This window comes from Zophobas morio, unplaced genomic scaffold (assembly GCF_036711695.1).
Source record: "Zophobas morio isolate AGI-343-1 ecotype UQ-CSIRO unplaced genomic scaffold, CSIRO_AGI_Zmor_V1 ptg000026l, whole genome shotgun sequence".
NCBI lineage: Eukaryota > Metazoa > Arthropoda > Insecta > Coleoptera > Tenebrionidae > Zophobas > Zophobas morio.
Genome location: NW_026972131.1, coordinates 2,432,735 through 2,651,680, shown reverse-complemented (window position 1 = coordinate 2,651,680; position 218,946 = coordinate 2,432,735). Strand labels below are relative to the sequence as shown.

Here is a 218,946-nt window from a genome sequence, read left to right as displayed (position 1 = left end):
AAACGATCTGAATAGAACTGAAAAATTTGAAAGAATCTCGAGGATTTCTGATGTGTGTCTTTGAAAGAATCTTAAAAAATTTAAAATAAACCGGAAGCATCGAAAAGCATCCGGAATAATCAGAAAAATGAAAAAAAAAACTGAAAAAGAGAATCAGAAAGAAAATGCATTTGAAAGAAACTTTTTTTAATTTTATAAAATAAGATACTCTTGTACATGTGGTGTGTGAATCCGTGTCGAATTTTCACCCTAGACATACAGAATTTTTAGAAAAAATTTAAAAAACAAAATGTGCCAAAATCAGTCTTATCTTAGCAACTACTAGCCCCGCCCGCCCGCCCGCACTTTTCTCAGAGTGTATGACGTCTGCCAAAATCAGTCTTATCTGAGCAAGTACTAGCAATATGATTTTGATAAGGTTCAGTCTTATTCGTGGTGGACCCATGGTTTTTGGAATAATCAACAAGAATACCTCGAGATCCGCATAAATAGTAAAAGGTACTGTTTTTGACATCTATAATTTTGAAAATACAGGTTATTTTCGTTTTCACTCGAAGCGGCGTTCGCTAAAGAAAGGCCTAGACACGGAAGTCGCGATGGATTCCAGAAAGACCTCGATTGGAAAACATCGAGAAGGGAATACGATTTTAAATAGAGGCCACCTTCGGGAGCGGATTTAGTCAATCGAATTTAATCGAACCACGAGTCCAGCGAAAAAACTGAAGAGTATCTTTAATGTGATGGTTACTTATAAGTCCTGCACGAATTCGTTTTCGAAAACAAGAAGATATCTTGCCTTATTACATTATTCATCGGTTTAAATTTGGCTGATTAAAAATGACCTTGAATGAACAAGAGAATAAAATTTTATAAAAAAAAAAACTATGTAGCCGCAGCAACACCAGAGCGTTATAAAAGTGTTAAAGTGTTATAAAATTACCCAAAGGCGGAGTTGTAGCACGAGCGGAGTTTGGGGCTCCTGGTCGTGGCTGTTCTCCCCCCACGACGGTGATTCTATCTATCGCGAGCACTGCCGCACAGCAATTCTCCATTACGGGCATGCCGTACGAGCAGGCTTTTACGGTCGCAAACTCGTGGTTGGGTCTCGACTATTGGGCCAATTAGACAGCTTCACGCATCTCGACCGCTCCTATTCAAAGTCCCCATCCTTCGTGTAGATGGTGCGATAAATCCCGCCAGCTCGACTAGGAACCGCACCCTCCGCTTCTGCCACGTATTTCGGTGTTATTTAGACTCAGTTCCATTTAAATGTTCACTTCTCTGATATTAACGACAACTGAATAAGTCTTAAAGTTTTAAAAAGAGCAATAAACATTTAAATTCGCCATACAATCTTGTGAAATTTTAAACAACAATTAATTCTTAGATGAAATTAAAATTGGACATCAGATAATTTATACGATGGAAACATTCATCAACAAAATATTTACAAAACAAAAAACACTGGCAAAGATTTATAGAAACAAAAGATCTCGTGTGAAATAAAACTTGTGCAGACATAAATATTACATGAGGTTAGAAACCGCAGAGCATAAAAATTTACGTTCAATTTAAATTATACAACAAAGAAAATTACTGAAATGAAAACTGTGAGATAGAGAAATATATATTATCAACGATTCAAACAAAGAGTTTAAGTTATGTTAAGTGATGCCAAGTGATTTGTTAGTTAAAACAATTACCCATTGAGTGTCAACGGGGGAGAATTAAGAAGTGTTACAATGTAACACTTGAGTATATGCATCCAGAAACTTATTTATACCTTGAGAAACAAACGACTGAGTCCTGACTAAGTGAATTTCATGAAATTTCCTAGCAGTGATTTATTTAAATAAATCTAATGTCTGTTAAATTGTGTTACAACCAGTTAACGATTAAACTCCTAACATGAACTGTGAATTTACAAACAATTAATTAAATTTACACGAAAATTAGCATTTTTCCGATTAGAAAGTCGCAAGAATTAGCTGCTCGTGTTGGGGAAAACTGTGAGGTCATCGTTACGATTAATTGTCGTTAAACAAAGGCTTCCTCCCTTTTTATTAACTTACCAAGCCAACTAATTTAATCTAGCTAACTTACAGCGTCTTTTCGCCATGCTCTCACACACAGAATCAAACAAACAATTACGCTTTCACCTCTCAACTAAGCCGCCATCTTCTACCAAACCGCCCTCTTCTAACCAACCCTCTAACTAAAATCTCAAGCAGACTACACACTACCCAGAAGCGCTAACGTGCACAAGGTTGTCTACGTTTAATGATTTTTTTGATTAAATTTTTTTCTCAAAATCAAATTATTCAAATGTGCGAAAATTTGATTCAAATTCGGTCACCACAATGCACGTATTTGAATCTCACAAATTTAATAAAAACAAATAAAAAGCTAAGGTAACTGGATGCAAATACACAAGTTATTGCGGGCGGCAAATTTAAATTATGGCAGTCAACAGGAGCACAAGATTTTAATAATAAAACTATGAAACGACAGCGGCACCAAAGTGTGGCGATCGAAAACGGACGCAAACTCGTATTGGGCCAAGTCGACAGCGTCACGTCATCCCGACCGTCCCCGACTTCTATGCAAGACTGCATTTTTAGTGCAGATAGCGCGGCCGCCAGCTCGACAAGAAACCGCGCACTCCGCTTCCGCTCCGTGTTTCGGTGTTATTTAACCTCAATCCCATTTAAATGTTCACTTTCTATGACTCTGATATTAAACGACAACTGAACAAGTGTTAAGTTTCAAAAAAGCAATAAACAACGTTTGAATTCGCCATACACTCTCGTGAAATTTTTAAACAGCAATGAATTATTATCTAAGATCAAGATTAGACACAAGATAATTTTATGATGGAAGCATTAATCAACAAAATATTTACAAAATAAAAACTAGCGAAGATTTATAAAAACAAAAAATCTGGTGCAGATAAAATATTACGTGAGGTTAGAGACTCCAGAGCTTGAAAGTTTACGTTCAATTTAAATTATACAACAAAGAAAATTACCAAAGTTAGAATTGTGAGATAGAGAAAAATTGCAAAGCTTACAAAATTACATAACTTTAGTATTTTATGTTCATTCTATTCATCGGTTAAATTTTAAAAAGTGAAGTTATACGTAATTTGGTAAACAAAAAACTCCTGCTCCCTAGGTAACCCTCTAACTAAAATTCCAAGCAAAATTACCCACTACCTAAAACGCGCTAACGTGCACATGGTTGCCTAGGTTTAACGATTTTTTTATTGAATTGCTGTTAATTTTTTTCTGTGGAAATTTTAATTCAAATTCGGTCATCACAACAGAAAAAACAAAAACTTTTATAATTATGTTTATTATCAGAAAAATAAATATTTTAATAATGTGTTACTTTTAAGGTAACTAGTACTAACAAAAGCATTAATTAGTAATATCCACCATATTACTTATTCATCTTCAGGTTCCCTTTCAGTGAGATTTGCACCTGCACTTAATTCCATCTACAACAACGATAAATCAGTTTAATCTCAACTAGAAATACATAATCGCAAACATTTGGATGTCACTACTGCTTACCTCTTTTTTCAGTTGTGCTAATTCTTCTTTTGTTGTTCTTTTGAAAAATCCAGCCTAAAAATATATTAATATAAGTTTTAATCACTTGTTATAGTTTAAACTCATACTTTAACCAAAACGACAACTAGTAGTGTAAGAAGTATTAGTCCCGCTATTGCAGAAGCAATAATGATCCAGAGCGCAATATCTTCACTTTGTGATGCTCCAACGAAGAGAGAAACGACTTCTACCCTGTCTTGCTTACTACCGCTTTGTACAAAGTCTTTAGGATTTGTGATCACAACGTGCCCGTGAGTACCAAATAAAACAACGTCTTTTTTACCTAATAAATCTAAAACAACAAACGTAAATTAGTTGAAACACATAAAATTCTCAATCACCTTTAATTGTAGCAATGTCTAAAACCATACTGAGCTTAATTGTGAGTACTTGTCCGGATTTTAAAGATCCCGCAGTGCACATTACTTTAAAGCAACTAACTTCGTTCATGCTACAGTTAACATAGTACGTCCGATTTTGCAAATTTTCTAATTCAGTTTCTTTGGTCAGTCTTTGTTTAGCGGTTGTTGATTTGTTAAAAACTTGAACTTGTCTTACAAAACGTTTTGAGTGTTCTTTGTCGGAAGCAGTGTCCTCTATTCCTTCAAAATCGATATTACTAGTACTTGTTTTTTCCTCAGTTATATACTGGAAATCGCTAGAGCAAATAACATCTTGTTCGGCCAAAATTCCAACCGGAGGGTACAAACCAGTAAAGGCGATCTCTCGACCGTCTTCGAGTTTAAACATGTAAGGGACGTTTATTTCGACAGCGATTTCATTCAAAGGACTTCGTCCAAATTTTTCAACCTGATATATTTGCGAAAAGTGGGGTTTACCTTCAGAAATGTTCCGGTACGAGTAACTTTGTTCTTCGGATTTTCTGAATTAGTAAAAAAGTTGTATCAACCAGCACGTAATGTAGAATTTAACTTACCCTGTGATGAACACGTCAGCTTCACGTCTTAATTTAACTACCAGTTTCTTGATTTTGTCTCCGCTATTTTCACTACTAGTAATTATTTCTATCAAGAAAGTAAGCGAATCGTCGTACTTTCCGCTATTTATTGTAGTCATATCTAGATCTAAAGTTACCGATTTCTGGAACGACAAGGTCTTTCATGGTTTAAGGTAATTAAACAAATTACCTGACTGTCGGTTTCAAGTGGATTATCGACAGAGCACATCACTGAAGACGAATTTTTTTCCGTGCAAGCTGAAGGAATACTTCGAAATGTAATAGAATCGGGTACTGTAGTTAGTACTTGCGTTAAATATGCTTTTTCTGCAGTATTTTTTATATCGATTTGTAATGTTAAATAACTCTTGGCACCTAGTGTAAACGTATTATCTTCCCTGTGTTAAAAACGACTTTAATAAACCAGTGACTGTATTGTTACTCTTAGCTTACTCTTCTAAACCAATGATTTTCGCTGTCACTTCTAAACGAGATCTGCAAATATTGTCAGTGCATCCCAATGCAAATGGTATTTTTACAGTAGTGGAAGATATAGATCTATACATATCGTAGACGGGACACCTAGGACAAAATGAATCATTTCCTTGCTGGTTCTGATTCACATATAAAACTTGTTTAGGTTCTTCTTGACTGATAAATGAATGTGACAACGATACCGTTACAGGATCATAACGATTAGAAAATGATTCCTAAAAAAATGTTGTTATATTTGTTTTCATTTAAATCCAACTAAAAATTACCGATAGTTTCACGGTAAAATTTTGGCAGATCGTTTGATGTGGACGTAGTTCTATTATTTGCATATAATTACGATTTTCTAAACTAGCTCTGCCTAATTGTTGATCAGTTGTTAGACTTCTGTTGATACCTATAAAACGAAATTATATTGATTTTAAGGTACTTATTTTTATTTTGAGAATACACACTAATTTTGCCAGGATGCATCTGATCAAGCTGATACCAATAACATTCCCTCATTTGAAAACTTTTTGTTTTAAATTCTAAATGTTGAGCAAAAGATATAAGTCCTTGATATATTGTAATCACAGGACGAGATCTTAATAAAACCACGTGACCAGATAAATACGCGCCTATTGCTATGTCTAAAAGAAAAAAATAATAATGAAACTGCCTACGATTATTAGTGTTGATTAGTGCCTGCATATTTGTTCAGGTCGATATCCACAGCTCTTGAAATACTCATTCCAAATCCTCTTATACTTTGGTATATAGTCTTTCCTACTATACGTTGGCAAAAAACAGAGTCTAAACCATCAGCTGTACCTTTAAATAAGTATACAACACCACTTTTATCGTCTTCATAAGGCGCTGCAACTGCTACATCTAAAAACACCCAGTACAATTTGGTTAGTAAACTATTGTTACAACAACAAGTTTAAACATAAAACTTATTTGGAAAACAAGTAAAAATAATAATCAAACAGTTTAAAAATTTGGTTTTGCCTGTGATCGTCTAACACAATGGAACCTATCTTGTGTGTGTTTTTTTTTTTGTGGAATGCGTGCAGATGCAAGGTTGGAAAAGTAGCGATCGAACTATCTGAATTTCATTTTAGAACACACAAAATTAGCCACAGGAGGCATTGTAGCACGAGCGTAGTTTGGGGTTCCTGGTCGTGGCTGTTCTCGCAAGCACTGCCGCCCAGCATCCTTTGTGCAGATGGCGCAACCGCCAGCTCGACAAGGAACCGCGCACTCCGCTCCTCCACGTGTTATTGTGTGATTTACCGCAATTCCATTTAAATGTTCAATTTATATTACTCTGATATCAACTACAATCGAACAAGTATTAAAGTTTCAAATAGAGCAATAAACAACATTCGAATTCGCCATACACTCCCGTGAAATTTTTAAACAGCAAAGAATTCTTATCTGAGATTAAGATTGGACATCAGACAACTCATATGATGGAAGCATTAATCAACAAAATGTTTACATGAAAAATAACAAGAAAAGATTTATAAAAACAAAAAATAAAACTTGTGTAGACAAAAAAAAATACGTGAGGTTAGAAACCGCAGAGCATGAAAATTTACGTTCAATTTAAATTATACAACAAAGAAAATTACTGAAGTTAAAACTGCGAGATCTCAAAACACAAAATAGAAGCCCCGCCCAGCCGCCCGATCTCAATTGTAATGAATTTTTTATTTGTTGTGAGACCGGGGGGCGGAGCTTAACCGCAAAGTCCATATTTCTGTACAAGAAATTACTGAGTGAAACTTGTTTGAAGTGTTATCATATTGTTTTGAGAAAAAATACTTTATTTTAGATGGAAATTTCTTGTAGAAAAATAAAATTTTCGCGGTTAAACTCAGCTTCCTCGTTCAAGACGAATAAAAAAATAATCACAATTAAGATAGGGCGGGTGGGTGGGGCATAATTTTCGGTTGTAAAAAAACACAAAATATAAGCCCCGCCCACCCGCCCGATCTCAATTGTAATGAATTTTTTATTTGTTGCGAGACCGGGGGGCGGATCTTTTGAGATTACATGAGGTGAAGAATTGCAAAGCTAACAATATTACATGAGATCAATATTTTATGTCCATCCGACTTATTGGTTAATTTTTTAAAAGTTAAATTATTCAGCTGCATTGTGGGCCGTTGATTTACATTCCCCCATACAAACATAAAAAATATAGCAGGCAATCTGGAGGTTCAAAATGGCGTCGGATGAATGCGTCGTTGAAAAAATGCGTCAAAAATATGTTTTCCAGAAATGCGATCAATCCTGTGGCGCTGTGCAAATAATAGTCTAAATCAAAGAAATAAAATGCACGTCCCACATGACCCACAATGTTGTTAATTTGTTCAATAAGATTTTACAGTTCAAACATGTGCTCTTTCAACGGCTGCCAGAACAAAGAATTTACTTGATGTTAAATTATGCCACACTTTATCAACGATTCAAGCAAATAATTTACATTGACCTTGGCTGTGACCGTCTAACAAAATGGGACCTACGTTGTGTGTTGTTGTTTTTTTTTTAATAGCGGGTAGCGTTCTTTCATACAAGTGAGCATACACTGCGTGTGCGTCGAGAGCGCAAGAATTAAGAGGCAGAATTTTTGGGAGGGGGCTAAAGTTATTACAGGCGTGTGGGAGCAAATTTAAAATTATGGCAGTCAACAAGAGCACAATAAAAATACCCATAAGGGCGTTCTAGCACAAGCGGAGTTTAGGCCACGTTTTCTGTGTTATTTAACCTCAATTCGATTTTAAGTGTTCAATTTCAAATTCGCCATACAATCTTATGAAATTTTAAACAACAAATAATTCTTATGTGCGATTAAAATGGGACATCAGGTAATTTATACGATGGAAACATTCATCAATAAAATGTTTACAAAACAAAACCAGCAAAGATTTATAAAAACAAAAGATCTGGTGTGAAATAAACTTGTGCAAATAAAAAAGCATGAAATTTACGTTCAATTAAAATTATACAACAAAGGAAAATTACTGAGGTTAAAATTGTGAGATAGAGAAATATTGTATGAGGTGCAAAAATTGCAAAGCTGACAAAATTTACATGATATTAATACTTATCAACGGTTCAAACAAAGAGTTTACATTATTGTGTCATTATTGTGTCATGATCCAAGTGATTGGTTACTTAAAAGAAAAACAATTTACCTTGAGAGTTTATAATACCGTGAACTGGATACCCCAACAAAACACATAATAAATAAACACAAAAATATCCAGTCATCGTTGCGAGAAAAAAGCATCTCGGTGATATAAATTTTAGCGTTGCAAGGAAATGCCTCGGTGATGTATAATCAATCTTTAGCGTTGCGATGAAATGCCTCGGTGATGTAATGATGATAACGATGATAATTGCCTAAGGCAAGAAATTATTTGAACCCACCGCCAGTTCACGGTATGAATTCGTTAATTTAACTGCCGTAAACTAACTATTAGCAATCTTGTGTGAAAAATTAAGAAGTGTTACAATGTAACACTTACGAATATGCATCCAGAAACCTCATTCGTAAATTGTAAACAAAGGTTGTTATCCTGACTAAGTGAATTTCATGAAAGCTCCTAGTCAGTGTCTGTTTAAATAAATCTAATGTCTGTTAAATTGTGTTAGAAACAGTTGACGATTAAAACCCTAACCTGATCGGTGAATTTACAAACAATAAAATAAATTTACAGCACGTGTAGCGTCGGTCTCGAAAATCATCACTTTTTCCGATTAAAAAGCCGCAGACTTTCTAGCTTTTATTAACTACCAAATCAACTAATTTAACTTAGCTAACTTACAGCGTCTTTTTCACCATGCTCACACCACTACCGCCCTCTCATAACCACCCCTCTACTAAAATCCCGTCAGCGAGCTCCCAACTACCAGAAAAAGAACTAAACGTGCACAAAGCCTATGTTTAATGATTTTTTTTTATAGATTTTTTTTTTCAAATTCAAATTATTCAAAGGTGATTTCGCGTCGCTGTTAATTAATTTCAGCGCGAAAATTTGATTCAAATTCGGTCCAAACAAACGTCCAATGATTTGTGGTAGTTTTAATTAGACAGTTCAGTCCTGAAGTTTGAAAAGTATTTCGAAAAATCATGTAAATTCATTGATCCAACGTTTCTACAACCAAGTTTTTTTTTTCTATTTTCTGGTAAAATAAACCTTTGTGAATAATTTCGAACTGAAAAATTTTTTTTGCCACGACTTGATCTTTTTTTTGGAAAATTGTGGCACATTTGAAAAACTAGTCATTGTTTGTTAGTTGAGAGGCTAATATAAATTTGTTTGCACATATATACATACTGAACCAGCAAAATATGCAGAAGTATAAGTAAAACAAAACGGTGCTAATCTAAGTTTATTTTACAATATTTTGTACACTGTTTAATTAATAACTAAAAAAAAAAAAGTAGACCCCAGAAGAAAGAATGAGTTAAAATTACCTATTTTTTTATTTTAGTGGAGAAAGTCCGAATTTGTTGACTAGTGTTATTTATTATCTTATCGCATGGCATCACCGATTAACAGTCGTAACAAATTATCATTATTTGCAATTTTTCTAGTTTTCATTTTAAATAAGTAATAATAATAAGTTTAAAAATTTTTCACTTTATGAACTTTACGATTTTAGACTTTTTCCATTTTTCAAATATGATTGAATTTTAAAACTGTTTCGTTTATACGAGTTTTCAGTTTTTGATTCTTCATTTTTTCATTCAAATTTTCAATTTTCGATTTTTCGTTTCGGCTTTTTATTTCCTATATTTTTACAGTTTTTCTATTTTTCAATGTTGCGACTTTATAATTTTTGTTTTTTCAGTTTCAATTATTTGTTTATTCCATTTTTTATTTTTTCTCTAATTTTACGATATGCAACTGTTCGAGTTTTCAATTTTTAATTTTTCTGTTTTCCAATTATGTATTTAGTTTTTCGTTTCTTCAATTTTTTCGTTTTTTTTGTTAGGACTGGCTAAAATAAGACTGATTTTGGCAGATGACGTACCCTCTAAGAAAATAGAGGGCGGGTGGGCGGGGCTACTACTTGATAAGTTAAGACTGAACAATATTAAGAGTAGTCCCTGGAATAAAGACGGGTGGGTGGGAGGGGCTACTGCTTGCTTATAAGACTCTTTACAAAAAAGGCAAACTCAGTTCCGCCCACCTTTTTCTCTATTTCATTGTCTTCTTTTTTCTACTGTAAAATGCAATCTAAAATGTAAAACAAAGTAAAAAGTGGCCCCGCCCACCCACCACTATTTCGGTTCGATAATTCATTCTTATTGGCTCTGAAGAACGGAAGTTGGACTTGATATCGATAAATAATTGAATCAAGGATTATACACTTTTCTTATAAAATTTAATTTTTACAAAAATTTTTTTTCGAAAAAAATGTTTCAGTTTTTAGATTTTTAAATTTTTGATTTGTAATTTTCCTAGTTTTCATTTTAAATAAGTAATAATAATAATAATTTTTAAAATATTTCACATTATGAATTTTACGATTCTAGACTTTTTCCATTTTTCAAATATTATTGGATTTTAAAACTTTTTCGTTTATACGACCTTTCAGTTTTTGATTCTTCATTTTGTTATTTCTTCAAACTTTCAATTTGTAATTTTTCGTTTTGGTTTTTTATTTCCTTTATTTTTAGAGTTTATCGGTTTTTCGATGTTGCGACTTCATAATTTTTTTTTTCAATTTCAATTATTCGTTTCTTCAATTTCTTGATTTGCAATTTTTCAAATTTTCAATTTTTTTTCTCTAATTTTACGATATGCAACTGTTCGAATTTTACGACTTTTTAGTTTTTCGTATCTTCAACTTTTCGATTTGCAAATTTTCAATTTTTCTTTTTTTTTTGTTAGGAAAATAGAGGGCGGGTGGGCGGGGCTACTACTTGCGAAGTTAAGACTGAATAATATTAAGAGCAGTCTCTAGAATAAAGAGGGGTGAGTGGGCGGGCTACTGCTTGCTTGTAACACTCTTTAGAAAAAAGGCAATCTTTCTTCTCTATTTTATTGTCTTAATTTTTTTTATTGTTAAATGCAATATAAAATTTAAAACAAAGCCCACCCACCCCCTCTACTTTGTTTTGATCATTCGTTCTTATTGGTTTTGAACAACGGAAGTTGGATTTTATATCGATAAATAATAGAATCTAGGATTACATACTTTTTTGATAAAATTTAATTTTTACTAAATTTTTCTTTCAATTTTTGAGTTGCATTTTTTTCAAGTTTTTATTTTAAATAAGCAATAATAATAATAATTTTTAAAATATTTCACTTTATGAATTTTACGATTTTAGATTTTTTCCAATTTCCAAATATTATCTGATTTTAAAACTTTTTCGTTTATATGACTCTTCAGTTTTTGATTCTTTATTTTTTTCAATTTTTCATTTTTTTTGTTAGTATTTGCTTAAATAAGCCTGATTTTGGCAGATGACCTACCCTCTCAAAAATAGAGTGCGGGTGGGTGGGGTTATTACTTGCTAAGATAAGACGTAAACAATATTAAGGGTAGTTACTGGAATAAAGAGGGGGTAGGTGGGTGGGGCTACCGCTTTCTACAATTTGCAATAACCGGATCACAATGCCGACGGTCCAGACATTTTTAATGCTCAGACTTCCGCTTATTGAATAAAGCACTACATTTAATTTTGATTTTCGAAGTACTAATTCACATTTGGTTAATTATAACTTGTCTAGATCTAGGGGAGGCTCAGAATCACCGGCACAACCTGGTCTATGGGTTATGAAGTATCGGGAAAATATGAAACTACCAAATTGCCTAATGGACTCCATTACTGTACGTCTTTAGCGTATTCTTGATAAGAGAAATAACATGAAAGTGTCTATACTTCGGGAGAATGTCACGTAGAAATTAGTTTAATTTGAATGAGTTCGTCCCCTCAAAACAGAGGATCAAAACTCATTGTTATAATCCTTATAACATAAAGACGTTTGTATTTTCACATTTTAGAGAAAATGGGGTAACTCGTTCTTAATTTGATTAATAAAAAATTGGTCTAAAGAGTTTAGACAGTACTTCCCTCGCTGTCGGAAACTTGACGACTGCATGCCTATTGTGTTTTTTTTCTCATTACATTTTTGTAGTGGGAATTTAAAAAAAAAATGCGATGACGTCATCAACATTTTTGCAAGGACACGTATATCAGTTGGGATAGATGTAGTGTAATACTAAGAATAAAATTATTATATTCTCAAATTTTCGGGAAAATGAATTGGGTCGTTTTGAATATTGATTTGTAATAATCAATAAAATAACGAAACAATTTACTCACGTATACGTATCAGAGGCAACTGAAAATCGTGTATGTATAAACATTCTTAATTTAAGATGACAGGCGTAACAGCATACGTGAGAGTCAAACAGAGAAACTGTAAACAAAACGACCATCGGTTTTATTGCTTCGACTTCCGCTTATTATATAAAACATTGGGTTTTATTTTAATTCTTGACGGTGAAATTCACAATTGGTTGATTATAAACATGTCTATTTCACATTCGCGGAACCAAGTGAACGCATAAAACAAATGCAGGTCTGTAATGTTAAAGTCGATGTAAATAAGCGTGCTACCCTTATGTTTCAACCGAGTTTTTCCTTTAACAAATTTTGTGTCTACCAAATTGGGTTGGTTGGGGTGTAATACTAATAATAAGTGTTGCCTTTAATTTAATCAATAAAATAAATTGACTTCATTAATTTTTTTGAACCACCTCTTAAGAAAATCTAAAAAATATGAATGGAATGATAAATCACAAGTACAAACTCATCATATTTTTTGCATTTTAGATAGGATTTATTCAGCAAAATTTAAGGGTGACGTCATCATTTTTTTTAGGAGGGATGAACAAATACATTTTGAACAAAAGTTTACCATGCTTATAATAACTTTAAAATATTCCCAAGATTTCAAAGCATTCGGTTTTGTAATTCCTGATTAAATCGATAAAATAAATTCACGCCTTCATTAATTTTTTTGAGTCACCCTGCATATGCAAATCCAAAAATATGAATGGAATGATAAATCACAAGTACAGACTCATCATATTTTGTACATTTTAGATACGATTTATTCGGCAAACTTTTGAGCTGACGTCATCAGTTTTTTGTAGAAGATAACCAAATATATTTTGACTAAAAATTTATTATGCTCTTTATAACCTTAAAACATCTGCAAGATTTCAAAGCATTCGGTTTTGTAGTTCCTGATTAAATCAATAAAATAAATTTACGCATTCATTAATTTTTTTGAGTCACCCTGTATATGCAAATCGAAAAAATTTGAATGGAATGATAAATCACAAGAAGAGACTCACCATATTTTGTACATTTTAGATAGGATTTATTCAGCAAAATTTTGTGGTGACGTCATAAATTTTTTAGGGGGGACGACCAAATACGTTTTGATCAAAAATTTACCATGCTTATGATAATTTTAAAATATCTTCAAGATTTCGAAGCATTCGGTTTTGTAGTTCCTGAGTAAATCAGTAAAATAAATTTACGCTTTCATTTATTTTCTTGAATCACCCTGTATATGCAAATCCAAAAAATATGAATGGAGTGATAGATCACAAGTACAGACTGATCATATTTTGTACATTTTAGATATGATTTATTCGGCACATTTTCGAGCTGACGTCATCAAGTTTTTGGAGGGGATAAGCAAATATATTTTGACTAAACATTTATTATGCTCTTTATAACCTTAAAACATGTGCAGGATGTCAGAGCATTCCGTTTTGTAGTTCCTGATTAAATCAATAAAATATATTTACGCATTCATTAATTTTTTTGAGTCACTCTGTATATGCAAATCCAAAAAATATGAATGGAGTGATAAATGACAAGTACAGGCTCATCATATTTTGTACATTTTAGATATGATTTATTCGGCAAATTTTCGAGCTGACGTCATCAAGTTTTTGGAGGGGATAAGCAAATATATTTTGACTAAACATTTATTATGCTCTTTATAGGCTTAAAACATCTGCAACATTTCAAAGCATTCTGGTTAGCAGATTAAAAATTAAATTTCAAAATGTTGTTTTATAATTTTGATTTTTTTTCCAAAAATCTGGACGTTTGGGGTGAAAAGTCGATTCAGAGTTGTAAACTACATGTGTAGGACTATGTTATTTTATACAATTGAAAACCCATTTACTATGTACAATTTTGAAGTGACGTCAACGCATTAGTGGTGGGGATGATTAGACAAATTTTGGTTAGCGTTTTACCATCTACATGATATTCTTAATATAAGTACAAAATTTCACAACAATCGGTCGAGTACTTTCGGAGATTATCTGTCTAATAAAAATCCGGGACGGCAGACGGACAGACAGACGGACGGACAGACGGACAGACAGACGGAAATGGGAGACCTATTTCTTCGTCTTCTAGGGGTCATGAAAGATCGAGAAAACGTAAAAGTAGAGAGTCGGCCGACGGACTCGATTACAATACTTCCTTTGCTTACGCTCGGGAAGTAAAAATATGAATACATTGATGAATCACAAGTAAAAACTCGTCATATTTTGCACAATTTGGTTGGAATTTATTCAGCAAAAACTTGAGATACCGTCATCAATTTTTTGGGGGAATAAAAGATTTATTTTGATTAACAATTTACCATGTTAACAATGACTTTAAAATGTCTGCAAGATTTCAAAGTATTCAGTTTTGTAATTCATGGTAAAACAAGAAAATAAATAGACTTAGTCATTAATTTTTTTGAGACAAGTAAATGCAAAAAATATGGATTGAATGATAAATCACAAATACACACTCACCAAATTTTGGACATTTCAGATAGGATTTATTTGTCAAAATTTTGAGCTGACGTTAAAGTCAGTCTTATCTTAGCAGGTACTAACCCCGCCCACCCACCCTCTCTTGTCTTAGAAGGTATCTCATTTGTCAAAATCAGTCTTATCTTAGCAGGTCTTCAGTCTGTTAACGATGCATTGGAGTTACAATTTGATCTGAACATCAAATACATAGGAAAATTGTTTTTTTTGTACCTCCACCTGGGAGCAGAATCACAAGTAGGACAACTAACAGATCTAAGAATCATCCGATTACAAGAATGATGGCCAGTGCTAACAATTTAGAAACTAATTCATTGATTTTGATATTTAACACGAAACGAATCAACTTTAAATTTTGTGAAAACAATAAACGAACGTGTAAAAACACAGCGATACAAATCAATCAATACACAGATACAGATAAAGTACAAATATAAGTATATCAGTAATTACATACCACCAAACGAGTCATGATTTATATCCCCCAAGTACTGTACTGTGGTTCCGAATTGACCATTGGCGCTTTTCCCCACAATGTGATTTCGTTTAGGATCTTGCAGACGACCCTTCAAAACAATGTTAACAACGAATCTGGCTACAGCTAATCCACGATCCCCGTATACGTGTATTTCCAGCGAATATGCACTACTGTATAGAATTTTAACCCAAATTTGTAAACATCAAAACGTTCGAACGGAGGTCGTGTAAGCTGCCGTATGGTGGATTTTGGTTTCACTTACCGATTTACTACCAAGAAAAATATATATCTTTCCTTCATTGTATTTTTGTGCTGTGTGAAACGGAGCTCCAACTATTAAATCATCCAATCCGTCATTATTTATGTCGCCAGCTGTTATGGCACCGCCAAAATATTCTCCAAATTGTTGACCGTGTTTGGTTTCTTTGACAATAAGTGTTGTTTCTACAGATTTTGCGAATTCGTAAATTAAAATCTATAACACAGATATTAATATTTTGAGAATTATTTTTTTTACAACTCACTTGTCCTTTGTAATCTGATCTGGGGGCGCTAGAAACATACGATAATAGTTTTCTGGAATAGAAATAACCGGACGTGGATGAATAACCTAAAATATTATCATATTATTATTGGTGTGAAGTGATTTTCACTTTTATTACCCAACAAATCGTAGGCAAGAGTTTGCTTGGTTTCAATTGCACTGGCGATATTCTTATAGCTGAATTCACTAGGATCTGCAAATCTTCTGCTTTTTCCAGCATTTTGCAAACGACTAGCAATCGGAGAAGTTTCAACGTTATCTTTGTATAAGATTGTCGTTCCATCCCAGTTGTAAACACCAGGAGCACCCAGAATCATTTCTTTCTCTTTCTAAAAAACCATATAAGAAAAATATTCAAACACAAAAATTAAAACTTACAACTGGCATATGGACCGAAAATCCAGCCTGTCCTTGCGCATAATAGTAAACAGATCCTCCACTTCCAGGATGTGTATAAATGTCCTTGCCTTCAAAAAATGAATAATTATTGTTTTCTACATTAGTTACATAGCGATTCAACGCACCAGGTTCTAACAATGGTAAAAGTTTCTGGGTGCTGTTATCATCGGTATGAAACCAGTAACATGCACCTTGTATATGGTAATCATCTTTTCGGGGATCTCTACTTCTTTGTACTTTTATCCATCTTGGAGCGCAAGTCTGTAAAAATTAACCCGTAAGTAAATTAGCTAATTTTTTAAGTAACAAATACGTACAACAATCCGTTCACTTTCGTAGTTAATATCCATTGATCCACCCAACCATGCATTGTCAATTCTTTCCTCGTAATTTGTACGTGCCGACTGAGATTGAGCTAGACAGATAAACACAAATATTCTTAAATCACTATTAAAAGTTGAGATCAATATGCAAGTTACCATTTATATCAAAAAATTCGCACGTTTCTGCAATTCCACACTTAAAGCAAACACCACTTGTACGTTTGTTAGCATCGATTCCTTTGGGTGCACCAATTAATACCCTTTAATACAACTTATACACTACATATTCTAAGTTATGCTGTTACTCACCAAGGTTTACGACTTCTTTTTCCTGGATATAACACTAGTGAGTAACCAAAATAACTGGATGTGTTTACACTAGGCAACAGATATTTGGAGGGATCTTCGTAGACAATTGGGTAATTTGTATCAATATTAAAGGAATAGCAACAATTAACAAACACAAAAATATGTAAAAAAATTAAGGAAAGCATGGTGCTTCTTTTTCTTGCCTTACTAAAAATGATCACATACTTAGGTTTTTGAACGATAAGGTACACGCAACATCCTGTGTTAGCCGAAGTTGGCAGGATATGAATTATCGTATGCTTACCTTATATGTATTAGCTCTGAGTAAACGGTTTTCCATGCACGAACACGTTCGCTTATCAGAGATACACAACTATGCGTAATTTATTTATATTTAAAAATTATTGAAGGGCAAACTTTGTTTGTTTAAGATGAAAATAAATAACAGAAATCACAAAAAGTGTAGATATTCAAGTCAATAAAAAAAATTGGTCGAAGATTACTTACAGCTTTTCAAATCCGACTCTTTCGAAAAATTAAAAGATTTGATTTTGCGAATTTTATTGTTTTTATGGCTACAATTATAAGCTACAATAAAAATATATATCTAATGTTTGAATAAAGGTAAAAAACCGTGCTAACCGTGTTTTATAAGTGAGTTTTTCTATTACAATATATTTATTTGTCAACATCAAAAATGCTGATACGAAATTTTAGGCTTTTTGAAAACACCCCTAAAAAGTACTAAAAACTGTTCCTGAAACTTCTTCAGTCCAGTCTTGTAAATTTAATTCATTGTTTGTAAATTCACAGTTCATGTTAGGATTTTAATCGTTAACTGGTCCTAACACTATGTAACAGATAGAGGAGATTTCATGAAATTCACTTAGTCAAGATTTTGTTTGTCTAATTATGAATAAGTTCTGGATGCTAATACGTAAGTGTTACAATGAAACATTTCTTAATTCTTCACAGAAAATTGCTAATAGTTCCAAGCTCTGCAGTTCTAACCCCACGTAATATTTTTATTTGCCCAAGTTTATTTCACACCAGGACGTGTCCAGGATGCTGCCGATGGAGGTCTAGGAAGACGAACTGCTCGAAGGGCTTCATATCTGGCTAGGTGTAGCCGGAGATGGCTCGTGTGACAGGGTCGCACACTACGACCAGGAGTTTCGTGGAGGGATTCATGTGCTGCACCCAAATTGACCAATTTGTGCATTTATTCCGTTTAATTTGTCCTACAATAATCGCTACACTAGATAAAATCATAAATCATTCGAGTTGTTCAGTGATTTCTGAGTGAGAATCGAGGAATAAATTTTAAATTCACTTTCATATTTTCTAAGATAGGACTGATTTTGGCAAATGACTTACCCTCTAAGAACAGAAAAGTGTTCAGGTATGCCATCATAAAATTTTAAATTGGTTGCCAATCTGTTAAAAAACCTAACAAACTAAAAATAATTAATTAATAATCGAAACATCAAAGAATGGAAACATCAAAAACCTAAAAAATCTAAAATTTAGATGTTCGAAAAATTAAAAAATAGAAATATTGAGGGACTGAAAAATCGAGAAATCGAAAAATCTAAAATTAAAATATTGAAAAATTGACAACTGAAAAATAGAAAAATGGAAACGGAAACATCAAAAAATCGAAAAAACTGTAAAATTGTGGAGTCTTCAGTTAAAAAAAAAATGAAAAATCGAGAAAATAAAAATCAAAAAATTGAAAAATCGAGAGGCGAACTTAAAAAACCCTAAAAATAAAATATCGAACAATTGAAAAATCGAGGAATCGAAACATCGAAAAAACGAAAAATTGAAAAATCCAAATAAAAGAAAAGAAAAAACTAGATAGTAAAAATCGATAAATCAAAATATTGAAAAAAAAATTGGTCGAAAGTTGTTTCAACAGAACTTCCCTCGCATCTCCACAATAACATGATTACAATTGAGATGGTGGTGGGTGGGCGGAACTTAAATTTTGCCTTTTTCCTGGATATACGTAACAATCTTTTCACGACAATACATACATATTTAAAATGGTAAATTTTTGTGATGATGAATTTTCCATTCGTTGCCAAACTGAGGGGCGGAGCGTAATTACAAAATCCAAATTTCCTATTTTAAACACTTTTTAAGTTTTCTGTTGCGATTACGAACAAGAAAAAAAAGCAAAATATTTTGGCTTAAATGTAGACTTCTTTTCGCGAATTTTTAATTTATTATTAATAAATATTAGAGGAAATGTGTTGTGTTGGTGCTGTGAACACGAATGAAAATGGATATTTTTCCGAAAAGAACCGAAAACAGGGTAAGTACGATTTCAGTTTTAATTTATCGGGTTGCATGATTCGTTTACTCGACAAAGTTTAAATTTTGGGGAAATTTTCGAAACGATTGAAGTTGGTCAAACAAAGCTATAAATTTTCACGATATAATTAAATAATATTTAAACATAATTAATATTATTTATTATGTGTAAATACGATAAGTATTAATGTATGATGATTAAATCGAACACCGTTTTCTTAAAAACGCGAAGTGAATTTGATGATGTCATTTCACTGAATGGTATTTTAAAATGATTTGAATGTTACACAAAATTATACTCATATACTTGTAGTGTGCGAATCCACTTTCAGTTTTTTCGCTAAACGTTAAATTTTTTTTAATCTTTAGATTTTCCAATTTTTGCAGTTTCCCGAATTTACTACTTTTTTCAATTTTTCATTTTTCTTATTTTTCCTATTTCTTCATTTTATAGATTTTGTAATTCCTCGATTTAAAATTTCCTCTTTTTATTTTTTAATTTTTTCATTTTTCGATTCTTTAATTATTCATTTCTTCAAATCTTCGATTTGTAACTTTCCGTTTGATTTATTTATTTTCTTTATTTTTCCAATTTTTCGGTTTTTCAAAGTTCTGATTTTATAATTTTTCTTTTGTCAATGTGAAATTTCTGCAGTTTTTGGATTTTTCAATGTATCGATCTGTAATTTTTCGATTTTCAACTCTTGGATTTTTGAATTATTAATTTCTTCAATTTAAAATTTTTCTAGTTCCATTTTCTTTCAATTTTTCATTTCTTCAGATTTTCGGTTTGCAACTTCTCAAGTTTAAATTTTTCAGTTGTTCAATTTTCCAACTTTTGAATTCTTGGATTTTTCCGTACTGAATTTTTCCAGTTTTCAATTTTAATTTTTCAATGTTTCGATTTGTAATTTTTTGTTTTTTCAATTTTTAATTTTTTTTCTTTCGCTTTGCAATTTTTCGTTTTGTTTTTTATTTTCTTTGTTTTTTCAATATTTCGACTCCAAGAGTCCGCAAGGACAGTTATTATTTCACTTGAAATGTATAACTAGTTAATAAAAAAATATTTAGATTTATAATTTTTTGTTTTTTCAATTGTTAAATTTTTTTACTTCTTCAATTTTTAGGCTTTGCAATTTTTCGATTTGTAATTTTTCGTTTCGGTTTTTCTTAATTTTCCATGTTTTCGTTATTTTTTCAATTTTTCAGTTTTTCAATTTTTCGATCTGCAATTTTTCGATTTTTCAACCATTCGATTTTTGAATTTATTATTTTTTCTATATTTTTGAATTTAGATTTTTCCAGTTTCATGTTCTTTCAATTTTCAGTTTTCTCAATTTTTCGGTTTGCATTTTCCAGTTTTTTTTTTGTTTCTTCATATTTTCGATTTGCAATTTTTCGAGTTCTCAAGTTAAAATTTTTTAGTTTTTCAATTTTCCAACTTTTGGATTTTTCAATTTTTAGATTTTGCATTAAGTTTCCTGAGTTTTTGACTTTAATTTTTTAAGTTTTGGATTGGCAATTTTTCGTTTTGGTTTTTTCTTTATTTTTTCAATAATTCGATTTTTCAATGTTCCGATTTGTAACTTTTTATTTTTTCAATTCTTCATTTTTCTTATTTCTTCAATTTTTAGATTTTGCATGTCTTCGATTTAAAATTTTCCGAGTTTTCAATTTTTTCATTCTTTAATTTCTCTTTTCTCCGAATTTTTCGTTTCGATCTTTTATTTTCTTTATTTTTTCAATTTTTCGGTTCTTGAATTTTTTCATTTTATAATTTTTTCAGTTTTTGGATATTCAATTTTTCGATCTGCAATTTTTAATTTTTAAACTGTTACAATTTTTATTTTACATTTTTTCAATTTCAGATTTTTCCAGAGTCATATTCTTTCAATTTCTCATTTTGCAATTTTTTAGTTTTTCATTTTTTTTTTCTTCAGATTTTCGATTTACAATTTTTCGAGTTTTCAAGTTTAAATTTTTAATTTCTTCAAATTTTCGACTTGTTATTTTATTTTAAACTAAAAACAAAGCAATTTGTTCCAATATTATTAAATTAACCCCGAAAATGTGCAATTTTCCGGCCAAAATATGAAAAATAATGTTTGCAATCTCATCGTGACGTACGATGACCTCACTGTGACATGAGCACCTGAGCAACGGTCATATTTTTCAGCCCCTTGTGTTCAGTTTAGACTTCGGTTTGATTGCAGCAACATCGGAACTTCGGTCTGGCTTAAAAGTTGGGCTCTTTTCGCAAATTTATTATTTATTATTAATAAATATTAGTGAAAATTTGTTGTGTTGGTGCTGTGAACACGAATGAAAATGGATATTTTTCCGAAAAGAACTGAAAACGGGGTAAGTAAGTACGACTTCAGTTTTAATTTATCAAGTTCCATGATTCGTTTACTCGACAATGTTTAAATTTTGGACAAAATTTCGAAACGGTTGAAGTTGATCGATCGAAGCTATACATTTTCACGATATAATTGAAATAAAATTTAGACATAATTAACATTATTTATAATGTTCAAATATGCTAAGTAACTATTAATATATGATAATCAAACCGAAAACGGTTTTACTAAAAACACGATGGTATTAAAAATAAAGCAATTTGTTTAAATATTGTTAAGTTAATCATGAAAATGTCTAATTTCCCGGCCAAAATATGAAAAATAATATTTGCAATCTCATCGTGACGTGCGATGACGTCACTGTCACGTGAGCTACCTGTCCAAAGGTCACGTTTTTCGGTCCTTTGTGTTCAGTTTTAATTTCTGTTTGATGGCGACAAGATCGTCGCGTCCTTTTGGCGTAAAAGTAGAGCAATTTCGCGAATTTCTAATTTATTATGAATAAATATTAGGGAAAATGTGTTGTGTTATTGTTGTGAACACGGAAGAAAATGGATATTTTTCCGAAAAGAACCGAAAACAGGGTAAGTACGACTTCAGTTTTAATTTATCAGGTTCTGTGATTCGTTTCCTCGACAAAGTTTAAATTTTGGGGAAATTTTCGAAACGATTGAAGTTGGTCGATCAAAGCTATAAATTTTCACAATATAATTAAATAATATTTAAACATAATTAACCCTTTCGCTGTGACAGCCGTACGCATACGGTCTGGCATAGGTACTTTCTGATTCCTAAAACCGTATATTTTCGAAAGTTTTGATTTCATAGAGCGGATAACATACGTTCACGGCCGCTGCGTTTCTATGCATTTAAAAGCGCACAATACGATATACCATATCTAAAAGACGCGTATGATTCGTTTGTTTGAACGTATATATATACAGTTGCCGTTTTACTGCAAATATCGTAAACATGTTCTGATGACCAGAAAGCGTCTCTAAAAAATCAACACCTTCCATTATATGGTTTTATAAAGTTAGAAAGAATACTATTAGCTTTATGTTTGAGTAGAATTCATAAATTTACGTTCCTCATAAATGTATTACCTTTAACGGCTAACAGATTTTTTATGCTTAGGTACTCGTATGTACGGCCACCGTAAAAACCCGATTGGTAAAACCGCATCCGTACTCAGGGATTGTGAGGCAAAAATTCCAGCCGTAACGAAAGGGTTAATATTATTTATTATGTTTAAATACGATCAGTATTAATATATGATAATTAAATCGAACGCCGTTTTCTTAAAAACGCGAAGTTACTAAAAACAAATCAATTTGTTTAAATATTATTAAATTAACTCCGAAAATGTACAATTTTCCGGCCAAAATATGAAAAATAATTTTTGCAATCTCATCGTGACGTACGATGACTTCACTGTCACATGAGCACCTGAGCAACGGTCATATTTTTCGGCCCCTTGTGTTCAGTTTAGACTTCAGCTTGATGGCAGCAACATCGGAGATCCAGTTTGGCTTAAAAGTAGGGCTCTTTTCGCCAATGTATAATTTATTATTAATAAATATTAGTGAAAATGTGTTGTGCTAGTACTGTGAACACGAACGAAAGTGGATATTTTTCCGTAAAGGACCGAAAACTGGGCAGTACGACTTCAGTTTTAATTTATCAAGTTCTGTGATTCGTTTACTCGACAATGTTTAAACTTTGGAACAAATTTCGAAACGGTTGAAGCTGATCGGTCAAAGCTACACATTTTCACGATATAATTAAATAAAATTTAGACATAATTAATATTATTTATAATGCTCAAATATGGTAAGTAACTATTAACATATGATAATTAAACCGTAAACCGTTTTACTAAAAACACGATGGTATTAAAAACAAAGCAATTTGTTTAAATATTGTTAAGTTAATCCTGAAAATGTCTAATTTCCCGGCCAAAATATGAAAAATGATTTTTGCAATCTCATCGTGATGCGTGATGACGTCACTGTCACGTGAGCTACCTGTCCAAAGGTCATGTTTTTCGGTCCTTTGTGTTCAGTTTTAATTTCTGTTTGATAGCGACAAGATCGTCGCGTCATTTTGACGTAAAAGTAGAGCAATTTCGCTAATCTCAAATCTATTATTAATAAATATTATTAGGGAAAATGTGTTGTGTTATTGTTGTGAACACGGAAGAAAATGGAAACTTTTCCGAAAAGGACCGAAAACAGGGTAAGAACGACTTCAGTTTTAATTTATTGAGTTGGGTAATTCGTTTACTCGACAATGTTTAAATTTTGGGGAAATTTTCAAAACGATTGAAGTTGGTCGATCAAAGCTATAGATTTTAACGACATAATTAAATAATATTTAAACATAATTAATATTATTTATTATGTTTAAATACGAAAAGTATTAATATATGATAATTAAATCGAACACCTTTTTCTTAACACAAAGTTACTAAACACAAAGCAACGGTCATATTTTTCGGCCCCTTGTGTTCAGTTTAGACTTCGGTTTGATGGCAGCAACATCGGAACTGCGGTTTGTCTTAAAAATAGGGCTCTTTTCGCGAATTTATAATTTACTATTAATAAATATTAGTGAAAATGTGTTGTGTTGGTGCTGTGAACACGAATGAAAATGGATATTTTTCCGAAAAGGACTGAAAACGGGGTAAGTACGACTTCAGTTTTAATTAATCAGATTACGTGATTCGTTTACTCGACAATGTTTAAATTTTGGAAAAAATTTTGAAACGGTTGAAGTTGATCGGTCAAAGCTATACATTTTCACGATATAATTAAATAAAATTTAGACATGCAATTTGTTTAAATATTGTTAAGTTAATCCTGAAAATGTCTAATTTCCCGGCCAAAATATGAAAAATGATTTTTGCAACCTCATCGTGACGTGCGATGACGTCACTGTCACGTTAGCTACCTGTCCAAAGGTCACGTTTTTCGGTCCTTTGTGTTCAGTTTTAATTTCTGCTTGATAGCGATAAGATCGTCGCGTCCTTTTGGCGTAAAAGTTGAACAATTTCTAATTTATTGTTAATAAATATTAGGGAAAATATGTTGTGTTATTGTTGTGAACACGGAAGAAAATGGACATTTTTCCGAAAAGGACCGAAAACAGAGTAAGTACGACTTCAGTTTTAATTTATCAGATTCCGTGATTCGTTTCCTCGACAAAGTTTAAATTTTGGGGAAATTTTCGAAACGACTGAAGTTGGTCATCAAAGCTATACATTTTCACGACATAATTAAATAATATTTAAACATAATTAATATTATTTACAATGTTTAAATACGATAAGTATTAATATATGATAATTAAATCAAACACCGTTTTCTTCAAAACGCAAAGTTACTAAAAACAAAGCAATTTGTTTAAATATTATTAAATTAACCCCAAAAATGTGCAATTTCTCGGCCAAAATATGAAAAGTAATTTTTGCAATCTCATCGTGACGTACGATGACGTCACTGTCACGGAACTACCTGAGCAAAGGTAACATTCACATTTTTCGGCCCCTTGTGTTCTGTTTAGATTTCGGTCTGATGGCAGCAACAGCGGAGCCCCGGTTTGGCTTGTTTTCGCGAATTTCTAATTTATTATTAATAAATATTAGTGAAAATGTGTTGTGTTATTACTGTGAACACGAACAACAGTGGATATTGTTTCAAAAAGTAGTACCGAAAACGGGGTAAGTACGACTTCAATTCAAAAATTTACTAGCCTATGATAACTTTAAAACATCTACAAAATTTCAAAGCTTTCGGCTTTGCAGATTCAAAATTAAATTGCAAAATGTTGTTTTATAATTTTGATTTTTTTTTTTTCAAAAATCTGGATGTTTCGGGTAAAAACTCAATACGGAGTCGTAAACTACATGTATAGGACTATGTTATTTAATACAATCTAAAACCCATTTAATACGTACAATTTTGTAGTGACGTCATCACATTCTTGGTGGGGATGATTAGCAAAATTTGGGTTAGCTTTAACCATCTACATGATATTTCTAATGTAGATACAAAATTTGACAACAATCGGTCCAGCAATTTCGGAGATTACGTGTCTAATAAAAATGGACAGAGACACCGGACAGACAGTTGGAAACGGGAGAATAATTTTTTCGTACTCTAGGGGTCATGAAACGTCGAGAAAGTATAAAAATGGCAATTCGGTGTATGTCACAATCAAGGAGATAAGAGAGGAGGAAAGCGAACTTGTAGTACAGCATTAATACATACGAAAAGAATTACTAGTAATTTTCATTGTAGTTAATTTATTATCATACTTTTTCAGTATACCTACAGAAAGAAAAACACAAAATCAGTTTTTTTTTTAAGTAAACCATCAAAATAATATTTATAAAATCACGTAAACGTATCAATAAAACTGGACCATTACTACAATTTTACTTATAATATAGAACCATAAAAACGAATATCGGAGATAAATAAAATATGTCTTCTTGATAATACAAGAATCCAGAATAATTTTTAAGCCATAATTCTTTCCTCAAACTGTTTCAAACGAGAACGAATCCGTTATGTCCACTTTCAGTACTCATTGTAATAAATGGATAAGAACTTCATCAGTTGCGTCCTTTTGTTATAGAACCACTCTATTATTAATAAATATTATTAGGGAAAATGTGTTATTGCTGTTAACACGAAAGAAAATGGATATTTTTCCGAAAAGGACCGAAAACAGGGTAAGTACAGCTTCAGTTTCAATTTATCAGGTTCTGTGATTCGTTTCCTCGACAAAGTTTAAATTTTGGGGAAATTTTCAAAACGATTGAAGTTGGTCGATCAAAGCTATAAATTTTCACGATATAATGAAATAATATTTAAATATAATTAATATTATTTATAATGTTTAAATACAACGCGTATTAATTAAATTAACTCGAACACCGTTTTCTTAAAAACACGAAGTTAGTAAAAACAAAGCAATGTGTTTAAATATTATTAAATTAACCCCGAAAATGTGCAATTTCCCGGCCGAAATATGAAAAATATCTTTTGCAATCTCATCGTGACGTACGATGACGTCACTGTCACATGAGCACCTGAGCAAAGGTCATATTTTTCGGCCCCTTGTGTTCAATTTAGATTTCGGTTTGATGGCAGCAACATTGTTTCTGCGGTTTGTCTCAAAAATAGGGCTCTTTTCGCGAATTTATAATTCACTATTAATAAATATTAGTGAAAATGTGTTGTGTTGGTGATGTGAACACGAATGAAAATGGATATTTTTCCGAAAAAGACTGAAAACGGGGTAAGTACGACTTCAGTTTTAATTTATCAAGTTCTGTGATTCGTTTACTCGGCAATGTTTAAATTTTGGAAAAAATTTCGAAACGGTTGAAGTTGATCGATCAAAGCCATACATTTTCACGATATAATTAAATAAATTTAGACACAATTAATATTATTTATAATGTTCAAATATGGTAAGTAACTATTAATATATGATAATCAAACCGAAAACCGTTTTACTAAAAACACGATGGTATTAAAAACAAAGTAATTTGTTTAAATATTGTTAAGTTCATCCTGAAAATGTCTAATTTCCCGGCCAAAATATGAAAAATAATTTTTGCAATCTCATCGTGACGTGCGATGACGTCACTGTCACGTGAGCTACCTGTCCATAGGTCACGTTTTTCGGTCCTTTGTGTTCAGTTTTAATTTTTCTTTGATGGCGACAAGATCGTCGCGTCCTTTTGGCGTAAAAGTAGAGCAATTTCGCGAATTTCAAATCTATTATTAATAAATATTAGGGAAAATATGTTGTGTCTTATTGTGAACACGGATGAAAATGGATATTTTTCCGAAAAGGACCGAAAACAGGGTAAGTACGACTTCAGTTTTAATTTATCAGATTCCGTGATTCGTTTCCTCGACAAAGTTTAAATTTTGGGGAAATTGTCAAAATAATTGAAGTTGGTCGATCAAAGCTATAAATACGATACGTATTAATATATGATAATTAAATCGAACACCGTTTTCTTCTTAGTACCTGTTAATTTAAGATCGATTTTGGCAAATGACATTTCATTGAGGAAAATAGAGGGCGGGTGGGCGGGCTTAGTATCTGATAATTTAAGATCGATTTTCGCAAATGACATACCCTCGAAGAAAAGAAAGGGCGGGTATAGTGTCTGCTAAAATCTTTTTTATCTTACTAGCTACTAGCCCCGCCCACCCCCTCTCACGTTTCTTAGAGGATAAGTCATTTGCCAAAGTCAGTTTTATCAAGCAGGATTTAGCTGCCTGCCCACCCGCCCTCTCTTGTCTTAGAAGGTATCTCATTTGCCAAAATCAGTTTTACCTTAGCATGTACTAGCTAGGATACTACTGATTTTAGCAAATGAGATACCTTCCAAGAAACGAGAGGGTGGGTGGGCGGGCCTAGTACCTGATAACTTAAGATCGATTTTGGCAAATGACATACCCTTGAGGAAAATAGAGGGTGGGTGGGCGGGCTTAGTACCTGATAGTTTAAGATTGATTTTGGCAAATGATTTACCCTCGAAGAAAATAGAGGGCGGGTGGGCGGGGATAGTGCTAAAATCTGTTTTATCTTACTAGCTACTAGCCCCGCTCACCCCTTCTCACGTTTCTTAGAGGATAAGTCATTTGCCAAAGTCAGTTTTATCAATCAGGATTTATCTGCCCGCCCACCCGCCCTCTCTCCTCTTAGAGGGTATCTCATTTGCCAAAATCAGTCTTATCTTGGCAGCTATTAGCCCCACCCACCCGCTCTTTTCTTAAAGGGTACGTCATGCCAAAATCAGTTTTACCTTAGCATCTACTAGCTAGGATACGACTGATTTTGGTAAATGAGATACCTTCCAAGAAAAGAAAGGGTGGGCGGGCGGGCATAGTACCTGTTAATTTGAGATCGATTTTGGCAAATGGCATACCATTGAGGAAAATAGAGGGCGGGTGGGCGGGCTTAGTATCTGATAATTTAAGATCGATTTTGGCAAATAACATACCCTTGAAGAAAATAGAGGGCGGGTGGGCGGGGATAGTACCTGCTAAAATCTGTTTTATCTTACTAGCTACTAGCCTCGCTCACCCCCTCTCCCGTTTCTTAGAGGATAAGTCATTTGCCAAAGTCAGTTTTATCAATCAGGATTTATCTGCCCGCCCACCCGCCCTCTCTCCTTTTAGAGGGTATCTCATTTGCCAAAATCAGTCTTGTCTTGGTAGCTATTAGCCCCCCACCCAGCCGCTCTTTTCTTAGAAGTTATGTCATTGCCAAAATCAGTTTTACCTTAACATCTACTAGCTAGGATACGACTGATTTTGGCAAATGAGATACCTTCCAAGAAAAGCGAGGGTTGGTGGGCGGGCTTAGTACTTCTTATTTTAAGATCGATTTTGGCAAATGACATACTCTTGAAGAAAATGGAGGGCGGGTGGGTTGTTATAGTGCCTGCTAAAATCTGTTTTATCTTACTAGCTACTAGCCCCGACCACCCCCTCTCACGTTTCTTAGAGGATAAGTCATTTGCCAAAGTCAGTTTTATCAATCAGGATTTATCTGCCCGCCCACCCGCCCTCTCTTCTCTTAGAGGGTATCTCATTTCCCAAAATCAGTCTTGTCTTGGCAGCTATTGGCCCCTCTACCCACCCGTTCTTTTCTTAGACGGTACCTCATTGCCAAAATCAGTTTTACCTTAGCATTTTTTAAATATTATTAAATTAACCCCGAAAATGTGCAATTTCCTGGCCGAAATATGAAATATAATTTTTGCAATCTCATCGTGACGTACGATGACGTCACTGTCACGTAAGCTACCTGAGCAAAGGTCACATTTTTCGGCCCCTTGTGTTCTGTTTAGATTTCGGTCTGATGGCAGCAACATCGGAGCTCCCGTTTGGCTTATTTTCGCGAATTTCTAATTTATTATTAATAAATATTAGTGAAAATGTGTTGTGTTGCTACTGTGAACACGAACAAAAGTGGATATTTTTTCAAAAAGTAGTACCGAAAACGGGGTAAGTACGACTTCAATTCAAAAATTTACCATGCTTATGATAACTTTAAAACATCTCCAAGATTTCAGAACATTCGGTTTTGTGGTTCCTGATTAAATCAATAAAATAAATTCAGGCATTCAATTTTTTTCTGAGTCACCTGTATATGCAAATCCAAAAAATATTAATGGAACGGTAAATCACAAGTACAGACTTATCATATTTTGTACATTTTAGATAGGATTTATTCGGCAAAGTTTTGAGCTGACGTCATCATTTTTTTGGAGGGGATAAGTAAATATATTTTGATTAAAAATTTATCATGCTTATGATAACTGTAAATCATCTGCGCAAAATTTCAAAGCTTTCGGCTTTGCACATTCAAAATTAAATTGCAAAATGTTGTTTTATAATTTTGATTTTTTTTTTTCAAAAATCTGGATGTTTCGGGTAAAAACTCAATACGGAGTCGTAAACTACATGTATAGGACTATGTTATTTAATACAATCTAAAACCCATTTAATACGTACAATTTTGTAGTGACGTCATCACATTCTTGGTGGGCAAAATTTGGGTTAGCTTGAACCATCTACATGATATTTCTAATGTAGATACAAAATTTGACAACAATCGGTCCAGCAGTTTCGGAGATTACGTGTCTAATAAAAATGGACAGAGACACCGGACAGACAGATGGAAACGGGAGAATACTTTTTTCGTACTTTAGGGGTCATGAAACGTCGAGAAAATATAAAAATGGCAATTCGGTGTATGTCATAATCAAGGAGATAGAGAGGCGGAAAGCGAATTTGTAGTACAGCATTAATACATACGAAAAGAATTACTAGTAATTTTCATTGTAGTTAATTTATTATCATACTTTTTCAGTATACCTACAGAAAGAAAAACACAAAATCATTTTTTTTTTAAAGTAAACCATCAAAATAATATTTATAAAATCACGTAAACGTATCAATAAAACTGGACTATTACTACAATTTTATTTATAATATAGAACCATAAAAACGAATATCGGAGATAAATAAAATATGTCTTCTTGATATTACAAGAATCCAGAATAATTTTTACGCCATAATTCTTTCCTCAAACTGTTTCAAACGAGAACGAATCATCCGTTATGTCCACTTTCAGTACTCATTGTAATAAATGGATAAGGACTTCATCAGTTGCGTCCTTTTGTTATAGAACCACTCCACCTTAAAATTATCTTTCTACAAAGTAGAGCCTGTAACGAAAATTTTATGATATTGCGTTATAATCCGAGCAACAAGTTAGTTCATGAAAATGTTATCACAGAAAGTATCACAGTTTCCTTTATTGAACTGCTGACATTTAACAAGTGTCTAGTGTGAGAATGAGGAAAGAACCATGCCCTACAACGTAGTGGAAAAAATAAAAATGCACGGACAAAAAAAAGCACATAAAAATTAATTTGAATCCGAATCTACGCCAATGTGTTTTCTTATATTCACTCTAGCTTTACTAACGCGTTTTTTAAATTTTTCGTAATTAAATTCATCCTCGGAGTCGCGTTCGTTATTGTAGAAATCATTACTAGAACACTCTTGGTGATTTCTTGTATTCCTAATTGGATAAGGACTGGTACTAGAACAAGGTCCCGTACCGCAACCACTGTCAGAAGCACTAACTGTACGCCTCTTCTTCACGGGAGTACGATAATCGTACTCGTAATCAGTGTCACTCTCGCTCTCATTACAGTACGCGTTATAAGAGTCAGTACGCACGAAATTTTCGGCACTACAAGAAGCACGTCTCACACCAGAACAACTCATATTATTGGACGTTGAAGCGCAATTTTCTTCGAACAGGGCCATGCATCCGTTGCTTACGCATTCGTGGGCCAAAATCGAATTATTTGATCGATTTGATGTCGAAGCTTGTCCGTAATCGTCATTTCTGACCGTAACCACATTAGCATTCGAATTATTGTTAGTCATTTCTAAGACGTTTATATACATATCGTGAGTTCCGTTTAACGGAGTAGGCAATATGTTGACGAAATTGTTCTCTTCTGATCCTCCGTTCTCTGTACAATTATTTGGAGGCACATCTTCGTCGGAGTCTTGCTCGATTACTCTAAACACCGCATTATTGGAACTCGTGATACCTGTGCTTGTACTTGGAGCGTCTAAAGAATTATTTGACGGACTGCTGCTATCACACATTTCTCGCAAACTCTGTCGTGTTCTGTACTTTCGTAATTTACTACGTTCCGGCACAAATTTATGTTTGTGGTTGTCTCTTTCTATGGTTGAATGTTTGTTTAACAACGTCGATTTTTTATTAGTGCCGTTGTTTTTCTTAAACTTGGAAGAGGTTTTTGATTTTTGTGTAGCTTTTTTTTTCCTGTTCTTCTCCTTCATATGGTAGCTACAAAATTTATAGGATATTTGTAAGCGCCGTTGTATTTGTGCGTTACTTACCGTAAAACTTGGCTAGTTGCTTTGTCATGAGCCATTCTTGCAAGACGACTTCGTTTCTTCGCTATCAATTGAGCAATTCTGTTTGTTTTGTGCTTCTTATTTTCTTCCTGCGGTATCTTGCCATTGCAAAACATTTCATTTAAAATACTTGCGACATTCTGAAACACATGAAACTAGAATTAAAAAATCACATTAACAAGAAATTTGCAGTAATAGACTAAGCTTAAATGTGATTCTTTATTGCTAATTTGAAACAGGCTCACACGTGTTGTAAACTCACAGTTCATGTTAGGATTTTAATCGTTAACTAAGTCTAACACAATTTAACGGTCTGGAAATTTTTTAGACAAAGTACTTGCTAGGAGATTTCATGAGATTCACTTAGTCAGGACTCGTCCTTTGATTGTTAAGTTCATTTACGGCAGTTAAAATTAACCTAACGTTATCCCACTCCGGAAAAAGGACCGTGAAAGTACGGTAAAATGCCTCATATCGTGGACTGAAGTACGAGAGATTATAAATTTTTCCCTTTAGGCAGTTATCATCGTATTTATCATCACATCACCGAGACATTTGAAACTTACCCCCACACCTCGCAACGCCTGATACATTTTTTTGTTGTTTATTTATCATGTGTTTTGTTTGGGAAAAGCTGAGGACAGTCCACGATATAAACTCTCAAAGCTAGTTGTTTTAAGTAACCAATCACTTGGATCAAGGTATAATTTAACATAAAATTCTTTGTTTGAACCGTTGAAAAAGTGTAGCATAATTTAACGTTAAGTAAATTCTTTGTTCTGCCAGAGTATTTACAAACAGAGCACATGTTTGAACTGTAAAATCTTATTGAACAAATTAACAACATTGTGGGACGTGCATTATATTCCTTTGATTTCGACAATTATTTGCACAACACACATGTTTTTGTTTCTGTGTTTATTGAAACTACTTCACTTTTAAAAATTAACCAATAACTCTTTGTTACATAATTTAAATTGAACGTAAAATTTCATGCTCTGCAGTTTCTAACCTCGTATTTTTTTTATCTGCACAAGTTTCATTTCATATCAGATTTTGTTGTTTTTAAATCCTTTGCTAGTTTTTTTATGTAAATATTTTGTTGTCCAATCTTAATCTCTTAAAATGGAATTGAGGTAAATAACACAATAAAACGTGGCGGAAGCGGAGTGCCCGGTCCCTTGTCGAGCCGCGGTCGCGCCATCCACACACAGGATGCAGGCCTAGGTTAGAAGTCAGGGGAGCGGTCGGGATGACGTGACACCGTCAGCTTATTTATAGCCGTGATTTCCAACCACGAGTTTGCGACCGTAACGGCTTGTGCTTGCCGAAAGGACAGATTAGAATCACCGTCGTGGTGGGAGAATAGCCACAACCAGGAACCCCAAACTCCGCTCGTGCTACAACGCCCCCTATGGGTATTTTGCTGTGCTCTAGAATGAAATTGATATAGTTCCATCGCCACACTCTTATAACGTTCTAGTGCCGCTGCCGTTGCACAGTATTTTATTAGCATCCACTTTACTTCAGATTTTGCTATTGTTTTTATTAAATTTGTGATATTCATATATTTGCATTGATTCAGAACGTTTCATTCGGTTTCATTCATTTTTTTTAGCGGAGCATTAAGCGGTGTCTTCAACTTAGTCGCCTTTACGAATGATTAAATGTGTTGACACGTAATAATTGATATGTATAAATATGTATTGTTAATCTTTTAAATTGTGCATAATTCATTTTTAATAAAAAATATAATCATCTCTCTGCACTTATTTTTACGTGTGAATCATTACAATAATTCGAAATTTGTGATGACAGAGGGCGATATTCTCCAGCAACTATATATACGTACGATTTCTCAAATTTTCAATGTTTAATTTTCGGGATTTTTCACTATGAATGTATTTCGATTTTTAAATTTTTAGATTTTTCGACTTCGTTTTTTTTTTATTTTTTACTTATTCTATTTTTCAAAATATTGCGACTTTTTAAATCTTACAGTTTTCGAATTATTAAATTTTAGATTTTTCATTTTTCTGTTGTTTCGATTTCTCAATTTTTCGCCTTATCGTTTTTAAATTTTCCGGTTTTTCAATTATTCCGTTTTTCAAGTTCAACTTTTTCAATTTTCAATTTCCCCAATTTTCGTTTTTTTGCCACTTTCATTTCTCAATTTTTCGATTTTTTGACTTCTCGATCTTTTGATGTTTCGATTTCACGGTTTTTCAATATTTCGATTTCGACTTCTCGATTTCTCAGTTTTTCGATAATTCATCTTTTCGATTTTCCAATTTTTCAACGTTTCAGTTTTGGGTTTTATGTATTTAAATTTTTCGATTTTTTAATTTTTCAATTTCTGGCGTTTCTAAATTTTTGGAATTTTCGATTTCTCAATTTCTCGACTAATCGATTTTTTAATTGTTCGACTTTTCGATTTTCCATCTATTCTCAATTTTTCGATTTCTCAAATTTTTAATTTTAAAGTTTTGGGATTTTTCAATATGTATTTCGATTTTTAAATTTTTAGATTTTTCGACTGTTTCATTTTATTTTTACTTATTGGATTTTTCAAAATATTGCGACTTTTTAAATCTTACATTTTTCGATTTGCTGATGTTTTGATTGCTTGATTTTTAAATGTTTTAATTTTTCGAATTTTTAAATTTTAGATTTATCAATTTTCTGTTGTTTCGGATTCTGAATCTTTCCATTTTTTGCCTCCTCGTTTTTAGATTTTTCGATTTTTCAATTTGCAGAATTAATTTTTCAGTTATTCGATGTTTCGATTTTTCAATTTTCGATTTATTGGGTTTTTTAAGTTTAAATTTTTCAATTTTAAATTTTCTTATTTTTCGATCTTTTGATATCACAATTTTTCGATTTTTCGACTTCTTGACTTATCGATTCTTTTGATATTTTAATTTCGCGTTTTTTCAATTTTTCGATTTCGATTTCTCGATTTCTCAGTTTTTTCATAATTCATTTTTTTCAATTTTTCAATTTTACAACGTTTTAGTTTTGAGATTTATGTACATACATATTTAAATTTTTCGATTTTTTAATTTTTCAATTTTTGGCATTTCTAAATTTTTGGATTTTCAATTTCTCGATTAATCGATTTTTTAATTTTTCAATGTTTAAATTTTGGGATTTTTTCAATATGTATTTCGATTTTTAAATTTTTCAACTTTCTTGTTTTTTATTTTTATTTTTTACTTGTTCGATTTTTCAAAATATTGCGATTTTCTAAATCTTACATTTTTCGATTTTTCGATCTGCTGATGTTTCGATTGCTCGAATTTTTAAATTTTAGATTTTCCAATTTTCTGTTGTTTCTGAATCTCAATCTTTCAAATTTTTTGCCTTTTCGTTTTTAGATTTTTCAATTTTTCGAAATGCATTTTTCAGTTTTTCGATATTTCGATGTTTCAATTTTCGATTTATCGGGTTCTCTAAGTTTAAAGTTTTCAATTTTGAATTTCTCGATTTTTAGACTTCTCGACTTATCGATCTTTTGATGTCTCTATTTCGCGTTTTTTCTATTTTTCGTTTTCCATTTCTCGACTTTTAAGTTTTTCGATCTTTCGATTTTCCAATTTTTTCACGTTTCAATTTTTGGGATTTATGTATTCAAATTTTTCGATTTTTCAATTTTTGGCGTTCCTAAATTTTTGGATTTCCCTCAATTTTTCGATAAATCGATTTTTTCATTTTCCGATCTTTCGATTTCTCAATTTTTCGATTCCTCTGTTGAAGTTTTATTGATTTTTTACTTGCTCGATTTTTCAAAATTTTGCGAGTTTTTACATCTTACATTTTTCAACATTTTCATCTACACATTCGATGTTTCAATGTTGGGATTTTTGGATTTTTTAGATTTTTAAAATTCCTGATTTTTCAATTTTTCGAATTTATAAATTTTATATTTTTCACTTTTTTGTTGTTACGATTTCTTAGTCTTTCCATTTTTTGCCTCCTAATTTTTTGCGATTTTTCGATTTTTGCAATGTTTCGGAATTAATTTTGCAGTTTATCGATATTTCGATTTTTCAGTTTTTCGATTTATTGGGTTTTTTAAGTTTAAAGTTTTCAATTTTGAATTTTTCTATTTTTCGATTTTTAGCTATTTCGATATCTCCATTTTTCAATTTTTCGACTTCTCGATTTCTCAATTTTCCGATTATTCGAGTTTCCAATTGTTCGACGTTTTAGTTTTGGGATTTATGTATTTAAATTTTTCGATTTTTCAATTTTTGGCGTTTCTAAATTTTTGGATTTCTCTCAATTTCTCGATTAATCGATTTTTTAGTTTTCCGATTTTTCGATTTGTTTTTTTTAATTCTGGGATTTTTCAAGATTTCGATTTTTACATTTTTCAACTTTGTTTTTTTTTATTTTTTACTTACTCGATTTTTAAAATTTTGCGAGTTTTTAAATCATACATTTTTCGATTTGCTGATGTTTTAACTGCTCGATTCTTTCAATTTTGAATTTTTCGAATTTTTAAATTTTAAATTTTTCAATTTTTCGGGATTAATTTTTCAGTTTTTCGATATTTCGATTTAACGGTTTTCTTTCGATTTTTCACTTATTCGTTTTTTTTAAGTTCAAATTTTTCAATTTTGAATTTTCGATCCTTAAGCTACTTTCATTTTTCAATTTTTCGACTTCTCGATCTTTTGATATTTCGATTTCGCGATTTTTTAATTTTTCGATTTCTCGATTTCTCAGTTTTTCGATCATTCATTTTTTCGGTTATCCAATTTTTCAACATTTTAGTTTCGAGATTTATGTATTTAAATTTTTCGATTTTTCAATTTTCGGCGTTTTTTTGGAATTTCTCGATTAATTGATTTCTCAAATTTTCAATGTTTAAGTCTTGGAATTTTTCAGTTTTGGGATTTTTTCAATATGTATTTCGATTTTTAAATTTTTAGATTTTTCGAGTGTTTTTTTTTTATTTTTGACTTGTTCGATTTTTCAAAATATTGCGACTTTTTAAATCTTACATTTTTCGATTTGTCTATTTGCTGATCTTTTGATTGCTGATTTTTTAAATTTTCAATTTTTCGAATTTTTAAATTTTAGATTTTCCAATTTTAGATTTTTTAATTTTCTGTTGTTTCGGGTTTTTTAAGTTTAAAGTTTTCTATTTTTCGTTTTCCATTTCTCGATTTCTCAGATTTTCGATTATTCGAGTTTCCAATTTTTCGACGTTTCAGTTTTAGGATGTTCGTTTCAATTTTTGGTGTTTCTAAATTTTTGGATTTTTCGTTTTCTCGATTAATCGATTTTTCAATTTTCCGATTTCTCTGTTTAAGTTTTGGAATTTTACAATTTTGGCATTTTTCAAAATTTCTATTTTTAAATTTTTCCACCTTCTGATTTATTGATTTTTTACTTGCTCGATTTTTCAAAATGTTGTAAGTTTTTAAAACATCTTACATTTTTCAACATTTTCATCTATTCGATATTTTAATTTTTGGATTTTTTTTTTATTTTTAAGTCTTGATTAATCGAACATGTAAATCTTAAGATTTTTCAGTTTTTTGTTATTTCGATTTCTCAGTCTTTCGATTTTTTGCCTCCTCATTTTTAAATTTTTCGATTTTTGCAATGTTTCGGAATCAATTTTTCAGTTTTTGATATTTCCATATTTCGATTTTTTAATTTTTCGATTTATCGGATTTTTTAAAATTCTCTATTTTGATTTTCCCATTTTTCCATCTTTGGCTATTTCAGTATCTTAATTTTTCGACTTTTCGATCTTTTGCCGTTTCGATTTCGCATTTTTTCAATTTCTTCATTTCTCAATTTTTCGATTATTCGAGTTTCTAATTTTGAGACGTTTAGTTTTAGGCTTTATGTATTTAATTTTTTTGATTTTTCAACTTTTGGCGTTTCTAAATTTTTGTATTTCTTTCAATATCTCGATTAATCGATTTTTTAGTTTTCCGATTTTTCGATTTCTCTGTTTAGGTTTCGTTTTTTTTTTTAATTTTGAGATTTTTGAAGATTTCGATTTTTAAATTCTTCGACTTTGTTTTTTTTATTTTTTATTTACTCGATTTTTAAAATTTTGCGAGTTTTTAAATCTTACATTTTTCAACATTTTCATTTATTCGATATTTTAATTTTTGGATTTTTGGTTTTTTTAGATTTTAAAAATTTTTGATTTTTCAATTTTTCGGTTTTGACAAGATTTTTATTTCTCCTTCAAAAACGAAACATCACATATTAAAAAAAAAAAAAAACGCTAGGAGCCCCTAAGATTGTGTAAAATTCTTTCCAACTAAAGAACTCCACGGATCCTCGATTTTTTAAAAGTATTTTAAAAACAAAACACAAGAGGCCCCGAAGATTTTTTTAAATAAAAAAACACTAGGCGCCTGTAAGACTTTCTCTTTTAAAGGCAAAAAATTGGTCTAATGTTATTTAGACAGATCCCTCGCCTATGAAGTAAAAATATATTATCAGTACATGCTTAAATTAATTCCCAAAAATTAAAAAATCGAAAAATGTAAACACTGAAAATTCAAAAAATCGAGCAATCAAAACATCAACAGATCGAAAAATAAAAAACTGAAAAATCGACAAATGTAAGATTTAAAAAGTCGCAACATTTTGAAAAATCAAAAACACGAAAAGTAAAAAAATCCAAAAATTTAAAAGTCGAAGTATTTGAAAGTCCCGAAACTTAAATAGATTTTCAGATGGAAAAAAATAAAATAGTTGTAATATTATACACAATACATTTGCGGAAAACGCTCATGTTGTGCTGATAATTTTTGTGAGTCGTTCGAGAGTTAAATTTCGATTTTGGGACAACCTTTGAAATGCGATCATGTGATGGCAGAACAAAAATACTTAAATTTAAGCAAATCCAATTAGTTTAAAACGTACCCTTTCACGACCATCCGTATCGCTGTCTGAACAGTCCGAATTTTCTGAAGGTGACTCCCATCCTTCTATTTCTCTTTGAATTAACGAATCAAAAAATGCTAGCATTTTCGAATCTTCCTGTGTCGAATGATCACTATAATCATGCGAAATCCTCTCCCCACTGTGTCCAACCAAATAAATATAGTCTTCGTGCGTATAAACTGAACGAAAAACATCTGCATGCTCTTTCTGTAAAGACCCCTTCCAAGTTCCCACAGGCAATGAACTCCACAACTGAAAAATATTGTAAAATAAAACAGCATTTGATTGATTCAACAATGAATACCTTGACCATTTTCTCAACACCTGAAGACGCAATTAGATTATTTTCCTTATTGTAGCGAACTTGGTTCACTATAGATCTATGTCCCCGTAAAACCAAATGAGATTTTCCCCATTCAACATCTAAAAACGATAAATTAATACGTGATAGGTAGTATAACTCAAGAAAATTACTGTCATCATACGGCATTCGCCACATGTATAGATTAAAATCGTCCGATCCACTCAAAACATACTCATCTCCGTCTCCAGCAAAACAACAAGTTTTCATTGTGCAAGAATTATAATATTGAGGGTGGTAGAACTGACAAATGGCACTCTCTTTTTGTGTCGCGTATAACACAGGAGGTAACCTTCGCCTCAGCGCTAAGACTCTGCTCCCAGAAGAATTAAAACATGCACTTATTCCACTAATGGAACCGGCATTTGCATCGTAATGTATTAATAATCTAAAAAAGCAAGAAAAATAAATACCAGAAATAAGTCAGACTGAATTAATTTTTTACTCTTTAGGTTTACGGCAATCCCACAACGCAATTCCCTCTTCTGAATTCGCTGTTGCCAACCATCTTGGATTAGTTGGATTGAACATCACAGAATGAAAACCAGTCTTTTGTTTCGCCAAACACAGTGGATCTAAAAACCAAAACATTTTAAACACGAAAAAAAAAATTATATATTCACCTGAATTCGGGGATTCTCGGACGTCAAACAAAAGAATTCTGCCATCATCCCCAGCCGTGGCCATGACATAGTCGTTTTGTGGATTTATACTTAGCCCATATACAGGTTTTCGATGCGCCAATTTTCCCACTAAATGGCCCCTACAAGCGTCTAGCTGTTAAAATACTAGATTTTGCAAATGTCATAAGATTACGTTATAGCATCATGAATTATGACTTGGTCGTCGTTACCACCCGAAAAAATTTTTGTGTTTCCTGAGTCAAAAGCGAGACAGAATATATTGCTGATGTGATTCGTTTCCATGACCACGGGTGATCCCTTGCCATACATCGCCTCGGGAACTGACCACAGTAGGACTCGTCGATCATCGCCTCCTGTTGAAAGTTTTAAAATAACGAAATTAAACTTGAGTGTATACAATAAAAATTATTAAAAGGTTATTTCGACAAAACTTCCTTCATCCTTGACAGCTTCGTTAAAAAATTATAAAATTTGATTTTACGACAATGTAAAATACATTTAAAACAGCTAACCAATGGGATAAAATGTCCTCTCAGCACTAATAACAAACTTATCTCAAGTGTTTATGTTTATATGTACATCGAAAGAATGTCACGTATAAATTAGTAAAAATTTGAACGAGTTTGTCTCAAAACTGAGAACTAAAATTATTAATTGAGCCACAATGGAACAAAATTGGTCGATTAGTTGTTTCGACAGAACTTCCCTCGCTCCTAAAGTACAATGAAGCTAATCCAGCATATTCGAGTTGAGTTTTTTCTTTACACAATTTTGTGTAATTTTTTCTTTACAACATTTCTGCAAGGACACGTATATCAACTTGGATTGGTGCAGTGTAATACTAAAAATAACAGTGTTGTATTCCCAAAATTTATTATTGTTGTATTCCGGAAAAACGGAGTCAGTAAAATAAATTGACCCATTCATTTTTTTTTGAGTTACTCCGTATTAGCAAATCTAAAAAATATGAATGCTTTGAGAAACCATAAGTATAGACTGATCACATTTTGCTAGTATTACCTACCTCGATTTTGGCAAATGACATACCCTCTAAGAAAATAGAGGGCGGGTGGGCGGAGCTAGTATAATAATGATTTTGACAAGTGACGGACTCTCTACTTTCTAAGAAAATTGAAGTGTTAAGGTACAATAACAAACATTAATAATGATTAATAATCGAAAAATCAAAAAATGAAAACATCAAAAAATCGAAAAAATAAAAAAATTAAGAAATCGAAAAATCTAGTAACTGACGAATTTAAAAACTTACTTAAAAAACCCCAAAAATTAAATATCGACAAATTGAAAAATTCAGGAATCGAAACATCGAAAAAATGAAAAATCTAAATAAAAAAAATCTAGATAGCAAAAATTCGATAAAAAAACTGACGAATCAAAATATTGAAAAATTACAAAATTAAAATATTGAAAAGTTGAAAATCGAAGAAAAATTGAAGAATCGAGAAATCGAACTAACTGGAAATCGAGAAACTGAAAAATCGAAAAATGGAAACATCAAAAAATCGAAAAAACTGAAAAATTGTGGAACCTTAAATTTGAAACAAAAATTGAAAAATCGAAAAAATAAAAAAATCAAGAAATCGAAAAATTGTGAAACCGACGAACTTAAAAACTTACTTAAAAAAACCCAAAAATAAAATATCGAAAAACTGAAAAATCGATGAATCGAAACATCGAAAAAATGAAAAATTGAAAAACCTAAACAAAAAAAAATCTAAATAACAAAAAAGCGATAAATCGAAAAATCAAAAAACTGACGAATCAAAATATTGAAAAATCACAAAACTAAAATAACGAAAAGTTGAGAAATCGAAGAAAAATTCAAAAATCGAGAAATCGAATCATCGAAACATTGAGAATTCGAAAAATCAAAAAATTGAAGAGTCGAATTATTGAAAAATCTCAAAACTGAAATATCGAAAAATTGAAAAATCGAAGAATCGAAGAAGTGAAGAATGGGAAAAAATCAAAAAATTTAGAAATCCAAAAATTGAGTCTAAAAACTGAAACATCGAAAAATGGAAACATTAAAAAATCGAAAAAATTAAAAATTGTGGAGTCTTGAATTAAAAAAAATTGAAAAATCGAAAAAGTGAAAAACCAAGAAACCTAAAATCGAAAAACTGACGAATCAAAATACTGAAAAATCACAAAATTAAAATATCGAAAAATTGAAAAATCGAGGATTCGAAACATCGAAAAAATGAATAATTGAAAAACCTAAATAAAAAAAGAAAAATCTAGATAGTAAAAAATCGATAAAATCAAAAAACTGACGAATCAAAATATTGAAAAATCACAAAACTAAAATATCGAAAAGTTGAAAAATCGAAGAAAAATTGAAGTATCGAGAAATCGAAGCATTGAAAAATTCAGAAATGTAAAAGCTGAAATATCGAAAAATTGAAAAATTGAAGAAAAATTCAAGAATCCAAGAAGTGAAGAATGGAAAAAATCTAAAAATTTAATCGAAAAACTGAAATATTGTAAAACTGAATAATCGAATAACTGGAAATCGAGAAACTGAAAAATCGAAAAATGGAAACATCAAAACACCGACGAACTTAAAAACTTACTTAAAAAACCCCAAAAATAAAATTTCGAAAAACTGAAAAATCGAGGAATCGAAACATCGAAAAAACGAAAAATTGAAAAACCTAAATAAAAAAAAAATCTAAATAGTAAAAAATCGATATAACGAAAAATCAAAAAATTGACGAATCAAAATGTTGAAAAATCACAAAACTAGAATAACGAAAAGTTGAAAAATCGAAGAAAAATTCAAAAATCGAGAAATCGCATCATCTAAACATTGAGAATTCGAAAAATCAAAAAATTGAAAAATTGGTCTAAAGAGTTTAGACAGTACTTCCCTCGCTGTCGGAAACTTGACGACTGCATGCCTATTGTGTTTTTTTTCTCATTACATTTTTGTAGTGGGAATTTAAAAAAAAATTGCGATGACGTCATCAACATTTTTACAAGGACACGTATATCAGTTGGGATAGATGTAGTGTAATACTAAGAATAAAATTATTATATTCTCAAATTTTCGGGAAAATGAATTGGGTCGTTTTGAATATTGATTTGTAATAATCAATAAAATAACGAAACAATTTGCTCACGTATACGTATCAGAGGCAACTGAAAATCGTGTATGTATAAACATTCTTAATTTAAGATGACAGGCGTAACAGCATACGTGAGAGTCAAACAGAGAAACTGTAAACAAAACGACCATCGGTTTTATTGCTTCGACTTCCGCTTATTATATAAAACATTGGGTTTTATTTTAATTCTTGACGGTGAAATTCACAATTGGTTGATTATAAACATGTCTATTTCACATTCGCGGAACCAAGTGAGCGCATAAAACAAATGCAGGTCTGTAATGTTAAAGTCGATGTAAATAAGCGTGCTACCCTTATGTTTCAACCGAGTTTTTCCTTTAACAAATTTTGTGTCTACCAAATTGGGTTGGTTGGGGTGTAATACTAATAAGTGTTGCCTTTAATTTAATCAATAAAATAAATTGACTTCATTAATTTTTTTGAACCACCTCTTAAGAAAATCTAAAAAATATGAATGGAATGATAAATCACAAGTACAAACTCATCATATTTTTTGCATTTTAGATAGGATTTATTCAGCAAAATTACGGGTGACGTCATCAATTTTTTTAGGAGGGATGAACAAATACATTTTGAACAAAAGTTTACCATGCTTATAATAACTTTAAAATATTCCCAAGATTTCAAAGCATTCGGTTTTGTAATTCCTGATTAAATCGATAAAATAAATTCACGCCTTCATTAATTTTTTTGAGTCACCCTGCATATGCAAATCCAAAAATATGAATGGAATGATAAATCACAAGTACAGACTCATTATATTTTGTACATTTTAGATACGATTTATTCGGCAAACTTTTGAGCTGACGTCATCAGTTTTTTGTAAAAGATAACCAAATATATTTTGACTAAAAATTTATTATGCTCTTTATAACCTTAAAACATCTGCAAGATTTCAAAGCATTCGGTTTTGTAGTTCCTGATTAAATCAATAAAATAAATGTACACATTCATTAATTTTTTTGAGTCACCCTGTATATGCAAATCGAAAAAATTTGAATGGAATGATAAATCACAAGAAGAGACTCACCATATTTTGTACATTTTAGATAGGATTTATTCAGCAAAATTTTGTGGTGACGTCATAAATTTTTTAGGGGGGACGACCAAATACGTTTTGATCAAAAATTTACCATGCTTATGATAATTTTAAAATATCTTCAAGATTTCGAAGCATTCCGTTTTGTAGTTCCTGAGTAAATCAGTAAAATAAATTTACGCTTTCATTTATTTTCTTGAATCACCCTGTATATGCAAATCCAAAAAATATGAATGGAGTGATAGACCACAAGTACAGACTGATCATATTTTGTACATTTTAGATATGATTTATTCGGCAAATTTTCGAGCTGACGTCATCAAGTTTTTGGAGGGGATAAGCAAATATATTTTGACTAAACATTTATTATGCTCTTTATAACCTTAAAACATCTGCAAGATGTCAGAGCATTGCGTTTTGTAGTTCCTGATTAAATCAATAAAATATATTTATGCATTCATAAATTTTTTTGAGTCACTCTGTATATGCAAATCCAAAAAATATGAATGGAGTGATAGATCACAAGTACAGACTGATCATATTTTGTACATTTTAGATATGATTTATTCGGCAAATTTTCGAGCTGACGTCATCAAGTTTTTGGAGGGGATAAGCAAATATATTTTGACTAAACATTTATTATGCTCTTTATGACCTTAAAACATCTGCAAGATTTCAGAGCATTCGGTTTTGTAGTTCCTGATTAAATCAATAAAATATATTTACGCATTCATTAATTTTTTTGAGTCACCCTGTATATGCAGATCCAAAAAATATGAATGGAGTGATAGATCACAAGTACAGACTCATCATATTTTGTACATTTTAGATATGATTTATTCCACAAACTTTTGAGCTGACGTCATCAAGTTTTTGGAGGGGATAAGCAAATATTTTTTGACTAAAGATTTATGATGCTCTTTATAGCCTTAAAACATCTGCAACATTTCAAAGCATTCTGGTTAGCAGATTAAAAATTAAATTTCAAAATGTTGTTTTATAATTTTGATTTTTTTTCCAAAAATCTGGACGTTTCGGGTGAAAAGTCGATTCAGAGTTGTAAACTAAATGTGTAGGACTATGTTATTTTGTACAATTGAAAACCCATTTACTATGTACAATTTTGAAGTGACGTCATCGCATTAGTGGTGGGGATGATTAGACAAATTTTGGTTAGCGTTTTACCATCTACATGATATTCTTAATATAAGTACAAAATTTCACAACAATCGGTCGAGTACTTTCGGAGATTATCTGTCTAATAAAAATCCGGGGGCAGACGGACAGACGGACAGACGGACGAACGGACAGACGGACGGACAGACGGACAGACAGACGGAAATGGGAGACCTATTTCTTCGTCTTCTAGGGGTCATGAAAGATCGAGAAAACGTAAAAGTAGAGAGTCGGCCGACGGACTCGATTACAATACTTCCTTTGCTTACGCTCGGGAAGTAAAAATCGAAGAAAAATTCAAGTATGGAAAAAGTGAAGAATAGAAAAAATCAAAAAATTTAAAAATCCAAAAATTGAATCGAAAAACTGAAAAATCGAAAAATGGAAACATCAAAAAATCAAAAAAATTGAAAAAAATGGAGTCTAATTAAAAAAAATTGAAAGATCGAAAAAGCAAAAAATCAAGAAATCTAAAATCGAAAAACTGACGAACCAAAATACTGAAAAATCACAAAATTAAAATATCGAAAAATTGAAAAATCGAGGAATCGAAACATCGAAAAAACGAAAAATTGAAACACCTAAATAAAAAAAAAGAAAAATCTAGATAGTAAAAAATTGATAAATCGAAAAATCAAAATATGTATTGAAATATCACAAAACTAAAATATCGAAAAGTTGAAAAATCGAAGAAAAATTGAAGAATCGAGAAATCGAACCATCGAAAAATTGAGAAATCAAAAAATTGGAGAGTCGAAACATTGAAAAATCTCAAAACTAAAATACCAAAAAATTGAAAAATTAAAGAAAAATTCAAGAATCCAAGAAGTGAAGAATGGAAAAAATCCAAAAATTTAATCGAAAAACTGAAATATTGTGAAACTGAGTAATAGAATAACTGGAAATCGAGAAACTGAAAAATCGAAAAATGGAGACATCAAAAAATCGAAAAAACTGAAAAATTGTGGAACCTTAAATTTGAAAAAAAAAATGAAAAATCGAAAAAATAAAAAAATCAAGAAATCGAAAAATTGTGAACCCGACGAATTTAAAAACTTACTTAAAAACCCCAAAAATAAAATATCGAAAAATTGAAAAATCGATGAATCGAAACATCGAAAAAATGAAAAATTGAAAAACCTAAACAAAAAAAATCTAAATAACAAAAAAGCTATAAATCGAAAAATCAAAAAACTGACCAATCAAAATATTGAAAAATCACAAAACTGAAATTTCGAAAAATTGAAAAAATGAAGAAAAATTCAAGAATCGAAGTGAAGAATGGAAAAAAATCAAAAATTTAAAAATCCAAAAATTGAATCGAAAAACTGAAAAATCGAAAAATGGAAACATCAAAAAATCGAAAAAATTGAAAAATTGTGGAGTCTAATTAAAAAAAATTGAAAAATCGGAAAAGTAAAAAATCAAGAAACCTAAAATCGAAAACTGACGAACCAAAATACTGAAAAAATCACAAAATTAAAATATCGAAAAATTGAAAAACCTAAATAAAAAAAAAGAAAAATCTAAATAGTAAAAAATTGATAAATCGAAAAATCAAAAAACTTACGAATCAAAATATGTATTGAAAAATCACAAAACTAAAATATCGAAAAGTTGAAAAATCGAAGAAAAATTGAAGAATCGAGAAATCGAAACATCGAAAAATTGAAGAGTCGAGACATTGAAAAATCTCAAAACTAAAATAACAAAAAATTGAAAAATTGAAGAAAAATTCAAGAATCCAAGAAGTGAAGAGTGGAACAAATCCAAAAATTTAATCGAAAAACTGAGATATTGTAAAACTGAGTAATCGAAAAACTGGAAATCGAGAAACTAAAAAATCGAAAAATGGAAACAACAAAAAATCTAAAAAACTGAAAACGTGTGGAACCTTCAATTTAAAAAAAATTGAAAAATCGAAAAATTAAAAAATCAAGAAATCGAAAAATTGTGAAACCGACGAACTTAAAAACTTACTCAAAAAACCCCAAAGTAAACATCGAAAAAACGAAAAATTGAAAAACCTAAATAAAAAAAATCTAAATAACAAAAAATCGATAAATCGAAAAATCAAAAAACTGATGAATCAAAATATTGAAAAATCACAAAACTAAAATATCGAAAAGTTGAAAAATCGAAGAAAAATTCAAAAATCGAGAAATCGAATCATCTAAACATTGAGAATTCGAAAAATCAAAAAATTGAAGAGTCGAATCATTGAAAAATCTCAAAATTGAAATATCGAAAAATTGAAAAATCGAAGAAAATTTCAAGAATCGAAGAAGTGAAGATAGGAAAAAATCCAAAAATTTAAAAATCCAAAAATTTAATCGAAAAACTGAAATATTGTAAAATTAAGTAATCGAATAACTGGAAATCGAGAAACTGAAAAATCCGGAAATGGAAATATCAAAACATCGAAAAAATTGAAAAATCGATGAATCGAAACATCGAAAAAATGAAAAATTGAAAAATCAACAAACTGACCAATCAAAATATTGAAAAATCACAAAACTAAAATTTCGAAAAATTGAAAAACGGAGAAAAATTCAAGAATCGAACTGAAGAATGAAAAAAAAATCAAAAAATTTAAAAATCCAAAAATTGAATCGAAAAACTGAAAAATCGAAAATTGGAAACATCAAAAAATCGAAAAAATTGAAAAATTGTGGAGTCTAATTAAAAAAAAATTGAAAAATCGAAAAAGCAAAAAATCAAGAGAGCTAAAATCGAAAAACTGACGAACCAAAATACTGAAAAATCACAAAATTAAAATATGGAAAAATTGAAAAATCGAGGAATCGAAACATCGAAAAAACGAAAAACTGAAAAACCTAAATAAAAAAAAAAGGAAAATCTAGATAGTAAAAAATTGATAAATCGAAAAATCAAAAAGAAAAATAGAAGAATCGAGAAATCGAAGCATCGAAAAATCGAAAAATTGAAGAGTCGAACATTGAAAAATCTCAAAACTGAAATATCGAAAAATTGAAAAATTGAGAAAAAAACTGAAGAATCCAAGAAGTAAAGAATAGAAAAAATCTAAAAATTTAATCGAAAAACTGAAATAATGTAAAACTGAGTAATCGAATAACTGAAAATCGAGAAACTGAAAAATCGGAAAATGGGAACATCAAAAAATCGAAAAAATTGAAAATTTCCGGAGTCTTAAATTTAAAAAAATTGAAAAATCGAAAAAGCAAAAAATCAAGAAATCTAAAATCGAAAAACTGACGAACCAAAATACTGAAAAACCACAAAATTAAAATATCGAAAAATTGAAAAATCGAGGAATCGAAACATCGAAAAAACGAAAAATTGAAAAACCTAAGTAAAAAAAAAAGAAAAATCTAGATAGTAAAAAATTGATAAATCGAAAAATCAAAAAACTGACGAATCAAAATATTGAAAAATCACAAAACTAAAATAGCGAAAAGTTGAATAATCGAAGAAAAATAGAGGAATCGAGAAATCGAAGCGTCGAAAAATCGAAAAATAGAAGAGTCGAACATTGAAAAATCTCAAAACTGAAATATCGCAAAAATGAAAAATTGAAAAAAAAATTGAAGAACCCAAGAAGTAAAGAATAGAAAAAATGTAAAAATTTAATCGAAAAACTGAAATAATGTAAAACTGAGTAATCGAATAACTGGAAATCGAGAAGACGAAAAATTGAAAAACCTAAATAAAAAAAAAGAAAAATCTAGATGGTAATAAATCGATAAATCAAAAAATCAAAAAACTGATGAATCAAAATATTGAAAAATCACCAAACTAAAATATCGAAAAGTTGAAAAATCGAAGAAAAATTTAAAAATCGAGAAATCGAATCATGGAAAAATTGAGACTTCGAAAAATCGAAAAATTGAAGAGTCGAATCATTGAAAAATCTCAAAACTGAAATATCGAAAAATTGAAAAATCGAAGAAAAATTCAAGAATCCAAGAAGTGAAAATGGAAAAAATTCAAAAATTTAATCGAAAAACTGAAATATTGTAAAACTGAGTAATCGAATAACTGGAAATCGAGAAACTGAAAAATCGAAAAATGGCAACAACAAAAAAGAAAAAATTGAAAAATTGTGGATTCTTAAATTTAAAAAAATTGAAAAATCGAAAAAATAAAAAAATCAAGAAATCGAAAAATTGTGAAACCAACGAACTTAAAAACTTACTTAAAAAACCCCAAAAATAAAATATCGAAAAATTGAAAAATCGAGGAATCGAAACATCGAAGATCCGAAAAATTGAAAAACCTGAATAAAAAAAATCTAAATAGCAAAAAATCAATAAATCGAAAAATCAAAAAAGTGACGAATCAAAATATTGAAAAATCTCAAAACTGAAATATCGAAAAATTGAAAAATCGAAGAAAAATTCAAGAATCGGAGAAGTGAAGAATGGAAAAAAATTTAAAAAATTATAAATCCAAAAATTTAATCGAAAAACTGAAATATTGTAAAATTGAGTAATCGAATAACTGGAAATCGAGAAACTGAAAAATCGAAAAATGGAAACATCAAAAAATCAAAAAACAATTAAAAATTGTGGAGTCTTAAATTTAAAAAAAAGAAAAATCGAAAAAATAAAAAATCAAGAAATCGAAAAATTGTGAAACCGACGAACTTAAAAACTTACTTAAAAAACCCCAAAAATAAAATATCGAAAAATTGAAAAATCGAGGAATCGAAACATCGAAGATCCGAAAAATTGAAAAACCTGAATAAAAAAATCTAAATAGCAAAAAATCAATAAATCGAAAAATCAAAAAAGTGACGAATCAAAATATTGAAAAATCTCAAAACTGAAATATCGAAAAATTGAAAAATCGAAGAAAAATTCAAGAATCGGAGAAGTGAAGAATGGAAAAAAAATTAAAAAATTATAAATCCAAAAATTTAATCGAAAAACTGAAATATTGTAAAATTGAGTAATCGAATAACTGGAAATCGAGAAACTGAAAAATCGAAAAATGGAAACATCAAAAAATCAAAAAACAATTAAAAATTGTGGAGTCTTAAATTTAAAAAAATTGAAAAATCGAAAAAGTAAAAAATCAAGAAACCTAAAATCGAAAAACTGACGAACCAAAATACTAAAGAATCACAAAATTAAAATATCGAAAAATTAAAAAATCCAGGAATCGAAACATCGAAAAAACGAAAAATTGAAAAACCTAATTAAAAAAAAGGAAAATCTAGATAGTAAAAAATCGATAAATCAAAAAACTGACGAATCAAAATATTGAAAAATCACAAAACTAAAACATCGAAAGGTTGAAAAAACGAAAAAAAAATTGAAGAATCGGGAAATCGAACCTCCGAAAAATTGAGAATTCGAAAAATCCAAAAATTGAAGAGTTGAAACATTGAAAAATCTAAAAACTGAAATATAGAAAAATTGAAAAATCGAAGAAAAATTCAAGAATCGAAGAAGTGAAGAATGGAAAAAATCCAAAAATTTAATCGAAAAATTGAAATATTGTAAAACTGAGTAATCGAAAAACTGGAAATCGAGAAACTGAAAAATCGAAAAATGGAAACATCAAAAATTCGAAAAAAAAATGAAAAATTGTGGCGTCTTAAATTTAAAAAAATTGAAAAATTGTGGAGTCTTAAATTAAAAAAAAAATGAGAAATCAAAAAAGTAAAAAATCAAGAAACCTAAAATAGAAAAAGTGACGAACCAAAATACTAAAAAGTCACAAAACTAAAATACCGAAAAATTGAAAAATCGAGGAATCGAAACATCGAAAAAACGAAAAATTGAAAAACCTAAACAAAAAAAAAAAGAAAAATCTAAATGGTAAAAAATCGATAAATCGAAAAATCAAAAAACTGACGCATCAAAATATTGAAAAATCACAAAACTAAAATATCGAAAAGTTGAAAAATCGAAGAAAAATTGAAGAATCAAGAAATCGAACCACCGAAAAATTGAGAATTCGAAAAATCGAAAAAGTAAAGAGTCCAAACATCAAAACTCTCGAAACTGAAATATCGAAAAATTGAAAAATCGAAGAAAAATTCAAGAATCGAAGAAGTGAAGAATGGAAAAAATCCAAAAACTTATCGAAAAACTGAAATGTTGTAAAATTGAGTAATCGAAAACTGGAAATCGAGAAATTGGAAAATGGAAACATCAACAAATTGACTCTAAATTTAAAAAAATTGAAAAATCTAAAAATCTAAATTATCCAAGAATTCGGGAAAATGTTGATATAACGCAATAAATTTTTTGGGGTTGATAAACAGAAACGTTTTGATTAAAAGTTACCATGCTTAATAACTTCTGCAAGATTTCAAAGTATTCAGTTTTACAATTCTTGATTTAATCAATAAAATAAACTGACTGTCATGTTTTTGAGACATCCGTATAAGCAAATCTAAACAAGGACGCATATATCAGATTGAATAGATGCATTGTAATACTAATAATAAAAATATTGTATTATTGTTATTTTTGAATAGTGATTTATAATCAATAAAAAAATAATAAAAAAATAACGAAACAATTTAATCACACCTGCCGTATGTAATAACAGACGTGCGAGTGAAGACCGAACTGAAAATCATTTATGGTACTTGTAATGTTTTAGGCAAATAGTGATAATACCTATCAACCTGTAGACGTGACAGTGAAACAGAAACTAAACTAAAACATGTTTTCTACGAATTGCAATAACCGGATCACAATGCCGACGATCCAGACTTTTTTATTGCTCTGACTTCCGTTTATTGAGTAAAACACTACATTTTATTTTGATTTTCGATGTAGTAATTCACATTTGGTTAATTATAACTTGTCCAGATCTAGAAGAGGCTCAGCATCCCCTAGCCTCCCCCTAACTACGACCTTGTTTAGGGTTTGTGAAATATCGAGAAAATATGAAAGTATCAACTTGTCCGACGGACTCCATTACTGTACGTATACGGTTATCCTCGATAAGAAAAACAAATTTAAAGTGTTTATGTTTATACACCGGAAGAATGTCACGCAGAAATTATTTTGATTTGAATGAGTTCGTCCCCTCAAAGCAGAGAATCAAAACTATTAAATAGTAAGATACAATCGACAAAATGTTCTGAATATCATTATTATAATTCATATTAAATTATAATATTTTGCACATTTTGGGTAGAATTTATTCGGCAACATTTTGAGATAACGTCATCAATTTTTTGGGGGGGAATAAACAGATTTACTTTGATTAACAATTTACCATGCTTACAATGACTTTGAAACGCTGCAAGATTTCAAGGGATTCAGTTTTGCAATTCTTGATTTATTTAATAAAATAAATTGACTGATTATTATTATGTGTGGGAGTGTCAAAGGGTGACAAAGGAAAAGAAAAAGGGGAAAGCAAGCGGGGGAATAGTAATAGGAATTCGAAAAGAAATGCAAGAATTGGAAAAGGGAAGTAATAATAAAAACGGACTAATGAAGAAAGTAATACAGCTGGATAACAATCGATGGGAAATAATAAGCGTTTATAGCAAGAAAATGGAGGAAACCAAGATAAACATAGAAGAGGAAACTACAGAAAAAGGAGAAGAAAAAATTCTTATGCGAGGGGATTTTAACGCAAGACTGGGCGATAAGGGGACAAGAACAAAAGATAAAGAAAAGGGAGAGAAAAGAGAATCAAAAGACAAAGCAAATAACAAAGAAAGGAAAATATTGTGGAAGATAATAGAAGAAATGGGATGGGAAATTTTGAATGGAAACAAGGAAGGAGATGAAGAAGGAGAATGGACTTACGTAGGGGCTAAGGGAGAATCAATTATAGACTATGAGATTGTTAACGAAGAGGCGTGGGAAGAAATAGAGAGTTTCAAAGTGGGAGAAAGGGTAGAATCAGACCGCATGCCACTAGAAATAAAAATCAAAGGAAAAGAGCAAGAGTACGAAAAACAAGATCGAAGAAACGAAAGAAAAGAAATAGAAAAAAGAATATGGGATGAAGAGGGAATTCAAAGACATAGAAGTAGACTAGAAAAAAAGAAATTCGAAGTAAAAGAAGATACAGAAGCTACGATAGCAGAACTGATATACATATGGCAAGGGAGGAATAATGGATGGAACGGAAAATGTAGTGAGTTGAAGAGAAAAGCAAGAGAAAAATGAAGAAAATGGAAGAATAACAGGGGAAGGAAAGAAAAGTACTAAAAAGCAAGAGAGAATTATAGGAAAAAGTGTGAAGATAGAAAAAGAGAAAAACGAGAAGAAGAAGAGAAGGCAATAAAGTCCCTGAAAACAGAAGAAGTATGGTGATATATGAACAAGGAACGAAGAAGGAAGACTGAAGTCAGTAGGAAAATCAAAATACATGAATGGAAAAGACACTTTATGGAATTATTGGGAGGTGGTGAGGAAAAATACTGCAAAATAAATAAAGTCTTAAATGCGATAATTTAATTAATTTTTCAAAAACGAATAAACTTCAAAAATGCTGTCTACATACGGTCTCTTAAGGTAGTTTAAACCCTTATCAACATTTACCTTACTTTTTATCTATTGCAGTGGAGATTAAAGATTTTTTTTAAATACTATAACAACAAGATCAAACAAAATTACCTACAACATATCCAATAAATTTTTTTTTTATTTTTTCTGTCTGTTAGTGTATATCTAATCAGTGTTTGTGAAAGTGTAATAATATTAATAAATTAATAATAATTAAATAAAAGGCCGCCTCGATCGTGACACCTTTACAACGATACAATATTGATCCCACTCGAAGTATTCAGGAAAAAATATCAACAAAAACGTGTTTAATGCATTTTTATTAATACTGTAACGTGACAGCTGTCCGTACGTAATTAACTTGCCAACATAGCAGACAAAACAAAACAAATGGAAAAAAATCTATTATCAAAAATTTTGAGGGGACGTCATCACGTTGTTATAGGGATGATTAGAAAAATGTTGGTTAGTATTTAATCATCTACATGGTATTTCTAATATACAAGCAACAGTTTACTACAATCGGTCCAGTAGTTTCGGAGAATAATATCTAATGAAAATGGATACACAATATTTTGTATTTGTATTAGGAATATCATGTAGATGGTAAAACGCCAGCCAAAATTTGTCTAATCATCCCCACCAATAATGTGATGACGTCACTTCAATCATTGCATTCATATTTTGTATTGATCAATGATGCTGAGCCTCTCCTAGATCTAGTCAAGTTATAATTAGCCAAATGTGAATTAAAACATTGAAAATTAAAATAAAATGTAGTGTTTTATTCAATAAGCGGAAGTCAGAGCAATAAAAAAGTCTGGACCGTCGGCATTGTGATCCGGTTATTGCAATTTTAGTTTAATTTCTGTTTCACTCTCACGTCTACAGATTGATAAGTGTTATCGTTATTTGACTTTTTGTAATAGAAAAACTCACTTGTACCTTTACTCAGACATTACATACACATTTTTATTTTAGCTTATAATGGTTGCCATAAAAAAACAATAAAATTGGCAAAATCAAATCTTTTAATTTTTCGAAAGAGCTGGATTTGGCAAGCTGTACGTTATGGGCGAGGGAAGTTCTGTCGAAGTAATCTTCGACCAATTTTTTTAATGTACATGTGATATAACTACTACCACAAAATTCAGAATTGAGAACTTTATCAAAATTGAAAAGTCATATCTGGGTACAGTATTTGTGCAAAAATTCTCAACAAAATTCAAAATTTGACAATATTTTCCAAGAACTCCTGGAATGAGCTGGAAAAGACGAAATTTCAACAGCATAAAATCGATAAATCGAAAAATCAAAAAACTGATGAATCAAAATATTGAAAAATCACAAAACTAAAATATCGAAAAGTTAATAATAATAATAATAATAATAATAATTTATTTTCTACAGGTACATAACCCAATTATAGAAAATACAAAATAACATATAAAAGAACATTTAAACGAATAATTGTTTACAATATAAAAGAAAAAACGACGAAAACGAACGGATATGTAAGTTGAAAAATCGAAGAAAAATTCAAAAATCGAGAAATCGAATCATCGGAACATTGAGAAAATTGAAAAATCTCAAAACTGAAATATCGAAAAATTTAAAAATCGCAGAAAAATTCAAGAATCGAACAAGTGAAGAATGGAAAAAATCAAAAAATTTAAAAATCCAAAAATTGAATCGAAAAAATGAATATTGTAAAACTGAGTAATCGAAAACTGGAAATCGGGAAACCGAAAAATCGAAAAATGGAAACAAAAAAATCGAAAAATTTGAAAAATTGAAAAAGAAAAAAATCAAGAAACCCAAAATCGAAAAATTGAAAAATCGAGGAATCGAAAAATTGTGAAACCGACGAACTTAAAACCTTACTTAAAAAACCCCAAAAATAAAATATCGAAAAATTGAAAAATCGAGGAATCGAAACATCGAAAAAATGAAAATTTGAAAAACCTAAATAAAAAAAAATCTAAATAGCAAAAACCGATAAATCGAAAAATCAAAAAACTAATGAATCAAAATATTGAAAAATCACAAAACTGAAATATAGAAAAGTTTAAAAATTGAAGAAAAATTCAAAAATCGTGAAATCGAATCATCGTAACATTGAGGATTCGAAAAATCGAAAAATTAAAGAGTCGAATCATTGAAAAATCTCAAAACTGAAATATCGAAAAATTGAAAAATCGAAAAAAAATTGAAGTATGGAAGAAATGAAGAATAGAAAAAATCAAAAAATTTAAAAATCCAAAAATTGAATCGAAAAACTAAAAAATCGAAAAATGGATACATCAAAAAATCGAAAAAAATTGAAAAATTGTGGTCTTAAATTTAAAAAAATTGACAAATCGAAAAAGTAAAAAATCAAGAAACCTAAAATCGAAAAACTGACGAACCAAAATACTGAAAAATCGCAAAATTGAAAAATCGAGGAATCGAAACATCGAAAAAACGAAAAATTGAAAAACCTAAATAAAAAAAAGAAAAATCTAGATAGTACAAAATCGATAAATCGAAAAATCAAAAAACTGACGAATCAAAATATTGAAGAATCGAGAAATCGAACCATCGAAAAATCGAAAAATTGAAGAGTCGAAACATTGAAAAATCTCAAAACTAAAATATCGAAAAATTGAAGAATTGAAGCAAAATTGAAGAATCCAAGAAGTGAAGAATGAAAAAAATCCAAAAATTTAATCGAAAAACTGAAATTTTGTAAAACTGAGTAATCGAATAACTGGATATCGAGAAACTGAAAAATCGAAAAATGGAAACATCAAAAAATCGAAAAAACTGAAAAATTGTGGAACCTTAAATTAAAACAAAAATTGAAAAATCGAAAAAATAAAAAAAATCAAGAAATCGAAAAATTGTGAAATTGACGAACTTAAAAACTTACTTAAAAAACTCCAAAAATAAAATATCGAAAAACTGAAAAATTGAGTGGCCGATGATCAGGTGATTAAAACAGTACTTGCGTTTTGGCGTATTTATTTTGATGTTGTCGGTTCGGCAGATGAAGCAAGAGTCTTAGAGTTTGAGAATTTGAAATGAAAAGAAAGGTCGTTAGAAAGCGGTGAAAACAGTTGTGTCTCAAGGATTCTTGGACGGTATTTTAAAGGATAAGAATTATTGAGAAGGGTGAACAAAAGATAGGTTTAGGACATGCAGGTGGACGAAGAGAAAGTTTCGGGGTGATACTGGATGAAAGTAATTAAATACAGATTATATACAAATACTATACAATTTTGTGGGACTTGCCTGCCCCCACAGGAGGAATCCAAACATCGAAAAAACGAAACATTGAAAAACCTAAATAAAAAAAAAATCTAAATAGCAAAAAATCGATAAATCGAAAATTCAAAAAAATTGACGAATCAAAATATTGAAGAATCACAAAACTAAAACATCGAAAAGTTGAAAAATAGAAGAAAAATTCAAAAATCGAGAAATCGAATCATCGAAACATTGAGAATTCGAAAACTCGAAAAATTGAAGAGTCCAAACACTGAAAAATCTCAAAACTGAAATATCGAAAAAGTCAAAACTCGAAGAAAAATTCAAGAATCGAAGAAGTGAAGAATGAAAAAAAAATCAAAAAATTTAAGAATCCAAAAATTTAAACGAAAAGCTGAAATATTGTAAAATTGAGTAATCGAATAACTGGAAATCGAGAAACTGAAAAAATCCGAAAATGGAAACATCAAAAAATCGAACAAATTGAAAAATTGTGGAGTCTTAAATTAAAAACAATTGAAAAATCGAGAAAGTAAAAAATCAAGAAATCTAAAATCGAAAAAGTGACAAACCAAAATACTGAAAATTCATAAAACTAAAATATCAAAAAATTGGAAAATCGAGGAATCGAAACATCGAAAAAACGAAAAATTGAAAAGCCTAAATCAAAAAAAAAATCTAAATTGTAAAAAACCGATAAATCGAAAAATCAAAAAACTGACGAATCAAAATATTGAATAATCACAAAACTAAAATATCGAAAAGTTGAAAAATTGAAGAAAAATTCAAAAATCGAGAAATCGAATCATCGAAACATTGAGAATTCGAAAACTCGAAAAATTGAAAAGCGAGAAATTGAAAAATCTCAAAACTGAAATATCGAAAAACTGAAAAATCGAAGAAACATTCAAGAATCGAAGAAGTGAAGAATGGAAAAAATCAAAAAATTTAAAAACCCAAAAATTTAATTGAAAAACTGAAATATTGTAAAATTGAGTAATCGAATAACTGGAAATCGAGAAACTGAAAAATCGGAAAACTGACGAACCAAAATACTGAAAAATCACAAAATTAAAATATCGAAAAATTGAAAAATCGAGGAATCGAAACATCGAAAAAACAAAAAATTGAAAAACCTAAATAAAAAAAAGAAAAACCTAAATAATAAAAAATCGATAAATCGAAAAATCAAAAAACTGACGAATCAAAATATTGAAAAATCACAAAACTAAAATATCGAAAACTTGAAAAAACGAACAAAAATTGAAGAAACGAGAAATCGAACCACCGAAAAATTGAGAATTCGAAAAATCGAAAAAGTGAAGAATCACAAAACTAAAATACCGAAAAATTGAAAAATCGAGGAATCGAAACATCGAGAAAACGAAAAATTGAAGAACCTAAATAAAAAAAAAAAAGAAAAATCTAAATAATAAAAAATCGAAAAATCGAAAAATCAAAAAATTGACGATCAAAATATTGAAAAACCACAAAACTAAAATATCGAAAAATTGAAAAATCGAAGAAAAATTCAAGAATCGAAGAAGTGAAGAATGGAAAAAAATCCAAAAATTTAATCGAAAAACTGAAATGTTGTAAAATTGAGTAATCGAAAACTGGAAATCGAGAAACTAAAAAGTGAAAAATGGAAACAAAAAAATTGAAAAATTGTGGAGTCTAAATTTAAAAAAATTGAAAAATCTAAAAATCTAAATTATCCAAGAATTCGGGAAAATTTTGAATTAACGCAATTAATTTTTTGGGGTTGATAAACAGAAACGTTTTGATTAAAAGTTACCGTGCTTAATAACTTCTGCAAGATTTCAAAGTATTCAGTTTTGCAATTCTTGATTTAATCAATAAAATAAACTGACTCAGTCATTTTTTTGAGACACCCGTATAAGCAAATCTAAACAAGGACGCATATATCAGATTGAATAGATGCATTGTAATACTAATAATAAAAATATTGTATTATTGTTATTTCTGAATAGTGATTTATAATCAATAAAAAAATAATAAAAAAATAACAAAACAATTTAATCACACCTGCCGTATGTAATAACAAACGTGCGACTGAAGACCGAACTGAAAATCATTTATGGTACTTGTAATGTTTTAGGCAAATAGTGATAATACTTATCAACCTGTAGACGTGACAGTGAAACAGAAACTAAACTAAAACATGTTTTCTACGAATTGCAATAACCGGATCACAATGCCGACGATCCAGACTTTTTTATTGCTCTGACTTCCGTTTATTGAGTAAAACACTACATTTTATTTTGATTTTCGATGTAGTAATTCACTTTTGGTTAATTATATAACTTGTCCAGATCTAGGAGAGGCTCAGCATCCCCTAGCCTCCCCCTAACTACGACCTTGTTTAGGGTTTATGAAATATCGAAAAAATATGAAAGTATCAACTTGTCCGACGGACTCCATTACTGTACGTATACGGTTATCCTCGATAAGAAAAACAAATTTAAAGTGTTTATGTTTATACACCGGAAGAATGTCACGCAGAAATTATTTTGATTTGAATGAGTTCGTCCCCTCAAAACAGAGAATCAAAACTATTAAATAGTAAGATACAATCGACAAAATGTTCTGAATATCATTATTATAATTCATATTAAATTATAATATTTTGCACATTTTGGGTAGAATTTATTCGGCAACATTTTGAGATAACGTCATCAATTTTTTGGGGGGGAATAAACAGATTTACTTTGACTAACAATTTACCATGCTTACAATGACTTTGAAACGCTGCAAGATTTCAAAGCATTCAGTTTTGCAATTCTTGATTTATTCAATAAAATAAATTGACAATTATTATTATTTGTGGGAGTGTCAAGGGGCGACAAAAGAAAAGAAAAAGGGGAGAACAAGTGGGGGAATAGTAATGGGAATTCGAAAAGAAATGCAAGAATTGGAAAACGGAATAATAAAAAAGGACTAATGAAGAAAGTAATAATCGTTTATAGCAAGAAAATGGGGGAAACCAAGATAAACATAGAAAAGGAAACAAAAGAAAAAGGAGATGAAAAAATACTCATAGGAGGGGATTTTAACGCAAGACTGGGCGATAAGGGAACAAGAATAATAGATAAAGAACAGAGAGAGAGAGAGAAAAGGATCAAAAGACAAAGTAAATAACAAAGAGGGGAAAATATTGTGGAAGATAATAGAAGAAATGGGATGGGAAATTTTGAATGGAAACAAGGAAGGGGATGAAGAAGGAAAATGGACTTAAGTAGGGGCTAGGAGAGAATCAGTTATAGACTATGGCACCGTCAACGATTAGGCGTGGGAAGAAATAGAAAGTTTCAAAGTGGGGGAAATGGTAGAATCAGACCACATGCCACTAGAAATAAAAATCAAAGGAAAAGAGCAAGAGTACGAAAAACAAGATCGAAGAAACGAAAGAAAAGAAATAGAAAAAAGAATATGGGATGAAGAGGGACTTCAAAGACATAGAAGTAGATTAGAAAAAAAGAAATTCGAAGTAAAAGAAGATACAGAAGCTACGATAGCAGAACTGATCGACTTAATTGTAGAAGCTACGAAAAAAAGAAAGATATACATATGGCAAGGGAGGAATAATGGATGGAACGGAAAATGTAGTGATTTGAAGAGAAAAGCACGAGAAAAATGAAGAAAATGGAAGAATAACAGGGGAAGGAAAGAAAAGTACTTAAAAGCAAGAGAGAATTATAGGAAAAAGTGTGAAGAAAGAAAAAGAGAAAAACGAAAAGAAGAGAAGACAATAAAGTCCCTGAAAACAGAAGAAGAAGTATGGTGATATATGAACAAGGAATGGAGAAGGAAGACTGAAGTCAGTAGGAAAATCAAAATACATGAATGGAAAAGACACTTTATGGAATTATTGGGAGGTGGTGAGGAAAATTACTGCAAAATAAATAAAGTCTTAAATGCGATAATTTAATTAATTTTTCAAAAACGAATAAACTTCAAAAAGGCTGTCTACATACGGTCTCTTAAGGTAGTTTAAACCCTTATCAACATTTACCTTACTTTTTATCTATTGCAGTGGAGATTAAAGATTTTTTTTAAATACTACAACAACAAGATCAAACAAAATTACCTACAACATATCCAATAATTTTTTTTTTCTGTCTGTTAGTGTATATCTAATCAGTGTTTGTGAAAGTGTAATAACATTAATAAATTAATAATAATTAAATAAAAGGCCGCCTCGATCGTGACACCTTTACAACGATACAATATTGATCCCACTCGAAGTATTCATGAAAAAATATCGACAAAAACGTGTTTAATGCATTTTTATTAATACTGTAACGTGACAGCTGTCGGTACGTAATTAACTTGCCAACATAGCAGACAAAACAAAACAAATGGAAAAAAATCTATTATCAAAAATTTTGAGGGGACGTCATCACGTTGTTATAGGGATGATTAGAAAAATCTTGGTTAGTATTTAATCATCTACATGGTATTTCTAATATACAAGCAACAGTTTACTACAATCGGTCCAGTAGTTTCGGAGAATAATATCTAATGAAAATGGATACACAATATTTTGTATTTGTATTAGGAATATCATGTAGATGGTAAAACGCCAACCAAAATTTGTCTAATCATCCCCACCAATAATGTGATGACGTCACTTCAATCATTGCATTGATATTTTGTATTGATCAATGATGCTGAGCCTCTCCTAGATCTAGTCAAGTTATAATTAGCCAAATGTGAATTAAAACATCGAAAATCAAAATAAAATGTAGTGTTTTATTCAATAAGGGGAAGTCAGAGCAATAAAAAAGTCTGGACCGTGTGATCCGGTTATTGCAATTTTAGTTTAGTTTCTGTTTCACTCTCACGTCTACAGATTGATAAGTGTTACCGTTATTTGACTTTTTGTGATAGAAAAACTCACTTGTGTCTTTACTCAGACATTAGATACACATTTTTATTTTAGCTTATAATGGTTGCCACAAAAAAAAAACAATAAAATTCTCAAAATCAAATCTTTAATTTTTCGAAAGAGCTGGATTTGGCAAGCCGTACGTTATGGGCGAGGGAAGTTCTGTCGAAGTAATCTTCGAACAATGTTTTTAATGTACATGTGATATGACTACTATATACCACAAAATTCAGAATTGAAAACTTTATTATAATTTAAAAAAAGTCATATCTGGGTACACTTTTTTGTGCAAAAATTTTCAACAAAATTCAAAATTTGACAATATTTTCCAAGAACTCCTGGAATGAACTGGAAAAAACGAAATTTCAGCACTTGCATTCATATTTTAGTACACCCACTGTTTCGCAGTCATATGTTCAAAAGCTACAGGTAGGTTATGTTCTCGGACTTGCGATTAAAATTGAATTTTAATGTATAAGTACAGCATTGAAATAAACTATTATTCAAAATAATTGCATTAATTTTTGACGTGAATATCAAATAACTGAGAATATATTTCCTACCACAACCTTATTAGTACGAAAAAAATAGTGTTAATCTCTTTAAGAACATCTGAAAATTCGTATTGCTATTGAATCACTGTCGACTGTCGTTCCGTGAAAATAACACAGATGATAAAACGGAACGAAGACATACCTATATTTACATGGTTTAAACGTCACATATTCATTGAGATATAACAAAATATACAAGACAAATCATTGAGTTTATGTTAAAACAGATTAAGACTTTTTATACAACACTCATTGAAAAAGCTGTTATTAAGTTTCCACACACTCAAATCTCTGATTTTTTATCCCTCAACATAGATCAACAAAATGATGAACGAATACCTAATCAAGCTTAAATGCATACAAAGTTGCAAAACTAGTGTGTAAACGCGTTAGCTAACCTGTTTACATACGCGTATATATTTATGAAAAAATACCATCAACTATCGAGTTCGTACATAAAACAGCAACAAAACATACCTGAAACCAAAAGGTCTCCTTCCACTGAAAACTCGATGGCGTTAACACACCCATAATGGGCCAAAAGATCTTTTCTGTACAAATTTCTTGCCTTGGCTAACCGTTCCTTGAATATTTTATTTTTAATAAACACATTATCCTTGTACTGTCTTTCTATAATATGACGAAGTGGATTCAGTGGCGAAGGGTTTGCCATCGAGGAAAACCAGTATTTTACTCACTAAAACTGCACTTTTGTTGACAAAAATATTCCGTTGATTTCTACGAAACGTCAAGAGGATGCATATGTCACAATCAGCTGTCTCGAAGCGAGCATGGCATTAAACGTTCATCGGATGTAGTCCCTACTGTTTACTAAGCTAGTCTACAGTGTGTCCAAAGCACAAATGTCAAAATTCACCAAACATATCTGTTCACAAAAGTGCTCGGACCGGTCTAACCACATTTTGATTTTTTTGTTTACGAAAATCGATATTTTATTCGTAATAAATTTCAAAGTAGGATACGATGTAATAAAGTAAATGATAATAAAAAATGAGTTTGATTGATTTAAATTGCAAATTATTGTAATCTTACTGCTCGCCAAAACCAGAAACTTTACTCAAAATCAATAAAAAAAAATTGTCTCAAAACAAGACTATGAAAAAAACGTGTAATTTGAGGTTCAAACAAATTTTTATACCATACTTGAAGCGAAGCAATGCTTTTTTTTCTCACTTTATTTTATTATTAATCTTATGTTACTATTGTTGTTGTTCATATTATTACTTCTGGATGCTTCTACAAAAGTTATTTTATTACACCTTAAAAATTATCATCAGTTAAAATAATATCACAATAATTGACCAGAAGTGAAAGGGGTATTCTATGTTTGTTTTGTATTATGCTAATTTTGTCAAAATTTTCTCACAGCTTGAATTTGAACATTTATTCTCCAATTGTTATTTTGATTTTGACTGAATTTAATATGTGCCTTGTTGTATTTACTTCATATTGTTTTATGTGTTATGTACTATAGAAACTGAAGTCGAAAGCGCCGTACCACTTTTACTTCTTAAGCGTAAGCTTAGGGCAACTTGTCAGTTACATGTTTTCTCGACGTTTCATGACCCCAAGAGAAAAAAAAAAGTTCTACAGTTTTCCATCTATCTGCATCGATTTTTATTACACGCGTTATCTCTGAAAGTGCTGGACCAATTGTTGTCAAATTTTGTATGTGTAATAGGAATGTCATGTAAATGATAAAACACTAACCAAGATGTGGCTAAACATCTCCACCAATAATCCGATGACGTCATGTCAAAGAAGTCTATTTTAAAATGATTTAAATGTTATACAATAATATACTTACTTATTATATAATTGTGGTCTACGAATCCGTTTTCAGTTGTTTTCCTTAAAAAAAAAATCTGGTAACGTTTCGCTATAAACTTTAGCATTTTTTTAAATACATTTTAAATAATAAAAGTACAAAAATACTTACCTGTACCTGACATGATTTGAACCAGTAGTGAACATTTGTTTTCCGAGTACCTGACGAAGAATTTGAAATCTAGATAGGTATCAGGTAAAAAAAAAAATCCTTGTGATATAGATTACGAAAAAAACGTTATTTTATAGAAGTAAAATTGGCAACACTGCACGCACCCAATGTGTCAGTACCTCCGACTTAGGTACTTTCTGATTTCTTAGTAACGATGGTGGCTGAATTTTTTTTAGGACAATAACCAAAACAACCAGTCATTAATCGTTGTGCATTGTTATTAATAAAATAAACTGTTATTTTGCATTAGTATACCAAAATTTTTTATTTTATATATATTTTATTAATTTAATGTGGTGACCGAATTTGAAAAAAAATTCAATCAAGAAAATCGTTAAACTTAGGCAACCATGTGCACGTTTTGTTCTTTTTCTGGTAGTTGGTAGCTCTCCTGGGGAATTTCTGTTGAGAGGGTTGGTAGAAGTTGATTTGGTTGTTGTGAGTGTAACCACGTGGTGAGTTAGCTAGGTTGAGTTTAGTTAGTTTGGTAGCTAATAAAAATAGGACGCCTTTGTTTAACGACAATTAATCGAACCAATTGCGATGCCACAGTTTTCCCCAATACCCGTAGCCAATTCTTGCGGCTTTCGAAGCGGAAATAGCCGAATTTTCGACCGACGCTAACCCGTTTTATTGTTTATAAATTCACAGTTCATGTTAGGATTTTAATCGTTAACTAGTTCTAACACCATCTAACAGTCAGGAATTTGTTTAGATCAAGTACTTGATAGGAGATTTCATGAAATTCACTTAATCAGGGCTCATCCTTTGTTATCTAATTATGAATAACCGACGCCATTTTGAACCTCCAGATTGCCAGCTTTTTTGTAAGCTTTGTAATTTTTCACCTCATACAATTTTTCTCTATCTCACAATTTTCTTTATTATATAATTTAAAGTGAACGTAGATTTTCGTGCCCTGGAGTTCCTAACCTCACGTAATATTTTTATCTGGACAAATTTCGCTTCACACCAGATTTTTTTGTTTTGTTTTCTAAATCTGCTAATTTTTTTCCATGTATATAAATAATTTGTTGCTTACTGTTTCCATAATATAAATTGTCTGATGTCCAATCTTAATCTCAGATAAGAATTCTTCGCTGTTTAAAAAAAAATCACGAGAGTTTATGGCGAATTTAAATGTTGTTTATTGCTGCTTTGAAACTTTAACACTTGTTTAGTTGTTGTTTAATATCAGTCACTGAAAGTGAACATTTAAAATGGAATTGACGTAAATAACACGGAAACACGTGGCAGAAGCGGAGGGCGCGGTTCCTAGTCGAGCTAACTGGATTTATCGCGCCATCTGCACAAAGGAGGCCTTGAATAGAAGTCAGGCATGTTCGAAATGGAGGGGTGCTGTGCGGCAGTGTTTGCTAGAATCACCGTCGTAGAGGGAGAACAGCCACAACCAGGAGCCCCAAACTCCGCTCAGTTACTTTACTTCAGATTTTGCTTTGTTTGTTATTATTGGTTAAAGCTCATTGAACAATTTGCGTACGGTCAAAAAGACTCACGAAGAAATGAAATAATCCTATTGTATTGTTTTTTATATACAAATTACAATACGATTTAAATAATACTTCGTAACAACATTTTAATAAACTACACAAATATGGAGATAACCTTAACATTTACCCTGCTCAACTATAATCATACTCAGCCTCTAAATATACAGTCGAAAATACAAACTAAAAAAAGGAATCAGTCGGAATCGCTGCTGCTACTACTGCTCGACGAAGAACTGGAACTACTGGAACTATTATGTAGAGCGGACGCAACGGCGTAAGTTCCTAAACCAACTCCAGCAGCTCCAGCCGCCGGGACTCCATATTTCATTGCCTTTCTCAACTTGGATTTTTTCATTTTTTTGCCTTTCACATAAGGATACGACGTTCCGGAATATGGATAAGCAGGTGCATAACCTGGAACAGGTTGTGGATACCTGGCTCCTCCGGAATAAGGGTATTCAGGCTGGACTGGGTACGGTTTGTGCTTATGGTGATGATGGTGCTGGTGAGGCACTCCAGGCATTGGCATACCACTCTGATGAGGAGGAAAACTTCCTACTGGACCGTGTGGCATTGTATTTGGAAGATGAGGCATTGTCATACTACTCTGATGATGAGGAAAACTTCCAACTGGACCATGTGGCATTGTATTTGGTAGAGGAGGCATTGGCATGCCAGTTGATCCTTGTACATTTACCTAAAATTATTTTCTTTAATACCGAATTTTACACAGTTTGTGGTTACAAAACAAAAAAGTAAGAGTAATACAAATTCCAGTAATATATGTTTATTCAAAATAAGCATAAAAATCAATTTACATGGTATAAATTATAACATAGACTGAAAAATTGAAATCATATATAAAAATATTAATAAATCTTCTACACTGGACGGTTAATAATAAAGCAATAATAGAATATATCACTCAGTAACAAGAAAAGCACCATTTTTTTTATTATAGTAAAAGTTAACATTAACCTATTTTTGTTGTAAATGAATTGCTATTCTCTAGCAAAGGCACTACGCATATACAGATTCTCGTTTATATTTTAAAAACCCCATTTCCCATTTAATAGAACTTTAACTCTTAAACGATTCAAATACAGATTCTGTTCAAAATGCATCACTACAATTAGTGTTATTTTATAAAATTCAGACCAAATGCTAATCTACTTTATATAATGGTACACATTTCTGACATTCATGACTTTATTCTTATCAGCTTTAAAATGAATAAGTACCATATTCATTTATACATTATTTGTACCAATATGACTTAGAAACTACGTATTTTTTATATAAAAAAAATGTATAGCAAAACTTTTTAAGGAAAAAATTAGATTTACGTATTTATTAAAGTAGCCAATATCTTTAAACTTGTTTAAAAAATGATCACCAATACCTTCCTTACACACTTCTGTTACTTGCTACAAGCGAAACTAATATTCTACGTGCGTCAGAAGCATGAATCGTGGTAAACATACGCGAAACAAATACTTTTTATAAATTTGTAAACAAAAAACTATTTGTTTCGCTTATTTTTTTATATGCTGTACTTAGGACAGGCACTGTATGTGATGGTAAAAATTTTGTGAGTGAAATTTTACTAAATGCTCATATAGGCTTCTTAGTTTTTGCAAAATAGCTACAAGTTCACATGTGGCAGCAGAAATTGTCTAGTATTTAGGCATGCAGATAAGAAGTATATGGGATTAAGCAAAATTGCATAATTTTGTAACTTTTACAGCATACATCTTTTTTTTTGTCTCTTAGTAATTGGGCTTTTGACCTGTTAAGAGATTTATTTTATTATTATTATTATTATTATTAAAGATTTTATCTTTGCTAATTTTTTTGTCACTCTTTAAGATTTAATCTATACAACTGCGTCAAAATTTTACTCAATCCCATCTGTGAATACCACAACATAACTTAACATCTCAATGAAATTGAAATACCTAAAACATGTATTTTTACGCAAGCACTTAACACAGACTAGTACAGAAAAATTAAAACAAGTCTATAACATCAGTTACAAGCCGACTCCTACTTTCACTTGCATTACACTGCATTAGTGTGATAAAAAAATCATCCTGTAATTAACACACTTCAGGTGAGAGAGCTTATCCTTCAGTACCAATCAAAGACTTCTGTAACTGTTGTTATAAACAAATATTTTTATTTAATTTCATATACAAAACATATAGACATAACTAAACAAAGGTAACGTAACAACTACACAATTAAAAAGCACCCCAAAACGAATACCACCAATATTATGATCAATTGAAGGGATTGAATTGACTACGTTGACCGAAGCCTTGTCCACCCTAGAAACAAATCAAATTGTTAATATTTGTCCCGCTGACCGCGAATCAAAAACAAACCTGTTGTTGTTGTTGCTGCTGTTGCTGCTGAGGAGTGAGCACCTGACTCGCGAGATTGCTAAGAAACGAACCTACACTGCCGAAACCCCCTACAGAACCTTCTCCCCCAAATTGGGGCACGTTAAAATCGCGCTGACCTTGTTGTCCCCTTTGTGGAAACTGTTGTTGAGAATGTGGATACTGGCCATATTGCTAAAATGAACGTATATGACACTACTGTCGATTCCAAATCCAGACACTCACTGCATTTTGAGGAGAAAAACCTTGGTTCTGATTAGGGCCCAAAATCCCACCCAATAATTTTTCGGCAGCACCACTAGCAATTGCTTCAGCAAGTACTGACTGTGCTGATTGCCAAAATTGGTCCATTCCGGTCTGTTGTTCACTCTAAATAATTTTTACATTGTATAATAAATGTAAAATCATTGGTTGATTAGTGTGGTAATTGGAAAACTGTGATAGATACCAAGAACACTGTAGTGTTAAAATGCACGCCTTATTATTGTGTCATACAACAATGCCACCACCATAACAGTACTACAATACACACACAAGCCATGCAAAAAAACATAAGCCTAAGATATTCTCCAATTTCAGCAGTAGACGTGCTATTATTAACAAGTTTTTTATCGTCGAATCCCAAAAATATAAATAAAATTAATTTCAATTGAACAATTAACTAATAAAACTACAACTTTTATTTTTAAAATCTATTTTAGAAAATAGTTTAAGAAGCGCCACACCGTAATTATAAAATTTTAGAGGTAAACTAATAACAGGAAATTGGAGATCTGCAATACCATTTTTTTGCCCATTGGATATTAACAGCGTAAATGAGATAATGACCTTTATTATTTGATGCATTCGCTAATAGTTATAACACGCGATACATGGTTGTCCTTGGATTAAACGGAGAAAGATTTCATTAAACATGTAGACTACGAGAACCAAGCACCTTGCTCAGCAGACCTCAAGCTTATCGTTAGTTACTTGTTTGGTATGTATGCAGTGATCACCGAAATCGTACCACTGGTCAACGAAATAGTTAAATATATTTTGAAAAGTTTCACAAATATTTATTTTCACCTTTTCTATTACACTTATATTTAATATTTGTATAGGTATAGGTGATTAGACAAATTTTAGTTAGCGTTTTACCATCTGCAAGATATTCATAAAATACATACTCCTATATTATATTATAAAAAGTAACATTTTTGGAATCAATAGTGTTTAGTTATACTACTTTAATTTTTTTTCGTAAATGTACTCTAAAAAGTGATAATCAACAGAAAAACGTAATTTTACAAAATATAAAAATTCAAATAAATCTGACAGCAGTAAAATCTAATTTTAACAGGAACAGATGGGTAATGACAAAAACTTTGTAAGAATCATGCAGAATCGTGTGCCGGCTTGTTCGCAAAATCCATACGTTTTTTTTAATAACTGACAACACCGCTGCGAACTCAGTCATACATACAGGGTTGCAAAAAAGTATGGATACAACCAAATATTTCCAGAATGTACCACATGTCTTTCTTTATTTGCACAAAAATTTATTGTAATCGAGTTCATCAGACGAATGGTCACTTTTATGTTTTCTCGACGTTTCATGACCCCTGCAGTACGAAAAAAGCAGTCTCCCATTTCCGTCTGTCTGTCTGTCTGTCTGGTGTCTTTATCCATTTTCATTAGACACGTAATCTCTAAATTATGTATGTATATTACAAATATCTGGTTAAATGGTAACCAAAATTTGGCTAATCATCCCCACCGATAATTTGATAACGTTATTTCAATGAATGGTATTTTAAATTGATTTGAATGTTATACAAAATTATACTTATATACTTGTAGTGTATGAATCCACTTTCAGTTTTTTCGCTAAACGTATTTTTTTTTTAATCTTTAGCTTTTGCAATTTTTCGTATTGAGCTTCCCGAATTTACAAATTTAATTGTTTTCGATTTACAATTTAAGGTTTTGGTTTTTTATTTTCTTTATTTTTTATTTTTCTTATTTTTTCCTATTTCTTCAATTTTTAGATTTTGCAATTCCTTGATTAAAAATTTCCCCTTTTCATTCCTTTAAATTTTCGATTTGTAACTTTCCGTTTGGTTTATTTATTTTCTTTATTTCTTCAATTTTCCTGTTTTTCAATGGTCTGATTTTATAATTCATTTTTTTCAATGTGAAATTTTTCAGTTTTTCTGGTTATCTGAAATTTTTCGATCTTTCAACTCTTGGGTTTTTCAATTATTAATTTTTTCAATTTTAAATTTTTCCAATTTCATGTTCTTTCCATTTTTCATTTCTTCAATTTTTCCGTTTGCAATTTTTCGGTTTTTTGTTTCTTCAGATTTTCGGTTTACAATTTTTCAAGTTTTCAAGTTTAAATTTTTCAGTTGTTCAATTTTCCAAGTTTTGAATTCCTTCATTTTAAGATTTTGGAATTGTTCGTACTGGATCTCTCTAGTTTTCAATTTTAATTTCTCAATGTTTCGATTTCTAATTTTTTGTTTATTCAATTTTTATTTTTTTTATTCTTCAATTTTTAGATTTTGCAATTCTTCGATTCTTTAATTTTTCATTTCTTCAAATTTTCGACTTGTTATTTTTCGTTTCAGTTTTCTATTTTTTCAATGTGAAATTTTTCAATATTTCGATCTGCGATTTTTTAATTTTTAACCCTTAGATCTTTATTTTCATTTTTCAATTTTATATTTTTCCAGTTTCATACCATTTCATTTCATTTCTTCAATTTTTCGGTTTGCAGTTTGCAATTTTTCGAGTTTTCAAATTCAAATTTTTCAGTTTTTCAATTTTCCAACTGGTGAATTTTTCAATTTTTAGATTAAGCAATAATAATAATTTTTCACGTCTTCGCTTTGCAATTTTTCGTTGTTTTTGATATTCTTCATTTTTTCAAATATTCGATTTATATTTTTTTGTTTTGAAGGTAAGCGAAGAAAAATATTGTTGCCTCGGTGGGAATCGAACCTCACGTCACCCGCTTGCGGGCCAGGTATCCTGACCACTAGACTACGAGGCCGCTTATGTTTTTCCGCTTACCAACGTGTTATTGTGCCGCCACAGTTTTTTCAATTGTTAATTTTTCTTACTTTTTCAATTTTTAGACTTTGCAATTCTTTGATTTAAAATTTTCCGAGTTTTCAATTTTTCCATTCATTAATTTGTCATTTCGTCAAATTTTCAAATTGTAATTTTTCGTTTCGATTTTTTATTTTCTTAATTTTCCAATTTTTCGTTATTTTTTCAATTTCCCCGTTTTTCAATGTCCTGATTCAATAATGTTTCGTTTTTCAATGTGAAAATTTTCAGTTTTTTGATTTTTCAATTTTTCGAACTGAAATTTTTCTATTTTTCAACCATTTGATTTTTTAATTTATCGGTTTGCGATTTTCCAGTTTTTCACTTTTTTTGTTTCTTCATATTTTCGATTTGCAATTTTTGGAGTTTTCAAGTTTAAATTTTTCAGTTTTTTAATTTTCCAACTTCTGAATTTTTCAAGTTTTCGATTTGCAATTTTTTCGTTTTGGTTTTTCTTTATTTTTGCAATTATTCAATTTTTCAATGTTTCGATTTGTAACTTTTTATTTTTCATTTTTCTTATTTCTTCAATGTTTTGATTTTTCAATTCTTAGATTTTTGATTTTCCATTTTTTCAGTTTTAGAGTTTTTTCATATTCTTTCAATTTTTCGGCTTCCAATTTTTTGGTTTTTCATTTTTTTTTTCTTCAAATTTGCGATCTGCGATTTTTCGATTTTTAACTCTTAGATTTTTTTATTTTTCATTTCTCGATTTTAGATTTTTCAAGTTTCATATTCTTTCCATGTTTCGTTTCTTCAATTTTTCGGTTTGCAATTTGCAATTTTTCGAGTTTTCAAGTTCAAATTTTTCAGTTTTTCAATTTTCCAACTTGTGAATTTTTCAATTTTTAGATTAAGCAATTTTTCATATTGAGTTTTCCGACTTTTCAAATTTAATTTTTCACGTCTTCGCTTTGCAATTTTTCGTTTTGGTTTTTTAATGTCTTTATTTTTTTCAATTATTCGATTTTTCAATATTTCGCTTTATAATTTTTTGTTTTTTCGAATTGTTAATCTTTCTTATTTTTTCAATTTTTCAGTTTTTTAATGTAAAAATGACGATTATGAAGAAGAACTTGATTATAATGAACACATGTGACACTAAAAGTTTTACGTATATTAATTTTGACGTCATTATATTTGGGACCAAATACTGCGAATGTAATAAAATGGTAAAAATACAAAATGTCAGACATAATTCTAACCTCAAATTCACCATATGATATTTTAAGTACGTATTCTATTGTTGAAAGAAAACTATAATAAAAAAAAATGCAAAAGATTAAACCCCACCCACCCTCCCCTATCTCAATTGTGATGAAATTTTCATTCGTTGTCAGACGGAGAGGCGGAGCTTAATTGCAAAATCCATATTTCTCTACAAAAATTTACCATGTTTTAAGTTTCATGTTATGAAAAGACGATTAGATATGTTAAAAAAACAAGGCTAAATATAAGCCCCGCCCACCCTCCCGATCACAGTTGTGATGAATTTTTTATTCGTCATAAGTTGGAGGGCGGGCCTTAATTTCAAAATCCATATTTCCCCAAAAAAATTTACTAACCACAAGCACAAAACTTAATAAAACCAGTTCTGAATAACATATGCATGTAAAAACAGATTAAACAGATCTTGTTAAAAAAGAATCAATTTCAACAATGAAATTCGCCAGATCTTAGTAGGCCACGGCCAGGAACCAATCAGGAAGTCAGATTATATTTGTAGCGCAACGTTGCCATATGCTATGATAAAATAAAATGGTAAAAATACAAAATGTTGGACATAATTATAACCTCAAACTCACAATTTGATATATATGCTTTGAGTTTACTTATTATGAAAAGATTACATATATTTAAAAAAAAAAACAATTCCAAATATAAGCCCCGCCCACCCGTCCTACCGCAGTTGTGATGATTTTTTTATTCGTCGTGAACAGGGGGATGGGACTAATTGCAAAATCCATACTTCTATAGAAAAATTTACCATTTTCAACAAATTTTAAGTTTCTTGTTATGAATAGAAGAATACATATATTAAAAGAAAACAAGGCTAAATATAATTCAATCCTATAATTTTTCTTTTTTGAATGTAAAAATTTTCAGTTTTTCGATTTGTCAACCATTTGATTTTTGAATTCTCATTTTTTCAATTTCATATTTTTCCAGTTTTTTATTCTTTCAATTTTTCGGTTTGGAATTTTTTGGTTTTTCATTTTTTTTTCTTCAGATTTTCGATTTACAATTTTTCGGGTTTTCAAGTTTAATTTTTCATTTCTTCAAATTTTCGACTTATTTTTTGTTTCGGTTTTTTTATTTTTTACTTTTTCAATTTTTAGTTATTTTTTTCCATTTTTCGGATTTTCCATGTTATGATTTTATAATTTTTCTTTTTCAATATTTCGATCTGCGATTTTTTAATTTTTTAATCTTCAGATTTTTGAATTTTTCATTTTTCAATTTTATATTTTTCCAATTTCATATTCTTTCAATTTACCGTTTCTTCAAGTTTTCGGGTTGAAGTTTGAAATTATTCAAGTTGTCAAGTTGAAAATTTTCAGTTTTTCAACTTGTGAATTTTTCAATTTTTAGATTAAGCAATTGAGTTTCCCGAGTTTTCAAGTTTTTTTCACGTCTTCGCTTTGCAATTTTTCGGTTTGTTTTTTATTTATTATTTTTTCTTATTTCTTCAATTTGTAGACTTTGTAATTCTTCGATTTAAAATTTCCAGAGATTTCAATTTTTCGATTCTTTAATTTTTCATTTCGTCAAATTTTCGATTTGTAATTTTCCGTTTCGGTTTTTCCCGATTTTTCGTTATTTTTTCAATTTTTCAGTTTTTCAATGTCCTGATTCTGTTTCTTTTTTTAAAATGATAATTGTTTTTGGGTTTTTCAATGTTTCGATCTGCACTTTTTTGATTTTTCAACAATGTGATTTTTTAATTTATCATTTTTTCAATTTTAGACTTTTTCAGATTCATGTTCTTTCAATTTTCAGTTTCTTCAATTTTTCGATTTGCAATTTTTTGAGTTTTCAAGTTTAAATTTTTCTGTTTTTCAATTTTTAAATTTTGTAATTTTTCGTATTGAGTTTCCCTTGAGCCTTCAATTTTAATTTTTCAAGTTTTCGATTTGCAATTTTTCGTTTTGGTTTTTCAATGTTTCGATTTGTAACTTTTTGTTTTCCCAATTTCTCATTTGTCTTATTTCTCCAATTTTTAGATTTTGCAATTCATCGATTTAAAATTTCCGGAGTTTTCAATTTTTAATTATTCAATTTGGCGATTTTTTAATTTCTCTTTTCGTTTCGATCTTTTGTTTTCTTTATTTTTTCAATGTTATGATTTTATATTTATTTTTAATGTGAAATTTTAGTTTTTGAATTTTTCAATTTTTCGATCTTCAATTTTTGATTTTTCAACTCTGAGATTATTGATTTTGCATTTTTTCAATTTTAATTTTTTCCAGTTTCATATTCTTTCAATTTTTCGGTTTACAATTTTTCGAGTTTTCAAATTTAAATTTTTCATTTCTTCAAATTTTCGACTTGTTATTTTTCGTTTCGGTTTCTTATTTTTTGTTTTTTAAATTTTTCGAGTTTTCACTTTTATGATTTTATAATTTTTCTTTTTTCAATATGAAATTTTTCAGTATTTTGATCTGCGATTTTTCGATTTTTTAACTCTTAGATTTTTGAATTTTTCATTTTTCAATTTCAGATTTTCCAGTTTCATATTCTTTCAATTTTTCGTTTCTGAATTTTTCGAATTTTCAAGTTCACATTTTTCAGTTTTTCAATTTTCCAACTTGTGAATTTTTCAATTTTTAGATGAAGCAATTTTTCGTATAGTTTCCAGAGTTTCCATTTTAATTTTTCACGTCTTCGCTTTGATTTTTCGTTTTGGTTTTTTATTTTCTTTATTTTTTCAATTATTGATTTTTCAATATTTCGATTCATAATTTCTTGTTTCTTCAATTTTAAGACTTTACACTTCTTCGATTTAAAATTTTCATATGACAGTAAAAGTTGTTACGTATATTAATTTTGACGTCATTATATTTGCGGCGCAGCGTTGCCAAATGCTGCGGATGAAATAAAATGGTAAAAATACAAAATGTGACATAATTCTAACCTCAAATTCACCATATGATGTTTTAAGTAAGTACTCTATTGTTGAAAGAAAACTATATTAGAAAAAAAGCAAAAGATTAAGCCCCGCCCACCCAGCCCTATCTCAATTGTGATGAAATTTTCATTTGTTGTCAGACGGACGGGCGGAGCTTAATTGCAAAATTCAAGTTTCTCTACAAAATTTACCATTTTGAACATGTTTTAAGTTTCATGTTATGAAAAGACAATTAGATATGTTAAAAAACAAGGCCAGATATAAGCCCCGCCCACCCACCCGATCTCAGTTGTGATGATTTTTTTATTCGTCATGAGTCGGAGGGTGGGGCTTAATTTCAAAATCCATAATAACCTCAAATTCACAATTTGATAAATATGCTTTAAGTTTCTTGTTATGAAAAGATTACATATATTAAAAAAAAAAACACGGTCAATATAAGCCCCACCCACCCGCCCTACCGCAGTTGTGATGATTTTTTATTCGTCGCGAGCCGTTGGGTGGGACTTCATTGCAAAATCCATATTTCTATAGAAAAATTTACGATTTTAAACAAATTTTATCCTATAATTTTTCTTTTTTGAATGTAAAAATTTTCAGTTTTTGGATTTTTCTTTTTTAGATCTGCAATTTCTCGATTTTGCAACCATTTGATTTTTGAATTTTAGATTTTTCCAGTTTTTCAATTTTCCAACTTATGAATTTTTCAATTTTTAGATTTTGCAATTTTTCGTATTGAGTTTCCCGAGTTCTCAATTTTAATTTTTCAAGTTTTCGATTTGCAATTTTTCATTTTGGTTTTTTCTTTATTTTTTCAATTATTCGAATTTTCAACATTTCGATTTGTAACTTTTTGTTTTTCAATTCTTCGATTTAAAATTTCTCGAGTTTTCAATTTTTCGATTCTTTAATTTCTCTTTTCTTCAAATCTCCGATTTGTAATGTTTCGCTTCGATCTTTTGTTTTCTTCATTTTTTCAATTTTTCGGTTCTGCGTTTTGATTTTATATTTTTTTAATGTGAAATTTTTCAGCTTTTGGATTTTTCAATTTTTCCATCTGCAATTTTAATTTTGCAACTCTAGATTTTAGAGTTTAAATTTTTCAGTTTTTTTGGACTTCTCAGTTTTCCGATTTTTCCATTTCTTAATTTTCAGTGATTCGACTTTACAATGTTTGTTTTTTCACTTCCCAAGCGTAAGTTAAGGAAGTACGAGTACGAGTGGTGGTGTCTGTATCCATTTTTATTAAACAAGTAATTTCCGAAACTACTAAACCGATTGTTTTCAAATTTTGTATGTATATTAGGAATATCATGTAGATGGTTAAACGCTAACTAAAATTTGGCTTATCATCCCTTCCAGCAATGGGATGACGTCATCTCCAAAATTTATAATAAAAAATTGTTTTTAATTGCAACGGATAACAATATGACAATCATTTATTTATATATAAATTATAACACAATCAAATCATATAACACGATTTCTAATAATTATAAATCAAGATCAATATCTATTTTTGAACGTTATTTAAAATTTATTTATGATCGATTTCCTGAAATTATTACAATTGTGTATCCTATGTTTTAATTATTTTGTTACACATATTTAGTTGCTTAGTTTTATATCGTCCCCAATTGCACCGTTTTTAAATTAATGAATTATGCGCAAAATTATTAACAAAAATTTAAAACATGCAATATGTCTATCCAAAACAAAAGTGTGCTTTTATTATGACTGTTAAACTTGATTACGACCCAATCAGAAGAAAGTCAACAGACTCATAGTCGCGTAATCGGTTGTGACATCATGATTTATTTTAAATCACGTTTACAACCGCCAAAGGAAAAATGATGAACAACGGTCGTCATAGTTTATAGTAACGTCACAGTTAAATTTAAATTATTTATTCATGCATGTTGGACAAAGAAATATGTACTACAATACTATACAATTTTATAGCACAAAAATACAAATTTAAAAGCATTTCGAACTTTTCACACGAGGTGTACTTAAGCAACGAATGTGTAAAATTTTGCTCAACGCTATACATATTTTATATAGTAGTGACACTTTTATGACTTGTCCGAAATACTAACGAAATATTCCCAAATTTGTTGTTTAACCACGGATCGCGTACTACGGTTAGCCGCTAAAAATTATATCAATGTAGTCATAACTTTATAACTCTCAAATTGAGTTGTTCAGGTGTCTTATCGAATTTATTTCATACTTTATGGGCACCTCACTAAGTAAAAACACACTAAAGCTTTAAAGATACTTAAGTGTGTGATATAAGACAAATATATACGTTTTTTATTGCCAACAATAAATTCGACAAAATTTGAGACATACTTCCTCCATAAAAAACAATGTCGTTACACTAAAAACAAAAAAAAAAAAGAATAAATAAAATGTTTCTACGCATTTGAAAAAATTTGAGGTATGAAGTAAACATTACTAACAAAATAATGTCTGCAAATTGACAGCAAATAAATAACAACGTTACCATTGTTTTTATTTATTTCGCACCGTTGAACCCAACATTTGTTCGAGTACACAAATTGTAAATATCTAAAGAATGATTAAACGTAATCAAACAAATCTTAATGAATCACTGTTTTCAATGAAATTATGTATATCTGACGTCATAATTCAAACTAGCTTACACTTTACAAACTTTGTGAGGTCACAAATGAATGACGCATAAAAGTACAATGAAGCAATTTTTTTTTTGGTAAATAGAAAATGTATTCTGGAACATGGTTGTTAAATTCACTCATATGACATTTAATGTGGATGCGATTCTCATAATTACTAAATTATGCAACCTTGATAAAGAATCAACTAAAATTTCCATCAAAATTACTCAAATACCGCTGCTAATTGGCTTGAACATTATAACGTAATACGTTGAAAAATGAAAATGAATTATAGAGAATGAATGTTATTTAAATCCAGCATTCTAAGATAGAAAACTTAAAAACAGTAATAGATAAAACTGTAACACACCTTTCCATGGACATAAGAGTATAAAGTCTACACTTACCCCTGGCGGAGGTGGTGCTCCATATCCATGAGGTGGCGGTGGACCATAGCCTTGTGGACCAAATCCTTGTGGTGGTGGTCCATAATTTGCACCCTGTGGCCCATATCCTGGACCTTGTGGAGGTGGTCCATATCCTGGACCCTGTTGTGGAGGTCCAAAGCCTGGGCCTTGAGGGGTTCCTGGACCTTGAGGTGTTCCTGCTCCACTCTCACTTTGTCCAGCAGAGCTGCGAGTGACATCACCGCCCTCTGGAGGAGCAGATGGCATCATACCTTCCCATGAAATCAGTGTGATTACAACGTCTCCATCGACTGTTAAATGCGTAATTTTTTCTTTTGGAATACGATAGGGAAATTCACAAAAATGTTGTCCATTGACAGCAATCTAAAAGACAAATTTCATTCAAATTAGAGTGAATTGATGGCGTTTTTTTTTTTGTCAGTTCTAGTGACGCTCACTTTAAAGTCCTGTGCATCAGGTAATATAATTATTTCAAACTGTTGCCCTTGTCCAATCGGTAACCTTCCTTTTCCTTGTTCATCGCCCCAATTTCCACCCAGGTAGGAATTACGTGCAATATAACCTTGTTTTAGTCTAACCGAAATATGCAACGCAGTGTCGTCTCTGGGTTTAATGTTGGGTCCAGTTTGTAGGTTTATGTTAAACCTAATGATAAACTAATTGAGAAAAGGTCAATTTCACAATTTATATTATTAACCTATCTGCGAATTGTGGTGCAGCTCCTTGAATTCGAACCATTTTTCCCTGTTGTAAGCCGCCAGAAATTGACCCCGAATACGGAATTTGCTACAATTTGCGTAAATATTACAATAACCAAAAACTATATTTTAAACATTACTTACGGGGTTTATAGTCGGTTTCTCCATATTTCTTAATTAACGTGTACTGTACTACACAAATTAACAGTTAAACTTCAACACTATAACAACAAATTTTGTCTGCAATACCGCATCAGACCACAAATTTAATGGTGAGGTTGTGGTATTTTATTAGCGAGGTCACGCGTTGCGTTGTTGTAGCTTTTGGGTTATAAATGGGCGGGGTTACGGAGATGTTATTATAGAGACAGCGATGAGCAAACTCTATTTATAGGTTGATTTCCTGTAATCATCAATGTATCAACCGTCTATAGTTTCACTCAAAATGTAAAAAAATTTGAAATATTTGTAATTTTCCGAAATTACGTGGAAAAATCTATGATGTAATGAACATTTTTCAAAACGTCCTAAACCTGCGACTACGACCGTGTCAGGTCCTTTTTCTACTTATTTTAATAATTTTAAGTACAAAAATAACAAAATCTAAAACCGTTTTCCACCGGTCTCTTTCGTTACTATTGAAATTAAAGCACTTATGAAAAAAAAGTACCTATGTTTAAGGTTTAAGAGAAAATTTAAACTGAAATAGCTAATGTAGTCTGTAAAAGATCCGTGCGGAGTGATAATACTGGAGAAATATGAATGGTATCTACAGCACGCAAATGTTCAACTTACGAAATAGCCACTCCGTACACTAGAAAAAATGTATAAATAATCTCATCACGTCGGTATGTAGGTATATTTTTGTTGTTCGCAGCTACATACTTTTTTTTTCAACACACAGACAGGTTTTTAATTCCTTGGTACATTACATACTATTTGATATGAATACGTAATGACGACCTATTATTACAGTATTTCACTACTAGAGCCTTATTTGTGATAGTGAAGACAAACTCGGGATCATAAAAAAACCTGTTCGAAGTATTTGTTTTTTATTGACTTCTCTTCCATAGAATCAATTATTAAACTTTCTTTCTGTACACACTTCCACAAATTTAGTTGTGCTTTTTGCAATTCTCCAAATTCTAACGTAGGAGCTTTTCTTTTCCTGCTGGGAATTTTGGCATTGTGACAAAATCTTAATAATATCATTAATAATAATAATAATAATATGAGTACCCAAATTTTCCAGTTACCATTCAAAATTTAGCAGATCAACGTAGAGCTATAGTTAAAAATAACTACATACCTCAACTTACTCTAGAACAATTAAAAAATGAACTTTCCAAAACCATTAATCCACTTCCTGAATATATCAACAACACACCACCAAATACATTACTGACTGACACATCTGTCACCAATTTGTCAAAAACAACATCTCAAAACAAGATCCCGATTATACCACAAAATAGTAGGGGAAAGTCCCCTCATTCGGACCTAGTGGGACATTTTTTCAATTAAAACCAAAATGTAATACGATATTAACTTATCTAGTGTTGAGCCATTAACTTTGACATGTTTTCAACGTTCGGTAATTTTTTTAGAATTTTTTGAAACATCCAAATTGGTTAAAAAAAATAATTTTTGAAGGTCTGCAAGTGGTCCAAAATAGGAGACTGGGTTCCTAAATTGGACCACTATATTCTTGAATTGGACCACCGGTTCTTAAATTGGACCTTCTTGGTAAAAATGCATAAAATGAACATAATTTTATTTAAAATGTAAAAAAAACAATATTAAATTTTAAAAAATAATAACAAAAACAAACGTTTTAGAACTACATGTAAACTGAACAATACTGTTATAATTAGGTACAATAATCACATAAATAACGCTTTGTGCGCGATTCAGCTCCTGAACATGTTTCGTGAACCCATTTTTTGCATCCATTGCACTGAATCATGTCTTCCAGCGTTGTTTCCTCGCAGAGGAAGCAGTACCATTCTTGCACACTGGCCTCTATAATAACGTCTTGTTTTGTATTTGGTATTTTGTCCTTACGCAAACCAGATGGACCTGCTTTGGGTTCTTTAAGTTCATCAACAAATTTGCTCTTAGTCTTCTGTTTTTTCTTTTGTTCCAACTGTTCCTTATAAGGTGTCGTTGTTAATATTGTAATTTTTTGCGTCTTTCTTTTTCTTTTTGTTGTTTGCTTAATTATCTTGGGCATAGGTGAAATTTCTAGAGGTGTATAATAATGCAGAGTGGCAGTTTCATCATCAAGTCTTAATTCCTCAATCTCTAGTTTCGTATTGTTCTTTACTTCAGTAATCAGCTGTTTTTCAGTCTTATTGTTTGGATTAGAGTGCTCATCAATCGTGAAATCTCCGCATCCATCTAGTATAAAATCATGGTTAATAGATTATAACAAGAAAATGTATTATTGAGCATTGTAATACGAAGTTCTAAAATTACGCGCCTAGATACTGTGACGTGATTGGTCAAATCGGGAGTTCCTTCAATTAGACCGGTCCAAATAAGGAGAATATAAGGTGGTCCAATTTACGCGCTGGTACAAAATTTACTATTTTCTTGTGTTAAAATGCTATAACGAAATAAAACATATTTATTTCTAGGTTAGGTTCTTAATTTTATTACGCTTTGACCAATGTAGTCTTTGTGCACTGTATTTATGAAATAGTTTAGGCTATATATCCTTACAAAAACATGGGAAAAGTTGTATCACAATGGTAGCAAAATTTCTTTGCAATTTAACAAGCAGACACTTACCGCTACAGAATGGAATTTTGCATAACACTGCTTTGGCGCCAAATACTTTCGAATAATATGCACTAGATGTCGGCAACTATTCTAGATTTAAAAAAAATAGGGTGGTTCAATTCAGGCACTGGTCCAATAAGGGGGACTTTCCCCTAACAGTAGTCTATCAAATACACCACAGACACCAACTGACACATTTACTAAAGATTTATTAAACAAAACACCTCAAAATAAGATCACAACCATAACACAAATTACCAACACACTATCAAACAGATCCCAGATATTCGGTAACTGACAAATCACTTAACAATTTATCAAGAACAATCCAAAACCAAATTAACATCACAGATAATCTACAAAACACGTACTACAACAACGAAGACACATTAATCAAAACTGTAAACAACAATTTTAAATTTCATATTAATTTCCAAAATGAAATTGAAGACCAATTTAAATTAACTTTCGAAACATGTTCCAAATTAAAACCAAATGATAGACATTCACTTCCCCGCCAGTGTTATTCTAAAAAGTTTCTGGCAATTGTAGAAATAATGAACTCCTTCATTTTACCAAAATATCTCACAAACTCGATCTCTTTTGAAAAACTTCATACAATTATCTACTGTGCAGCTTTAACTTGTATTCAAATTAACACATGTAAAGATAACATAATACAAATACCAATCGTATACCTTCCACCCCTCATTGGGAAACACGGTTAAATTATAAAATTAATAACATTAGAAAACAACTAGGTCAAATAACACAGTACCTTAGAGGAGTCAAAACACCACATATCATGACATGTATGCATTCGATACTGACCAACAATAATTTTCATCAAACTGATTACGATGAATACAACACAACACTATCCCAAATTAAAGATACCCTATTACAAAAACTTTCCTTATATAGCAAACGACTTAAAAGATACAAACAATCACATCTCAGAAAAATTCATAGCACTAAATTTTTAAACAACGAAAAACTATTCTATCAACATTTAACTAATTCAAACAAAACTCGATTATCCGGTGAACTTCCAAGTTCACAGGATGTAACAACATTTTGGCCAAAACGTTGGTCTCAAGAATTTTAATTTAATCAATCTGCCAAATGGATTCCTCATATATCCCATAAACTATCCACAGTTACACCAATGAATGATCATCAGATAACACTTGCCGAATTAATAAATACCATCAATAAGACACACAACTGGAAATCACCAGGACCAGACAAAATCCATAATTTTTGGATAAAAAAATTAAATTGTGTACATATTCATTTACTACATCACTTAAATCAGTTCCTTCTTGACCCATCCTCCTTTCCAACATTCTTATGTCATGGTGTAACATACCTAAAACCTAAAGATAACGACACAAAAAATCCATCAAAATACAGACCTATCACATGTTTACCGACAATCTATAAAATATTAACCTCATGCATTACACAAAAAATCTATCAACACTGTTTTAACTCTAACATCATTAATGAAGAACAGAAAGGATGTATTAAAGGATCCTTTGGTTGCAAAGAGCAATTAATCATAGATTCCATCATCTGTGAACAAGCTAGAAAAGAAAACCGAAACATATATACTGCTTTTATTGATTATAAGAAAGCTTACGATTCTGTCCCTCATTCCTGGCTATGCAAAATTCTGGAATTATACAAAATTGATACTAAAATCTGTACTTTTCTCAAATGTTCCATGGAATTTTGGAAGACCACCCTCCAAATAACCTTAAATGAACAAACAATTCAGTCAGACCCAATAATGAGCCGAAGAGGAATTTTTCAAGGCGATTCTCTTTAGCCCGTTATGGTTCTGCTTAGCAATAAATCCCCTCTCCGATATCCTGAACAGCTGCAATTATGGGTTCAATATAAGAATTAACAAACAAAGAGAAAACAGAATAAGTCACTTGCTGTATATGGATGACATAAAAATATATGCAAGTACACAAAATCAGTTAACAAACCTATTAAATCTGACTGAACAGTTTTCCGGTGATATTGGTATGTGTTTTGGTATTGAGAAAAGTAAGACCCAAGCAATCAGAAAAGGCGTCCAACACCAAGTACCACATATAACCCAGAATAACGAAATAATCGAAGCCCAAGAACGAAATGATACATACAAATATCTGGGTTTCTGTCAATCCTTCCACATCAATCATACCAAAACGATACCTAGCGAGATTAAAATTAACATTGAAGACACAGTTAAATGGAAAAAATTTAATGAAAGCAGTAAATACATTCTGCGTTCCACTGCTAACATATTCTTTTGGAGTGATTAAATGGTCCAAAACTGATCTTGAAAATTTAAACATCGCAACAAAGAAAATCTTCACACAGTATAGAAGACATCATCCAAAATCGTCCATTGAAAGATTCTCATTACCAAGACAGAATGGAGGAAGGGGTTTCCAGAACCTAGAAAACTTATATCAGAGACAAATCTCAGATCTGAAGAAGTATTTCTTGAAACGAGCAGAAATAAATGAAATGTTTCGCACCATCACAAGGGCAGATTTGAACCACACACCCTTAAATCTGTCGAACACCGAAGAAATCCGTACCCCCCACACAATAGATAAAATAATAAGTGGGCTAAAACAAAAACAACTTCATGGAAAATTCTACAAAGACTTAGAAGAAACTCATGTCAATAAGATGTCATTGATTTGGTTAAAAAAATCAGGTTTGTATGCCGAAACAGAAGGATTTGTGTTTGCTATTCAAGACCAAGTAATCAATACCAAGAATTACAAAAAATACATCATCAAAGATCCGAACATAAGAAACGACTGGTGTCGCCTCTGCAAAGCAAAACCTGAAACGATCCAGCACATAATCTCTTCCTGCAGCATCCTAGCACAAACTGACTACAAAGCTAGACACGACAACGCCGCCAAAATCATTCACAAAGAATTAGCAACACTTATGAACTTAATCGAAGATACGACACCCTATTACACTTACATTCCATCTCCGTTCCTTGAAAATAACAAGTACAAATTATACTGGGATCGCAGAATACTTACAGATTTAAACATTATAATAGCTAACAGACCAGACATCATACTTATCAAAAAACACACGAACGAAGCCATTCTCATTGACATTGCGATTCCTAACTCAAACAACATTATTCAAACATACCACACCAAGATTTCAAAATATCTACAGTTATCGATAGAAATGAAATCCATGTTGAATCTTAAAAAAAATTTCAATTCTACCCTTAGTTATCTCTAATGTAGGTGTAGTCCCAAATAGCTTAGTTGAGAATTTAAAGTCTTTGCATTTGAATGATTCAATAATTGTCAAAATTCAAAAAGCTGTTTTGTTAGGAACATGTCATATTGTTCGTAAATTTCTCGAACAGTCTGATCATGTCAGTCAGATTAGATTAGCACCAGTAGGTCAGAGTAGTGTAGGTCACTTTCCAAGTGATGCGCGGATAAATGATCGGTAGTTACGCTAGACTTTTGGGGATCGGGTGAGATTAGAGAATAATAGCAGACTAATTTGTATGCTGTAATTCTAGAATCTCGAAAGTTGTTTTGTTAATCTAATCAATACATATCATTACTTGGTCTTAGTACCCGTAATGATAGAAGTCTTGCCTGAATGCCGGTCATTTCCGGGTCAGTGGTGGGTCTTAATAGGACTTTATTAAATAAAAGGCGAAGTCTAGCCATATGCTATTCCACTTGACCTTAGATTTACAAGGAACTAAAACTAAAACTAACTAAACAGTTTGTACATAAAAATGAAATAAAAATCTAGACAGGAGTCGGCTAGGTAATGATGAAATTAAACAATTTAAACTAATTAAATCTAAATTAATAATCCATAATTAGAACTAATTTTATATAAATAATAATAATAATAATAACAAAAAGTTAGCAACAAGCAATAGAACCACAATAATAAAACCACAATAATAAACCTAACTCTAAGTATTACCCAGAACATTTTAATTTTTTTCCTAAAACAATTGATAGAGGAACTCGAATTAAACTCTAATAAAAATTTATTGTAAACTTTGATAATATTATACGTGAAAGATCTCTGAAAGATAGATGTATAATGTTTTGGCATTGACAATTCTTGTAGATTCCTTAATGAAAGATTTGAGAGACTCAAAAAACTTGAAAAGAAAACATACAATAGTGCTTTTTTCACGATATTTCTCAGCCATATTTTTTTAGTTGATTGAACTGGTCTCTGCGCTCTAGAATATGAAAAAAGCTGCAGTTTGATGTATGATACATCTATCTTAATATCATTTTTTCATACAAAAAACCAAAAAAATGTTACACCTCGTCTAGCGAGTCCCCTTAATATACTTTTTCTTGTACGAAATTTACGACGCAAGTACGGCTGAGAGGCAGAGGAAAATAACTTGAAAGCAAAGATATTTAGATAGGTGATACTGAAACAATTTGTCAATTTTCATCCAACCGAGCTCGCCCATTTTCTGAGACACATGATCAAATTTCCTCAAACCAAAAATGAAACGACAACAATTATTTTGGATCTTTTAAAGACGGTATTTATCAATACTGGGTAATATATTACTAAGCAATAATTTATATATGACAAGACAAGAGACTCACATAATTTCTTCCTTAATTTAAAATTTAGTAAAAGGTAATTTGAATACAGAAGTTTCAATGCTACATAAGATTTTTTAATAATGTTAGAAATATGGGTCTTAAAACGAATATCGTCCTCAATCATCAATCCCGAATTTCTTACAGTATGTAGAACTGGTAGTTTTACATTAGCAAATTTAATATTAATATTGTCAAAAAGAACATTTTTAAATTTTCGAGGAGCGAAGCAAATTACTTTGCATTTATTTATATTCAATTGGAGGTTAATATCAGATATGACATTTGCTATATTTTTTAAGTCATTGTTTATATGGGTAGATGCTATATCAACTTCGTTAGGTTGGAAATGATGCTGCAGTTGGGTGTCATCTGCAAAGGCTCTCTTTTTAGAAACTGAAGGTATCTGCAACAATTGGGAAGTATATATAGTAAAAAGAATTGAGCCTAAGACCGAGCCTTGCGGTACGCCTGATGTTATTAAGCCAATTTTAGATTTACCAGACTTGATTACAACTTGTTGATGTCGATTTTGTAAATACGATTTAAAAAACGAAACAGAAATTCGATCGAACCCATAATATTTCAGTTTGACGCAGAGGAGGTGGTGGTCCAAAGTATCAAAAGCTTTTGAATAATCCAGAAGAGTTACAATACTTGCGTGGTTTCTGTCAAGTTCAATCAGGCAATCATCGATAACAGAAGCTACAGCTGTCGTTGAGCTATATCCCTTGCGAAAACCAGATTGATCTTCAGATAATATCTCTTCTTTTACTATAAATTTAAAGATTTGATTATGGATACATTTTTCTAAAACTTCAGATAACGTTGGAAGAATACTTATTGGTCTTAGGAATGAAAATTTAAAATTACAATTTGGTTTATATTTGATACCTTTTATGTTATTAGCAGCTTCAACAGAGTTTTGGGGAGGAGTGAATACTGACAAAAAATATTCATTTATTTCATCAGGACTGAATGTAGATAGATCACATCCTTTAACTTTTTTTTGAATATTTAACTTTTTCAGAGGAACCCATAGTCTTTTTTTGTTTGAAGTATTACTTTCATAATCTAAATATGCTTTTTTTCCCGTTTCAGTACAGCAACCGTAAAATTTCTCAGCTGTTTATAAAATAGCCAGTGCTGTGCAGATTTTGTTTGCTTATACAAACTTAATACTCGATTTCTTTGTTTCATCAATTCTTTAATAGAAGGGGTGAGTCAAGGTGCATAGGGCTTTGAAATGAACGAGGTTTTGAACGGAGCGTGATAGTCAAATAATTCTAACACAATTGTGTTAAGGTACCTGATTTTATCTTCAACATTGAAGATATAATAAATATTATCCAAAGATTTTTTATTTAAGTCTAACATAAATTTATAATGCAAGAAGTTTTTAAAGTCTCTGTATGTAATATATTTAGGAGTCATTTTAGGAATATTTATGTCTAATATGGAAAAGGCTAGACGATGATCAGATATTTGATCAGCATTTATAACTTCACTTCTACGAAATAATGCATTATTGTTGATAAAAATAGGATCGATCAATGTATCAGAATTTCGCGTAACTCTGCATAAATGAACGTCTTACAAGAAATTGAATTGACCACATCGTTGTAAAACATGATAAACATTAGAGGTCCTAAATTAGATCCCTGCACTACTCCACTGGTTACTATAAGTATGTTAGAGACCTAAATCCACGATGTTGAACAAACTGTTCTTCCCGTTAATAAAGACCTCATCATTACGATTAATTTGTCAATAATATGCAGTGGTGGACTCTATCAAATGCTTTAGATAGGTCAGTGTATATCACGTCTACTTGTTGTCGATGATCAAGAGCTGTTGATACAAACTGCGTGAATTCACACAAGTTTGTAGCTGTAGACCGCCCTTTTAACGAATCCGTGTTGCTCTGACGCTATATTAGAAATTACATGCGAATAAATGACTTCAGAACATAATGACTCAAAGAGTTTTGCAAAATTCGATAATAATCCCACTGCTCTATAGTTGAATTCATCGATCAGATTAGTTCTTTTTAATCGCCAACTAGTGCTAACACAATTTAACAATCAGGATTATTTATATAAACCACTTGCTAGAAGATTTCATGAAGCTCACTTAGGCAGGATAACGACCTTTGTTTACAAATTATAAATAAGTTTCTGGATGCATATACGTAAGTGTTACACTATAACACTTCTTAATTCTTCACACAAGATTCATAATAGTTCATTTAGGGCAGTTAAATTAACAAAATTATACTGTGAACTGGCGGGGGGTCAAAATAATTTCTTCCCTTAGGCAGTTATCATCGTTATTATCATTACATCACCGAGACATGTTCTCTCAACGTTAAAGATTGATTACATTACTGAGGCATGTCCTCGCGTCGCTAAAGATTGATTACATCATCGAGGCATGTCCTCGCAACGTTAAAATTTACATCATCGAGGTATTTCCTCGCAACGTTAAAATTTACATCATCGAGACATTTCCTCGCAACGCTAAAATTTACATCACCGAGAGACATAAACTCTCAAAGTAAATTGTTTTAAGTAACCAATCACTTGGATCATTACATAACGTATGAATCGTTGATAAAGTGTGGCAAGTATTAATCTCATGTAAATTTTGTTAACTTTGCAATTTTTCCCCTCATACAATATTTCTCTATCTCACAATTTTAACCTCAGTAATTTTCTTTGTTGTATAATTTTAATTGAACGTAAATTTCATGCTCTACAGTTTTAACATCACATAATATTTTATTTGCACAAGTTTATTTCACACCAGATCTTTGGGTTTTATAAATATTTGCTAAGTTTTTGTTTTGTAAATATTTTGTTGATGAATGTTTCCATCGTATAAATTATCTGATGTCCAATTTTAATCTCACATAAGAATTATTTGTTGTTTAAAATTTCACAAGATTGCATGGCGAATTTAAACGTTGTTTATTGCTCTTTTGAAACTTTCACACTTGTTCAGTTGTCGATAATATCAGACTCATAGAAATTGAACATTTAAAATGGAATTGAGGTTAAATAACACCGAAACACGTAGCAGAAGCGGAGGGCGCGGCTCCTAGTGGGGCTAGCGGGATTTGTCGCGCCACCTGCACAAGGGATGCAGGTTTTGTATAGATTGAATGGGTATCATAGTGAATTCAATCTATCTCAATGACGATCACAATTATGAGATTTTGTTTTGTAAGTTATGTATGTTAACTCTGAAAATATGAGATGTTGGAGTGCTGAAAATCTATGTCTTTCGTGAAACACCACTCTATCCTGTTAAAATGGTGTATGGTGCGCAATGTCTCGCAGACGTATCATTGGACCCACATTCTTTGAGGAAATTGTAACAGTATAAAGATATCGAAACAATATCCTAACTGCTTTTGTTTAAGAGTTACAGGAGAATGAAGACGAATTTTTTCAACATGACGGTGCCACGGCACACACAACAGTAGACAATTTGAATTTTTTACGTGAATTCTTTGAGTACCCCCCACAGGTCATCGAAAAAACACTATTTTTAAAACTCCCACTCGCACCATAGAAGAACTGAAACACAGAATTACCGAAGAGTGTGAGCGCATTACTCCTGCTACACTACAAAAGATGTTTGATAACATGAAAAGACGGGTCAATTTATGTATACAGGAAAATGGATACCATTACCAGTTATTTTCTTCCATTAGTGTTTCTAGTTTTCAACAAGTAAGAGCTAAACTTCGTTCGTAGATTGATTTATATCAGTATGCAACCAACATTACACATCTGTTTGTTTAATTTAATCTGAAAAGTATCCAAAACCGAGAATACACATTTAGGTTCAAAATCGCACAGCATTCTTTGATCTAAATAATTAATGAACACACGGTATTAGCTGTTACTGTCTTATAACCTGGGACATTCGCTGTATATATTTCAATCTTTAATTATATGTTTAAAAAAATATTCATGTTTATGCAAATAACGTAGGTTTAAAAATTACATTGTTACTGAATTTTATCGCTTATTGAAATGTAGAAATGCTGTAAATATTATGGACCAAAAATATTTAATAACTTCCTGTCAACATTAGGCAACTAGGTACCATTAGTGGAATTCTCACAATTAAAAAAAAATAAATTAACAAAGCGTTCTACTGTGTAGAGGATTTTCTAGCGTGCAAACATTAAATGTAAGTGTTTTTCTAATTTTCTGTTAGGTGAAGGAATTTTAATTCAATTTTAAATGATTAACGAGATGTATTGTAATTTCCGATTTTAAATTGTATTTTCCCGTTTTAGTTTTAATTTGTACACCGTCAAGCACAACGATTTATTGCCCAATTCGTTACGTACATCGAAAAAAAAATACGAAAACTTTAAAAGATAAAATTTATTTCTTAATTGGCATTGCATAAAATAAATACAAAAATCTGACAAACTCTATATAAAATTGACAGGTGATTACAAATATTGTAACCACAGTATTGCTCATAGTCCTATTTGTTAAAAGTATTCTCAATATATATTAATTATATACTTAATAGTAATAACACAAATTCGCTTATTGGAATAGGAGCACTCCTATTGCAAAAATATAACATTAACCTTATATCTATCATATAAAAATGTATGGAGGGAATAACTTTGCGTTAAGTGAAAATATACAGATTTTTTTTCATTACAAAAAAGGCATTTCTTGGTAGCAAAAAATAAATCTGCATTTAGCATAGCAAAATAGCTTGAGCACTTTGACATTTTGGTCCATGTTTAGTATAGTAAGTTATATACAAATGACTATTTTAAAATATAACAATAAATAATGAAATGACACTAGGACATTACTAATAAATTAGTAATAAATATTTTTGGTTTGGTTTCAAGAATACTAAACATGGTTGGTAAATGTTGGACACATCAAAAATTGCGGCAGTCAAATTATACCAAAAAAATTTTGTTTAGCTAAAAATGAGCTCGTCCAACAACGTTGATCTCTTGGCTTCTTTAATACGAAATTGTAGCTCAAAAATGCTTATGTGAAAAAAAGTCATAAAATATTAATAAATAAATTTGTATGTTTAATAACTATAAAATAATACAACAGTATGAATATTTTTTCACATAACACAGTTTCGGGCTACACTTCCTTCTTTTATAAACTAACAAGTTTCGGAGGTCCGCACGCATCAGGTGACGTCATATCTGCAGCATTCGCAGGGATGTTCCTCTGCTGCGTGCTACATGAAGGCACCAAAGGAGCTGAGACTGGGGTAAGCCCGGTACCACCCACCATCAACGAATCGAAATTAAACTGCATGCCTGTCGATGGGGTCGTAATAGGTATACCCGTTAAATCGCTAACATTATTATTTTTGCCTATAGGCGCTGTAGACATCACATTCAAAGAATTCGGTCTGCTAGGTTTCGAGATCGGAACGGCGGAACTCAACATCACTTTTTTGGCGGGCGAAGGTAAAGAAAACGTATCGTCATCTGCAACTGTAGTAGGTAAAGTTTCAGCTTTAACCCTGTCCCCGTTGACTCTGTTCTCGTACGGAGGAAAAGGTTTGATGTCCGGAGGACTCTGGGAATGGAGCCGACAATTCAAAGACGAGCGATGCGACTCGAGAATGTAATCCAGTTCATCCTTCAAAGCCTGCAGTTGCTGTATGTCGTCTTGAAGCGCTTGTTTCTTCTGTTCCAATTCTTCAGTTTCCTACACACAGAGACAGAATTTGTAAACTATTGAATATTTGAAAGACGCAATAGAATACTCACTAGGATCAGTGCATTCGTGTGATCCACTCTACGTTTCCTACAACGCGCCGCTGCTGCTTTGTTACGTTCCCTTCGAATTCGTCTTCGTTCCTCTTCTTCTGGACTAATATTGAGATCCTTCGTTGGTTTTCGACCACCCATGTTACGCCTCGTTTGATTCGGTGTATTGTTAATTAGACTAGTTTTTTGGGTCAGGGGTGGCGTCGACCTTGTGTTAGAATCAGAACTGGATTGTGATAGTGAATTTTGCCACATGGTTTGTGACTTTGACGAGTAAATATCAGCATCCGATGCTGAGATGTACTGATTATTTCCTAAGAAAGAAACACGCACAAATCAGTTGGGTTTTTGTTTGTTGGAGTGATAGGACTTACCTATTGAATGCACCAAAGGTGGCACAAAACCGGCTTCGTTTTCGTGAGATTCCGGCTTCGACTGCAACTCAATAAAGGTTTGCTCGATGCTTCGAAGAGTTGTCGGAGTTAACGTGGGGGTTGTTCGAGTTGGTACTCCCGAATTTATGCCTTCTAGAGTTATAAACTGTAACAAAGAAAGTCCGGAATGTAGTGTCTGCTTTATAAATTGCTTTCAGGACGCCATTTAAAGCTTTTGTTTGTGCAATAATTTAGTTGCCATTGAAGAAAGCGATCGGACATTTTGGTGACGATGCGCGAAAACCCAAAATAATGACCAGAGAAAGCACACACCGCCAATATATTACAAAACAACATAATACGTTCGCTATTTGTTGACGTTATTTAGTCAGGTTTAAAAATAGAACTTTAAACTAGGAAATGACTTGATATTCATCTCTTAACGTGACTGAGTTTTCTAAGGTAGAATTAACTCGCAATTAAATCCACGATTTAGTAAGAACACTACGTTATTTTCAAATAATAAGCTATCAATCGTGTTGTTAGTTAGGCAAGTCTGGAGCGACTGAGGGGTGATTAGAACACAAACAAATACCTGCTGATAAAATAACTCCTGTGCGAGAAAATTGGCAATTTCTCTTTGATCTAAGTAGGCCATTTTCGTCCAAGTACCACACCGATGTCGTTTAAAAAAATTCAAAGAAAATATACAACGGAGAGTGGTATAATAAAAAAAGAAAAATAATCAGCGACGAGTGATATTCGAATATCGTTTTGTTTTACAATCGTAGTCGTTCGTTCGAAAAATGACTGCTGAGCTTTTGAGTTACCCGAGGCTCAGTCAGTCGAAGAATGAATTTGCCAAGCGGGAATTTTGGTTTGTCGCCCACCTCTGCTTTATTTAGATCGAGGTAGACTTTAAGTTCGCATTAACTACTTTGCATTTATTTATATCACTCAAATTTCATTGTTTTAATACGCGTTATCGCTGAACTTCCTCCTCGTTTTTGCTTTTTGATTGCATCCTAATGCACGACGTGACAAAACGGATGCACATATTCGTGTTTCTCGCGTTTATTCACTCAATATTTCGTGCAGATTTTTCTAATATCTAACAAGGAACGATGCGAAATAACCGAAGATACTGGCTTTTCGCATGTAACCTTGTACGTGGTTTGGACAATGTCCAATTTGTGTACCTGCTCAGTTCGGCGCAAGTAAATATTTAACAACAGATATATACCGAAGTGTCGATAACATTGATTTAGTATGCCAACGTTATCACTATCAGTTGCGAGAACTCTTTGACGATTAAATCCAATACCGAGTATATCTTGGAATTCACTTAATACCAAAACAGAGGCGTGTTTCAAAGAGTCCTTTCAATTGTGGGGCGCCATCTTTATTGCCGCAACTTCCGTTTTAAACGGCGAACCATGCGGTTAATCAACCTAAATTAACTTGACAACGGAGAAAAAACTCGAACCTTATGGTTTCGAATAAAACAACGAGTCCGTCTGTTGTAAGCAATTAGACAATGTTTATGTTGCAGCCGTGAACAAAGGACACAGGCGATAATACCGAAGTGCACCGATGGAGCTAAACATTCAAGGTTCGCCTCATTTTGGCACGATTTCAAAAAAAAGATACGCACTGGACGTTGATTAATGTCGTTCGTTGGCCAAGTTAATTTGAAACGTTTGTATCTCTTCAGTTTTTCCAGGACAAGACTCGAAAGAAAATTGCCACGAACAGAGTGCGAAGCTTGGAGCACAGACAGGACATAAAAATTCAATTTATAATACACATGAGACTCAGGGAGCAATAAACATTTTACAGTTACGAGCTGTACGTAGGTATAAAATTAAAAGTGACGTACACTTACGAGTTCTATATTTTGAAATGACGCAATCCGTGAATTCAATAACATTCCTAATAAGTCGAATTAAATTTGAAGTTATAATGGCTTTGTTAAATCGGTCGCTTCGGCAAGAAAATGTCAAACCGACACCGATTGGTTATCCAAGATTCTGACAACCCAAAGGTTATGTCGTCACCTTGAACATCGTGCGTGTCCCTAACAATTCGCACACATAAAAAATGTGGATTATCGAATGACTTGATTTAATTTTCGGAAATTAACTGTCCGTAGAAGAATTTTAAAAGTCATTTCGATAACATTTCCATTCATAAAACGCCCGCTGCATTCTTGAAGTGGATGATGACTAAGAATTCTTCGCAGAAGTCGACTGCAAAAATTTTATTGTAGTAGCCTTGAAACGACCTTCAGGAGTAAAAAGAGTAAAGGGGGTCACACGGAGCATGGTACGACTTGGAGCCTGTGCCCTGTGGTTTCTCGAGACAAAGTGAGGGCGGAGCGTCTCATGGGGGTCACCTGGACACGACAGGACTCATGAGTCATCGACGGCGGCAGTCGGAAATGCTTTACATACCGATGCTACTTTTTTTTAACGAGAACCAACACGTGTTCTTGACGTTATGGCGAGCGATTTTTACAACAAATACCGACATTATCCTAATGTAAATAGGCGTCTACCCGTAAAAACAAATATCGCGACGTGTTTGTTCAGCCAACAAATAAAACTTATCGGGATGATTTGGAAATGGAGAGGATCGTTCGAAAAATCGTCGAATAGAACAAAACATACCAACCAAGTAAATAAATAAATTACATGATCCTTGAATAGCAAATGTGGGAATTGTAATCGGTTCTACGGCGGCGGCAATAAAAACTTCGCGTTATGTACTCAAGTCGTACTAGAATGGAATACGGGGTCATCAACAAAGACAGTTTACATGAAAATTATAGAAACGACTGTATTGTCGCGGTGTCCTTGCCAAGAAGACCATCTTTCTAAGAATTTTCCAGTACCACTTCAAGGTCTTCGCAGAACCATTTCCCAACCGTGTTTAAATTTACGATAATTTAATTTGAAAAACAGCTACATATTTCTCTATTAGCTTGGACTTTCCGTCGCGCTTATCGTAGAGGGTTTTCCCCCAACCGTTTCACGTAGGTACATCGAAGCGAGCAGGAAAATTTCATTCAAACCGGATATTTTCAACATTCCCCTTTGAAATGGCATTTCCGGAATAAAGATTTGATGACCGAAAAGAGACAAAACAGCAACATACCTTTGTCGTTATCTAGAAAATCCAATTGTACAAATCACTCGAACTATGTAATATTAAGACACATTTAAACAACACAAGATAAAAACAAAGGATGGTTTATCGGTAGGCGCGCAAAGTCAGACGGAGATATGGCGCACGACTAACCACTGTCAGAACACTAACGACGTATCGTTTCGAATAGTTGAAATTGTTTTCCTTGTGTCAGATACTGATAACTCACATGACTTTGACGTCACGACCTTCCATAAACGTTCGACACGAAGCGAGTTTGTATGAAATCTCCGAATCCGATTGGTCGGCCGGCTCTTACACCACGTTGTGAATTTCAACGTGCGCCGACCGGCACCAACCTGTTGATTGCTAGTCGCACAGACGACGGGCATTTTTTGATACATTGGTTTAAGATGGACTTTTCGATCCCGTTACCGATTGTTCTTAAATGCGGTCGCTTTTTTATTGTGGCCAAAGGTTGGACCATTATCGTGTCGCTTAACAAATATTTAAATGAGCGACGATACTTTTTATCTTTGTTAAATTGAGGTAGGGCTTTGAACCTGGCACCTACCCACACGCTCACAACAGAATACACAAAACAATTTACATTGAAAGGCTAATTATCTGAGAGGCGATAAATAGGTTCTTGTTGAAGCGTGCTTTCAAAATAACAGATAGAGAGCCCTCCAGTTAGTAACGTTAGAAATGTGGATTATTTCTATCGATTACTTTTTTTCATATACTATGAGCTTTATTTATCAAAAACTTATCTATATGGTGTATGCTTATTTTATTGGTTTATCAAATTTTTATTAAAGCGATAGCAAGATATTCGACCAAAAATCAAACAGTCAGAATACAAAATACAAACCAAAATACTGAACGGTAAAATTCCTGATCTGAGTATTCGACTGCTTACATCTTGCCGACCTCAAAAGTGATGTAAAGTGATGTCCGTTAAATGGGAGAAAGCGACAGTAGGTATGTTCGAGTAACAGACGATGATAATGAACCGGATGACGCACGCCTGACGTCATGGATATTCCAACAGGTGAAGAAAGAGGACAAGAGACGACTAAACGGAACTAACCGAAGATATGCTTCATAACAGCGCAGTTCGATTACATGAGAGTTTCTGTTCATAGTGCATGTTTAAAAAAAAAAAAAACGTTAAACCCAACCGAATTATGCTGCATGTGTGAAAGTTGAGCTAAGGTTACTGAATTGTATTTAACGGTATTTTCAAAACGGCCAAAAAACCAGAACCAAGTGATTACGAAAACAAGAACTTTCTTCGCTGTAATTTCCAGGATCTTGTTTTGAATAAAGTTGTAAATAACAACCTGCTGGGTTATGCTTAAACTGTAACGAACATTGTAGCAACAGTGGCTGAAGAATTATTACAAATCGGATTCTGGACCATGCACGTGTTCAATGACCAATAACTTATAAAAACAATGTTCTCTATGAAAGGAAGAAAGGTTCTATGAATTAGATGTGTATGAACACATTTTAGGTTATAATAAAACATTGACACACTCCTTTTACCCTCCTACATTATAGTTTTATCAGTTCCACAGTAAGTTTGACAGCATAGGAACAAAATCATTCGAAAAACGCATGTGTGTCATTAATCCAGATAGTTGTGTACAATATTTACCAAAGTCGAGGGCAACTTAATGACCTTTTCAACTGAACACCTGATATATTAGATATATTAGTAGTTTAGATAATATGTACCTATAGAGACAACATCAGCAGAGGTAGCGTTCGTGGGCGTTTCGGTTACAGCTCGAAACGAGTCACACCATTTTCTCGAATGTGAGAATACGCACGTATTTATATAATAATGATAAAATAAGAATTATAATATCTAGAACATTTTTAGTCCTCTGTTTTGAGGCGACTCATTCAAATCACATGAATTTATACGTAACATAAACACTTAAAGTTGAAGCTTGTCATCGTTGCTGAAAGGCCATTTCTTTATGCTTTAAATATATTTCATATTTTACAAATTAATCTAATTTTATAATTTTTCGAAGAAGCGGAATTTGTTGGATTTATACTTCAGGTGCTAAGAAAGTTGTGTAGAAATATACTTCGGCCAATTTTTTATTTCCATATAGAAGAAATAAATAGATAATGTACTATAATTAAGCTAGAAAATATTTCAATTATCTAATTTCACACATAAAAACTATATTTACATATCGAACACAATTCCCACTAGTACGCTATAAATTATTATCTTTGAAATTTGTGTTTCCTTTTCAGGAAATAATTATGAAATTATAAGTAACACTTATTGTTAATAATCGATCCTATCTACAAAAAAATGTTAATTATGTTCAGGTTGATAACACTAAAGCTTGTAGATAGCGTAAAAATTCTTCAAAATACCTCCTGCCAACAACTCATAAATTTCTACAAACCACATAAATCTAGAGAGTCCCTAGTTTTAATAACTCGGTTACTTGTTTGTTTTACTCGAATTTACTTAAAAAACTAATTTGGAAAAATCAAATACTAAATGAACTAAATGTTCCCATTTAAGATGACAATATTTAGAATCCACTAGTATAAATCTACTACACCGGGTGTCTGTAAAATGGCGGATTAACTTTTCAGTACGTTATCTACAGGGGTTCGGGAGTCCCTAAAAAATAATAAAAAAAATCTTTATAATGTTGATTACGAAAAAACGTAATTTTATAATATATGTCAAATTGCTTAGTTTCTGATTTCGTAGTAACGATGGTGATTGAAATCCACTTTTTATTTTTTTAATCGTTGTGCATTATTTAAATAGACCAAAAAAAATATAAATAAAACATTTATAAATTATACACAAAAACAAAGCCCACTCACCCTTCCTTTACTTAGAGGATAAATGATATACCTGCTAAGAAAAGAGAGGGTGGGTGGGCGGGGCTAGTACCTGTTAAGATAAGACTGATTTTGTCAAATGAGATACCTTCTAAGAAAAGAAAGGGTGGGTGGGCGGGGATAGTACCTGCTAAGATAAGGCTGATTTTGGCAAATAACATATCTCTAAAAAAGAGAGGGTGGGTGGGCGGGGCTAATACTAGCTAAGATAAAGACTGATTTTGGCGAGTGATATACCCTCCAAGAAAATAGGTATCATTTGCCAAAGTCAGTTTTATCTTAGCAAATACTAGCCCCGCCCACCCACCCTCTATTTTTTGGAAGATATGCCCTTGGCCAAAATTACTCTTATCTTAGCAAATACTAGCCCCGCCCACCCACCCTCTCTTCTCTTAGAGGATATGTCATTTGCCAAAATCAGTCTTTTCTTAACAAGTATAACCCCCGCCCACTCTTCCTATATTTTGTTATAGCCACCTTTAATTTTCTAAGAGGGTATTTCGTTTGCTAAAATCAGTTTTATCTAAGCAGTTACTAGCTAGGATAAGACGGATTTTGGCACATGACAGTTCCTCTAAGAAAATAGAGGGTGGGTGGGCGGGGTTGGTACCTGCCAGGATAATACTGATTTTGGCTAACGTGATCTTTTTAAGAAAATAGAGAGCGAGTTGGCGGGGTTAGTACTTGCTGAGATAAGACTGATTTTGGCGAGTGATATACCCTCTAAGAAAACAGGTATCATTTGCCAAAGTGAGTCTTATCTTAACAAATACTAGCCCCGCCCACCCACCCTCAATTTTTTTGGAAAATATGCCTTTGGCCAAAATTACTCTCATCTTGGCAAACACTAGCCCCGCCCACCCACCCTCTCTTTTCTTAGAGGATATGTCAACTGCCAAAATTAGTCTTGTCTTAACAATCACAATCCCCGCCCACTCTTCGTCTATTTTCTTGGAGGATATTACGTCATTCGCTTAAATCAGTTTTATCTTGAAAAGTACTAGCCCCGCCCAACCGCCTTTTATACTCTTAGAGGATATTTCATTTGCTAAAATCAGTTTTATCTTAGCAGCTACTAGCAAGGGTAAGACTGACTTTGGCAAATCACATATCCTCTAAGAACAGTGAGGGTGGGTGGGCGGGGTTAGTACCTGCCAAGATAATACTGATTTTGGCCAATGTGAACCCTCTAAGAAAATAGAGGGCGAGTTAACGGGGTTAGTACTTTCTGCGATAAGACTGATTTGGGCGAGTAATATACGTACCCCATAAGAAAATAGGTATCATCTGCCAAAGTCAGTCTTATCTTAACAAGTACTAGCCCCACCCACCCACCCCTATTTTCTTGCAAGGTATATTATTTGCCAAAATCAATCTTTTCTTAGCCAGTAACAATCCCGCCCACCCACCCTCTATTTCCTTGGAAGATATGCCTTTGGCCAAAATTACTCTCATCTTAGCAAATACTAGCTCCGCCCACCCGCTTTTTATTTTCTTAGAGGGTATTTCGTTTGCTAAAATCAGTTTTATCTAAGCAGCTACTAGCTAGAATAAGACGGATTTTGGCAAATGACATATCCTCTAAGAAAAGAGAGGGTGGGTGGGCGGGGTTAATACCTGCCAGGATAACACTGATTTTGGCAAATGTGATCTCTCTAAGAGAACAGAGGACGGGTGGGCGGAGTTAGTACTTGCGCTAAAATAAGACCGCTTTTGGCAAATAACCTACTATTCTTTAAGAAAAGAGAGAGTTGGCGGGCGGGGCTAGTACCTGCTAAGGTAACAATGATTTTGTATCTCATTAGATACCTTCTAAGAAATGAGAGGGCGGGTGGGCGGGGCTAGTACCTACGAAGGTAAGAGTGATTTTGGCAAATGAGATACTCTCTAAGAAAAGAGAGAGGGCGGGTGGGCGGGGCTAGTTCCTGCCAAGATAAAACTGATTTTGGCGAATGATATACCCTTTAAGAAAATAGGTATCATTTGCCAAAGTCAGTCTTAACTTAAGAAGTACTAGCCCCGTCCACTCGTCCTCGTATTTTCTTAGAGGATATTTCATTGGCCAAAATCAGTCTTTATCTTAGCAAAGCACTAGCCCCGCCCACCCACCCTCTATTTTCTTGGAAGATATGTCCTTCGCCAAAATTAGTCTTATCTTAGCAAATTCTAGCCCCGCCCACCCGCCCTAACTTTTCTTAGTGGAGATTATGTCATTCGCTTAAATTAGTTTTATCTTAGCAAGTGCAGTTGGCTCTAGAAAAAACGGAAATGCATTTTTTGTACGATGTAAAGTGTACCTGTCTTTTACTTGTCAATTTGACAAATGTGTTAAATATTTGTCAGTTTTATCACTATTATGACACTAAATTTTTGCAATGTCATTATTGTTCTTGTTCTATTGTCTTATAAGTATTTCTTTAATGTTTTAATTAGGCACAATATTTTAATTAATTAATTCTTTATTTTCTTAAAATGTCTCCTAAATGGTACCCTTCTTGGACATTTTGTATTTTGTTCTTGGGTTAAATAAATGTATTATTATTATTATTGTTGTTCTAACTTATTTCAAAATAGTCCCATTTAAACTAGAAAAATTCACACAGTAATCTGTCATACTAACTTTGATAGTTCCCGTTTCTTCTGCCGCCTTTTTTTCCTTAAAGGATATGAAAAGAGAGGGTGGGCGGGTGGGTCTAGTACTTGGCAAGATAAAAGTGATTTTGGCAAATGACATATTCTCTAAGAAAATAGAGGACTAGTACCTGCTAGGGTAAGACAGATTGTGGCAACTGACAAATTATTATAACAAAAGACATTAGGGGCTCCAAAGCACTTTCAAATTCTTTCTAAACAGGAACAGCTAGAACCTCAAGATTGTTTTAAATTTTTCAAAAAAAAAAAAAAAACCGAGATCTCAAAATTAATTCAAAAACAGGTCAGGTCTGAATTTTCTAAAAATAGAACACCATCGTCCCCAAAAATTGTTTTAAATAATTTACGAAAAAAATGTCCATGGGATTCCAAAATAATACACCATGGGTACCCAAAAATCTTCCGAAATTAAAAAAAAAAAAGTAAAGTCGTGCTTGGCGGTTGATTCTTACAATTTTTGTATCACGTATTTTTTCAAGCATAACAAAATATTTACAGCACACGGCAGACGTAAATGGACCTTAACAAACCTTGTAAATATAAACATAACATAATAAAGTTCACTGAATATATAAACATTTGGCACTTTGTATCCTGTCTGATGACCTGAACATTAAAAAATTTAAATTCCAATTTCACAGAAAAATGGAAATTATCATCCGACTCTTGAAAAGCAGCGAACTACAACACGACCTCGCAGTCCAAACAAAAGAGAACACGTGTGTACGAATAACAAAGAGTAAACGGACATGATAATGGACGAACGTGTGCAATTAGTAAGAATCCGTAATAGTGCCACAATTATACAACGTTAAATGCGACAATCAAAGTGCAGCTGTTCGGTACTAAACCATTTTCGTAAAAGCCAAACAAAGAAAATCATGCAGGATATAGACCACCAGCAACATGCTCACGATATTGCATAAATACACATTTAAGTACGATTCCACCAGAGCAAACGATTGCTGTGGTGGTGAATTTTATTTTTGAACGCTACGAAAGTTGTAATTGCTCACAATTAAGAACAATGCAATCTAGAATCTACTGGTTATATTTACATGGTTATTAAGCTCTATTTAAGTCGCCCACGTAGCTACATTTAAAATTTCTTATCAGCTGGGGCTATTCGTAAAATATTCAACTTGAAAATAAACTCCGTGTAGCCCTCACGACATGTTCTTGGCGATTACCGTTTGTTTACATGGCATGTCTACGTCAAATGGTGTATTAATAAATTGCGAATTATGGCAATACACTTGCGTTAACAGGTGATTTCCTGAGGTTGAAACCTTTAATTCTCGATAGAATCGAAAAAAAAATTTTGTTTTCTTTTGTTACAATTTCAAAAAAAAAACTAAAATATTTTCGACTTAATTCAGCGGTAAATAATCAGAAATTCGTAATCACTAGTTCTGATTTTAAAAATGGATAAATACACAACATGAGCATGACACATCGCAAATACACAATCTTTTACTAGTAGGTTAGTACCACTCCACTCCTGCGCAACATTCAGTCATAACTCTGACTAAGTACTAATATTTGTAATTGTGTAACAACAATTATTACATATTTTGAAAAATCTATCAATGAAATTTAAGTTTTCCAAACACAAAACTACGGTACAACTTAGAAATCATCGAACCACTTGATAAAAAAAAGCCATGACTCATCTATTTTAAACAATGAGTTGCGTAAGCCTGACATTAAGATTTGCGAGGAAATAGATAAAATTAATCTACTTATTGTCGTTAACAGTTTGGATTACTTTAAAATTACTAATATTCGAAAGTGCAAACTCTATATTATCAAATCAGGTAATGTTAAAAATCGAATAAAAAATTGCTCTTTAGCTCCCCTATTAAAATAAATTAATATCAGTAAAAAAAGACTTACCATTTTCGGATTTTCGAAACGATCGTACCCATACAAATAATCACCCTCTGTTGATTGCGAATCTTCTAAACCAAAGTTTAAATAAGGCACTAATTGAGACATAAGGTCGTTGTTAGTCGCCGGTCTCTTTTTGAAATTCTTCTGTTAAATTAACTTATCAACACCTTTAATTTTTCGTAACTGCCTGTGTTCAAACCACAAGACGTCAGTAGAACAACTGGTATCGTGCGATTGCAAATACAGCTTTTAATACACAAGGCCGAATGTTGTATTCGTCTCTGTTCCCCTTCTTTTCACGCGATGCGATTATCTCTGTCGTTTACGCGTGATTGGCATGTCACTAGTGACGTAAACGCGCGGTAGCGCTCAAGTGGGGACTCGAGAAATTGTTCCCGGAACGATTCTGATTACTGAAACTGGTTATTGGTCGAATCCATCGTGAAAGGACCGAATTTTTCGACAATTTCTCGGAAACTCCGGGGAAGTAGGAAGGAAGTGTTCGTTGGAAAGTCCAGGATTCGTGGAAATGATTGTTGGCTCCCTTGCCAAAAAACTTTGCCAACTCGAGTAGTGGAATTTAGGAGGTCGACTTTTTACGTGTTTGTGCAAGGATTATGAAAAATTATGAAATATTTTGGTTGGTGTTTGAGTATTGCTTTTTTTCGTTAAATGATTTTGATTATAATTTAGCTGCGATATTGTAGACGCCTGGGATCGACGTTATTCAGTTGTTTAAAAAGTGAGGTGTGTCTACTAATTCAGTTATGATCAGAAACGTAAACTGTGCATCTAGAGGACCTTTGTTTCATCATATTGTAGATCAGTGTTTTAGATTTTACTAAACACACTCACTGATTAAAGGAGATATCGATTTAATTGTGAGGTGAATAGTATACGAGAATCCTATTTTTAATCAAACATAACACGATCAAAAAGGTTATGATTTGGGACACGTTCGACAGCACTGTTTACACAAAATGTCCTAAAAATGAATGAATTAATATTTTATTTTGAGCTAATCTTTCTGCAATTCTACGAATTTACCTCAAGTTTGATAATGTATTCACATTTTTAAGTACATATATGCATACAGGGTGTCGTAAGGCATACATATTTGTAGTCTGATAACACTGATTTATTGATTACAGATCATTGACAAAGATTTATTTATTGATCGCCTACTTAAAGTTGATGGAATGACCGCAAAAACATTAAATAAATTGTGCTTGTAATTTATGCAGGTTGTCTTATAGAAATCATTATTGGAGCAATTTATTTTATCAATAAACTCAGAAATTATTTATATGATTTTCCCGAAATTCTAGCAACTAATGGGTGTTGTAAGTGTAGCTTCCTTACCTCCAGTTTTACCATATTTGTAATATACTGGGATTGTCCTAAAATGAGTTTAGAGAATCAAATTTTACAATTTATATGAGAGACTACATAATGGACCTTCTTAGAATTTTTCGGTAAAACATTAACAAAATTTTATTTATTATCAATCGTCTCTCCCAGTGCCGAGAAAAAAAAATATGAATGGAATGATAAATTACAAGCACAGACTCATCACATTTTCTACATTTTGAATAGGATTTATTCAGCAAAATTTTGGGGTGACGTCATCAACTTTTTGGAGGGGACAAGTAAATATATCTCTAAAATATTGCAAACGTTTTACGGTTATAGGAAAGATAATAAATCGTTATCAAAATTTGTTCGTTTAAGGCCTTCCCAAAAAATTATGATGGCATCTTAGAATTCTGCCGAACAAATGTTCTTTAAATTTTATAAAATAACATACTCCTGTTTCTAGCTAAAATTTGATGGTTTCGTTGCTCTTTCCGAGCCCATAGGGTTTCTGATATAAGACTGATTTTGGAAAAAGACATACCCTCCAAGAATGTAAAGGGTGGGTGGGAGGGCTAGTACTTGCTAAGGTAAATAAGATACTGTTGTACTTGTAGTGTGTGAATTCGTGTCGAATTTTCATCCTAGACATTCAGAATTTTTAGAAAAAATTTAAAACTGAATAGAATAATTTCTATAGAACTTTTTTTACCTCCTCTCTATTTTCTCAGAGGGCATTTGCCAAAATCAGTCTTATCTTAACAAGTGCTAGCCCCGCCCACCCGCCCTCTATTTTCTCAGAGGACATGTGATTTGCCAAAATCAGTCTTATCTGAGCAAGCACTAGCCCCGCCCACCCGCCCCTGTTTTCTCAGAGGTTATGTTATTTGCCAAAATAAGACTTATCTTTGCAAGTACTGGCAAGTACTACCCTCTGAGGAAATAAAGGGTGAGGCTAGTACTTATTACATGTATTGTTTTTGTAAATGACATCTGAGAAAAAAGGGGCGGGTGGGTGTGGCTGGTACTTAGTAAGATAAAACTGATTTTGGCAAATCACAGATCCTTTAAGAAAAGAGAGGGTGGGTGGGTGGGGCTAGTACTTGGTAAGATAGGACTGATTTTGGCAAATGACATACCCTCTGAGAAAATAAGTGGGCGGGCCTAGTAGTGATAAGATAAAACTGATTTTCCCCCTATTAATCTAATGAAAACTTGTGAAATTTAAAGGTATTAAATTGCAAATTTTCCTAAATCTACCCGAAATGTGCAAAATATGATGAGTTTTTACTTATGGTTTATCGTTGCATTCATATTTTTAGATTTGCTTATACAGGTGGCTCAAAAAAATTAATGAATCAGTCAATTTATTTTATTGATTAAGTCGGGAACGGTTCACTCCATTTTCCCAGAAAATTTTAGTATTGCAGTTTTTCAGTTTTTCCACTTTTCGATTTCTCAACTATTCAATTTCTCAATTTTTCAATTTTTAAGTTTTTTGATTTTTTATTTTTAAATTTTCGATTTTTCGATTCTGCAGGTTTTTGACTTTTTAAGTTTTGCGATTTTCAAATTTTCGATTTTTCAAGTTTCGGTTTCGCAATTTTTCCATATTTCCAACATTGAGATTTTTCAGTTTTTTATTCTTGAATTTTCAGTTATCAGTTTTTCAATTCTCCAAATTTTCGGTTTCTATGTCTTCATTTTTCGATTTCTCAATTTTCCAATGTTTGAGTTGTACAATTTTACTGTTTTCCGATTTTTCAATTTTTGACGTTCCTAAATTTTCCATTAGTCGATTTCTCAACTTCTCAATTCCTCAATTTTTTTGTTTTTAAATTTTTTCATTTTTAAGGTTTTTGATTTTTCGATCTCGATTTTTCACATTTTGAATTTCTCGATTTCTGAATTTTTCAGTTTTTCAATTATTCGTTTTTGCAGGTTTTTCGATTTTCAAATTTTCGATTTTTCAAGTTTCGGTTTCGCAATTTTTGATATTTCCAGCATTGAGATTTTTCAGTTTTTTATTCTTCACTTTTTCGATTTTTTAATTCCTCGATTTTCAATTTTTCGGTTACGCAGTTTTTCGTTTCTCCAAATTGTCGAGTTCTGTATTTTTTCATTTTTCCATTTCTCAATTTTCCCATGTTACAGTTTTACGATTTTTCAGTTTTTCGATTTTTTCATTTAGCTGAAAAAAAAGGGGCGGGTGGGTGGGGCCAGTACTTGGTAAGATAAGACTGATTTTGGCAGATGACCCACTCTTCTAAGAAAGTAATGGGTGGGTGGACAGGAGTAGTACTTCCTAAGATAAGACTTATTTCGGCAAATGACATATCCTCTGAGAAAATAGGGGGCGGGTGGGCGGGCCTAGTAGTGATAAGATAAAACTGATTTTCCCCTTATTAATCTTATGAAAACTTGTGAAATTTAAAGGTATTAAATTGCAAATTTTCCTAAATCTACCCGAAATGTGCAAAATATGATGAGTTTTTACTTGTGGTTTATCGTTGCATTCATGTTTTTAGATTTGCTTATACAGGTGGCTCAAAGAAATTAAGGAATGTGTCAGTTTATTTTATTGATTAAATCAGGAACTCCATTTTCCCAGAAAATTTTGGGAATATAATACGTCTTTTTAGTATTACAGTGCAGTTTTTCAGTTTTTCCACTTTTCGATTTCTCAACTTCTCAATTTTTCAATTTTTAAGGTTTTTGATTTTTGATTTTTAAATTTTCGATTTTTCGATTCTGCAGGTTTTTTTTTGACTTTTCAACTTTTGCGATTTTCAAATTTTCGATTTTTCAACTTTCGGCTTCTCAATTTTTCGATATGTCCAGAATTGATATTTTTCAGTTTTTTATTCTTGAATTTTCAGTTATCAGTTTTTCAATTCTCCAAATTTTCGGTTTCTATGTCTTCATTTCTCGATTCCTCAATTTTCCAATGTTTGAGTTTTACAATTTTTCAGTTTTCCGATTTTTCAATTTTTGACGTTCCTAAATTTTCCATTAGTCGATTTCTCAACTTCTCAATTCCTCAATTTTTTAGTTTTTCAATTTTTTCATTTTTAAGGTTTTTCCTTTTGAATTTCTCGATTTCTGAATTTTTCAGTTTTTCAATTATTCGTTTTTGCAGGTTTTTCGATTTTCAAATTTTCGATTTTTCAAGTTTCGGTTTCGCAGTTTTTCGTTTCTCCAAATTCTCGAATTCTGTAATTTTTCATTTTTCCATTTCTCAATTTTCCCATGTTACAGTTTTACGATTTTTATTTCGGCAAATGACATATCCTCTGAGAAAATAGGGGGCGGGTGGGCGGGCCTAGTACTGATAAGATAAAACTGATTTTGCCCACATTAATCTTATGAGAACTTGTGAAATTTAAAGGTGTTAAATTGCAAATTTCCATTGTAACGAGTTAAATACCTAAATCTACCCGAAATGTGCAAAACATGATGAGTTTTTGCTTGTGATTTATCATTGCATTCGTATTTTTAGATTTGCTTGGCTCAAAACAGCTTTCGACCAATTTTTTTAAGAATGTGAAACCTTCTCGGGGGTCCCAAGTGTCTTTTTTTTAAATGTGAAACCTTCTCGGGGGTCTCAATTGTTTGTTTTTTCTATTACACTGTGATTCATACTCAGTGCCATGGAAATCAGAACACCCAGTATGTATATTTCAATCATTTTTGATATAGGTGGTTATTACGGCGATAGAAGTAAATGATTAAAATTCGAAGTGATTCAAAAACATCACACAGCGTATCTATTAATGGTACCGGACCAAAATTTTCGAAAAATTCAGTTTGGAATAAAATTTTTCAAATATACGTCTTGAAAATTGTCATTTTTCATTTTATCAGTTCTGGAAAAATTATTGGAATTTTTGAAGATATGAAGCCCAAAGTGTAATTTACAAGAAAATGTCTGACTAATTTCTGAAAAAATGTATACGACAGAATATTTTAATGCCTCGAAAATTGACATTTTTTCATTTGATCATTTCTGGTAAAATTGTTGGATTTTCGAAGAAATGCAACCGAAAATAACTTCTACAAATCTAAATTCATAAAAAATGGCTAATTTTCGAAGTGTTCGAAAGATGAAAAACTCCTGTTACCATTTTACTTATTTTGCAAATTTTGTAGACGAGTACAAAAGAATCCTACATTTCTAACAAATGAAAATAAAAAATCACAGAGGAGACGAGAAAGAAACGAAAATAATGCAAATGTTACAAAAAGTAACAAATTATTCATATGTGCTATATAAATTATTTCAAAGAAATGTGGTAAACAATAAACTGTAAGCAAAAAAATTTAAATACAGTTGGGAAAAAACAACAATTTAAGCTACAATAAACAAAATAGTATGTGTGAAAAATTAAAAAAAAAAAAAACCTTACAAAGAAGGTAATAATATCTGAGCCACCAACTCAGCCTGTGACAATACACCTGCACATTGCATAATTGTATAGATATTATATTCGGGTAAAATATAGTTTCATTGCTATTCTTTGTATCGAAATTGTTTCGTAGAATTTCGACTACGCTGGTGGTATATTGAATTTTTGAATCATATAATCTGTCCGATAACAAAACTTTTTTTCAGCTCACATCTACAGCTGTTTCCTCTTTTCATACCCACACAATAAGTACATACATCTCTTGAAATTTAGTTGAAATTTAGAGCACTTCACTCCAAATTTTTGTTTAAACGAGTAGTGTCTAAAACAGACACTAGGTACTAAAAAGTGTGTAATCCACCAAAAGAAATATGATCTTACATCTCGCAATACAATGTTAATCTAGCACAGATCAGTTGCATTTCCAGAATTGTAATCTTATATTTACTTTAGACAAATGAAAGATATTCATTCATTAAATTTTGTACGCTAAATAAATAGAGAATTCCACAAAAAGTTACAGTTGAATTTCATTCACTTACCTCGGAAAAACCTATCTGATAATGAATCGATAAAACAAATAGTAATAGTTTTTAGAAATTAAAAGATACACAAAAGTAGATTATATCGCGAAGTGTTTCTGGTACATGTACAAATTTTGTAGAAATAAAAATATTGGAAGTTCCGATAATAATTTGCCGGATGTTGAATTAATTTGAGTACCCAACCCTTTTGCACGTGAATTTCGATAACATAGGATATTTTATACCTCCTTATTTTACAATAAAACTAGCACATCAAAAGTTATAACGAATCGTAAGAGCACTGTATCTGTTGTTAGGAAATTTCAATGGAACCAAAAGAAGAGAAGTCGATAAAAAATAAATACTTCAAACGAAGTTTTTCTACGATCCGGAGTTTGTTTTCACTATCACAAGGTTCCACTAGTGAAATACTGTAATAACAGGTCGTCATTACGTATTCATATCATTTGGAGAGCCAGGAGGGATAGCCTTTTTTCTGTTTGATAGAGCTCTTGTGACAATATTCAAAACATGGAGAAGATCATAAGAACCCTGGATCCACACAGAACCTCATTTACCAAGATTTTCGATACAACGAATGAACTTCTCACTAAAGAAAATCCAGACATGAATCAAGTCAGAAGCAATATACAAGTCCTCGAACAGAAAATGCAGAATATTAGTCAGTTAGATCAGCGATACCTCGACTGGCAGTGTCAAAAAGATCTTAACTACTGTGTACAGATTCGGTAAAATGTCATGAGTTTTTGTTTTAAATCCAGTCGAGTATATCTGAACATGTTACAGTACGTTTCTGAGCTAAGTCAGCAGAAATTTTTAAATATTCCTTAAATTGTAAACATTCATTCTTCAATCCTAATTCGATGTCCTCATTGTAACACTGTAAAACACAGTCAACGCTGTCTTCGTCAATATGTGCTACATGTTTGTTTGTAAGGTCCATTAAGAATTTTAATTTCTTCCCAAATTCATTATATACATCTTTTCTTCTGGTGAGTTCGGTTATTAAAGTGTCCAACAATCGATTAAGAACTTCCACGAGAAATTTCTCACGACTTTGTAGTGGACTAGTCTCTGTTATCCCGTCCGAATATTTATAAATTTTAATCCTATTCTTCGCATTACTATAATTTTCTTCCACTTTACTGCTAAACCCCTTCGCTCGCAATTCATAGTTAATTAATTTCTCATTAGATTTGTCTCTAAGAGATTTGATAAATATTTCTAAAGATGTTATTAGTGCAAGGCCTTCGCACAAATCTAATCCAGGTTCTTGTAACTTTTTACTGACTTTGTTAATTCTTTCAAGAAGTTCTTCCCAGACGACAGTCAATATAGCGATTTCGAGTTTGTATAGTTTACCTAATATTTTTTTCGCTTCCATCTTGTAGTCATTTTTTTCTAAATTATCATTAATAATAATAGTTTCTAATATGGTTACAATTAAGCTATAACTTGTTTTTAACGCGTGAACAGCGTCGTATCGACTAGACCATCTAGTTTGACTCAAACCTTTAACTGAAAGTGGCAGTTTTGCATGTTGATTTAACAAATTCCATCGGTGAGGTGAAGCCTTTGTTGTACAACCACAAAGTAGCTGATTACATCGGGTACGACACTTGCAGCTTCGACTCCTACCAAATTTAAAGAGTGAGCTGCACATGGTACATAATCCGCGAACTTGTTAATTTCCTTAACACGTGCTTGAGGTCCATTATATTTTCCACTCATATTCGCAGCATATTGTCATAAGACTGCCCTCGACAATTTTTCATTGAAAGGCCATTTTCTTCTAAAAATAAATGTATTGTATTAAATAAATTCTTTCCTGTGTGACTGTCAATTGGTATAAATGATAAAAATCTTTCAAAAACTTTTCCTTGGGAAGTGTATCTCAAAATAATTGCCAGTTGGTCCGTATGTGACAAATATGGAGTAGTTTGTATTGATGAGGCTGATACGTGTTTAAATTCCATATTAATTTTAATAACAATGAAAATACTTTCAGAGTTTAAATAATAGAAAGTTTCTCTTCTGTCTGAACACGGTACTGTGTACCGAAACACGTGTAGCAGTGACTACGAATATATTATTTAAACTCTGAAAGTATTTTCATTATTATTAAAAATAAATATGGAGTAGAATCCACAATAATTGAATAATATTTTGTATCAGCATCGTTTATGTCCTCAATAATTTTTTTTCTTACTTGAGTTGCCATTATGTCGATTATCTCTTCATAAACCGTTTTAGACAAGTAACTTGCAACTAGTTGTTCGGTTTGGCATTACACTACATGTTGTTTCAAAAAACGATCAAATTCCGCAATAAGTTCCATAAGTCCCATAAAATTTCCATTATGTGATGAACCCCATTTTTTATCATGTCCTCTAAATGATAATCCTCTTTCACTTAAAAATTTAATAACTGCCACAACTCACATGAGGACATTGTAATAATATTCACAGTCATTTTTTATTTTTTCCTGAAGATGTCTGTCAACAACGTTTTCGTTTTCTTTGCGGGATAACCAGGTTAACAGCGCCTTTTGGTGATCCTGAGATTCTTCATGACTGCCCAGAGTACGAACTATGTTTGCCCAATCTGAATAACCACTTATTAAAGATGTTTGTGTTCTGGAGAATAATTTGCACACTAAACAGAAAACACATCCTTTGCTTTTCGAATAGGATAACCAAGATCTCGTTAATTGTTGCACATTTTTTAAACGTTTCAGAAAATATTTGTTTGTAAATTATCTGCTCTGTCCCTTATAAGTCCTGACAGACTCAGGGTAAATATTGTCTTCCCTTTTATTTTGAAAAAACGAGCTTTCTTTGATAAGCAACTTCCGATGAAATTTTCATTGATAAAATTCGGCCATAATGCTACATCTTTAAATTTATCGTTAGTATCACTTACGATTTGTTTAGCCTCATCTTTAATCATGTTTTCATCGACTGTATCGGTGACGGTGGTAGCGTAGTTGTTGCATGAAGTTCCAGCAGAATTTTTCAAACTTTTCAAAATAATTTCATTTTCACCAGTTAAGTTATTTGAAGTGGAAGTAGAAGGTTGAGGTGTAAAAAAACTTGTGACTTTTCGACAATTTGCTAGTTGTTGTTCTTGTTGAAGCTTAAGTTTCCTCTTTTGGCTTCCACTAAGATATTGGCGCTCAGACATTTTATTTAATCAAATACCTAATGAATAAGTTGTATTATTAATATTTAACAAAACGAAAATAATTATCTAAATACCTTAAACACTGTTGATTCCAAAAATGATAATATATAATTCGACGCAAACTGAATTATGGAATTTTTAATTTTTAACACATTGTAATATTCGCAGAGCAGTACACTTTTAAACTTACTGAACGAACAGAAAAGAATGAGGGAGTGAAAACAAAACGTTTTGTAAAACACTGTACCCATCTTTATAAAGTAACCTCATTTGACATACACCTGTTAAAACTTTTATGACTTAAGCTGCTTAAGCCAAACCATCCTTATAAGTCAAACTGGCTATTGTATTACTTAACTCAGTTCACACTACATTATGCCAACAATGGACAGTAATAATCTTGCGGTTCGGGTCCACAAAGCTTACAATAGCCAGTTTGACTTATAAGAGTGCTTTGGCTTAAGCCGCATAAGTCATAAAAGTTTTAACAGGTGTATGTCAAATGAGATTTGTGTACTTTATGGTATCCCAGATGTAGGTGGCTGCCATAAATTAACGGAAAGGGCGGAAGTGACCAGATTTGCAAACGGTCACCCGAAGACAAAATTGTATTTTTGTAAGAACCAAATTAGAAACAAATTTTATTTTTTTTTTTATATTTAAGCCGAAGGGGGGGCCTTATCTTCGGGGGCCTGATGCTCCAGCATCACAAGCATCCCTATAGATCCGCCTCTGACTTTTACAACTAATGTTGGACAATGTGAATAAATCGACAGCTAAGTTCTTTGTACGACCAAATTGAAGCACAACTCCGATGTTTAGAGGCTCTAGGTGTGCAGTCCGACACTTGTTCAGCTATGCTGTTTCCCCTAGTCGAATCATGCCTTCCAGAAGATTTGCTAAGAATTTGGGAGAGATCAAACATGTTTTAACGATGATGTTAGTTCAAAGGTGCGTCTAGATCGACTCATGAGTTTTTTGCCAAAAGAAGTTGAAAGCGAAGAACGAGTCGCTCTGGCCGTTTCTGGGTCAAATTCCGACGCAAGATTCTCCAAAAGACGTTCCTACAGCTACAGGATTGTTGACGAAGAACACGAATAAAGTGCGATGCCTATTTTGCCACGAAACACTACAGCTCCGACTGTCCAGAAGATAAGAAGAAATTTCTTACTGAACTAAAGAAAATCCTGTCGGAAAAAGGACGTTGTCATACCTGCCTTAAATTTGGACATATAGCAGTCAAATATAGAACAGCTGCCAAACGAAAGTGTCAGTCCTGTGAAGGTAAACACGTAACCTTGATGTGTTCGAAATCTCCAAAGTTTTCAAAGGGAGAACCTTAAAAAGTTCCACAAACAGAAGGCTTGCCTTGTGTAACACTCTAAATAACGCTACATATTATGATGCATTTTTATAGGCATTAGTGGTCAATTTAAAGGGAAAAGATTTCGCACGTCCAGTAAGAGCAATTATTGACACGGAATTACACCGGTCATATGGCGGAGCAGCCAAAGAAATGGGTTACGAAATCCTTAGAACAGAAGAACTTATCCATGCTTTGTTTGGAGGTCTTTCATCTTAAGTCACCGTCACCTCTCATAGTTGCTATCGTGTCTATTTGGAATATCCTGATCAAAGTTACACTTGTCATTTTGAAGCCTTGGACCAATCAGTCATTTGTACTACTAATGTATTGGGTATACGAAATGGTCATGGATGAAAGAACTGCAAGACCTTAACATCAAAATGATCGACGGAAGCCAAGCACCCATTGAAATCTTAATCGGTGCTGATATAGCAGGAGAACTCTTCTGTGGTGAACAACATATTCTAAAATGCGGTTTAGTTGACATGAAAAAAAATGGATAAAGTTGCCACTCCTCCTCCAGGTGCACAAAAATCCTGCAACATTGTCGCTCGGTCACTTTTGTTAACAACACCAAAATTGACAGATTTATAGACTTTTAATGTTTTGGGTATTGAGAATCCAGAAGAGCGGAAATCTAACCAAGAGCACTAAGATGAAATCCTTGATAATTTTCAGAAGACAGTGACTAGACAACCGAATGGAAGATACGAAGTCTCAATGCCATGGATTCAGGGACACAAACCACTACATCATGACCTGAGTCTAACTAAGAAAAGACTCGACAATCTCATGAATAAGCTGAAAAAGGATGGCCATTACAATGAATACGACCAAGTTTTTCAAGAATGGTTGAAAGAAGGTATAATCGAGAAGGTTAATGACAGCGAGATTAGTACCTCAGTTCACTATTTACCTCATCGTCATGTGGTAAAATTATCAAGTACTACAACTAAGTTACGACCCGTGTTGGACGCATCCGACAGAGAAAAAGATACTCCAGCACTGAACCATTGCTTAGAAAAAGGTATTCATTTGCTACCTTTGATACCTTCTTTACTAATCAAGGCTTAGGGTATATCGACATGTCACAGTAGTATTTGGCGTCACATGCAGTCCCCTCTTATTGATGGCAGTTATCAAACATTACCTGAACACTTTGCTAGAAGATAAACGAGTAAATTTACCAGAAGACACTATTTCGAAGTTGAGGAACTCCTTCCACGTTGACAATTGCTTAACGTAAAACGTTTTGTTTTCATTCCCTCATTCTTTTCTGTTCGTTCAGTAAGTTTAAAAGTGTACTGCTCTGCGAATATTACAGTGTGTTAAAAATTAAAAATTCCATAATTCAGTTTGCGTCGAATGATATATTATCATTTTTGGAATCAACAGTGTTTAAGGTATTTAGATAATTATTTTCGTTTTGTTAAAAATTAATAATACAACTTATTCATTATTTGATTAAATAAAATGTCTGAGCGCAAATATCTCAGTGGAAGCCAAAAGAGGAAACTTAAGCTTCAACATGAACAGAAACTAGCAAAATGTCGAAAAGTCACAACCTTTTTACACCTCAACCTTCTACTTCCACTTCAAATAACTCAACCGGTGAGAATGAAGTTATTTTGAAAAGTGTGAAAAATTCTGCTGTAACTTTATGCAACAACTACGCTACCACCGTCAACGATACAGTTGATGAAAACATGATTAAAGATGAGGCTAAACAAATCGTAAGTGACATATTTAACGATAAATTTAAAAATATAGCATTATGGCCGAATTTTATCAATGAAAATTTTCTCGGAAGTTGCCTATCAAAAGAAATCTCGTTTTCTCAAAGTAAAAGGAAAGACAATATTTACTGTGAGTCTATCAGGAATTATAAGGGACAGAGCAGACAATTTACAAATAAATATTATCCGAAACGTTTAAAAAATGGGCAACAATTAACGAGATCTTGGTTATCCTATTTGAAAAGCAAAGGATGTGTTTTCTGTTTAGTGTGCAAATTATTCTCCAGAACACAAACATCTTTAATGAGTGGTTATTCAGATTGGGCAAACATAGTTCGTACTTTGGACAGTCATGAAGAATCTCAGGATCACAAAAAGGCGCTGTTAACCTGGTCATCCCGCAAAGAAACCAAAAACGTTGATGACAAGCATCTTCAGGAAAAAATAAAAAATGACTGTGAATATTATTACAATGTCCTGGTGCGAGTTGTGGCAGTTATTAAATTTTTAAGTGAAAGAGGATTGTCATTTAGAGGACATAATGAAAAATGGGGTTCATCACATAATGGAAATTTTATGGGACTTATGGAACTTATTGCGGAATTTGATCCTTTTTTGAAACAACATGTAGTGAATTGCCAAACCGAACAACTAGTTGCAAGTTACTTGTCTAAAACGGTTTATGAAGAGATAATCGACATAATGGCAACTCAAATAAGAAAAAAAATATTGAGGACATAAACGATGCAGGTACAAAATATTATTCAATTATTGTGGATTCTACTCCAGATTTGTCACATACGGACCAACTGGCAATTATTTTGAGATACACTTCCCAAGGAAATGTTTTTGAAAGATTTGTATCATTTATACCAATTGACAGTCACACAGGAAAGAATTTATTTAATACATTTATTTTTAGAAGAAAATGGTCTTTCAATGAAAAATTGTCGAAGGCAGTCTTATGACAATGCTGCGAATATGAGTGGAAAATATAATGGACTTCAAGCACGTGTTAAGGAAAGTCGAAGCTGCAAGTGTCGTACCCGATGTAATCAGCTACTTTGGGGTTGTACAATATCTGTACGTGTTCTTTTCGGCTTCACCTCACCGGAGGAATTTGTTAAATCAACCTGCAAAACTGCCACTATCAGTTAAAGATTTGAGTCAAACTAGATGGTCTAGAACTTCTTGAAAGAATTAACAAAGTCAGTAAAAACTTACAAGAACCTGGATTAGATTTGTGCGAAGGCCTTGCACTAATAACATCTTTAGAAATAGTTATCAAATCTCTTAGAGAAAAATCTAATGAGAAATTAATTAACTATGAATTGCGAGCGAAGGGGTTCAGCAGTAAAGTGGGATAAAATTATAGTAATGGGAAGAATAGGATTAAAATTTCTAAAAATTCGGACGGCACAACAGGGACTAGTCCACTACAAGGTCGTGAGAAATTTCTCGTGGAAGTTCTTAATCGATTGTTGGACACTTTAATAACCGAACTCACCAGAAGAAAAGATGTATATAATGAATTAGGGAAGAAATTCAAATTCTTAACGGACCTTGCAAACAAACATGTAGCACATATTGACGTCGACTGTGTTTTACAATGTTACAATGAGGACATCGAATTAGGATTGAAGAATAAATGTTTACAATGTAAGGAATATTTAAAAATTTCTGTTGACTTAGCTCAGAAACGTACTGTAACATGTTCAGATATACTCGACTCCATTTAAAAAAAAAAAATCTCATTGACATTTTCCGGAACCTGTACACAGTAGTTAAGATCTTCTTGACACTGCCAGTGACCAGTTGTGAAGCGGAAAGAGCTTTTTGAACTGGACTACACCAGTTCTCGAAGACTTAAAAAAATCCTTTTTAGGATGGTTGAATGATTTCAACTGTCTTTCATCACTGAGTATCCCTAGGTGGTTTTTCACAAGGAAACCCGACAGTTGTCAGCTGAGAAAGATGCTTAATTTAATTGAATGCACTCACGTTATCACAAAAAAAACGCAGACTCAACAAAAGAAATTTCCGGAAGTTGCTTGTGAAAAGTTAATCTCGAAGCACCCAAGCTCATACTCATCATATAAAATCTCCATTTACCATCACAATCTCACAAAAGCAACAGATCCATTAAATTGGCCAAATGGAATCCTCGTAACAAGGTTTTTTCAGAAGAGCCGAAATTTGCAGGAAACCAACTGACTCAATCAATCGCAAAATTATCTTCAGCTAATAAGTCAGAAATGATACGTCCACTACATATACTAGTTATTAATACTCAGTCTTTGAGGTCAAAGATCAACGAATTGGAGGTAATCCTTTCAAACGAAGACTACTCTGTCGTAGCGATTTCCGAACATTGGTTGACAAGCTATGAAGCTGAAGAACTTAGAATCCAGGAGTACTCATCAAAATCACATTTTGCGAGGCCATTACCTTCCGGAGGTTCCATGATAATGTCCAACAACAACATCACTTGTCTACCACTACAAAACATACAGACATTATCTCGCGAAAATCATTGCGAGGTATCTGGCGTCTTAATAAGTAATTATCATATTTATTTTATTAACATAAGTATATCGTCCGCCGTCTGGAGATTTTAACGTGTTTTTAGATGTTCTTTATAATATTTTGGATACTATCGATAGCTATACATCTACAGTAGTTTTATCAGGCGATTTTAACGTAAAATTTAATTGTAAAAATCCAGAGAAAGACAAATTATTAAATTTTATGCACAGCTATGGATTGTATCATATGGTTAACTTTCCCACAAGAAAACAAAATTGTCTAGGCAATATATTCAGTAATTTAGATCCAGTATATTGTAAAACTAGACCCGTTGATACAGGCATATCTGATCATTTGGCAATTGCATTAGAGCTCCAGTTAGTGGCATTTGTGACAAACAATCCTAAATATAAAATAGTACGACCGATAACAGTGTCTGGTCAAAGCAATCTTTTTTATTTTCTATCTGTAGCTGACTGGAGTGTTATTCTTTCAGAAGACCTAGAACTGAATACCAAATTCGTTAAGTTTATAGATATAATAATACATAATGTAGATTTGGCATTACCGACAAAATCAATTAAGGTATCCAGCTCTAGCAATATGAACACAATTAAATGTTTTGACAAGGAGTTAATTGACATGCGCAGTACACTGCGTGCTTTAACAGAAATCGACAAAATATGCCAAACTGATAAAACAAAAGAAGCCAAAAACAAATTTAAATTACTGTATCGTGAAAAAATTAAATATAAGAAATTTATATACAATGAAAAAACGATTGCTACAGCAAGTAACAAAATCAAGGCAATGTGGGCAATAGTTAATCAACACCGTAGTAAATACGCAGTCCCAAATAGTGAATCAAATAAGTGCAGCATCCCATGTGATGTATTTAATAATTTTTTTGTAAATGCTGCATCAAATATCACATGTAACGATAATGAAGACAAAGGCACTAGCTGTGATTTTAACTGTGATCAAAATGTAAACTCCGTCTGTTATATTGATGTACCTGATTTACCACTATCTAATAAGTCTTTTTTAAATGTGTGTCGTCCCTTACATGTCAGTTTTGAGTTTAAACCAGTATCTTGTGTAATAGTTAGAGAGGCAATTGAGAATTTAAAAAGTAAGAACTCTAATGATGTATACAACATCAATGTAAAAATTATAAAGTCCATTAAGAATATCATCATATCGCCACTTACTAAGCTAATAAATCTTTGCATAGCGGGTTCTACGTTTCCGGACTGTTTAAAAAAAGCTGTTGTTGTATCAATATATAAGCGAGGAGATCCGAATAACCCGTCAAACTATCGGCCTATAGCGTTACTGCCAATATTTGGCAAAGTACTTGAAAAAATACTGTTCAATCAACTAAACAGCTTTTTTGAAACAAATAACCTTTTCTCAAGGAGCCAGTACGGGTTTAGGAAACAGTCTTCCACAATTGATGCTGTACAAGAACTTGTTGATTTCATGTCTACATGTTTAGAAGAGAAACAAGTGGGCGTTTCAGTTTTTTTGGACCTTTCGAAGGCGTTCGACTGCGTTTCCCATAATATTTTGTTGAAAAAATTAGCCATTTATAATTTAAAACCATCTAGTATCAATATGGTTTCTTCTTATCTAAACAATAGATCTCAGGTGCATGGGCGCCGGCAGGATTATTTGCAGGGGGGTGCACCCATACATTATAGGATATAGTATATTTGCTCCATTTTCGAACTGAATCTGGGGTTGAAATTTTAAAAAATCATTTAGAGTCAGGAGCAAGAAATTCTTTGTATATATCGCATCAAATTCAAAATGAATTGATTGAAATTTGTTCTGATGTTCTGAAGGGAAAAATAATTGAGGAGGTGAATCAGGCATCTGTTTATTAGGTGTTGGCTGATGAGACTGCTAATATTAGTGACACAGAATAATTATCTATTGGAGTTTGGTATTTGCGTTGTGATCAAGAAAATAAAAATCCAATAATTTGCGAAGAATTTTTAGGATATGTGCCGCTGTAAGAACTGAATGCGGAAGCCATTTTAAAAACTATTATCCACTTCCTAAACGATTGCAATTTGGATTTAAAGTGTGTATTTTATACTAAGCCAGGGGGGTGCAAGTGCACCCCCTTGCACCCCCCTGCCGGCGCCCATGCTCAGGTGGTTAAACAAAATGAAAAATTGTCAAGAAGTTTAATTATTCATAAAGGGGTACCTCAGGGATCGATTCTAGGCCCGCTCTTATTCTTAATATTCATAAATGATCTCCCCTCTTCTCTCTCTACAAGTGCAGTACTTTATGCTGACGACACGACTTTGTTAAACAAGGCGACATCAGTTATCGAAGCCATAGCAATGGGCGAGGATGCGCAGTCGGAAGCTTTTGAGTGGTTCAAAAGCAATAGGCTTCAAATTAATCAAGATAAGTCGGAACATATGATTTTTACATTAAAAAGGTTCGAGAACCCCATCCATTTTGCTCATTCAGTAAAATTCTTGGGAATTCATGTAGACAATAAACTTCAGTGGCATGCTCATGGTGAAGAAACCGCCAAGAAAGTCTGTAAAAGTATTTTTTTGTTAAGAAATTTGAAGGGACAGGTTTCAGATCGTATGATGAGAATGGCCTATTTTGCACTATGCCAGTCTCATTTAACATACGGAATTCTTGTATGGGGTCATTCGTGCATTCTCGAGCGGTTGTTCAAACTACAACGAAGAGCAATACGCATTTTGGCAAGAGCTAAATTTAGAGAACACTGTAAAAAGCACTCTATCGAACTAAATATTCTTACTCTACCTAGTATTTATATTCTCAATTGCCTTATTTATGTTAAATCTCACACTACAGACTATAAAAGACACAATGAAATACATAGTCATGACACTAGAAACAATAGTGCGCTATGTTTAAATAAGCTTAGATTAAAAAAAATCTAAATAGTGTAAATTATTTTTGTGTGAAACTATTTAATAAATTGCCGATGTCTATTAAAGAACTTATTATGCCAAACTTTAAAACAAAGATCAAAGAATATTTAGGTAAAAAAGCATATTTTAACATAGAAGATTTTCTTACAGATAAAGATATTTACAGACTCTGAGTTGTTCATAGCTATAGGTAATGATATGACTTGTACGAAACATATTTTGTAACTACGTACCAATAAAGTTATTTATTTATTTATTTATTTATTTTGTATAATTAAACTAAAAACTGGACTTGGAATATACTTCAGTTGCTACGGAAGTTCTGTCAAAAGTACCTTTGGACTAATTTTTTCACCATTTTTCCAAAATGAGGTGATGTTCCCCATTCTTTTGTATTTAAATCTTATGTTGAATCTGAAAACAGGGATTATTCAAAATTCCAAAGTTGATAATTATTGTGAACATAATCTTCTAATTTAATAGAACGCCAATATATTTTGACGAAAACAAAAAGTAAAAATAACGAAACACTGCATAAATTCCTACAAACCTGTCAACGATGATGTTACTCTACATCTAATCAAACTTTGAAAAAGCGAATAAAGAGTCGTTTCCGTTACGTAACAAATACGTAGTCTTCACACTAAAATATTACATCAAACTTCCCGTCGCTGCGATCGATGTACGGAACTAAACAAAACCACCGGCGCCGTAAATGTTGCGGTTTTTTAATAATCAAATGACGTCCAGTAGCATCCAAGAAACAATGAAATTCATCTAGGAGAATGTCACTGCCGCTTACCACTTCAACGGATGCAAGAAGATAAAGAGCTGTTAATAATATCGTCGAAGATTGTGGTTACATTTGCACGTGTTATATTCGCCCACTTGCATTCAGCATGTGTGCTGTGCGACCACACCCGACACTCCATTGACATGTGAGCTGCTTACTCTTCATTTTCAGCTGCTGTTTTACGGGTCATCAAGGAGGTCATTGGTCAATGCGGTATTTGAACTTCAATAGTTACATTTAAAATACGAAACATCTGTATTAACGTAAGCGTACGCAATCAAGAGACGTTTTAAGATTTTCATGGGTCTTAATAAGCACGGCCATTGGACTTAATGTCCTGATAACAACTATTGGTCGACCTGTTGAAAATAAAGAATGTCTTGTACGCAAGAACTGGACTTGGATTGAAGCGTCATTAGTATAATCAACACGTACACGTTCCTTTGTTTCGAAAAAATTTTAAGTGCTCATAAATTTCAAATACTCTTATTTTAGATAAGGATGGTTTCAAATCGTTTTCAAATTGTAGAGTCTTTTAAACGTTGTTTAACTCAAAATAATTGAACACTGACTACAATGAAGTACCTATTTAGTACAAATTAAAACGTTCATTTTCTTTTGATTTTTATTTTAACAACAGTTAAATATTAATTAAGAATATACGAGTAAACATTGTAAACATAAATAGCACCATTATAAATTAACAAAGTAAATACTAATAAATTTTCTTTATTACTCAGAACTCGCAGAAACACCATTCAAACATGACACGGAGTCTCCTACATACATTAAATGTTTTAAAATACGTGGAAAACAAAATTACTACATACAACTAAATATAACACCGGTTGAATGATTGAAGCAAATTTTTGTGTTGGCAATTCTGCACCTAGCAAATGTGTTGATTGGTTGAGTCGATGTCAGCTGTCATTAATGTCACTGACAGTCCCAATATAAAATTTTAAATAGGTTGCCCACTTGACAAAAAAAATCAAATATTAATTGTCACTCGGTAAAAAGTGCTATAAAAGCTGAATAACCATCTTGTATATCATCTTAACCCAAGCTCAGCAAAACTTCTTTTATAACAATAAATTGTGACAAAAAACCCAAATCTTGTTAACAAAGGTTTATTTGATCGGCAAGACAATAAACTTGGGTTTGTTTTTTCAGATTTGGGTATCTACATGCAAGGTTATTCACGAGAAACCCTCGCCTAAAAAATTCAAGACGCAACCAATAATACAATCACGTAGCAGTCTTTGATATTTAGTGTCACTGTATTTTTAAATAAAACAAAGTCGCTGTTTAATTTTGATAATTTAAAAATAAACATCAGTTGTTCACATTTCCAAAACTTTTTCATTTTAGGATTTCTCAGTTTTTCGATTTTTATTTTGAAGTTGTTGCATTTTTTAATTTTTTGATGTTGATTTTTATTTCGTCAGTTTTTTCAGGTTTCAATGTTATAATTTTTAGATTTGACAGTTTCTCGTTTTTTTTTATTTTTCCATTTTAAGATATTTTTATTTTTTGATTTTTCAATTGGTTTTTTTTAATTACTGACTGTTGATTTCTTTGTTATCCGATTTTTTACGTTCGCTATTTTTTCAACATTTCGGTATTTCACTTTTTTTATTGTTCAATGCTGAATTTTTTCCATTTTTCGATGTTCATTTTGAATTTTACAATTTGTCATTTTTCTATTTCTAGAAAATTTTGTTTTCGGTATTTTTCTATTTCTGGATTTTTAATTAATCAGTTTTTCGATTTTACAGTTTCTTTTTTTTTCAAATTTTCTGTTGTTTTTTCAATTATTATCGAAGTTTTCAGTTTCTCAAGTTTTAAGATTACAATTTCTAAATTTCTCGGTGTTTCAAGTTTCGTTTTTTCTATTTTTGATTTTCAAGTCTGCAATTTCGATTTTTCTGTTTTTTAAATTTTCAGTTTTTTCATTTTTAAGGTTACAATTTTTCCTTTTCCAATTGTTGACCTCTTAATTATTCGATTTTGAGTTTCTTTATTTTTGCAGTTCTTGGATTTCTCAATTTTTAAATTGTTCGGTTTTTCAATGTTTCTTTTCCGATTTTTCAGTTTTTAATTTTTTGATTTTTTAATTTTTCAGTTTCACAATTTTCCGATTTTCTGATTTTTTGTCCTTTTGTTGAAAAATTAAAAAACGAAAAATTGAGAAAATCAAAAATTAAAAATACATACTTCCAAGTATGTAATTCCAAGTTGTTTCGTTTCTTCGATTTTTTATTTTCTCAATTCGAGATTTTTAAATTTTTGTTTTTTTTTTAATTGTTAATTTTTCGATTTTTCCGTTTTTACATTTTTACGTTTTTCGATTTTCATTATGATTTTTATTTTTCAGTAAACTTTTTGTATGTTTCAATTTTTTAATTTGCAGATACATATTTTTATTTTGCGATTTTCCAAGTTGCTTTTTAATTTTTCGAGTTTCCATCTTTTTACAATTGTTCGTTTTTTAATTTTTAATTTATTACTTTTTTCGGGTTTCAATGTTACACATTTTCGATTTTACGTTTTTATTTTTTTTTTCCAAATTTACAATTTTGTAATTGTTTCATTTTTAAATTTTCCGATTTTTACTTTTTCTTTCACTTTGTTCAAATAATTATTATTAGGATTTTTTTCAAGTGTACAATTCTTGGCTTTTCAATTACCCGATGTTTCAGTTTCTGCATTTTTTCAAATCTTCGATTTCTCGGTTTTTAAATTTTTTGGTTTTTCAGTGTTTCGTTTTTACAATGTCTTAATTTTTTAGTTGTTCGGTTTTCATTTTAAAGTTTTTTTTTTGTTTAATTTATAGAAGTTTTTGTTTTTCGTTTTTTCAATTTATCTCTTTCTCGATTTTTAATTAATCAGGGTTTTCAGGTTTCAATAATACAATTTTTCGATTTTTCAATTGTTTTTTTAATTATCCCATTGTTCAATTTCTCATTTTTCTTCATTTTTCGATTTTCCAATTTTTAAATTTTTCGATATTTCAAGTTTCATTTTTCAGTTTTTAAGTCTCATTTTCTTCGATTTCTCAATTTTTTGATTTTTCAATTCGATTCAAAATTTCGGTTTGAATGAATTTGTCCTTTTGTTGAACAATTAAAAAATGACAAATCGAGAAACTGCAGAAAAAAATCGAGAATTTGAAAATTTTTATATCGAAAAATTGCTTCGTTTTGTCGATTTTTCAATTTCTCGATTTTTAATTAATCGGGGTTTTCAGGTTTCTATCTGACAATTTCTCGATTTTTCAATTGTTTTTTCAATTATCCACTTGTTTAATTTCTCATTTTTTAAATTTTAGATTTTTTAAGTTTCATTTTTCAATTTTTGATTCTCATTTTTCCGGTTTTTTCAATTTTTTTTATGTTTCAATTCTTCGACTTCTCAATGTGTAAATATTTTGATTTTTCAATTTTATCATTTTTAGACGTTTCAATGTTACGATTTTCTCATTTTTAAATTTTTCAAAATTTCGGTTTGAATAAATTTGTTGAATAATTAAAAAATGAAAAATCGAGATAATAAAAATTAAAAATCGAGAATTTGAAAAATTTTATATCGAAAAATTGCAGAATTGTTGCGTTTCGTCGATTTTTCAATTTCTCGATTTTTAATTAATCAGGGTTTTGAGGTATTACAATTTTTTGATTTTTCAAATATCCAATTCAATTTCTTAATTTTTTTCATTTTTCGATTTTTCGATATTTAAGTTTCATTTTAAAATCTTTGGATTTTGAAATTAAATTTTTTTGTATTTTTGATTATTTAATGTATAGAAATTTTGGTTTTTCGTTTTATCAATTTTTCAATTTCTCGATTTTTAGTTAATCGGGGTTTTCAGGTTTCTATATCACAATTTTTCGACTTTTCAAGTATTTTTCAAGTATCCACTTGTTTAATTTCTTATTTTTTTCATTTTTCCATTTTTCAATTTTAAAATTTTTCGAGAATTCAAGTTTCATTTTTCAATTTTTGATTCTCATTTTTTCGGTTTTTTCAATTTTTATTTATTTTTTGAATTTTTCGACATCTCAACGCTTAAATTTTTTGATTTTTCAATTTTATAATTTTTAGACGTTTCAATGTTACAATTTTCTCATTTTTAAATTTTTAAATTTTTCAAAATTTCGATTGAACAATTAACAAATGAAAAATCGAGAATTTGAAAAATTTTATATCGAAGAATTGCAGAATTGTTTCGTTTTGTCGATTTTTCAATTTCTCCATTTTTAATTAATCAGGGTTTTGAGATTTCAATATTACAATTTTTCGATTTTCCAATTATCCAATTCAATTTCTCAATTTTTTTATTTTTCGATTTTTCAATTTTGGGTATTTCAAGTTTCATTTTAAAATCTTTGAATTTTGAAATTAAATTTTTTTGTATTTTTGATTATTTAATTTACAGAAATTTTTGTTTTTTCATTTTTTCAATTTCTCGATGTTTAGTTAATCAGGGTTTTCAGGTATATTACAATTTTGCGACTTTTCAATTGTTTTTTCAAGTATCCACTTATTTAATTTCTTATTTTTTTTCATTTTTCGATTTTTCAATTTTAAAATTTTTGGAGAATTCAAGTTTCATTTTTCAATTTTTGATTCTCATTTTTTCGGTTTTTTCACTTTTTATTTATTTTTTCAATTTTTTGTCAACTTAATATTTAAATTTTTTGATTTTTAAATTTTTCAAAATTTCGATTTCAATAAATTTCTCCTTTTGTTGAACAATTAAAAAATGAACAATCGAGAAAATAAAGAATTAAAAATTGAGAATTTGAAAAATGTTGAAGTTTTTCGGTATAAAAACTGCAAATTTGTTTCTTTTTGTTGATTTTTCCAACTTTTAGATTTTTAATTATTTTGTTTTTTGAAGTTTCGTGTTACAATTTTTGGGTTTTTCAAAAGTTCAGTTTGAATAAATTTGTCCTTTGTTGAACAATTAAAAAATGAAAAATCGAGAAAATGAAAATTAAAAATACAGAATTTGAAAAATTGTATATGGAAAAATTGCAGAATTGCTTCGTCTTGTCGATTTTTCAGTGTCTCGATTTTTAATTAATCAGGGTTTTGAGGTTTCAATATTACAATTTTTCGATTTTTGAATTATCCAATTCAATTTCTTAATTTTTTACATTTTTCGATTTTTCAATTTTTCGGCTTCTCAATGTTTAAATTTTTTGATTTTCAATTTTACAATTTTTAATTTGTCTTTTTATTGAAAAATTAAAAAATGAAAAATCGAGAATTTGAAAAATTTTATAAAAAAAAATGCAGAATTGTTTCGTTTGGTCGATTTTTAAATTTCTCGATTTTTAATTGTTGCATTTTTTAATGTTTCGGTGTTACAATTATTAGATTTTGCAAAATTGTTTCGTTTTTCGATTTTTTGATGTTTCAATTTCGCAGTTTTATTTTTAATTTGTCCCTGTTTTTACAATTTTTCGGAGTCTCGATTTTCATTTTGAACTTTTTGGATTTTTCACTTTAAAATTTTTGTATTCTTCATTGTTTCAATGATACAATTTTCCGATTTTCCAATATTTTAGTTTAGATAAATTTGTTGCTGAAAAATAAAAAAACACGAAATTGAAAAATTAAAAAACTAAAAGTTTAAAACACACGATGAATAATATTTGAATTTGGCGTCAGTTTGAATGTGTTTTGTTGTGATTGGTTGGCACGCGGGCGGAAATTAATGTATGCTGTAGCGGGTAAACACGAAGCGAGTTAACCCACCCGGCTCCTCAATATATACAGGGTGCTGAAAAAATGACGCACCTACTTTATGACACGTTGTCGAGGACTGTTTGTAGAACAGAGAAAAAATAATTGGACCCTATTCTAAATTATGGTCTGCCAAATACTACAAAGTTATATGGCCCCACTAAACTTACTACTGGGAGGTAATAATTCATTTTGTGTGGCTAGTTACCGGCTCAAGCGTAGTATCATAAATCAAGGATTTGTCTCAATATCTACTGCTGGGTAATCTGCTTAAACATTTTTCATGTTTCGAAAAATACTCAATCTTCTCAACCCTTTCTGAATGAATGACAGTCGGGAGCAGGTACAGTCGCAAAGATTTACAACTGTGGGTTTGCCTCATTAACTGCTACATGATAAGATGAATTGGAAACGTCTGGCTAATTTTTAGAGTTTTTTGATTTATCGGTTTAATTGACGTTTTGATGTATGTGTTTTTAACCAGTGTCGACTCCAGCCAGTATAAAATATACACAAACTTTTCCATCTAATTCGCTGAATGTATTTATCGATTTATTTTGCCAAGGTCAGGGGAGAACTACTTTTGAGGGTTGCAACAGAAAGCGAGGGTGAAAACGTGAAATTTATTTCCAATCAAGCCGTGGTGTTCCCCCCGCAACAATGTAGGATAGTCGAAATCGATAAAAAAACTTTTATTGAAAATTAATATAATATTAAAATTATGTCGTCCACGTGGTTTAAATTACATGCACAAACAAAAAACCGAGATACCGACACTGTGGCATATTTTATTTAGTGTTAACCGTCAGTATTACTACCGTCGCCACTACAAATTACACCTTGGAGACAGGTCGTCGCTTCCAATATGTGCGTGATGGTTAAAACAGGCGCCAGCGTTGGAGCCCGACGTCCCTCCGCGGTTCCACTGGCTGACCACCCCCACGTCTTCGACGTTCCAAACAATCTCCCCTTTTATTAGATCAATAAAAAGGACAAGGGTGCATATTTAGTTGTAAAAATGGCACATGCAGCTAGATGTACACACGGGAACGTACATAAATTCATTCCATGTGATATTAAAATGGAATTTTTATATTTATATGCTTTACTAATCACAGACGTATTGGCAGCCTGAAAAAATATTCTGTTGGCACGCAAGTTTACATTCACAAATATGTTAAATATAAATCCGTTCCATTCGCTAATGGAATGCGAAAATTTCTAGAACAATCAAAAAATTATACGATTGTCAATACCTTGGTGTCCATTGTTAGAACTAGAACACATTCCGAAACAAAGTTCTAACGTTAGAAATGACAAGGCACAAAAATCAGTTTAGCATCTGCTCGCACGGAGTTGCAACGTCGCCAACGATCATTTTATTTCAAATGTGATCGAGCTAAAAATATCTTAACACTTAATTAACTGGTACTAAGAACTGTATTTAAATGCTGGCACGACCAAACATTAGTACTGAGAAAAACTCAACCGAATTATGATAATTATTCGGAAAATTATGCAACAAACATTGGCGAAGTTGTTTGCACCTCATTTCTCTTGGTTATTTAATAGAAAATACTTGTTAATGTAAAATATTAAATAGTGTTTTTTATTTTTTACGAATCTGAAAAAATCTTGAGTGCCGTAGTGTTTGGGTACTCATGGTGTATTACATATTTTGGGAACCGACGGAGATTTTTCTTTGTAAATTATTTAAAAAAATTTTTGGGGGACTGGTGTTCTAATTTAGGAAAATTCTGACCTGACCTGTTTTTGAGTTAATTTTGGGATCCCGTTTTTTTTTTGAAAAATTTAAAACAATCTTGTTAAGAGACAAAAGGTAAAAATAAATCCCACCCACCCGCCCCAACCTCAGTTGAATGAATTATTCATTCATTGTCCGACCGAGGGGCGGAGCTTAATTGTAAAATCGACGTTTCCCGACAAAAATTTACCATGTTAATACAGAAAAACGCAAAATTTAAGCCCCGCCCACCCGCCGCTGTCTAAATTGTACTGATTTTTTTGTATTCGTCGTGAATCGGGAGGCGGAGCTTAATTGCAAAATTTCTCTACAAGAAACTACCATGTGAAACATGTTTTTAAATATCATCTTGTTAAAAGAAAACTGTATATGTTAAGATAAAAGAGTTAAAAATAAGCCCCACCCACCCGCCCCAACCTCAATTGTGATGAACTGTTCATTCGTTGTCCGAACGAAGGGCGGAGCTTAATTGTAAAATAGATGTTTCTCGACAAAAAATTACCATTTTAAACATGTTTTCAACATCTTGTCGTGAAAAGAAGATTTCGTATATTCAGAAACAACGCAAAATTTAAGCCCCGCCCACCCGCCGCCAACTAAATTGTACTATTTTTTTATTCGTCGTGAACCGGGAGGCGGTGTTTAATTATAAAATTATTATTATTATTATCTGAAACATGTTTTTAAGTATGGTATTCTTGAAAGAAACCTATGGATATATTAAAAAAAACAAAAAAAAACAAAGATAAAGCCTCAGCCACCCGTCCTGATCTCAGTTGTGATGATTTAATTTTGCACTAAAACATGTTTTAAGTATAATATTGTTGAAAATAGACCATTTTGAAAAAAAAAGGAGAGTTTGAAACCCCCCTCCCCTACTATGTCAGCAGCAACAAAATACGTTTCACATAGTAATTTTTTGTAAATAAATACAGATTTTGCAGTTAATCTCCGCCCCTGGACTCGCGACGAATAAAAAAATCATCACAATTGAGACAGGGGTGGGTGGGTGGGGCTCCTATTTTGTTTTTTTCTTAATACACGTAGTCCTACTTTCACAACAAGAAGCTTAAAACATATTTAAAATGGTACCTGAATTTTGCGTCCTTTCGGTCTGACAACAAATGAAAAATTCATCACATTTGACTTCCTTTTTACTTAATACATTTTAGTTTTGAACAACACGATTACTTAACATCATGTTCCACATGGTAATTTCTCGTAGAAAAATAAAGATTTTGCAATTAAGCTTCGCTCCCATGGCTCACGTCGAGCAGAGAAAAATCGTTACAATTGAGACCGGGTGGGTGGGCGGGGCTTATGATTTTTCTTTTTCTTTTCTTCTTAATGTATATATTCTTCATAACAAGAGACTGAAAACATGTTTAAAATGGTAAATATTAACTTCCACATTTCTCTACAAATTTGTACTTTTCAACAAGTTTTCCATTTATTGTCGTGAGTAGAAAACTACATACATATATTAAGAAAAAAAAGGCAAAATAGAAGGCCCACCCACCCGCCCTCATCTCAATTGGGATGACTTTTCTTATTGGTTGTGAGTCGAGGTGCGGAGCTTAATTGCAAAATTTCTCTACAAGAAACTACCATGTGAAACATGTTTTTAAGTATCATGTTGTTAAAGCAAAACTGTATATGTTAAGATAAAAAAGTTAAAAATAAGCCCCACCCACCCGCCCTAACCTCAATTGTGAGGAACTGTTCATTCGTTGTCCGACCGAGGGGCGGAGCTTAATTGTAAAATCGATGTTACTCGACAAAAAATTACCATTTTAAACATGTTTTCAACATCTTGTCGTGAAAAGAAGATTTCGTATATTCAGAAACAACGCAAAATTTAAGCCCCGCCCACCCGCCGCCAACTAAATTGTACTATTTTTTTATTCGTCCTGAACCGGGAGGCGGTGTTTAATTATAAAATTGTTATTATTGTCTGAAACAAGTTTTTAAGTCTGGTATTTGTTGAAAGAAACCTGGATATATTAAAAAAAAAAAAGATAAAGATAAAGCCCCACCCACCCGGCCTGATCTCAGTTGTGATGATTTCATTTTTCACTAAAACATGTTTTAAGTATAATATTGTTGAAAATAGACCATTTTGAAAAAAAAAGGAGACTTTGAAACCCCCCTCCCTTACTATGTCAGCAACAACAAAATACGTCTCACATGGTAATTTTTTGTAAATAAATCAAGATTTTGCAGTTAAGCTCCGCCCCTGGACTCGCGACGAATAAAAAAATCACCACAATTGAGACAGGGGTGGGTGGGTGGGGCTCCTATTTTGTTTTTTTCTTAATACACGTAGTCCTACTTTCACAACAAGAAGCTTAAAACATGTTTAAAATGGTACCTGAATTTTGCGTCCTTTCGGTCTGACAACAAATGAAAAATTCATCACATTTGACTTCCTTTTTACTTAATACATTTTAGTTTTGAACAACACGATTACTTAACATCATGTTCCACATGGTAATTTCTCGTAGAAAAATAAAGATTTTGCAATTAAGCTTCGCCCTCATGGCTCACATCGAGCAGAGAAAAATCGTTACAATTGAGACCGGGTGGGTGGGCGGGGCTTATGATTTTTCTTTTTCTTTTCTTCTTAATGTATATATTCTTCATAACAAGAGACTGAAAACATGTTTAAAATGGTAAATATTAACTTCCACATTTCTCTACAAATTTGTACTTTTCAACAAGTTTTCCATTTCTTGTCGTGAGTAGAAAACTACATACATATATTAAGAAAAAAAGGCAAAATAGAAGGCCCACCCACCCGCCCTCATCTCAAATGTGATGACTTTTCTTATTCGTCGTGAGTCGAGGTGCGGAGCTTAATTGCAAAATTTCTCTACAAGAAACTACCATGTGAAACATGTTTTTAAGTATCATCTTGTTAAAAGAAAACTGTATATGTTAAGATAAAAAAGTTAAAAATAAGCCCCACCCACCCGCCCCAACCTCAATTGTGATGAACTGTTCATTCTTGTTCGACCGAAGGGCGGAGCTTAATTGTAAAATTGATGTTTCTCGACAAAAAATTACCATTTTAAACATGTTTTCAACATCTTGTCGTGAAAAGAAGATTTCGTATATTCAGAAACAACGCAAAATTTAAGCCCCGCCTACCCGCCGCCAACTAAATTGTACTATGTTTTTATTCGTCGTGAACCGGGAGGCGGAGTTTAATTATAAAATTATTATTATTATTATCTGAAACATGTTTTTAAGTATGGTATTGTTGAAAGAAACTTGGATATATTAAAAACAAAAAAAATAAACAAAGATAAAGATAAACCCCCCACCCACCCGTCCTGATCTCAGTTGTGATGAATTATACGCCAAAACACGTTTTAAGTATTATATTGTTGAAAATAGACCATTTTGGAAAAAAAGGAGAGTTTATAACCCCCCTCCCCTACTATGTCAGCAGTAACAAAATACGTCTCACATGGTAAATTTTTGTTTTTCGTTTTTTCAATTTTTCAATTTCTCGATTTTTAGTCAATCAGGGTTTTCAGGTTTCTATATTACAATTTATCGATTTTCAATTATCCACTTGTTTAATTTTTCATTTTTTCAATTTTAAAATGTTTCGATATTTCAAGTTTCATTTTTCAATTTTTGATTCTCATTTTTTCGGTTTTTTAGATTTTTCTTTGTTTCAATTCTTCGACTTCTCAATGTTGATTTTTCAATTTTATAATTTTTAGACGTTTCAATGTTACAATTTTCTCATTTTTAAATTTTTTAATTTTTCAAAATTTCGGTTTGAATAAATTTGTCCTTTTGTTGAACAATTAACAAATGAAAAATCGAGAAAATGAAAATTAAAAATAGAGAATTTGAAAAATTTTATATCGAAAAATTGCAGAATTGTTTCGTTTTGTCGATTTTTCGATTTCTCGATTTTCCAATTATCCAATTCAATTTATCAATTTTATCAATTTTCGATTTTTCAATTTTGGATATTTCAAGTTTCATTTTAAAATCTTTGAATTTTGAAATTAAATTTTTTTGTATTTTTGATTATTTAATTTACAGAAATTTTTGTTTTTTCATTTTTTCAATTTCTCGATTTTTAGTTAATCAGGGTTTTCAGGTTTCTATATTACAATTTTTCGACTTTTCAATTGTTTTTTCAAATATCCAGTTGTTAAATTTCTTATTTTTTTCGTTTTTCGATTTTTCAATTTTAAAATTTTTCGAGAATTCAAGTTTCAGTTGTGATGAATTATACACCAAAACACGTTTTAAGTATTATATTGTTGAAAATAGACCATTTTGAAAAAAAAGGAGAGTTTGTAACCCCCTCCCCTACTATGTCAGCAGCAACAAAATACGTCTCACATGGTAATTTTTTGTAAATAAATAAAGATTTTGCAGTTAAGCTCCGCCCCTGGACTCACGGCGAATAAAAAAATCACCACAATTGAGGCACGGGTGGGTGGGCGGGGCTCCTATTTTGTTTTTTTTTCTTAATACACGTAGTCTTATTTTCATAACAAGAAACTTAAACATGTTTAAAATGGAACCTGAATTTTGCGTCCTTTCGGTCTGACAACAAATGAAAAAAAGTTCAACATATTTGACTTCGAGACATGGGTGGGGCTTATCTTTTGGCTTTCCTTTTTACTTAATACATTTAGTTTTCTTTGAACAACACCATTACTTACGATCATATTTCACGTGGTAATTTCTCGTAGAAAAATAAAGATTTTGCAATTAAGCTTCGCTCCCATGGCTCACGTCGAGCAGAGAAAAATCGTTACAATTGAGACCGGGTGGGTGGGCGGGGCTTATGATTTTTTTTTTCCCTTCTTAATGTATGTATATACTCTTCATAACAAGAGACTGAAAACATGTTTAAAATGGTAAATATTAACCTCCACATTTCTCTACAAATTTGTCCTTTTAAACAAGTTTTCCATTTCTTGTCGTGAGTAGAAAACTACATGCATATATTAAGAAAAAACGGCAAAATATAAACCCCGCCCACCCGCCCTCATTACAATTGTGATGAATTTTGTATTCGTTGTGAGACGAGGGGCGGCGCTTAATTGCAAAATGCTAATTTCTCTACAAGAAACACCATGTAAAATATGTTTTAGGTACCATGTTGTTGAAAGAAAATTATATATGTTAAGATAAAAAAGTTAAAAATACCGCAACCCGAAATTATAGAAAACATAATAAAAAGAACACAAATGAAAAAGGAGATGAAAAAATACTTATAGGAGGGGATTTTAACGCAAAAATAAGTGGGCGGAGTTATTATATGTTCTTCTGTAAAGTGGCAAGAAACTAATACAGTCTGGGCTGTTAAAAAGAGAAAAAAAACGCTAATCATATTTATTTTATTACACGATTAGCTATAAAAATGCATTTCGTTTTTTTCTTTTTGCCAACTGCAAAATCAGTCTTATCTTAGCAGATACTAGCAATGTTTTGAATTTGTTGTCGAAATAAGTATACACAAACATATTAAGGAAAAAGCGGCAAAATGTAGCCCCGCCCACCCCCCACGTCTCAATTGTGACGATTTTTTTTATTCGTCGTGAGCCAAAAAGGCGGAGCTTAACTGCAAAATCCTTATTTCTCGACGAAAAATTAAAAACATGTTTTCGAGTATCGTCTTGTTCAAAGAAAACTACGTATGTTAAGAAAAAAATAAAGTTCACGACGAATAAAATAAATCATCACAATTGAATTAGGGCGGGAGGGCGGGGCTTATCTTTTTTTCTTAATGTAGTTTTGTTTTCTTTAAAAGAAACTTCAAACATGTTTAAAATGGTAAATTTTGCAATTGCAGTTACACTCCGCCCCTCGGTCTAACAACGAATGATAACTTCATCACTATTGAGGTAGGGGCAGATATGGGTGGAGCTTAATCGCGTGATAAATTTTTCATTCGTTACCAGACCTTATTTCTCTACAACAAATTACCATGTAAGACATATTTTTGTATAATTTTTTGTACAAAAATAAGGATTTTTGTGATTACGCTCATGATCACAATTGAGATAGGGTGGGTGGGCGGGCTTACATTTTTTCTTTTTGTTTTAATATGTGTAGACTTCGTTTCACAACAAGAAACTTAACATGTTGAAAATAGTAAATTTTTGAAAGGAAATATCGATTTTGCAATTATGCTCCACCCCTCGTTGTGACAACGAATTAAATCATCACAATTGAGTTAGGGCGGGTGGGCGGAGCTTATACTTTGCTTCTTTTCTTAATATACGTAGTTTTGTTTTCACTAAAAGAAACTTAAAAAAAGTTTACAATGGTAAATTTTTGTAGGGAAATATCGATTTTGTAATTATGCTCCACCTTTCGGTGTGACAACGAATAAAAACTTCATCACTATTGAGGTAGGGGAGAGTATGTGTGAAGCTTAATCTCGTGATAAATTTTTCATTCGTTTCTAGACCTAGGGGCGAAGCGTAAGACCCATATTTCCCTCAAAAATTTGCCATTCATGTTCTAAGTTTTTGTTGTGAAAAGATGACTACGTGTATTAAGAAAAACTAGGCAAAATACAAGAATAATAGATAAAGAAACGGGTGAGAAAAGAGGATCAAAAGACAAAGCAAATAACAAAGAAGGGAAAATATTGTGGAAGATAATAGAAGAAATGGGATGGGAAATTTTGAATGGAAACAAAGAAGGAGATGAAGAAGGAGAATGGACGTACGTTGGAGCTAGGGGAGAATCAATTATAGACTATGGGATTGTCAACGAAGAGGCGTGGGAAGAAATAGAGAGTTTCAAAGTGGGGGAAAGGGTAGAATCAGACCACATGCCACTAGAAATAAAAATCAAATGAAAGGAGCAAGAGTACGAAAAACAAGAGAGAAGAAACGAAAGAAAAGAAATAGAAAAAAGAATATGGGATGAAGAGGGAATTTAAAAGACACAGAAGTAGACTAGAAAAAAAGAAATTAGAAGTAAAAGAAGATATAGAAGTTACGATAGCAGAATTGATCAACTTCATTGTAGAAGCTATGGAAAAAAGAAAAATATACATTTGGCAAGAGAGGAATAATGGATGGAACGGAGAATGTAGTGAGTTGAAGAGAAAAGCAAGGGAAAAATTAAGAAAATAGAAGAATAACAGAGGAAGGAAAGAAGAGTACTTAAAATAAAGAGAGAATTACAGGAAAAATTTGAAGAAAGAAAAAGAGAAAAACAAGAAGAAGAACAGAAGACAATAGAGTCCCTGAAAACAGAAGAAGAAGAAGTATGGAGATATATAAACAAGGAACGTATGTTGCGTTGACTGAGCATTTTTTAAATAGCACCCATTTTTGAAGTTCTTTAGTTTTCCGGTTTTGCAGTTTCTCAAATTTCGGATTTTTGTTAGATTTTACAATTTTTCGAATTTGTTTTAGGTTTTTAAAAGTTTCTGTTTATCAACTCTTGAATTTTTCGATTTTATAGTTACCCAGATTTTTAATTTTTTCGATTTAGAATTATGCAATTTTACAGATATTCGATTTTACAATTTTTCGTTTTTAAGTTTTCTAGATTTAATTTTTTCAATGTTTAGATTTTCGATCTTGCACATTTTCGTGTCTCCAGTTTTTCGATCTGCAATTTTTCGTTTCTTGGATGTTTCGATTTTTTAAATTTCCGGTTTTTCAATTTTTCGTTCCTTCGATTTTTTGATTTTTCAATTTGTAGATATTTTAATTTTCCTTTATTTGAATTAAATGATTTTCTATTCTTAAATTTTTCGATATTTTAGTTATGGGATTCTTCAGTTTTTTTATTCTTCATTTATTCGATTTTTCAATTTCCCGATTTTAATTTTTCAATCACTCGATTTTCAATTTTTCGATGACTCACTTTTTCAAGATTTCAATTTTGGGATTTTCCGTTTCTTCAGTTTCTCGATTGTTCAAATTTTCGATTGCCCAGTTCTTCTATTTTTCGGTTTCCCGATTTTGCGATATTTCAGTGTTACGATTTTTCAATTTCTTTATTCTTCAATTTTTCGATTTAAAATTTTCCCATTGTCAAATTTTCAATTTTTTTTGTTTTGTCGATTTTTCAAATTCTCAATTAATCCATTTTTCGACATTTCGATGTTTCAATTGTTTTTTGGTATTTTCAAGTTTTTGATTTTTCGATTTTTTGACTTCGATTTTTCAAATTTTCGATTTCTCACTTTTTCGTTGTTTAAGTTTTGGGATCTTTTAAGCTCTCAATTTTTCAATTTTTGATTTCTCAATTTCTTGATCCTTCAGTAGTTTGATTTTCCAATTTTTCGATTTTTTAAATTTGAGATTGTTGTTAAAAATTTAACTATTTTTAAATGTTTCGATTTTAAATTTTGCATTTTTCGATTTCGGTTTTTTTTTTCAGTTTTTCGATTTTTCAATTTTTTGATTTCTTAAATTTTGCACTTTTCGATTTTACGATTTTTGATGTTTCGATTGCTCGAATTTTTAATTTTCCAATTTTTCGATTTTTCTAATTTCAAATTTGTCAACGTCTCGGTTTATCCATTTTTAAGATTGTACTCAATTTTTCGATTTCTCAATTTCTCAGTTAATCCATTTTTCGCCTTTTCAGTTCTTAGTTTTTCGAATTTTCTATGTTTAAATGTTTCGATATTTTAGTTATGGAATTCTTCAGTTTTTACTTCCCGAGCGTAAGCAAAGGAAGTATTGTAATCGAGTCCGTCGGCCGACTCTCTACTTTTACGTTTTCTCGATCTTTCATGACCCCTAGAAGACGAAGAAATAGGTCTCCCATTTCCGTCTGTCTGTCCGTCTGTCCGTCCGTCTGTCCGTCCGTCCGTCTGTCCGTCCGTCTGTCCGTCTGTCCGTCTGCCCCCGGATTTTTATTAGACAGATAATCTCCGAAAGTACTCGACCGATTGTTGTGAAATTTTGTACTTATATTAAGAATATCATGTAGATGGTAAAACGCTAACCAAAATTTGTCTAATCATCCCCACCACTAATGCGATGACGTCACTTCAAAATTGTACATAGTAAATGGGTTTTCAATTGTATAAAATAACATAGTCCTACACATGTAGTTTACAACTCTGAATCGACTTTTCACCCGAAACGTCCAGATTTTTGGAAAAAAAATCAAAATTATAAAACAACATTTTGAAATTTAATTTTTAATCTGCTAACCAGAATGCTTTGAAATGTTGCAGATGTTTTAAGGCTATAAAGAGCATCATAAATCTTTAGTCAAAAAATATTTGCTTATCCCCTCCAAAAACTTGATGACGTCAGCTCAAAAGTTTGTGGAATAAATCATATCTAAAATGTACAAAATATGATGAGTCTGTACTTGTGATCTATCACTCCATTCATATTTTTTGGATTTGCATATACAGGGTGACTCAAAAAAATTAATGAATGCGTAAATATATTTTATTGATTTAATCATGAACTACAAAACCGAATGCTCTGAAGTCTTGCAGATGTTTTAAGGTCATAAAGAGCATAATAAATGTTTAGTCAAAATATATTTGCTTATCCCCTCCAAAAACTTGATGACGTCAGCTCGAAAGTTTGCCGAATAAATCATATCTAAAATGTACAAAATATGATGAGCCTGTACTTGTCATTTATCACTCCATTCATATTTTTTGGATTTGCACATACAGAGTGACTCAAAAAAAATTAATGAATGCGTAAATATATTTTATTGATTTAATCAGGAACTACAAAACGGAATGCTCTGACATCTTGCAGATGTTTTAAGGTTATAAAGAGCATAATAAATGTTTAGTCAAAATATATTTGCTTATCCCCTCCAAAAACTTGATGACGTCAGCTCGAAAATTTGCCGAATAAATCATATCTAAAATGTACAAAATATGATCAGCCTGTACTTGTGATCTATCACTCCATTCATATTTTTTGGATTTGCATATACAGGGTGATTCAAGAAAATAAATGAAAGCGTAAACTTATTTTACTGATTTACTCAGGAACTACAAAAGCGAATGCTTCGAAATCTTGAAGATATTTTAAAATTATCATAAGCATGGTAAATTTTTGATCAAAACGTATTTGGTCGTCCCCCCTAAAAAATTTATGATGTCACCAGAAAATTTTGCAGAAAAAATCCTATCTAAAATGTACAAAATATGGTGAGTCTCTTCTTGTGATTTATCATTCCATTCAAATTTTTTCGATTTGCATACACAGGGTGACTCAAAAAAATTAATGAATGCGTAAATTTATTTTATTGATTTAATCAGGAACTACAAAACGGAATGCTCTGACATCTTGCAGATGTTTTAAGGTTATAAAGAGCATAATAAATGTTTAGTCAAAATATATTTGCTTATCCCCTCCAAAAACTTGATGACGTCAGCTCGAAAATTTGCCGAATAAATCATATCTAAAATGTACAAAATATGATCAGCCTGTACTTGTGATCTATCACTCCATTCATATTTTTTGGATTTGCATATACAGGGTGATTCAAGAAAATAAATGAAAGCGTAAACTTATTTTACTGATTTACTCAGGAACTACAAAACCGAATGCTTCGAAATCTTGAAGATATTTTAAAATTATCATAAGCATGGTAAATTTTTGATCAAAACGTATTTGGTCGTCCCCCCTAAAAAATTTATGAAGTCACCACAAAATTTTGCAGAAAAAATCCTATCTAAAATGTACAAAATATGGTGAGTCTCTTCTTGTGATTTATCATTCCATTCAAATTTTTTCGATTTGCATATACAGGGTGACTCAAAAAAATTAATGAATGCGTAAATTTATTTTATTGATTTAATCAGGAACTACAAAACCGAATGCTTTGAAATCTTGCAGATGTTTTAAGGTTATAAAGAGCATAATAAATTTTTAGTCAAAATATATTTGGTTATCTTCTACAAAAAACTGATGACGTGAGCTCAAAAGTTTGCCGAATAAATCGTATCTAAAATGTACAAAATATGATGAGTCTGTACTTGTGATTTATCATTCCATTCATATTTTTGGATTTGCATATGCAGGGTGACTCAAAAAAATTAATGAAGGCGTGAATTTATTTTATCGATTTAATCAGGAATTACAAAACCGAATGCTTTGAAATCTTGGGAATATTTTAAAGTTATTATAAGCATGGTAAACTTTTGTTCAAAATGTATTTGTTCATCCCTCCTAAAAAAATTGATGACGTCACCCTTAAATTTTGCTGAATAAATCCTATCTAAAATGCAAAAAATATGATGAGTTTGTACTTGTGATTTATCATTCCATTCATATTTTTTAGATTTTCTTAAGAGGTGGTTCAAAAAAATTAATGAAGTCAATTTATTTTATTGATTAAATTAAAGGCAACACTTATTATTAGTATTACACCCCAACCAACCCAATTTGGTAGACACAAAATTTGTTAAAGGAAAAACTCGGTTGAAACATAAGGGTAGCACGCTTATTTACATCGACTTTAACATTACAGACGTGCATTTGTTTTATGCGTTCACTTGGTTCCGCGAATGTGAAATAGACATGTTTATAATCAACCAATTGTGAATTTCACCGTCAAGAATTAAAATAAAACCCAATGTTTTATATAATAAGCGGAAGTCGAAGCAATAAAACCGATGGTCGTTTTGTTTACAGTTTCTCTGTTTGACTCTCACGTATGCTGTTACGCTTGTCATCTTAAATTAAGAATGTTTATACATAAACGATTTTCAGTTGCCGTATACATGAGTAAATTGTTTCGTTATTTTCTTGATTATAAAAAATCAATATTCAAAACGACCCAATTCATTTTCCCGAAAATTTGGGAGTACAATAATTTTATTCTTAGTATTACACTACATCTATCCCAACTTATATACGTGTCCTTGCAAAAATGTTGATGACGTCATCGCAATTTTTTTTAAATTCCCACTACAAAAATGTAATGAGAAAAAAACACAATAGCCATGCAGTCGTCAAGTTTCCGACAGCGAGGGAAGTACTGTCTAAACTCTTTAGACCAATTTTTTGATTCTTAACTTATTCAATTTTTCAATTTCCTGATTTTCAATTTCTCAATTATACTCAATTTTTCTAATTTTCAATTGCTCAATTTTACGATTTTTTTTTTAATTTTCTATTTGTCAAATTTTCAATTTTTGCGTTTCTAGTTTTTAATTTGTCGATTATTCGAATTCTCGATTTCTCGATTAATCTATTTTTCGACTTTTCTACGTATCGATTTTCCAGTTTTTCAATATTTCGATTTTTCAGGTTTTTTATTTTTCGTTTTTTTGACTTCAAATGTTCGCTTTCTCAATTCTCCGTTGTTTGAGTTTTGGGATTTTTTAATTTTCCAATTTTTTGATTTCTTAATTTCTTGATCCTTCAGTTTTTTTATGTTTCTATCTCTCGATTTTTCAATAGTTTGATTTTTCAATTTTTCGATATTTTCAAATTTTCGATTTTTCAATTTTTTGATTTTTTAAATTGTAGATTCTTGGATTTAAAATTTTTTAATTTTTCGATTTTTTTAAGTTTTAATGTAGCGATTTCTCGATTCTTCACTTTTTAGCTATTTTAAATTGTATATTTCTCAATTTTTTGAATGTTTCGATTTATCCACTTCTCAGTTTTTAGATTTATGAAATTTTTGATTTTTCGATTTTTGAATTTTTTAGTTTTTTAATGTTTGAATTCTTGATTTTTCAGTTTCTAGATTTTCATGGTTCAATTTTCCATTTTTTCGGTTTTTCAATTTTTTGATTTTTGTACAATCGATAATTTTAAATTTTTCTATTTTTACTTTTTCATATTGGCTATTTCGATTTTTGGATGTTGTTTTTCGATTTCTCGGTTTCTCATTGTTTCGATTTTAAAATTTTGGACGTTTCAATTTTGGGATTTTTCAATTTGTCTACTTTTTTCAATTTTTCAACATTTCAATTTTGAGAATTTTTCAATTCCGGATACTTCTATTTTCGATGTTCGATTTCCTAATATTTTGATTTTTGAGTTTTCGATTTTTCGAAAAGAATTTTTTTCCGTTAGTTACTTTACAAAGGTTATCTGAAAACAAATATCGCATTTTTTTTTAATTTTTCAGAAAGCGGACTATCGTATATGTATATGGATTATGTTTCTATGGATAGCACTGATTTGCAAATTTTCATGTCTTCAATTTTTTGATATGCAGTTTTTCTAGTTTTCAATTTTCGGTTTTTCAAATTGTAGCTTTTAAATAATCAAGTTCTCGTTTTTGCGTTTTTAAAATTTGGTCAAAAAGAACGAGTTTCTTCAAACTGATATTCTGAAAAATTGTAAAGCAGGATTTTTTCATGTTGCTCTTGTATTTTCGATGTATGGAAACAAACATCCAAAATAAAAACTTTAAAAATAGGAAAACAACTGAAATAAACGAAAAAATAAATTACCGAAAAATTAAGAAACCTGAAAATCATAACAGAAAGGACCAATCTAAAAGGTGAAGTAACGAAATATTGAAAAATCGAAAAATTCAAAAGCGCAAAATCCAAACATTTAAAAAAACTGCAAACTTAAAAAATTGCGGAAACGAAAAATTAAAATTCAAAAAACTGAAAATTCGAAAAATCGAACAGCAAAATTCTAAATTTGAAATTTCAAAAAAAATGCACACGAGAAATTGAAGGACCGAAAAATTAAAAATCGAGGAACGGAAAATTCGAAACACTGAAAAAACGAAAAAAGTAAAAATCCGAAAGTTGTAAACTCAAAAATCTAAGCTAATCGAAACATGGATTTATTGAAAAATTCGAAGAGTTGCATTACATATATTAGACGACATCAATTTTGCGTACAATACGTCTCTGTGTGGCATGTTGAAGAGCAGTGTTTAATTAAGGGAACAGCGAATTTTGGTTAATGACATACCCTCTAAAAAAATAAAGGGTGGGTGGGCGGGGCTAATACTTGCTCAGAGAAGACTAATTTTGGCAAATCACATACCTTGCAAGAAAATTAGGGCGGGTGGGTGGGGCTAGTACTTGCTAAGATAAAACTGAACACTATTAAGAATAGTCACTGGAATGAAGAAGGGGTGGGTGGGAGGTATTACTGCTTGCTTAAAAGCAAGAGAGAATTACAGCAGAAAATGGGAAGAAAGAAAAAGAGAAAAACGAGAAGAAGAAGAGAAGACAATAAAGTCCCTGAAAACAGAAGAAAAAATATGGAGATATATAACCAAGGAACGGAGAAGGAAGACTGAAGTCAGTAGGAAAATCAAAATACATGAATGGAAAAGACACTTTATGGAATTATTGGGAGGTTGTGAGGAAAAATGCTGCAAAATAAATAAAGGAATTACAATGACGAAAGAAATGTGGAGAGGTTCGAAAATAACAGAAGATGAAATAGGAAGGTAGATTGAAAGACTGAAAAGAGGAAAGGCACCAGGAGGGGATGGAATCCAGAACGAAGTGTGGATGTTCGAGGCAGAAGGAGTGAAAGAAAGGATATGGGAAGATAAAAGGGCGGTTGGATTTGAAGAGAAGTTCAGCGAGAGAGGTGATTGTAAAATATTGCAAGAATGTTGGAAAGAAATAAGAAAGGAAGGGGGAAAACATGTTTGGAACGAAAGAGACAAGTAACATGAAGGAAAGGGATATGCATGTGAAGAAATAGAGAGAATGAGAGAAATGGGAAGGAGTATGAAAGAAGAATTGAGCGTAAGAGATAAGGATATAGATAAGCAAGAACACAGATCGAGAATATCTGAGTCTAGATATAATGCAGAGTATAGAAAAATAATAAAGGATGAAGTACCAAAGTACACACAGAGAGAGAGTATAAAGGAAAAAATTGGTCTAAAGAGTTTAGACAGTACTTCCCTCTCTGTCGGAAACTTGACGACTGCATGCCTATTGTGTTTTTTTTCTCATTACATTTTTGTAGTGGGAATTTAAAAAAAAATTGCGATGACGTCATCAACATTTTTGCAAGGACACGTTTATCAGTTGGGATAGATGTAGTGTAATACTAAGAATAAAATTATTATATTCTCAAATTTTCGGGAAAATGAATTGGGTCGTTTTGAATATTGATTTGTAATAATCAATAAAATAACGAAACAATTTACTCACGTATACGTATCAGAGGCAACTGAAAATCGTGTATGTATAAACATTCTTAATTTAAGATGACAGGCGTAACAGCATACGTGAGAGTCAAACAGAGAAACTGTAAACAAAACGACCATCGGTTTTATTGCTTCGACTTCCGCTTATTATATAAAACATTGGGTTTTATTTTAATTCTTGACGGTGAAATTCACAATTGGTTGATTATAAACATGTCTATTTCACATTCGCGGAACCAAGTGAACGCATAAAACAAATGCAGGTCTGTAATGTTAAAGTCGATGTAAATAAGCGTGCTACCCTTACGTTTCAACCGAGTTTTTCCTTTAACAAATTTTGTGTCTACCAAATTGGGTTGGTTGGGGTGTAATACTAATAATAAGTGTTGCCTTTAATTTAATCAATAAAATAAATTGACTTCATTAATTTTTTTGAACCACCTTTTAAGAAAATCTAAAAAATATGAATGGAATGATAAATTACAAGTACAAACTCATTATATTTTTTGCATTTTAGATAGGATTTATTCAGCAAAATTTAAGGGTGACGTCATCAATTTTTTTAGGAGGGATGAACAAATACATTTTGAACAAAAGTTTACCATGCTTATTATAACTTTAAAATATTCCCAAGATTTCAAAGCATTCGGTTTTGTAATTCCTGATTAAATCGATAAAATAAATTCACGCCTTCATTAATTTTTTTGAGTCACCCTGCATATGCAAATCCAAAAATATGAATGGAATAATAAATCACAAGTACAGACTCATCATATTTTGTACATTTTAGATACGATTTATTCGACAAACTTTTGAGCTGACGTCATCAGTTTTTTGTAGAAGATAACCAAATATATTTTGACTTAAAATTTATTATGCTCTTTATAACCTTAAAACATCTGCAAGATTTCAAAGCATTCGGTTTTGTAGTCCCTGATTAAATCAATAAAATAAATTAACGCATTCATTAATTTTTTTGAGTCACCTGTATATGCAAATCGAAAAAATTTGAATGGAATGATAAATCACAAGAAGAGACTCACCATATTTTGTACATTTTAGATAGGATTTATTCAGCAAAATTTTGTGGTAACGTCATAAATTTTTTAGGGGGGACGACCAAATACGTTTTGATCAAAAATTTACCATGCTTATGATAATTTTAAAATATCTTCAAGATTTCGAAGCATTCGGTTTTGTAGTTCCTGAGTAAATCAGTAAAATAAATTTACGCTTTCATTTATTTTGAATCACCCTGTATAAGCAAATCCAAAAAATATGAATGGAGTGATAGATCACAAGTACAGACTCATCATATTTTGTACATTTTAGATATGATTTATTCCACAAACTTTTGAGCTGACGTCATCAAGTTTTTGGAGGGGATAAGCAAATATTTTTTGACTAAAGATTTATGATGCTCTTTATAGCCTTAAAATATCTGCAACATTTCAAAGCACTCTGGTTAGCAGATTAAAAATTAAATTTCAAAATGTTGTTTTATAATTTTGATTTTTTTTCCAAAAATCTGGACGTTTCGGGTGAAAAGTCGATTCAGAGTTGTAAACTACATGTGTAGGACTATGTTATTTTATACAATTGAAAACCCATTTACTATGTACAATTTTGAAGTGACGTCATCGCATTAGTGGTGGGGATGATTAGACAAATTTTGGTTAGCGTTTTACCATCTACATGATATTCTTAATATAAGTACAAAATTTCACAACAATCGGTCGAGTACTTTCGGAGATTATCTGTCTAATAAAAATCCGGGGGCAGACGGACAGACGGACAGACGGACGGACAGACGGACGGACAGACGGACGGACAGACGGACGGACAGACGGACAGACAGACGGAAATGGGAGACCTATTTCTTCGTCTTCTAGGGGTCATGAAAGATCGAGAAAACGTAAAAGTAGAGAGTCGTCCGACGGACTTGATTACAATACTTCCTTTGCTTACGCTCGGGAAGTAAAAAGAATGAAAGCGACATTTAGGTGTGGAAATGAAGAGAAAGAGAATCATTTTTGTATGAATGAAACTGACAGGTGTTGATATGTTGGAGAGAGGGAGAAATAATACCAATTTCAAGTAAAAATCCAGGATTGCCAATAGACTCACTAATTTGATCATGTTTTCTGAATTAAAATGACTTGAAAATTTTTCAGATGACGTCATCAAATTATTAGTGTGAATGATCATCGATCAGACAATTTTGGTCAGACCGCATTCTTAACACTGGACAGATTTATCTGCCGTACGTTTTGAAGTAAAAAACAAGCACAAATTCACATTTAAACAAACAGTTTTTGGAACAGTTCAGAAATATTTTTGCGAGTTACCTTCCTTAAATCAAAAATTGTTATCATAAAAGAACTTTTTGTACAAATTATATATCTTTTGCTTCCGTAAATAAGAGTCAGTGGTGGTAGTTTCCGGTTTCATTTAGAAAACTGAAAAATTCACCAAAACCTCAAGACAATTTGACAGTTGACATTTAAAAAACTGGCGATGACGTCACACGTTGCAACAAATAAATGTCGGATTTTTTTTATAATATTTTAGGGAATATTTTTGTAGGCAAAGATTATAGGATATTTTTGATATTGCTCGTGACGTATACAGTCCAAAGAATTTGGATAATATCTGGAAAATTGCATTAATCTACAAAAAAAGACAGTGCGTTTGAACTGTCAAAGACAAGTAACTTCGGCACGCATAATAATCGAAGATTCGGCAGAAGAATTACAATGCTAAAAGTAAATAATACAATGAAAGTTTGTCTCTATTAATTTGCAACAAAAAAGGTGAACTCCATATGTGCAAACAATTCAAAACAATGGCATTTTGAGGTTAGAATCGTGGTTAGCGCATTTCTTCGATCGTCAAGTAGGCGTGCAACTTTAACAGTCTAGAACAAAAGCAACACGAATGATTGCTGCCATAAGAGAAAGTAAATTGATTGTTTATAGACGGTTGTCTTTTACTTAATTGATTGTTCAACGACAGTTACTTACACTGCATTCGTGTCAATTTAACTATTATATAAAAAAAAATGGGTCGCAAATTAGCGACCGAAGGTCGAAATACCAGACAGCTTATACCAGACGGTCCGTTAAGTCCTTAAAAGGCAATGATTCCAAAACCGAATAGTTTCGTTAACAGTGCTCAACTCACCGTTGTCGTAGGCGTCAAAAGAACTCCGTTGCCCATCGACGTGATAAAATCCGAGCTGGAGATTTGCGAATTCTGGCTATCGTTCGAAAAATCCGAATTGTTGGACATTCCATCACTCAATTCCAGCTTCATTTCGTGGTGTCAAAGCGGCCGCTTGTTATCACGCAGTGTTTCGATAGCGAAAGTTAAAAATATAACCTTGATTGCGATCTAACAACAGCTGTTCTGTTAGGCCTGAATCTGAACATCAACTAACGTCTTTGGCACCTTCGACCAGTAAACAAACACTTGTTACGCCGTCAAGTCCCCGATTTTGCAAGAAAAACATAAGAAAAACGCGACCACCGGATGACTCACGCCACGAAGGGAAACCCTTTCTCAGAACCACTGACTCTGATGTCAGAACTAAAAATATACCGATGACTAAAGAGCGCGCGACCAATGAGCGAAGTCCGAGTCGCGAGGTGGCGCGAAGCGGGGCGAAGCTGGCCGACGGGGCAGCGTTCTAACCTGGCCCAATGTTGCGATTCGAAGAACGATGACTCATAGCTGGTGGTGGGCTGGCTCGGATTTGTTGAATAACATGACTTATTTTATTTGAATAATACGAGATGCGATTTTGTTTTTATTTTCATTTTTTTTCTAGTCGTACTCGCCGGCAGCCACACACCGGAAACAAAAACCGCAACTTCTGATAACGAGCGATGACTCATGTTGTTTGTTGGAGTATTTTTGTGCACTTATTGTTTGAACTATGAGCGTTGCGATTAACGTGTAATAATGAAATGTTAATGCAAACAAATCGAATTATTACCCATTGAAATTGGCGTTTAAATTATTATCACATGGCTTATTCTGTAACTCCCAAGCGATAACTAAATGAAGAACTATAGTCGGTTCATTGATGTTTAAGATTTTTTTGACGTTTCAAACATGAGTTGCAAAATACGTACCTTGGGTAAAATTTTTAACTACTTACGTCATACCTTATAATCCCTGACTGAGTTGCAGTAAAGTGCTTAGTTATAGTTAGGCTAATAAGCTTTATTGCTTTAATCAGTTACTTATTAATTATAAGTTTTTTTTATTTTAAACTGTCCTCATAAGTTTTTTTACACTTTCATTTTTTCACCTCATCGTAGAGATTTGTTTTCTCTTTTTTTTTAATAATATGATATTACTAAAGTCATATTTAATTTAGTCAAAATTTAATTAAAAGTTTGCGTTACTTACGCGAAACCTTCGAACCTGCCTTTCTGGAATTGATAAATTTTCTCCACTTTCTATACAATTGTGAATTATCATACAAAAACAATTATATTGATAAACAATTGAATTTTCGGGTTTTCAAAAACCGAGAAGAAGTTTAATTTTGATTATATCTGAAAAGAGAAAAAATTGCGTTACTTACACGATGTCATCGTTTCTTACGCGAACTTGTGAATAGGTATTAGCCGTCACGGAAGTAAGAAAAATTGCCATTTCCAGCATTTTCAAAAATTATAAAATTCGATTTTGCAACTTTTTTTTTTTTTTGAAAACCTCTACAAGTTGAAATGAACAAATGTATCTAATGTTAAAGTAAAAGGATCAAGTGCTAAAAGAAAAAATATTCAAACTTACCGAATTTACAATTTATTTACTTGATGACATTACCATCATTTGAAATTTTCATTTGTTTGTTTTCATTTTGGCTTTTCTCGCTTTTCTCCTTTTTATTTTCATGGTTTCTTAACTTTTTTTTAGCGCAATGTCTTTTTTCTTTGTGCAGCTTATGTTTGCCCTATATTCCTGCTGATATTTTCGGTTGGTTGATTTTAGGTATTCTAAGTCTTTTTAATTTTTGTCGGTGTTTTCTTACTCTTTCAGTGGATGTTAAAGAGATTTTGATTAACACAGCAAAATCAAATTAATGGTAAATTGACGGCTGTCAAGGCTAATTATTTAATTTCAAAGCTAAGCCACCGAAAGAAAATTATCCCGTTTCGCGTAAGTAAAGATGCGATTTTTAATAATAATCACAACGCAATTTCAATAAAAGTACAATGAAAATAGAGAGCGAGAACGAGAAAAAGAGACAATGTAATCTGATTGGCAATTATTTTTAATATTTGAGAATAACATGAAAGTTGGTCCCTTATCGTTACTTACACCAATTATCACATATATCAGAAGAAAGAAGTGTAATATTTTTTTTAAGATGATGTTGGGATAAGTATTGATTGTACATTAAGGTGCATTCTTTACGACCGTGCTTTATATTGTAAGTAAATCAAGATATTTACTTTGCTTCTAGCAATGTTAAAGAAGATATAATATCATTAATATCTATCATTTCTGTGAACAATTTTATTATTCCTCAATAACAAGAAATTTCTACTGCGGGTGTTATGGTATTGTAAAAGCAAATATATTTTTTAAAAGTACTAATTGTAAGATTTAACAATTTTCAAAAAAATGTGCTGAGGTTGACATTTTCGTGGAATTACCCATATGTCGTTGTTGCTGACGCGGTTACAAAAGATACAATTTCTGAAATCGTCCAAAAAAAAAACGACAAAAATCTTTAAGCAACAATAGTCTGTTACATACTGAGGGGGAAAGTATTCCATTCATGTCCAAAGAACTATAGCTTACCAAGAGGCGTAGCCTCGAGGTGAACTAGTTCTCGAGAGAGAAGAATAGTACTTTTGCCGAGATTTGTATACTATTTTATTCATAATGATTCAGTAAAACAAGCAACATTATAATAATAAAGAAAACTTACCTGCGTAATATTATGGCTTATTTAGGTAAAATATTAACACTTTGTAGACGCTGCACGATTGGTATTGTATATGTTCATAGGGTTTCAAAAATTTTTTATTTCCAAAATCCTGTCTTATCTATATACATTCATCCGTTTCCTAGCTAACTACTATCTTCTTTAATTTAATTTACAATCCACATAGGTGTATAAAAGTCAGACTAATTAATTATTACACAACTTCTTCCTTTTTTTTAATTCCAAAACACAATAACTTTTAATAAGACATGCGAAAATACTTTTGTTTCAATTAATTGTCTTGCGTTATTTAACATTAAAATTTTCTTGCGGGCCTGAAATTTCAGCCACTTAGTTTGCGATAACGTTTGTTGGAAGTCTGGTAAGTTTGCATATAAAAGTTATAGATAGTGCAATTAATGGAAGCTTTGTCTTTAATTTTAACCTCACTTTACGTGATTTTATCACCTAGTTGTGCCGCAATGTAGTGGTCCATCTGTCCTAACATAAAAGGATAGATGGTCCAACGGTGTAACGGAGAGATAAACTTGTGTTCCATTTTTTAGAAAATGCCAAGCAATTACACACGAAAAACCAGCGCAAGATAGATTTGTATTGCATCTCTATGGCTATTAATTTTTAGGTATAGCGGGCAAAATATGGTTGGCTTTTTTATTGGATTCAATAATGTGTACTATGCAAAAGATGGTTACACGAGGGATGTACGAGCTATGAGGTCCTTTGTCAAACCTGTGGAAACACTATTAACAAAAAGAAAAAGAAAAAATTTGGTGGTTTATCTATCCAACCTAAAATGGTCCGACTGTCCTACCCTTGACAGGATAGTTGGACCGTTGCAAGCGTTTACCATTTTTTTTTTTGATGGATTATCATATTGTGTTGGAACAAAAAAATTACTTGTACCTTAAAGAATAAATGTTTAGCTATGTTCTTGTAAATTTTATATTTTTTTAAGTTGTTAAATAAAGGAATTATATTGAGTTTTTTAAAAGGTGGTCCAACTCTCCTGACTTTACCCTAATTATTTTCGTTTTGTTAAATATTAATAATACAACTTATTCATTAGGTATTTGATTAAATGAAATGTCTGAGCGCAAATATCACAGTGGAAGCCAAAAGAGGAAACTTAAGTTTCAACATGAACAGGAACTAGCAAAATGTCGAAAAGTCACAAGTTTTTTTACACCTCAACCTTCTACTTCCACTTCAAATAACTCAACTGGTGAAAATGAAGTTATTTTGAAAAGTGTGAAAAATTCTGCTGGAACTTCACGCAACAACACCGCTACCACCGTCACCGATACAGTCGATGAAAACATGATTAAAGATGAGGCTAAACAAATCGTAAGTGATATATTTAACGATACAGCATCCTGTGGGTTGAGCTACCTATCAGGCGCGTCCCCAGGGTTGCGGATAGAGGGAGACCGGCATTTTCTGGGGAAGGGAGGTCTGGGGAGGGCGGATATGCCCCCCGGAACTAAACACTCCTGGGGGTGGTGGAAGTCCGACCTGGATTTTTCCCTTCTCCAGATATGTAGGTTAGGGCTGAGGCTCGTCTTGCCTGGACATGCCTTGGTGGTTGTCGGCTTAGACGGCCGCGAAGGCGGTTCAGTAGAGGAGGGCTGGAAATAAACGTGCCCCCCTGGGATTAAACCCCTGGTGTGGGGTCGTCAAAACAGCCCCGGGGACAAGCTCCCGCGTGTTTGTGCCGTGCGTGGAGACCCGTGAGGTGGGATGAAGGAATCCTGGAGGTTGAGCCCCCCTTGGTGCAGTGTGTAACCAAGGCTGAGCAACACGCCTCTTTGGCCTCGATTTCCACCAAAACGGGAGGTCGTGACTAACCCATCTCAGATCAATCGGCTGTGTCGTCGGGTCAGACCGCCGACAGGGTGAGTCGTTGGGGGAAGTGTAGTCTGAGCACGAGTAGCCTCACTAGTTGAGGCTGTGTACTGCAGGATGAGCTTCCCTGGGGGCTATATCCTTCTGCTAGCCTTGGCGTCGAAGTTCGACGTCCCCTTGTTGGACTCTGTGGTGGGTGGGGATGCAGGAGGACGAAATTAAAATCCAGATCCATGGAGAATAACAACAAAAAAACCACTGAGGAAGTGCCTTCGGGTGCACCTCAAACAGAAAACCCAGCCAATGTGAGGTCGCAGCCTCCTAGGAGGAAGCGAATCTGCGGGGCTGAGGTAAAAAGGCGGAGGAAGGCTCGTTTGCAGGCGGAGGCGGCGAATACCGACCCGCCAAAACCGGGTTCATCCTCCTCCGGGATAAACCCCAAGGGTAAAGGGCAGGCTATGACAGCCAACCCTAAACAACCCACGGGGAAAAAGACCTCAGGGTCAAAAAAGAGGGTGAGGTCTTCAGCTTCCACACCTCCGGCAGCGGAAAAGCAAAAGAGGATGAGGAGGCAGGAGACTACCTCTAGAGAACAGAGCTACAGGGAGGCGGCTGCAAGTCATCTACGTGTAGCTGTGATTGATGTGCAGCATCCACTTGGTAAGCTGACTGCTGACTAGGTGGAGATAGTACAAAAGGGCCTGATGGGAGCGCTGGACAAGCAACTTGACCAGTGCTTGGCATCGGGTAGACAGGCAGCCACTTTCAGGGGCATTAAGTATACAGGGGAAATCCTAAGGATAACCTGTGAAGACGAGTTGTCCCTGAAATGGCTATAACAAACAGTGCGCTCCCTAACACCCTTGTGGGAGGGCGCCCAACTTAACGTGGTCCCCTTGGCTGAGCTACCAAGGCTGGTGAGGGCGACCCTGTGGATACCGGGACCACCGGTGGATGCAGGAGTCTTACTTCGCCGCCTGGAGGGTCTGAACCAATGGGCCCACGTCAAAAAATGGCTTCTTTTCCATCATGAGGCCAAGCCCGAGGCTGCCTCTCCAGGGAACCTCTTTGTGTTTGGTCTTGGGATGGATGAGGCCAAGATAATCAGGGAGAGAGAGGGCAGAATCAACTATATGCTGTCCTCTTTCAACCTGAAACTCAAGGAGAACGAGGCGTCGACTCAGGAAAGGCAGACCCCTATGGAAGAGGTAGAAACCCAAGGGGATGAAGCCTCTACCAGTGGGGGCGGGCCCGCCTGAGACATATGCCTCGTGTCTCCTAGGACAGGTATAGGATTTTTTGGTTGCAGAGATGCCGCTGCAGCAGATAAATTTCATTCAGATTAACCTGCAGCATTGTCGTATGGCGACGACTGTTTTGTGTCGTCGTCTAGACAAGATGCAGAACACTATAGCAATAATCCAAGAACCATGGATAGTAAAATCCAGGATTGCAGGGTTGAGCAATTTAAATGGCACTGTTGTTTCAGGTACCACAATAGAATCTCCAAGGACATGCATCTACATTCCCAGGAAAATTAAAGCCGTCCGCCTACCTCAGGTCAGCTCCAGGGATGTGACTGCGGTAAATGTTAAGTGTAACATTGGAACAGGCGAAGAGCAACTGATAATAGCATCCGTGTACTTACCACAGGGAGCACAGGAACCATGTCCAACATGGGAAATGGCGAATTTGGTGGAACACTGTGATACCGGAAATATAAACCTCATCATCGGTACCGATGCGAATGCCCACTGTCTGCTGTGGGGGAGCAAAGATACTAATGATAGAGGAAGAACACTAGCTGAATATCGTTTATCAACAAATCTAGAGATTCTCAACCGAGGCTGCGAACCAACTTTCGTAACATCGCGTAGTCAGTCAGTAATAGATATTACACTGGCTACATGGGATATCTCACAATATATAATGGGATGGCACGTCTCTAAAGAGGCGTCAGTGTCAGACCATAGATGGATCATGTATACATTAAAATGTATAGACATGGAGACAAAGACGTACAGGAACCCTAGGCTGACGAACTGGGCTTTATACAACAAAGAACTGGACGACAGACTGGGGACCTCCGTGCAGTCTATACCAACAGAATACAGATCGACAGAAGACATAGAGAAAACCTTGACCATTATCAACGACTCTCTAATGTCAGCGTATGAGAAAAGTTGCCCCCTAAAGAAGGAAGGTCTGGGCAAAGGTACACCATGGTGGAACCGAAGGCTCAGCCTACTTCAATCGGGGCTAAGAAAACTTTTCAGTAGAGCAAAAAACACTAAGAAAACTGAAGACTGGGAAGCCTATAAAGAGCACCGGAAAGAGTTTACGAAAGAATTAAGAAAGAGGAAACGGGAAACGTGGAGATCCTTCTGCAGCGACATAACGTCGACTGCTTCGGCCGCAAGACTGAAAAGAGTTCTCTCGAAGGACCACACACATCAACTAGGTTTCCTAAAGAAAGAAGATGGCACCTTTACAGCCACCTTAGAAGAGTCCGCAGAACTTTTGCTGCAGACCATGTTTCCAGGCAGCACAAGGACTACCTCCCATTCCAAAAGGGATGTAGCCGGTGGTACTCAACCTTTCCCGAAGGACTGGGCGCTGGCGGCAAAGGTAGTCACGGAGGCAAGACTGGAGTGGCCAGTGGACAGCTTTTCCCCATACAAATCTCCAGGAGTTGACGGTATTTATCCCGCCCTCCTGCAGAGGGGAATGAGCAGACTACGCCCTATTTTACTGCCAATGCTTCGGGCGTGTCTGGCTTTCAGCTACATACCGAATGCATGGCGAAAAGTAAAGGTTATCTTTATACCTAAGCCAGGACGACAAGATTACACCTTGGGTAAATCCTACAGACCAATTAGCTTAACATCATTCTTGCTGAAAACGCTAGAAAGACTAAGCGAAAAAGAGATTCGGGAGACTGCTTTGAGCAACCAACCTCAACATCCGAACCAACATGCCTACATCCAAGGAAGATCCACCGATACGGCCCTACACACAGTTGTAAACCGTATAGAGTGGGCGATGGAGAACAAACTCTTCACTTTAGGAATGTTTTTGGATATTGAAGGAGCGTTTGATAAAACGACCTTCAAAAGCATAGAACTAGCCCTACGAGACCACGACGTGGACCCCACCGTAAGTAGGTGGGTGGCCGGCATGCTGATGAATAGGAAAGTAATGATTAATGTAGGTGGCACTGAGATCGAGGCTGTTGTAGACAGGGGATGTCCTCAGGGAGGAGTTCTCTCTCCTGTACTGTGGGATACTGTCGTTGACAGCCTGATACGACGCCTCAATGATCTTGGCCACCACACAATTGGATACGCGGACGATCTAGTCATTCTGCTAACAGGAAAAAACGAAGATACATTATGTGAGGTAATGCAAGCTGCAGTAAAAATAGTCGAGGAATGGTGCAGCAGGCATACCCTCTCCGTGAATGGAGAAAAGACGAAACTAATCCTGTTCACTAGGAAAAGGAAAATTGGCACACTACAGATGCCAAAAATATTTAACACAACGCTTCAACTTTCGGACGAAGTCAAATACCTGGGAGTTGTATTGGACTGGCGACTGAATTGGAAGAAGCATGTAGATGATAAAGTGGAAAAGGCACGCTCGGCTCTTTGGCAATGTCGTAGGGTGGTGGGAAGGTCGTGGGGTTTAAATCCCAAGATCGCCCTCTGGATCTACACGGCAGTAGTCAGACCGATGCTGTGCTGTGGAGCTTTAGTTTGGTGGCCCAGAGCCAGACAGAAAACAACAGCCCTGCAACTTGAACACGTTCAGAGAATGGCGTGTCTCAGTGTTACAGGAGCAATGAGGACCACTCCCACATCGGCGCTGGAGATTCTTCTTTGCTTAGCACTTCTTAACCTTTACATAAAGGAAGCGGCAATGACGACGTCTCTAAGACTTCACTCTCTGGGAGTATGGAACAAGCAAGGCCGCACAACGAAGCACACTCGGATCTTAACGGAGGCGTTCAACAGAATACCCTTGTTAAGGATGGGTTGTGACCTAATGGGCACAAAATTAATATATGAGAAGACATATAGAATATCAATGAATGATAATTCAGAAGGACGAGCCGACATAGATATCTATGTCGATGGTGCCAAAACAGATAGTGGTTCAGGAGCCGGCATCTACTCCGAACAACTGAACGCACAAATCAGTGTACTTACCTCTCGGCACCCACACGTCTATCTTACAAACAGAAATGATGGGAATAATGCTGGGAGCTAGAATCATTGCTGAACGTGAAATCGGCAACAAATCAATACGCATACTTACTGACAGCAAGTCTGCACTACTAGCCCTGGACAGCTGTATGGTTCGATCCGGGCTGGTTTGGGAGTGCAGACAAACGCTAAAGTATGTAACGCAGAGGAATAGTGTGGAACTTTGTTGGATCAAAGGACACAGTGGCAACGAAGGAAACGAGAGGGCAGATGAGATGGCGAAGCGAGCCGCGCGCATGCCCTTCTGGGGACCCGAACCGACAATCACGCCTTCGGTCGCCCTCTCGAACGAACTCGTAAAGCAATATACCCATAGACGCCATGAGCAGATATGGGCGACATTGAGCAGCTGTCGGCATAGTACAGCTTGAATGGCGACACCAAACCGTAAGTTGACGAAATTTTATCTCTCACTTTTAAGGGACAAACTGCGTAAACTGGTGGGATTCCTTACGGGACATTACCAGTTTAATAAACATCTTCATACGATAGGGGTGGTAACAGACCCAATCTGTCGTGGATACAATGAAGAAGAGGAAACAGCTGAGCACATTCTTCGCGAGTGTCCAGCCCTAGCCAGGGAATCCATACTAGGGGACATCTGGCCTAGTATGGCAAATAGCAGGGAGTTTCCACCCTCTGCATTACTCAAGTAAATTCAAGCAGTTGGGTGGCTTGACGAGTACAGGAGCGGGAAAACACCCTGATATGGACTTGGGGAAGGTACAATGGGCCCAAAGGCGAGGCCTAAGTGCCGGTTGGCCACGGTCAACCCCCATAAATTAAGAATACAATCCAATCCATCGATACAGCATTATGGTCGAATTTTATCAATGAACATTTTCTCGGAAGTTGCTTATCAAAAGAAAGCTCGTTTTTTCAAAATAAATGGGAAGACAATATTTAGTCTGAGTCTAGCAGGAATTATAAGGGACAGAGCAGACAATTTATAAACAAATATTTTCTGAAACGTTTAAAAAATGGGCAACAATTAACGAGATCTTGGTTATCCTATTCGAAAAGCAAAGGATGTGTTTTCTGTCTAGTGTGCAAATTATTCTCCAGAACACAAACATCTTTAATGAGTGGTTATTCAGATTGGACTAACATAGTTCGTACTTTGAACAGTCATGAAGAATCTCAGAATCACAAAAAGGCGCTGTTGACTTGGTTATCCCGCAAAGAAAACAAAAACGTTGTTGACAGGCATCCTCAGGAAAAAATAAAAAATGACTGTGAATATTATTACAATGTCCTGTTGCGAGTTCTGGCAGTTATTAAATTTTTAAGTGAAAGAGGATTGTCATTTAGAGGACATGATGAAAAATGGGGTTCATCACATAATGGAATTTTTATGGAACTTATGGAACTTATTGCTGGCAATTATTTTTAAATACACTTCCCAAGGAAAAGTTTTTGAAAGATTTTTATCATTTACATATACTAACTGATGGTCTTTCAATGAAAAATTATCAATGGCCGTCTTATGACAATACTGCGAATATGAGTGGAAAATATAATGGACTTCAAGCACGTGTTAAGGAAATTAACAAGTTCGCGGATTATGTATCATGTGCAGCTCACTCTTTAAATTTGGTAGGTGTCGAAGCTGCAAGCGTCGTACCCGATGTAATCAGCTACTTTGGGATTGTACAACAACTGTGTGTTTTTTCGGCTTCACCTCACCGGTGGAATTTGTTAAATCAACATGCAAAACTGCCACTTTCAGTTAAATATTTGAGTCAAACTAGATGGTCTAGTCGATACGACACTGTTCATGCGTCAAAAACAAGTTATAGCTTAATTGTAACCATATTAGAAACTATTATTAATGATAATTTAGAAAAAATGACTGCAAGATGGAAGCGAAAAAAAATATTAGGTAAGCTATACAAACTCGAAATCGCTATATTGACTGTCGTCTGGGAAGAACTTCTTGAAAGGATTAACAAAGTCAGTAAAAAGTTACAAGAACCTGGATTAGATTTGTGCGAAGACCTTGCACTAATAACATCTTTAGAAATATTTATCAAATCTCTTAGAGAAAAATCTAATGAGAAATTAATTAACTATGAATTGCGAGCGAAGGGGTTTAGCAGTAAAGTGGAAGAAAATTATAGTAATGCGAAGAATAGGATTAAAATTTCTAAAAATTCGGACGGCACAACAGGAACTAGTCCAGTACAAGGTCGTGAGAAATGTCTTAATCGATTGTTGGACACTTTAATAACCGAACTCACCAGAAGAAAAGATGTATACAATGAATTAGGGAAGAAATTCAAATTCTTAACGGACCTTACAAACAAACATGTAGCACATATTGACGAAGACAGCGTTGACTGTGTTTTACAGTGTTACAATGATGACATCGAATTAGGCTTGAAGAATGAATGTTTACAATTTAAGGAATATTTAAAAATTTTTGCTGACTTAGCTCAGAAACGTACTGTAACATGTTCAAAGATAATCGACTGCATTTAAAAAAAAATCTCATTGACATTTTCCCGAATCTGTACACAGTAGTTAAGATCTTCTTGATACTGCCAATGACCAGTTGTGAAGCTGAAAGAGCTTTTTCTAAATTGAATTTTATTAAAAATAAATATAGATCGACAATCAAAAACGAAAGACTAAGTTCTTTGTCGATTCTTGCAATTGAGAATGACATCACAAGATCAATTACGTATGACGGCGCCATACGAACGTATGCTGACATCAAGTGCACAAAGAAAATTGTTATATGTATAATTTGTTTCTGTTTGTTTATTATATTTTATTTTTGTATTTTTTGTTATTGTTTTTTTATATTAAAGTATTGAAAATGTGTAAATTAAATGATTCTAACAAACTTCTATTCATAAATGGGGCCCCAATTAAATAATAGCATCAGGCCCCCAACAGTCTAGATCCGCCTCTGAGCTCCACAAACAGAAGGTTTGTGCAACACTCTAAATAACCCTACAGAGTCATAGTATGATGCAGCCCCATAGCTACGGGGGGGCAAGATGAGGCTGAGCCCCCCCTAGCAGTTGTGGTTGCCCCCCCTGGAAGACTTACACATTAAAAATTTCAATTTAGTAATAAAATTTCAATACAATGCCGATTGCTGGAGCATATTTACTAGCCCCACCCACCCGCCCTTTATTTTCTTACAGGGTATATTATTTGGCAATATCACCCTAACGTTAATGTTGACCGTATAAAAAAAGCAACTGTCATGTCACATTTTATTCCATAGCCTACTACTAAACATGCAAAAAATAAATATTACGAATAAAGAGGTACTACAGTCGTGGACAGTGAATTTCGTCCACCCAATTTCTTTGACAGAAAAAAACTCTAAATCAGCCCTTAGATCTTTCTAACCTTTTTTTGTCATTTTGACATAAAGGGGCAAACTAATTTACATTTGTCTTTCATAGCACTTCTGAGAAGTTGAAAAGTAAAGTAAAACAGGTACGACACGGCCTAAATTTAGTAGCTAAATTTTCGCTTTAAATAACTCCTTCTAATAAACATGCACTCCAACGAAGCTAATTATTATCTGCTGGTAATTAAGACTCCTATCATACCTGTTTCTCGGATTAGAAATCAATGCAGGACCAAACAGAAAACAATTTCAAATTATAAAACAAACTCAAAAAACTTTATTACATGCAGCAGAGGTAGGTGTTTAGAATACAACAGTCAAATATTCTATTTTTCTGGCACGCGTAACATGACCCTACAGAAATCCATGCCCACATGTTGACAGATGTTTCGCTTTGTTGACATGTTTGAAGATTATATCGTATGTTTCGAGGCCTGTATACTTTTAACTTGCCATTTGGCAAGATTGAAAGATTTTGTCGTTTGAAAAAATAACTCCAACACTCTTCAGCCTACACGAGTTGTTGTAAAACAAACCCAATTTCTATACTGTATGGTTTCCAAGTCCTCGTTCCCTAATGCGTCGTCGGGCAATTCTTGCTGATAATCTGCAGCTTCAATTGCAGTTGTAAATGGCATGTCTTCCACAACTTGAATGACCGCATGATTTTCACCAACCGTGGTGATGCGACGGCGACGTGGCGATACTTACCTGGACGGGGATCAAGTTGCTCGCCTTTTCTCCATTTTTTCATACGATAACTAACACTAGTCCGCGATAAGCCCAAAAGTGTAGCGACATCCCGTCTTGGAAAAGGGATATTATTTTACCTTCATTAAAATAACTAATCGATGGCAGGTTCGGAGCTAAATTAAATCTGACAATACTTACGTCAGTCATCATGATAATTCATCATGACAGTAAAGTACCGACTACAGTGAATTTTTGTGAACTCGCGTGAATTGTGTGGACGAAATTCACTGTCCGTGACTGTACGTGCTCGTAGAAGCTTTAATGAACTTTAGGAAATACAACGCAAAAATACAGATATTACTTTTTTTTTACAATTATTCATCTGTTCTTGTTTGTTGTCATGGCAAACCTACAGGGTGTCCCTTTTCTAATATCTAACACTTCCCCTCGACCCGGGGTTGTGCTAGATCTAGCCGCTCCGTGAAGGAACCATGCTTTATACTTGCTGGACCCTTGGTGAAGATGTCACCAATCATATCTTCCGAAGGGACATGTTGTATAGTTATTGTATTGTATAGTTATAGTACCGGATATTGAGCCAGTCTCAATGCGCCTTGGTTGTCACTGAATAGCACCATTTGTGACAACTGTGCGAACCCTAACTCCAGCAGGAACTTCTGGATGAAAGTGGCTTCCTTGGCTGCTTCTGTTAATGTCATGTATTCAGCATCTGTAGATGATAATGCCACAGTTTTTTGTTTCCTGGAGTCCCACGGAATGGGTCCCTCTGCTAACATGAAGACGTATCCAGTATACGATCGTCTGTCAATAGCACAATTTGCCCAGTCGGCATCTGCGTAGCCTCTTACAGGATCGGGGCAGTTTGTATACACAAGACCATAGTTCAGAGTACCCCTCAGATATCGAAGCACTCGCTTCGCTGCTGTCCAATGGACCTTGCCATGACAGTTATTGAACTGTCGCAAGGAACTCACTGCGTGACTGATGTCACGTATAGTCGTGATGGCCAAATATGTCAAGCCACCTATCAATTCGCGATACGGGAAATTCTTCACTTCTTCAGCGGTCGTTGGTTTGACGAGCTTTGTCTGCGGATCCATGGGAGTTGATATCGGGTTGCAATTCTCCATGCCGAAACGTTTGAGGAGGTCTAAGATGTAGCCTCTTTGGTGCATAGTTATCTTTGACTTCTCAACTTCAAACTCGACTCCCAAACCATAGCCAACATTACCGAGTTTCTTCACTTCGAACTCCTTGCACAATTTTTCTCGAAATTGCTTGATTCTGTTAGAATCTCTTGACATTATCAGTATGTCATCGACATAAATAACAACCATCGTTGCATCTTCCCCTCGTCCAACACAATATACGCACGGATTGGCGTTGGTTGGAATCGCACCAAGTTTTAGCAATACCTTGTCCAACATCATATGCCAGCTTCTACCGGACTGGCGTAGGCCATACAGGGGCTTTTGTAGGTGACAAATTTGCTTGCCATCCCTAAAGTCTTCCAACATTCTTGTGGCTTTCTCGCCGACTACACTTGATCGGCCTCGTTTCTGTATGATAGACTCAAGAATATTAGCTAGATTGGTTGGAGGTCTCATGAAGACCTTCTCTTCGAGGGTACCATTCAGGTAAGCATTCGCTACATCGAGCTGTTCAATCCTCATGTCGTGAATTGCTGCCAAGGATACGAGCAGACGTATAGAGCTCATTCTAGCTGCAGGAGCACACGTCTTATTAAAATGTACACCTGGCTTCTGGTTAAAACCTTGTGCCACTAATCTGGCTTTTCTTTTATCTAGCATACCATTAGATTTGTATTTATTTCTCAAAATTATGCGACTCCCGATGATCTCTTCTCCATTGGGGTACTGTACCATCTTCCAAGTATCATTTTTAACAATGCTTTCTACTTCTTGGCAGATAGCTTCAAACCATTCGTTCGCATCGGCACCGTGCAACTCTAATCTGTGATCTAATGGAATTTCGGAAAGAAAACCAAATACTGGTGCTTCGCTTGCCAACGTGGTTTCTTCGGTTCTGAGGTTGTATCGTTTTCGAGGTCTTCCCTTCAAGCCAATTCTTTCGATTCGCGGACGGCCTGGACCACGTCTAGTTGATGCCGCTTCTTCTTGATCGAAATGTTCATTTTCGGAACCCTCTTCTTCACTTGCTGCTCTCTGGTCGCTATCTTGGATTTCTTGTCGATTGTCTTCGATCATAGGATCTATGGGAACGTCGATCGTGGAAGTTGGAGGTATGACGTCTCCTTCTTCCAGATCTTGAAGAACGAGATCTTCACAGTCATCATTCAACTTTAAATCTATTTTCTCTATAATAATATATCTTGATTTGGTTTCTTCTGATGACATAAACACGACAACCAAAAGTCTTAAAACAGCTAACGTTGGGCTTCTTGCCCGTCCACAACTCAAAAGGAGTCAAGAGGTACGTGCTCGTAGAAGCTTTAATGAACTTTAGGAAATACAACGCAAACATACAGAATACAAAAAAACAACAGCTCATTACTTTTTTTACAATTATTCATGTGTTCTTGTTTGTTGTCATGACAAACCTACAGGGTCGCCCTTTTCTAATATCTAACAATAAACTCAAACAAATTGGTTGTTACCTAGTGTTTTTGGCCACTGCACGAATTTTTGGATGCAGTACAGCTGTTTGTGAATCTACATTCTCTGTTTTAACCGGAATAAATCGTCCCGCGTTCAATGACGCATCAAAGATTGGCAAACTTGGTTTTTCTGGCTTTTGAAAAGTACCGTACCAATTCTTTGGACTTCGACAGGTTTTTACGAAAATTTATTAGCGTAAAAAATCGACGTTTACAATTATTTTAATGTTCTTTCAAAATGTAAAAACTGAGAAAAAATAAAGTAGTATTATTAAAATATGTATATATATTTACATGAAGCCCCCTCTGTCGACAAACTTGCCCCCCCTGAATAAGTTTTCTAGCTACGGGGCTATGGATTTTTACAGACATTAGTGGTTAATTTAAAGGGCAAAGATATCACACGTCCAGTAAGAGCAATTATTGACACGGGATCACACCGGTCATATATCAGCAGCGGAGCAGCCAAAGAAATGGATTACGAAATCCTTAGGACAGAAGAACTTATTCATGCTTTGTTTGGAGGTCTTTCATCTGAAGTCTCATAATTGCTATTGTGTCTATTTGGAAAATCCTGATAAAAGTTACTCTTGCCATTTTGAAGCCTTGCACCAATTAGTCTAATGTATTGGGGAGGTATACGCAATGGTCCATAGATGAAAGAACTGCAAAACCTTAACATCAAAATCAACGACAGAAGCCAAGCACCCATCGAAAAAAAAAACTCTTCTGTGGTGAACAACATATTCTAAAATGTGGTTTAGTTGACATGCACAAAAATCCTGCAACATTGTCGCTCTGTCACTTTTGTTAACAACACCAAAATTGACATATTTATGGACTCTTGATATTTTGGGTATTGAAAATCCAGAAGAGCGGAAATCTAACCAAGAGCACGAACAAGAAATCCTTGATAATTTTCAGAAGACAGTGACTAGACAACCTAATGGAAGATCCGAAGTCTCAATGCCATGGATTCAGGGACACAAACCACTACATGATAATCTGAATCTAGCTGAGAAAAGACTCGACAATCTCATGAATAAGCTGGAAAAGGATGGCTATTACAATGAATACGACCAAGTTTTTCAAGAATGGTTGAAAGAAGATATAATCGAGGAGGTTAACGACAGCGAAATTGGTACCTCAGTTCACTATTTACCTCATTGTCATGTGATAAAATTATCAAGTACTGCAACTAAGTTACGACCTGTGTTCGACGCATCCGCTAGAGAAAAATCACTGAACCATTGCTTAGAAAAAGGTGTTAATTTGCTAACTTTGATACCTTCTTAACTAATCAATTTTCGAAAATCGAAAATTGGTGTCATTTCTGATATAAGAAAGGGCTTTCTATAAATCAGTCTTCATCCATTCGACAGAAATTTTTAAGATTTTTGTGGTATGACAAAGATAAACAGCTTAGAGTAAATCGACATGTCAGAATAGTATTTGGCGTCACATGCAGTCCCTTCTTCTTGAATGCAGTTATCAAGCATCACCTAAACACTTAGAACACTAGAAGATAAACGAGTAAATTTACCAGAAGACACCACTTTGACGTTGAGGAACTCCTTTTACGTTGACAATTGCGTAACTAACGTTGACACACAAGAAGAATTACAAGAATTCATCAAAGAAGCTACTGAAATTTTTGCTGAGGCTCAGTTGAACCTACAATTATGGGAGTTCACGTTACTTGACCCTACTTACGAAGAAGAACACAGCTAATTTTGTCCATCACTAACAAAATTTTCGATCCATTTGGATTTGCGTCACCTGTACTTTTACTGTCGAAAGTGTTACTTCAGAGAACTTGGATGATACAGTTCAACTGGTCCACACCAGTTCCCGAACGCTTAAAAAACTCCTTTTTACGATGGTTGAACGATTTGAATTGTCTTTCATCACTGAGTAGTATCCCTAGATGGTTTTTCACACAGTAACCTGAGAGTGGTCAGCTGAGTTTCCACACTTTTTGCGATGCAAATAAAGATGCTTATGCAGCCGTCGTTTTCGTCAGATGTGAAACAGATACAAATACTATATCTGTCCAAATTGTACAAGCCAAATCGCGAATGTCATCTACTAAACGGATTTCAGTCCCAAGACTAGAGCTTTTAGCTGCTTCCATTGCTGGTGTAAAAAAGGCATTCAACTGTCAAGTTTATAATACCGTGAACTGGTTACCCCAACAAAACACATAATAAATGAACACAAAAATATCCAGTCAGTAAATTTTAACGTTGCGAGGAAATACCTCGATGATGTAATTTTTAACGTTGCGAGGAAATGTCTCGATGATGTAATCAATCTTTAGCGTTGCGAGGACATGCTTCAGTGATGTAATGATGGTAACGATGATAATTGCCTAAGAGACTGTCGAGTCGTCTGTAGCATCAGGCGGGGTAACAGTCAAAGTCCGATATTTTGAATTACTATTTATTAATAACCAACTAACTGTACATACAATGCAGGCAGCGGACCAGTGACGACTGCAGCTACCCTTGTCCACCTAGTGGTGTGTGGTAGGGGCAGATATACACATCCTACCTCCACAGAGACGAAATTATTTTAAACCCCCGCCAATTCACGGTATGAATTAGTTCATTTAACTGCCGTAAATGGACTATTAGCAATCATGTGGGAAGAATTAAGAAGTGTTATAATGTAAGACTTACGTATATCCATCCAGAAAACCTTATTCATAACTTGTAAACAAAGGTTGTTATCCTGACTAAGTGAATTTCATGAAATCTTCTAGCAAGTGGTTCATTTAAATAATTCTGATCATTAAATTGTGTTAGTACTAGTTGACGATTAAACTCTTACATGAACTGTGAATTTACAAACAACAAAACAAATCTACACCACGTGGTTCGCCTTGGACGAGAGTCCGCACTTTTTTTTTCGAATTAAAAGGTCGCATATTGGGGAAAGTGTGACGTTGTCATTGCGATTAATTTTGGTTAAACAAAGGCTTTCTCCCTTTTATGAACTACCAAACCAACTAATTTAACCTAGCTACTTACCACGTGGTTACATTCACAAAAACACACCCAGACTGACGTTTCGCCATGCTGCCCTCTGTCTACCAACCGACCCTCTAACTAAAACCCCTAGACAGCTACCAACTATCATGAAAGGAACTAAACGTGCACTATGCCTATGTTTAACGATTTTTCGATTGAATTTTATTTTTCTCAAATTCAAATTACTCAAATATGCTTTCGCGCCGCTGTTAATTAAATTTAGCGCGAAAATTTGATTCAAATTCGGTCATCACAATGTATAACTTTATCATACACTGAAATTGATTGGAATGTTGAAACAATTATAATTTTTTATTATATGATAAAAATTACTGGTAATAGTAAATTTTCTGACAACTTTTGTTTTTGTATTGGGGATCGTGACCAGTGTTGGGGACAGATACTTTTAAAAATATCTAGATACAGATATATATATATATGGAAGGTAAAAGTATCTAGATAGAGATTGTTTTCGATTTTTTCGAAATGTATCTAGATAACAGATACAAGAAAACAGATACTTTTTGAAGCTTTGACGAATAAAATAACTGAAAACATGTTTATGTATTTTTTTATGTATTGTTTAATGATTTTTTTTAAATTAATAACATTTCGAATGTATTGTCACCTAGATTATTTCTTCTTGGTGTCAGAATTTGGTTTCCGCTACTAAACACCAATTCCGTAGGTGCAGAAGAAGGGATTGTGGTATTAAATATAAAAATAAACATTTTACTGTAGCATAGTTTTTCAAGACTGAAAAATCTTTTCTTTTATCCTGCAAATACTTAGGCTATCGCTTCGCTGTTTGATGTGTCGCAAATTGTCCAATATTTATTACGTACCTTTAAAAAGAATATATTTTTTGTTTTTATTCCCATACTACAATGTGCAAATTGTGTTTGAGTATATCTAATAATTATCTCCAGCATTAAAATTAATATTTCATAGGGGAAATGATTATTCTGTGCTAAAGGTCTATTGTCGGCAACCTGTCATAAATTATTATTCTTCAATATCGGCTTACGATGTTTTTATGACCATGCCCGGTAATCGTCTATCCCGGTGCGGCAGGTATATACATTTTAGGAAGAATTGTTGGTTCCGTTTTTTATTGTTAATGTTACCAAAAAAGTTATGAATAAAACTTATAAATAATTATATTATCTACAAAAATTCTCAAAAAATGTTCGGAGATAAATAAAAAATCCAATTGCACTTTTCTGTACCGGTTTTACAGTCTGTTAAGTGATTATGGAGTGTTACATTTACGATAAGAGGATTTATTCATTTTTCGGTAAATTTGTTTCTTACTGCCTTTTTTTTCCAGTTCAGGATCGTATTCCGTTATCAATTCGATTAAACAAATATTTAAAGAAAAGGTTACAAAATTTGATTAATTTCCATACCAGCAAATTTGGTAGAGGTATTATAGGTAGGTAGTTCGGGACTTAATACCGGCCTGTACAAACCTACCGCATCATAAATATCTTTATCATAATCACTCTGTGGGATTATCCTAATCACTCATTGTTAGGGTTGTTAATATTCTCGCCATGAGGTCCCATAAAACCGGTACAGAATTTGCAAGACTATACTTATTGAAAATATGGTTAATTCCATTGAACAGATTACAGAACAGTTTTACACGTGGGCAGTAGTCAGCGCTAGGAATCTAAATTATTTTGATTGCTACAATTAAGTTTGCACATGAATTGTGACAATAACTTAGTTCACAAACAAAGAAAATACCACGCGATGATAGCAGAAGCAATTCAAGTGGGAAACTGAACGTGATGCACACGTGCGTTTTAGTAAATAAAAATGTATGTCAAACGGTAAAAACAAAGAAACTAAAAAATGGGTAAGTACAGTGGAAGGTGAACGCTATTCTTTATATGTTACATCATCATCTTACAAGCCTTGTTAATTTATTCCTCAAAAGACTTACAAGAACAGATTTTCTAACAGTAGGGGAGGATGGGACAATACGGGGAAAACAAGGTTTGATATTAAATAATACATTTCAACAAAAAGAGGACTGGAGTTATTTCGTTCGGGAATATGTGATAACCGCCAACTAATGTCAGCAAACTGAAATCACCACAAACAATTAAGCCACTATAGGGGGTTGATAACGTCGAAAGTGCGTTTATTAGGATTTTATCATCTAACAATGAAGAGTTCGGAGAGCAACATATGCAACCAATATAAAAGGATGCTTCTTTAGACGCTACACAGACATTATGGGCAATTTCGCTAATTCTAAAATTTGGAAAATCGGTTCTGTTTAATAAAATACAAACGTCACCTCTACTTTTACGATCTGAACGATAAATATCGTATTGACTACGCTGGTGTTAACTGAGTTATCTAGCTAATAAGACTGATATTGCCTTCATGGGGCGGCTCATGAGTTGAGAAGTTGATGAGGCAAAGCACAAGATGCTCAACTTAGTTAATATCGAAAAAATCACATACATTCGCAAAATTTTTTGGCAAAAAATGTAATTTTAGAAACATTAAGCAAGCCATAAAACGTAAAATTTGTAGGTTTTCTATGCCAGAAAATTGTGAATATGTGAATTTTCGTTTGTTCAATTTTTCGACTTCACAGTTTTCCGGGTTTAGGTTCTCTAATTTTCAGTCTTTAATTTTTCAGTCCCCCCGATTTTTGATTTGCAATTTTTCAATTTTTATATTTAAATTTTTCTTAACTAATAATTTTCAAATGCTTTCACCGCGTTTATCTATATTTTGTCGAGTGAGCATTTTTTAAATATTTTTGAGTTTTTAAAAATTCTTTGTTTTCCGGTTTTGCAGTTTTACAATTTTTCGAATTTGTTTTAGGTTTTTCTGTTTATCAACTCTTGAATTTTTCAATTTTATAGTTACTCAGATTTTTAATTTTTTCAATTTAGAATTATCCAATTTTACAGTTTTTCGATTTTTCAATTTTTCGTTCCTTCGATTTTTTGATTTTTCAATTTGTAGATACATATTTTAATTTTCTTTTATTTGAATTAAACGATATAATTCAAATTTTCATGTCTTCAATTTTTTGAGGTGCAGTTTTTCCAGTTTTCAATTTTTGGTTTTTAAAAATTTTACCTTTTAAATTGAAGTTCTCGTTTTTGCGCTTTTATTATTTAATTTTGGACAAAAGCAACGAGTTTATTCAAACTGAAATTCTGAAAAATTGTAAAGCAGGATGTGTTTCTTCGAAAAATGGAAACATCCAAAATAAAAACTTAAAAAATTGGAAATCTAACAACTGAAAAAATAAAATATGGAAAAAATTGAGAAACCTGAAAATAATAATAGAAATATTGAAAAATTAAAAAAAAACTGGAAACTTAAAAAATTGCAAATCAAAAAATTGCGGAAACGAAACATTAAAAAAAAACTGAAAATTCCCAAAATTGAAACAGCAAAATTCTAAATTTGAAATTTCAAAAAAATTGCAGACGAGAAATTGAATTACTGAAAAATTAAAAATCGAGGAACGGAAAATTCGAAATACTGAAAAAACGAAAAAAGTAAAAATCCGAAAGTTGTAGGTACACTAAAAAATCAAAGCTAATCGAAAAATGAATTTATTGAAAAATTCGAAGAGTTACGAGGGTAGCGCCAAATATTCCCGGCCTGACATAGATCCAGGTACACACAAAAATGCAGCTTACGTCAAATAGTTTTTTAACAACACACATTTGTTCATCACGATGTCAGAAGTATCGGTAGAAGTATTGAGTATCGGACAGTTATAAAATTACTCACTCGAGAAGATATTTCCTCTCAAAACATTAAAGATCGGTTGGACGAGGTGTATGGCCAAAAATCCCCGACTTATTCTGCGATGAAGGAGTGGTCAAAACGGTTTCGAATGGGCTAGAAATCGTTGGAAGATGACGCTAGAACAGGAAGGCCGGTGGAAATGTTAACGGACAACAATATTGCCCTTGTTGAGGATCTTGTATTAGGTGATCGATGCTTGAAGGTGAAAGAAATAGCACAACAGTCGGGGCTTTCAGATACAACCGCTCGCCGAATCGTCCATGATCATTTAGGCATGAATAAAATTAGTGCAATGTGAGTTCCTAAATATCTCCCAGCAATTCAGCGCCAGCGTCGTATTGCATCTGATCGGTCTTCTTTGGAGCTCAGTGGAGAAAATCCTGTGGACGCGCCGAAGACAAATGTCATAGGGCATGAAACTATGGTTCTGTACTAAGACCCTCTGCGCAAAAGAGGGTCGGTGGAATGAAGATGAAAAGGAGAAGCACCGCCAAGAAAGTTCAGAGTCCGTCAGTGGACAAAAAAGGTGATGCCTACGATCTTTTGGGATTGTGAAGGCATTCTTCTTACAGACTTTAAAGAACGCAACACCACAGTTAATGCGACCTATTAAATACGTAGCACTTGTGCGTAAATTACCCCCAAATATTCGGGACTCCAGGCGTGGGAAACTCACCAGAAGGGTGCGTATGTTGCACAACAATGCATCCGTGCACCCTGCTGCAATTACGCAAGATGCAATTCGTGATTGAAGTTTTCAACAAATCGATCACCCTCCAAATAGCCAAGATATGGCCTCCAGTGACTATTACCTGTTTAAAAAATTGAAAAAATCCTTTGAGGATACCATTTCGGAGACGACGGAGAGGTGCATGAAGGCTGCAGTTTGGGCACATTTTGGGACCAAGTCGAGAGAATATTTTTTTAAATGTATTGAATTGTTGCTGAAACGATCTAATAAGTGCATTGATGCCAGGGAGGATTACATTAAAAAATAAAATTTAATTGTAAGTCTACGCCGTTTCTTTCATAGGCAAGCCGGGAATTTCTGGCGCTACCCTCGTACATTACATATTAAACGACATCAATTTTACGTACAATACAGAGGGAAGATTCGAGTTCGTCTCTGTGTGGCATGTTCAAAAGCAGTGTTAAATTATGGGAACAGCGAATTTTGGTTAATGACATACCCTCTAAAAAAACAAAGGGTGGGTGGGGGGCTAGTACTTGCTAAGATAAGATTGATTGTAGCAAATGACTTACCCTTTAAGAAAATAGAGGGCGGGTGGGTGGGGCTAATATTTGCTCAGAGAAGACCTTAGATCATATAATAATATGATATAAATTATATGATCTAAGGAGAAGACTAATTTTGGCAAATCACATACCTTGGAAGAAAATTAGGGCGGGTGGGTGGGGCTAGTACTTGCTAAGATAAAACTGAACACTATTAAGAATAGTCACTGGAATGAAGAAGGGGTGGGTGGGACGCACTATTGCTTGCTTAAAAGCAAGAGATAATTACTGGAGAAAATGGGAAGAAAGAAAAAGAGAAAAACGAGAAGAAGAATGGAGATATATAAACAAGGAACGGTGAAGGCAGACTGAAATCAGTAGGAAAATCAAAATACATGAATGGAAAAGACACTTTATGGAATTACTGGGAGGTTGTGCGCAACGACGGAAGAAATGTGGAGAGAACAGAAGATGAAATAAGAAGACAGATTGAAAGATTGAAAAGAGGAAAGGCACCAGGAGGCGATGGAATCCAGAACGAAGCGTGGATGTTCGGGACAACAGGAGTGAAAGAAAGGATATGGGAAGTGGTAGATGGAGTTTGGAAGTGGGAAGGATTTCCTTCGCAATGGAGAGAAGGTATAATAATGCCATTATTTAAAAAGGGGCAAAAAAGTGATGCGAAGAACTACCGTGGGATCACCTTGCCCAATACGACGTACAAGATATACGCAATGATACTAGATGAGAGATTACGAAAGGAGATGGAAGCAAGGGGTTTGTTACCAGACCTTCAGGCAGGGTGATAGGAAAGGAAGAGATACTATGGACAATGTGTACATCCTGCGGCATTTAGTGGGAAGAGAAATAAGGAAAGAGGGTGGGCGAATGTACGCATTGTTCATAGATTTCAAAGCAGCGTTTGATAGCGTGAATAATAATAATAATATGTATTTGCCCAACAGATACAAATCCATTAACAGGACAAAAATAAATACAATTCAGACTTTACAATTAAAACTAAAATAAAATAAAATATAAAGATAATGAGAACACTAATTATACTTGTATCTCCATCACTTCTTCTGAAAAAATATGTCCGCATAATGATCATTGGCATTTTTACACAATCGACAGAGTGGTGAATTTTTCAGAATATTAGTTCGCGAGGTTGGAAAACTAAATGTCACTGAATGACGAGCATTTCTTCTCGGTACATGGAAGTTAACTTCAGACAAAATATTGGGACAATCTACCTGATCATGGATTATTTTCCACATAAAGTGAGCACTCTGCAAATTTCTTCTTGATGTCAAGGACTGCATGTTGTGTTGATGAAGTAAAGTTTCATAATGAACATTCCTTGCTGGGTATACACCTGTAGTTTTAAGTGATAGAAATTTGAGAAAACGACGCTGGACACGTTCAATAATTAGTTGATAAGCAATGCGCGGAATTGTGTTTCATACGCTCGATCCAGTGCTGTCGCGGCGATAGTTTGATTACAAATATATTTTTCTTTTGGACTATATCAACATAATATAACATTTCAAGATCACAAATCTGTGGTCATGTGTTTGAAAAATTAAAAAGGGCATCGAGTATTTTTATTTGAAGTAATATAGTAATATAGAAGTAGTTTTTTAACAAGCTGTAAACACTCCAAGCGACGCACTGGCTACGACCTTGTGGACCAGATCAAAGCGTCCCCGCTACTCGCCGTAAAACACACCTTGCTTCAACTGGGGAATTGCATCCGTAAGATATTTTTCCGCCCAGTCTTGATAAGTAAGATAACACGGAGACCACACAATCGAGACATATTCTAGCTTACTACGGACAAAGGAAGAATATAGTGACTTAAGCAGGTCCGTATTTTTGAAATACGTGGCGGAACGCATTACAAATCCCAAACTTTTGGATGCAGATGAGGTTATAGCTATAATATGTTGGGAGAAACTGAGCCGATGATCAAATATAACCCCCAAATCTCTGATGGTATCAGTTTTGACTAAAAATTGACCATTTATGTAGTAAATAGAAGGTATAACGCTGTTATTACGACAAAAAGAAACATAGAAGCACTTGTTAGTGTTTAATTTTAAGTGATTATCAGAGCACCATTGTACAATAAGATTAATATTATTCTGGAGATGGTCAACATCATTAGCTGACGAGACAGGAGAAAAAAGTTTTACATCATCTGCAAAGCCAAGGATAGAGCAAGACGTGGACATTAAGAGATCATTAATGAATAACAGGAACAGCAGGGGTCCAAGATTGGAACCTTGTGGTACGCCAGAAGTGGACATGTAATCAAATGATTTATAACCATTGTAATAGACATAGTTGAGCCTGTTGATTAAATACGAACGTAACAATGCAAGGAATGATGAACCAACACCGAACATATCAAGCTTATTTAGCAAAATTGAGTGATCCACTGAATCAAAAGCACTTGAGAGATCGGTATACACCACGTCCACCTGGCCACGCTGATCCAAAACTTTACAAACAAATTGAGTGAAGACACTTAGATTAGTCTGTGCAGATCTTCCAGGAACAAACCCATGCTGATTCGTTGAGATTAAGGATGGAGCATTATTAAAGAGTGACAAGTAGATTATCTTCTGAAACACTTTCGCAAAATTACAAATAATAGCAATAGGCCTATAATTTTTTATTTGCTTCTTATCATTCTTTTTAAAAATAGGTGTTATTCTAGCTCGCTTCCATCGATCAGGAAATATTGACTTCGAAATGGCCATGTTAATGATGAACGTCAACGGTTTTGCCTCGTGCACCAAGAAGCTAGGAATTTGATCATCACCGGCTGTATGTTTACAAGAGAAAGTCGACATTATTTCTATCACCTTATCCTCCGAAACAAGTTGCAAATTAAAACATGGACCACTGAAAGAAGGCTAGAAAGAATAAAGAGAAAATGTGGGAATATTTGAGAAGATAGGGAGTAGATGCGTACCTGGTAACGAAAATGGAAGAAATATATAAAGAAAGAGTAAGTAAGGTGAGAGTGAATGGAATAGAGAGCGAGAGTTTTTACACAAATAGAGGATTGAGACAGGGATGCCCACTCAGCCCCGCATTGTTTGCACCTTATCTAGGAGATATAGATGAAATGTTCAGAAAAGCACAGACAGGAGGGGTGGTAGTGGGCAAAGAGAAAGTGTGGTCGTTGGCGTACGCAGACGATTTGGTGATTGTGGCAAAGAAAAGGAAAGAAATGAAAACAATGATTAGAAGTTTCGAGAAGTACGTACAGAAAAAGGAATTGGGAGTGAATGCGGAAAAAACAAAAATGGTGATGTTTGGGAAGAAAGTAAGAAAGGAGAAGAAATAGTGGGTATGGAGAGGGAAGAACATTGAACAGGTGAAAGAATTCCAGTAATTAGGATATACATTAAAGAGCAATAACTCAGATTGAGCGCATATTCAAGACACGGTCCGAAAATCGAACAAAGTGATAGGAATAGTATGGAGGATAGGCGACAGAAAATTTCGACATGATTATAAGAGAAGAATGATGATGTTTGGTAGTTTGATCAAAAGTGTATTTATGTACGGAGCTGAGATTTGGGGATGGAGGGAATATGAAAAAATAGAGAGAGTGCAAGAAAAATACTTAAAATGGACATTGGGATTGGAAAAGTATACGCCGGGGTATATAGTGAGAGAAGAAACAAAAAGAGAGAAAATGAGAGTGGAAGCGGGTAAAAGGGCGATTGGATTTGAAGAAAAGTTTAGTGAGAGAGGTGATTGCAAAATATTGCAAGAATGTTGGAAAGCAATAAGAAAGGAAGGGGGAAAACGAAAGAGACAAGTATTATGAAGGAAAGGGATATGCATGTGAAGAAATAGAGAGAATGAGAGAAATGGGAAGGAGTATGAAAGAAGAACTGAGTGTAAGAGATAAGGATATAGATAAGCAAGAACGCAGATCGAGAATATCGGAGTCTAGATATAATGCAGAGTATAGAAAAATAGTAAAGGATGAAGTACCAAAGTACACAGGGAGAGAATATAAAGGAGAAAAGAATGATGGCGAGATTTAGGTGTGGAAATGAAGAGAAAGAGAATAATTTTTGGATGGATGAAACTGACAGGTGTAGGATATGTTGGACAGAGGGAGAAACAATAGGGCATATGCTGGAAGCATGTGAAGGATTGAGAGAATCGGAGGAAAGCTAGGAAGAAGTGCTAAACGAGGATGGAAGAGGACTGGACTGAATGAAAGAAGTACGTAAGATAAGGGAACTATGGCAAGGGATGGGCAAGCAAAAAGAATAGAACTATTATTATATAAAACTCGAATATTTATTTTATTTTATTTATTTTTATTGATTTATCTGTATTATGTAAATTAAATTAATTTGTACCCCTACAGGGAATCTTATTAAGCCTGTATAAGACAAATAATAAATTAATACTACTAGAAATACCTGGGTACTATAGTATGATTTTTTTACTACAGTGCAGCAGTTTTACAGTACACAGTAGAAGAAATGCTGCCAATTACTACGTTGATTAACCAAGCTTCAGAAATATGTAACATGTCGTCTCTGACGGTGCGTTTAAACCTGTTTGCCGCCAAATTTTGTCAAAACAAATTTCAAATCACATGGAGAACTATAAGCGTAATCTAAAGAGTATTACAGAAAGTCAAGATTTTGTGTGCACCACTGCAGATATTTGGTCAAAAAACAATAAGAGCTTCTTTGGAGTTACGGCCCATGTTATTGATACCGGAGCTCTTAAAAGGGAATATTTTATTTTGGCTTGTAGGAGAATTAAATATTCACACACTCACGATCGAATTGGTAATATTGTGCACAACATACACCAAGAATTTATTAACGATATTAGTAAAAATTAGCAGTATTGTAAACTGATAATACCAAAACTTTTTGTAAAGCTTTTAAATTTTTTTCACACGAAAATACAAATGATAATGAGTTTAGCTCATATCAAACAGAAGTAGAAAACGAAGCAAAAAAAGATGACGTTCAGGTTCACAGTTATGCAACTGTCTCGTTACCAGTCTTTAAGATGAATTGGATTGATAAAAATCAAGAATCTGATAAATATTAGATCATCAAATATTTATTTTTAGAGGAATTGTACAAACAATATAATAATATTGAAGTTAAATGCGAAAATGATCCAAAATATCTATTATTTAAATGTGGATCATTTTTTGTCTTTGTGACGGCAAAAAATCTTGAAATATCTAACACCAATAGTTCTCAGAGAGAAGTATTAGAATATTTCCAATCATCTTACAAAGACGTTATGTTAAAAAAATTCCAAATATTTTAAAGATATTAAAGGAAATATAATGTGTTAGTACTTCCGTCATCAGCACCTGATGAGAGGATTTTTAGTTCCGTAGGCAAACTCCTGACGCCATCAAGGAATAAATTAGATGCCGAAAGTTTCGAGTCATTGTTATTTTTAAAACATTACAAAGAGTTGTAATTAATAGGGGAGTATAAGATATTTTAATATTACTGAAGTTATTTTAATTTTGTCAGCATAGATAATTTGTCATTGTGATAGATTCACAGATCATTGCGACATTATTTAAAAAGAAAATACCTAAAATGGCTTTACTGCAACAAAAATTGCAATAAAAAGATGTTTTTTGCAGTTTCGAAAAGACAGACCCGATCTTTCTTTCGAAAAACTAACGATGAGGGTCTCGAACATATTTTCTGTAATGTAAAAATACGCTGTAAAATATTTTTGTAATTTTTTTTCTCATAGGTGGGAACATCAAGTGTGGCGAAAATTTTATCAACAGGGGACCAAAATTTAAAAATATCACTATCTGGCAAGCGAAAACCGACGGATTTATTTACAAATTATATGTTTCGGAAAGACCTGCAACGACAAATTTGGCAACTTAATGAAAAAAACGAATATTTCACTGTAGATACTCTTTTGGCATATTCTAGGGAACAGTTGGAATTTAAAGGGAGGCGAACCACATTATACAAAATTCTTAAGTCAATTGGTTATAAATACAGGGAAGTAAATGGTTGCAAAATTCTATGTGAACAAAAACATGTCGTTGCAGCCAAAATTACTTTTTTCAGAACATAATTAAAGTTTCTAAATTCTTGTGAAAATTTGACTTTCGTGTATTTGGATGAAACATGGATCTATCAAAATGGTTCGTCCATTCGTCGCTGGGTGCACGATACTGATCTAAAAAGCAATCCCACCAAAATTAAAAGTGAAGGATCAAGGTTTACTATTCTCCACGCGGGTTGTTCAACGGGGTTCTTGGATGGTTGTTACAATTTTTTAAATTAAAAAAATAACGATGCAGACTAAGCATAAAACGATGGACGGGACAATTTTTCAAAATTGGGTGGTTAATCAGCTCATTCCTGCTTTGGCAAAGTTGAACCAAAAATGTGTGATGGTTTTAACACAGGCTTTGTTGTCTGCAGAGGTTTATGTAGGCATGTTTTTATTAGTGGGTTTAATTAAAAATTACGGCTGGTGCTGACCATAGACTGGGTTTTTATAGAAAAAGTTTAGCACGTCACAATAAAAAAAAAAAAATGGTCGAAAGTAGTTTCGACAGAAGATTTGAAGTATTGATTTTGTGTCCTCAACGGATAGGAAAAGACTGATTGATTAATTCGTACTCAATTTTTTCCCAAAAACACTCATAAATGTAAGATGACGGGTAAATTTTGACTAACGATTTACCACGTTTCCAATAATCTTAAAATATTTGCACAAGTTCACAGCATTCGGTTTTTGCAATTTCAATGTTACGTTGTAAAATATTCTTATACAATGTTGATTTTTTTTCCAAAATTCTGTATGCTAAGGGTAAAAACTCAACACGGATTCATAAATCACACATGTGGGAGTATATATGTATATGAACTTTTTAAAAAGTAACCCTAAAAATGGGGTGAAATGTTAAAAAAATGAATTAAAAAAACTTTTCGACAAAAATTGACTTTTTTTATTTTATAAAAAAAGCAATAAAAAACAAGTAAAAAAAGTTTAAATTGATGAAATAAATGAGGGGTGAAAATGGGATTTGAAATAATAAACAATGCTTTTGGAATTACCAAAAATTATTATATTTGGTAAAGATAAATTAAATCGGCAAAATTGTAAGTAAGGTCATTAAAACAAGTGGGATTATAAACTTGCTGTTCACGTTTGTGGTAGAAAAGTGGCGGTTGATTACTACGAAAATTTACCATTTTAGACATCTTTTAAGTTTGTTGGTGTCGAAATAAGTCTACACATATTAAGAAAAAAAGGCAAAGTGTAGCCCCGCCCACCCACCCAATCTCAATTCTGATGATTTTTCTTATTGGTTGTGAGCCAAAGGGGTGGAGCTTAACTGCAAATTCCTTATTTCTCTATGAGAAATTAAAACATGTTTTTGAGTTTCGTGTTGTTTAAAGAATACTATGAATAAAAATGTAAAAAATTGAAGCCAAAGCCTGATCTAAATATGTAGTAATGAAAGTTTCTTGTTGTGAAAAGATGGCTACGTATATTACGAAAAAAAGGCAAAATATAAGCCCCGCCTATCTACCCTGTCTCAATTCTGATCATTGTTTTCATTCGTCGTTAGCCAAGGGGGCGGAGCTTAACTGCAAAATTCTTATTTCTCCACGAGAAATTAAAAACATATTTTTGAGTATCGTGTTGTTCAAAGAATATTACGCATATTAAGAAAAAATTGTAGCCAAAGATTATAACACCTGCTCTGACTTATATGTAGTAATCAAATTTTCATTCGTTGCTAAACCTAGGGGAGGAGTCTAATTGCAAAATCCACATTTCTTTACAAAAATTTACCATTTTAAACGTGTTTTGAGTTTCTAATAATAAAAAAATCATCAAAATTAGGATAGGGTGGGTGGGTGGGGTTTATATTTTCCTGTTTTTCTTAATATACATAGTATTCTTTGAACAACACGATACTCAAAAACATGTTTTTAATTCCTTCTACAGAAATAAGTATTTAGCAGTTAACATTCGCCCCCCTGGTTCACGGCAAATAAAAAAAAAATCATCACTGTTGAGGTAGGGCGGGTGGGTGCTCTAACATTTTTTTTTGTTTTAATATGTGTAGATTTCTGAAACTTAAAACATGTTTAACAAGGTAAATTTGTAGAAGGGAATATCGATTTTGCAATTAGGCTCCCCCCTTAATTGAAAAATCCATATTTCTTTGGAAAAATGTACCATTTGAACCATGTTTTAAGTTTTTGTTGTGGAAAGATGGCTATGTATAATAAGAAAAAAAAAGGCAAAATATAAGCCCCACCCACCCACCCCGTCTCAATTCTGATGATTTTTTTATTCGTCGTAAGCCGAAGGGCGGAGCTTAATTGTAAAATCCTTATTTTTCTACGAGAAATGACCATGTGAAATATGTTCTCAAGTAATCGTGCTATACAAAGAAAATTAAAGGTATTAATTAAAAAAGAAAACCAAAAGAGAGGTCCCACCCATCCTTCTCGATCTCAATCGTGATGAATTTTTCATTCTTTGTTAGACCGAGAGGCGGAGCGTAATTTGCAAAAGCGATATTTCGCTGTACAAATTTACCATTTTAAACAAGTTTTAAGTCTCTTATTGGGAAAGTATGGCCACGTATTTTAAGAAAAAAAAAAAGGCAAAATATAAGCTCCGCCCACCCACCCGGTCTCAATTATGATGATTTTTTTTTATTCGTCATGAGCCAAGCTTAACTGCTTAAGAAAAAATTAAAGCCAAAGATTAAACCCCACCTATGTCTGCGCTGATCTAAATACGTACTAATCAAATTTTCATTCGCTGGTAGACCTAGGGGCCGAGCCTAATTGCAAAATCCACAATTTACCATTTTAATCGTGTTAAAGTTTCTAAAAAAAAATGATCACAATTGAGCTAGGGTGAGTAGGCGGGGTTTTATATTTTTCCTTTTTTTCTTAATATACATGTTTTTAATCTCTTGTAAAAAAAATATTTTGCAGTTAAGCTTCGCCTCCCTGGTTCAGGGCGAATAAAAAAATCATCACAATGGAGATAGGGTGGGTGGGCGAGCTTACATTCTCCTTTTTGATTTAATATATGTGTAGGCTTTTTTTCACAATATGAAACTTAAAACAAGTTTAAAATGGAAAATTTGTATAAGGAAATATCGATTTTGTAATTACCATTTTAAACATGTTTTCAATTTCTTGTTAGGGAGAAAAAACAATATATATTAAGAAAAAAAAAAGCAAAACTGCATATAGCACGATTACTTAAGAACATATTTCACGTGGTAATTTCTCGTAGAAAAATAAGGATTTTACAATTAAGCTCCGCCCTTCGGCTTACGGTGAATAAAAAAATCATCAGAATTGAGACGGGGTGGGTGGGCGGGGCTTATATTTTGCCTTTTTTTTTTTTTCTTATTATACATAGCCATCTTTACACAACAAAAAACTTATAAAACATGGTTCAGTTGGATAAACCACCCACTTTTTCTAGTAAAAAATGTGAAATGCAGGAATGGCTCTTTAAACATAGTGTTGAAGTTGACAAAAATTTTTCGAGAAAACAGTTGTGGGATTTAATTAAACCCTTCAGAAACAATAAAAAGAAGATATTTGGTAGACGAGACATTAAGAGAAAGTGATCATGAAGTTCTTAGATTACCTCCGTACCATTATCAATATAATCCAATTGAAATGGCGTGGAGATTTTGTAAGAACTATTACAACAAGCATACCAATTCTCAACCTTCATTAAAAAATAGGGTGGAGAATTTATGGCTTGAGGCGCTTTCTAAATATACTCCAAGCATGTGGCAAAATTTTTGTAAACATTATGAAAAATTTATTTTGGCAGATTGGGAAAAAAATATGGGAAATATTTCGTATGAATCTATACGTTCTTTCATTATTTAGGTGAATCTGATTCAGAATCAGAATTTGAAAATGACGGTGATGATACAGATTTTCATAGCGAAATAATGGAAATGGAGTGAATTGTAGCTTGTCGGGGGGTGATATTTTTACGCATCTTTCGTTCTAAATTTACCAAGGTAGTAAGTGAAAAACTACCTGACGTACAACAAAATAAGTATAATTTTAGTTAGATCATCCACGTTGTTACTTTGCATCAAATTTTAAGGATTTTCATTTTTTTTGTAACTCTTTTTTTGTTTAGTAACGTTCTTATTAATAAGCGTTTAGAAGTACTTAGTAAAAACAAATAAAGAGTACTTACGTAAGCATTAGTAATAGCTATATAGATAAATCATTCAATTTAAGGCCGAAAAAATGTTTCAGAAGAGCTAAACCCATCAAAGCACTAGAGCAAGGTTGTTGTCTTTTACCAACCCTTTTAGAAATCTTAGAAAAGTGAAAAAAGAAGTTGGAAGATATGAAAATAGGCTGGTCACAAAGGTCGAAATTTCCATTTTTAAGAAGAGTGGGCTGGTAGAACGAACTGATGATTGAGAATTAAAGATGAGATGCTAAATGTGGCATGCGACAATAGTCGTCTGCAGAACCCCCATTCATATAAAAACAATGTTTAAGTGAAATTTTAGTGTTTTAAATAGCGCAAAGTTTTATGCTTTCTAAGAAATGGATACCGTTAACTTGGCCATTGCTACTGAAAACTGAAAGTATCGGCAACAATGTTTATATTTCTGGCATATTTTTAACCTTTAATTCAATAAAACATAACCTAACGAAAAAAGTTCAGGGGATTTTTATTCTTCTGCATCGAATACCAACAAACTCACTAGATTTTCATGGCCAACCCTACTACATAAAGATCGTGAACGGATTATGACAGGTAGCCACTTGCAATATTAGTTCTACCACTTCATCGTTTTCTGCTTAAGAACAATTAATTTCACCTAATATTGGTTCTACACTTAAATAGAAAAAGCGTCATACAAGATTCTTCACACATAATTTTGTTACTAAAATATAGAACAACACGACAAATAGTCTAGGATTCTTCATAAATAATATAATAAATATAAAAAATTTTGCGGTTGTTAAAAATATGGCGTATAACTAAAAAAATTAAAAAGATAAATATAAAAATACAAATAAAATGAGGTACAGTGGAATCACTCAATTTCAAGTGGGAATTGTTCAATTTCTTCACACATTGAGTTAAAAGCTGCTGCCCACTGTTCAGCTTGTTCTTCCTGAAACAAAACATTTTTTTTCCCTTTACAATACCACCGATTTTACTTACTTCTTCCTTGCTTCTAACATCTTTCCGTTTCTTCTGATTTGGCAAATCCTTATTGTTACGTAATTTATTCACAATTCCAGTTTTAACTTGCTGTTGCTGCAATAAGAAAATATGAAATTCTAGTTTCACAGACAGGAAATCGCTGCTTAACTCGCATAATCTCTACGCCGAACTCGACCTGCACCCTTTATATTTAAATAAATAGTGAACAAAAACATACCTCAAACTGTTCTTGAGTATCATTGAAGTCTTCAAATAATTTAAGTTGTCCTTTGTCACTTTCAGTGTCACTGTCGTCACTAGCGCTACTCTCTTTATCACTTTCAATAGTGCTATTCCTTTTTTTAATATTGAATTTCTTTTTACGTTGATATTTTTTGTCATGTAAGTTTATAGATACTCTGAAGGGTTTATCATCTTTTTTTAAAATGGGTACGTTTTCTTCATCTTCCTCTTCAACAGAATCAAAACCAAAGTATGCGTCATCTTCATCAATCTTGCGAAAGTTTGTAGATTCTTCTAAACTTTGTACTGATCTTGGTTGCTCCATCAAATTTTCGTTTATTTCACCCAATATCCTGCGTTTCCCAGTATACTGTTTATGAGAAATTCTCTTGTCATTTTTAATAGGACTGAACTGATCATTATCAAACAGACTGACTTTTGTATTTTCCTCGTTTTCCTTGTTTTCATTGTTACATTTAAGATAATCATTAAGTGTGGTTTGCAATAGCGATTTAGTGTTATTTCTTCTGTTTTCTTGTACATTTTCTACTTCAATTTTTGAAGTGTCATTTAATTTATCAACAATGCTATGATCTAACACCATTTCTTGATTTAAATATGGCAACGACGAGGGTTTAATGGCAATAAAATGTGGATTGCGTTTAATATTGATGTCATTGAACCGCCATGGAGTCAGTACGTTATTCAACAAAGTGCTGTTAGCGTTTGGTTGGCCGTCCTTGAACAATTTTGGACTGGCTATACTTAAGTTTAATTCTTTTCTTGGCTTCAACTGAATATTACTAAGAATTTGAACTTTTGGAGATGCAGCACTTTCATTTGTATCTACTACAAAATATTCGTCCTCACTGTCACTGTCAATTGTTGCATTAGATAAATTTAACAAGTCCTTTTCTTGGGATAAATCTTCAACATTGAGAACCCCTTTTTTATTTTTGTTTGACAAATTAACGTTTATTTTTGGAGTCGATGTTAAATTTGTATTACTGACTTGTTGTTTATTTGCAAACTTAATTGCAAAATTTTTGGGACTTGTTAATTTCGTTAAAGTCCCTTTTGTCTTTTCTTGATTAACAACCCTATCAGTTTTAGACTTTAACTGATTATTGTTACTAATTGTGCGATTATTGTGTAACTTTTGTTTTGTCGCTTTTTTCTTTTTATTTGCGTCCGAAAAAATAACTTTCTTTTTCTTTTTCATACTTTTTTCAGCAATATTTTTAAGAATTTCTTGGAATGTTTTATTAAACGGATCTGAGCTTGAATCATCCAATTTTCGTCTTTTCCCTTTTTTGTGTTTTTCAGTGTCTGAGTCAAACTCATACTGATCACCTTTTCTTTTGGTGGGGTTTTTATCGTCAACGTTTTGTTTATAAATGGGTACTTTTACATTTACTTTTTTGTCACATGTTGTTGCTTCTAAACTGCTGTCAGCATACTCAATTGGTTTTCTTGATCTTAGTTTTCTTGATGGCACGGAGGTTTGAGGATGTGTTTTTGGCGACGTTTTCGCATTATTGGAAGGTTTTAAATTTTTTGTAACTGTTTTGTGTCCATTTTTGATCTGTTTTTCACCATTTGCATGAATATGTTTAAAATCTTCCATTGTAACTTGTTTTAATATTACCGTACATCCTTTCAGTTTCTTGTCGGTCAAAGATTTAATTCCAGTCTTCTTTGATTTTGTTTTAGATTCAACTGTGTTTAAACTACTGCCAGTTTGTGCCAACGGTTTTCTGGATGTAATTTTTTTTCTTGAAATAGAATCTTGGCTAACGTTTGCAGGCGCTTTAGAAACTTTTGTAACTGTTACCGGCTTACTTCGCCCAATTTTATTCTCTTTTCCTCTAGTTACTTGGGCAGAACTTTTTGTTTGACCATTTTGTTTTCGTCCTCCAGATTTAATTATCTTGTTATTTTTGACTCCTTCAAGTACTTTTTTGTTTTTTTCATTGATGATGATAGTTTCAGCGTGGCTTTTCTTCTTTTCTTCATTGGGAGCAGCTTTTAGTGAGTTCCTCGGGACAGCGTTTTTCCTATTTGACAAGCGATGAGAACTTTCCTTACTTCGGTTGTTATCGTTGTCACAACAACTGCATCGGGTTGTTTTGGTCTTTCTATTAGCACTTCTTAATGTACGGGGCATTTATAAATCATGAAAGTGAACTGTTAACTTGGTAATTAAAAACAAATCTGCGTAACGAACTGTTAACTGTCAACAAACACAAACAAGCGTCAACTTGCAGATTTGACAACTTAAATCTGGGGATTTTATTTTTTACACCAAGATTAAGTGTCAACGGGGAGATCATGAGAAAGGAGTGCGTTCGGATGCGGCGACCGAGGAGAAATTCGCGGAGTGGCTGACACCTAGCGGTCCTTTTGCCCACTACAGGAAGGGGGAATACAAATTTACATGATGTAAAATTGTGACGTTTAATAAGTACTGGGAAGTTTTGTGTGACATTAAAGATGAGAGCAATACAAAAGACAATATTTTGAGAAAAAAATGGTCCATTGCTATGAAAATTGGAAAACCGATGTCAGCATATTACGTCATCATCCACATTCCAGTCTACGTCAAAATGACAAATATGGCAAATTTGAGGTTATAAGTACGTAAAGCTTGTTTTAGAGCTTGTCACTAGAATGACAGAACTGCCTAAGATTTTATGGCCGAAACTGTACTGGAAGAAATACCGAGTTTACTGTTATCTACTGTATCTGTTGTTTATTTAACAGTTACTAGGAAATTTCTATGGAATGAGAAGTCAATGAAAAATAATAAATACTTTAAAAAATCGAAAAACGAAACAATTTTGCAATTTTTCAATTTTAATCAAAATGAAATTTTGCAAAATCGAATAATTAAAAAATGACAACAATTAAAAATCGAGAAATTGAAAAATCGATAAAACGAAACAATTCTGCAATTTTTTTATATACAATTTTTCAAATTCTCGATTTTTCATTTTTTAATTGTTCAACAAAAGAGACAAATTTATTCAAACCGAAATTTTGAAAAATTAAAAAATTTAAAAATCAGAAAATTGTAACAATGAAACGTCTAAAAATTATAAAATTGAGAAGTTGAAGAATTGAAAAAATAAAGAAAAATTGAAAAAACCGAAAAAATGAGAATCAAAAATTGAAAAAAATAAGAAATTAAACAAGTGGATAATTGAAAAAACAATTGAAAAATCGAAAAATTGTAATATAGAAATCTGAAAACCCTGATTCATGAAAAATCGAGAAATTGAAAAATTGAAAAAACGAAAAACAAAAATTTCTATAAATTTAATAATTAAAAATACAAAAGTTTTTAAATCGCAAAATTCAAAAATTTTAAAATGAAACTTGAAATATCAAAAATTGAAAAATCGAAAAATTCAGAAATTGAATTGGATAATTCGATATAAAGTTTTTCAAATTCTCGACGTTTTTTTCTTCATTTTCTCGATTTGACATTTTTTAATTGTCCAACAAAAGGACAAATTTGTTCAAACCGAAACTTCGAGTTGAATTGAAAAATCAGAAAATTGAGAATTTGAAGAATTGAAAAAATAAAGAAAACTTGAAACAACCGAAAAAATGAGACTTAAAAACTGAAAAATGAAACTTGAAATTTCTAAAAATTTAAAAATTGAAAAATCGAAAAATGATAAAGTTGAGAAATTGAACAATGGGAAAATTGCAATATTGAACCCTGAAAACCCTGATTAATTAAAAATCGAGAAAGTGAAAAATTGAAAACACGAAAAACAAAAACTTCTATAAATTAAATAATCAAAAATACAAAAATTTTAATTTCAAAAACCGAAGATTTTAAAATGAAACTTGAAATATCGAAAAATTGAAAAATCGAAAAATTAAAAAATGAAGAAATTGAATTGGATAATTGAAAAATTGTAATATTGAACCCTGAAAACCCTGATTAATTAAAAATCGAGAAACTGAAAAATCGAAACGAAGCAATTCTGCATTTTTTCGATATAAAATTTTTCAAATATGTATTCGATTTTTAATTTTTCATTTTCTCGATTTTTCATTTTTTAATTATTCAACAAAAGGACAAATTTATTCAAACTGAACTTTTGAAAAACCGGAAAATTGTAACACGAGAACATCAAAAAACAAAACAATTAAGAATCGAGAAATTGAAAAAATCAACAAAAAGAAGCAATTTTGCAGTTTTTCGATGTAAAATTTTCCAAATGCTCAATTTTTAATTCTTTATTTTCTCGATTTTTCATTTTTTAATTGTTCAACAAAAGGACAAATTTATTCAAACCGAAATTTTGAAAAATTTAAAAATCAGAAAATTGTAACATTGAAACGTCTAAAAATTATAAAATTGGAAAATCAAAAAATTTAAACATTGAGAAGTCGAAGAATTGAAAAAATAAAGAAAAATTGAAAAAACCGAAAAAATGAGAATCAAAAATTGAAAAATGAACTTTGATTTGTTTCCCATTTCTCGATTTTTCAGTTTTCCAATTCTTCAATTGTTCAATTTTTCGATTTTTCAGTTTTTGGATTTTAAATGTTTCGATTTTTTTACCTTTCTATTTTTCGACTTTTCGTTTTCCGGATTTTTTCAGTTATTCGATGTTTCAGTTTTGGGATTTTTTGATTTTTCGACTTTTCGAATTCTCGATTTTTCAATTTTTTTATTTTTTCATAATTCGATTTCCCAATATTTTGATTTTTCGATGTTTCTGTTTTTCAATTTTTTGAATTTTTAAATTTTTGATTATGCAGATTTCTTGGATATTATAAATTTTAGATTTTTCGATTTCTCCATGTTTTAGTTTTTAAATGATTTGATTTTTCGGCTTTCGATTTTTGGATTTTCCAATTTTTCGGCATTCCAGGTTTAGGATTTTTCAATTTTTCGGTTCTTCAGGTTTCGATTTTTCAATTTGGATTTTATAAATTTTGGATTTTTCGATTTCTCAATGTCTCGTTCATTTAATTTTTCAGTTTGTCAATTTTTCTATTTTTCGATTTTTCAAATTTTTTTATCTTTTAATTTCTCGATTTACCGGATTTCAATATTACGATTTTTGAATTTTTTAATTCTTTAATTTTTCGATTTTTAAATTTTTCAATTTTTCAAGTTTTCACTCGGCGTTTCCAAAGTTTCGATTTTTCGATGTTTGGATTTCTGGAGTTTTCGGTTTTTCAATTTTTCAACTATTCAATTTTTCCTGTTCTTGATTTTTTGACTTTTCTATTTTTCGACTTTTCGATTTCTCTATATTTTAGTTATTCGATGTTTCAGTTTTGTGATTTTTTTATTATTTTTTAACTTTTCGTTTTCTGGGTCTTTCTGTTTTAGAATTTTTGGAATTTTTAAATTTTCGATTTTTAGATTTCTCGATTTTTAATTTTGTTATTTTAAATTTTTAAAATTTTTCGATTTTTTGATGTTTCAATTCTTCGATTATTGAGATTTTCGATATTTAAAATTTTTGATTTCTCGATTGTTCTCGACTTCTCGGTTTTAGATTTTTCAGTTTTTCAAATTTTCGATTATTGAAATTTTGGATTTTTCGATTTTTTGATGTTTCGATTTATCAATTTTTTTACTTATCGATTTCTCGATTTATCGATCTATTCACGTTTTGATTTCTCTGTTAGGATTTTTGAATTTATATATATGTATATCGAAAAATTTTAAAATTGAAAAATCGAAAAATGAAAAAAATAAGAAATTAAACAACTAAACAAGTGGATAATTGAAAAAACAATTGATAAATCGAAAAATTATAATATAGAAACCTGAAAATCTGAAAAATTGAAAAACGAAGAACAAAAATTTCTATAAATTAAATAATCAAAAATACAAAAAAATTTTAATTTCAAAATTCAAAAATTTTAAAATGAAACTTAAAATATCAAAAATTGAAAAAACGAAATAATGAAAAAATTGAGAAATTGAATTGGATAATTGAAAAATCGAAAAATTGTAATATTGAAACCTGAAAACCCTGATTAATTAAAAATCGAGAAAGTGAAAAATTGCAAAAACCAAAAAAAAAACTTCCATAAATTAAATAATCAAAAATACAAAACTTCTTTTTTTAAAATGAAAACAGGAAATCTAAAAAAAATAAGAAATTGTAAAAAAGAAACATGGAAAAATTGAAAAATTGTAACATCGAAAAGATGAAACACTGAAAAACCGAAAAATTTAAAAACCGAGAAATCCAAGAATTGAAAAAATACAGAAACTGAAAAATCGGATAATTGAAAAGCCAAGAATTGTACACTTGAAAAAATCCTAATAATAATTATTTGAAAAAGTGAAAAATTAAAAATCGGAAAATTTAAAAATAACATTGTAAATCTGAAAAAAAATGAAAACGTAAAATCGAAAATTTGTAACATTAAAACCTGAAAAAATGATAAATTAAAAATTGAGAAATTGAATAATCGGAAAAACGAAAAATTAAAAACAACTTGGAAAATCGAAAAGTTAAAATATCTGCAAATTAAAAAATCGAAAAATACAAAAATTTTACTGAAAAATAAAATTCATTTCAGGTTTTAATTTCTTAATTTTTCAATTTTTCAGTGTTACAATTTTCCGATTTTTAAATACATATTTCGCTTTTTCCATTTTTGACTTTTATAAACTCTTTATTTGTCGATTTTTCAATTAATTAATTTTCAAATTGAAAAATCAAAAAATTTAAAAATTGAGAAGTCGAAGAATTGAAAAAATAAAGAAAAATTGAAAACACCGAAAAAATGAGAATCAAAAATTGAAAAATGAACTTTGATTTTTTCCCATTTCTCGATTTTTCAGTTTTCCAATTCTTCAATTTTTCGATTTTTCAGTTTTTTTATTTTTTAATGTTTCAATTTTTTGATTATTCAGATTTCTCGGATATTATAAATTTTAGATTTTTTGATTTCTCGATTTATCGATCTATTCACGTTTCGATTTCTCCATGTTTTAGTTTTTAAATCATTGGATTTTTCGGCTTTTCAATTTTTGGATTTTGCAATTTTTCGGCATTCCAGGTTTAGGATTTGTCAATTTATATATTTTTCAATTTTTCGATTCTTCAGGTTTCGATTTTTCAATTTGGATTTTATAAATTTTAGATTTTTCGATTTCTCGATTTCTCGTTTATTTGATTTTTCAGTTTGTCAAGTTTTCATTCGGCGTTTCCAAAGTTTCGATTTTTCGATGTTTGGATTTCTGGAATTTTCGGGTTTTAGATTTTTCAGGTTCTTGGTTTTTTGACTTTTCTATTTTTCGACTTTTCGATTTCTCTATATTTCAGTTATTCGATGTTTCAGTTTTGGGATTTTTTTTTGATTTTTTAATTTTCATTTTCTCTGTGTCTCTGTTTTTGAATTTTTGGAATTTTTAAATTTTCGATTTTTAGATTTCTCGATTTTTAATGTTTTTTATTTTAAATTTTTAAAATTTTTCGATTTTTTGATGTTTCAATTCTTCGATTATTGAGATTTTAGATTTTAAATTTTTTGATTTCTTCATTTCTCGATTGTTCTCGACTTCTTGGTTTTAGATTTTTCAGTTTTTCAAGTTTTTGATTTTTAAAATTTTGGATTTTTTAATTTTTCAATTTTTCGATCTATTCATGTTTCGATTTCTCTGTTAGGATTTTTGCATTATATAGAGGTATAAAAATTGAAAAATTATAACATCGAAAAGACGAAACACTCAAAAACCGAAAAATTTAAAAACCGAGAAATCGAAGAACTGAAAAAATACAGAAACTGAAAAATCGGATAATTGAAAAGCCAAGAATTGTACACTTGAAAAAAACCCTAATAATTATTTCAAAAAAGTGAAAAATTAAAAACCGGAAAATTTAAAAATTAAACAATTACAAAATTTAAATACGAACCTGAAAAAATGATAAATTAAAAATTGAGAAATTGAAAAATCAAAAAAACGAAAATTTAAAAACAAATTGGAAAATCGAAAGGTTAAAATAAGTGCAAATTAAAAAATCGAAAAATATAAAAATGTAACTGAAAAATAAAATTTATAATGAAAATCCAAAAACTAGAAAATGGAGAAATCGAAAAATGTAAAAACGAAACACGGAAAAATCGAAAGGACAAACTTATTAAAAGTGAAATTTTAATAAATTAAAAAATCGGAAAATTGTAAAAATGAAAAAGTAAAAAATCAAAAAATTAAAAACTAAAAAATCGAAAAAGAAACATTGAAAAACCGAACAATTTAAAAATTGAGAAATCGAAGAACTGCAAAAATAAAGAAACTCAAAATCGAATAATTAAGAGGTCAACAATTGGAAAAGGAAAAAACAGAAAATTTAAAAAACAGAAAAATCAAACAATTGCAAAATTGAAAAAGCGAAACTTGAAACACCAAAACATTTAAATTGTAATCTTAAAACTTGAGAAACTAAAAACTTCGATAATTGAAAAAACAACTGAAAATTTGAAAAATTGAAAAAAGAAACTGTAAAATCGAAAAACTGATTAATTAAAAATCCAGAAATAGAAAAATTCGGAAAACAAAATTTTCTAGAAATAGAAAAATTGACAAATTGTAAAATTCAAAAGTTGAAAAATCAAGAAATTAAAATGTCTTAGATAATATCTTAAATATCTTACTCCTATTTATTATTCAATTTTTAGATTTTACAATTTCTCAATTTTTCAATTTCTCGGTTTTCAGTTTTTCTCTTCAATTTTACGATTTTTAAATAGTTCGATTTTTCAATTTTTGACTTTTATAAACTCTTATTTGTCGATCTTTCAATTAATTGATCTTTCAGATTTTTTGGTTTTTTAATTTTTCTATTTTTTCAGGTTTCGATTTTTCAACTTCACTTTTTTGATTTTTCGATTTCTCAATTTTTGGATATTTCAGTTTTGGGATTTTTCAGTTTACTTGTAATTCAATTTTTTGATCTTACGATTTTGCAGGTTTTTGATTTTTCAATTTTTCGATTTTTTTAAGGTTTCGATATTTCGACCTCACTTTTTTGATTTTTCGAGGTTCTCAGTTTTTGGATATTTCAGTTTTGAGACTTTTCAGTTTTTCGATTCGTCAGTATTTCTTTCATTTTTCAGTTTTTCGATATTTCAGTTTTGGTATTTTTCAATATTTCTGTTCTTCGACTTCTCCATTTTTGACTTCTGGATTTTTCGATGTGTCGACTTTTTACTTTTGCGATTTTTAAAATCTAGATTTTTCAATTTTTTATTTAGCTCTTCATGTTTTTCAAATGTTTCGATTTCTTAATCTTTCGATTTTTCGACTTCCCGGTTTTAGATTTTCTGTTTTTCAACCATCGTTTTTTCAATTTTCAGTTTTTTGATATTTTAATTTTTCAATATTTAAAATTTTAGATTTTTCGATTTCTCGATTTTTCATTTCAGTTTTTCGATATTTCCGTTTTTCAATTTTTTATTCAGCTCTTCATGTTTTTCAAATGTTTTAATTTCTTAATCTATCGATTTTTCGATTTCCCGGTTTTAGATTTTCTGTTTTTCAATTGTCGTTTTTTCAAATTTTCGATTTTTCAATTTTTCAAATTTGACATTTACAAACTGTCGATTTTTCAATTAATCGACGTTTTGATTTTCCCATTTCTTGACTTTCGAGGGTTTCGATATTCCTGTTCTTCAATTCTTTAATTTTTCGATTTTTCATTTTTTTGTTTTTTTAAGGATTCGATTTTTTGACTTCACTTTTTGGATTTTTCGATTGCTCAATTTTTCGACTTTTCTAGGTTCTCCTCAGTTTTTGACTCCGGGATTTTTCGATGTGCCGATTATTTTACTTTTTCGATTTATCAACTTTTCGATTTTTAAATTTTAGATTTTTTAATTTTTAAAATTTTAGATTTTTCGATTTCTCGATTTTTCAGTTCAGTTCTTGGATATTTGAATTTTTCACGTTTTCGATTTCTGAATCTTTTGATTTTTCGACTTACCGGTTTTTTTTCAATTGTCATTTTGTCAAATTTTCGATTTTTCAATTTTTCAAATTTGACTTTCATAAACTCTGAATTTTTCGATTTTTCAATTAATCGAGGTTTTGATTTTCCCATTTATTGACCTTCGAGTGTTTTGATTTTCCTGTTCTTCAGTTCTTTAATTTTTTGATTTTTCAGGTTTATGATTTTTCAATTTTTCGATTTTTTAAGGTTTCTATTTTTCGACTTCACTTTTTTGATTTTTAGATTTTTCAGTTTTTAGATAGTTCAGTTTTAGGATTTTTCAATATTTCAATTCTTCGACTTTTCTATTTTTGACTTCTGGATTTTTCGATGTGTCTACCTTTTTACTTTTTCGATTTTTCAATTTTTGGATTTTTAAATTTTAGATTTTTCAATCTTTTGATATTTTAAATTTTCAATATTTCTTGATCTTTCGATTTTTTGACTTCCTGGTTTTAGATGTTCTGTTTTTCAATTTTTCGATTTGTTAATTTTTCATTCCCGATTTATCGAGATTTGATTGATTTGATTGAGTTCAGGTTTTCGATTTATCAATTTTTCAATTTTTTTATTTTGGCCTATTTCGGTTTCTCAGTTTTTCCAGTTTTCCATTTTTTGATTTTTCCGCATTTTCAATTTTTCAACTTTTAACTTTTTGTTTGTCGATTTCGCTGTTTTTCGATTTTTCGACTTTATCACTTTTCGATTTCTCGTTCTTTTGATCTTGCAATCCCTCAAGTTTTCAATTTTTCGAATTTTTAAGTTTTTTGATTTCTCGACTTATCATCGAGATTTGGATTTTTCGATATTTTGATTGTCAATTTCTCAATTTATAAATTGTTCAGTTTTTAACTTCTGGATTTTTCGATTTTGGCCTATTTCGGTTTCTCAATTGTTCGAATTTTCGACTCCACGATTTCTTGATCTTTTGATTTTTCGATTTCTCGGCTTTTCGGTTTTCCAATTTTTCGATGTATCGATTTATCAGTTATCCGATTTTTTAAATTTGGGAGTTTCGTTTTTCGGTTTTTAAATTTTAGATTTTTGAATTTTATATTTTTTCGATTTTCTGATGGTTCATTTTTCGATTTTCAGTTCTTCGAGATTTCGATTTTTCAATGTTTCAATCGATTTTTTAGGGTTTCGATTTTTTGATTATTAGATTTCTCGATTTTTGGAATTTTTGATTATTTTAATTTTTCATTTTTTTTTCTCACTGTTAATATCATACAGTGTATCGAAAACAACCACAAAAATTGTCACTAAAAACATTTCAAAATTCATACAAAATGGAACAGTGTTTCCAAAACATTTTCCCGAAAAAAATTCATTGGCTTATTTTTGAATTTTACATTTTTCGGATTTCTGATATTTCATTTTTCGATTTTCAGTTCTTTGATATTTCGATTCTTCAATGTTTCGATTTTTCGATTATTAGATTTCTCGATTTTTGGAATTTTCGATTATTTTAATTTTTCATTTTTTTTTTCACTGTTAATATCATACAGTGTATCGAAAACAACCACAAAAATTGTCACTAAAAACATTTAAAAATTCATACAAAATAGAACAGTGTTTCTAAAACATTTTCCCGAAAAAATCCATTGGCTTATTTTTGAATTTTACATTTTTTCGATTTCTCGATTTTTCATTTCACTTCTTCGATATTTAATTTTTCAAGTTTTCGCACTTTTCAAATGTTTCGATTTCTTAATCTTTTGATTTTTCGACTTCCCGGTTTTAGATTTTCTGTTTTTCAATTGTCGTTTTTTCAAATTTTCGATTTTTCAATTTTTCAAATTGAATTATTCTTCAATTCTTTAATTTTCCGATTACTCATTTTTTAATTTTTTCAAGGTTTCGATTTTTCGACTTCACTTTTTGGATTTTTCGATTGCTCAATTTTTCGACTTTTTAGGTTCTCAGTTTTTGGATATTTCAGTTTTCGGATTTTTCAGGTTTTCCATTTTTCAGTTTTTCTTTCATTTTTCAGTTTTTCGATATCTCAGTTTTGGAATTTTTCAATATTTCGCTTCTTCGACTTTTCGATTTTAGACTCCTGGATTTTTCGATTTGTCGATTATTTTACTTTTTCGATTTTTAAATTTTAAATTTTTTAATTTTTAAAATGTTAAGATTTTTCGATTTCTCGATTTTTCATTTCAGTAGTTCGAAATTTAATTTTTCAAGTTTTCGAATTTTTCAAATGTTTCGATTTCTTAATCTTTTGATTTTTCGACTTCCCGGTTTTAGATTTTCTCTTTTTCAATTGCCGTTTTTTCAAATTTTCGATTTTTAAATTTTTCAAATTTGACATTTATAAACTGTCAATTTTTCGATTTTTCAATTAATCGATGTTTTGATTTTCCCATTTCTTGACTTTCGAGGGTTTCGATATTCCTGTTCTTCAATTCTTTAATTTTTCGATTTTTCATTTTTTTGTTTTTTCAAGGATTCGATTTTTTGACTTCACTTTTTGGATTTCGTTTGCTCAATTTTTCGACTTTTCTAGGTTCTCCTCACTTTTTGACTCCGGGATTTTTCGATGTGTCGATTATTTTACTTTTTCGAAAAAAGTTGATAATTTTCGATTTTTAAATTTTAGATTTTTTAATTTTTAAAATTTTAGATTTTTCGATTTCTCGATTTTTCAGTTCATTTCTTTGATATTTGAATTTTTCACGTTTTCGATTTCTGAATCTTTTGATTTTTCGACTTACCGGTTTTTTGTCAATTGTCATTTTGTCAAATTTTCGATTTTTCAATTTTTCAAATTTGACTTTCATAAACTCTGAATTTTTCGAATTTTCAATTAATCGAGGTTTTGATTTTCCCATTTATTGACCTTCGAGTGTTTCGATTTTCCTGTTCTTCAGTTCTTTAATTTTTTGATTTTTCAGGTTTTTGATTTTTCAATTTTTCAGTTTTTAGATATTTCAGTTTTAGGATTTTTTAATATTTCAATTCTTCGGCTTTTCTATTTTTGACTTCTGGATTTTTCGATGTGTCTACCTTTTTACTTTTTCGATTTTTCAATTTTTGGATTTTTAAATTTTAGATTTTTCAATCTTTTGATATTTTAATTTTTCAGTATTTCTTAATCTTTCGATTTTTCGACTTCCTGGTTTTAGATGTTCTGTCTTTCAATTTTTCGATTTGTTAATTTTTCATTCCCGATTTATCTAGATTTGATTGTTCGGGTGTTCGATTTATCAGTTTTTCAATTTTTTATTTTGGCCTATTTCGGTTTCTCAGTTTTTCCAGTTTTCCATTTTTTCGTTTTTTGATTTTTCCTATTTTCCAATTTTTCAATTTTTAACTTTTTGTTTGTCGATTTCTCTATTTTTCGATTTTTCGACTTCATCACTTTTCGATTTCTCCGTCTCTTGATCTTTCAAGCTCTCAATTTTTCAATTTTTCGAATTTTTTAGTTTTTTGATCTCTCGATTTATCGAGATTTTGATTTTTCGATATTTTGATTGTCAATTTCTCAATTTATAAATTGTTCAATTTTTAACTTTTCGATTTTGGCCTATTTCGGTTTCTCAATTGTTCGGTTTTTCGACTCCACGATTTCTTGATCTTTTGATTTTTGGATTTTCAGTTCTTCGATATTTCGATTTTTCAATGTTTCGGTTTTACGATTTTTTAAGGTTTCGATTTTCGATTTGAATTTTTAATTTTTTTTTCTCACTGTTAATATCATACAGTGTATCGAAAACAACCACAAAAATTGTCTCTAAAAACATTTAAAAATATGTAAAATCATAGTACTCGTAAAGATAAGACTGATTTTGGCAAATGATATACCCCTTAAGAAAAGAGATGGCTGGTGGGCGGGGTTTGCATTTGCTAAGATAAGACTGATTTTGGCCAATGGTATGTACTGTAAAATGGGAATTGAATTCTATTTTGAAAAACGATTTAATACAAACTCAGAAGTGGTCCCGCCCACCCACCCCTATTAAATATTCTATTTTCGAATTTTTCAATTTTTCAATTTTTTAATTTTTCATTTCTTCAATTTTTCGACTTGCAGTTTCACGATTTTTCAATTTTCCGATTTTAGAATTTTTTGTGTTCTAATTTTTGAAAACTATAAAGAAACTTTAAAATCGAAAAAGGAAAAAATAGAAAAAACGAAATATTGTAAAATCGGAATATTGAAAATTACACTAATTCGAAAATCGGATAAATGAGAAATCCAAAAATTGCAAAATTGAAAAATTTTAAAACTGGAAAATCGAGGAATTGAAAAGCCAGACTGAAAACTTGAATAAAAGAAATTGAACTAAACATTGAAAAATAAAGGAAATGAGAAAACGAAAATTTGTGATATTAAATCGAAAATAATAAAAATAATAAATCGGGAAAGTCGAAAATAAAATGAAAAGCTTGAAAAACTGAGGAAACGAAAAACTATTTTTAAAATGAAAACTAGTCAAATTAAAAGTCAAAAATTGAAGAAACGAATAATTAAAGAATCCAAAATTTGAAACATCGAAAATTAAACACTAAAAAAGTGAAGAATCGAAAAATTGAAGAATTAAAAATCGAAAAACTAAAAATTCAAATAGAAAAATTAGAAAAATAATGAAACTGAAAAACGAGAAGTTGAAAAATTAAAAAATTGAAAACCAAAAAATTGCAGAGAAAAATTAAAAAAGCATTGAAATTTTAAAAACTATTATTATTATTTATTTAAAATGAAAATTTGAAAATCAAATATTGAAAAAACGAGAGGTTGAAAAATTAAAAAATTGAAAACCAAAAAATTGCAGACCGAAAAATTAAAAAATCCAAATTTTGCAAAATCGAAAACTCGAAAACCGAAAAGTTGCAAATCGAAAAATTGAATAATTCGAAAACTGAAACATTCAAAAGTCGGAAAATCGAAAAACTGAAAAACTCCTAAATGAAAACTCGGAGAGTTGCATGTTGTAAAATTGAAGAAACCAAAAAAAAAATGAAAAATGAAAAAATTACAATTCGAAAAATTGTAAAAATATAGATAATAAAAACTGAAATGAAAATTGCAAATCGAAAAGTTGAAGAAATGAAAAATTGAAGGATCGACAAATTGAAGAATTAAAAATCGAAAAATTAAAAATTTGAATAAACGAAGAACTTTTAAAAACCAATAATTGAAAAATAGAAAAATTTTAAAAACTATTATTATTATTATTATTTACTTAAAATGAAAACTTGAATAAACGAAAAGTTGAAAAATTAAAAAATTGTAAACCAAAAAATTGCAGATCAAAAAATTGAAAAATCCAAAAATAAAAAAAATTGAAGAATGAAGAACTTTAAAAATAAAAAATCGGGAAAATTAAAAATAAAAATCATAAGCTGAGGAAACGAAATATTGAAAAATGAAAAATTGTAATTTCGAAAAATTTATTGCAGAATCGAACAAGCGTAAAATTTTAAACAATATTAGTATTATTCATTTTGCAAGTCAAGAAACTGAAAAATTGAAAAATTAAATATCGAAAAATTGAAGAACAATAGTTTTGAAATTCAATACTATTTAAAAGTTAAAAATTGAAGACGCGAAAAATTAAAAAATCCAAAAGTTGAAAATCGAAAATTAAAAACTCAAAAATTGCACATTGGAAAATTGAAAAATCAAAAAATTGAAAAGAAAATAAAAAGCCGAAACGAAAAATTGCAAACTGAAAATTTGAAGAATTAAAAAATTGAGGAATTAAAAATCGAAAAATTAAAAATTCGAGTAGAAAAATAATGAAACTAAATAATCCTAAAATCTGTATTATACAATTTTCGGTTAAGTCAGGTCATGTAAACTCGAATCAGCTTGGTAAGCTTGAGAAGTCACCCATTCTGCAATGAACTTGTGACTCTTCGAGAGATCGTCGAGCTCGAATTAATTGAAAAATCGAAAAATTGAGAGTTTATAAAAGTCAAATTTGAAAGATTAAAAAATCGAAAATTTGACAAAATGACAATTGAAAAACAGAAAATCTAAAACCGGGAAGTCGAAAAATCGATAGATTAAGAAATTAAAACATTTGAAAAATTCGAAAACATGAATAACGGAAATATCAATGGACTGAAATGAAAAATCGAAAAATCTAAAATTTTAAATATTGAAAAATTAAAATATCAAAAAACTGAAAAATCAAAAATTTAAAAGTCGAAAAATCGAAAGATTAAGAAATCGAAACATTTGAAAAATTGACATATGAAGAGCTGAATAAAAAATTGAAAAATCTAGAATTTAAAAATCGAAAAAGTAAAAAGTCGACACATCGAAAAATCCAGAAGTCAAAAATGGAGAAATCGAAGAACAGAAATATTGAAAAATACCAAAACTGAAATATCGACTGAAAAATGAAAGAAAAACTGACGAATCGAAAAACTGAAAAATCTTAAAAGTGAAATATCCAAAAACTGAGAACCTCGAAAAATCAAAAAAGTGAGGTCGAAATATCGAAACCTTAAAAAAATCGAAAAATTGAAAAATCAAAAACCTGCAAAATCGTAAGATCGAAAAATTGAATTACAAGTAAACTGAAAAATCCAAAAATTGACAAATCGAAAAATCAAAAAAGTGAAGTTAAAAAATCGAAACCTGAAAAAATAGAAAAATTAAAAAACCAAAAAACCTGAAAGATCAATTAATTGAAAGATCGACAAATAAAGAGTTTATAAAAGTCAAAAACTGAAAAATCGAACTATTTAAAAATCGTAAAATTGAAGAGAAAAACTGAAAACCGAGAAATTGAAAAATTGAGAAATTGTAAAATCCAAAAATTGAATAATAAATAGGAGTAAGATATTTAAGATATTATTTAAGACATTTTAAGATCAGGAATAAAAATAAATCATTGACTTTCTCCGCCAGAGTTCTAAAAATACTAGCGACAGACTTGTTAACATTTCAACAGTAATTAGCTTCTTATGTAAATATGTACCAAAGATATTCACTTAGTCGTTATAAAAACCGACCAAACAACTATTTCCCGCAGAAATTATAGTCCAAACCAACCAAATCGCTTCTGAACGCTTAGAGTCGACATTGGCCTGAGCGCGCTCTGGTCTGTAGATCAAACAAGTTCTCAGGCGACAAATTGTAGTGAAACAAGTTTTTTTATTGGCATCGACTATTTAAATTTGGCGCTTGTCTTTGGCGGTTGAGGACTCCAATGTCAATAAGGGTGGTTTTGCCAAATCAGCCTGTCACCATCGCCGTAAATTTCTGAACGCATTCCAGTAGTCAGTGGCAAAGCTGTCATTAGTGTCAAACTATGTTTGACAATTGACGGATTGTTGATTGTGGTTGGTTGCTTGGTGTTGCTGTCGGTTTGGTGATGGTGGCTCACGGTGTCTTATTAGATCGCCGTGTTAGATTATTACAGATGTGATGAAGAGTCGTCCTTGTTAATACCAGAAGAATTTCAAGTTGTTGGTTGTTTAAGTGTTTGCGAAGTGGTAACAATGTACTAAGCGACTTTCTTATGCCTGCGACGAACAAAGAACAATGGGGAGTTACGCGAAGGCTATTATGACAGGTTTTATATGCAGGTTATGTTCAGAACAGAAGAAAAAAGTCATTCATTTATACAGCGGTAAAGCGAAGAAGCTAGCGTTGATGAAAAAAATCAAGTTATTACCTATAACTGTGAGTTTAGACTGGTTTACACTGGGACTAGAGCAGGAAAATTCATGTTGTGTTTTTTAGATTGACAAATATGACAATTTGCCAAAGACTGTGTGTGAACAGTGCATTGAGAGATTGGAAATTCAGTATAATTTGGTACTCAAAATAAAAAAGAGTAATGCAATACAACGTAGTCATAGATTGTTTCATGTGAGTATGTGGAAGGTGAGGCAAGCTGTGAGTAATTTGTTGTTCTAGAGTAATGGTCGTTGCCCCGTGGAGTGCCCTTTGCACGGCATACACGACTCAAATTGGGCTGGTTTGGATACCGACGAATTATGATTAGTAAATGTAATTTAATGTTCTGTTACTGCTGGTTAAACTTTTTGTAATTGTGATTTTTTTCCTTTATTAAATAAAGTGGTGTAAATATAGTATATTTTTGTATTTATTTAAAATATATAATTTAACATACACTTAATAGTAAAAATGTACAACTTTTTTTAATATATCACAATAGATTATGATCTAATTATAAAACACTTCTATCTCAAACATTCTAAGAGTATACATAAAAAAAATTGCTTCAAAAATATTGACGTATGAAGAACGAACAAATAATATTTACAATACAAAAATCAATGGATAAAAAACTGTGGTCTCTGAGGTCAAGTGGACGAGAACGTTATGACCGTAATTTGTAATTATATACAAAACCTTAACTTAAATTTTCTGGTTACAAAATACTTTAATAGCAATTTTCATGGTTCTTGTCAATTACATACACATACGAAAATTACCCTCCAATTTTGTTAAAAATAATTATGATTAATTAGGAACTAATTTGTGCAATATTAAAAGTAACTGCTACCTGACATATTTATAAGCAGAAAGTTATCTGTTATTAACAAACTAAGTACATTTTAAAAGGCTCCATGTACTATAACGGTTACAATTTATCACCACCAAACGTGTAAAAAATATTTATCTGAAATATATTACAAAGAGTCTGTTTAAAATGCAGTCAAACTTTCAGTCGTTAATATGAAACAATCGTTTTAGACGTATTTTCAAACAAACTTAATTTATCCTTCTACCAACATTAGTGATGGAATTAAAGAAAGAACGAATCTCTAATCTAACAATAACAACTACAAAGAAAAAACTATCTTAAACCAGTAATTCCTCTCCACATTGAAGCAATGCTAGCTGCAGCACTAGTCACCAGACCTCCTGCCACACTGGTAGCCTGTTGCGTAGTGATCATCTGCGCAGACTGTACCACAGGTGAAGCAACAGGAACATCAGCGCATGGAATATGTGGTACCTGAAACTAAACCGATTAACAACAGTCTTGACATTCTACAAAACAATTACAGTTTCCCATTCTCTGTGAAAACTATCCCCTTCGTCCGAATCCGTGTTATCGCCACTAAACTCCAGATCTCTCGTTATAGGCTTCTCAAGCGAATCCGCTTTCCGAGAATCAACTTCAAACGGACCTTGCCTGTTCGTGAATAAAACATTTTCATATTTACTTTTGTACGTATTACCATTGTTTAAGTATATTATAGTTGGACAACCTATACGGACAATCACTTTCCCATGTAGAAAAGAATTAATATATATTTTACATCTCACTCGCTTCACTATGACGTGGCGGTACCTTACGAAAGGGGGTAAAAATAGTCCGTAAGCACGTGATGTCGATAAGGTAGTAAACGGACGTATTAATCAGTACGTTGTACGGGGAGCAGTCACAAAATAAGCAAACGTACGTGTTGCAGACTTTACTGTAATATATGTATATGTAGTGCATACCTGTTTCAAGGTTAAGGTAACAAAAATTTAATATTATCGCGGTATACCTATTATCCATGAACTGCATGGCTAAGAAATATGCGTCCCTTCGTCCACTTTAAAGGTATACGAAATTAAACGACCACTACTTTAATTAATAAGTAACAAGTCATCTAATTTGCCTCCAGAATAACTATGGATTATCATCAAACTATGAACACCAAATTAATTCAATATGAACACCTTCTTACGTATTTTTTTTATTAACAGTAGTCAAATCATTAAATAGATATTATTTTTGAAACTAAAATGCATTTTATCCTAAGATTGTATCACAAAATATTCATCACCATTTAAATATATACGACATCAAGAAATAAATTTAAAATTGCAAAAATTATACTAAAACAGCCTTAAATGTGTCTTGTATGTACGTGCTTATCAGTATGTAGGCATTTTAACGCACAGCAATAATCGTTCTTTATGAGTAATGACTACTGTAACACAGTAAATCCTCGAAATCGAAAATGTAAAACACTGAAAAATTCAAATATGGGAAAATTGTAAAATCGAGAAATCGAAACACAAAAAAATCAAAAAAAATCTGAAATTTAAAAATCGAGAAATTGAACAATCGGTTAATTCAAAAATCGAAACATCGAAAAATTGGAAAATCGAAAAATAAAAAAAAATTGGACAATCGAAAATTTAAAAATTCCGAAAATTGAAAAATTGAAATATAGAGAACTGAAAACTCAAAAAATCGAAAAAAATTAATAATTTCAAAAATCGAAAAGTTAAAATTGAGAAATCGAAAAACTGAAAAATCACAAAATTGAACGAAATATCAAAAAATTAGGAAATTAAAAAATTGAGAAACAAAAAAGTCAAAAAAGCAGAGTCTAAAAGTCGCAAACTTAAAAAATCGAAAAATTGAAAAATCAAAAACCGGAATAATCGAAAAATTGAAGAACTGAAGAACTGAAAAATCGAAACTTTAGGAAGTGGAGAAATGGGAATATAAAAAAATAGATTAATTGAGAAATCCGAAAACTAAAAATTCAGAAACGTCAAAATTTGAAAAATAAAAAAATATTGAAGAACTAAAAAATCGAAAAATCTAAAATTTAAAACACTGAAAAGTTAAAATATCCTAAAACTGAAAAATGGAGAAATCCAAACATCAAAAAATCAAAAATCAAAATAAAAATCTAAAATTTAATAATCGAAAAACTGAAAAATCAACGAATCGAGAAGTCGAGAATTTAAAAATTGGACAATTGAAAAATTGGATAAATCAAAAATCGAAACATCGAAAAATCGAGAAACCGAAAAGCAAAAAATCGAAAAACCAACAAATTGAAAAATGGAAACATTGTAAAATTCAAAAATTGAGACATCGAGAAATCGAAAAATCAAAAGACAAAAAAAATCGAGCAGTCGAAAAATCGAGAAGTCGAAAAATCAAAAAATTGAGAAACCGAAGTAGGCCAAAATCGAAAAATCGAAAACTTAAATATGGAAAAATTGATAAAGCGAGATTGAATAATCAAAACATCGAAACATCAGAATCTCAATGAATTGAGATCTCAAAAAATTTAAACATTCGTAAATTTAAAAAATTAAAATATGAAAAAGTTGAAAAATTGAGAAATTGAAATAAAAAGCAAAAAACTGAAAATCTAAAAATAAAAAATAGAAAAATCTAGAAGTCGAAAAATGAAAGAAACGAAGTATTGAAAAATATCAAGACTGAAAGAAATATCCAAAAATTGAGAAATCGACAAACCAATAAAGCGAAGTCGAAAAATCGAAGAATTGAAGAACTGAAAAATCGAAACTTTGAGAAGTGGGAAAATCAAAAATAGATTAAATTGAGAAATCAGAAAACTGAAAATTTAACGCAAAAATTTGAAAAATTCAAAAATTTAAATACTGAAGAACTGAAAAGTCAAAAAATCGAGAAATCGAAAAAACTAAAATTTAAAACAATGAATAATTAAAATATCGCAAAATTGAAGAATCGAGAGATCCAATTCAATTTGAAAAATTGAAAAATCGGGGCATTGAAAAATTGGAAAATCCAAAAATTGAAAAGCTCAAAAGAAAAAAATCGAAAAACCGAGAAATCCAAAAATCGAAACATCGAAAAATTCAAAAACTGAGACTTCGAGAAATCGAAAAATCGGAGGATCGAGAAATTGAGGAGTCGGAAGCCGAAAAGGAAAGTTAAAAATTGAAAAATTGAGAAATTGAACAATCAAAACAACGAAACATCTGAATTCGATAAATTGAGAAATTAAAAAATTGAATAATCGAATAATTTTAAAAAGGAAAAACTGGAAAATCAAAAATTAAAATTCAAAAAATCGAAAAATTGAAAAATTGAAATATAGAAGAACTGAAAACTCGAGATATCGAAAAACCTAGAATTTTAAAAAAGGGAATATTAAAACATCGAAAAGTTTAAAAATTGAGAAATCGAAGCATTAAACAGTCCCAGAATTGAAAAATCTAAAGTTTACAATAAATTGAAAATCCAAAAAGGAAAAAAGCGAGAAATCAAAAAAATCCATCAATTCAAAAATCGAAAAGTCGAAAAATTGAAATATTGAAAAATTTCATAACTGAAAGAAATATTCAAAAAATTGAGAAATTAAAAAATTGGAAAATTGAGAAATCGAAAATCTAAAAAAGCAAAACTGAAAAATCGTAATCTTAAAAAATCGAAAAATTGAGGAATTGAAGATGTGAAAAATCGAAACTTTAGGAAATCCAGAAATGGACAAATAAAAAAAATACTTTAGAAATCGGCAAAATGAAAATTTAGAAACGTGAAAATTTGAAAAATTGAAAAATCGAAATATTTAAAAACCGTAAAATTGAAGAGGACAAAAATTGAGAAATCATATCATTGAAACATCGTAAGATTGAGAAATCGAAAAATAAAAAAATCGAGAAATAGAAAATTTAAGGAATGGAGGAATCGGAAAAGCCCAAAATTGAAATATTGAAAAATTGAGACATTTAAAGTTGAAAAATCGACAAATCGACAAGCCGAAAAATCCCAATAGCGTATTTAGGTATAAATCACAAGATCAGGACTATTCTACTTTTTAAAATTTAAATACATAACATTATAAATTGGAAAATGTTGATTTTTTTTCCAAAAATCTTGACGTCTAAGGTGAAAACTCGACACGGATGCTTAAACCGTAAACGGGGCGAAACTACAATTTTACTATTGTAAAATTTGGAGATTGCGTCATTTCATTGTTCGTGACAAATTTTGGAGAGTGTAATTTGATAATACAATTTGAAATGTAAATTTTGTCATTCGGGAACATTATGTATTAAATCGTTAAGATGTTCAGGAACTTTATTCACTTATTCGTTGTAAAGTCCAATGGTCGAAATGGGTTAGTTCTTCGTAGTGGATGTGTATCACATCAACTCTAACGAATATCGGTTTATAGATAAATCGCTTAAAGCCGATATTGGCCTGAGTGTGCTTTGGTCTGTAGATCAAACAAGTTCTCAGGCGACGAAACATTGCATGTGGAGGGAGACTTCGGATTACAAATCGTGCCAAGAAAGACATATTTGGGAGAGATGGATTTTCAGGTGCTTGACTAGCGGTAATTTTAAATTGTTTGCTGTCGTTCGCGAAGTGAAGAACACAATTTCATTAAAATGATAATTATAAAATTATCATAATCACTACTGGTGTTAATTAACACAAAATGGCGCGCAAGTTATCAGTTGATTTCGTTAATAAATTCATAGAAACCTATATGGGATTTTTTCATGCCTTAGAAAATTAAAAAGTAAAAAATACAATAAGAAAAATTTTAAAATGCGGTTTACGAAAAATTAGTTGACCTGTGCAAAGAAGAAAATTTTGGAAACGCTGACAAATATGACATCTTAAAAAAAATAACACTTGAAGAAGTGCTTTCGGCGTAATATTTTTGATGCTCGCGTGAACAAAATACTCTATGTCAGTGTGCAGTGCGCAAAGAGTTAACTGTGCAGATCTAGCCGAAAATCGGAAGTAATAAATCATCCCATCGGTTGAAGAACGTTGGGTCGGTGCACTGATGGTCGGTGTTATATCCCGAGAGGGGCCCAATACACCCAATAAAATCGAACAGACAAAATGAAGCTTCAAACATGATTATTTTTATACTAAAATTCTGAAGTTTATAAACTGCACATTTTATTTATTTATTTATTTATTTATTTATTTATTTTATCTTGTTTTCGAACTATAATAAACATTTCAAACAATGTCTGTAACTTATTTTAATGTAAATTATATTCATGTGGTCAACAAAATCAGATGTAATATTAGTGTGATTTTGACCTTATTCTAGATTTTATTACAGCAGAACGGCGTATCCTTTTTAAATTTTAGAAGTTACGGAAACTAGTTCAAGAAACACTTAGTTATCTCGTATTTTTGGAACAAAATCTACCAAAATGTCCGATAACAGCAATTGTTTTTCATAGAAACAAACAATCTTCAAAGCAGCCTTTAACAACTCGATATTACAAACATGCCTCTTAAGTTCTTTATGCGTTTTTTTCTCTCTTGTAATTATTTGTAATGTTAACGCCGAAAGTTTATGTCATTCTGTTATTTACTTTGAACATATATTTTCATTTTGTGTTAATATTTTTGTAACACCACGAATCTAAATTTTACTTAAAATCTTGTTTTACTTTAATCTTGTAAAACTAAACAATTATACCAGTTTAAAAACCCTTGGAAAGTTTCTGTCAGTCTTCAGATATAGTCAAATAAAAATATGCGTCAAATTCATTTAAATTCAATTCTTTCTTATCACGTTACAACGCGTTGCTTCATATTTTTTATGTCAAGTATATTTTCATATTTTGTACATATATGTTTATACACATTACTGTTTACGGAACAATGTTAATTATGGATTTATGGATAACTCCTCGTATAAGAGCAGAGTGAAGGGTGTTTGCCTTTGCTAATGTTTGATGGCGCCATCTGATTTAGAGTAAAATAAACCTAATACGTTGGCTCACTGTAGTGAAAATGCGCGTTGACGAAAAATTTGTCCCACGCCCCCTGGATTCCTTTGTCCTAAAGCTCACTATTTAGGCGAAGTAAAATTTGTATTAGGTTGTCCAACTATAATATACTTAAACAATGGTATTACATAATCAACTATGAAACGAAAAATACTGAATAAACTGTACAATTAAAGATACTTTTACGAAACTACAAAAACTTACCTCCCTAGATTGGGATTACTTGTGTCCATCAGTTTCAGAATATTGTGAATTGTTTCGCAGGCTTTTAAATTGGACAAATCAATGTTTTGCGAGAAACATAAATATAACACGTTAGCATTGAGACGGGCCACTCTTCGCGTGAACTGAGCTTCATCCATGTAACCCCCGCAAAAATCACTGTTGTTGAAAATTGTTTTAGATCTTTGTATGCATGATACTGAGATACTAAGTATGTGGTTTAAAAATTTGTTGACTATACCTGTAGACCATCCTGTATGGCAACCGGACGTTGAAATAGAATGCCAAAACGTTGATGAGTTGGGCAGTGTAAGTGAGTGCTGCGCTGATGTTGTAAGCCGGGTTGTGTTCGACAAGATCGGGATTCGGATTTACTGGAACTGCGTCCTTGTTTTTGGATACTGAAATTGAATACACTATTTAAAAAAAAATGCAATATAAAAGGGAAAACAGAAACCCTGTTATCCTAATTTTTGCAAGGACGCATATATCAGTTCGGATAGATGCATTGTAATACTAATAAACGTATTGTGGGATCACAATGCCGACGGTCCAGACTTTTTTATTGCTCTGACTTCCGTTTATTGAATAAAACACTACATTTTATTTTGATTTTCGATGTAGTAATTCACATTTGGTTAATTATAACCTGTCTAGATCTAGGACAGGCTCAGCATCCCCTAGCCTCCTTACAACTACGGCCTTGTCTAGGGGTTATGAAATATCGATAAAATATGGAAGTACCAAATTGCCCGATGGAGTTCACCACTATACGTCCTTAGGTTATCCTCGATAAGAAAAACAACTTGAAAGTGTTTGTCTTTATACATCGGAAAAATGTCACGTAGAAATTAGTTTGATTTGAATGAGTTCGTCCCCTCAAAACTGAGGATCAAAATTATTAAGTAGTAAGCTACAATGTAAAAAATGTCCCTTGAGAAAATTTGTATCATTTTAAAAGATCTATGTGATGGCAACAATTTTTCAATTGTTTTTTAAGCAACAGTTTGAATCAAAGTCTTTAAGTTTCTCAATTTTTAACCTTTCGACTTTTAAACTTCTCGTTTCTTCATTTTTTCAGTTCTTGATTTCCAATTTTTAGTTTTTTGAAAATTTTCGTTTTATACTTTTTCGTTTATACATTTTTGATTTGTCAATTTTTAATTTTTTTTATTGAAAAATTGCAAATCGAAAATCAGAAGAAACAAAAAAATGAAAAAAATTTAAAATTGAAAAAATGAGAAATTCAAAAATCGAAAAATTGCAGATCCTATAATTTTTTAAAAATCTGGATTTATTTACATTTGACCAATTATTTCATTTCACAATTTTTTATTTTTTATTTTTTTTAATTATTCAATTTTTCCATTTTTCAGTGTTTAGGTTTCATGATTTTTCATTCTTTCAACTTTTTTTCAATTTTTCAATTTCTCGACTTGCAAATTGTCCAATTGTTCGTTTCTTCAATTTTTCAATTTTTTGTTTCCCCCATTTTTTAATTTTTTCGGTTTAATATCACAACTTTTCGTTTTTCCATTTCCTTTTTTTTTTTTATTTTTAATCTTAGATTTTTCACTTCCTCGATTTTCCAATTTTTAAGTTTTTCGGTTTTGATATTTTTGGACTTCAGTTTCCCGTTTTTTCGATTTCTTTAATTTTCACTACTTCGATTTTACAATTTTTGTTTTTTTTTTTTTGCACTTTTTCGATCTTAAGTTTCTCAATTTTTCACCTTTCGACTTTTCAATGTTTTTTTTCTTCATTTTTTCAGTTTTATACTTCTTCGATTTTACATTTTTGATTTTTCGATTTTTCAATTTCAAAAAAAAAAAATGAAAAAGCGAAGAATTGCCATATCGAAAAAATGAAAAATTGCAAATCGAAGAATGAAGAACTGAAAATCGAGAAACACAAAATTAAAAAAAAATTCGTAAGTTGGAAAACTGAAAATCTGAAAAATTTGACATCGAGAAAAGAAAAATTATAAAATCATGACATTAAAATACCGAAAAATTAAAAAAATAAAGAAAATAAAAAACCGAATAAAAAAATGAAAACTCGGGAAATATTTTAAATCGAAGAATTGCAAAATCTAAAAACTGATGAAATAAGAAAAATGAAAAATTGAGTAAATAAAGAAAATAGAAAACTAAAACGAAAAATTGCATAATCTAAAAATTGAAAAATTTAAAGTTGGAAAATTGAAGAACTGAAAAATTTGAACTTGAAAACTCGAAAAATTGCAAACCGAAATACTGAAAGAATATAAAACTGGAAAAATTTGAAATTGAAAAAATGATTAATTCAAAAATCAAATGGTTGAAAAATCGAAAAGTTTCAGATCTAAAAATTGAAAAATCCAAAAACTGAAAAGTTTCACATTGAAAAAACAAAAATAATAGAATCAGGACATTCAAAAATTGGAAAATTGAAAAAATAACGAATAATTGCAAAATTAAGAAAATAGAAACCAATACGAAAAATTACAAATCGAAAATTTTACGAGATGAAAAATTAAAGAATCGAAAAATTGAAAAAATAAAGAAAAACCAAATCGAAAAATTACAAATCGAAAACTTGAGAAATTTTAAATCGAAGAATTGTAAAGTCTAAAAATTGAGGAAATAAGAAGTATTAACAATTGAAAAAACAAAAAATTATAAATCTAAATATTGAAAAATCGAATAATTGAAAAAATAAAGAAAATAAAAAAACAAAACGAAAAATTGCAGAGCGAAGACGTGAAAAATAAAAATTGAAAACTCGGGAAACTCAATACGAAAAACTGCCAAATTTAAAATTTGAAAAATTCAAAAGTTGAAAAATTGAAAAACTGAAAATTTTGAACTTGAAAACTCGAAAAACGAAAAAACGAAAAATTGAAAGAATATGAAACTGGAAAAATCTAAAATTGGAAAACGAAAAATTTCACATTGAAAAAATAAACAATAAAAAACCGAAGTCAAAAATAAGTCGAAAATTTGAAGAAATGAAAAACTAAAGAATCGAAAAATTGAAAAAATAAAGAAAAACCAAATCGAAATATTACAAATCGAAAACTTGAAAAATTAAAGTTGAAAACTTGAGAAATTTTAAATCGAAGAATTGTAAAGTCTAAAAATTGAGGAAATAAGAAAAATTATAAATCTAAATATTGAAAAATCGAATAATTGAAAAAATAAAGAAAATAAAAAAACAAAACGAAAAATTGCAGAGCGAAGACGTGAAAAATAAAAATTGAAAACTCAGGAAACTCAATACGAAAAACTGCCAAATTTAAAATTTGAAAAACGGAAAATTTGAACTTGAAAACTTGAAAAACGAAAAAACGAAAAATTGAAAGAATATGAAACTGGAAAAATCTAAAATTGGAAAACGAAAAATTTCACATTGAAAAACGAAAAATTATAAAATCATAACATTGAAAAACTGAAAAATTGAAAAAATAAACAATAAAAAACCGAAATCAAAAATAACAAGTCGAAAATTTGAAGAAATGAAAAACTAAAGAATCGAAAAATTGAAAAGGGGACATTTTTAATCGAGGAATTAAAAATCTAAAAACTGAAGAAATAGGAAAAAAAGAAAAATGAAAAATTGAAAAAACAAACAAAAATTGAAGAACTGAAAAATTTAAACTTGAAAACTCGAAAAATTGTAAATCGGAAATCTGAATAAATAAAAAAAATTGAAAAACTAAAAAATTGCAAACCGAAAAATTAAAAGAATATGAAACTGGAAAAATCTAAAATTGAAAAGCCCAAAAACTGAAAAAGTTCACATTAAAAAAGAAAAATGATAAAATTAAATGACTGAAGAACCGAAAAATAAAATAGAAAAGTCGTTAAATTTTAAATCGAAGAACTGCAAAATCTAAAAAAAGAAAAATGAAAAATTGAAAAAAATAAAGAAAAAACCAGAACGAAAAATTGCAAATTGCAAACTTGAAAAACTTAAACTGAAAACTCGAAAAATTGGAAAATCTAAAAATTGAAAAAATTGTAAACTGGAAAACTGAAAAAGTTAAACTTGAAAACTCGAAAAATTGCAAATCGAAGATATGAAGAAACAAAGAAAAAAAGAAAAACTGGAAAATTGCAAACCGAAAAATTGAAGAAACTGAAAATTGAAAGAACATGAAACTGGAAAAATCTAAAATTGAAAAAATGATAAATTCAAAAATCAAATGGTTGAAAAATCGAAAAATTTCAGATCGAAAAATTGAAAAAACCAAAAACTGAAAATTTTCACATTGAAAAAACAAAAGCTATAGAATCAACACACTGAAAAACTGAAAAATTGAAAAAATAACGAAAAATTGGAAAATAAAAACCGTTACGAAAATTACAAATCGAAGATTTGACGAAATGACAAATTATAGAATCGAAAAATTGAAAACTTGGGAAATTTTAAATCGAAGAATTGCAAAGACTAAAAATTGAAGAAATAAGAAAAATTAACTCTTGAAAAAACAAAAAATTATAAATCGAGTTATTGAAAAAATAAAGAAAATAAAAAATCAAAACGAAAAATTGCAAAGCGAAGACGTGAAAAATTAAAACTGAAAATTTGGGAAATTCAATATGAAAAATTGCTAAAGCTTAAAAACTGAAGAATTCACAAGTTGGAAAATTGAAAAAACGATAAATTGATAGAATATGAAACTGAAAAAATCTAAAATTGAAAAATTAAAAATCTCACATTGAAAAACGAAAAACTATAAAATCATAGTATTGAAAAACTCAAAAATTGAAAAAAATAACGAGGAATTGAAAAAATAAAGAATAAAAAACCGAAACCAAAAGTTTGAAAGGTGACATTTTTAATCGAGGAATTACAAAATCTAAAAACTGAAGAAATAGGAAAAAAGAAAAATGAAAAATTGAAAAAATAAAAAAATTGAAGAACTGAAAAATTTAAACTTGAAAATTCGAAAAATTGTAAATTGAAAATCTGAAGAAACAAAAAAATGAAAAACTAAAAAATCGTAAACCGAAAAATTGAAAGACTATGAAACTGGGAAAATCTAAAATTGAAAAAATGCAAAACCAAAATTGAATAAATAAGAAAAATGAAAAATTCAAAAATTAAAGAAAAAACCAAAACGAAAAATTGCAAATCGAAAACTTGAAAAATTAAAATGGAAAACTCGGGAAACTCAATACGAAAAATTGCAAAATGTAAAAATTGAAAAATTCAAAAGTTGGAAAACTGAAAAATTTAAACTTGAAAACTCGAAAAATTGAAAATCGAAAATATGAAGAAACAAAAAGAAATAAAAACTGGAAAATTGCAAACTGAAAAATTGATATTTTCAAAAATTAAATGGTTGAAAAATTCAAAAACTGAAAATTTTCACATTGAAAGAACAAAAATTATAGAATCAGAACATCGAAAAACTGGAAAATTAATAAAATAAAAACTGATACGAAAAATTATAAATCGAAAATTTGACGAAATGAAAAATTAAAAAATAAAAAAATTGAAAATTTGGGAAATTTTAAACCGAAGAATTGCAAAGTCTAAACATTTAAGAAAAAAAAAATTATAAATCGAAATATTGAAAAATCGAATAACTGAAAAAATAAAGGAAATAAGAAACAAAACGAAACATTGCAAAGCGAAGACGTGAAAAATTAAAATTGAAAACTCGGGAAAATTGATAAATCTAAAAGTTGGAAAATTAAAGAACTCAAAAATTTGAACTTGAAAAGTCGAAAAATTGCAAACTGTAAACCGAAGAATTGAAAGAATATGAAAAGTGGAAAAATCTAAAATTGAAAAACGAAAAATTATAAAATCATTACATTGAAAAACCGAAAAATTTAAAAAATAAAGAAAATAAAAAATCCAAGCGAAAAATTACAAATCGGAAATTTGAAGAAAGGAGAAAAAAGAGTCTAAAAATTGAAAAATTGAAAACTCGAGAAATTTTAAATCAAAGAATTGCGAAATCTAAAAATTGAAGAAATAAGAAAAATTGAAAAAAAAAATACAAATCAAAACATTGAAAAATCGATTAATTGAAAAAATAAAAAAAACTAAAACGAAAAATGGCAAAATCTAAAAATTGAAAAATTCAAGTTGGAAAATTGAAAAACTGAAAAATTTGAACTTAAAAACTCGAAAAATTTCAAATCGAAAATATGAAAAAAAAAAAATTGAAAAATCCAAAAACTGAAAATTTTTACATTGAGGAAACCAAAATGATAGAATCAGGACATTGAAAAACTGGAAAATTTAAAAAATAACGAAAAATCAGAAATCGAAAATTTGACGAAATGACAATTTAAAGTCTAAACATTGTAGAAATAAGAAAAATTAACAATTGAAAAAATAAAAAATTATAAATCGAAATATTGAACAAATAAAGACAATAAAAAATCACCACGAAAAATTGCAAAGCGAAGACGTGAAAAATTAAAACTAAAAATTCAAAAACCCAAAAACTGAAAATTTTCACATTGAGAAAACAAAAAATATAGAATCAGGACATTGAAAAACTGGAAAATTAAACAATTACGGAAAATTGGAAAATTGAGAAAATAAAAACCGATACGAAAAATTAAAAACTCGGGAAATTTTAAATCGAAGAATTGTAAAGTTTAAAAATTGTAGAAATAAAAAAAATTAACAATTGAAAAAAACAAAAAATTATAAATCGAAATATTGAACAAATAAAGAAAATAAAAAATCAGAGCGAAAACGTAAATAATTAAAGCTGAAAACTACTACTGCTAAATCTAAAAATTGAAAAATTTACATGCTGGAAAATTGAAAAATTTGAACCTAAAAACTCGAAAAATTGCAAACTGCAAACCGAAAAATTAAAGCAGCGAAAAACTGAAAGAATATGAAACTGGAAAAATCTAAAATAGAAAAATTTCACATTGGAAAACAAAAAATTACAAAATCGTAACATCGAAAAATTTAAAAAAATAACGAAAAATTGAAAAAATAAAGAATAAAAAAAAGAAACTAAAAATAACAAGTCGAAAATTTGAAGAAATGAAAAATTAAAGAATTGTAAAATTGAAACGGGGAAATTTTAATCGAGGAAAAAATAAGAAAAATAAAACATTTAAAAAGCAAAAAATTACAAATCTAAAACAATTAAAATTGTAAATTCGGGAAACACAATCCGAAGAATTACAAAATCTAAAAATTTAAAAAAATTTAACGTTTAGCGAAAAGACTGAAAATGGATTCGTACACTACAAATCTATGAATATATTTTTGTGTAACATTCAAACTCATTTTAAAATACTATTCATTGAGATGACGTCATTAAATTGTTGGTGGGGATGATCATCCAAATTTTGGTTGCCATTTAACCATTTACTTGATTTTTCTAATATACATACAAAATTTGACAATAATCGGTCCAGCAGTTTCGGAGATGACGTGTCAGACAGACAAAAACAGGAGACTACATTTTTCGTATTGTAGGGGTCATGACATGTCGAGAAAACATGAAAATGCCCATTCGTCTGATGGACTCTATTACAATACTTCCTTCGCTTACGCGTGGGAAGTAAAAATCAATATTTCCATTAATGAAATAATTTATAAAATTTATTTTCAAAATTTTTGAGATGTCATGACATTGATAGGGAGATTGGGCAAATTTTGGTTCGCGTTTTACCATCTACATGATATTCCTAACATACATATAAAATATAATCGCTCCGGTAATTTTGGAGATTATCTGAGTAATAAAAATCTGAGCAGACGGTACACAGACTGAACCAGGAGACCTAATTTTTGATACTCTATGGGCCATGAAATGTCGAGAAAACATAAAAGTAGACAGTCGTCCCCTGACAGACTTGATTACAATATTTTCTTTGCTTACGTTCAGGAAGTAAAAATAAAATTTGCAAAATTAAAAAAACAACAAAATATTTACGTCGTTTCTCAAAAAAGGTACAATAAAACATATTATTCCTTAAATAATGTGTTTTTACATTTGTATTATTAGTTAAAAATTAATGTGTGGTTAACTTACCCCAGATATTATATAGTGAATAGTTTCCAGAACCAGGCAAACAAGGTTCCACAATTGAATATTGCAATTCATTAAAATCAGTTGGGAAGTCTGCATATTCCCAACGATCTCTAACATACATCGTTTGTGATGCTTCTGCAATAGCACTAACCATATCCGATTCTAAAGATTCCTCCTCTCTGTAACATAACAATTGAGTCCAGTTTGGACATATTTAATCAAAATAGACTCACAGTTTTGGTTCCACTTTCGTAATTGGAAATATGTTTTTCAGTTGATCAATTCGTAGTCTCACAAGCCCCATTATCTCTTGATGGTTCTGCTCTAATTGTTCTTGTTGTTTTTCAACTTTTTCTCGTTTATCAGCGGCACATAGCTCAACTTGTACCACCTTTTGATCATATTTTAATAACTTCTCCGACGTACGTTTCACTTCTTCCTTCAACTTGGTTAAGTCGGCAATGTATTTGAGACGTTTTTGCTTTTTTTCTTCGACTGCAAGTTTAATAATTCTGTTTCTATCTTTATACTGCCTAATTTTCGAATGCTGCAACAAGACAATGTAAAATAAGTGATTAATTCGCTACGATAACGGCGATTGAAGTCTTACCAATACATCAGCTTTTTGTCGAAATTCAAAATGTTTAAGACACTTCTTTTCGAGTATTTTTTTATTATCTTCTAATTCAAGCAACGTCTTCCGCTTATCCAAGTAACTGAAAGATTCGTATTCGAAATATTAATAATAGTTTTCTTGTTAATAAGCTATATTTACCTTTCTGAAGCTTGATGTTTTGACGAATAAAATAGGCCACTGTGAATGCAATCTTTGCAATAAAACACTTTTCGGGAACTAGAGCACAACAAACACTTCTGTCTGGGTAAACTTAAACGACTGCCACTGTCTATAGATGAGGAAATATGAAAATCTTTTGGAGCAGTGCTACTTTCGTCTGAACTGCTGGTAGCCATAACAAAACTAATTTATTCATGCACTATACGCTTTTGAACACTCGTTCCTTGAAAGATCGCCACGAAAAAGAAAATTATGCAGTGCTTGAAAATTTACGAAAATTTTAACAAAAAATAATGAAGAGAAATGAATAATTTAAAATCACGTTTGTTTGGTGTTAATAAAACAAAAATCTTACATGATCTGTCAAATTGTGCGCGCCAAATTTAAATTTAACAAGTTTACTGATTGCCACTTCTACAATACCAAACATTTACTTTTTAGCGTATATTTAAAGCAAATTGCGTTGAACTTTAGTTAAAAACGATACTAATTCAGTTTACTTTTTTCAATATATTTAAACAGTAAACAATAAACCCAGTACCTTGAAAATCACTAATTTCAACGATTTTGGGAGAACGGTGTTCGTTCTTCTGGTACGAAATGGGTGCGGAAGTTTATAACAACAAAACATTTATGGGTGATCAGGTGGCTAAAACATGCATGTTGGCGATGCAGCTGATGATGGAAGAGTGGCAGAGTTTTTAATTTTAATTCAAAAGGAGAGTTCGGTAGAAAACGGGTTGTGTGAGAGCGTTCTTGAAAGGTATTCGAAGTACCTACTTGGAAGGATCAGGATTATTGTGAACGGTGAACAAAAGATAGGTTTTACGACATGCGGATGGAGAAAGAGAAAGTTTCAAGATGACCGTAGTTGCAAGTAAACAAATACAGACTGAAATACGGACTATATGCAACTATAATAAAAGCAAAAAAAGTGATTTATAAATTCGGATCGAAGGGAAATGAAATCGCCAAATACAGTATAACCTCTATAATTCGAACCCATGATTATCTGAACATTCAGTAATCCGAACAGAGGCTAGTTGAAGTTGAAGTCGATATCTCTTTAATCCGAACAAAAACTTTGCAATCTGAACTGAACTTGAAAACATGCACATACTTGCAAAAATGACGCAAGATCTTTCTGTACGTGTTGTCTTGAATTTTTTGAAATTTTTTAAAATTGTGATATTTGAATGCACTGCATTAATTAACTAATTCTGGAAAAAAGGTTGAAGTTATCGAAGAAATGAGGCCTAAAGTGACTTCTGCGACCCTCTAAGAAAATAAAAGGCAGGTGGGCCGGACTAGTATTTGCCAAAATAAGACTCATTTTGGCAAATGACCTACTCATTTAAGAAAAGGTACTAGCCCCGCCCACCCACCCTTTTTTTTCTTAGAAGAGTGGGTCCTCTGCCTCCTCCCGCCTTTTATTTTCTTAGCGGATAGGTTATTTGGAAAGTGCTAGCCCCACCCCACCCGCCCTTTGTTTTCTTAAGAGAGTAGATCATTTGCCAAAATCTAGTACTAGATTTTTCAGGTTTTCTATTTTTCAACTTTCGAATTTTTCAATTTCTCGCTTTTTAAATTTTCAATTTTTTGATCTGTCTTTCAATTTTTGATTTCTCTGGGCAACTGAAAAAAACTTTCGATTTTTTAATTTTACAACTGTGGCAGTTTTCCGATTTCTCAATTATTTCATTTTTAAAAACATCGAGAAAATAGACGTTATTTTTTTAAATTTTCGATTTTTGATTTTTTGTCACCTAGTTTTTGGAAGGGAGTAAAAAGTAACTTTAAAACATCTAAAAATTTTGTTTCTAATTTTCAATTTTTGGATTTTCTTCAAAATTTCGGTTCGAATAAATTTGTTCTTTTAGTA

The 218,946-nt window shown here is 31.8% G+C and overlaps 8 protein-coding genes across 11 annotated transcripts; 2 read left to right on the top strand and 6 right to left on the bottom strand.

The window, feature by feature from the left end:
- Positions 1–3,335: 3,335 nt before the first annotated feature.
- Scb (scab) lies at positions 3,336–17,310 on the bottom strand. The gene is made up of 20 exons (XM_064065447.1): positions 17,295–17,310; positions 16,991–17,197; positions 16,838–16,941; positions 16,676–16,773; positions 16,484–16,619; positions 16,338–16,426; positions 16,078–16,288; positions 15,940–16,025; positions 15,678–15,890; positions 15,395–15,503; positions 5,752–5,937; positions 5,520–5,696; positions 5,334–5,461; positions 5,026–5,282; positions 4,763–4,970; positions 4,552–4,715; positions 3,956–4,497; positions 3,683–3,906; positions 3,576–3,629; positions 3,336–3,499 (listed from the first exon to the last, which is right to left on the bottom strand). Exons 2-20 carry the CDS (start codon positions 17,173–17,175, stop codon positions 3,446–3,448), a joined length of 3,225 nt encoding a protein of 1,074 aa, XP_063921517.1. The 5' UTR covers positions 17,176–17,197; positions 17,295–17,310; the 3' UTR covers positions 3,336–3,445.
- Positions 17,311–30,605: 13,295 nt separating this feature from the next.
- Positions 30,606–63,425, bottom strand: LOC135136312 (uncharacterized protein). Its single transcript, XM_064065530.1, has 9 exons — positions 63,134–63,425; positions 40,276–40,456; positions 40,083–40,222; positions 39,905–40,034; positions 39,573–39,847; positions 39,403–39,521; positions 39,078–39,350; positions 32,157–32,314; positions 30,606–32,103 (listed from the first exon to the last, which is right to left on the bottom strand). Exons 1-9 carry the CDS (start codon positions 63,327–63,329, stop codon positions 31,140–31,142), a joined length of 2,436 nt encoding a protein of 811 aa, XP_063921600.1. The 5' UTR covers positions 63,330–63,425; the 3' UTR covers positions 30,606–31,139.
- A 2,771-nt stretch (positions 63,426–66,196) lies between these two features.
- Positions 66,197–79,927, bottom strand: LOC135136002 (galectin-4-like). Of its 2 annotated transcripts, XM_064065110.1 has the most exons (7): positions 79,730–79,922; positions 79,585–79,673; positions 79,325–79,532; positions 78,867–79,250; positions 68,818–68,961; positions 68,575–68,766; positions 66,959–68,517 (listed from the first exon to the last, which is right to left on the bottom strand). In XM_064065110.1, the coding sequence occupies exons 1-7, from the start codon at positions 79,751–79,753 to the stop codon at positions 68,470–68,472; spliced, it is 1,089 nt and encodes a 362-aa protein (XP_063921180.1). In that variant the 5' UTR covers positions 79,754–79,922; the 3' UTR covers positions 66,959–68,469. The 2 variants fall into 2 exon arrangements, with proteins under 2 accessions (XP_063921179.1, XP_063921180.1); XM_064065109.1 differs by lacking the exons at positions 66,959–68,517; positions 68,575–68,766; positions 68,818–68,961 and adding an exon at positions 66,197–66,884 and having other exon boundaries at positions 79,730–79,927.
- Positions 79,928–91,406: 11,479 nt separating this feature from the next.
- LOC135136004 (transcription factor kayak) lies at positions 91,407–148,776 on the bottom strand. 3 transcript variants are annotated; one of them, XM_064065112.1, is made up of 4 exons: positions 148,404–148,776; positions 93,181–93,346; positions 92,807–93,120; positions 91,407–92,744 (listed from the first exon to the last, which is right to left on the bottom strand). In XM_064065112.1, the coding sequence occupies exons 1-4, from the start codon at positions 148,533–148,535 to the stop codon at positions 92,181–92,183; spliced, it is 1,176 nt and encodes a 391-aa protein (XP_063921182.1). In that variant the 5' UTR covers positions 148,536–148,776; the 3' UTR covers positions 91,407–92,180. The 3 variants fall into 3 exon arrangements, with proteins under 3 accessions (XP_063921182.1, XP_063921184.1, XP_063921185.1); XM_064065114.1 differs by lacking the exon at positions 148,404–148,776 and adding an exon at positions 103,768–104,000; XM_064065115.1 differs by lacking the exon at positions 148,404–148,776 and adding an exon at positions 93,776–94,374.
- A 23,699-nt stretch (positions 148,777–172,475) lies between these two features.
- On the top strand, positions 172,476–174,903 carry LOC135136618 (uncharacterized). The gene is made up of 2 exons (XM_064065981.1): positions 172,476–172,857; positions 174,806–174,903. The coding sequence occupies exons 1-2, from the start codon at positions 172,476–172,478 to the stop codon at positions 174,901–174,903; spliced, it is 480 nt and encodes a 159-aa protein (XP_063922051.1).
- A 7,909-nt stretch (positions 174,904–182,812) lies between these two features.
- On the bottom strand, positions 182,813–185,821 carry LOC135136329 (interaptin-like). Its single transcript, XM_064065557.1, has 3 exons — positions 183,557–185,821; positions 183,337–183,432; positions 182,813–183,286 (listed from the first exon to the last, which is right to left on the bottom strand). Exons 1-3 carry the CDS (start codon positions 185,726–185,728, stop codon positions 183,206–183,208), a joined length of 2,349 nt encoding a protein of 782 aa, XP_063921627.1. The 5' UTR covers positions 185,729–185,821; the 3' UTR covers positions 182,813–183,205.
- A 14,997-nt stretch (positions 185,822–200,818) lies between these two features.
- LOC135136302 (uncharacterized) lies at positions 200,819–201,608 on the top strand. The gene is made up of 3 exons (XM_064065514.1): positions 200,819–201,192; positions 201,253–201,381; positions 201,430–201,608. Exons 1-3 carry the CDS (start codon positions 201,052–201,054, stop codon positions 201,511–201,513), a joined length of 354 nt encoding a protein of 117 aa, XP_063921584.1. The 5' UTR covers positions 200,819–201,051; the 3' UTR covers positions 201,514–201,608.
- Positions 201,598–217,412, bottom strand: LOC135136300 (beclin 1-associated autophagy-related key regulator). The gene is made up of 8 exons (XM_064065513.1): positions 217,044–217,412; positions 216,879–216,984; positions 216,502–216,815; positions 216,269–216,447; positions 208,502–208,661; positions 208,243–208,419; positions 202,549–202,678; positions 201,598–202,498 (listed from the first exon to the last, which is right to left on the bottom strand). The coding sequence occupies exons 1-8, from the start codon at positions 217,238–217,240 to the stop codon at positions 202,337–202,339; spliced, it is 1,425 nt and encodes a 474-aa protein (XP_063921583.1). The 5' UTR covers positions 217,241–217,412; the 3' UTR covers positions 201,598–202,336.
- Positions 217,413–218,946: the final 1,534 nt, after the last annotated feature.

What these genes read in the sequence shown, in the direction of transcription:
- Scb (XM_064065447.1), bottom strand. Translation starts at nt 17,175, where the DNA reads ATGCTTTCCTTAATTTTTTTACATATTTTTGTGTTTGTTAATTGTTGC. An exon ending in GATGCATCCTGGCAAAATTA is followed by an intron (nt 5,462 to 5,519) that starts GTGTGTATTCTC and finishes TTCGTTTTATAG; the next exon opens with GTATCAACAGAAGTCTAACA. An exon ending in CACTTGAAACCGACAGTCAG is followed by an intron (nt 4,716 to 4,762) that starts GTAATTTGTTTA and finishes TTGTCGTTCCAG; the next exon opens with AAATCGGTAACTTTAGATCT.
- LOC135136312 (XM_064065530.1), bottom strand. Translation starts at nt 63,329, where the DNA reads ATGGCAAACCCTTCGCCACTGAATCCACTTCGTCATATTATAGAAAGA. An exon ending in CCGAGAATCCCCGAATTCAG is followed by an intron (nt 40,035 to 40,082) that starts GTGAATATATAA and finishes TTTGGTTTTTAG; the next exon opens with ATCCACTGTGTTTGGCGAAA. An exon ending in GATTGCCGTAAACCTAAAGA is followed by an intron (nt 39,848 to 39,904) that starts GTAAAAAATTAA and finishes TTGCTTTTTTAG; the next exon opens with ATTATTAATACATTACGATG.
- LOC135136002 (XM_064065109.1), bottom strand. Translation starts at nt 79,753, where the DNA reads ATGGAGAAACCGACTATAAACCCC. An exon ending in AGAAACCGACTATAAACCCC is followed by an intron (nt 79,674 to 79,729) that starts GTAAGTAATGTT and finishes CGCAAATTGTAG; the next exon opens with CAAATTCCGTATTCGGGGTC. An exon ending in GCACCACAATTCGCAGATAG is followed by an intron (nt 79,533 to 79,584) that starts GTTAATAATATA and finishes GTTTATCATTAG; the next exon opens with GTTTAACATAAACCTACAAA.
- LOC135136004 (XM_064065112.1), bottom strand. Translation starts at nt 148,535, where the DNA reads ATGAAGCTGGAATTGAGTGATGGAATGTCCAACAATTCGGATTTTTCG. An exon ending in ACCTTTGGTGCATTCAATAG is followed by an intron (nt 93,121 to 93,180) that starts GTAAGTCCTATC and finishes TTTCTTTCTTAG; the next exon opens with GAAATAATCAGTACATCTCA. An exon ending in ACACGAATGCACTGATCCTA is followed by an intron (nt 92,745 to 92,806) that starts GTGAGTATTCTA and finishes CTCTGTGTGTAG; the next exon opens with GAAACTGAAGAATTGGAACA.
- LOC135136618 (XM_064065981.1), top strand. Translation starts at nt 172,476, where the DNA reads ATGAATGGAAAAGACACTTTATGGAATTACTGGGAGGTTGTGCGCAAC. An exon ending in AAAGGAGATGGAAGCAAGGG is followed by an intron (nt 172,858 to 174,805) that starts GTTTGTTACCAG and finishes GTGTTATTCTAG; the next exon opens with CTCGCTTCCATCGATCAGGA.
- LOC135136329 (XM_064065557.1), bottom strand. Translation starts at nt 185,728, where the DNA reads ATGCCCCGTACATTAAGAAGTGCTAATAGAAAGACCAAAACAACCCGA. An exon ending in ATACTCAAGAACAGTTTGAG is followed by an intron (nt 183,433 to 183,556) that starts GTATGTTTTTGT and finishes TTCTTATTGCAG; the next exon opens with CAACAGCAAGTTAAAACTGG. An exon ending in ATGTTAGAAGCAAGGAAGAA is followed by an intron (nt 183,287 to 183,336) that starts GTAAGTAAAATC and finishes GTTTTGTTTCAG; the next exon opens with GAAGAACAAGCTGAACAGTG.
- LOC135136302 (XM_064065514.1), top strand. Translation starts at nt 201,052, where the DNA reads ATGGGGAGTTACGCGAAGGCTATTATGACAGGTTTTATATGCAGGTTA. An exon ending in TCAAGTTATTACCTATAACT is followed by an intron (nt 201,193 to 201,252) that starts GTGAGTTTAGAC and finishes TGTGTTTTTTAG; the next exon opens with ATTGACAAATATGACAATTT. An exon ending in GTAGTCATAGATTGTTTCAT is followed by an intron (nt 201,382 to 201,429) that starts GTGAGTATGTGG and finishes TTGTTGTTCTAG; the next exon opens with AGTAATGGTCGTTGCCCCGT.
- LOC135136300 (XM_064065513.1), bottom strand. Translation starts at nt 217,240, where the DNA reads ATGGCTACCAGCAGTTCAGACGAAAGTAGCACTGCTCCAAAAGATTTT. An exon ending in AAACATCAAGCTTCAGAAAG is followed by an intron (nt 216,985 to 217,043) that starts GTAAATATAGCT and finishes CGAATCTTTCAG; the next exon opens with TTACTTGGATAAGCGGAAGA. An exon ending in TTCACAGAGAATGGGAAACT is followed by an intron (nt 202,499 to 202,548) that starts GTAATTGTTTTG and finishes GTTTAGTTTCAG; the next exon opens with GTACCACATATTCCATGCGC.